This window comes from Globicephala melas, chromosome 20, assembly GCF_963455315.2.
Source record: "Globicephala melas chromosome 20, mGloMel1.2, whole genome shotgun sequence".
In the NCBI taxonomy this organism is placed as follows: domain Eukaryota; kingdom Metazoa; phylum Chordata; class Mammalia; order Artiodactyla; family Delphinidae; genus Globicephala; species Globicephala melas.
In genome coordinates, this window is record NC_083333.1 from 12,627,406 (window position 1) to 12,871,198 (window position 243,793).

Below are 243,793 nucleotides of genomic sequence, written 5' to 3' on the forward strand. Positions count from 1 at the left end.
TTTCCATATCTTGGCTATTATAAACAATGCTGCAAGTATCTGGGGGTGCAGATATATTTTCGACTTAGTGTTTTCATTTCCTCTTGATAAATACCCAGAAGTGGAATTGCTGGATCATATAAGTAGTTCTATTTTTAATTTTTTGAGGAACCTCCATACTGTTTTCCACAGTGGCTGCACCAATTTACATTCCCACCAACAGTGCACAAGGGTTCCCTTTTTCCACGTCCTTGTCAATACTTATTATTTCTTGTCTTTTTGAAAATTGCCACTTTGACAGGTGTGAGGTGATATCTCATTGTGGTTTTGATTTGTATTTCCTTGATGATTAATGATGTTGAGCATCTTTTCATGTACCTGTTGGCTATCTGCATGACTTCTTTGGAAAAATGTCTATTCAGATCTTCTTCCCATTTTTTAATTGTTTGCTTGTTTGTTTTTTGCTATTGAGTTGTATGAGTTATTCACATATTTTGGATATTACTTCCTTATCAGTATATGATTTACAAATATTTTCTCCCATTCAATAGGTTGCCTTTTCATTTTGTTGATTGTTTCCTTTGCTGTGCCGAAGCCTTTTAGTACGATGTAGTCCCACTTATTTATTTTTACTTTTGTTGCTTTTGCTTTTGGTATCAGATTAAAAAAATAATTGTTAAGATCTATGTGCAAGAGATTACCACCTATGTTTTCTTCTAGGAGTTTTATGGTTTCAGGTCTTACATTCAAGTCTTTAATCCATTTTTGAGTTAATTTTTGTGTATGGTATAAGAGAGTGGTGGAGTTTCATTCTTTCGCACGTCCAGTTTTCCCAGCACCGTTTGTTGAAGACACTATTCTTTCTCCACTGTATATTTTTAGCTCCTGTGTCATAAATTAACTGACCATATATGTTTGGGTTTATTTCTGGGCTCCCTCTTCTGTTCCATTGATCTATGTATCTGTTTGTATGCCAATGCCATACTGTTTTAATTACTATCACTTTGAATGTGGTTTGAAATCAGGAAGCATGATGCCTCCAACTTTGTTCTACTTTCTCAAGATTCCTTTGGCTGTTTGGTTTGTGTGTGGGGGTGGGGGGGTGGGTGTGGGTGTGGTTCCATATAGGATTATTTGCTCTTTTCTTTGTAAAATACCATTGGAATTTTTCTAGGGATTGCACTGAATTATGTTGAGATATGTTCCCTTTTACCCACCTTGTTGAGAGTTTTTATCATAAATGGACATTGAATTTTGTCAAATGCCTTTTCTGCATGTCCCTACCTTTGAGTCATCCATTCTGTGGCACTAAGCCCAGCATCACCTAACATGACTGTGGCCAAAACCAGTGAGAAGTACAAGAAGAAACCCAAAACCATAATGGGAAGGCAATTTCTCACCCCTGATTAATGAAAGTAATTTATCTCAAGCACAGTTCAGACTCTGATCAAAACTGCTAATGGCAGCTTCCCTGGTGGTACAGTGGTTAAGAATCCAACTGCTAATGCAGGGGACACAGGTTCAAGCCCTGGTCTGGGAAGATCCCACATGCCACGGAGCAACTAAGCCTGTGCGCCACAACTACCGAGCCTGAGCTCTACAGCCCGCGAGCCACAGCTACTGAGGCCCATGTGCCACAACTACTGAAGCCCGCGTGCCTAGAGCCCATGCTCCACAACAAGAGAAGCCACTGCAATGAGAAGCCCATACACGGCAACGAAGAGTAGTCCCCACTCCGCGCCTGGCCACGAAGACCCAACACAGCCAAAAATTAAAAAAAAAAAAAAAAAAAAAAGCTAATGGCTTCCCATCCCATACAAGATAAAGGCCAAACTCCTTAGGCAGGTATTCAGGGCGTCAGTCTGTATTTCCATTACCTCCCACTAAATGTGGCTCTTTCCTCTTCTCTACCTCCTTTGCCCCAGCCATATCAATTACTGATTATTCCCCAAGGACACCATAGGCTTTCCAAAGTTGTTACATTCACTCATAGTGGCTCTGTCTACACATAGTCCTTTCCTTCATTTCAAAGTCTTACCCATCTATAGTGGTTTCCTGGGGCTGTCATAATAAATTACTCCAAACTGGGTGGCTTAAACCGACAGAAATCTATTCTCTCATGCTTCTGGAGGCTATACGTCTGAAATCAGGGTGGCAGCAGGGCCATGCTCCCTCCCTCTGAAGGTTCTAGGGGAGGATGCTTCCTTGCCTCTCTCTAGCTTCTGGTAGCTGCAATAATCATCAGCATTCCTTGGCTTGTAGCCCATCACTCCAATTTCTGCCTCTGGTGTCACAGAGCATCCTCCCCGTCTGTGTCTGTGTCCAAATTTCCCAAGAGGACACCAGTGACTGGATGGGGACCCAACCTAATTCAATATGATCCCAAATTATAACTTGCTTACACCTGCAAAGACCCAATTTCCAAATCAGGTCACATTCACAGGTATGGGGGTTAGAACATGAATAAATCTTTTCGGGGAACATCACCCTTCAAAGCCCAGCTCAAGTGCCACTTCTTGCGGGAAGCCCTCGTCATCTGCCTACGGCATGAATGCCTAGTACTCCCGAGCTCTGTGAAGCCTTGTCACATTTGGCCCTGCGGTACAGACCCTTGTAAACTTACTGCCACTCGTGAACAACAGGACTAGGGTACAGGACTGTCCGTACCATCCAAAGACCTCGGGCAGTGCCTGTTTCACTAGTCAGAGAATAACCTATAAATGTCTGTCATTTTGAATTGCACTGATAAGGAGAAAAGCGATAAGGGAGAGAGTAGCTGTAGGGCGCATGCTGGAATGGCTTTTAAGCCATTAAAGGAAAGAGAATAAAGTTAAATCTGTCCTAATAAGAACTGAAAGGTGATTACAAATCTCGCTATTCCTCTTCTGCAGCTCCTCTGCCTCAGTGCCCCACTTGCAACAGTCAGAGTTTTGGTCTCTTGCATGCTCTAGATCAGAGGGCTTTGAAAGGCTCGGAGGGGCCGAGAAGAGTCTTTGAGACCCAAGAATGGCCCCTGTCCAGTGGCTGCAGTGGCCTCGAGGCTCAAGAACAGTGAAAAATCCCCCTCCCTATGATGCCATGACAGCCTCCAGCCACAGACTCTGACTGCCCAATCTAAAACCCCAAATCCAACACGCACCAGGAAGACCTCCTGTCTCCCGCTGGGATAGTCTGGGTCCCCGCCCAGGTAATACTGATCCCAATACTAAGAGGAAACAGCCCGGCCGGCCCAGAGCCCGGCCTCGCTCCCTCCGTGGTCTCAGCACTTAACAGAAGCGGAGCTACTGCAGTCTGCTTGGAGACAAGAATAACATTGCAGTGTCCCAGTCTTCCTGAAATAGCTGAGGAATGATCGCCCAATACCCTGACGCCTGTCTTTCGGGAGAGACTTTCAGAAATAGCCCAGAAAAACACAGCTTTATTTATTCCTCTTCATTAGAATGTTTCAATCAGACACCAAATCAGGCTTTGGGGCCTGGGTTTCGGCAACCTCTTTGTTAGGGTTCCTCTCTGGTGTTTTGGTAGTTCTTGCCGAATTGGGCTGCTGCTGTAGGGACTCTTCCTAAATCAGGGTCTGCGAGCAACTGGCCTTAGCAAAAGTCCCCAACAATTCAAGAGGAGGAGAAAGTACTAAGCACAGTCCTTATAGAGCACTTCCAGGGCCTGATCGAGCACTATTTTAAGCAGTTTATATAGGTAGGTAGGTGCTGCAGTAGACGGTATTATTGTCCCAAATATTCTCTGCCCTTCCTTATGGGAGAATTCTCTCTCTCCACCCTGTTGATATCATGCTCAGCCCAGGAAATGTAAACAGAGGCACCAGATGCCATTTTTAAGAGCAAGCCTTGGGAATTCCCTGGTGGTCCAGTGGTTAGGACTCTGTGCTCTCACTGCCGAGGGCCTGCGTTCAATCCCTGGTCGGGGAACTAAGATCCCACAAGCCTCGCGGGTGCGGGCAAAAAAAAAAAAAAAAACAAGTCTTAAGAGCCAGTGCATGGATCCACGGTCAACCACTCTTTTCCTGCTGCCCTAACACCAGCCACGTCTCAGAAAAGGGCTGCTCCTTCAGTATTGTCCAGGGGGAAAAGCCAACGCCAACCTGTGATAGACATGTGATATGAGCAAGAAATAAATCTTTGTTAGCATAGGCCACATAGTCTTTGGAGCTGTTTGTCATTACAGCACAACTTAGCCTAAGCTGACTATTAACCTCATCCCCCTTTCGCAAGTGAGAGAATCAAGGCACCCAGAGACTGTGCTCTTTGCCCGAAAATGTCTTGTTGTTTCTCTCAACGCTCCTTTAGCTGGCAAGATCCCCGTGTATGCTCTGTTGTTCTTCACTTCCCATGGAGGTGATTAAGAATAAACAGCAGATCACTTGATCCCCAGTAGGTAGAAGAGACTAGGTCGATAGACAATAAAACATAAACTGGTTATTGAGTGAGCTGGACTCATTGGTATGCAGAGCAGGAAACAACTTTGTTCCACACCATCGTCTTTCAGGAATTAAACGATTTCCTCATTAGAGATTTTAAAACTGAGATCAAAACTCCAATCTCTCAACCACTGGAAAGTCTTCTCTCCTGCCCCACATTTGGGGATTTGCAACGGGGAAGGGGGTCATGGGTGGCTGCCTGATTTTCCTCCTTCACCCTTTCCCCATTCAACTGACTGCCCCAGGCTCTTGCAGAATTAGGGCTGGGGATGGGATGGGGAGGATAAGACACAGGAGAAGCCTTACTCCGCTTTAGTGCCCTCTGGGTGCGGCAGGTGGTCAAATGCTTATGAATTCTCCAGACTCATATCCCACGTCACCACTTTCTGGCCCAGGTGATATATTACCCGGCCAGCCACTTAGGACCAGTTTCTGCATCCAACCTCTTCCTGCTGGGGGCGGAAGACCCACTCACATGGAATACGGCTTTACTGAGATATAGTTGGCCTACAATAAACTATACATCCTTAAAGTGTACTACCGATACGTTTTGTCTTTTGAAGAGGCCCACTGAACCAGAAATCAAGATAATGAACATTCCATGGTTCCCAAAAGTTTCCTTGAGGCCCTCAGTGATTCCTCCCTCCTGTCCCTCCCCCACCCCCAAGCTTTCCGGCACTAGAGGCAAATTTGCATTCTCTAGAACTTTATATAAATGGCATCATACGGGATGTACTCTCTTTTTTTGGTTGGGCTGCTTTCACGCAGCATCATTCTTTTTAGCTCCATCACGGAGTTCCTTTTCCAGAGAACTGAAGCCTGGCCGCCGTCCACAGGTGCACAGGGCCCGTGGGAAAGTCCACTCACCCGTGTCCTGACACACAATGCAAGTGCAGCCCGTTCCCAGGAAGCTGCCCTGAGCTGCTCCACCTTTATTTTCCAGGTGTGGCAGGTTCCAGTGTGAGGCCACCCCAGGGGGACACAGGCCAGGCACTCTGGCTTGGGAAAGGGAAGGGCACCCCGTCCTCACCTTTGTAGCCCATGATTTGGGGGAAACCTTCCCTTTCCAGTCTCCTTGTGGACACTTCAGCTGCCCCTGCACAGCCTCCAGCCTCTGAGGCCCTGATCCGTTTGGGGGCATCACTTTACTGAGTTCTGCATAGATGATCCGGGGCCTTTCCTGAGAACATGTGGGCACCTAACATCCTATGTTCTCACCGCGGGGGCCTCAGCTGAGACACAGACAACAGGAAAAGCTGCACGTTAATACCAAGTGTATAATCACTTGGGATGTTAAAGGACACCCTTGCATAGAAATGTTCCTATAAGGGTTCTGTACCCAGTTCCAACGTGGGTGTGTTTGCAGGGCGGGAGGGGCTCCCCACACCAACAAGCAGTTCTCCGACACCAGCTGGGCGCCCTACACATCTACTCAATTCTGACACTATCTACATGGAGACAGCGTCCAATTCCACAGGTTAAGGGCTCAGTCCCACAAGACTGCCCCCTCCCTCACAACTTCAGATGCCAATCGAAAGCCCAGGTTACCAGCTCTGTGCTTCTGATCGACCAGCTACAGAGTGGAGGTTCCAATGACCTCCTCCTCGGGTTCGATTAACTTGCTAGAGCGGCTCACAGAACAGAAACATTTTACTGACGAGATTACCAGTTTATTATAAAAGGTATGTGGATGAGAAATGTCACCTGCCATATCAATAAACAAAGTATGTGGCAGGCGATCAAGCCACCGGCCCCTGCAGCAGCCCAACTCTGCACCCTGAGGGGATTCAGGAAGGAGAAAAGCAGGATACTGACCCTAGATAGTTAAGGTGCATATCAAAGGAACGATTTCAAGGAGCCCAGACTCCTGCCTCTTCCCATACACAGAACGGTGCTAAATGCAGTAACTTGATGTCTGCTTTTCTTTCGTTAACAGTAATCTTTTGATGTTCCAACTACTTGGGTTTTTGTTGCAAAAACTCGTATGTATCCTGGCTCTCCCCTTACCTCTTCCGAGCAGTCCCTCACAGCTAACTCAGAGGCTGCCTCCCGGACTTAAGTCCTCAGAAAGTCCACTGAATGAAACATAATTCTCAGCTTTAGGTTGTACGTTTCTTTTTCAGTTGACAGCTATAACTCAGGAACAGCCAGATGGAAGGAAGAGATGTAGAGGGCAAGGTGTGTGGGAAGGTGTGTGGGGAGCTTCCGCGCCCTCTCCAGGCACCCCTCTCGCAGACCCTCCACCTGTTCACCAAGCCGAAAGCTCCCCAAAGCCTCTCCTTTTGGGTTTTTATGGAGGCTTCAAGACAGAAGCTTGATGGATTCAATCACCGGCCCCACCCTTCTCCGGAGGTCAGGGGGGTGGGATTGAAAGTTCCAACCCTCTAATCACGTGGCTGGTTCTCCCAGCAACCAGCCCCAGCTCTAGGTGTTTTCCAAGAGTCTCTCCATTAACATAACAAGAGACACAGGCAATGCTAAGGGTTTTAGGAGCTCTGTGCCAGAACTGGAATCAAAGACCAAATACACATTTCTTACTAGGAATCACAACATCACAGACTCCAACCCTGATGCCTCGAGTTGAATTTGTAACCCAAGTATCCCAGACGTCATCAGCTGATGTATTCATGCTGCCCCAATCACAGCAGCCAGGGCCCTAGCCTCCTTGACCACACACTTTTACCAGGATCCTCTGCAAGTTTTCTAGAACTCCAGACGAAATACCCACAAGACCTCACATCTGTCCTGACTCCACTTTCACCTCCATCAGCCCTGAGATCCTTACTCCCTCTCCCCAAGGACCCCCCACCCCCACCGCAGAGCCTGACTCTTCCGGCAATGACGAGCTCTCCCAGCCCATCTGGCTCACCCCAGCAGGGCACAGACCTCTTCCTCAAGTGCCCCTAGCAAGGCTGAGCCAGACTTATTTCGTATGTAATACCGGAAACTTGGAGGTAACAAGAAAGATAGCATGGAGGGTCTTCACAGAGGTTCCTTTCTTAGGGTTGCCAGATTTAGAAAAATATAGGCTGCCCCAATTAACTTTCAATTTCAGATAAACAACAAGGAATTTTTTAGTGTCAGTATGTCTTGTGCAATATTAAGAACCATGCAATAGTCAAGATATACTTACGCTAAGATAGTATTTGTTGTTTATCTGAAATGCAAATTTAAGCCGGTGTCCTTATCTGGCAACCCTGCCGCCTTCTGGTGTCTTTCAGTTGCCCTTGACGTGTTGTCTATCGCAGAATTCGACTTCACTCCCACCATGGGAGTATCCTGAATAAACCCTTCCTTTCCAGGCTCTAGGCTTTTCCTTCATCAAAGCTCAATGCACAAGGAGAAGTTTTCCCCTAGGAGAGTCTAAAGTTCCTCCCAAGTCCCTATTTTTTTAAAAAATAAATTTATTTTCGGCTGCGTGGGGTCTTTGTTGCTGCGCGCCGGCTTTCTCTCTAGTTGCGACGAGCGGGGGCTACTCTTTTTTTTTTTTTTTTTAAAGGTTAGACTTTATTTTATTGCCCAGATTCTATTTTTATCTCCCAGGAATTTTTAATGGGTTTGCCGGTGACAAAGCCCTCCCCTGCCTTTTTTTTTTTTTTTGGTACGCGGGCCTCTCACTGCCGTGGCCTCTCCCGTTGCCGAGCACAGGCTCCGGACGCGCAGGCCCAGCAACCATGGCCCACAGGCCCAGCCGCTCCGCAGCACGTGGGATCCTCCCGGACAGGGGCACGAACCCGCGTCCCCTGCATTGGCAGGCAGACTCTCAACCACTGCGCCACCAGGGAAGACCTGGGGGCTACTCTTTATTGCGGGGCCTGGGCTTCTCATTGCGGTGGCTTCTCTTGTTGTGGAGCACGGGCTCTAGGTGCGCGGACTTCAGTAGCTGTGGCGCATGGGCTCAGTAGTTGTGGCGCATGGGCTTAGTTGCTCCGCGGCATGCGGGATCTTCCCGGACCAGGGCTCGAACTCATGTCCCCTGCATTGGCAGGCGGATTCTTAACCACTGCGCCACCGGGGAAGCCCTGGGGAAGCCCCCAAGTCCCTATTTTGGATCCCAGGATGACTGATCAGGGGAACAACCATTCCTTGCAGTGGAAACCCCACCCACACCCAGAAAAATGTGGCCTTGCCCTTTGCCCCCAAAAGGGCATCAGAACAATAGTCTGGAGTCAGCACATTTCCTAAGGTCTTAGGTTGCATGGTTGTTCTAGAATAACCTGGCTTGGGGGAATATCTGTGGGAGCGTCCAGGTGGCCTCAGGCCGTGCCCGTCTAGCTGCCTTCAGGGGACTCAGTCAGCCTGCAGTGAAGATAAGGCTCCAGGCAGCTTTCCTGAACCTTCTGATAACTGCTCCTGGTCTTGGACAAGACCCCACCACACATCTTTCCAGAAGAAACAATAATCTTAGAAACATCCGTGATGCAGCTCCGCCCACCGTGATGCAGCTCCGCCCACGGGAAGACACTCATTTACATTATCATGCAAACCTCCCCACCCAGAGCAGGGTAACACGGCTACTTTACCTTTACAGAATCAAAGGCCTATTAAAGGTTTTCCTCTAAATCAAGGCCCAAATCCCAGCCTCTACTTGTGTAAACAAGAGGACAGCTTGTGCATGTAAAGTGTTGGGTTTTCCCACGCACATACAGTCACCTTATCTTTGATAAAGGAGGCGGGAATGTACAGTGGAGAAAGGACAGCCTCTTCAATAAGTGGTGCTGGGAAAACTGGACAGCTACATGTAAAAGGATGAGGTTAGAACACTCCCTAACACCATACACAAAAATAAGCTCAAAATGGATTCAAGACCTAAATGTAAGGCCAGAAATTATCAAACTCTTAGAGGAAAACACAGGCAGAACACTCTAGGACATAAATCACAGCAAGATCCTTTCTGACCCACCTCCTAGAGAAATGGAAATAAAAACAACAATAAACAAATGGGACCTAATGAAACTTCAAAGCTTTTTCACAGCAAAGGAAACCATAAACAAGACCAAAAGACAACCCTCAGAATGGGAGAAGATATTTGCAAATGAAGAAACTGACAAAGGATTAGTCTCCAAAATTTATAAGCAGCACATGGAGCTCAATAACAAAAAAACAAACAACCCAATCCAAAAATGGGCAGAAGGCCTAAATAGACATTTCTCCAAAGAAGATATACAGACTGCCAACAAACACATGAAAGAATGCTCAACATCATTAATCATTAGGGAAATGCAAATCAAAACTACAATGAGATATCATCTCACACCAGTCAGAATGGCCATCACCAAAAAATCTAGAAACAATAAATGCTGAAGAGGGTGTGGAGAAAAGGGAACACTCTTGCAGTGCTGGTGGGAATGTGAATTGGTACAGCCACTATGGAGAACAGTATGGAGGTTCCTTAAAAAACTACAAATAGAACTACTGTATGACCCAGCAATCCCACTACTGGGCATATACCCTGAGAAAATCATAACTCAAAAAGAGTCATGTACCACAATGTTCACTGCAGCTCTATTTACAATAGCCAGGAGATGGAAACAACCTAAGTGTCCATCATCAGATGAATGAATAAAGAAGATGTGGCACATATATACAATGGAATATTACTCAGCCATAAAAAGAAACAAAATTGAGTTATTTGTAGTGAGGTGGATGGACCGAGAGTCTTGTCATACAGAGTGAAATCAGAAAGAGAAAGACAAATACCGTATGCTAACACATATATATGGAATTTAAGGGAAAAAAAATGTCATGAAGAACCTAGGGGTAAGACAGGAATAAAGACACAGACCTACTAGAGAATGGACTTGAGGATATGGGGAGGGGGAAGTGTAAGCTGTGACAAAGCGAGAGAGTGGCATGAACATATATACACTACCAAACGTAAAATAGATAGCTAGTGGGAAGCAGCCGCATAGCACAGGGAGATCAGCTCGGTGCTTTGTGACCACCTAGAGGGTTGGGATAGGGAGGGTGGGAGGGAGGGAGACGCAAGAGGGAAGAGATATGGGAACATATGTATATGTATAACTGATTCACTTCGTTATTATAACAAAGCAGAAACTAACACACACACACACACAAGTGTTGGGTTTTCCTACACAGAACCACCAAACTTTCAAAAAATCTAGGAGTTTGGTCTTAGCCGAGACCTCACCCAATCCTCCAGCCCTGTACACACCACTAGTGACTCATCCAATGGATAGATTTTAAATCTCTGAACATCTTGCTAGGTTTTTTTTTGGTTCAAAACACAGTCATACTTCAATTATGCAGCTCTGCTGGCACCAAATTCTTCAAAAACAAATGAGTTTTCCAGGTAACTGAAGCTTATCTTTACAAAAATCAATACTTTGTTGACCTTAGTCATTTTGATTGGAATCTGTCAAAAATGTCACAGCACAGTTCCATGTCTGCTTTTTTTAGGTTTCCGTCTCCTTTGTCCTCGAGCTACCAGATGGTTTAACACTGCTGCTAACACGTCTGTCTGTAGCGGTTCCCTCCCAGGTCTTGACTCGCTGTTGAGAAGGATCTGCTAAAAAAGAGTGAATAGAATTTCCAGGTCTAAAGGCTTTTCTCACAAATAAGGCTCTTGTCTTTAGTGTGGGATTTTGTGAAGGTTATTCCAGAGGCTTGGAGGGTTTTGTTTCGCTTTGTGGCTTAATTTTAGATTTTCATCATTCTGAAAGGTTAAGATTTCTTCCCTTCTGGATCAGTGAGATGGATGTTATTATCATGAAATCTGCAAGTTCCTTTAGAACGAGCTATAAAAGTTCGAGCCGTTGCTAAGCAAACCAGGCAAAGCTTGCTTAATGTATAAACCTGGCTATTATATTTAAAATTCAAGTAGCAGTCAGAGATTCCTAATGGGAGAGGGAAGACTCTGTTTTTGAAGAAGAAAGTGGAAAATTGCTCCTCTCTCATGGGACAGGGGAGCTTCTGAGGTTCATCATTTGTAGCCTACAGACCAATTTCTGTGACTACTCTTTCTTTTGTGTTTCTAATGGTAGAAGAAAAGGAAAGTCACTCTTCCAATAGGAAAGTGAAGAGGAAATACAGGCAGCTCTCTCTTCCCTCCCAGCAGTTTGCTTGATTGAGGAGACAGAGCAGAGGAAGGCCACAGCTGTGACACCAGCTCTAGAGACGGAAAGGACAACTCAGAGATAGAGACCCTGAAGCAAGAAGGTGAGGAAAGAGCTAAATGTCCTTTTCCCCCACCAAAGGAAACAGGTTTAAAAAAGATTAAAATGTTGAGATCGAAGGACAAAGACATTTAATTGTCCGTAGCTGCACACCATCTCTTTTCCGGACCAGGCCCTGTCCCCGCCCCCCGCCCCCCACCCCCCATCCTGGTGCCAGATCACGTGGGAGGGAGACCAAGTTAGGTCAGAGAATCTGAGATTTCAAGAGATCGTCCAGTTCATCATACTCAGTTAACCGCTGCAGAATCTAAGGTCCACAGAGGTCCTCATCAGGGAGGAACGTGAGTTCGAACTCCTAACCCAGGATGTTTTCCCACTGCATCAGCCACGGCAGGAACATCCCTGGAAAATTCGGGAATGTTCTCACTTAAACAGTGCTCCCTCAGAGATATAAAGAGCGATGTTTCAAACGTGTGTTCCACAGAACACTAGTCCAAGAGATGCTCCGGCAATTCCACATCTGGGTATCTACCCCACAGAACTGAAAGCAAGGACTCAAACAGATATTTGCACAGCCCTGTTCACAGCACCGTCATTCACAACGGACAAAAGGTGGAAATAACCCCAGTGTCCACGGATAGATGAATGGATAAACAAAATGCAGTCTATACATACAACGGGGTAATATTCAACTTGAAAAGGACAGAGATTCTGACACCTGCTACGACACGGATGAATGCTAAGTGAATATGTTAAGTGAAATAAGCCAGTCACAAAAGGACAAATACTGTGTGATTGCACTTATATGGTGTATCTATCTATCCATCTATCTATCTATTTACTTATTTATTTGGCTGCGTTGTTCTTCGTTGTGGTACACGGGCTTCTCATTGCGGTGGCTTCTCTTGTTGTGGAGCACGGGCTCTAGGCGCGTGGGCTTCAGTAGCTGTGGCTCGCAGGCTCAGTAGTTGTGGCGCACGGGCTTAGTTGCTCCTCGGCATGTGGGATCTTCCTGGTCCAGGGATCAAACCCTCGTCCCCTGCATTGGCAGGCGGATTCTTAACCACGGCACCACCAGGGAAGTCCCTATATGGTGTATCTAGAGTAGTCATATTCATAGAGACAGAATGTAGGGTGGTGGTTGCCAGGGGCTATGGGGAGAGGGAATGGGGAGTTACTGTTTAATAGGTACAGAGTTTCCATTTGAAAACAGATGGAAAGGTTCTAGAGATGGATGGTGGGGATAAGTCTATGGTATGTATATTTCACCACACACACATACACACACACACACACACACACACACACACAAGAGAGAGACTCCACTAATTAGTGGTATCACCAAACAAACCAGTCCAAGATCTGAATTCTACCCTTTCCAGCCCCCCTCACACACAGCCTCAGCCCTGGCAAGTCAGTGCACGTTCAGTAAAAGACTCCGAGAAGTCCTAAATCAAAGACGGTTTAATTCGATTTAATCAAGCACTTCCTCCACGGAATACAGACCCTTTTTATTTTCACGGCGCGCTATTAATAGCCCACATCCTTGGTGCACACTCGGGAAATGCTGACAAAGAGCTTCGTTCTGCTCAAAGCACTTCTTCTATCGATACCTCCCTGGATGCTGCCGGCAGCCTAAAGACAGACCCTGACAGTTAGACCTCAGTAATATTTATTGACTATTTGACAATCAATGAGCTTATTAATTGTCCCCGTTCTACTGATGAAGAAACTGAAAAGTCAAGCCCTGGCTCAAGTCCTCACAAAGCTACTCTGCAAAGATCAGTGGCAGAGTGGGGCCAGACCCCCCCTCCCGCCCCAAGTCCCTAAACCCTGGTCTGGAATGTGTCCCCCAACCCCTGTGCTGATCTCCTGCTGCCTCTCCTGGGTGCCAGCGTGTGGGCAAGATCATGGGAGAAATTCAGAGCTCCAGGGCTGCTGGATGGCAGGTGGGGACACCAAGGGGGGCAGAAGGACTCAGGAACTCAGTTCCTGACATCTCAGAGTCCTTAATGCCAGCGCTCCCAGCTTCCATCTCCTTTCTCTCTTCCCTTCTCCAAAACAGGGCTGGGGGTGGTTAGAGGTGCCCCATTCCCTACAGCAATTCCTGATTTTTCCTGGTGTAAGACTCATCTGGGGTACCATTAAAATACAGCTTCAAATGAAATAAATCAGAGAAAGACAAATGCTGTATGATCTCACTCATGTGTGGAATCAAACAAAACAAAACAAACGTAAAAAAAGAGACCAGATTTGAGGTTTGCCAGAGGAAGGGAGTGGGGGTGGGGGAACTGGGTGAAGGTACAAACTTCCAGTTATAAGACACATAAGTCCTGGGACTTCCCTGGTGGTCCAGTGGTTAAGAATCCGCAATCCCAGTGCAGGGGTGCGGGTTCGATCCCTGGTTGGGGAACTAAGGTCCCGCATGCCACATGGCACAGCCGAAAAAAAAAAAGAACCCCCTCCTCAAGAAAAAGGTACATAAGTCCTGGGGATGTAATGTACATTATGACTATAGTAAAAAAGAAAAAAAAGACTGTATTGGTATATTTGAAAGTTGCTAAAAGAGTAGATCCTAAAAGTTTTCAGCAAAAGGAAAAAAAAATTTTTTGTAATTATATAAGGTGATGGGGGCTTCCCTGGCGGCGCAGTGGTTGAGAGTCCGCCTGCTGATGCAGGGGACACGGGTCCGTGCCCCGGTCTGGGAAGATCCCACATGCCGCGGAGCGGCTGGGCCCGTGAGCCATGGCCGCTGAGCCTGCGCGACCGGAGCCTGTGCTCTGCAACGGGAGAGGCCACAACAGTGAGAGGCCCGCGTACCGCAAAAAAAAGAAAAAGGAAAAGGTGATGGATGGTAACTAAACTTATTGTGGTAATCATTTCACAGTATATATGGATGTCAAGTCATTATGCTGTACACCTTGAACTTATACAGTGCTGTATGTTAATTACATCTCAGTAAGACTAAAGAAAAAGTGTCCTTCAGTATCCTCATCTATTAAAAAAAACAAGTAAATATAAAATAAAATAAAATATAGGTTCTCAGGCCCCTTCCCCCGGAGATTCTAACTCAGTGGGTCTGGGGCAGAACTTGGGAATGTTTGAATATCCTTGACCTTCGCACTAAAAGGGACCTTAACAGAACATCCGCTGGTTTAGTTCCCTGGTCCAGGGAACTGGTCCATATTGCAGATGAGACTCAACAGAGCTGAAGTGATTGCCCAGGTTCACACGGTTACGTTTTCTAACCATTTAAAAACAGACACAAAACCAAAATACTTCTTTCCTCTGGGAAAGATGCAGGTTGGTCAGTTTTAAAATAAAAATGGATCATCCCTGCAAACCTTAAAGTCCATCCCTCCCTGCCCTTCTCCTGTTCTTTTGGGCAGGTCTAGCCACCCGGAAAATTTCCCCGCCGCCAGCTCCCTGCTACAGACCCAGCTCTGACTGCAGCCTTGACCCAAGTTGCTTTCTGAGCAGTGATGGAGACCAAATGGAGTCTGGCTCTGCTTCCCCACCCCACTTCCTTGTGAGCACACAACTATCTCAGGCTTTAACTATGCTACAAGAGGGAGCTGGCAGCCTCCGGGCTCTCCCTCCCCGGGAACCGCCATCCCTCCCCCATCCCTCCCCCCCCCCCCCCACCGCAGCTGCAGAACCTGCCACCCCAGCCCGTCGCCGGAGATGGCTGAGCCGCGACGAGGCTGGGCACACACACAGCATTCTGGCATCACTGGCAGGGCCTTGTCAGAGCAGATGGAAAAATCAGAGGACACTCCATTCCCCAAATTCCTTTTCTGAGAGCTCTACCCCATCCCAGCCTCCGCAAGTTAGAGTCTTTTCAAAACGAGTTAAAACCCACCCACATATACACCAGTTTTCTTACTTCAGCTCCCAGGAGCCTGGGGAGCTAAGAGATGGATAGATCACCAGGGATGTTGTGTCTCCGGGGTAGTGGGGGAGGGATGTCTGCCTGGCTTCGCTGGTGAGGTCCCCGTTCCCCATCAGGAGGGCCCAGGGTCGTAGCTTCTCTGTGTGCGGGGGGTGGGTGGGGGCCTTACCCGCCACAGCCTCACCCCAAGAAGGCCTCCATGTCGCATGTGGTCCTGGAGTCCTTGCCAGCCACCGGAGTCACAGACCCGGCTCCAAACCCTGGCTGCGGGATGGGAACGCTGAACCCCTCTGGAGCTATTTCCCCATCTGTAAAATGGGGATGATGGTATCTACTTCACCAGGTTGTGGTGAGAGGCTGGGGGCCAAGTGGTTGGCACAGAGCTGAAATGCTCAGAGAATGGCAGTGATGATCACTTCCTGAGCTCTCCTCTCCCCGGCTCCCCTTTGCCCCAAGGGATGCCACCAAGTACACCAACATGGGACCTGGACTGCCGCCATCAGAGAGCAAACAACGACCATCCAGAAATAATTGATTCAATTAAATAAAACTGTACTCCACACACACACAAAAGTAATAATAATAATGACTGCGAGGGGGAGGGGTCTTAACTGGTGGGTTTTCATGTAAAGTAAACATGGGGGATACCAGAATACCCAAAATTTGACTCAAGAATGTGTAATTTGATCTATTCTGCTAAATTGCTTTCCAAAAAGGTTGCATCAATTTACACCTCCTCACACGATGGAGGAAAGGGCCTACTTCCCTGCCCCCTCCTGAACAATGTCTATAGCAACATTTTTTTTAATAGATCTTTATTGGAGTATAATTGCTTCACAATACCATGTTCGTTTCTGTTGCACCACAAAAGCGAATCAGCCACATGCATACACGTGTCCCCATATCCCCTCCCTCTTGAGCCTGCCTCTCACCCTCCCTATCCCACCCCTCTAGGTCGTCGCAAATCACTGAGCCGATCTCCCTGTGCTATGCGGCTGCTTCCCACCAGCCAACTATTTTACATCTGGTAGTGTATATATGTCGATGCTACTCTCACTTCACCCCAGCTTCGCCCTCCCACCCCATGTCATCAAGTCCATTCTCTATGCCTACATCTTTATTCCTGCCCTGCAACTAGGTTCATCAGTACCATTTTTTTTTTTTTTAGATTCCATATATATGCGTTAGCATATGATATTTTTTTCGTCTTTCTGACTTACTTCACTCTGTATGACAGACTCTAGGTCCATCCACCTCACTACAAATAACTCAATTTCGTTTCTTTTTATGGCTGAGTAATATTCCATTGTATATATGTGCCACATCTTTATCCATTCATCTGTTGATAGACATTTAGGTTGGTTCCACGTCCTGGCTATTGTAAATAGTGCTGCAGTGAACATTGTGGTACATGACTCTTTTTGAATTATGGTTTTCTCAGGGTATATGCCCAGGAGTTGGATTGCTGGGTCATATGGTAGTTCTATTTTTAGTTTTTTAAGGAACTTCCATACTGTTTTCCATAGTGGTTGTATCAATTTACATTCCCACCAACAGTGTAGGCGGGTTCCCTTTTCACCACACCCCTTCCAGCATTTACTGTTTCTAGCTTTTTTGATAATGGCCATTCTGACCAGCGTGAGGTGATACCTCATTGTAGTTTTGATTTGCATTTCTCTAATAATTAGCGATGTTGAGCATCTTTTCATGTGCCTCTTGGCCATCTGTATGTCTTCCTTGGTGAAATGTCTATTTAGGTGTTCCACCCATTTTTTAACTGGACTGTTTGTTTTTTTGATATTGAGCTCCATGAGCTGTTTGTATATTTTGGAGATTAGTCCTTTGTCTGTTGTTTCATTTGCAAATATCTCCTCCCATTCTGAGGGTTGTCTTTTTGTCTTGTTTATGGTTTCCTTTGTTGTGCAGAAGCTTTTAAGTTTAATTAAGTCGCATTTATTTATTTTTGTTTTTATTTCTGTTACTCTAGGAGATAGGTCAAAACAGATCTTGCTGTGGTTTACATCAAAGAGTGTTTTTCCTCTAAAAGTTTTATAAAGCAACATTTTTTAAGGCACTGTCAGATTGATGAATTTTCTCATAGTTGTCCTGATGGGTGAATCTGTGATTAGAGGTGAGGTTGAAGTTTTTTTTCATATTTACTGGACATTTGTTATTTCTTCTTTTGTGATTTTCCTATTCGTGTCCTTGGTTTCTTTTTCCTATATTTATACATTTAGTCCCTCTAGAACAGTGCTGTTCAATTTGGTAGCTACCAGCCACAAATGGCTATTTACATTTCAATCAATTGAAATAAAAAATCTAGTTTCTCAATGCACTAGCCCCACTTCAAGTGCTCGATAACCACATGTGGCCAGTGGCTACCATAATGAATAGCACAGATATAGACTATTTCCATCATCAAAGAAAATTCTATTGGACAGCACTGATCTAGAATTTACTTTGTGAATGACGGGGAAGGGTAGGGAACCCAACTTTTTTTTCAGAATAGTTCAGGTTGTTGTTGCAGAAACATCTTTTGGATAATCCACCGTTTTGATCCTGATTTGAGACATCACATTTAAAATATTTATAAGTCGAGGGACTTCCCTGGCAGCCCAGTGGTTAAGACTGTGCGCTTCCAGTGCAGGGTGTGCGGGTTGGATCCCTGGTCGGGGAACTAAGATCCCACATGCTGCATGGCATGGCCAAAAAATAAAACTAAAAAATAAATAAATGGAATAAAATATTTTATAAGACTTGTAATATATACCTGGGTCCATTTCCGTATTTCCTACTGCATTCCTTATCTTTCTAATCCCCACCAGGACCACACAGTTCCGACCATTGTGATCTTATATTTTAATATTTAGTAGAGTAATATTTTTTTCTTTCCTCACTATTCTTCTTTAAAAGAAAATCCTGGCAATTCTCACACTTATTTTTTCCAGACAAACTTTAAGGTCATTTTGTAGTTTGGAGTTGGACTTATATCTGTACAATAACTCAACTCGTGAAAGGCCTTTATCTGGCCCCCTGTTTTCTAAACTTCTTCGACTTCCCGTCGAACTCTGCATTACCACTGGCCTCAGCTGCTTGTCCTTCCACGGTGTCCCTGTGCCCTGTGTCCTCCTCCTGGAACTCTCTCCTATGGTCCACTTGGGCCTCTGGCTTTTTCTCTCAGCTCCCAGATCCCTGATGCCCCCTGGGCAGATGTGGGTACTTCTCCTGTGTGTACTTCGTACACTCCTACCTTGGAACAATTAACTTAGGATTTTGCATTTGTTTACAAGTCTGTCTTCTCACCACGAAAACCAATTTGAGGACGAGGACTGTGGCCTTCCAACTCCCCATAACCTACCGCAGTACTTTGGCTCAAGGCTGCTAGTCAGCAAAAACATCTTGGGTCAAAGAGCATAACTCCGGCAACGCTGGCAAGGTTGGCCACGGCATGCCATGGACGGCTTTGAACCCAGATATGGGTGGGCTTGGAACTAGCTTGGGCTGAGACAGAGCTGTACTGTGTTCATTTAATCTGGCAGTGATGCGATAACTGCATTGGAGCCGGGGAGCAACAGAAAGCCAGGAGACTAGTTAAGAGGCCATTATAAAGTTCAAGGCAGACAGAGTAAAGGCCTAAATAAGGGTGGTGACTGGGGCTTGGAAAGGAAGGGACATTGCTGCAGGATGACGCAGGGTTAGAATCGTCAGGAGGCTGCGGGCAGACAGAGCTAAAACTAAAAGGATCTTTCTGCAATTTAGTCTCATTGAATTTTCAATACGCTTAAGTGTTCTGTGTCATTCACAAATATTACAATGAGATTTTACTGTAAAATGTCACCGATGATTGTTCTAGAGCCAGCTGAGTTGCCTCAATCAAGGCCCTTAATCTCTCTGTAGCTGTTTCCTTGCCTGTAAAATTGGTATTGTCACGGCACCTCCCTTAGAAGGCTGTGGTGAGGATGACGTGAGTTAATAGTTGGGATGTGCTTAGGGCAACACCTGGCACATAGGAGGTGCTTAACAGCTGTTGGCTATTTAAAAAATTAGTATTCAGGGACTTCCCTGGTGGTCCAGTGGGAAAGACTGCGCGCTCCCAATGCAGGGGGCCCGGGTTCGATCCCTGGTCGGGGAACTAGATCCCGCAAGCATGCTGTAACTAAGAGTTCGCGTGCTGCAACTAAAGATCCCGTGTGCTGCAACTAAGACCCAGCGCAGCCAAAATAGATTAAAAAAAAATTTTGTTTGATTTAAAAAAAATTAGTATTCATATATTTCCATGCAGAGAAGAACCCATTTATCCCTGCCCCTAAGGTAGCTCCCTACTTGTGACAAAAGCGACCCGTCATCCAGTGACTCGTGGAGCTGTACGTGGGGAACTCATCAAAGGCTTTCTGAAGGATAAAGTCTATTACAGGTATGCACTCAGGAAAGAAACTGTCCTGCCCCTATTACGTCAGGTTTGTTCAAGGCTATCATTACCTCTCTCTGTTCCTTGGTGTAACTGGGAACAACTGGTCCCTCTGTTTCCTTTGCGAGGCAATGCACATGCAGTTAGGCAAAGAGTTCTTGGGGTGTGTAGGGTGTGACTGGGGAGGAAGGACCACGTAGATGGAGAGTAAGGGGAGGCCACCCCAAGCGAGACCCACTCACGTCCCAGGAGCAGGGCAGGATGCTGGGACGATGGTTCCCACCGTCCACAGAGAGAATGTGAGTTTAGAGGGAGGAATTAGAATTTGAAGCTATCTTGTTCTTCCCATCCACAGAGAAGGATGCAGGAGGAGCTGTGGCTCCCCATTAGCCACTACTGCCAGAGGATTTTAAAATCATGAGAGTTCAGGGAATTCCCTGGCGGTCCAGTGGTTAGGACTCTGCGCTTTCACTGCTGAGGGCACGGATTTAATCCCTGGTCAGGAACTAAGATCCTGCAAGCCGCACGGCCAGGTCAAAAAAAAATAAAAATAAAAATCATGAGGCTTCAGGTCAAAGGCATTTCATCCTGGACAATGCTTAGTGGACTCCTTGACTCCTACGGACCAAGTGCAGCTATTGGCTGTGGTGGTTTCATTTCACATTTTTACCATTCATCCTGCCATCTTGCCCATAAAGAAAGTGAGATGTGTTTTTTTTGTTTTGTTCTGTTTTGTTTGTGTCTGTGTTGAGTCTTTGTTGCTGCGCATGGGGTTTCCTCTAGTTGCGGCAAGAGGGGGGCCACTCTTCATTGCAGCGTGCGGGCTTCTCATTGCGGTGGCTTCTCTTGTTGCGGAGCACGGGCCCTAGGCTCGCAGGCTTCAGTAGTTGCGGCACGTGGGCTCAGTAGTTGTGGCTTGCGGGCTCTAGAGCACAGGCTCAGTAGTTGTGGCGCATGGGCTTAGCAGCTCCGTGGCACGTGGGATATTCCTGGACCAAGGCTCGAACCCGTGCCGCCTGCACTGGCAGGCTGATTCTTAACCACTGCGCCACCGGGGAAGTCCGAGATGTGTGTTTATTATAGCTCTTATATCTTGAGAGAAGAAAGTGGGCGATCCCAGGATGTCTGTTACAGAGTTTACCATCTTGTTCATCACAAAAGTGAATGTAGCATAGTGTTCATTATTTTTTCGTTCCTCTTTCCCAGAGAGAGGGTGAGGGTTGACAATGCCTTTCTCAAAGCTTCTATGGGTCCTTCTTGTGACTGGGGGTTAAAATGGCAACGCCTGAAGCCTAGTCTGTTGAGCTAGCCTGGAACTCTCTCTCTCCATCCATCCGCCCTTGCCTTCAGCCTTGTCTGTGTCAGACCTCCAGGAGGGATTCTGAGGTCTTTGATGAGCATCGCCATGTTTGTGAAGGGTCACGCTAACAGTTAATGCCTTTGTGCTGGAACAAGGTCTCCACTGTGTCTCTCTGGGTGAAAACAAAAATCCCTGAGACACAGAGCTGACTTCCAGAAAAGACTCCCGTGCTAAGTCAGCCAACAGACTCCAGAGTTAATCAGAACCAGATGTGAGTTCTTTCACTGAAATATATGGCAGTTCACAGATTTATTTTTTGAGAGCACCTATAATAACAATTAAAATCATAAAATGTGTTTTCCCTAGATATTTTTTCCTAGTCAATCGAGCAAGCGAGTCTGATAAGTTGGGGCTAACGTATGCCAAAATCAACATTTTTGCTTTGTTAGAAATTTGCAGAATGAGTCTGTCTGCGGAGGTGCGCTCTGGTCAGGCCAGGGACAGCTGGCATACAAACAGTTTCTTAAAATATCCCGTGAACGCAGGAATGATAAGCAGACTCCACGGGTTTGTGGCTGAGAAGTGGAGAGAGAAAAGCCTGGCTGAGAGGCATAGGGCGAATGGCATTAAGCATAATTCACATAATGTGGCAGATCCTTCCTGGGTTTGAAAAACAGAGTCTACAAAGAGTTCAAAGGCTGCCAACAACTTTCTCCATCCCAACAGCGCTGCCAAAGTTCAAATGCTGGGCTCAAGGCCACTTCTAGAAAGAGCGGCTCGCAAATTCCCAGGGCCGTTCTTTCATCTGAACTCTCCCACCAAGACACGTTATGCTTTTGGAGACGCGGTCAGGCCTTCCTAGGAGCCAGTCCTCTGCCTCTGAATAGCTCCCTCAGCTAGGTGCTGCCAACCGTCCCCACTTGGGTCCCGACTCCACGGAAAGTGGCCTGGCTTCCAACTCGGAACGCCAGCGAGCAGGGGCCTCTGGCCCTGGGATCACCCTCTGGCCCTTGGGCTCGTTCCGTTACTTGCTGGTAGCCATTTCCACTCCAACACATCCCCTGTTTCCCAGCACAAGACTCCCAAGGCCCTCTGGTCATAGTTTCTTTTTTGTGTTTTGTTGTTTTTGTATCCACTAGTGTCTTCGCCGCCTAGTTTCCATTCTCCCTGCTTCTGGTAACAGCCACCCATGTCCATGTGGAGAAATCTCTCTCCCCACTCAGTCCTGAGCTCCCCTGCGGTTGATAACACCCCCTCTGTCCCCACCATACACACCCCCTGGCACCTTGGGTGGTACATGCCCTAAGCTTGGCCAAAAGATAATGGTGAATTCAGTGAAGCCTAATGATCAGCGGAGGTTTTGGACTTCAGGTTCTTTCTTTTTAAAAGTTAGTTTTTAAAATAGTTAATCCATTCACATAGTTCCAAAAAAAAGTAAAGAAGGGAAATAGTAATAAATTAGGAAATTATGAGTCCATAATTAAAAAATGAGTAAATTCAAAATGCGAGACAGCACAGGGTATTTACATAGTCTCAAAGTACAACATCCTCATTCATTACAAAGGGGAAAAGAGCAACTTTACAGTGGAGAATCCTGGCAGACGCCACCTTAAAAAAGTGATCAAAGTTAATGTCATCAGGAAGGGGACAAATCGAAATCGTGTGCCACCGGATAGACAGCAATGAGAAGATTATACATCACTCCTGCGATATTCCTGCCCGAGATTCATAACCTGAATTTAATCAAAGAAACGTCAGACAGCAGGGAGGGAGGTCCACGAGGGAGGGGATGTGCGTATGCATATGGCTGATTCACTTCGCTGTGCAGCAGAAACTGACACGGCACTGTAAAGCGATTGTACTCCAGTAAAAAAAAGAAAAAAGGAAACATCAGACAAACCTAACTTGAAAGACATTCTATAAGATTACAGGCCTGCATCATTAAAAGTCTACAGGGAACCCTCCTCCACTGTTGGTGGGAATGTGAATTGATGTAGCCACTATGGAGAATATAGGAAGGTTCCTTAAAAAACTAAAAATAGAGCTACCATATGATTCAGCAGTCCCACTCCTGGGCATTTATCCAGAGAAAACTCTAATTCGAAAAGATACATGCACTCCAAAGTTCATGGCAGCACTATTCACAATAAAGCCAAGATATGTAAGCAACCTAAATGTTCATCAACAGATGAATGGATAAAGAAGATGTGGCATATATGTATATATATATATATATATGTACAAGCACATACACACAATGAAACTACTCAGCCGTAAAAAAGAATGAAGGGACTTCCCTGGTGGCACAGTGGATAAGACTCCGCACTCCGAATGCAGGGGTCCCAGGTTCGACCCCTGGTCAGGGAACTAGATCCCACGTGCCGCAAATAAGAGTTCACATGCCACAACTAAGGAGCCCGTCTGCTGCAACTAACACCCAATGCAACCAAATAAACAACTAAATATTTAAAAAAAAGGAATGAAATAATGCCATTTGCAGCAACATAGATGGACCCAGAGATTATCATACTAAGCGAAGTCAGAGAAAGACAAACATCATATGGTATCACCTATATGTGGAATCTAAAATATGATACAAATGACCCTATTTACAAAACAGAACCATATTCTCAGACATAGAAAGCAAAATTATGGTTACCAAAGGGGAAGGAGCGGGTGGAGGGATAAATTAAGAGTTTGGGATTAGCAAATGCAAACTACTATATAAAAAATAAACAACAAGGTCCAAGTGTATATAGCACGGGGAACTATATTCAATATCTTGTAATAACCTACAATGGAAAAGAATATGAAAAAGGATATATATATATATATATAACTGAATCACTTTTTTGTACACCAGAAACTAACACAACGTTGTAAATCAACTATGCTTCAATTAAAAAGAAAAGATTACTGGCCTATAATCTATATGATCATGAGGGCTGGGGAAATACTAAGAAACTATTCCAGAATGAAGGAGACTGAAAGAGACATGACAACTAAAGGCAACACATGATTATGAACTGGATCCTTTTGTTTCTATAAAGGACATTATTGGGACACCTGAATGGTGGAAATGTATCAACGTTAATTTCCTGATTTTGTTGATTATATTGTGGTTATGTCAGAGGAGGTCCTTCTTGCAGGAAATCCACACTGAAGTACTCAGGGGTGATCAGGCATCCTATCAGCAACTGACTCTCAAAAGGTTCGGCGGACGGGAAGGTATTTTTACCATACTTGCAGCTTTTGCATAAATTTGAGATTGTTTCAAAATTTAAAGATTGTTTTAAATTACCTAGTAAAAATTTTGCCTCGAATCCCTGACCCCCATCTGGCTACCCCTCCCCAATAACAGGTAACCATATAGCCTGATGTATTCTTTAGAGATTTTCTTTCTAATGTATATATAAGAATGAATAATCCAATGGCCACAACTTAAGAGGAACTCTATAATACAGGGATCTCTGAATCACAATTTGCTAGAGGATCTTGAAACCTTGCCAGGGCTCCAGACCCAGCTCTGGGTACCTTGCCCCTCAGCTCCATAGCTCTTGGGGATGCCCAGTCTGGGGGTGCGGAGCCCCCGTTCTCATGGCTCACCTTACCAGGACGACAACTTGCATTCTTCGTCCTCTTTCTTCTCTCATCAAGTGATAGGCTTTAAGGGGGAGCGGGTTGGGGGAGGGGTGGAACGGGAGGTTGGGGTTAGCAGATGTAAGCTTTTATAGAGAGAATGGATAAACAACAAGGTCCTACTGTATAGCACAGGGAACCGTATTCAATATCCTATGATAAACCATAATGGAAAAGAATATGTAAAAAAGAATGCATATATATTATAACTGAATCACTGTGCTGTACAGCAATAATTAACACAACATTGTAAATCAAGTACACTTCAATTAAAAAACAAAAAAGAGGGACTTCCCTGGAGGCGCAGTGGTTAAGAATCTGCCTGCCAATGCAGGGGACACGGGTTCGAGCCCTGGTCCGGGAAGACCCCACATGCCGCAGAGCAGCAAAGCCCATGAGCCACAACTACTGAGCCTGCACTCTAGAGCCCGCGTGCCACAACTACTGAGCCTGTGTGCCACAACTACTGAAGCCCGCACGCCTAGAGCCTGTGCTCCTCAACAAGAGAAGCCACCACAATGAGAAGCCTGTGCAATGCGAAGAAGAGTAGCCCCCACTCGCCACAACTGGAGGAAGCCTGAGCGCAGCAACAAAGACCCAACACAGCCAAAATAAATAAATTTATAAAAAGAAAAATAAATTTTAAAAAATTTAAAAAAAACCAAAAAGGGAATTACAGAAGGTAAAAATGAAAAACAGAAGTCACACAGCTTTGCAGAAATAAAATGATTCTTGCTCAAATAGCTCACCCACCCAAGCCACCCACCCGTGGGAAACCTATAATATGTCAGAACCTCATTTGGGGACATTTAGATTTTCTTTGAGGGTGATACTTCAAAATGTTCAGTGCACCCAAAGCTTGATTAACGTTGGTTTACTTCAAACAAATACAATCACCAGTGAATACATTTCCATTCTAAGTAAAGACAGAGAACTAAAGAGAGACACGGGGACTGTGAGGAAGAGAAAAAGGCTGAGACAAAATTTCAAGCAGAGGCCAGGCACCATGGGGGTGGGGGAGGGGAACTGTTGTGTCTCCTGGAAATACTGGTCTCCAGTTAATGTTTTATCCTCAAACTTGGGGGCTTCCCTGGTGGCGCAGTGGTTAAGAATCCGCCTGCCAGTGCAGGAGACAAGGGTTTGAGCCCTGGTCTGGGAAGATCCCACATGCCGCGGAGCAACTAATAAGGCTGTGCGCCACAACTACTGAGCCTGCGCTCTAGAGCCCACGAGCCACAACTACTGAGCCCTCGTGCCACAACTACTGAAGCCCGCGTGCCTACAGCCCCTGCTCTGCAGCAAGAGAATCCACGGCAATGAGAAGCCCACACACCGCAATGCAGAGTAGCCCCCGCTCGCCGCAACTAGAGAAACCCCGCGCGCAGCAACGAAGACCCAACGCAGCCCCCCCAAAATAATAAATAAATAAAATAAAGTTCCCTTTTAAAAAAAAACAATCTGGGCCGGAAAGAGGGACTTTCTGCTTTCAACATGGAATCACAGAGGCCTCTCCCCATAGCTTCTTCTACAGCAGAGCTTTCTCCTTATCACATCCACTGTCATTCCTCATCTCTCAATTCAAGAGCTAAATTATTGTTCCCCAGGAAGGAATTCTGGGAGCACAAATTCTCTCCAGGTGGAGGGCCATCCATAGGACAGGCTCTTCACACTTGGCCTTTTACAAGTTCTCCTCAGACACAGCCTGTTACTTGTTTTTGGTGGGGGGCGGCGGTGGTAGTGGTATTCTTTTTCCGATTCTCTTCCATTATAGATTATTACAAAACATTGAGTATAGCTCCCTGTGCGATACAGTAGGTCCCTGTTGGTGATCTATTTTATGTATAGGAGTGTGTGTAAATTAATCCCAAACTCCCCCGGCCCTCTGCCCCCAGCCCGTTACTTTTTCAGTGCACAGTTCCTCTCTGTGGCCCTGACCATACCAGGCTCCACTAAGGCCTCCTGAGTGCCCTGGGGGTTCACACAGCTGTCAGCCCCTGGCTTGGAATGAACATGGCCTTTCAGAGACCTCGCTCCTTAAGGAAGCAGGACCTTTTTTGTTTACTTACTTATTTAACAAATTTGTTTGAGATGCCCACTGTGTGACTGGCACTGGCTCAACACTGAGGATGCAGGGGGACAAGATGGCGCCCACGCTCTGTTGAAGGACGTGGGAGACAAAGATTTAAATTACACATTCAAGTATTTAATTACAATGGTAGCAAGTGCTAGGAAGTAGACATCCAGGAGGCAATGACAAAGCATATCATACTGGAGGTTCCTGAGACTAGTTTAAAGAAGAGACACGTGAGCTGAGGGAGGACGATGAGTGGGAATTAACCTGGAGAAGAAGTGGTGGGGGGGGAGGTAAATGTGTAATCACTGAAAAGTGTTCAGCAAAGAAGGTAACCTGAGTCACCTGACTTTTTAAAATAAATTTATTTATTTATTTATTTTTGGCTGCGTTGCTGCACGCGGGCTTTTCTCTGGTTGCGGCAGGTGGGGGCTACTCTTTGTTGCGGTGCGTGGGCTTCTCATTGTGGTGGCTTCTCTTGCTGCAGAGCACGGGTTCTAGGCACATGGGCTTCAGTAGCTGTGGCAGGTGGGCTTCAGAAGTTATGGCTCGCGGCTCTAGAGCGCAGGCTCAGTTAGTTGTGGCGCACGGGCTTAGCTGCTCTGCGTCATGTGGGACCTTCCCGGACCAGGGCTCGAACCCGTGTCCCCTGCACTGGCAGGCTGATTCTTAACCACTGCGCCACCAGGGAAGTCCCTCAACTGACGTTTTTACCAGAGCATTCTTAATAAGAAGATAAATAACCCAGTTTTAAAAATGAGCAGAAGATTTAAATAGACACTTCCCCGAAGAAGATATCTGGCTGGCAAATAAGCACATGAAAGCACGCTCAATCAACATCATCAGACATTAGGAAAATACAAATTAAAACAAGAATGAAATATCCCACTAAAATGGCTATCATCAAATAGACTGACAATACTAAGTGCTGGCAAGGATGTGAAGAAACTGGAACCCTCAGTCCCTGCTGGTGGGAATTTACATAAAGCAGCCACCTTAAAAAACAGTCTGGCTGATTCTTAAAATTTTTAACATAAACTTACCATAGGACTCAGCAATTCTATCCTTAGGAATATACTCAAGAGAAATTAAAACATACAAATTATTTGTCCACACAAAGACTCGTACCAAATGTTCACAGCAACATTTTTCATAATAGCCCCAAACTGGAAACAACCCATGCGTCCATCAACTGATGGACGGATAAACAAAGGCTGATGTATCAAGGCAGTGGAATACTATTCAGTAGTAGTAAGAATACAATATCAGTGTGACTTACTGATATACTCTAAAACATGGATGAATCTCAAAATTATTAGGCTAACTCAAAGAAGCCAGACTACAAAAGACTAAATTTTGTATAATTGTATCTATACGAAATTTCCAGAAAAGACAAAACTATAGAGACAGAAAGCAGGTCAGTGGTTACCTGGGGCTGGGGGTGGAAGCAAGGATGGACTGCAAAGAGACACAAAGGAAATCTTTGGGGTGATGGAAATATTCTAAAACTGGATTCTGGTGATGGTGGTACAACTGTATAAATTTACTAGAACTTGTCTAACTGTACCTTTTAAGAGTTGAATTTTAGGATATGTAAATTATGCCTTAACAAAGCTATTTTAAAAAGAAAAAAAGTCATTCTGGGCTAGGGGGCAAAGTTAAAGACAGAAATTTAGAAAACCTGGAGTGCCTTCTCTTGTGCTTTTTATCTAGGATTCTCGTCTCCAGAAGTCAAACCTCCCTGAAAAAATAACCACAAAACCACCTCTCCACAGAAAAAGCTGGAGTAGTGGCACATTATTATACACTCCGATACAGCAGACACTGAGACCAGCATGAGGAAATCATTACAATTAACACAAGCATTCAGGTTGTGTTGACTTCACAGTTTGTTTAAAAGCAATCAGGAGTTCCCTGGGGGATCCAATGGTTAGGACTCCAATGCTTTCACTGCTGCGGCCTGGGACAAACAATGATCAAAACAGTTGGCCTTAGAGATTCATATAAAACTCCATCTTTAGTGACAGAAAATCATTCCCAACTTTTCAATTACGGCCACTACTCTCATCCCCTCCAAGTTTCAAAATCCACGGGATCTCTTCTCCACTCCTTATGCCACCTAGCAGAGGAGGCACATATGCATTTCAGAACATCTCCATTTCCATCTTCCCACCACTCTGTCTCTCCTTTGTCTCCATTCATCTTTCCAATGTCTTCTCTATGTTTGGTATCATGCTTCTTTCTCCTGGGTTCTGTTATTGCCGAGTTGCCCTTAACAACTGTGGGGCCTGTTATATTTGTAAATATTTAGAAACTGCAAACCAAAATGTCAAACTGTTAAATAAAATACGTTCTTGTTTCCTACCTCGACATTTACCTTCGTAACAACCTGCCAGGCCAGGTTTGAATTTAGAATACTCGCACTCCTTGGAATATCGTGCTAGAATAGGGAAGTTTAGAGACAGGCTGCCCATCCCCAACCCCGGGCTGCAGCCCACCATCCTTTTCTTCCCACCCCCAGCTCCACCCCATACCCGGAACCTCACATGCACACCTATGGACACCCCAGCCCAAGAATCCAAGCTCTACCCTACCACACAAACAGCCTCACCTTGGCCATCGTCCCTGAGGCCTTGGGGAGCATCCTATTCTGGTGGCAAGATCCACCCTTGATGGGCTGGAACCAGGGGAGAGGTCAGTGTAGGCCCTGGAAATGGACTTGGGGCCATGTGGGCAGGCAGTTTTGGAGTCCTGGTACTGACAGTGTGGTCTATTAGGAAGGAGGAACACAGGCCAAGTCTCCCTGGCCCAGAGGAATCCTTTACCCTTTGGGTAAAGGATTTACCCCTCAGCAGGGCTGGAGGGGGGCCAAGGTAGGTGGCCCTGCTGCCCAGGTCCAAGGGCAGTACTGACTGTCTTGATAAATTATATTATAGACTTTCTGATATTCACCCATCCTTGTGATTCTGGAAGGAACCCTGCTGAGCCGTGGTTTTTTATATACTGCTGGATTCCATTTGCTAATGTTCTACACAGGAATTTTCCATCCATATTCATAAGTGACACTGATCTCCAGTCCTCTTCATTTGTGCTAACATTGTCAGGTTTTAATATCAGGGTTATGCTAGTTCTATAAATTGAATTGGGAAGCTTTCCATCTTCTATGTTCTGTAACAGTTATTTTGTTCCTTTTAATATGTGAGGCATTTATAAAAACATTCTCATCGTAAAAAAAATTCAAACCATATAGAAAAAGCAAAAACTCTCTCTGACTCTCCCTTCAAATCCTACTCCCCTGCCTAGAATTGACCACATTATCTTCCAAACCTTTTCATTTCCATATATACATGTACATCTATATAATTTGGTACTTTTCTTTTTTACAGAAATGGGATTAAATTCCACATACGGAATTGCAAGGTTTTGTGTTTTGTGGGTTTTTTGGTTCTGTTTTTACTTAGCAAATTTATGTCTTGGAGAACTGACCACGTCAGTACACACAGACCTATCTCATCCTATTTAAATGCTATATAATAGTCCGTAGTATGTATATATATATATATACACATACATTTATATTTATATATTTAAAATGATTTCCTATTTAGGGGCATTTAAATGGGTTCCAAATTTTCTTCATTATTATGCTGCATTAAACACTTTTCATAGCATTTATTACTGCCTGACTTTATCCTATTTGGTCATTTGTTAGATTGTTCATTTGTTTATTGTTCTGTCTGCTCCCACTAGAACTTCTTTAAAGAAAAACATTTCCTGCTCTGTTCTTGCTGTGCCTAAAACTGTGTCTGGTACACAGTAGGCACTCAATAAATATTCACTGAATAAATGGATGAATGAAAGAGCACCTTTGTAAATGGCTCTTTGGGTGTACAGGCTATTGGTTCTTCAGATTAGGTACCTAGAAGTGGAGCTTTCAGTCAAAGGGTCCAGGCGTTTAAAATTTCAATAGATACAGTCAAACTGACCTCCAATCTGACTGATGTATACTTCCACAAATAATATACAAGAGAACCTGTATATTACTGCTGCTCTAATTTGTAATTCATTGGTTACTACTATAATTGATCCTGTTTTTAATTCTTGGCCACATGGAAACTCTTATTCGTAAATTACTTGTTCCTATTTTTTTGTCCCTTTTCCTACTTAGTTACTTGTGTTTTTCTTATTGATTTGTGGGAGATTTTTATTTAGTTTGGAAAAAAAATTGTTAAATATGTGACCATTATTTCTCCTAACCTGTTGCTTTAAAAAAATTATATATATATAATTAATTTTATTTAATTTGTTAAAAAAATTTTTTTGGCCGCGTTGGGTCTTCATTTGCTGGGTGTGGGCTTTCTCTAGTTGTGCCGAGCAGGGGCTACTGTTCGTTGTGGTGCACAGGCTTCTCATTGCAAGAGCTTCTCTTGCTGTGGAGCATGGGCTTTGGTAGTTGTGGTATGCGGTCTCAGTAGCTGTGGCTCGCGGGCTCTAGAGCACAGGCTCAGTTGCTCCGCAGCCTGTGGGATCTTCCCAGACCAGGGCTCAAAACCCGTGTCTCCCGCACTGGCAGGCAGATTCTTAACCACTGCGCCACCAGGGAAGCCCTAACCTGTTGCTTTTAACTTAAATTTGTTTATATTATCTTTCTAGTCTACGATAAATAAATAAATATATAGATATAGATATTTTTTTTGGCTGCATGGCTTGCAGGATCTTAGTTCCCTGACCAGAGATTGACCCGGGACCTGGCAGTGAAAGTGCTGAGTCCTAACCACTGGACGGCCAGGGAATTCCCCAAATATGCTATGTTTTAAATGAATCAAACTTACGTCCTTCCTTTATGCTTTTCCCTCCAATTTGAATCTTGTTTAATATCTATTGACTCACCTCTGTGGATAATGAGAAATTTATCATATTCAAGCATAAAGAGTAACCTGTCAAACTGATATCCGTTACTTGTTAGACATTATAATTTAAGTGAAATATGGCTTTCTTTATATGCCAGATAAGGGATTCATCCCATGAGCTGAATGTCACAGAACATTTTAACTTATTGGCATGATCTTTCATTTTAGTCTTTCTCTTGTTCACTAGTAGACCCACCAACGATGAAAATGATCTGCAGTATTAAGTGAAAGCCAGCTTCAAGGCAGAGGATCCAGAACACAGAGAAAGATGGGCACCTACAGGGCCCATGGAGGTCAGCCTCCCGTTCTGGGCAGAGGGACTGATTCTCACCACTTCCTTCAGTCCCACCAGAATCTGGCATCTCCCAATTATATTTGTCTGGGGGGGAGAGGGAGTTAAAACATGAGCTAGGGGTTTCCCTGGTGGCGCGGTGGTTGAGAGTCCGCCTGCCGATGCAGGGGACACGGGTTCGTGCCCCGGTCCGGGAAGATCCCACATGCCGCGGAGCGGCTGGGCCCGTGAGCCATGGCCGCTGAGCCTGCGCGTCTGGAGCCTGTGCTCCGCAACGGGAGAGGCCACACAGTGAGAGGCCCGCGTACCGCAAAAAAAAAACAAAAAAAAATCAAAAACATGAGCTAGGTCTCAGACTTGAAGTCTGTTGCATTTTTAGTCAGAGTTGGTTCCCTGGTCTAAACTTTTAAACCAGTAAGTCGAACCTCTTTTTTTTCTCTCTCAACACCATCCCAAGCTAAGTTAGTGCTTGGGGCTCAATAAGTATCTGTCAACAACTCCTCTTCCTCCCCCTCCCCCTTCTCCTCCCCCTCCTCCCCCCGTTTCCCCTCCTCCTTGTGGATAATCAGTAGCCCTTCTGAGAAAAGCCCAACTATCGGGGTCAGTGGTTCTCAACTGGGGGATGCACAGCAGAATCGCTTTGGCAGCTTAAAAAAAACAGACTCCTGGGCTCTACCCTAGATTTGGCTGGATCAGAATCACCAGGGGCAAGGCCAGGAATTCTGAAACGTTTAAGATCTCCCCAGGTGATACTGACGTGCAGTCAGGGTTGAGAATACCCAGGTCTTGAATCTTGACGTATGACTTTATCCTTGAAAAACAGTTACACCACCAAGGAGGATTCTGTCAGCCAATGTGACTACTTCTAAAGGACAAACGACCCAGTTTCTTCAACAAATAAATGACGTGAAAAACAGCAGGAGAGTGGAACGTGTTATAAACGAAAAGACTTGAAACATACACCCAAATGCAATGCGTGGACTTGTCTGGATCCCGGTTTGAACAAACTAAAAATAGGCATTTCTGAGACAAAGAGAGAAAACCAAACACAAACTATTTTATATTAAGGGATTATTCGTTTTGTTGGATGTGATACTGTTGTGTTAAAACACAAAGTCCTTATCTGTTAGAGATAAATACTGACGTATCCGGGGTGACATAACATATCTGAAATTTGCTTTTAAATATTCCAGAAAAAAAAAAACGTGGGAGGAAACGATGAAGCAAGAATGGCAGAGTGTTGCCAACTGTTGAAACTGGGAGACTGATACGAGGGGGTTCTTTGTACTATTTGTCTACTTTGGTATATGTTTGAGAATTTCAATAAGGAAAACACCTTAAAAGAATGATACCATCGTAAGGGTTTGAAGACCCAGGCTCCTCTCAAGTCTGGTTTTCCTGACCCAGCCTCATCTGGGCCTTGTCAGCAACTCCCTTTGGTGGTTTATTTTCTCTGGATGTACCTGATTGGATCAAGAGGCTTTACACCAGCTTCACCTGTACGTCCCTTACCTGCTTCTTCTGCCTCGCAGGGACGTGGAAAACTAGATCCGGAGGGATGCTTTGCCACTGACACTCCACATTTTCTAAAATCAGCGCTGGAGCAGGAAGCCTCGTCGTCAGAGCTTCAGGGGGCGTCTTCCCTCCTGACCTTCAAACCTTGCCTACGTGGCCCCGTGGACACGAAGAGCCCTGGATGAGGCTGTGGAGCTTAGCCCCAAACACCTCTCAGGGGAGGGGGAGTGTGGCATCCAATCAAGCAGGTAAAACACAAAGGCAAGGTTTTCTCACCGAAACCATCTGAGAAGAAGATCCAGAACCACCGGAGTCCAGCCTTAGTGGAAGGGAAAGCACCCGGAAACTGGTTTCTCTCTATTTTGTCTTATAAAGTTATCACCCAGAAACTGGTTTCTATTTTGTCTTATAAAGTTATCACCTAGAAACTGGTTTCTCTCTATTTTGTCTTATAAAGTTATCATTTTTCAAACTCGGTTTTCTTGATTTTTAACTTAGGAGTTGTATGTGCGTGTCTTTCATAAAAACGATGAGAAGAGAAGGATGCTGATTGTACAGCTATCCACACTCCGACTGTAGTCAGACTGTTCAAACACCTTGACGAAAGTCCCACCAGTGGCAGCTTCCCCGAAATTCAGGCAAAGTACCTCAGAGGCAATCGACCACCTCTTGAACGCACATGTCTCAAGACCAACTTCCATTAAGTCGACAAAGGTCACACAGGGACAAAGCTGCGTCTCTGACCTCTCTCTCTTGGCCCCGGGACTTGCCAATTCCAGTCACCACAGCCCAGTTTCTCGACTCAGCCTGCTTCTACCTTCACTCCCTCACGACACTAACATCATCTTCGACCTTCTTCTGAGCTCAAATGCCTTTTCCTTCTGATTTTGCTCGGAAGAAGGTGGAAGGTAGAGGTGAGATGGAGGAGACCAGAACCTGCACGCTACCGGCTTCCTGGAGACAGGCCCACCGTCCACTCAGCCACCCTCCTCCTGTTTCATTTTGTTTTCTTCTTTCCCTCCTGCTGGGCAGAGAGGGGCTGCCGTACTCTCTCAGCTGACTGATGTCACTTCGTATTTGGGCCAACCATTATTTTGTGCTCTTAGTCAATGAAGAGGCCGGCTTTGAAACCCACTCCTTGGCAGCCTACGATGGAGGGCAGGGGAAGCATCTCACGGCTTGTGCCAGAACGAGGAGCCCGCCCAGGGCATTGCTCTTCACGACCTGAAGCATCCTCCCAGAGTCTGTCTTGCCAGGTTTAGCCTTGGCATCCTGAGAAAGACAGCCAGCGAAAAGTCCCTTCGTATTCGTCTGGTGTGTAAACCAGTGGCGGTGCTCAGACCTGCAAGCTCTGGAATCGGGTTCCAGCTCCCCCTGGCCCACCCTGCCAGTTAGCGGGACCATGGGCAGACAATTTAGCCTCAATTCTCTCATCTTTAACGTGGGCAGAGGAGTAGAACCAAAGGAAATAGCATGCCTTCAGCACCCAGCATGGTGGGGTACATAGTAATTATTTAGTAGCATTACTACAATGTAAACAATCTCACTGGTCCTTCTAGAAGTTCTCTACCTCCTGATTTTGTGGTGGAAGGAACTGGGGTTTTAAGACATTCGGAGCGTTGAATAGGGGGCTCTGACAATTCAGGGCAGAGCCAGGTGGGAGTCAGCTTCTGACTTCCAGGCCAGGGCTCATCCTTACCGGCCAGCTGGACCTCGCAGCTCCCTGGGAAGGGGCTTTGCCTGGGGGACCTGAGGCTGACGCAGGTAGGGGGATCAGGAGCTGGGGTGCTCATGTCAGACACTCCAGGAAGAGCCACCCTGTCTGCAGCTGTGCACGCATCAGATCACCAGGGAAGCTGGGAGGGACTGACATATAACACATCATACAGCCGAGACCTACCCCAGGCCATTAGGTCAGAATGTACCGGGCCTGGACACCAGTAGCTTGTCAAAGCTCCCTCGTGTTTCTCTGTGTAGCAGGGTCAAGCTGCCGCTCTGGGCTAGAGGCACGGGAGGTGCACTGCTGGAAGAACCAGTCCCTGTTATTTGGAGCAAATCAGAAGACACGGATCAACAAAGCCGCATTTCACCCAGGGTGTACTCTCTAAGGATGCTTCTGGACACCATGCGAGAGGCTGGCCGCCTGTCTTCCTCGCCCTTGACGTCAGAGGTCCAGCCGCTCCTGTGAACACCCTTAAGCTTGCACCCACCACTCCAGACCGGGTCTAACCTTGCTCCATCTGTCTTTGCTTTAGGATTGAGCCACCACCCTGGCGTGTAACAGTGCCACCTCTGACCTGTGATTCTGAAGCTCTGAAGAAATTCTGGGCTGGAGGAGTAAACCTCGGAAATCTTGACTGTCTCAGGCTGGTGATGTAAACTGAGGTCCTGACAGTGGCCCTGGGGGATCGCCGATATTTATTTGGGCCTTGCAGAGTCTTAGCGGTTGGCTTCCTGTGTTGCCGTTCTTGCCACCTCAGGCCCCTGGGAAGGCTGGGGCAGCACCTCCTGCTTGGCCAGGCCAGGATCTGGCCGGGACAGGTTCTGGGAGCTGGGGCATCTTGTCTGCTGTGACTCCACAGTTCTTTGCATCCCGCCCAGCCTCAGGGGCTCATCTGCACCCGGCCAGCTTCACCTGGGCTGAAGGGCTGCAGGCGAGGAGGGGACTCCGGCGCAAGGGGAGAGATGAGGCGAGCCAGCAGAAAAGGCCCTCTGGGGGTGGCCGCGATGGGAAGGACTTCAGGGGGGCTGCGGGGTAAGGGGCAGCGGGAGGAGGGGAGGGGAGGGTCAGAGGATGAAGCGAGGGGAATGGCCGGCACATCTCTTTCCCCACATTCCTCCTGGAATTCTTTTCGTTCCCCTGGTTATAGAAGAATAGCAATTAGCAAATTCAGTAAAAGGAGCCAGAAATGGAGGCTGTTTGCGCCTTTGGGGGCCAACATGCATTAGTGAAGGAATGTGAACAGAACTATACAGAAGCCCCCTGCTGGCCCACCCACCTGTCCGGCGGGTGAGCGATGGTCTGTTTGTTCTGCGCTGGTATGTAGCTCACTTCACTCTGGGAGCCCACCATCTGGGCCCGAGCCTCGCTGCCAGTAGCTCTCGGTGACCATATATGGCAAAATGATATATGTGATAAAAAGAAGCCGAATTCTCCAGTTGCGTCAGCCCCTGGAGCACGCAGCCTGCGGGGCTCGAAAGCCCTTCCAGCCCCGCTCCCCGCCTCCCGCCCCCAACCCTTGCTCCGGAAACCAAACGGACTCGGTGATTGGTTGGGGGGAGCAGGGGTGGGGGCTGAGGGGGCGGGGCCTCCCTCCCTCCGAAGGCTTCTGCCCCCTCTAAGGCCCAGACTGACTTCAAAGTCTGTTTCTGGTGGGGAGGATGATGGCTGGGGGTGTTTGACGCTGGCTTTAAACCAGCGAGATTAGAAGTTGAGTGATAACATACATTCTTTTCGGAAAGCAGCCTGGTGTGGTACCAGCGTGTATGTGGGTAGCAGGGTGGAGAGGCACACACCACCCCCAGTTCCAAAGAGAAAATGAACCCACATTCCCCAACATCCCTACAATACGCTTGAACCTTACTTAAGCCACCAGGAGAAAAGTTCAGTCTAGATTGTTTAGCTGGGGGAAAAAGTTCTCTCTCTCTCTCTGGCTATGGTTATACACATATATATATCATTTTCTTTTCATTCACCCCTCTGCAGGGAGTTCGCACACGGGGCCTGGTATCAGGTGGGATGCTGAGGGAAGATGACCAGCACAGGCAAGGTCCTGGCCTCCAGCAGCTGCCCTGGGCAGAGAAGAGGCAGTGATGACTGCTGCAGGGGCACCAGCCCAGACCCAGGGGCTCACGGAGGCTCCTGGGAGGAGGTGACACTTGAGCACAGCCTGAAGGGTCAGGCAGTAGTTTGCCTAGTAGTGGATGGAGATTGGGAACAGAAACCCTAGGCTGAGGGGGGAGAGAGGGCAGGAACTGGGTGAGCTCTGTAGGGGGTGGTGAGCGCTAAGGCAGGGGCCAGAGCAGCTGGGGGTCTTTTCCAGGAAGTGCTAAAGAGTCTGGACCTCTGCCTGTCTCCCCGCCTCCTCTCACATCTGAGCCTGTGACCCGCCCCCAGCACATGCGCATACCCCTATGCGGGGTCCAGCTTACACACCGATACCCAGTGGTGAACAACGCACACACACACAGACACACACACACAGGAATGTTCACAGAGAGCCATGCTAATGCCCACCCACTGCCACATCACATAAGCAAGGACCTTTAGCAAAAGGGAAGAGAAGAACAATGGAGCACAAACGGGAAGCTGGGGGAGAACGCAGGCCTGGAAGGCGCTCTGCCAGGAAGGGGTTCTGTGGGAGTGGGAAGTGCGTGGGCGGGAGGACAGGAGCTGCTGATGGAAGGGGAGAGGTGTCCTGGCTTGCTCCCCGCGCCCCTTGGGGAAGGCACAGGCGGGGCACGGAGACAGCTGGCCAGCAGAGGGGCTGGGGGCCCAAGCACCAGCCAGTAGCCAGCCTCCCCCGGCCGACAGCGCGGCTCAGGACGTGCGTCTGCGTGGTTGCAGGGGGTCAACACCTCCTCTCCGACCCTCACCTCCACCACCCGCCCTGCCTTGCCTGTGGGGACTGTGGCTCCCCCCTTTATCTGCACTGACCACAGAGGCTGGGGCACTGGAGGCAGGTGGCCCCTGAGAAAGTGCTCCTGTGAGGCCCAGCTGGGAAGTAGGGTCTGGGGTCTTGTCTGGCTTTCTCCCCTCGAGGATGCATACATCCAGACATGTCCCTTGACGTCCTGGGAGGCGTGAGAGCCTGTCCTGAAGGGGTGAGGTCATCCTTGAACGTGCCTTCAGAGGCCTGTGTCCACTGAGCAGTCAGAGGGGAGATGAGGTTTTAGGATGCAGTTCAGCAATTGCTTCCACCAGGAAGCCCTCCCTGGCTCCCCCTCGGACATAACAATGCAGTGGGACATGCCTGGGGGAAGCAAGGTGCCAAGTTCAAGTCTCTTATGACCTGGAAGTCACATCACTTGCATTACATTCTGTTGGTCTCACAGAGTAACCTCAACAGGATATAGGAGGAGACTGATCAGGGCACAAATATCAGAAGGAGAGGATCCTTAAGGGCTTTCTTAGAGGCTGCTTACCACACTCACTAAGTTTGGGGTCATTTGTTATGCAGCCATAGATAACGAACACAGCACTGGATGCCCTTGTAAGGGTACCTGGGCCCAGGGAGCTGGGCGAATAAGGTTGTGTCTCTAGAGTACACAGGATTCTTTCCATCACAAGAGGAAAAAAAAAAAAAAAATCACTTCAAAATGAAGTCTAGAAAGAAATGTATTGGCTCACATAATGGAAAAAGCCCAGAAACAGTGCCGGTTTCAGGGGGAGCTGAAACTCAGATTTCATGAGAAAGTACATTATTCACGGCCAGATGGGAGGCACGGACAAGTCAGAGGCGTTTGGAGGAGGAAGCGGTCAGTGGTGGTGAGAGTGATGGGCCGTGGAGGTTCACTGTACTCTTCTCTCCATTTTTGTATCTGCTTTCAAATTTCTAGAACAAAAAGTAAAAAACAACAAAGAACCAGAACGGGCATGCTTCCTAGGAGGGGACCCCTTTGCTGGCCTGGCTCTTTTTCTTCCAAACACATATAGAGTCAACCACCAACACGTCCCGACACACTCAAAAGCACAGAGGGGTTCTCTGCAGCAAGTTGCTCCAGAGATGTATCTGGACACACATACCTCCCTTCCCCAAAGTCCCTAAGACTTTCCAGAGGACAAGCCTTATCCAACAGCCCCTTCCTATTATGGGAAGTCTGTTTTCCTCTGACCCGCATATCTGTTGTGTCTATCTGCTGCTATTCAAGAAATGGGTCCAAACTGAGGGCACCTGCCTGGCCAAAGAGGTCGTTGCCACTTGGCTTCTTTGGATACAGGCCTGGATTCTGAGGACGAGGATGGCATTGGTGCTGTTGACTGCTCTACCCACGGTGCTCAGGACCTGGTCTGACACACAGCAGGCGCTCCATAAATATTTGTTGAATGAATGAAATCTTTTCAAGAAAAAAGGACCAGCTCCATCGACAGATGAATGGATAAAGAAGATGTGGTATAGGGCTCCCCTGGTGGCACAGTGGTTGGGAGTCCGCCTGCCGATGCGGGGGACACAGGTTCGTGCTCCGGTCCGGGAAGATCCCACGTGCTGTGGAGCGGCTGGGCCCGTGAGCCATGGCCGCTGAGCCTGCGCGTCCGGAGCCTGTGCTCCGCAACGGGAGAGGCCACAACAGTGAGAGGCCCGTGTACCGCAAAAAAAAGAAGATGTGGTATGTAAATACAATGGAGTATTACCCAGGCATAAAAAGGAATGAAATGATGTCATTTGCAGCAACATGGATGGACCTAGAGAATATCATGCTAAGTGAAGTAAGTCAGACAGAGAAAGACAAATATCATATGATATTGCTTATATGTGGAATCTAAGACAAATGAAGTTATTTACAAAACAGAAATAGACCCACAGACATAGAAAACAAACTTATCGTTACCAAAAGGGAAGGGGGGGGATAAATTAGGAGTTTGGGATTAACACATACACACTACTATATATATAACAGGTAAACAACAAGGGCCTACTGTATAGCACAGGGAACGCTACTCGATATTTCAAAATAACCTGTAGGGGTAAGAATCTCAAAAATAATATATATATATGTATGTATAACTGAATCACTTTGCTGTACACCTGAAACTGACACAACATTGTAAGTCAATTTAAAAAAAAAGAAAAAAAAAAAGTAAAAGGACCAGCGAGACTCTGCTGCAGGCTTTCTCCCGCTCGGTTCTCTGCCTCCCGTGTGCTTGCTCTGCTCACCTTCCTCTCCCTGTGGCTCCCCTCCTGCCTGCCCCCCCCCCCACATAGCGGCTCAGCCACAGCCCCCTCGTTCCACCTCACGGCATCCTTCAGTGCCGACTTTCAAGTCCCACCTTCCAGGAACCTTCTACTGTCCCTGACTCCCTTCTCTTATACATTTAATCCCTTCCTCCAAACTAGATGGTCCCCATCAACATTTAAACATCCTCTGGGCTCACCCACTGAAATAAACAAACCTTCTCTTAACACGTGCTCTTCCAGTGACTGCCTTCCTTCCCTTCACAACCAACTTCTTTCAAACGTGTCCATGTTCTGCTTTCCTTCACCCCACACTCAGTTCTGACTCATTTCTTTCTGGCTTCTACCACCATCACTCCACTGACAGGATCTTACCTGGGGTACCAGTGACAACCTGGTGGTCCGCATCCTCCTTTTACACGACCGTCGCTCGATCACATGACGCACCGTCGGCCAGTCCCTTCATGGACTCAGCCGATTTTTCCCCTCCCTCTGGTCACTCCACCTCAGCCTCCTGCCCAGGCTCTCCCTCTCTCTCGGGCTGGTGGGATTTCCGAAGCCCAGACCCCCAGGGCCCCCTGGTCCACTCTGTACTCTCACTGGGCAGGTCATTCATGTTACTTATTTCGGCTCTGCTGTTACTATATATACATCTATGACTCCTAAGACGACCACTATCCATTCTCCTCTCCTTCCAAAAGCATGTTAGGACACCCCCATCCCCCTGGGACACGGTCATGAACATGAGCATAAGTGACACATGTCCCTTCAGGGCAGAAGCTTTAAGAGTCAGTATGCAATTCGCTACGTCTCCTTTCTCTGACTTAATCACAGTGGAAGCTTCTGTGGAGACAGAAGCTTCATCAGCCTGGTCCCTGAGTGTCTGTGACAAGCACAGTCTTCCTGATGACCCATTCTGGACATGCGGCCTACTAAGAAATGTCTTGTTAATTATGGCGCTGAGATCTGGGTTCAATCTGCTTATAATGTCTTTGTTGTTTTGGTATCAGGGTACTGCTGACCTCATAAAATGAAGTGGGAAAGGTTCCCTCCCCATCTATTTTCTGAAAATGTGTGTATTGGTGTTATTTCTTCCTTAAATGTTTGATAGAATTCACTGGTTAAAGTATCTGGGCTTGAAGTTTGTTTGGAGGGAAGGGTTTTGATAATGAATTCGGATTCTTTAATAGATAAAACTCCTTGGATTCTCAATTTCATCTTGTGTCAACTTTGGTAAGCTGCGATTTGTCAAGCATTTTGTCCATTTCATCTATGCTGTCAAACTGATTGGCATAAAGTTGTTTATAATATTTTCTTATTATTCTTTTGTCTTATTATTTTTATTATTCTTTTTTAATGTCTGCAGGCTCTGGGGTGATATCTCCTTTTTTATTCCTTGTACTCATAATGTATTCTCCTCCTTTCTCTGTCTCTTTGATCAGTCTAGCTAGGAATTTACCGATTTTGTTTATATTTCCAATGAACCGACTTTTGGCTTTGTTAATTTTCCATTTGTACGTTTTCTATGTCACAGATATTTGCTCGTATCACTATTATTTCCTTCCTTCTCCTTACTTTTGGTTTACTTGGCTCGTCTTGTTCTAGCTTATTGAAATGGAGTATTAGATCATTGATTTTATATCTTTCTTCTTTTCTAATAAACTTAATATTTTCCTTTAAGCACTCCTTTAGCTGTATACTACAAGTTTTGATAGATTATATTATCATTGATCATTCAGCTCAAAATATTTAATTTCTAATTTTTCTTGTGTTCAAAACAAGACAGCAGGTCCAAAATGGAGTTGCTTATGCCCCGTGTCACCATTAAACTGACACTTAATTACAGTTTCAGCTCTCCCAGAAATGAAATTTTTTTTTTTTTGGCCTCGCCACGTGGCCTGCGGTACCTTAGTTCCCTGACCAGGGATTGAACCCGGGCCCTTGGCAGTGAAAGTGCAGAGTCCTGACCACTGGACCACCAGGGAAGTCCCCAAAAATGAAATCTTAAACCAGCCAGTCGAGCATCACCTGATCGGTGTTAGTTAGATAAACTTCCTGGTAGACCCCCGCCATCCCCTAAAGGAAAATGACGTTGCAATTACCAACCTGCTTTTTTGCCAAGTCTAACTTCCCTGTTCTGCTCCTTTCTGCCTATTAGAGCCTCTCATTTTGTACAGCTCCTAGGAATTCCTTTCTACCTGCTAGATTGGTTGCTGCCCGATTCATGAATCATTCAATAAAGCCAATAAGGTCATGAATCTTTACTCAGTTATGTCTTTTTTAAACCAGAAGCAGATGCCAAAATGGAATGAGGGGGCGTGAGGGAGCACAAGCAGGTGGGGAGAAGCCTTCAGGTCTGACCCCTGTGAAAGGGGACAGGGAAGGAGGCGCCGTGAACCGCAGGGCAGCTCAGCTTGGGGGAAGCTCTGCCCGTCTGGGGGAGTGGTCCTGGGTCAGCAGAGACGGCCCAGCTACGGCGTCTCTGCTGTGCTGCCATTGGCTACAAGCTACTTGGGGAGGGCGTGGCCTTGGTGTGAACACCTGAAGGTGCGGCCACTGGGAGCTGTGAGCCAAGCAGCTTCCTCGGAAGAGGGTCTCTTGAAGGGACATGTGAGTGGTGCCCCTCACGGCCACACATGCCTTCCTAAACTAGGTCACGCTCCCGTGATACCTATTGTCACAGAACGACGTTCCTTTTGGAGAACTCACTTCGGTTGTAACTACACCCCTCGGGACCTTTGTTTGTGTGTAAGGTCTGTCTGTCTCTCCTGGAGAGAAGGGACATTGAACTTGTTCACCACTGCGTCTCCCACGCACAGCAGTGTGCTCAGTAAGTGCTCGTTAGAGATGGGGAAGAATGAACAGGTGACCAGTAACTAACTCAGGCTCTCAGAATCCCCTGGCAGCAGCCGGCCACCTGGAAGCTGCTGCTGACCCCGTGAAATCAGGTATGTCTGCGAGGGGAGTTGTGTGGTACTAATCCGCATAGAACAATGGATACTTATAGAACCGGCGTCTCTGGATCAACACAAATCTCTGCGAAACCTTCTTGTAAAGGGGATGACGCTCTTTCCCGTGACTTACTCCAGAGACAGTTACAGCTGCGAGGGGCAGCAGACAAGCCTGTGACTCCCCCCCAACCCAGCGAATTGTCCCCAGGAAGCAGCTAAGGGTCCCTATACCGGAAGCTTTAATACACCCGTAACACGCCCCCTTACTGTCTCCTCTCCTTCCCCAGAAAGCTGCCCTTTGCTCTGTTTTTTCTGAGGGGTTTCAGCTGGGACAAAGGCAGCCTCTCAGGGCCCGTAACGTGGGATGAAAATATAGCCTCGTGTTAGGAACACGGCTGTAGCTTCAGATCCCAACCGTCCAAGCTGCAGGACTCTGGGCAGATCATTTAACAACCTCTCTGAGCCTCATCTTCTCATCTGTGAAATGGAACTAGCAAAAGGGCAAAACCAGAGGCTCTTCTGAAGGACAAGCGGAATGTCTGTAGTGGTGGCTCTGAGTTCAAGGCTCTGAGAAACCCTGCAGTAAAGAAATCCAGCTTTCCCGAAATTGATCGGACAACAGGTTGGCAAAGCCCAAGCCCACGTGGGATTCCGGTGTTCCACGGAAAGCGATTCGAGAAACACTGCTCTAGAGAACTTAGCTTTTATCTTTAGAATGCTGTGGACCTTCTGAACTATCACAGATGAGATCCAGCCGGCCACGGCCTCCTGCAGAATCGTTCTGAGTTGAGCTGTAGGGGCGGTTATGACTGCATTTCAGCGAGGGACGCCGGCACTCTCCAGTGCCCTTCTGAGGTGATGCTCTGTGGTGATGTAGTGGGTGACATTGTATGACACTCCTCTCTTGAATGCTAAAAGGACGCTTCCTCCAGTAAGAACTGGTCACGGTCATAGAGGCATGGCATGTTTTAAAGCGGGATGCACCCTAAGGTTAGAGGCCCACTTATTCCACTCTTCGTTTTATAGCTGGGAAAACAGGCTTGGCTAGAAAGTCAAGTGACTTGCCCAAGGACATATGAAGTGAGGGGCAGAGCCCCGAGATCTGAACCAGCCGTTAGGCTCCAAGGGAGGTGACGTCTCCTTCGTTAGAACTGGGCACGTAAAGGACCGCTCGCGGGGAACGGGAGGCCCCTCAGCTCTGGGCTCTTTCTCCCAAAGTGAATTCATAGAAGGAGCTGAGAGGAGGGATTATGGCTGAAGGTCAGGGGTTAATAGGCCTGAGTCCAGATGGCAAGCAGATGGGCCCAGGCACAAACGAAAGCCTGCTTCCTCCCCTTTCTGGTGGTTCCAGGGAGGAGAAGTTAGGGAAGGAACTTGCAACAGATGGAAGGGAGACCAGAGGAATTTGGAATGGGCCCAAGGGGCCCGGCTCTCATAAATGAGGGGCAAATATTTTCTGCTCGGGGAGAACATTATTTACAAGGGAAGAGCAGAGACAGCGTCCTACCCGGACAGACCGGTGGGCTCTGGCTCCCCTTTCTTGGCCGTGACCGATCATACCAACTCACGTTTCTAAGACAACTGGAGAACCAAATAGGAACAACATTCATGGTGATAAGAGACGGCTGTGGCGGGCTGGGCTGAGCCAGACAAGCTGAGCTCAAAGACCAGAAGTTTTGAGGCCAGTTCTAAATTTAGCGTCCAATTTTTGAGGAAGCCAAAATGAGTTCTCCCTGCATGAAGTATGTCAGAAGAAAAGATACAAATCCCAGGGAGCAACCAGCACAGAGGGGGCGGGGAGGCCCCTTTCAGCCAGAGATGCTAAGAATGAGATCAACCAGGCTCTGTTTAAAAAAAAAAACCTCAGTGCCTTTGAAAACTAAGAGCTTTGAAAGAACTGCATATCGTGTCCCCTCTTCCTTTTTCCCTGCTGCTTTCTTAAAGATGTACGACTCAGAAAGAGCCTCGACGCAACTCAGGGTGTGCGTGGAGATGGCAATTCTAGCCTCTGTTTCCCCGTCCACAGCAGCCCCCACTGGACCCAGTGGACCAGGCCTCGCTCCCCATGAGTGGGCTCCTGGCCCTGGGAAGAGGGCGGGTTCCCCACCAGTGCGGGCTCTTTCTGTTGGTTCAAGCCAAGTCATCTCCTCATTGGACGATTCGAAGCACTGACACCACGCGTCGCTGATGCCAACGTGCCCTACAGAGAAGTCACCGGAGCCCCTACTTTTCGGGCCCCCACCACGAACACTCCCGCTGTGCTCTAATGGACGAGGGGTCCAAAGACCTAGACCTCATCCCAGGCCACACCTTCCTCTTATTCTTTTGCCCACAGACCTCTTACCTTCCGCCTCTGCCATCTGCTTTGCTAGGAGATCCTGGAGCGTGTTAACCCCTCAGAGCCAGTTTCCTCATCTGTAAAATGTCAAGATGCCAAGTTGCGTCAGATGCGCCCCTGTGGGGTTTCCTGCCGTCAGACCCAGCCCTCTGCTCGCATGTGTGCTCTCCGGGTCAGGTCTTCATCACCGGCAGGAGCCTCCTCCCTTATCCGGCTGCCTGCATGCATCCCGCACATGGGGACGCAGAGCCGGCTTAGTCTCCCTACTGATCAAGTCACTCTCCTGCTCCGGACCTTTCCATAGCTGCCCACTGCCTACAGAGTCAAGTCCAAACAGTTCAGCCTGGTGTTCGAGGTCAGCCACGGTCTGGCCCCAGACTACCTTTTTTGGCTTCATTCTTTTAGTTACTTATTTATTTTTTAACATTTATCATCATAACCAATTTTATTTTATTTTTTAATCAATTTATTTATTTATTTATTTTGGCTGCATTGGGTCTTCGTTGCTGCGTGCGGGCTTTCTCTAGTTATGGAGAGCGGGGGCTACTCTTCGTTGTGGTGCGCGGGCTTCTCATCGTGGTGGCTTCTCTTGTTGAGGAACATGGGCTCCAGGCGCGCGGGCTTCAGTAGTTGTAGCACACGGGCTCAGCAGTTGTGGCTCACGGGCTTAGTTGCTCCGCGGCAAGTGGGATCTTCCCGGACAAGGGCTCAAACCTGTGTCCCCTGCGTTAGCAGGCGGATTCCTAACCACTGCGCCACCAGGGAAGTCCTTCATTCTTTTATGTAAAAAAAATTCTTTTTATTGAAGCGTAGTTGATTTACAATGCTGCGTTAGCTTCAGGTGTACAGCAAAGTGATTCAGAATATATATATTCTTTTTCAGATTCTTTTCCCTTGTAGGTCATTACAAAATATTGAATATGACTCCCCACGCTATATAGTAGGTCCTTGTTGGTTATCTATTTTACATACAGCCGTGTGTATATGTTAATCCCAACCTCGTAATTCATCCCTCCCCACTCCTTTCCCCTTTGGTAACCCTAATTTTGTTGTCTCTTTTTTTGTTCTTTTTTTTTTGGCCAAGAGGCTCGCAGGAATCTTAGTTTTCCTGCGGGCCCACGGCAGTGAAAGTGTGGAGTCCTAACCACTGGACTGCCAGGGAATTCCCCATAAGTTTGTCTTCTATGTCTGTGATCTATTTCTGCTTTGTATATAAGTTCATTTGTATAATTTTTTTAGTTCCACAGATAAGTGATATCATATGATATTTGTCTTTGTCTGACTGACTTCACTTAGTATGGTAATCTCTAGATCCATCCATGTTGCTGCAAATGGCATTATTTCATTCTTTTTTACGGCTGAGGAATATTCCACTTTACACACACACGCGTGCGCGCGCACACACGCACGCACACGCGGCTTCAGTTTTTTTTTTATCGGCCGTGCCGCGAGGCTTGCAGGATCTTAGCTCCCCAACCAGGGATTGAACTCGGGCCACGGAAGTGAAAGTGCCGAGTCCTAACCACTGGACCGCCAGGGAATTCCCTATATCGCTTCATTCTTGTCTACCTACTTCTTCCAGCAAACAGAGCGATGACTCTCCAGGTTTTCATGACTCTGGGCCCTCGCTCACAGCATCGTTTTATCTGAGACGTCCTCCAGATTTCTGCATGTCTGACCTTTACCCTACTGACCCCCACAGCCTAACTGTTAGCTGTATGACCACGCGCAAGTTATTTAAACCTGTGTCTGCATGAGATTGTTTCCAAAGACAGCCACAGGGATCCCTTCCATCCTGCGTGCCCTTTGCATTGTGACTTCGCCTCTCCCCCCATGTCAGTTTCCCTTCCACTTGAACCTGGGCTGGCTCTGTGACATTTGTGGACCAGCTGAATGCGGTGGCCATGGTGCAGTGTCACTTGCAGCTTCTGTGTTTGCACTCTGGGAAGGAGAGTAAAGAAGTCCCGGCCACCCTGTTGGAGAGAGGGGTCACGTACAGGACAATTAGAGTGCCCCAGCTGATGGGCCGCCTGACACTCCAGACAAGGGACAAGGCCATCTGGATCCTCCAGCCACAGCCACAAGCCCGGCTAACACAGTGGAGCAGAGGAGCGAGCTGCCCCTGCTGAGCCCTGCCTGAACTCCTGACCCACCGGCTCGTGACGCAAGAACACGATGGCTCTTTTCAACCACTGGGGTGGACTGCTATGCAGCCACAGATAAGTGAAACAGTCTCCTCACTGACAAAATGGGGATATTAATGTTTTCCTGCCTCACAGAAGGGCCAGGAGGATTAAACAAGTCCACCTATGTCAAGCACTTAGTGTCAGTACACTGTAAGCACTCAGCAAACGACGGCTCCCCAAAACCTGAAATTACACTGTTTACTTTTTTCCTACTCATCCCCAAACCCTTCTCCCAATGGTGCCTGGCATACAGTGGGTACCCAGTAAACACAGATGAATGTCAAATGCCCCCTCCTTCATAAGCCTTCCCTGATGTCCTCCACCTGAAGGACATTACTCTCCCTCCCCTGGGCCCCCCTGCACTTCCCAGACTGTAAATTTCATTCAGCCCTGAGCTCTGGCTGGTGGTCTCCCTTATAGCCTGTGAGCACCTCAAAGGCAATGACCTTGCCCATAACACACGGGCAATAAATGTTTGTTGAATGAATGAATGAAGCATGGGAACAATGCCACCTGCCTTATTAGCCTCACCAGGCTTATTGTGATTTATAAAGAGATGAGTAAAGCAGGACTCAGGCACCTCTGTGCTTCCTCCAGAGGAGTGCGTCTAGCAGCAATTCTGCTGCTTCTGTCTTCTAGTCTCATGTGTGAACTTTAACCTTTACGGCAGGAGAGAATCCAACATAGGGCCCCTGGAGGAAGTCTCCCTATTTCCTGCCCTGAGAGCTGGCTGCCCTCGCAGGTGTGGAAGTACAGGGTGTGATGTCACAGACCTGGCAAGGAACTGATAACCCCTCGAGTCCATTCCCATTGTTGACGGATGCCTGGGGTTCCACTTCTAGATGGAAAATAGCTGATTCCTGGGCCATAATTCAATCAGATATCAGTTTAATATCTCTAACGTTTGCACGGTCCAAAGAGACAACAGAATAGGAAAGAACGCAGGATTCCATCTGGTTTGAAGCGCTTTAGCTTTAGATAAAAAATGGCTTGACTAATCTTAAAAGCCAAAGGTGCAAAATCAAATCAGGCAGTAGAGTTTCCTGGTAGGGGTATAACGTGTCATTTAAATCTAGGTGTCCTAGGCCATGTGGTACCTCCTCTGAATTATGGGGTCACTGACACAGCAATGACAGGGCAGAGAAGATGCTCTGTCATCTCAGAAGAGTCGAGAAGGCAACCCCCAAAACGATGTGAAACAGTTTCCTTGCTGAGTGGGCATCTTTATAGATTTCAAATTAAGTATAGAAAGTTTAAGGGAACCCAAATCACGATATTAATGTTTTTATGTAAAAGAATCTGTGCACAGTTGATATTTACGTATTTATAGCTCAATAGCACTTGGCCTATTTAGAGTAAAAATCTTGAATTTCCAATGGAAAATCAGGAGGAATGGAACTGATTCCGATTTATAATTTTAAACTGAAAACTCTTTGAACTTAGAGGATGGGAACATTTCAGAGAACTCAAAGTTCACCATATTTATAAGTTGAATTGATTGGAAGAATAATTTAAATTTAAATACTTGGAAAGGTTCTGTTTGTTAAGTCAGACCACTAAAGTACATAAAAGGAAACCGGACACAATAAATGTTTAAATGCTATTTAAAATGTTTAAGGGAGTTTAACTTTGTAACTGGAATCAAACATTCCACATCTTTATAAAAGTGACTGTGAAAATATGTTGGCCACAAATGACAGTAAGATTTGTAAGCCGAAGCTTAAGGAAGAACTAGGGTTTGTGAATTGTAATTCCAATAAATCCAACATTAATTTTAAAAGTCAGTGAAACCTCTGAATCATCTTTGTCTAGAAAATGAGATTTATGGTAACACGTGCCTTGTAGGATCGTTGGGAGGCTTAAATGAGACACTGGGTTTGAAGTGTTTGACATCATGACTGGTACATGGTAAGCTTTCAATATGACAGGCCAGCAATTATTAGTATTATTCACTCTTTCTTAAAGGAGAGTATAGCAATGTCCTGAGATAAGAGGGATGTTCTGAGATGCCGGATGTAACCCAGAACACAGGTAATCCGCCACAGGGTCCCTCTCTGGCTAGCAAGGCTCACCCTCATTTTGCTGACTCTGCCCCAAATGTGGCCGACTTTCCCAGCAGGTGTTCAATTCATCATATATTCTTTAATGGAAGGACCTATGTTGATCTTTGGATCCCCTTCGCCAGTGTCCACGGGAGGCATTTCTCTCAGTTCACTCCTTCGTTCATTCATTCATCCTACAAACATCCATTGACAGATGTACCAGCTCCACTGGCGTTTGTGCCAGGCATCACCCTAGGCAGTGGGGATACTGCCGTGACCACAGATGACAACCCCTGCCCCCGTGGAGCTGACATTCTAATAGGGGAGACGGATGTTACACAAAGTCAACAAGTGAATTATGCAGTATGTTAGAAGGTGGTATGTTTATGGAGAAAAATCTGCAGGGCAACGGAATGGGCGTGCCAGGCATGGGGACTGCCATTTCCGAATGGGTACCCATGGTAGACCCCACGGAGGAAGAGACATCCGAGCCCTTTGAGCTAAGACTTTAAGGAGGTGAGAGCAAATTCTGCACCCAGGGAACAGCAAGTGCAAAAGGCCGTGATGTGGGAGGAACGTGGAGGAGGCTGGTGAGGCTGGAGAGGAGTGAGCAAGGGGGAGGGGAGGAGATGAGGTCAGAGAGATGACAGGGGTGGGCGGAGCTGGTCACGGAGGGCCTTGTGGCCTTGATAAGGATTTGGCTCTTACTCTGTATGAAGTGGGAGGCCATTGGGATATACTGGACAATTGGAGAAATGTATGAACTGTATATTAGAAATCATTTCATCGATATTCAAATTTACGGATGTGATAATTCCTAATAAATCAAAATAAAATTCTTGGGTGTCACTGTTCTAAGAAACTTGCTAAAATATTTAGAGCTGAAGAGTCATGTTTGCAACTTATTTTCAAATGATTAGGCAAAAAAGAAAAAACCCTAGCTATCTGCAATAGTTATCTATTACCGAGCGATAAGTTACCTCAAATTTAAGGGCATAAAGCAATAATATCACATACATTCTATTCATTTTTCACTTCTTTACTGTCTTATAAAGTATATTAATTCAGTCACTAATGTTAGTTGAGCTCCGATCACGTTCAAGCTGCTATGTTCAGAACTACAGAGATCCAAAGATCAACATAGGTCCTTCCATTAAAGAATATATACTTCATTCACTTTATTCACCCGACAAACACTGAATGAGCACTTCCTATGTAGCAGGCACTAACTAGGCAATGAAGACACATCTCTGAATAAGACAGAAACGATGCCAGCTCTCACGGAGCTTATAGTGAAGTTATTTAAACAATGAGCAAATAAGAAAATTAAGCAGTAATTTTTTTTTTTTGGCCACGCCCTGCAGCTTGTCGGATCTTAGTTCCCTGACCGGGGATCAAACCTGTGCCCTTGGCAGTGAAAGCACGGAGTCCTAACCACTGGACCGCCAGGGAATTCCCAAGTAGTAATTAATTTAAAATTACATAAAAAATACAATGGGCTTATATATTTGAGAGTGACTGAGTGGCTACCTTAGATTAGGGTGTCAGCCAAGAAAGGGCTGAGAAAGTGAGGTCAAAAAACCCCAACCAAAAAACCCCAACGATATCATTATCTCACATGATTTCTGAGGGTCAAAAATCTGGGAGCAGCTTCACTGGGTGATTCTGGCTCTGGGTCTATCATGAAGTGCAGTCAAGCTATTGACCAGGGCTGCAGGCATCTGATGGCTTATCTGAGGAAGGAGGATCCATTTCCAAGATCCAACCTCATGGCTGTTGGTGGGAGGCCTCAGTTCTTCACCAGGTGGAAGGCTCCACAGGGCTGCGTGAGTGTCCTCATGGCATGGTGGTTGGCTTCCCTCAGACTGAATGCACCCAGGGAGAGAGAGAAAGGAGGAAGCCACAATGCTTTTTCTGACCTGGTCTTAGAGATCATACACCTTCACTTCTGCCATATTCTATTCTTCAGAAGAGAGTTGCTCAGTCCAGCCCACACTCAAAGGGAGGGGAAGTCACTCCATCTCTTAGAAAAGCAGGGTATCAAAGAATACTCTTTGTAAATGTTATACCCGATCTGTTGTAATAATGAGTCTTATCAATATATTTAACTCTGCTGGGAGCTCCCATAGACGAGGGGTTGTACACAGACCTTCCTCTAACTGGTCCTCAGCTCTCTGTAATTAGGGGGCTGACAGGAGCCTGAGAAAGCATTCTCTGGGAGAAGAGAAGACGGGGCAAAAATTCAGCGTGAGAACAGCCCTTAACCTCTCTGTCCATCACATCTGCTGTGCCTCAGGAAGGAAAAGGCTATGAGGAGTTACCTCCAAGTTTTCTGTGATTCTTTTCCAAGGATGGCTTGGGTGGCATGGTTAGGTGGGCATCCATGGTCTTCAGCATCCCTTCTCTGATGCCTTCCATGTCACATTGGGTTTCGCAGGCATTCAATAAGTATTTGATGATGATGATGATGTCGAAGATTCTCACCCATCTGCTATTTGTTTACACAGCTGAATCTTGCTACCTGTCTGTGTACTCACTTCTGAGTCTTGTTGGTTAGTTAAGGGTCACAATTCTGATGAGACACTTGGCACCGTGATCCCACCCACCGGGCTTCTCATGAGCAGAGTGAAGCAGAATGATGGCTTGTGGATTCATTCAACCACTAGAATTGATAATGACTAGGGTTCTTGGCCTTCCCCAAACAACAGAAATTGACTAGAGGTCAGACAAGAAATTCAGGCAAGCCTTTACTGGGGCCCCTGCTGCAGCAGGGGGAAGCTAGAACAAACAACAGGTTCCCTTGCTTGTTCCGCTCCCTGAGTAGAGGGGGGCAAGCTTGTTTCTTATATGGGGTGAGGGCAGGGGTGTGTCCAGGGTCAGGCCAGAGGGGTGGTTTAGGTGTTTTGCCCACCCCTTAGGTGGTGGTGTGTGCAAGGGACATGCAAAGTACCCTGCTTTTGCTCCGGTTTTTCAAAAGTGGCAGTTGGGTTTTTTGGTCTCTGTATCTTTTGTCCATAATTTTGCCCCAACTGTGCATGCGTGCAGTTATTTTTAGTCCCATATAGTTTCTTTATATTTGGTTGCCGGAGGACAGGTGTGTCCAGGTGCAAGTACTGCAGACCTGCAGCAAAGCGTCCCAGGTCCCAGGACTGTCTCAGAATCACAATGATAGGAAATCCTTCATACTTCCCATGCCTCAGGTTCTGTACTAAATGATGTACATATATTAATTGATTTACTCCTCAAAGCAACCCTAGGAGCTGCTATGGTCTCCATTTTACAAGTGAAGAAACAGAGGCACAGAAAGATTAAGAGACGTGCCTAAGGTGACAGAGTACAGAGTTTTGATTCCAAGAGTCTGCGTTTAAAAGCACTATGCTGGATTGCCTCATCAAAACTGCACAATTTCTCTTTAATGTTTTAAGATCTCTAAATGCAAGCAGGAGGTGGTACTTAAATATACATGAAAAATTCAGAGTAAGACCCGGGGAACTAGAAAGCCCAAAGAATGCTCAACAGGCAGGAACCTAGGAAATACCAAGGCCCACGTTTTCAAACTGGATTCTGAAGAGTCCCAGGCTTCCTGGGGTGTCCCGGGTTCTGCAGGCAGGAGGGAGGGAGATCTGGGGACCCTCACCACCCCCATTCAACCACAGCACACCACTCGGATATGTTCCACACACACTGTTCCTCTGCCTAGGTCCGGGTTTGCATGGACCACTGCAGCAGCTCCAAACCGGCCTGGGAAATTTGTGAGATGCTTTGAATTAGGCAAAAATATTACTATGTTTCTTTTCAGTGCTGTCTCTAGAGGACCCTTCCAGAGTTATCTGATTCTAGAGGAGTTTGACCTTTCTCTTCTTTTTTCTTTTCCAGTTTGCAACTCTGTAGAGACAGGAAACTTACAGAGGTGATGCGAATGATTTCTGCTCATAGAAATTCAAATGAATTGATGCAGTTGACTGCTGCCCTGTGGCGGAGATCATTTTTACATCTGTTAGCAACTTAACTTCAGCATACCAGATTGCCTCTCTGGAACGTCTGTTCTTTGGACTCTCCTTTGAACTGGGTCTTATGTCACACTGGTTCACTCCCTTGATGAGTTCGGTGAAATCTTTAAGACGTGTCCATTTTATATTTATACGGAAGTTATCATTCTACCGAAAAAAGTATCCTCTAGCGAGGTGGTCTCCCTGCAGGCGCTCTGGCCTCCCCCCTCTCGGGCACCCTGTTTAATCCATTCTCCATACAGTAGCCAAAGCCATCTCTTCCAAGGGCAAGTGTCACCATGCTCCTCCCTGGCTCGACCCTGACATGCTGTGTAGCCTGCTGACAGCAGTGCAGGTCCGGCTTCTAAGACAACTGCATGCCGTCACCCCAAGTCGGGCACCCTGCCTTGCATCAAACAGTAGGACAGCCCCCAAGGAAGGATCTCCCCTCGGGGGGCCTTGCGCCCACCTGATCAAGCCCAGATTTCACCGGCAGCACTCAGAGACTTACCTTCCTAGCACAGGACAGAGAGGGTTTTGAGTTTTGTTTTGTTCTGTTTTTCAGATTTAAAGATCTACTCCCTTTCTCTTCCCCCAAACCTCATCCCCCCCCAACCCCGGCTCCTGGGGCGGGGAGGGGCCCCATTGGCTTCCTAAGCTTGTCACTGTAAAACAAAAACCAAATAAACTTCGACTCAGAGCCCAACCTTTGGTCTCTTAGCCTTTGCTTTTTTTCTTTAGTAAAATCTTCTAGTGCTCTTCAGTTCCCTTAGAATAAAACACGAGATCCTTGGACAGGCCCACCCAAAAGGCCCTGCATGCTCTAGCCCACCTCCTCCCCTTACGCTCTCTGTTCCCGTGACGCTGGCCTTCTGCGCCATCTCTTCCAGACCCACAGGCCCCCTGTTTTGTGTTAGGACAGCCTTACCCTCCTCTCTCCTTCTCCTCACCACTGTCTGGCTCAGAAAAACACCTAGTCATTGTATAAGTCCCTCCATAAACATTACACAGTTTCCTCAGACAGACTCGGGTGGTTCCCACCTCCATCCCCTTATATGATCTCAGCACCCAGCACTTCCCGACAGCCTTGCAGTGCTCATTATTCAGTTATTTATACATATTGGTTTACTATCTCTCTTTGCCAAAAGACCACAAGCTCCAGGATTCAGGAACCATATCAATTGTTTGCTAATCTGGCCCCTCTGCCCACCCCCCCCACCAGTACTGGGCACATAGGAGGCACCCAATTATACCACTATTTGTTGACTGACAGAAGGGTGCTGATGCCCAGGTGTGAGGGTGGCGGATGGGAAGGGTGGGCGGGAGGGGCAAGGGCACACGGGGGAGGAGGGGGGCTATAAGTGAATTATGGGTAAGGCTGGGACAGCTGCCTGCTCTCTAATTCATGGTTCAGCCTCCTTCCCTTGGGTCCAGGCAGCGTGTAATTGGATATTACAGTCATCAATCTTGAACTGTCCCTAGACCATTACTTCATCAAATCCTGCTTTTCTATCTGACTCTTCCCTGCCAGCTGGCCTTCCTTTTTGCTAATCTGCCATTAATCCCTGAAATGAAAGCGCTCCCAGAGTATTTCAAAATGCAGTAGTTCCAGGCAGTGTAGCAGTTCCTCAAAAGGTTAAACAGAGTTACCACATGAACCAACAATTCCACTCCTAAATATATATATATACGGATATACCTAAGAGAAACAAACACCTACATCTACAGAAAACCTTGTATAAAAATGTTCATAGCAGCCTTATTCATAATAGCCAAAAGGTAGAAAAAACCCAAATGTCCATCAAATGCTGACTGGATTTATAAAATGTGGTAAATTCATACAATGGAATATTGTTTAGCCATTAAAAAAGCAATGATGTACTGATACACGCTACAACACGGATGAACGTTGAAGACATGCTAAGTGAACGAAGTCACACAAAAGACAACATATTGTATGATTCCATTTATAAGAAATGTCCAGGGACTTGCCTGGTGGCACAGTGGTTAAGAATCCGCCTGCCAATGCTAGGGGACACGGGTTCGAGCCCTGGTCCGGGAAGATCCCACATGCCGCAGAGCAACTGGGCCCGTGCGTCACGGCTACTGGGCCTGGGCTCTGGAGCCGGCGAGGCACAACTACTGAAGCGCAAGCACCTAGAGCCCGTGCTCCGCAAGGGGAGAAACCACTGCAATGAGAAGCCCACGCACCACAACGAGGAGGGGCCCCTGCTCGCCACAACTGGAGAGGGCCGCGTGCATCAGCGAAGACCCAATGCAGCCAAAAATAAATAAATTTATTAAAAAAAAATACTGTAGTGCATATTTGACAGTTGCTAAGAGTGTAGATCTTAAAAGTTCTCATCACAAGAGGAAAAAATGTTGTAACTGTGTGGTAACAGATGTCACCTAGATGCAGTGTGATGCTGTTGCGGTATATACGAATAGCAAGTCATGTGGCACACCTGGAACTAATACAATGTTGTATGTCAGTTATACCTCAATTGAAAAAAAAAAAGATGTCAAGACAGCTTGAAGAGGGAGACGAGGAGAAGGCTAGGAGGGACTGTGACAGGGGTGGTCCAAGGCCAAGATGAGGCGTGGATGGAAAGGAACCTTCCAGGTGTGCAGCTGACCTAACATTTACTCGTGATAGTTTCCTCAAGACAGGGTTCTCCTGGGGCTGTTAACCGTCCAGGGAGGCAATAAGTGGGCTTTAGCCAGTCTGGGAGTCTCCTGATGTTTTATGAAACTTTTATATACATGCACATATGAATTTTTCATGAGTGAGGGGGTGGGGTGGGGGCAGGAGGAGGTCCATGTCTTTCAGTAGTTTCTCCCAAGAATCTTAACCCAATGAGGTTAGGAACTACTGCCTTTCTTTCTTTCTTTCTTTAAATTAACAGCCTTATTGAGATATAATTCATATACCATACAATTTATTAATTTAAAATGTGCAATTCAGTGGTTTATAGTATATTGACAGAGTCGTGTAATCAACACAATCAATATGAGAACATTTTCATCACCCCGCCCCCCAAAAAACCTCATACCCATTAGTAGTCATTCCTGTTTCCTCCCAAACCCCCAGCCCTACCCAACCACTAATCTACTTTCTCTGGATTAATCGCTTATTCTGGACATTTCTTTTTTTCTTAATTTAAAAATTTTTTTATTTTAATTCTTATTTTTATTCTTTTTGGGCCGTGTTCAGTCATTGCTGCACATGGGCTTTCTCTAGTTGCAGTAAGCGGGGACTACCTTTTTGTTGTGGTGCGTGGGCTTCTCATCGTGGTGGCTTCTCTTGTTGAGGAGCAGCACAGCTCTAGGCACATGGGCTTCAGTAGTTGCGGCACTCAGGCTCAGTAGTTGTGGCTTGCGGGCTCTGGAGCGCAGGCTCAGTAGTTGTGGCGCATAGGCTCCATTGCTCCGAGGCATGTGGGATCTTCCCGGACCAGGGATGGAACCCGTGTCCCCTGCATTGGCAGGCGGATTCTTAACCACTGCATCACAAGGGAAGCCCTGCACTACAGTATCAACGATGGTCGCCATGCTAGACATTCCACACCCATCCACATCCCTTCTTGATCAGTAGGGTAGGTACAGTTCTAAGATGGCCTGCATGACCTTCACACCCTCGTGTTTCTCTCGTTATATGGCAAAAGGGAGATGGGCCTAAACTTACTACCTGAGCCCTTTAAAAGCAGAGAGTTTTCTCCGGATGGTATTGGAAGCGAAAGTCAGAGGGATCTGAAGAGTGACAATGACTCCATTGCTGGCTTTGAAGATGGAGGACATCACACACGACAAGGAAGGCAGATGGCCTCTAGGAGCAGAGAGTGGGAATCGGGGACCTCAGAGCCCCAGCTGAGAGGAATCCTGCCAACAACCCTGGACGAGCTGGGAAGTGGACTGTCCCCTAAACTCCCCAGACAAGAGCCCAGGCCGTCCAACACGTTGATTTCAGCCCTGATTTCAGTCTCCAGTGGAGTCCACGGGGACTTCTGACCCACAACTGTGAGACAGGCAGTGGGTGTTGGTTTAGGTCTCTGAGTTTGTGGCAATCTGTCACGCAGAATGGAAAACTAATACGATCAGTTTTGCGTCACCATGCAGCTGGCTTTCCTTCTGTTGGATGTTTCTAGATCCAGCCTGTTTCCTCCTAAAATTCCTGAAATGGTTCTTTGCCTCCCCGGAAGGTGGAATCCTCAAGCTCTGGATGCCTCTGAGCCTGGCTCTTACCATCCCCAACTCTGTGGTTTGCGGTGGGAGATTTCTCGATTTCAAAAAGTTCAAAGTTTCAAAGAGTTAAAGCTAGGGGGCAGTGTCGGGGCAGGTGAGGAGAGTGGAGGTGAGGCCCACGGCTGTCAGGGAGGGCTCATCTCCCAGGGGAAGGAGCTGCCTGGGGCCTCCTGGGATTCTGCTTGCCTTCCACACCCTGCTGTGGACACTTCTGATAGATATCACTGGATCGAAAGTTTCAGACCAGAGGTGCCTGAAGGATGACCCCTAAGATGGCTTGAAATGACAGGAGGAAGGTTCCAGGCCCCCACAAGCTGCCCCAAAGCCTTGGATGTAAGATGTGGGATCCCAGCCTGGAGTCTGAGAAAGGGGTGTGATCCCAGGGACCAACAGCTAATCCTACAGAAGCATGAACCCTTAAACTACTCCAGAGACACGGATGCCACTCCGAAAGCAGCTCTTTGTTCTAAAGCACTTCCTCACCTGCAGCTTTGGGACACTGACTGCTGTTTGGGGACTGCGCGTGTGGCGTAAGTGACAGACATGGAGATGTCCTCCTACCTGGTTGCTGGCAGGCTGGGCTCCTTCACGCCTCGAGGCCCTATTCCTCCTTTTTCCTTCCCACCCCCCGCCCCCCGCCCCCAATCAGGAAGCACTAACAGCATTGAGAGTAAGTCCCTGAAGGTCTTCCCTCCTCTTGCCTCCCGTTACCCATAAAACACCCGGAACCCTACTTCCTGCCTGTGCTGATGAGAACCATTCATTTCTGGAACCAATCAGTTATTTCTGCTTTAATGAGCTGGTGTCTTTTCTTGCTGAGAGAACTCCAATCATCTTAACTCCATCTTTTTTTTTTCTCGAAACACTCCTGCATCTGGGAGCCCCAATCCCTCGAGTGGGCGGTCTTGGGCTTCTTTCTGTGGGTCCAGGGCCCGGGGTGGACAGGCTGAGGGGTTGGGGGAGAGGAGTGAGGGTCTGTCCGTGACCCCTGCCTGTCCCCCCATCCAAGGGGAAGCCCTCTCGCTCAGGCCTGGGAGAATCGCTGGCCCTCCTGGAGTGGCTCTGCCCCTTTCTGTGGGTTTGGGAATGAGTCTGTGGATCTGTGGCTTCACTTGTCATCAAGAAATCTGCCTAGACCCACAGAATTTCTTCTGCTCCCGGGCTGGGCCCCTTTGGAAACCTGAAAAACGCAAGGAGTCTCCGAGTGAGTTCTGCACACACGTGCAAAGCCGTGTGGGTGAGGGTAAGCCTGTGTGTGATCACAGGGATCCTGAGTGTGACTCTGCACAATTCCTCACTTCGGGGAAACTTGAGGCTCCAAGACCGGGAAAGAGGGAGGGAGGGAGGGAGGGGCCTGGGGAAGGGCTGGGCCGCCCCCCCACCCCAAGGCCTCCCCGGAAGTGCGTTGAGCCCTTAGAGGCTGAACTTCTCAAACACCACCTCACAGATACAGCAGAACACGGTGGGGCTGTGTGCATGGGGGTCAGCATAACCATCTGTCCTGCGCCCTTTCCTGCCTCCCAGGAAACAGCCCCGGAGGCTCAAAGGTGAGGGGAAGCTGTATTAGAGGCATATCCTTCACCCCCAACCCTGGTTCTGGAGGCCCAGACATCTCCCTCCAGTGAGAGACTCTACCCATCCCCCTCTCAGCACCGCCCCCAGAACTCGCCCTCCTGGGTTTGCGGGATGACCTCTGCCCTCCTGAAACCCAGTCCCCCCGAAAACTGAGCTCCCCTGCCAAGTTTACGATCAACCTCTCTATCCAAAACTTTATTCCCTTTCTTGTCCTGCCCTTGTTCCTCCCAGGATTGAGGAGGATCAAAGAAAAGGAGGGCGCCTCCCTGGTGGCGCAGTGGTTGAGAGTCCGCCTGCCGATGCAGGGGACACGGGTTCGTGCCCCGGTCCGGGAAGATCCCACATGCCGTGGAGCGGCTGGGCCCGTGAGCCATGGCCGCTGAGCCTGCGCATCCGGGGCCTGTGCTCCGCAACGGGAGAGGCCACAACAGTGAGAGGCCCGCATACCGCAAAAAAAAAAAAAAAAGATCTTGCTGTGGTTTATGTCAAAGAGTGTTCTTCCTATGTTTTCCTCTAAGAGTTTTATAGTGTCCAGCATTACATTTCCTCACAGTCTTTAAAAACCCTTGCCTGAAAGCCATCGGGCGTTTGGGTTTTCTGAGCATGAGTTGCCCTTTCTCTTTGCTTGGCGTCCTGCAAGTAAACCCTGACTTTGCTGCAAACACCCGCTGTCAGAGCTTGGCTCTCTGCGCTGCCAGCACAGGAGCCCTTGCTCGGTTACATTCCAACCCCTTCCAGAGAGAAGTCCCTTTGGCAGGGGACAGCCAGCCCCACTCCCCTCCCCTTTCCCTCACCTGAGAAGCAGATGATGGTCTTGTGGAGGCCTGGGGACATGGCAGCTTGGCCAGGCTGTGCTGTGTTCCCCAGAATTCCTTTTCCGGGGTGCTTCTAAGGAGCAGGGGTCACAGAGGTTCCAGTGAGAGGCTTGAGGGCAGAGGCGGAGGCTCCCACCTGCTGTCCCTGCACTGCCCACTCCCTTCATCCGTGGGAGGCTGTGGCCCAAGCTGTGCCTCCCTCCCTGGACCCTCTTGCAGCGCCTCCGGCTCCTGGGCCAAATGTGGGTGCTCAGCTCCGTGATCCAGGTCCAGCTTCTACAGACGCCCACCCCTCCCGGCTTGGAGGCCGCAAGAACTACCATGGGTTTCTGTCCATCCTCGTGGGCCCAGCTTGCGAGTGTGGATTCCGACTCACCCTCCATCTCCCCCACTTTACGTCCATATTTCTTTCCCAACCACTCCCCGTCCTTGGGCTTCAAGCTCCAGCATCAGTGGGAAGACGACAGGTGTGCTGAGACTGCTCAACTGGCGGCCTCCCTGCCTGGGGTCCAATCCCCCGAGCGAAGCCGCGGATGCCCACCTGCATCTCCCTTCTGCTGGTTCTGTTCCTCTGACTGCACGCGGACTCTACAGGTGGGGTTACGGATAGGTATGACCTCACGTGGTGGGACCCCAGGTCCTTGAAAGTGTCTGGTTTACCCTAAAGGGGTGGTTCTCAAACTTGAGCTTGTATCCGAATCACCTGGAGGCCGTGTTAAAACCCAGAGGGCTTCGCCCCACCTCCAGAGCTTCCAGTGCTTGGGTCTGGGATGGGGCCCGAGAAGTTGCCTTTCCAATAAACTCCCAGGGGCTGTTGATGCTGCTGGAAGATGGTGAACACAAAGGTGAGGGGTGACGGCGGCCCACAGCAGGATCCGGGCAGGGGTGCTGCAGCAGACTCTCCTGGAGGTGGTGGTCTCCCCGCAGGGCCTCTGGGATCACAGGGCCAAGGAGAAACAAGGAGCCCTGTTCAGGCCGCCCCCTCGGGCTGCCCCTGGAGGGGAAAGCAGCCTGGTGGAGGGAGCACAGGCTGGGGGCAGGCAGACCCAATGCGACTCCCGACCCTGTCGCTGGAGCCAGTGTCCTCGGGCAAGTGTCCTGTTTGGTAATTCAGGTGTTAATGGTGCCACACGGTTCTCACTGGGGTGATGTATATAAAACATATGCTCAATAAATGCTGCTCTTTCAGTCCAGTCCCTGACCTGCCTTTTGCCACTGACGACGGATAACAGTGCCGTTGAGTTTTTGACCGTTAAGTGCGAGACTTCACATTCACCTCCACTCAGTTTAGTTTTGTCGGTTTGAAGCCATCATTCCAGCCTGCTAAGATGCCGTTGCCTGGCAGCCTGCCTGCTATTCCTACATCAGCATTCCTGATACCACATTGCATGTCTTAGGGTCCAGCGGGGGCAGGACAGCAGGGCTTCCTCCCGACGTCAGGGAAGAAACAGTTCCTAACTTACCGCTTCTGGCGCTCGGACCCAGGAAGCTGCCTTCATGGTTTCTACTGAGTCTTTGCACCCCAACTGGAAACAACAACTTAAAAAAAAAATGGAAGTGGTAGAGGAAAGCAGGGTCCTGTGTACTCACCCTGGTGTGTGTTGCCATGCGGATACTTCCTGTGTAAACTGCAAAGCCTAAGAGATACCAGACCTGGGCAGCTTCAAAAGGGGGTGCTTTGGGCGATTCTCCCCTCAGTGGACCCTCTTCCCCATGAATAAACCACCAAAAAGAGAGAGAGGACTTAGGAACAAACTTCTAATAGAATTTAATGTTTTCAGGGATGGGACGGGCTGCGGCCTGAGGGGATAAACAGGGATTTCCGAAAGGCACAGCGGTCCCAGAGGGCTGGACTGGGCTGACTGGACGGCAAGGTCACCAGGTACTTTCTCTCTCCCTTCTCTGTCTCAGAACATTCTGGAACCATGGATGCTCCTTAAACCCGGACTTGCTGTTGCTCCTTCTTCTTCACCTCTGCCCAGATGTCTGACAGGTCCTGGATAAACTGCTGGATCTAGCAAGGCCAGGGGACCGCAGTTAATCCCAGCAGGCGACAAGCCACCCATCCGGAAATGTCCTGGCATAACCTGCTCGTGAGGAGTCCCCATTTCCTGTGACCGACTTTCCCTCATTTGACAATTATTCTAGTTGACATGGAGAATGAGGCTTAGCAGACTAGAAGTGATGAACATGGACGGAGCTGGGAACCCCTAGAGGAAGACGCAATGAGAGGATGAAGTACAGGCTGACAGTCTAACAAAGGGAGACAAAGGGAGGATCCTAAGCGGACTCAGGCTACACGCACTTAGCAGGAAGGGGTCAGCCAGGGTCAGGGCAGACGGCTCTGCACTATTTAAAAGCCTTCAAGGAGGTCATTTGCTTGAAACCCAGAACTGATGCTCGTTATGATAATCTTGAGTCATCAAGGGAAGTTTAAATTCTATTCACTAACTTTTGTTGTAAAGAACATGCAATCAGTATGACACAGTGGAAAAAGCACAGCCTCACAAGTCAGAAGACCTGGGGTCCTGCAATCTAAGCACCCATCAGCAGATGGGATAAAGAAGATATGGTATGTATACATACACACACACACACACACACACACACACAATGGAATATTACTTGCCATAAAAAAGAATGAAATAATGTCATTTGAAGCAACATGGATGGACCTAGAGATTATCATACTAAGTGAAGTAAGTCAGACAAAGACAAATATTATATGATATCACTTATATGTGGAATCTAAAAACTAGTGCAAATGAACTTATTTACAAAACAGAAACAGACTCACATAGAAAACAAACTATGGTTAACGAAGCGGAAAGTGGGGGGAGGGATGAATTGGGCGTATGGGATTAATAGATGCACACTATCATATATAAAACAGAGAAACAATAAGGATTTACTGTAGAGCACAGGAAACTATATTCAACATCTTATAAAAAACTATAATGGAGGGCTTCCCTGGTGGCGCAGTGGTTGAGAGTCCGCCTGCCGATGCAGGGGACGCGGGTTCATGCCCCGGTCCGGGAAGATCCCATATGCCGCAGAGCGGCTGGGCCCGTGAGCCATGGCCACTGAGCCTGCGCGTCCGGAGCCTGTGCTCCGCAACGGTAGAGACCACAGTGGTGAGAGGCCCGTGTACCACAAAAAAAAAAAAAAAAAAACTATAATGGAAAAGAATTGAAAATAAAAGAATATGGATATATACATACATACGTATAAATGAATCACTTTGTTGTTCATCTGAAACTACAATATTTACAATTTACAATATTGTAAACCAACTATACTTCACTTTAAAAAAGGATGACCACCTGGGGTCCTGATGCAGCTCTGGGGAAATCACTTCATCTTTCTGGGACTCAGTTTATCTTTAAAAAGGGAAGAGGGAGAAAAGGTTGGCCTAGATGGCCTTTAAGATCTCAGTCCTAAAATTGCTCCTTTTCAAGAATGTTCCTAAAGATGGGGCTACACAGACTGTCCAACACTCTCAAAAGCCCAGTTAGTTGCTAATACTGTTACTATTACCAACACAATTCCTATTTTGCAAGAGAGGAGAGAAACAAACAGTGACTGAATTAGAGCAACTTTCCCAAGGTTACAGAGATGACAAGTCCAGTATTTCCCAAACTATGTTCTTGTAGTAAGTAATCACCTACCCCAAAAAGGGTCTGTGGTCAAGTAAGTTTTAGAAACTTTATCTGTCTCAAGAGAGTCTCAGGGCAGAACCAGAGCAAAGGCACTGTGAAGTCCTGTATTTTAAAACCAGCCACCTTTGTTTAACTTGAGTTTTCTAAATTTTGTAGCCCATAGAGCCCGTTTATTTCCCTGGAGGAGACTTACTGCCATCCTGGGATTCTAGGGTTTGCCAAGCACGGTTTGGAAAATGCTGCTCCAGTTTGGGCTTTATTCAGAAACAATAATGCTCGACCTTCTACACACACTATACTGAACGCAAATCGTCTTGGCCTTTTGCAAAATCACTTTCCCTGAGTGGTTCCTCGTTCCTGATTCTAAGTAAGTGGCTGCTTTCTGAAGCCCATGCGTGGATCTGCTGGAGGGACACTGCTGAGAACATCATTTCACTGCGTGTCTCTGAAGCCTCCTTGAAAATGTTCAGCTAGAGGTTAAGTGCTGGGAACGTTTCGCTCTTTCCGAAGAAACCATGTGTTTTCTTATTTTGGTACAAGAACTATGTGTTGCTTTTGCTTCTGGTTACCAGGAAGCTCAGAGCCAACTACTGTCCCTGTTGAACTACTGTCCTCTATAATCCAAGAATCCAGAGTCCATACATCTCTCTCTCGCCGTTGACCTCAGATTTTAATTTATATTCTCCCAGGTCTTTATTTTTCTTTTTTCAGGCTACTTAATCACGTGTGTGTAGGCTCATATCCTACAGGAATGAAGTGGAATATTTAAAAATAACATTTGGGCAATATGAGGGATTCCTATCGAAGCAAATCAAGGTTGAGAACAGGAATTCCCTGGTAGTCCAGTGGTTAGGACTTGGCACGTTCACTGCTCGATGCTGGGGGCCTGGGTTCGATCTTTGGTGGGGGAACTAAGATCCCACAAGCCGTGCAGCCGGAAAAAAAAAAAAAAAAGAGGTTGAGAGGGAGTCCGAAAGCTCAGAATTTGGAGTGGATGGACTGTAAGCTACGGTCTGAGCAGGGGATGATCGCCCACCACCTCCTGCCCCATCTTTCTTTACAACGGCTAAAGGAGAGGGATCTGAGGACGGCTGGGCGTCCTGAGACCCTACTGCCGGGCAGAAGGGTCTACGAGGCCAAAACTCTTTTTATAATAATACTAAGATGTTACTTGTCTTTTTTGCTCTTATTTTCTTGAGAGTCTACAGGGGCTTTTCCCAGAGCGGGATGTTCCCGTGACGTAGGCTAGCACGACAGGCTGAATGCAGAAGCAGGTGTGGCAATCCACCTGTCCTCCAGGAAGCCACGCGTTCAAGCGGTTTGCAAGTATCAAATAATGCCACTCGTCCCATAAAACACTTTTTGAGAACGTGTTTTTCATTAAAAATGCTATTTGTGGGGCTTCCCTGGTGGCGCAGTGGTTGAGAATCCGCCTGCCGATGCAGGGGACACGGGTTCGAGCCCTGGTCTGGGAGGATCCCACATGCCGCGGAGCAACTGGACCCATGAGCCACAACTACTGAGCCTGCACGTCTGGAGCCTGTGCTCCGCAACGAGAGAGGCCACGACAGTGAGAGGCCCGCGCACCGCGACGAAGAGTGGCCCCCACTGGCCACAACTAGAGAAAGCCCTCGCACAGAAACGAAGACCCAACACAGCCAAAAATAAATAAATAAATAAATTTTCTAAAAATGCTATTTGTGTTAATGTGCTTCTTACTGTCATTTCTAAATGAATTATTTTTAATTTTTCTGCTTGAGTTTCTAATAAGGAAACATCAATTGATAGAACCCATATAAACAAAAGCTCTTTGAGGGTCTTCAATAAATTTTATGAGTGTAAAGGTATCCTGCTACCAAAAAAGTTTGAGGATCGCTATTTCAGAACAACTTTTCTTACAAATTCCCTTTACAGTCTTTGGACTGTTAATAATTCTGCTCCAATAAGCCTTATGATGCAGGCTGATTCTTGGGTTTAAGGAAATCCTACTTCCCGGCTGGTCAGTGGGTGAAATTCTTTACATGAGTTTCACTTTTTTTTTTTTTTTTTTTTTAAACAGAGGAAGCACCTCTCAGTCAATTGCTTTTATCGGCTTCTGTTCCATATTCATTCACCAAATACTTACAGAGTGCCTGCTACCTGCCTGGCATTGTTCTAGATGCTGGGGATACAGCAGGAAAAAAGCAAACAGAAATCCCAGCCTTTGGGAGCCTACTTTCTACTATTTCATGGCAGAGCTAAAGGCTTTTGCCAAAAAGGATAAATAATTAATCATGGTTCTCTGCATGTTACAAGAAGCACGGCTACTGCATCTGCTGGCGTACCTTCCCAAACAGCGGGATGCGGGTACCTTTGGTCAGAAGTGAGACAATATCAGGTGGCACACGGACATGGCATCCCATAGCTTTGAATCATACAGTGAAAAACTCATTTCCTTTCAATTACTTCAAAGAGAAAAATCTCAGAATGGTACTAATATGACTCTGATGCTTCCCTGCCCTTGCTGATTTCCCTCCCCGCACCACCCGCCAATTTTCTCTTTTCCCCAAGCGTGGGGGTCAGTCACAAGCCTTCAGCATCTCACTAGAACTTAATAAGACTGTTTTGTGTAACTAATGAATGCAGTAGCGGGTCCCTGCTACTGCCCGTGCTGACTGGGGCCAACAGAGCCTTAGCGCTAATGCAGTGGTTCTCAAAGTGTGGAACCCAGACCAGCACCATCACCTGGAAACTTGCTGAAAATGGAAATTCATGGCTTTTCATCTCAGACCCACCGAGTCTGAGACTCTGGGGGTGGGATTCAGTGATACCCCCCAGCCCCCAGGTGATGCTGATGCTGTGAAAATTTGAGAACCACTACTCTGTAGGAATCACGCCTCTGCCCAACCCAGGGAGAACCGTCGTGGCTCACTCGAGCCAGCTGGCCAGGCACTCGGGCCTCCTCTTACCGTGTCCAGCTGTTTGTGCGTGTCCTCCAGGGACACGGTGCTCGCCTCCTTCAGCTGCTTGCTCACGATCTGGAAGAGGTTCAGCGTTGCCATCTTAATGGTGCCAAGCAAGAGGGTCTTCTTGGCGGCGGTGTTCTGGATGTGTGCCCAGCGAGATTCCTGGGGAGGAGAATGAGGGCGGGGCGTGAGCGCTAGGAGTGTGTGTGCGTGTGTGTGTGTGTGTGTGTGTGTGTGTCCCTTACCCACCCGGGGCGCTCACCCAGATGATGACGTCGCTGCGGGCGCGGTCGAAGCGCATCTGCAGGCGCGCCAGCTCGTTGTTGTGCTGCAGGATCTCGTCGTCCTTCTCCTCCTTGTAGCGCGCCAGCCGGGCCTTGGCGCGCTCGACCTTCTCCTGGCCCTCCTGCGCCGACTGCATGAGGTCATGGTGCATGCTCACCAGCGTCTTGTAGCGCGCGATCACCTCGTGGATCTCTTCGAACTGCGGGAGGGGATGGGCGGGGGTGGGGGGGGAGGGGAGGGACGGACTCGGACCAGTGCACCGCCACCCAAGGGGTCCGACCCCACTCTGTGCCCTCCACTCCCAGCCTTGATGCCTCTGCCCGGCAGTGAGGCCCTGGGCCAAGGGGCAGAGGCTGCGAGGCCCTTGGAGTCCCCCTGTGCTCCTCCTGAGTTGGTATGGGCCGTGGGCCACGTGTTGGGAGCACGTGCATCTAGACCCTGGGCTCTCAGTCTTGACTGCCGGTTATTAGAATCACCTGGGAGCTTAAACAAAGCTACGTGCCAGCCTCCACCCTCAGAGACCCGGATTAATAAACCGCTCTGAAGGTTCCCCAGCTGAACAGGAGATAAGAAAGCCAGACCCTGCTTTTAGGAAGCCTTACAACTTGGGGTGGTGGGGTAGGACAGACAGACAAGTAAATAGTCAGTTACAACACAGAGTGATAAGGCCTCTCGGTGACTGGGGGATGGGCTGCAGGCGACTGTTGGGTAGTATCTTCAGCCTGGTGCTCTCTGGTATTTGTTCAACAGGGGCTGAGGCCTCCCTCCGGTGGGGTCTGGAGAGGGTGGGTACCAGTGGGGCAGGTGGCTGGCCAGGCTCAGCTGCCCCGTCTGCCCCAGTGCAGGGCCACGCTGCTCTGGCCCTAACTCAGCAGAACAGAAGCCCTGTAACCCTCCCTCTCTAGAAGGCGCTCTGAGTACCAGCTCCAGGATGCCAACTCACGTCCCCGGGGTGTGGGGGGGTTATCAGCACGTGACTTCCAGCCACCCAGGGGACACTCCCTGAGTTGTCTCTCCATCTCATGACATTTCCAGTGATACACTGGTGTTCCGGGAACTGGCCTCTCCCCAAATACATCCTCTGTGGGCAAGGGCCACTTAACCCAGCATTAGAGGAAATGGGGACAGCCAGAAAAGGCTTCCTCAGGAAAAGGATGGTTAAAATGAGACCAGAGGTATGACGAGAAGACGGGCAGGCAAAGGCAGGTGGGGGAAAGCGAGGAAGTAGTACAGGTAGACGGAACAGCCTGGGTAAAGATGATGGCGTATGTGTCCAAGATGAGCAAGAGAGTTTAATGTGAATGGCCTGGGTTCAAGATGGGGAGGGAGAGATCACCCTGGAGAAGTTAAAAAAGTGCCCAGTAAACCCTGAGGAGTGTGAACTTCATCCACTGAAGGAGAGAGCAGAGAGAGAACTTCCTGTCTGCATTTCTGAGAGATGCAATGGTATGTATACAACAGCTGAAACGAATGGGATACATCAGAGCACCCAGGAGCACCTCTCCAAAACTGAACGCTGATGTCAAAAGGTCCCAGGGGCCAACTTGAAGAGGCTCCCACTGTCCAAAGATGGGACCCTTTGAACATCAGTAAGAATAAGTGCGAAGGATTGAACCAGATCAAACGTGTTGTTCGCGGCGATACTAACAACATTACAGGGCGCTTTCGGAGGATGCTGGAGAACCAGCTCATTATTCTGAAGACTGTAATGAAGAATCAAGCATTTAACAAGATTTTTCTTTAAGGCCCACCTAGTCATCAACTAGTTGATGAAGGGAGGTAATAAGTCCTTTTCCAGATGGTAGTATTCTAGCTAATATGTGAAGAGGGGGACTTAGGACATTTCCAGCACCCTAGAAGAATCTTTGGCCCCCTTTCAGTCAGTATCTGCCCCGAGGAAACCAGAATTAGGACTTCTACCCCCCATGATTCATTTCACCTGTTTTGAAACATATCAGTGGAATCATACAGTATGTCCTCTTTCATGTCTGGCTTCTTTTGATCAGCATAGTAATAACGTCTGGGACACTTGAGAAACACATCAACCAAATGCAGTTTGGGGACCTTATTTGGACCCCGATTGGGACAAACCAGCTATACAAAAAGCATTTGTGCAATAACTGGGGAAATTTTGACGGCTGGATATAGGTATTGTGGCTCTGTGAAAAAGAGCTCTTTTAGAGCCATATAATGAAATACTTACAGATGAAAACAATATCATTTGCTTCAAAATGGCAGCGATGGGGATCTGACAATGAGCTGCTGATGATTGCTGGAATTAGGTGATGAGTAATGGGCATTCAATAGACTATTTTCTCTGCTTTTGTATACGGCTGAAATTTCCCATGATACAAAGCTTTTTTTCCTCTTTAAATCATTGATTGGAAAAAAGCCATAAAAGGACATGTACATACTCTTCATAGTTTATGGATAATGTAAACTGTGGCCCCAAATAATAAGCCTGAGAATGAGAAGCTTAAAAATCCGGATTACTGGTTACCCCTGAGGAGAGGAGAAGAACGGTGTTCGGAAGGGGGGCACACTGGGGGTTTCAATGACCGGTCGTGTTTTATTTTAGGAAAAAAAGGGGCAAATTGGGGGAAATATTAAGATGTGACGAAGCTGTGGAGAGTACTTGGGTGCTGTCATATATTTATGTATACTTTTCAGTACACTTAAAATATTTTGAAAGAAATAAAGGACGAGGAAAGAGAATGAGAGATGAGGACCCCACTGGCTGTAGAATGCTGGACAGACTGGTGGCGAGGCATAACGCAGAGCTGGACTCCTGGTGAGGTACACTGGTGGTCTGGATGAGGAAGGGGCAGGGGCTGGATTCCAGAAATACTTAGGAGGCAGCATAGACCAGAGCTGCTGATGGATGGCTGCGGGGAGTGGGGGAGGAGGAGGAGTCCAGGAAGAAGCTGGAGTTGTGGCGAGGCTGTGGGTGGGTGGTCTTGCCCTTCACCAGCGCCGGACCCACCCGCAGCAGCGCTGGCCTGGGGGTGGCAGGAAGCAGTCGTGGACTCAATAAATTAGATGTACGGGCCTGACGCTTAGGAGGGAGCTCCAGGCCAGAGAGATCCAGGCCAATCTCCTCCATTCCAAGACACATTTTACTAGCTCTAAATTTGAGTCGTGTCCTATAATCTATCTGCTGCTTTAATATACTAGTCTTCTCTCACTCCCCCACCTCCCCCAAAACCCAATTATTAAATGAACAATTTATCGTACAGTAGGTAGTACCTTAGAATGCAGGAAGTAACACGGACTTGGGACTCATGCATAAATAAATTAGGTTAGTGGTTCTATATGGAAATTGCCAGGACTTTTTAAAAAGTGGTGCATCCTTTGTCTCCCTGTGCCCCCCACAGGACATGGGTTCACACCCCAGAGGGCATACCTCATACCTCTCTCCACCCTGGTGAAGGACCCTGCTGCTGTCACATGGGAGGATAGGGGACATAGGTGGATGGCCGTTGACATGGGTGACATCCATCAGAGGCCCAGGGAATTCCTCAGGGAGAAAAGTGCAGGGTGTGGGACAAAGACCCGAGGAACTTGAGGAAGAGGAGCCCCAGAGGAGCCTGAGGAGGAAGGGCCAGAGGTAGCCTGAAAGTAGAAGGAGGGAGGAGTCCCAGAGGAAAGGGCATAGGTATATTTCAAGCAGGAGCATGGACAGTGTCAAACACTCCAGAAAGCATGGGTGGGCAGAGGGCAAACAAGTTCCTTAGCTCTGGCAACAAGGCAACTTTATGAAGAACAGTTGTCAGTGGCTTTGTGGGGCCCACCGAAGGGTGGTTAGAAGCAAGAGCTCTGCCACTTATAAGCTGTGCATCCCTGAGCAGGTTACCTAACCTCTCTGAGCCTCCGCTTCTTCCTCGTAACAGGGTGAAATGATGGCTTTCCTCTGGGGGCTAGTGAGTGGACTGAGCAAGGCTACGCTTGCAGCACCCACCCAGCCCAGGGCCCAGCACATGCTAAGTGCCCAGCTCTGCGCAAGGCTGGTGCTTTCTCTGCCCATCTACTCTCAAGTAAGCTAAAGAACACCAGGGAGGAGGGGAAGCAGGGAGAGTGTGGGTCACATCCGACGCAGGCCAAGCTGATCGTTGGTGCTCCAAAACAAAACCTCGCTCCTAGACACAGACACGGGACCCATATAGAGACAGGTCCACAGATGTCATACGCGCACAGATACACCGCCAGGTTCCCACCCTTGAGAAATGAGTCCAGCCTCACCAGGGGCCTCTGCCAGCTGCCCTCCTTGGCTGGAGGCCTTTCCCCAGAGCAAGTGACCATCCCTGCCCCAGTCCCCTCACAGCCCAGGCCCCTGGGGAAGAGTAGGTGGGCCTGAGGAACCTCCACGCACCTCGGAGTTCTCCACCACCTTCTCCAGGTACTTGTTGAAGATGGAGTATTCCTGCAGCTTGGCGCTCAGCCTCTGGTGCTCCAGCCGCAGGGCCACCATCTCCTGCTTGGCCTTGGTCAGCTCTTGCGTGCACTGCCTCTTGAGTTCTCGCTCCTTGTTGGCCTTCTTCAGGGCCCGGATCCGTTTCTGGTCGTTCTCCTGGGGCCAGGGAGATGATGCCAATCGGGCGTGGGTCCTGCCCTCCCTGGTGCCCAGGCTGGTGGGGCTCCCACAAGGCCTCTGTCCACCCTGAGGGTGGACGGCGGTGGCCAGGCTGCCCACGTGGCGGATGAGGTGTAAGGAAGCACGTCTCCAGGGTTATCTGAAGCTGGTTGAGGGGCTTTCCATGGACTGAGGAGGCTGAGAGGACAGAGAGTTAATCCAACATCAGAAGGTGGCCTTATGGGGACGAGACAGGACGTGATCCTGACTCTGCGGAATCTGAGCTCCGGAAGCCCCACGCCCCGCTGGGCTCAGTGTCTGGAGAGAACTCAAACCCTGGGAAAGGCTGGGAAAATCTTCTGATAAAGTTTCCATCTCTATTCTTTTTTTTTTTTTTTGGCCGCACCGCTCCTCTCGCGGAATCCTAGGTCCCTGATCAGGGATCGAACCGGAGCCCCCTGCAGTGGAAGCGCGGAGTCCTAACCGCTGGACCACCAGGGAAGTCCCTCATCTCTATCCTCAGTGGTGGCCATTTGTCACAGGGCAGAGTCCTGGGCCCAGACCTGGGAAGCCCAAATTTTCTCCTGATTTGGTGCCTCACCTTCTCCAATTGTAGAAATGAGAGGCAGGAGCCCCTCTCGTCCTTTCAAAAGCTGGGGCAACCCTGCTGGAGCTCTAGGGAGACGAGCTAGGAGGTGGGCCTAGTCCGGAGGGCCTGGTGGGGCAAGGCCATTCCGGAGGGGATGTTCCTATAGCTCAAGACTGGCATCAGGTGGGGACAGGAGGAGATGATGCAGGGAATTCAATGCCCAGAAAGAAAGACACGAGGCTCAGCTGCTGCAAGTGGCTGGTCCCGTCCTCCTTCCTTCCTTGGGAGGACAAGGTCTCCTCCCAAGATGAGGGGCAGACCTCTCACACTGCCTGTGTGTGGCTCCTTTCCCCCTTCAGGGGCTGTGGTGATTCCACCCAGATGGGTGCCTGTGGTGGTGGCATTTGGAAGACACGGAAGAAGGCACCCGGGGGATTTGCATTCTGCCCTGTGGGTCCAGGAGAGGACAGAGGGGCCCCAAACCAGTGGTTTCCAAGTCTAGCCGGGCATCACAATCCCCTGCGGATACTTTTAACAATACAGTCGACTGGGCCTGACCTCAGGCCTGCTGAAAGCAAGGAGAGGGCAGGGGCCCAGGGTCCGTATCTGTAACAAGCTCTCCAGGATTCCGACGATTTGCAGAACCCCTCACCCCCAAATCTCCTGCCACCCCAAGCACTCCATGAGCTTTTCTCTGGCCAGTAAGAAAGACTGGACCTCTGGAGAATAATGCCTGGTCCATCAGCTTCCTTTCCCACCTGGTTTAGGCAGAGAGAGAGACAAAGATGCTTGAGAACAGGACTGCCCTGTAGCAGAGGCCAGAGGTTACCCCCTGGGGCTGGGCCAGCCCTTCAAGGCTCGGCAGGTGCCCGGTTGGAGCCAGTCTGGAGAACTCTGGATTTTAAAACGGTTAAATCCCTCCTCTCAGGACACACTGAGAGGGGTTGTCTCGTAGGGGACTCCAGTACCTGGTTCTTCAATGCCCCCTGCCTGGGCCTTCAGTGCAAGGATGGAGGGGTAGGGTGAGCTGGGGGGACTAAAACCCTGTCTGGGGGCTTCCCTGGTGGCGCAGTGGTTGAGAATCCGCCTGCCAATGCAGGGGATGTGGGTTCAGTCCCTGGTCCAGGAAGATCCCACATGCTGCAGAGCAACTAAGCCCGTGTGCCACAACTACTGAGCCCATGTGCTGCAACTACTGAAGCCTGCACACCTAGAGCCCGTGCTCCGCAATGAGAAGCCACCGCAATGAGAAGCCCGCGCACCGCAACGAGAAGCCCGCGCACCGCAACGAAGAGTAGCCCCTGCTCGCCGCAACTAGAGAAAGCCCGTGCGCAGCAGCGAAGACCCAACGCAGCCAGAAATAAAAAAAATAAATAAAAATTTATTTAAAAAATAAAGCCCTGTCTGATTCATCTTTGTATCCCCAAGTGCCTGGCCCTAACCGTGGCACATTCATTCATTTATTCATCATCCATCATTCATTCATTCACTGGATAAACTGGATGTGCCAACCACAGGCAAGGAAATAGGAAACAGCAATCTAGAGGGGGCAGAGACGACAGGGCAGCAGGAAACTATCAATGCAAACGGAGCAGTAGGAGGGGGAGATAAAGGGGCAAGCCCCAGGCACTGGTGAGCACCAAGGAGACCTCTAACCCAGGGCGAGGAGTCGGGGAAATGGAGGCTGAGGAGGGAGGGGGAAGAGGTAGGGAGTGGGAGGAGGGGCAAGCTGACCTACTGCAGAGCGTGGCAGCCCTGCTGCAGCAGGCCACACCCCTTCGTACCCGGATGAACTGCTCAAACTTCTGTATGTGGGCTTTCAGCTGGGCCTCCTTGACTCCCAGCTCCTCCCAGCGCAGGTTCAGGGTTTCCATTCTGCGCTGAAATATCTAGGGGGGAGGGGGGAGCAGAGAGGTCAAGAGGACCCCTGAATGGGAACCAAGGAAGGCCCCAGCATCCCCTGCCCTAGAGCCCCTGTCCCCAGGTGCCCACTTTCCACCCCACGTCTGGTTCAGAGCAGAGCATCGCAGGACACTGGTACCCCAAGACTCGGATCCCTTCTGCGCTGTGCAGAGGAAACACAGGATCAACACCCACGATACCTGGCTCTAGCCACCACCACCCACAAAACAGAGGGCCGTCCTCAGGCTCTCCCTGAGCCGTGGCCCTCCCCGCATCCAACCCTTGCGTCTCCCACCTCCTTCTTCTGCTCCATGGCATGGTGCATGAGCTTGGCCTCTTTCTTCTTCTCCAGCAGCCGGATGGATGGGGAGTCTGAGTGGTCCTCAGTGCTGGGGAACTTCCTGCCCAAGACACAGGCAATAGGGACTGTGGACTCTGAGCGCCTGGGGCAGCCCGGGACCGGGAGGAACCCATGGAGACAGGCACCCACGGGGAGGGAAGGCGCCCTACCCGATCTGAGCGAAAAGAACGGTGTGCTCAGGGGGAGAGAGGGCCGTGCTGGGGAGCAAGCTGGGGCCGGGGACGGGCGGGATTGGTGCCAGTGTGATTTGCGGTGCTGGGTTATAGGAGCAGGGGGACAGGTGGGAAGGTGGGGCAACGGGTGGGCACGGTGGTCCCAGGCCCTCCGACACTCACTGCAGCAGCTGCAGCAGCCTTTGCCCATACTGCAAGCGGAAGTACTCGGCCAGATCCTCCCCCTCCATGGTGCCCAGACTCATGGCGGCCGTGACCTGACGGCCCAGCGGCCGAACCTTCACAGTGAAACGGGGGTGGCGGAGCTCAGGGGTGGTGGCAGGGCTTGCTTCTCCCCTCCTCCTGCTTTTCAGGGTCCCACAGAGGGTGGGTGTCTGAGAGATTCAGGGAAGATGGCTGGAGGCTGCCTATCGGCAGGCGGCTCAGGATGTGTCGGCTGGGAGATCTGGTTACCTAGCAACAGGTCTCTGGGTTCTGTGAACCACAAGCGGAACCCAGACTTTGCCCTTTGACCCCTGTCCACACTGACCCCACTCTGGCTGGGGTCTGGCTCTCTGCTCCTTCATTTATCCCTCAGGAACTCTGGGAAGAAGTTCGGCCTGATTTGATGCTGGTGCGGGGGGCCGGGGAGGCAGGGGCTAGGCGTCCATGGCTGCGAAAGGGGGGTTTTGGTAGAGGCGTGTTTTTGCAGGGCAGCCCTGCCCGGGGGGGGGCTCCCTCCTGGGCTCAGGTGTGTGTGTGAGGGCGAGGCAGGGGGCTGGGGCTGGGACAGATGGTTGAGGAGGAAAGAACTGAAGGAAGCTGTTTAGCTGAGGCAGGGGTAGGGGTGGACAGGCGCATGGGGCCCGTGGGAGGAGGGGAGAAGGCCCGAAGTTGAGAGACAAGTAGTGGGTGAAGGATGTGTAGGGGTGTATGTGTTGGGAGGGGGCTGGGGCGGGGTGCAGATAGGCGATAAGCCTGGGGACCAAAGAGGCCGTCCCCTGGAGAGATGGAGGAGGCCCAGGACGAGGCCCCTCGTAGGGTAAGAGGCTCAGGGCCAGTGCCATGTTTTGAGGTTGGCGGAGTATTAAAATAGGAAGCAATGCCGAAATGTGTTAACATAAATGTCAGATATTTTACATGTCTGCTTTATGACGCTGCCTTCCTTGATCCCATCAGGGCATTGTGCATCAGCTCATCTGGCCCGAGGTCCAGCGTCTAAATCTGAGACCCTGTGTGTGAGGCGGACACCCTGGGACCCCCGCCCGGAGGTTAACAGCCGTGACCTCGCGCCCGCGCTGCCGGGCACCGGCTTCCGGGCTCCGCTGGGTTCTCCCTGCTTCCCCCGCGCACGCCGGCCGCGCGGCCCGGGTCCCCTCCGGGTCTGGGATGCGGAGCCGGGGTGGGGCGGGGGTCTCGGGCGGGGCAGCGTCCCAAGCCCGGCAAGTCCTCCGCGAGGCAGTGCCTGTCCTCTGGCGGCCCCTGCTGGCCGCCCGAGCCCGCCCTCAATCCCGGCCGGGGAGGAGGAGGAGACGTGGCGGGGCGCGGCCCACCCCGCCCTTTCCCATTCCCTCCCCCAAGTCTCGCCTCCAGAGCCAGCCCGGCGGGATCTGAAGAGGCAGCCTGACGGCCCCCACCCCACCCAAACACCCCCTCACCACCCCACTCCACCCTCAGCGCCTCCACCCGAGAGGGTTCTCCATCGGGAGCACCCGCAAGAAACAGACCCTCTCCTTTTTACTCCCTAGAGTTTGGCACAGCGGGGGTTTGCCTCCCGTTTCCCCCAAGAGGGTGTGTGTGTAACGCCCGGCCTTGAGGAGGAGGCTCTCTGTTTCTCGAATCACCTGCTTCCCCTGTTTTTTTTGCGGTACGCGGGCCTCTCACTGTTGTGGCCTCTCCCGTTGCGGAGCACAGGCTCCGGACGTGCAGGCTCAGCGGCCATGGCTCACGGGCCCAGCCGCTCCGCGGCATGTGGGATCCTCCCGGACCGGGGCACGAACCCGTGTCCCCTGCATCGGCAGGCGGACTCTCAGCCACTGCGCCACCAGGGAAGCCCCTGCCCCGGTATTTTGACACGTCCTTGGTTGCATCTATGAATCGGGTGGTCCAGGGCCGGGTTGGTGCCTACGGGCAGCTGTCAAGGCATCTTCTTCTCCTGCCGGTGTACGTGCCCATGTAGCGTTTCTGTTGCTTCTGTACCTTGTGGGAAAGTCATGAGAATCTTCATCCCCATCACCCACCATCCCTCCCTGGGGTCTCACTGTCTTTTCCAGAGCTGTGGATCAAGATGCAGGGCTGTCTGGGATTCACAGAAGTCTGTGCTCTCCCCCACTCCTCTCCTCTTCTCTCCTTGGGTGAGCCCAGCTTTCTTACCACCCTTCACCCCCTACCTCCACTTTTCCATCTGGATATTTGCCTCTGAGACATCTAGGAAAACCTGATGGATTTAGGTTGTTGGGAACCAATAAGCATAATATTTTCTGTTTTCTATCCTGTCCCATCCTCCCTCTGAGACAATTACCTGTTTGAAAAGGGAGAGGGGGAAAAATATCAGGAGGAAGAAAGATCTAGGTTAACGTCTCAAAAAATATTTCCTGCCATATAGGCCAGCACAGTGCTAGGTACACACAGAGTACTGGGTGCGAGGAAACCACTTTTTGTCTATGTTATTTTCCATGTCTTAGATTCCATGGAAGTGGAATCACACAGATAAACTATATTAAATACATTTCAAAATGGACGTTATGGAAATTCCTTGTATTGGTCAACTATGTTGATGTTAGTTGCTGTAACAAGTCTCAATAGCTTACCAAGGTCCAATATGGATTTTCTCAAGTGGGGCAGCTCTCCTGGGAGATTCTCTTCCAAGCAGTGAAAAGTGTAAGCCCCTTCCATCTCGCAGCTCCATGACCTCCAAGGTCGCTACGGAAGGGAAAGAAAGAAAGCAAAGGCCCTTCTGCTCTTAACAAACCCATCGCCATGTCCATTCACTGACCTCTGGTGGGAACCGGTCACGTGACTAGTTATGTTGCAAGGGGCTAGCGATGTGGTTTAGCTGTGTTCCCAGGAGCATCAAACCAGTTTGTGCTGTACTTCTTTTGAGAATTAAAAGAATGTTTGGCTGTAAGCTGAAAGCAGAGCTTTATAGAAGAACTAATTATAGACAAAGAAAAAAACAGGCCAGACACAATCTCAAGTATGAAAATCCTTGTAAATCAACTATACTTCAATTTAAAAAAAAAAGAAAATCTTAATGAAAACATTATCAAATTTAATTTAGTGTGAGGTTAAAAGAATAATTCACCAGGACCATGAATACAAAAATGGTTTAATATTAGGAAGTCTATTAATAAAATTAATTCTGTAAATATGTCTCAGGAGAAAAGACATGATCATTGGGATATACGCCAACAATGCATTGGAAAATTCAACATCCATCCTGATTTTAAAAATTCCAAATTATTAGTACACAAAGACACTTTATCAACATGATAAAAAAAAATCTGAACCCAACAGATAACGTTATAATTTCCATTAAAGACATTTTTGTTAAAATTAGAGACATGACAGGTTTTCTTCTGTCACTACAATCATTTGACATTGTTTTAGATGCTCTGTCTTTGCAAAAAGACAAAAAAAAGTTTTCTATTTTTTTTTTCATAATGACAGATGCTGTGATCATGTACTGTGAAAATCCAAGAGAATGGTTAATTAGTGAAAAACAATTAGAATTTAATGTAATTCTATGCTATTTATAAGAAGATTGAGGTTGATTTATATGCACGGACACGGAGAGGTTTCTGTGATAAATTGCTATGTGACAAAAGCAAGATGCAGAACAGAATGTGTAGTCTGTGTGTGTGTGTGTGTGCGCGCGCACACGCGTGCATGCATGTGTGCCTGCGGTGTGTGTATAGTTAAGCACGGCCCTAGAAGGATAGCACCATATTTCTGGGGACAGAATGACATGGGGGTGGGGTGATGGTTCTTTATATTCCTATACTGTTTAATTTCTTTTTGTACAATGACCACATGTTATTTTTGTAATCTTGAAAAAAAATGAGAAAAAGATATCCATCCGTCTTGGCAGGCAGCAACAAAAGAAATTCTTAGAAATAAATAAATTTAGCGAGAAATATGCAGGATCTTCAAAAAGAAATTTTTAAATTTTTACTCAGTGATATAAAAGAACTGAGTAGAGACTTACACTTCTGAATAATGACTCAATATTGTAAAGAGGTAAATTCTGTCCAAATGGATTTAGGAACTTGACGTACTTGCAATCAAAATCCCAGAGAGATTTTTTTTTTCCCCAGAAGCTGACAAAATAATGTCTAAATTATTTGGAGAATTAGAGCACTTAAATATTGAAAAAGAAGAATAACAAGACCGAATGTCCACTGCTCCATACTAAAATATGTTATAAAGATAAAATATTAATGTTGCTAGTGTCACTCGAGACAGAAAAAACTCAATAACCTAAGAGCTTGGGTGAGTAACTTGGTCTAAGACAGAACTGACTCTCTAGACCCCCTAAAGCAGGGGTCCCCAACCCCTGGGCCACGGACTAGTACCGGTCCGGGGCCTGTTAGGAACCGGGCTGCACAGCAGCGGGTGAGCAGGGGAGAGCGAGTGAGCGACACTTCACCTGCCGCTCCCCATTGCTTGCGTTGCCGTCTGTGGAAAAATTGTCTTCCACGAAACCGGTCCCTGGTGCCAAAAAGGTTAGGGACCACTGCCCTAAAGGTATTAAAATTCACAGGCTTAAAAAACACCTCCGGGGCTTCCCTGGTGGCGCAGTGGTTGAGAGTCTGCCTGCCGATGCAGGGGATACGGGTTCGTGCCCCGGTCCGGGAAGATCCCACATGCCGCGGAGCGGCTAGGCCCGTGAGCCATGGCCGCTGAGCCTGCGCGTCCGGATCCTGTGCTCCGCAACGGGAGAGGCCACAGCAGTGAGAGGCCCGCGTACTGCCAAAAAAAAAAAAAAAAAAACACCTCCGGCCAAAACCAAAACAAGTTGAAACACACATCTGGAGGTCTGTTGAGCCCACAGTGCCACAGTTTGTGATCCTTGCTACACTGAAACTGAATAGAAAGCCCAGAAATAGACCCAAGTTTATATAAGGATGCGTTGTATGCTAATGTGGCATTCAACCAGTGGAGAAAGTGTGGATTATTAAACAAATGGTATTGGGGTAACTAGCTGATTATTTGGAAAAAAGAAAAATATACACAAATTTATTTTATTTTTCAAGTAAGAATCGTATATACTTAGGGAGTACAACACAATGATTTGATATACATCTACATAGTGAAAATGGTAACCACAGTCAAGCTAATTAACGTAGCTACCTCACATAGTTACCATTTTTTGTGTGTCTGGTGAGAGCACCTGAAATCTACTCTCTTAGCAAGTTTCCGGCATTCAAGACAGTATTATTAACTATAGTCGTCATGCTGTATGCTAGATCTCTAGGCTTATTCATCCCACACAGCTGCAACTTTGTACCTTTAGACCAACATCTCCCTGCTCCCCTCAGATCCCCACTGCTCGAACCACCATTCTACTCTCTGCTCCTCTGTATTCCGCTGTTTTAGGTTCCATATATCCGTTAGATCATGCTGTTTTTATCTTTCGGTGTCTGGCTTGCTTCATGTGGCGTAGTGTCCTTGAGGTTCACCCATGTTGTTGCAAAAGGCAGGATCTCCTTCCTTTTTGAAGGCTGAATAATATTCCGTCGTTCACATATACACCACATCTTCTATACCCATTCGTTGGCTGACGGACACTTAGGTTGTTTCCACATCTTGACTACTGTGTTTATGTTGCAATTAGCATAAGAGTACGGATATCTCTTTGAGGTACAAATTTCATTTCCTTTGGGTATATACCCAGAAGAGGGATTGCTGGAATGATTGATATGGTAGTTCTGTTTTCAGTTTTGAGGAACCATCACACTGTTTTCCATATCGGCTGTACCATGTAACATCCCCACCAGCAGAGCACAGGAGTTACAATTTCTCCACATCCTTACCAATACCTGTTATTTCTGGGGTTTTTTGAAAGAAGCTATCCTGATGGGTATGAAGTGATATCTCATTGTGAAAATATGTTATTTTTGAATTAGAAGGGTAATGAGTGAATATATTCTCACTGTCCATCATTCAAACAAAATTGATACAGCTGGAGCCCTATTGATCCAGCATCCAATCCCATTTCCCAGAAATGAGTGTGCATTCAACAAATACTTATGTTGAGTACCTGTGATGTGCCTGACACTATTCTAGGCTGGGGGTACAGCAGTGAACAAAACAAGTTTCCCAGTCTTACGGTGATTGGGGGAGAAAATAGGAAATAAACTCTGGTGACTACATCTGAGAATGTTGTCTTCAAGATGCTGCCCCTACTACCACCACAAGTGACCATGAGTAGGGAGGAGTAGGGAGTTGGGACAAAGGAGCCAATCAAGGCCCACAGACCCAGGCACCTCCCATAAAATCTCCCCAACTGGGTTGTTTATCCTCCAGGCCCTGTGGGCCCAGGGCCCAGGGTCTATGAGCTTTTCAAGAGCTTGCGACAATGTTTGAAGCCTGGAAATGATTGTTGGCTCGAGAATACAGAATGAAAACCACAAAATAAAGAATAAATGTTTAATTAAATGCATACAAACATGGTATTCCAACTTCATGAAGTGTTAATTTTAGCATTCATACAGTGTTTCACACATTTGAAAGTAATCTGTGGATTTGATTTCTTCATTTCTCAAAAATTCCCAATTATGCACAGATTTTTGGAAAAAAATCAAAGCAAATTGCGAATTAAATGAGTTATTTATAGACAAAAATTTCAAAAGTGTGTTTACAAAAATCCTCTCACATTTTTTCCCCCAAAATTATATTTAGTGTCGATGCAAATTATACTTAGTGTCGAGTGCGTTTATACTTAGTGGGAGTGTGTTTTTAATCTGTTTGTTGCAGCAGGGTTTAGGGCTGAGTGATGTACCCAGCAGGGTTGGGTTGTCTACAGATGGCCCAGTTGGGTTGTCACTAGTAGGATCGTGCAAAGCCAGGGCCTCTTTGACCCCAGCCATCTTTTCACAGAATGGTTCTCTTATTCCCTTTCGGCAGTCTGCTGAGGCTGAGGATGACAGGCCCCTTCAGAGGCAGTTTCAAGGGCTCCTTACAGGGAAAGGATGAGGCAGAACCTTGGTTGTATTCATCTCAATGAATAGTCATGGGCCAACTCTGACCTTGGCGCCTGGCCCCAAACCTCAGCCTGCTCCTGGGCTTGTCTCTGAAATGATAAATGACTCCCTGCTGTGTTCTGATGCCTGATTTCCCAACGCTGGTGTTTCTGAGAAGTGAACTACCACTGATCCAAATGAACGGCTCTGCTAGGCAGCAGCTGAAACCATCCCTTTCCTTCTGCTCTTGATGTCCTAGGAGTGTGGCTCTCTCCATCAGGAAGGGGGCCAACACTCTCAGTCCAGCTACGGGAGCTTCTGCCAGTCACTGTGTCATCGCCTTGGAGAGACCTAATGAGCAGAAAGAAGTTTCTCATGCTCTGATCCAAGTTATTCCATCTATTTTATTATTCCCCTCTCCTGGGACTCCTTCAGCATTGACACTTTTTTTTTTTTTTTTTAACCTCAAACGAGTGTTTCAATACATAGTCATCATACTTCTGTCTTCAAACATGAAAACTGATTTTTCAAAGATGAAATATTGCCTTGCATACATATATGAAGTAAAAGTATAAAGAACCACTGAGAATGATAAACACTGAATTAGGATAATGGCCACTACCTCTTGGTGATGGTGGAGAGAAGGTTGCTATATATTGGTCGTGAGTAATCTTTTAGATTGGGCACTGGGCACACAAGTGTTCGTTATGTTATTCTGTGTACTATGGGTAAGTCAGAAATATTTCCTAATAAATTAGAAAGAAAAGATGGCATCTGCTCCCATGGTGGGTTAATTGCATTTGTCATTCTCAACACTTGCCGATTCTCCTCCAAACCGTTATCCAATCAGTGGTTTTCCCTTTCTCTTGTGACACCTTTCTCTTTCTCTGTCAATACCCTCCCCTTCTCATTCCTTGAAACTTGATTGACATTCCACCCTCTAACTTGACATTCATTTTCGTTAATAGCTCTCTCTCGTTGGGTGTCCCCCCCCTTATGTCTCTATATCACCTTGGAAATTGTGTGGTCTTAAAATATCTCAATGTCTCTTACCTGCCGCCTCTGCGTGTACTGCATGGAATCACAGAATTTTAGAGCTAGGACAACTTGAGATCATTTGTCCCAAACTTCTCGTTACAGAGAAGAAAAGAATGGAGGCTTGGAGATTAAAATTCATCTTCAGCCACAACACATGAGGCTGACTTCAGGTTTCCCACAAGATTGCAAACCAGGAGAGGTTCTTTGCTCCTGTCCTGAGATGCTGCAGAGATGGGAGGGAGGTTGAGGGATACCAGAACCGAACATAAAAACTAAGAAGAAAACCCTAGGGAAACAGAAAGTGGTTGGATTTCTCACTCTCTCTCTCTCTCTCTCTCTCTCTCTTTAATGGTAGCCTAGAGCAGAAGAGGGCCAGATACCAAAAGAAAAAGAAAAAAAAAGTCGGAGGGGCTCGGACCATGCCATTTCTCTCCTTTACATTGCTGGGAAGATCACTGCACACCCTATTTCCACTGTTTGGCAAGAAAATAGCATTAGCCCAGTGCCAATGTGATACCAGCCCGGAGCACTGAGGTGAGGGGGAGGCAACCTTGGAGCAGATACAGGGGCACCCAGGCTGGACACACTTAAATGTTCCCTCTTTCAAGGGACAGAGAGTTGCAAGAGGGAGGTAGCCCCCGGAAAAGAGCAATGTCTGGGGAGGAGGTTCTGGAAGATTTACTGAGAAAGAATATTGCCTGGTTGGGAGAGGGAAGGGGGAGTGGTTGCTTTCAGACAGCAGCACAGAGACTCTCTGACTGCCCAAGTACACACCGCCAGGCCAAGGTCATTGGTGGTTCCAAGGACACATGAGTTCAGAGGGGAAAATAATGGGATGTCTGAGGAGTGTAACTGTTATAAAAGAAAGGCAACAGACAGAAGAACCTGTTTCCCTGTACCAAGGGAAAGAGAACGAATGGATTAAAGGAATAAGCATTTAAAATAAACATAACAAATATACTCAGAGAGAGGAGGGAAGATATGAGAAACATGAAGCTGGAAGCAAGCATAAAGGATGAACGAATTCAAAGGACGTGCTGGATACGAAAACTGAGAGAAGTACTTAATGGATGCATTGAAGAGCAGATGCATATAGACAAAGAGCAATTAGTAGGTGGAAGACCATTTTTAGCAACTCTCCCAGAAGGCATCAGAAAGATATGGAAAATAAGCTAAGATACAGAGGATTGAAGTAAAAATAGAAAATCTAAAGTAGTAATGGAAATTTCATAAGAAGAAAAAAACGTGGGGAGGGGGAAGGGTAAGCTGTGACAAAGTGAGAGAGTGGCATGGACATATATACACTAGCAAACGTAAAATAGATAGCTAGTGGGAAGCAGCCGCATAGCACAGGGAGATCAGCTCGTTGCTTTGTGACCACCTAGAGGGGTGGGATAGGGAGGGTGGGAGGGAGGGAGACGCAAGAGGGAAGAGATATGGGAACATATGTATATGTATAACTGATTCACTTGGTTATAAAGCAGAAACTAACACACCATTGTAAAGCAATTATACTCCAATAAAGATGTAAAAAAAAAAAAAAGAAGAAAATGGAGAAGGATGAAATATTTGAAGAAAAAAAATGACCAAGAATTTCCAGAAGAGAACTCAAATTGAAAAAAGTTCATATCTAAGAAGGAGAAAACAAAAAACAAACAAAACCCCAAAACCAAAAACTCAACCACACCTAGACATAGTACAACAAAACTAATTCTTTTCATCAAATTTGGGAAGATTTTAGTCATTATGTTTAAAACTATTCTTGTTTTCCTTTATTTTTCTCTTCTCCTTCTGGGACTCCTATTATGCGTGTGTTAGTATGCTGACTGATATCCTATAGGTCTCTGAGGCTCTGTTCATTTTTATTCCTTAGATTGGATCATTTCTATTCACCTACCTTGAAGTTGCTGATTCTTTCTTCTTACAGCCCAGATTTGCTTATTGAGACCCTTTAGCAAATTTTTCATTTCAGTAACTATGCTTTTGAACTCCAGAATTTCTAATTTGATTCTTCTTTGTAATTTCTGTTTTTGTTGTTGTTATTGATCGTCTCTATGTGGTGAGACATTGTTGTCATACTTTAATTCTTTAGGCATGGTAGTCTTTAGGTCTTTAAACATATTTGTAGCAGCTGGTTTAAAGTCTTTGTCTACTAAATTAAACATTTGTGCCCTCTCAGAGATATTTTCTGCCGGCTGTTTACTTTACTATTATGTGGCAAATTTTTCTGTTTCTTTGCATGTCTTGTAAATTTTTGTCAGAAATTAGATATTTAAAAGAATATATTGTAACAACTTGAAATCAGATTCTTTCTCCCCAGATTTGTTGTTGCTGGTGTTTTTTTATTATTGTTTTTCTAGTTGCTGCTTGTTAGTGACTTTCCTCAATTAATTCTATAGATTCTGTATTCCCTGAAGGGTATAGCACTTGAGTTCTCTGTTACGCATCACCCCCCCCCCTTTTTTTAACTTCGTATTTTAAAGTCTGGTTTCCTAGGGTTCACTCCTGGTTCAGTATAATTTAGCGGTAAGCCGATGATCGGTCTAAAGATTTCGCTAAATGCCTTGCTTGTATGTCTTCTACCCTTGGACAAGGAGATCTGTGTCTGAAGACACACATTCAAACTTCAGGCAGTTAACAGAACAGACTTAGCTTTCACTTCCTGAGTACACAGGGCCTAAAGGTCAGTCAGAGGTGAGTGCCTGCAGCCTTTTTCCAAAGGCCTTTCCTAACCACGTGCATGTGCACAGTCTTCTAGATCCCTAGGAATATGGTGGAGCTTTTCAAAGTTCCCTGTGGTTTTCTAGTTCTCCAGGGCTTCCTTTAAAACTTCTGTTGTTGTTGGCCAGGCTTCTGTTTGTTGCAACCAAAATCACAACCTTAGGCAGCTGAGATATTATTAGAAGATTGCTATTGTTTTTGGTAATGCCCTAGGGATACCACCTTCCCTCCCCCGCCACCCCCAGCTGTGAGTCAAATCGAATAGCCATAACACCTTGGGAATGGAGATTTTTCGGGTAGCTTCTAACTTGGAAAAAATATTGACTGTGCTCTAGGAAGGGGCTTTTAACAGAACTCCAAGAGAAATCAGACTTCTCCATCAGCTTTGGGACCGCTAACTTTTCATGGCTACTGGCCCACCAAGCTGGGGAGGGACAGAGGGCTGGACACCACTGTCTTGTTGAAGTTCAGTAGTTTCTCTTGGCTAGATAATTTTCAGTTCAGTCAGTGGCTTTGGTACATTTCTAGAGTACTCAAATGGTTGACTTTAGTTGTATTGCCAGTGTTTTTGTTGTTTTTATGGGAGAGTGGTTCACCAAGATCCTCACTTCACTGTTCTAGAAGTTGATCTCCCTTGAAAGCATTTTTTTTTAAAAGTACCTCAGGCTGCCCTGGTGGCGCAGCGGTTGAGAGTCTACCTGCCGATGCAGGGGACACGGGTTCGTGGAAGATCCCACATGCCGCGGAGCGGCTGGGCCCGTGAGCCATGGCCGCTGAGCCTGCGCGACCGGAGCCTGTGCTCCGCAACGGGAGAGGCCACAACAGTGAGAGGCCCGCGTACCGCAAAAAAAAAAAAAAAAAAAAAAAAAAAAATTAACAAGACCAAACACAGGTCCTTTAGAAACACTAAATGCAAACTTCAGAAAAGAGTAACTAAGCAAAAAGGACTGTGTTCAGCTGAGTGTGGGATTTTCTTGCTCATGTTTCTTGCCTTATGGCTGCAAGATGGCTGTTTCTCCTCTAAGGAAAGGGGAAGAGGAGGGGATGAAGCTTATGTAGGAGGTGGAACCTGTGTCTGGGAAAGTTTTTGCTTTCCCCACCTGCAAGGGTATCTGGGAAGCTAAACATGTCACTGGAACACAGTTGCTGCCAGGAACACGATTTGGGTGAAGAAGAGAGAAGAATGGATATTGGGTAGGCGAGCAGAAGTTTCTGCCTCAATAATTATACACCAATGCATCTGAAAACTTGGGTAAAAAGGATAAATTTCTAGAAAAATGTAAAATTTCATATGACCAAATAGAAAACTAAGTGTATAAACGCTTGGATGTACAAAAGAACCCCTGTTCTACGGACCTTCAAGCACAACCAGTTTTTACCATTTATTGAGGTTTGTCTTATACAAGTTGTCCCATACGATAGAAAACATAAGAGAGAGGGAAAGCTGCTTTACTTATTTTAGAGGCTAGTGTAACCATAATGACAAAACTGATTAAGGAAAGTGAAAGAAAACAAAGTGAACATTAATGCAAAATTAATTAATTCATTAACGAATCAATTAAATATTGGCCAGTCAAATCCAATGGTGTGTTTTTAAAAAACATAACTTATCAGGATCAGATAGGGGCTATCGAAGATTTCATGGTTAGTTAAAAATCCAAAGTATTGATATATTGATGTAAAATTCATCACACAAATGGAGTAGAGAAGAAAAATCACCTCATCTTCTCCATACATGCAGGAAATTCTTGACATAGTTTATGATGAAATGTTAGAAAACTAGGGAAAAAAGGGAGTTTCTTTAACTTAATAAAACCTTCAGCAAACATCATACTTAAACCTTTAGATACATTCTTTTCAAGGTCTGGAACAAAACAAATATGGTTATTTAACCATAACTATTCAGTATGGCATTAGAAGTCCTCACTAACCAAGACAATGAACCTCATCACCACCATCACCACTGACAACAAAATGTTCAAGTGTCAACAGGGTAAAGACGAAACTGATATTAGTTGCAGATGACATGCTCTTTTACATAGCAAACCCAACTGAGTCAAGAGACAGAGAACTAAAAAGAGGGTTCAGCAAGATAACTGGAGATGGTGCCCTGCATACAATAACCAATAGGGTTTGTTTTGACAGCAGTAGTCAATACCAATTGAAAATATAAGAGAAAATAAAATTACCTTTCACAATAGCATCAGAAACTATCAAGTATTTATGATCTTATATAATGAAAACTACATAAGATCTTTTTGAAGTAAAATTTAAAACTTTATTAAAGGATATAAAAAAGACCTGAACAAATGGAGAGATATACCATATTCATGGATAATGTGACTTAGCAATTGTAAAGATGCCAAATTCCTCCAAATTAATGTACAAATTCAATGTAATTCCAATAAAAATTCCAGACTTTGGGCGGAGATGGTGCAAACTAACTCCAAATTTATAAGGGGAAATGAAACTTGAAAAAGAAGAGCAAAGAGGAAGGACACACTGAATACTGAGACATATTACAAAGCCAAGTGCTAAAAACAGTGTGACATTGTGCAGGAATAAATAGATTAAAGAAACTAAACAGAGAACTCAAAGGCAGGTCTAGGTATACAGAGGCAGTACCATAAATCAGTGGAGGAAAAGGTGGGCTGTTTAATATATGGTATTTTAACAATTGGCTAGATGGAGAAATATAAAGGTGGGTGCCTATCTTAAGCATATGTGAAGGAAACCCCAAATGGATTAAAGACCTTAATGTGAGAGACTAAAACTGTGGATCTAATATTGAAAAATGTAAGACATATCTTTGTAACCTGGTAGTCAGGGGTAGTAGATACTTAAACACGATCCTCAAAACAAATTGTAAGGGGAAAAATTTTTAAGTTTGATTACATCACAAATCAAGGCTTCCTGTTCAAAAAAGGACACCAAAGTTAAAAGATGGTGACAGACTGAACAGAGATATTTTCTGCATGAAAATCAACAAAGGGTGAATATCTAGAATGTAGAAGACATTCCTACAGAACAAGAAGAAAAAAGACAGGATTATTAGGGAAATGCAAATCAAAACTACAATGTGGTATTACTTCACACCGGTCAGGATGGCTATCGTCAAAAAGTCTACAAACAATAAATGCTGGAGAGGGTGTGGAGAAAAGGGGACTGTCCTACACTGTTGGTGGGAATGTAAATTGATACAGCCACTATGGAGAACAGTATGGAGGTTCCTTAAAAAACTAAAAATAGAGCTACTATATGATCTAGCAATCCCACTCCTGGGGATATATCCACAGAAAACCATAATTCAAAAAGATACATGCACCCCAATGTTCATTGTAGCACTATTTACAATAGCCAAGACATGAAAGCAACCTAAATGTCCATCAACAGAGGAACAGATAAAGAAGTTGTGGTACATATATACAATGGAGTATTACTCAGCCCTGAAAAGGAATGAAATCATGTCACTTGCTGCAACATGGATGGAGCTAGAGATTATCATACTAAGTGAAGCCAGTCAGACAGAGAAAGACAAATATCATACACTATCACTTATATGTGGAATATATGTGGAATCTTAAAAAAAAGGACACAAATGAACTTATTTACAAATCAGAAACAAACTCACAGACTCAGAAAACAAACTTCTGGTTACCAAAGGGGAGAGGTGGCAGGGGAGGGATAAATTAAGAGGTTGGGATTAACATATACACATTATTATGAAATAGATAAGCAACAAGGACCTGCTGTATAGCACAGGGAACTCTACTCAATACTCTGTGATAACCTATATGGGAAAAGGATCTGAAAAAGAATAGATGTATGTGTACATGTAACTGAATCACTTTGCTGTACGTCTGAAACTAACACAACATTGTAAATCAACTATAGTCCAATATAAAATAAAAATTCTTTAAGAAAAGAAAAAAGACAGGACACCAGACAGAACACTTTACAAAGTATATTGTGGAAATATGAGCTGCGAGCTTCAAACGCTTTGATTTAACCTTGGCTAAAATTATAGTTGGAACCAAAGGTCACAGACGACAACTTGAATATCTTGGAAGGAAAATACTTTTGAAAATGCAAGGCATGATCCTGGCTCACAGCCCTGGAGATAAGTGTAGCCAGGCTGTGAGTCCCCTGAAATCCTTTCATTTCCCAAACAGTTCAAAGTGCTCACAGCGTGGAGAAGAATGGCTCTGCTGGCCCTACAATTGCTTGGGCCTTGCTAAGTCTTTTGGTAGCTGGAGAACAAAGTAGCAGCTTCTTTGCTGAAGGAAGGAGGCAATATCCACCCCCCCCCCAGGGGAACCTCAAGCTCTCTTAGCGCTAAAGGTGCAGAGCTGGGACCCCTACTCCCTACCCTAGAACCCTCAGCTCCAAGAGCTAAACTCAGGAAGAGACAGAGCCTTCCTCCATTAGACCTGCCTCTTTTTAAATTTTTATTTATTTAATTTATTTATTTTAGGCTGCGTTGGGTCTTCGTTGCTGCGCGCTGGCTTTCTCTAGTTGCGCTGAGCAGGGGCTACTCTTCATTGCGGTGCGCGGGCTTCTCATTGCGGTGGCTTCTCCTGTTGCAGAGCACGGGCTGTAGGTGCAAGGCCTTCAGTAGTTGTGGCTCGCGGGCTCTAGAGTGCAGGCTCAGTAGTTGTGGTGCACGGACTTAGTTGCTCCGCGGCATGTGGGATCTTCCCGGACCAGGGCTCGAACCCGTGTCCCCTGCATTGACAGGGGAATTCTTAACCACTGCGCCACCAGGGAAGCCCCGGCCTGCCTCTTTTTAAAACAAATTTTTTTAAATTGTGGTGAAACATAAAATTGACCATCTCAAACATTTGTAAGTATACAGTTCAGTAGCGTTAAATCCATTCACATGGTTGTGCAACCAACCTCCAGACTCCTTCATCTTGGAAAACTAAAACCCTAAAACCCTATAACCACCAACTAAAACCCAAAACACCACCTCCCATTCCCCCTGCCCCCAGCCCTGGTAACAACCGTTCTACTTTCTGTCTGTATGAGTTTGACCACTGTAGGTACCTCATGTTGTCACCAAGCCAGGTTTGTTTGCCCGACGTGCAGCGAGCCAAACGCTGAGACGCTGAGGTTTGCACCAGAGAAAGGGTTTATTCACGAGGCCGGGAGACGGGAGAACTGATCTAAGCTCCACCTCCTTGAAGGCAAGGGCCTCGAGGTATTTATGGGATAAAGAAGCAGGGTGGTCTGAGGTGTGGGGAGCGTGGGGAAAGGGGACTGGAAATAAGAAAAAGGTGAGGCAGTCATCCTGTGCTGGTGCAGGTGCAGCTAAGTTACAGGCTTCCTCATGAGATGTATGTTCAGAAAAAGGCAGGATTTTTCGTTTCCTCTAACAGTGTACAAGGGTTCCGATTTCTCCATATCTTTGTCAACACCTGTTATTTTCTGGGTTTTTTGTTTCTGGTCTTTTGTTTTTTTGTTTTTGTTTTTTTGATAGCAGCCATCCACAATGGGTATCTCATCATGGTTTCGGTTTGCGTTTCCCTAATGATTATAAACGTGGAGCATCTTTTCATGTGTTTGTTGGCCATTTGTATATCCTCTTAGGAGAAATGTCTATTCAAGTCCTTTGCCTATATTTATAATTGGGTTGTTTGTTTTTTGTTGTTAAGTTGTAGGAGTTCGTTCTTTATACTGGATATTAACCCCTTGTCTGATGTAGGATTTGCAAATATTCTCTCCCATTCCATAGGTTGCCTTTTGCTCTGTTGATTGTATGCTTTGATGCTACACGTGCCTGTTTGCAAACTTTGTCCTCCACCTGTAAACCCCATCATGTTTCCACTGGTGGACGTCATGATGCTGGTGGTGGGCCCCAGTTTGGATGTAGTAATGGTACCCGGTATCTCTTCTCTCCTCTCCCAGGTCACCTTGCTTAGATTCCTTTGATTGTAGTAAGGCAAAGATTTCTGGGCACCAGGTAACACAGAAGAGTTCATTTTAAAAAATGGTTTTGTTTTCTAAAGGCTTCTTTAGTCTCTATCCAAGAAAATGCCAAGCATATTCAGATATTACCCCCTCTGTGGAAGACAGTATTTCTTTAAATATCCTAAGCGCCCGAGCTGGTCTGGCTCACCAGCCCCTGAGACAGACACAGCCAGGTAGGTTTGCTGCCCACAACTGGCATGGTGGCAGCTGTTGTGAGGGGGGAAGGCATTCAGATCCCTCTCACAACTTTCCTTAGAAATGGTGGCCCCCCGTGGCCATTATTTATGGCAGGTTCAGTAGTGACACCACCCAACCATAGCTCTCTCACCTAATTCACCCCACGGAGGGCAAGCATCTCACTATTCTCCAATGGAAACCTTGAAAGCCTCTACAACCTCCAAGCAAAAGATTCTCTCCTGGGGCTTCCCTGGTGGCGCAGTGGTTAAGAATCCGCCTGCCAATACAGGACACGGGTTCAAGCCCTGGTCCGGGAAGATCCCACATGCCACGGAGCAACTAAGCCCGCATGCCACAACTACTGAGCCCACGTGCCACAACTACTGAAGCCTGCGAGCCTAGAGCCCGTGCTCCACAACTAGAGAAGCCACGGCAATGAGAAGCCCATGCACCGCAACAAAGAGTGGCCCCCGCTCGCCTTAACTAGAGAAAGCCCGCGCACAGCAATGAAGACTCAACACAGCCAAAACTAACTAACTAAATTAATTAATTAAAAAAAAAAAGATTCTCTCCTTACGGGAAGTCTAGTCTCTTTTCTGGGAAAAGGGCACACAGGTTTTAATATATCTTGCGAAGAACAACAGAGGCAGTTTGTCGATGCCATCTGCTTCCGGAGAGAAAGGTCGTATCATGGCGGTATCAGAGGGTCTCAGGATTTTCCCAAAGGTGACAAATCCTCCCACCTTTTTCCATCGGTAGCGGGTGAAGGCTGGTGAAAACAGGGTAACTGGTAAACGCTGGTGAGGCCCTCACTGCAGGCACCCAAATATAACAGGTGAGACTCGAGGGGCAGCCAGGGTTGGACGGATGGGGGCTGAGAAGCAGGAGGTGAGGACCTGTGAAGCTGACACTATTCCTATCAAGGCTCTGACCCCATATGGCCCCCATCAGCCCTGGGACCTTCAAGTGGTACATGCAGCCATTTGTCCTGTTTCTTTCACACTTACAGGGACTCCCACCCACCCTGACCAAGACCAAAGCAGCATAAGGGTAGCTTGTCTCCTCAGGAAGAAATACCAGCGGCTGCTCTGAGCTGGCAGGGCCGCTGGTACCCATGTCTCTTACCTGCCAAGTCCACTGCAAACCCTGCAGCATCCCCGCTCCCAAGTCCTTCTCCCGGAGGAGTCCTATCTCTCACTCAAAGCCAGTTCAACAGTGGCACCTGATCCTCGTTGTTTTTTTTTTTTTTTTTTTTCCCCTGTAGTTCCCAGCTTCAACATCTAAAGGGTCCTCAGGGAGCTGGCCTCACCCTGAACTGGAGCTTTGGGAAGGGCCCGGGCCCATGTTTGCCAAAGGAAGCCAGGCGGGTGTTTTCCCCGTGTGTTTGGTGCCCCCTGGTGGAACACTTCTGAATTGCGGGCCGACTCCCTTCCTCCCTTCCGGTCCTGGTTTGTTCTCCGCGGTCCCAGCTCCTGGCCCTCAGCTTATGGCCCTCGCACTCCATGTGGAGGTAGAAAATGGCCTCTCTGGCCCGAGAGGATGCCCTCATCCCTGGCACAGGGTAGAGGGGATGCAGGAGTCCAAGGCTGCAGCCTATGATGGTTGATATGTGCAGAGCGGGAATTCGGATGCCGCTAGGAGGGAGTTCCCTGAGCTAAAGGTGCCTGCCTGGGGCTCCCCCTTCCACCGCAGACCCCCAACCACAGGCTCGCAATTCCAGCCCCCAGGGACTGCCCCTCGGGTTCATCCCATCACTCCCCTGGAGCCCTGGTTTTGAGGGCAGAGGGTCAGTCTAGGGCTGGGACTTGGGGCTCCATGTGGCCACGCTGCACAGCAGACCAGGGGCACAGTGCCAGGTTCAGGGAAGGAAATAAACATTCATTCAGTACATCCCTCGGGTTCCAGGACGCCATACCGTTCTGCCGGGTAAGAAGGGCCGAGGCTCAAAAGAACGGATCATGTCCAATCAAACAGCACAATTTGGAAGATCATGGAGGCCAAGGCCCTTGTTTTTCAGACTTGGAAGGTGAGACCTTGCAAGGGTAAGTGGTTTGCCCGAGGGGTCACATCTTAAGCTTCACTTCTGTAACAGAAGGCACCTCACCACATCACCCTCCCATCACAGATCACAGGCTCCCAGGGTCCAGAGGAACTGCAGTCCAGTCCAAACTCATGTCTCCAAGCTATTTCCCAACCAGACTTGAAAAGAGAGTCAGGTTTCCTGAACATTGCTCTGGAAAAGCCCTCTGATTTCGGAAATGTCTTCTGCTCTCCCCCACATCACAAGTATCACCAAACAGCCATATCCCTGGTCTCGGTGGCAGTCATCCATTGTGGAAGGGACCTAGCAGGCTTAGGAGTAATGTCTTTTCTGTATTGTCTTTCATTTTTATGATATAGGCACTGGTTTTCTGTCATTCTGGACTCTGCCATTTCTACAGACTTTTTCCCTCATCACATGGGTTCAAAATTGCAAAATCATCTGTGATCCTTGATATCGCCTTCTTCCCTAACCTCCACATCGTTAGTCAATCAATAACCAAGGGCTATATTGTTGATTCCATCTCTGAAACTCCCTTGCATACTGCACTAGTCTTCTCTGGCTGCCATAATAAAATACCATGGGCTGGGTGGTTTAAACCACAGACATTTATTTTCTCACAGTTCTGGAGGCTAGAAGTCCGTGGTCAAATTGCTGGCAAATTCAATTTCTGGTGAGGCCTCTCTTCCTGGCTTGGAGACAGTGGCCTTCTTGATGTGTCCTCACACGGCCTTTCTTCTTGCACTGGTGGAGAGAGAGGGAGAGAGAGAGAGAAAGAAAGAGGGAGGGAGAGATGGAGGGAGGGAGGGAGAGGGAGAGAAAGCTCTCAGGTGTCTCCTTTTCCTCTTATAAAGACACCAATCCCATCGGATTAGGGCCCTACCCTATGACCTCATTTAACCCTAATTACCTCCCAAATGCCCTATCTCCAAATACCATCACATTGGCAGTTGGGCTTCAACATATGACTTTGGAGGGGACACAATTCAATCCGTGGCACATATGTTGTCACATCATTAGATCATTACATGCTTCTGAGATGCAGCCCCCTTCCTGCCCAGACAATTGCAATGGTCTGTCCAAAACAGACGTCCCAGCCCTGACGGAGCTCCCACAACCCAGACCCGTTGTTCACAGTGCAACCCGCAAGACAGAGTATAAGCTTTCAGTGCCTCTCAGCTGGCTGGTAAAATCTTCACTTCCGGGAAGCAGCGTGAATATTCAGAGGAAGGACCATGAGATTGGCAGTGGTCAGATCCGGGTTCAAGCTATGTTCCACCATCCAATAGTCATGACCCTGAGCAGCTAAGTCGGTTAACCTCTCTGAGCCTTAGTTTCCCCTGCTGTAAAATGAGCATCTGTGTGGTGAGAATTATGAGTGTGACATGTGCAGGTGTCAGGCACAGAGGGGGCGGGCATGGTTGAACCTGTGTGAATTCCCTTTCCCTTAGGGTGATATTGAGGGTGTCCACAGTCTGACTCCAACCCATGTCTCCAGCCTATTTTCCACAACTCCTCATACAAAATCCACAAGCAAGTTTAGTGTCTTGTCCCCGCCATGCCCCTGCCTGGTTATCACCCGCTACCCTTGTAGAACAGCCTCTCCACTTATCTGAGCCAGTTTCAACACACAGCTTGAGCAGATGGGCTCAGACAGATCTGGTTTTGAGTTTTAACCTTCTGAGCCTTAGTTGCTTCACCTGTAAAATGAGTGGATGCTCTGACGTAATGAGGTAGCTTTGTAGCACAGATACCCTCGATTCTTGCCAGTCTGGGTGTGGGAGCCCAGATGTGTCCCTGAGTCACAAAGGTCACACAGAAAACGACCAACATTGGTGTTTTCCAAGCCTCTTCTAGGGAACACTAGCTCTGAAAGATACTGATTTGTGTACCTGGAAGAAGGTTGTGATACGTATTATGTCAGGGGAATTACAGGGCCAACAAAGTTAAACAGATTTGTTGGTTATAGGGCTTTCCAGAATCTTTCATTGCTAATACGTATTGTAAGTTTCTAAGAGGTGACGTCATTTACATAATTTCTTAAATTGTTTGGCACAGAATTCTTTTTTAATGCCCCCACCCCCCTCCCTGCTAGGATCAAGTTTTCTGCAAACTCACCTGGGAAATGAAGGTTTAAGTAAGGCTGAGCAGAAAGGTTAATGGCTCATCCAATATTTACTTTCCTCTTAGCTGGAACTAAGATGTGTTAGAACTCAGTATCTCTGATAGCCATGAGGCTGCGAGCTAAGGATTTCCTTTGCTTTTAACTTTATGATGCTGAACCGATCTAGTGGCTGGCTACTAGCGTAAAAGTCACACCTCTGAGGTCTAAGTCTTTGTGACTCGATCCTTCCTTCAATATGCAGGCCTATTTCATCATCTCCATGAGGTTTTCGCCCAGCATTCTGCCATCACGCCTGCCCCACACTTCCTGAAACACTGTTTGAACTTCTCACTTGACATTCAGCTTGTCTTGTTCTGTGTATGTGTTTTCTGTTGGGCCTGCGGGCTGCCCCTTGTCCCTGGTTCCTGGAAGCCTCTAAATCCTTGGAATTTCCCGAGTTATAAGAGTGTCTTTGTTATTTTTGGTGGGTCTCTCTGGACCACACCCGTGTTTATGCTAATGCGTGACTTCGGGAGGGCCCCTGGTTTATGTTAATGAAGTAACTAGTGAGGGACCCTAATGCTAATGAGATAACTGGGGAGGGACTGCTGTGCCAGAAAGACCAACCACGTGATTAAATAGAAGTTTGGGGCTTTGAGCCATGTGACACCGGCCTGGCTTCTGTTGGGACTGAAGGGGACAGGGGCTGAAGACTGAGTCTCAGACCAATGACTCAATGAACCATATGCTGATGTAATGGAGACCACGGATGCCAGAGTCTCCCGGGATGGCGATGCTCCGTGTATTTGCACACATCCGTGGCTCAGAGGTGGTGGATTCCGACTCCGTGGAGAGAGGACATGGCCGCTCCACGTTTGGGACCCTCCAGGCCTCACTCTGTTTGTCTCTTCTTTTGGCTCTAATAAAACTGTAATCATTCGTGTAGTACCTTCATAGGTCCTGTGAGTCATTCTAGTGAATTATTGAACCTGAGGGGGAAAGTGGGAACCCCAAATTTGTAGCCAGTTGGTCAGAAGTGAGGGTAGCCCTGGGACCCCCGAATTTGTGGCTGGTGTCTGAATCCAGCCTTGGGAACTACTGGCATAGCGGAAAATGCACCAGATTTGCGGGAAGGAGATCAGGGCTCTGGAGGTGTTTCCGAAAGTGACCCAATGTGTGACTTTCCTAAGACTCTGTTTTCTTGCTTGTAAAATGCAGTGAACAACTTTGATTTATTCATAGGTTTGTTGTGGGAGGTCCAATGGCACAGGTACTAGCATCCTAGCCCTAAGGAGGCTGCCGCACCCTCACGGAGCAGATGCAGAAAGTCTCCATGTGCTCTTGAGAGGTGGAGCCTGCAAAATGGGAGTCCAGAGGACGTGGAACGGCTCTTGCCCTCATCTAAGCATCTAAGTCTAAGGATCCCATTTTGGTGACGCACACGTCTGAGAGTAAGAATGAAAACCTGTTCACCTCCACCCCCTATCCCCCCAAACACACATTACACTTCCCATCATTTTCTCTTATTGGAGACTTAAGTCCCTGGGTGTGACTGTGGGCACCTGTACATTAGTGGAGAGAGAGAGATTACACTTCCCATCATTTTCTCTTATTGGAGACTTAAGTCCCTGGGTGTGACTGTGGCCACTGTACATTAGTGGAGAGAGAGAGAGAGACAGAGAGAAGAGTTTCGGTTCTCATGACCATCCTTACCTGCCCACGGCATGGCTTTTATAGGCTTGGGCTCAAGCCTTAAGATCCACAGGAATGTGCACGACTCATCGAAGCCTGCTGCCCCCTCTGCCGACTGAGTCCTGCAGTTCCATCGCCTTCCCAGCCCCGTCGGTTTCACCTGAGCAGTTCAGTCGTGGCTGAAATCAACAGCACCACGCAAAGCTCTTGCAAACCGTGTACGCCAAAAAAGAGTGACCACAAAGGGAAATTTTTTGTTTTTTAGCAAATGTATTCTTGCTCCATTATTTTAAAAAGACTGAACAGCCAAAAGTTAAATCTCCTTTTACTACAAAAGTAAAGAAAATCATGCGATGAGATGCTCCCGTGGGGCTTTGGCACAGACATGCTTTTGTCTCCGCAGGCTCCCTGCACTCCTGGCAGGACTCGTGGGGTTTGTCCCCAGCAGGCTAAGTGCTGTCCATCCCTTTGGCTCCTCCCCAGATCAGCGCATCCTGACTGTCTCTCAGCCCCTCCAGTCTGAGTGCTCGTCTCTCATGGCCTTCACGAGCCAGTCCCGTTCGGTCCCCTGCTCAGAATCACTCGTGTCACTGGCCTCCACGGCCAGCAGCTTAGAGTAGTTGATTGTCCGCTCCTGGGGCAGTCTGGACTGGATGGACAGGAACAAGGCCAGCCAGAGCAACAGGACCACACAGCAGGACTGGTAGAGCACAGCTAAGCTGAAGTGCATCACCACGAAGCCCCCCACGAAGCTGCCCAGGCTGGCCCCGACCCCGTAAAAGTGGTCTCGGAACACGGCACTCAGAGGCCTCTCTGTTCCGGGAGTGGCCAGATGCTCTATGGAGGCCCCGACTGCCCACCACAGAGCCCCGTGGCTGACGGCGCTCAAGAGCTGAGCGGGGAGGACAGACCACCAGCTCCAGAGGAAAGAGAAATACAGAAGCTGCCCCGCCAGGCAGCCCAGCCCTAGCCCCACCGTGCCCACCCTGGACAGCTTCCTAAGCAACGGAGTTTTGAGAGGATGAAGTAGAATTTCCCCCAGCAAGCCCAGGGCCACTGAGACGCCCATGACCGGTTCGGTGCTCTCGTGGTCTTTCATGTGCCAGAACAGGAAGTTCTGCACGGTGCTGGTGGCGGTTCCTATCAAGAAGACAGTGAGGGCGAGGGTGATGAGGCGGGGGTCACCGCCTACGAGAGACAGGGCTTTGACCATTTTGTAGCTGGGCTCCCACTGCCTGCAGACGGGGACGGGAAAGGCAATGCTCACCAGTAAAGCCAGGGTGCTGACCAGTGAGTAGCCGTAGAAGTGCACTACACCCCGGGGGCCATTTGTCATCAGGAAGCAGTCCAGCTGCCCCACCAAGGCTGAGATGCCGCACACGCCTGCCGACATGCCCAGCAGCCTCCAGATCCACAGGCTTCTGTAGCCGTCAGTGGCGTCCACAAAATCCAGGTATTCATAAAGGCTGTCATCGGCCACCTGCTCCACAGGGGATGTCAGCAGCTCCCAGACCACCATGGAGCCCAGGGAGAGGATGAAAGTCCACCGCAACCCTTCCGAGGAGAGGTCGAGGGCCCCCGCCATCCCCCTGGCTGCCGACTGGTTGGCCGGACTTGCCAACGCCGTACCCCCAGCAAGCAAAGGATGGGCAGGACTGACCACCCTAAAAGCACCTTCCTGGGGAGTATCTTTCACTCTTGAAGTAATAGGATGGAGGAGAACTCGGGATGTGGTCCTGGTTCCTTGGATGGAGCCCACAAAGGAGCTGGGCAGACGACTGAAAGGTTCTTGGCCACTTTCCCCAGGCCCTTCTCTGAAGCCATCGCCTGGGCCGACCCCAGTACTCCTCTCGGCTGGGAGGCTGGGCGCTGGGTAGTTCGGAGCTGGCTCGGGGGCGGAGGTGACGTTCACGGTGAGTGCGACCGCCGGTGGTGGGACCGTGGCGGTCACACTGTGGCTTCCGTTACACGAGCGGTACCCTGGGTCTCTGTCCAAGGGCGGCACCAGGACCATCAACAGGCTGGCTCCCACCGAGCCGAGCAGCGAGCCTATCAGAAGCACCCTCCGCTTCTGGTAGCTTTTGGCCAGGAAGGCACAGAAGGGAGCCCAGAAGGCTGCGATCAGGTGCTTGGTTCCCATGAGGATGCCCACCCAGGGCGCGGCCAAGCCCAGCTGCCGCAGGTAGAGGGTCAGGAACGGGGTCACGCAGGCATCCCGGACCCCGCACACCAGATGGAAGAACCTGGCCACCCCCAGCGCCCTGCTGGTGTCCCACTGGGGGTTGGCGCTCATGGCTGCCCGGCTCCGTCAGACCCGGGCGGACGGAGGGCGCGGCGGGGCGCGGGGCGGGCGCGGCGCCATGTCCCTTGAAGGGAGGCGGGAGAGAGCCGCACGGCAGCTCCAGCCTCCGGCGGCGCCGCGGTCACCGGGTCAACGGCCGCCCACCGCCCCACGTCCGGCCACCGACCCGGAAGTGGCCCCGCCCGGAGGGCACCGCCCCTAAGGGGCGGTGCCGGCGCACCTGCGGGCCGCACCTGCCACGCCCCACGGCCTTCGCCGCCGCACCAGCCAGACGTGCGCAGGTGCAGGAGGGTCGCGGGCTGAGGCCTGCTGGGTGCGCTCGAGGCCACCCCCAGGGCCCCCGCGTAGCCCACGGTGCTGAGTTAGATCCCTGAACTGCTTCAGGCAAGTAAAACTTGGCTGAGGAGGCGCGAGAGTGGAACTCATGATATGCCCCCCTGCCCCGTGTTCTTTAGGTCTTTGCTCATGGGCCCCCCCATCAAGGACGACCCTGTTTCCCTCAGGGACCGTCCCTGTCTACCCTCGCTGACAAACCCCGCCCCCTCCCCAGACTCACACTCTCCCCTTCCCTGCTTGTTTTCCTCCGTGGTACGCATCGCTGTCAGACACACTACCGGTTTCTGTTTCACGGGTCTATCTTGTTGATTGTCTGTCTCCATTGGAATCAAGTGCTATTTTTGTCCCCAGGGCCTAGAACTGTTTGATTGGATGTGAGCTGCCTCTGGAAGAGGCACGACCTTAGGTGACAGAGTTTTCTTCAGTGGAGACAATCCCCCGAGAGGGACTGACAGCTGAGGGTGGTCTTGAGACGGGAGCTCCTCCAGGCAGCCCCGTGCAGCACCCACCCTCAGCCCCACCCCCGGCCAACGTTATGCATGTACTGGATCGCTTTAATCGACACTGAGAGCGCTTAGTTGTCCATGTGGGGAATACACACGCCAGAGGTGGTTAGCTAACACTTCATCCAAGTCACACTCCAGAGGCAGTGAATATAAGCACGTTAATGATCTCAGATCAACGGAAGTGGATTCATTAATCATCCCCAGAGATATTGGCAACATTTCGCTGGTGAAATTCGTGGTGTCCAAGTCACATGGATTGTTTATAATTTTTGGAGGCATCTCCTCCCTTGGTGAACAGGATTAAGAATCCGGAGATTCCAGCAGTCCAGACCCTTTGGAAGGGAAGACTTTACTTTGAGATGGACACTTTACAGTGTCCAGCCACCCAGTGTCCTTGCGTGAAGGTTTCAAGCAAGGTTTGTTCGGAGCACCTAATTTGACTGGGGGTGGGGAGGCATATCTGAGTGGGCAGCAGAATTTGGTCTATGACGTACTTTCTTTGTAAGCTGGTGGAGAGATTGTTGGGGGAGAAGGCCCAGAGCCCTCACCTAACTCTAACAGCTGGTAAACCCTGCAGCTGTTTATTTCACGAACCTAGTACTTGTTGCCCAAATTGATATGAATCAATTTACATAACCCCAACGACAGAAAAAGAAAGTCTAGCCATGTTCAGATAAACTCACTCAAATTCAGTGATATCAGTCACTTCCTGTTTAAAACCATCTCCGTTACATTCAGGGCTGTCCCTAGTCCCTGTCCGCCCCGGGCTCCGCAGGGGCAGCTTCGGTGGAGGACCGCACATCCATCAACTTCTCGGTCTTCACCTGTCCAGGGTGGATCGCCACTGAGGGGCAGGGATTTCGCCACGTAGTGTCCATCAAGGTGCCTGCAGTCCACGTCCAGGCTTTAGGTTCTGTGGTCCCTGTAGCCACTCACGGCTGCACCTCTTACCTTGGGCTTGTTTGCTTTCAACTACCTGGGGAAAACCGTACCTGCTTCCTGTGCCCACAGAGGCGTGGGGACTCTCTTTAAGCTTGCTCTTGGGCCCCTCTGCCTAGGCCCCCAGGCAGCCCCTCTTACACCATGCCCCTAGGCTCTGAGAACGTGCTCTGAGACCTGCCCCCACTCCCAGGGCAATAAGGCCAAAAGTGAAGTGCTTACCTCTCCATTCTTGGGTCCCGAACTTGGAAGGGACTCTTCCATCCCACTGCCACCATCCCCTGGGATTGCCCAGGGGATGGGTACGGACTTAACATCTGAACTCAAAAGCCAAGAATTTTGATGTCTTTAATCTCTGGCTCCTCTGAAACGAGCCTGCATTCCCACCTCGGTTCTGGGGACATCTCTGATCAGGAGGCCCTCAGTGAACGTGAACGAGGAGGGGCCGGGCAGGTGGACAGAACACACCAGCGAATGTTTCACCAAGCTCTTACCTGGGCCTAAGCAGAGTCATTAGGTTAGACTACGTAGTGCCTCTGCTCTCTACTAAAACACAAGTATCGCTCGATATAGATGAGAGCAGAAAGACTTTAGTGTGCATTTATTGAATCTGACATTTCCTCTCAACCGGGAGGGACGCCCGCCTGGGAGTGGGCGAGGTGGGCAGTGGCCCGCTAGAGGGAAGGGAACAGACTGGGCGGGAGGGGCTGCCGCTGCCCACGTCCTGTTTGCCCCAGGCCACGGGGCCCCAGGCCATGGGACAGCAGCTCTCACCTTGGTTTTAAGGGACGGGTGGGGAGCTTGAGTGGGAGAGGCAGGGATTGGAAATCAACGAAGGAGTGGACACAGGCGCGAGGAGCTGGGCTGCGTGCACACAGCTTGGCCAGGGCCTCCTCGGCCCTTCGTGTGGGCTCTGCCCCACCGCACCCGCCACGGCCAGCTCCCTGTGCTCCTGGGACTTGCTGGCTTTCAGATGTGGCTGGAAGCCGCCCCAGGGAGCCTCGTTCTAGTCGTTGCTGAGTGTTTGGGGCAGGTGGGGTGGTGTATCCTTCCTCTCGGGCCCTCTGCTCTCAGACTCAGCGATTCTGCAGTCCCTTTGGGCTCACTGGACGATGCCAGAGAACGTGTTGATGGGCATTCGAAGGGGCTTGGCCTTGGCTTTGGTCCTTTCTATCTCCTCCTGGTGTGAGCTGAGTCCCAGCACCTTGGATTTCTGGGCCCCAGAGCACGGCTCTGGGCAGGGAGCAACCTCGAACCTGTGGGCGGAGAGAGGCCAGCTCGGGAGACCCATCTCAGGGGTCAGATCTGCCTGGGCCTTTTAACCGTAGCCCCTTTACCGTCGGGTATAGACAAGGGGGCTCCACAGAGGGAAGAGGAAGAGTCAGAAGGAGAAAGGGTACCCTGAGCCTGGGGCGAACGCACAGAGAGGAGGATACGCCTGAACGGGTCACCCTGTGCGCCTGCCTGACCCAAAAACACCTCCCTAGGGGACACCAGTAAGTGTCGTGTTAACTGGGTCGTAGCTGCCACAGAAGGGCAGCCTGTGTTGGGGGCAGTGCCAGCACAGGAGGTTGGATCGGGAGGGCTGCAGGCTGAGCATTTGTAGGAGAATCTCGGGAGAACTTAATTTCAGCTACTGCCCAAGGTCAGCCGTCATTTGCTCTTCTTCCTGGATTTAAGTCATCACCTGAGTCCACACCCATCAGGGATGCCTGCCTGGCCCACGATCCACCCCAACAAGGCGTTCAGGGCTCAGGCAAGAGCGGGGGCGGGGCCGGCAGCCGGGAAGCTTTGCCCCAGGGGCACGGAGCCCAGCCTCACCTGGCCACATCCCTGTACGCGCGGCAACTGTCCTTGTCCAGCAACAGTGTCAGCAGCCTCTGGTCCTGGCTTTGGATCTGGACGTTAGCCGACCGGAAGGTGTTTGTCACCGTCTGCGACAGAGACAGCTTGGGGAGCATCACCTTGGTAACGGATGGCCCGGCCAACACCTCCTACCCTGGAATCCTGTGTGTTTCAGTTCAGTACCCAAGGGTCCCGCCTCTCTTCTTGCAAGTGACCCTGAGTAGTGTCAAGCCTGCATAAGATGCTTCCAGGCAGCCTTGGTCCTTGGCTCTCCCATCATTTCCACAGGTCTTTTTCCCACCTGTCGTCCTTAATTTCAAACACAACCTGGGATGCTACAGCTAGAGCTTGCCAGGTGCTGAAGTGACCTGAGCACCTCCTTTTTGACAGGCATGTTATGTATGTAATTTGGGGCTACTTCAGGGTTTTTATAAGCCCTGACCCCTGTACTCAGTGTTGGATTGCATACAAAATTATTTCCCTGGGGCAGAGACAGAGGGTCTGGAAAACAGCCACCTATCCCCATGACTCAGACTAAGCCTGTACCAGTTTGTACCACGGGGCTAGTTACGTCCTCTGCACGGGGAACCCGGGTCATGGTGTTCCCACCTTCCACACCCACAGCCCTGCGCAGCTTCTCCAGAAAGTACCCAGGAGCAGCGGAAGGCAGCCCCGAGGCAGCCCTCCAACCCGTGACCTGAGGGGGCTGCTCCCGAGAGACCCCTCCCCCTGGACAGAGAACGTAGAGCATCCTGGGCTCCAGGTGGGGCACTGAGGGCCTTTCCGGTCACTGGCCCATAGCACACGTGGATGGCAGCTTTGCATGACTCACCACCACAGAGCATTGGAGTTTCTAGAGCCTTAGCCTCCAACTCATTCAAGTATTCTCCACCCCTGGAGTCACCTTTCCAAAACATAAAATTAGAAATTCTGATCTAAGCGGTCTGGAGTCCAGCCCCGGCCTGGGCCTTTTTCATAAGCTCCCTGTAGGCAGGGCTGATCCACCTTCCTACTGTCAAACAGCAGAGGGACAAACAGAGCCTCAACCTGGGGCGGGGGGTCAAGCATGTCCAGGCATTTCTGCTGGACTTTTGTGGGGTGGAAGGTGGGCTTGGCGGCCAGGAGTCTATGGGCAGAGTGTGCAGGAATCTCCCGGGAGACTCCACCCAGACCACCGGGGTTCTCATCCTGGCTCTGCCACTTATTAGCCGTGTGACCTTGGATATGATTCTTAATCACTCTGTGCTTTTGTTTCTCACCTTTGCAACTACCTTGTAGGTAGCGAGACAGTACAGAGGTAAAAGGGAACTCGCTAGGGTGGTAAGTTTAGATTTTCAAAAAGCTCACAACCAGGTTATTTAAAGAGGTCATTAAAAATAGAAACCGTGTTAAGGAACTGACTTTGAAAGGGGAAATACATAAAGGTAAATAGGTCCACCCTGGAACCTGAAGCTTAAATACAGAGCTGTCCTGTTGGAAGATCTCAGCTCAGTACAAAGCTCTCAGCCCGTCAGAGCGCTCCTCCAGTGCACAGGCTGCCCCAGAAAAGATGAACTCTGGTTAGAGGTGAGATCCTGCATAGGTGGAGGCTGGATCAGATGATCAGGGAACATCTAGCCCGCTCCTGCTGTGGGCCATTCCCACGGTGGGCGCTGGAAAGACGGAGATAGGGCCTGAGCCACGAGATCACGTCATTGACAAGTTTTGCAAATGCTTCAGTGGCTCTGTCCCCAGGGCTCTGGGGAAGCACAGAGGTGGGGTCCCTAGCTCTCCGGGGAGTGGGGAATGGGGAGTGTGGTGGAGGAGGTGGAGGGAAGGGCCTCCTGGGGGAGATAACACCTGAGTTTCATCTTGAAAGAGAAATAGGGGTTATGAAAGGAAGATGGGGAAGAGCAAGGGAGGCACGGGGTTTCAGGCCAAGCAAAGCGCGTGAACAAAGGCACAGAGGAAGGTCTGCCAGTACACTTCCAAATGGAACCGGGCAAGATACTACGGGACCTTCCCCGGACAGACCCCTCCCCCATGTCCTCTGCTGTAGCTCCTCTCCAAGTACCTAGATAACAGTATCTGATGCACATTTCCTGAGCTGTTTTACAGATGCTAAAACCACCACCAAATGGAAGAAATTAACTACTTGATGACCATGAGCACATAGCCCCCAGACCTACTGGCGCCTAAGGATTGATAACGTTAACCGCTGTGACACCACCCTGTTACCTCGCCATCAGCCAATCAGAGAGCTGTGCACCAGCTGATCACACACACTGGGACGCCCTTCCCTCACCTGGCCTTTAAAAGCGCTTTGCTGAAACCCATCGGGGACTTCGGTGGTTTTGAGCACCAGCTGCCCTGGACTCCTTGCTTGGCACCCTGCAATAAACACTGCACTTTCCTTCGCCACGACCCGGTGTCAGTGTATTGGCTTTGCTGAGTGCAGGCGAGAGGACCCAGGTTTGGTTCGGTATCACGGATACCCCCGTGTAAAGTGCACGCAGGGGTGGCCAGGGTTGCAGATGGAGAGAAAGCGGAACCAAGCTATGCAACACTGAAGTTTCTCAGCCCTTCTGCCCTGGAGAGTAGGAAATGGTCGAGGGATTTTAAGCACAGAGTCATGTGTCCGAGTTCTGTTTTAGAAAGATCATGCAGGCAGAGGTATGGAGGGTGGATTGCAGGAGTACTGGAATGACATCGGGGAGACCGGCTGGGAGGCTGTAGTGTTTGTCCAGGAGAAGGGGGTGGATGAAGGTCTGGCCCAAGGGTGACCAATTCGTCCCAGGAAACCCCTTAGTCCCTGGCAAATTGGGACAGATGGTCAACCTCACTGGACCACAAGAAGGAGGATGGAGAGGAAGAGAGAGGTGTGAGAGTGTTTGAGAGAGAAAACCAGTGGACACGGGGAGGTGAGAAAGGGGAGGCATCTGAGCTGACCCCAAAGTTGCCGGGACAGGTGACTGGTTAATGATGGTCCCGCTGAATGAGAGACAAGACACAGGGGAGGAGGGGATGAAATAAAAACAGCCGCTAATACATATATAGCTGTGACTTGGCCAAGCACTCTTCTAGAAGCTTGACACGTCACCATCATTTAATCCTCACAACAACCGGACAGGTAGGTACCATTACTGTCCCTGTTTTCCAGATAACGAGACTGAGGGACAGAGAGCTGGAGGGTCTTGCCTAAATCACGTAGCTGGTAAATGACAGCTCAGATCTGAGCCCAGGCAGTCTGGCTCCAGAGAGCTCTTAACTACTAGAAAGCACTGGCTCTGGTTTTGAATATCTTGAGTTTGGGGTGTCGTGGGACACGGAGGTCATGCTAACTTAGTTGAATGCAGGAGTCAGACACTCAGGGATGAATGTCAGAGCAGGAGATAAAGGTTTGGGCACCCTTAACAACTTGGACTAAAGCCATGGACGTGGTTTTGAGAGTCCAGGGAATAAGAAAAGAAGTGGGCCATGGACTGAAGTGGAGAACAGTGGCTATTTCAGGAATCGGCTTAGGAAAAAGAGTCCAGAGAAAAGGGCTGAGTGATGCCAAGGCTTGGGATGAGGTGGAAGGTCACGGCCCTGACCTCATGGATGCAGGGTATCGCGGAAGCACTCAGACACCTGAGCATCAGACCGAGTGGGCGGCTTGACCTAAAGGTAGTGTCTGCCTGACAGGCAATGTGGGGAAGCTGAGGCTGTCTTGAGAACGGGGTTCAGGTATGATCACGGGCTCCAAGCCCAGCCGAGGAGGGCAGTGAAGTCCAGAGAGGCCATCAGATAGGGAGAAAATGGGCGGGTCCTATGTCCGTATCAATAAGGGACTCTGTGTGAGTATCGGTAAGGGTTAAGGCAAAGGGCAAAGGCGGCGGTAGGGTGATGAGGTTGAAAGAGCTGGTTTGGTGTGGCCAAAGGCCGGGCCATTGCTGTTCGGGAGTCCAGCTGCTGTGTGCAGGGGCCGCCGGGACCCGGGTGCATTTTGCACTATCTGGGTGCGTCTTAGGTCCTCAGGTGGTCCAGGTGGAGGTGGAGGGCGGGGCCTTAACTCTTCCAGTGCCTTACTTATGCCAGCTGGTGCTCAGTATTTCAAACAGACTGACTGGAAAGCAGATTCTTTCCAACAGGAAGACCCACTTCAACAGCAAAGGCTCAGAAAGGCTCAAGAGTCCATTCCCCCTTCGCTGAAACCCTCCCGCTGGGCTCCCCGCCACCTACCCTGCATGAATCTCCCCAGTACTTACAGAGAAGGACCTTCCTGCCAAGTTGGAGGTCTTGACAACCTCTGTCACGCTAATATTCAGGCATGTGTGGTCTGTCTCGGGAGCAGCAGTTGGGGGGCAGTGGGTGGGCCCTGAAACTGGGAAGAATGAGATGGTGGGTGAGGGGCTGTGAATGGGCCTCTAGGGAAGGAGGGGAGCTCGAGACTCCGCCTCCCAAGAAGGACACGAACCCACCTTGACTACTGCCCCGCCCCCTTTAACCCCTCCCCACACCCTGCGCAGCCCCTACTTCCTGACTCCGCCTCGGTCCCCGCCAAGCCTCAGTTCCCTCCAGATCATCGGTCTCCCTCCCCTGGAGAATCCACATTTCTACATCCTGAGGCATAGCAGACATCACCAACCTAAATCCTTTCTTTCACCTTCTCCTGTACCCGTTTCCAGTGGGAAGAAGTTCTTCCGCAGCCACTGGGCATGCTCAGAATGGCAGGAACACCTAGCCCGGGATGGTGTGTAAGACAGAGGGCTGTAGGAGGGCATCTGTCCCAACATGTCGAGAGCATTTCTTTGACTTTCCTCACAGCGTATAATGTGTCAAAAACCATTATTGTGTGACTGCTGCCCGGCTATACCCCTCCCTGCCGACGAAGGAGGGTTCTTAGAGCTCTAAGAACAGTTCGGATAGGACCGAGTGATGGAAAATGTGGAGGAGATTCAGGAGTTAGAGCGGGGGTGGATGGGGTGGGAGTTTTGTAAGGGAAACAGAAGAAATCAAAGTTTAACAATAGGACTGACGCTAGTTTACCGTGTGCACGTACATTAGCATCTTGTCTCTATTTTAGAAATGAACAAACAGGTAGAGGTCACAAGTAACCCGAGGTCACAAAGACGGAAACGCGGCAAAGCTGGGCTTCGAAGCCTGCCCATCTGGTTCTAGAATCTGTGCTCCTGCCCCACTGCTCTGTGACCGCCTCTTGTCTTAGAGCTATTGCCAAAGTCACACGTCTCCTTCACGTACAGGAGGCCACGTACACCCCTCCGCGTGGTCCCTCCACCTTCCAGCTCAGGCTCCTCCGGCGGCAGAAGCATCACCCAGCGCTGCTCGATGCTGACCAACCTGAAGGCCAGGCGGGTCCTCGCCTGGGCAGCCTGGCACCCAGCTCCGGGCCCAGCACGGGTAGGAGTTCGACCACGTTCCGTGATCCCAGGGACAGGGAGGGAGGCTCCTTCCCCTGGCTCAGCCCGTCTCCTCTCTCTCCGCCCTCTCTCCTCCGCGCCCCTGCTTTCCCGTGCGTGTCCTTCCCTGTCTCTGCTCTGCGTGCCCAGCCCCTCACCTTCAGTGTCACCGGCTGGAAGGGCCTTTAGGACCAGCCCGGTGGCCCGCAGGGAGACGGTGACCTCTCGGGTGCGGTGGCTGAGCAGGGCCTGGGGAGGGGGATGCGGGGACGGAAGGGGGTCCTCAGGACAAGGTACACGACACCACGTCAACAGTCCTGCTTCTGTCCCCTTCCCCCCATCCCCCGCTTCCCGCCCCTGCCCTGAGTGTTGGCCGTGTCACTAATGTCCAGTAAGGAGCTAGAGGATGCAGGCTCAGAACACTCAGCCCAGGGAGCCTTCCAGACCAAGGACTACGCCCCCATACATCGGGTCAGCTAGAGAGGAGGGTATTTTATTTATTTATTTATTTTGCGGTACGCGGGCCTCTCACTGCTGTGGCCTCTCCCGTTGCGGAGCACAGGCTCCGGACGCGCAGGCTCAGCGGCCATGGCTCACGGGCCCAGCCGCTCCGCAGCATGTGGGATCTTCCCGGACCGGGGCACGAACCCACGTCCCCTGCATCAGCAGGCGGACTCTCAACCACTGCACCACCAGGGAAGCCCGAGGAGGGTATTTTTGAGCAAGGGGACAGCGCCTTGTTCCTTAGGTCAGATCGCCTCCTTGGCTATGTGGAAGGCCAACTGTAACCCCCCATCCCTGCAAAACTCCCTGGAGGCTGGGAAACTCTGGGGGCAGCCACGAGAAAAGGGCAGAAGTTTCCTCTGGCTCTATCCGCTCCCACTGATGTCCCTGACAACTGCTTCCCCCCAGTTGAACCTCCGGGCCACCTGCTGACCACGCCACACACACTGACCTTCTGGTAGCGAACGGAGAGCTCAGCCCCTGGGCCCTCGGCCACGCCCCTCCTCCGGGGTGAAAGGCTCTCTGCAGGGGACGAGAAGAGGCTGAATGAAGGCGGGAGGTCCCCGTCCCTCCCGCCCTGGCTCCCCACCTCCCTGAGGTGGAGCGGAAGCTGCATCTGTCCCGGGATGGAAAGGCAGCACCCTAGGGGGGCCAGGCTGCCCTTCAGTAGGGCAAAGCCCCCCCGGTATTCAGCAGAGGTGGGACGGGGCTTGGGGGGAACCATTAGGTGAGAGGTGGGGGGACTTTCTGGAAGCGGGCCTTGAGGAGCTGAGCCAGGGCAAGCTTTGGGAAAGGGGAGACAGATGCCCACCTCTGGGGAACTTGGAGTCCTGGATCTTGACTTTGAGCTCGGTGAGGAAGATGTCCTCTGCAGGGTCCTGGCTCAGGTCACTGAGGAAGATCTGGAGGGAGGCGGGGAGGAGGGAGGCTGGAGGAGGCCGTCCCCAGCAGAGGCAGCTCCCCCCAACCCCCGCAGCCCGGGATGCGGGCTTCTAACCCAAGTGCCCACCGCCGCCCTCAGATCCTCCATGGGCCGACTTCCTTGCCCTTATCTTCCCCTATCTTTTAATTTATTTTTCTACTCATTTGAATTCTCACAGGAACCCTGTGGTGAAGATTATTCCTATTTTAAATGGTTGCCCCATCTCCTACATTGCACCTGCCTTCCAGAAAGGAGAAAGGCTTGTGCCAATTGAGACAGCCCCACCTTTTTTTTTTTTTTTAATATTTCTTTCTGCCTTTATTTAGGCTGTGCTTGGTCTTAGTTGTGGCACGCAGGATCTTTAGTTGCGGCCTGCAAACTCTTAGTTGCGGCATGCGTGTGGGATCTAGTCCCCTGATCAGGGATCGAACCTGGGCCCCCTGCATTGGGAGCGCGGAGTCTTAACCACTGGACCACCAGGGAAGTCCCTATTCCCATTCTGAAGATGGGGAAAATGAATGTTAGAGAGGTAGAGGTACCGCGATCCCACAGTGAGCAGGTGGGGGGACCAGGAGGCAAAGCCATGAACTTCTTAGCACCGCACACAGGCTCTAACTTTACACCCACTGCACCCAGCCGGTCCCACACTGACACGCTCTTTGGTTTACACACACACACACACACACACACACACACACACACACTCACACACACACACACTTCATGGTGTTAATAGCAGGACATTCAAAGATAAACAAAGGACAGTCTCTTATCTCAGGGGACTCAGAGTCTTGGTGGGGAGAGACAGGTGTCTGCACATATACGACAAAGTGGCAGTGAGGTGTCAGAGGGATGCCCAGGGCATCACAGGGGCACCCAGGAGAAGCACCCAATCGGGCTGAGAGGAGCAGAGATGAGGGCAGTTTTGCTGTAGGACGTGAGGGCTAGCAAGGATGAAGGAGAGGACGTGAGGTAAGGGAGAGAACCTTCCACATGAAGAAGACCTGCTTCTGCTTGAACCTGAGGCCTTAGGAGTTAATAATTATCTGACTCATCCAGAGAGTAAGAAGAGAAAGTTAACAAGCAAGAATGTCTGGATGAGTTTATGACTTGCATCCTGGCCCCCTGTTTCCCTGGAGCCAGGGTATTTAGGTTGTGGGGTCCTGGGGTCCAGCAGGCTGCCATGGTCTCCTTGGAGCCCCAAGTGGGAAGCTTACCTTGACTGCGTAGATCTGGAAATAGATGGGTTGGGTGCCCATGCGAACATAGTAGGTGATGGCATCCAGGATGAAGGGGTCTACGGGCTGGGACGTGTCCAGGGAGAGAGGCTGTGAGTGAGGGAGAGGTACTGTCTTCAGCCAGCTTCCTCCATCCTACTGTGGGAGCTGACTCTTTCTTTTCTTTTCTTTCTCGCCATGCTGCATGGCTTGCAGGATCTTAGTTCCCCGACCAGGGATTGAACCCGAGCTCTGGCATTGAAAGTGCTGAGTCTAAACCACTGGACTACCAGGGAATTCCCACCACTTTCTTAACAGAGAAACTCCAAAGCCCCCATGTGCCCTCTGTGATACACGAACCCAGCTGGTCCTTCAACAGTCCAAGCCTTTCCGACCACCCGATTTCTGCTCCTAATCAAAAGATGACTGTCTAAATCCCCATCTCAGGAACTCTCAGTCACTTCAATCACACACAGACATATTGGGCAGCTCTGTGTATAAGGCACTGTGCTGGGTGCTTGGGGTAGACAAGATGCTTGAGAATGTAAGTAATGATGAGAGAGACTGGAGTGGGTTCTAGTTTGCATTAGCTGCTCACTAGCCAGGTAAGCTTGGGCATGAGAGCTGGAACCAGACGATCTGATGTCTCTTTGAGTTCTTGTGGCATCTGAATATATTAATAAATGAGCTAACGTTGACATGCTAATGGGAAATGACTAGTGCCGTGTCCTACAGGCCTTCCCCAACCCCATACGATTATAAAGCATAATGGGTTTTTCAGGTAAACAGAACGTCTATATAATGTCTGATAGTATCAGCGTTGGAAAGCAGCTCAGCGTATTTCATCCATATCCAATCTTATAATATCTCTTCTAACTTTCACATCTGGTCTATTGAAATCTCGTTCCTTTCAAAAAGCTCGCAATGAGGAACTATGCACTTATTCTAATAGTGCCGCCATTGTTCACGCTATTTCCATTTTCTTCATGTGGACACTGCTTTTGGAGTTAAGTGTAAGGGCCACATAAATTGTTAATTATAAGGGGAAAGAGAGCAGGGGAAAATAAAAATCCTACCTGTGTCTTGGCAGGGAAAACAGCTACCAACAAAGGAGTATAAATGAGACCCTGCATCAGATGTTTCTCCTGTTAGTATCCTCCAGGTTTCGAGGAAAAGGTATTTTAATACCCAGCTAAACAGTCTTTCATATATAGGCAAAGACATTTTCAGATAAGTAATAATTCAGAAAGGATGCCTATCTCCAATATCTTTATTAGAATATAAGAAGATGCCTAATCAATCAAGCAATGAAGCAAAATGTGGCCAGTTAGAAAGTAATTATGTAAAAATCAATAACCTCCTTTTATACTAGCAGTGACTACTACCCAAATATAATGGGAGAAAAATCCACAACTATAAGAAAAAACCATCAAACATAGGGAATAAATTTAGCAGGAAATGGGTAAAATCTATATGATGAACACTGTACAACTCACCTGAGGGAGATACAAGAAGACTTTAATAAGTGAAGTTATACCTCACCCCCAGCGAGTGTGACATAACGTGCTAAATGTTAATTCTCCAAACTTCAATCGAGATCCCAAGGGAATTAAAAATACAACTCGACAAAGGGATTCTAAAATTTATCTGCAAATATAAAGAAACAAGACTTTCCAATTCTGGAAAGTTTTGAACGAGTAATGGGGTAGATGTACTGTGTCAAACATTGACATTAAAAAGTGCTAATTTATACAAAAATGAGTAGATGAATCAGAAAGAATAGGTCTCCAGAAATCAACTCAAGCATGTGCGACAATTTAGTAAATGATAAAAGTGGCATTTCAGGGCTTCCCTGGTGGCGCAGTGGTTGAGAGTCCGCCTGCCGATGCAGGGGACACGGGTTCGTGTCCCGGTCTGGGAAGATCCCACATGCGGCGGAGCGGCTGGGCCCGTGAGCCATGGCCGCTGAGCCTGCATGTCCGGAGCCTGTGCTCCGCAACGGGAGAGGCCACAACAGTGAGAGGCCCTTGTACCACAAAAAAAAAAAAAAAAAAAAAAGTGGCATTTCAAATTGATGGGGCAAGATGGTTTACCCAATAAATAGCTTTAGGACAACTGGCTAAACACTTGGAAAAAATAAAATTACATACTAAAATTAACGGCAGATAGGTTATTTACATGTAAAAATTGAGACCATAAGATGGTTAGAGAAATTATCAGTAAATATTTACTTAATCTTGGAGTGGAGCAGGCCTTTCAAAGCATGGCTCCAAAGGGAAAAATCATAAAGGGTAAAAATATTGAAATTCTGTAAGTCAAAAAAAAAAACCACTCTGACAAAATTGATAGGCAAATAAAAAAGTGGGGGAAAATGTCTGCAGCACATATGACAGCAGAAAGGGAAGGCCTTTCAAATCAGTAAAAGATGATCTCTCCTTGCCCCCCAACCACTGCCTGGGGTGGGGGATTGGCACTATGGCTTGTGGTTAAGAGAACATGCTCTGGAATCAAGCTGCCTGATTCCAAGCGGGACTCCTTCTGTTACTTTGGGCAAGTGACCTAATCCCTTTGTGCCTCAGCTGCTCGATCTGTAGAATGGGGATGCAGTGGCAATAGCGCCTGTAGACAGACAGGAGTACCTGGTTGGTAGGGCTGCTGCGTATAAGTGCTTAGAACAGTGCCTGGCATGGGGCAGTGCTCAGGAAGCATGAACTGTTGCAGTTGGAGAGAAAATAGCACAAGAAACTCACAGAAGAAGGCATATAATTGGTCTACACACTTAAGAATGTTTTACTTTATCTTCTCCATAGCGTTCCGTAGGTGCCTGGTACGTGCTCCGAGTGAATTCCAGCCACTAGCTGGTTAGGGCTCCTCTTCTGTATTCCTTCCTGCCTCACCCCTCATGGGTCTCCCTGGGCTGACTCTTGAGGTCAAGAAAACGCCCCCTACCACCTCCCTCCCGCCCTCCTACCCTCGCTGCCCTACCATCTCTGCCAGCTTGTGGATGGCGGGGCACAGGGTGTTGACGATGCTCTCGTACCACGGGTCTGCGCGGCCCAGGAACGCAGCCAGCTCTCCGAGCTCCGAACGCCTGGATGCTGTGGGCTTCTGGGGACAAAGGGACAAGGGGACAGGGCAGACCCGTCAGGCCCTCTCTGGCACTCTCTTCCTATCGGAGGGTCCCCAGGTACCAGTCCCGGGCAAACTAGCTCTGGGAATATGGCCAAATCACTCAACCTCTTGGGGCGTCGATTTGTGAAGACTTGTTTTACACCTGAGATGAAGCTGGAATCCCCTTCCCTGAGGATGCCTGCCAGGGACACTGAAAAATGATCATTAGCCTTTAAAGGGGAGAGACAAGTATTGCCTTGAATTTAATGCTTTCCAATCAGAAGCAGAGTGGGCGACAGAAAAGAAAAATTGCCAGTGCGGCTTCATTCCCGGCCCCCCGGGAAGGGTGGTGTGTATGTGGCTGAGGGTGTGTGTGTGTGAGAGAGAGCCCCGTTTGAGAAGCTTGCCATTAATTCCGTTAGAAAAGCAAAACGATGCTCCCAGTGAGAGAGCGTCTCTCTCTGGCCACATGCAGCCCCCAGGGCCCACGTCTGTGGCTTCTGGGACAGAAAGCCTCCAGGTCTCTCCCAGCTCCACATCCTAAGGAAGAACGATCCCAGTTCCCGCTCCTGACACCTTCCATCTCTTCCCCCACGTCCCCCGCCCCCCCATCCAGCCACCTCAGATGCCAGCACAGGGATGTAGTAGAGCTGCAGGCTGAGTCTGGGGGTGAGGCAGAACTTCTGGGTCTCTCGTTTCCTGGCAAGGGGGAGCAGAGCACAGGCATGAGGGCAGGGGTTTTGACTTCAGACAGACTTGGTTCCATATCCTGGCTCTGCTATTTATTATCTCTTGACTCTGGGCAATTGACCTACTCTCTCTGAACCTCTGTTTTCTCATCTGTAGAATGGGTGCAGTAAAGCAGGAAGCACAGTGCTCCGTGGTGGCCGGGTGCGGGGGCAGGGGGATTACTGTGCACCATCCTCTGCCATCCCAGCCTGGCCTCGGCCTCCTGAGCGCCGCCCCCCCCCCCGCACCCTTCCATCCTTCACCAGCACAGGCTGGGCCCACCTGTGCCCCGACCATCCCCAGCCGCCCCATGGGGCCCTACCTGAGGCTGTGGTAGGCCCGGGCCAGACGCCCCAGCATCCGGTCGTCCCCTAGCACCAGCACCCGGGCCGTGTGCAGCCGGGAGACCCCAGGCAGCAGCCCCCTATCCCCGCTGGGCCTGCCAGTCCTCTGGTGCAGCCCCGGGGGCCCATCCCAGCTGCCGGGCATCAGGATGTCCGGGGGCCACACCCGCTTCTTGATGCCCCCTTTGCGCTTCAGCCTGGCTCGCTCCACCTCGGGGCTGCCAGGTGTGGGCGGCTCGTCGGCCCCCCAAGGAAGGTCCCGCTCGATGCCGCTGTCGGTGGACAGCATGGACGCCCGGGCCAACTCCCGGTCTGGCAGGAGGCCCTGCAGATCCAAGGCTTCCAAGTCTGCACTGAGGCGCAGCTGGGATCGCGGGCGCAGGAAGAGAACCAGCTCCTTCCCTGGGACGCGGAGACAAAGGGGACCATCAGGGCAGAGAGTGGACGCGAGGCTGGCAGGGCCCCACCCTGGCAAGGCCAGTGGTTCCGTGTTTCCCACACACAGTTAGCTGAACAGAAGCCCCATGAGATGCTCCGTGAAGGAATAGAGGTTCTGTGGCCAACAGAGACTAAGAACCCCACACACTCCTGCCACAAGTAAACATTTTAAAGGCTCTGAGAAGTCCTGTAGCTTAATGCAGTGCCTCCTGCCTCTAGAGCCCTCTTCTCCATATTTGCTCATTGGCATCCTCCATTCTCCAGCCCCCCCATAGTTTCCCCCGGGACACAGATAACAGAGCATCAGCTCCTGGCTTTTCTAATCGACCTTCATTTTATTGCTCCTGAGGAAACTGAGGCCCCCAGGGAGCTGCCGTCTAGGATGACCCAGCACGTGAAAGGACACGTGGCCCTTGAACCCGGTTCACCAGCCTGGCACGTCCCACCACAACCTGCCGCTCTATCTTCCCCCCTCCCTTGAGAAGAGCCAGGGGGACTGGGGGACAGACATCAGCATGGAGGGGAAGTGTGGCCCCCTCCTGCTCTGGAAACCATAACTTTTTTGTGCCTGCCTCCTTCTTGGGGACGTGTATTGTCTGTTGGCATCATCATGGCATGTGACACTTTCTAGACACTTTCTAGACACATGTGGCCAGTGGCTAATGCACGGAGTGTTCTGACATAGAGCAAATGTATCCTCTTTTCAGATGCTGCAAACAACTCAGGGAACAAGGAGCACACACAGACACACACACAGCAGATACACAGGCAGACACACAAAGATACACACAGGCACACACAGAGACACAGACATAGACATACACACAGATACACAATAAATATACAGAGATAGACACACAAACAGTGCACACACAGACGCAAACATGTAGACACAGACACACAAAGACACCTGCACACACACCAAAAGACATACACACAAACACACACAGATGCACAGACACACACACACACACACACACACGCACACGCACGCACACACGCATACACCACTATTTCCAGCCCGCTCCCCCCAGAGGGGTCAAAGGCACTGCACTTACAGAGCTGTTCCTCATTGGTCCACAGGTGGAAGGTGATATGGGGGCTGGGCAGAGGGATGCTTGGAAGCCGGTCCTGGGGGGGCTCACCTGAAGGACAGGCTGTGGAGACCACGGAGGAGAGGACTGTGGGATTCTCCTCTGCCCTCTCCCCACCCCCAGCTCCTGTGTGGGGCCTATGGGGGTGGGTGGCAGAGACCCTCGCCCTCCCGGATCTGGCCCTGTCGAGTTCCTCTGCCTCTCTGCCACCATCAGCTCATCCAGGGCCTAACACCTGCCCGAGGATGCCTAGCGGCTCCCGGTTTCCTACAAACTTCCCAGCTGGGCCTTCAAGACCATTCACAAGCCAGCTCACTGCATCATTCCCAACCTTTTCTCCCTCCCCCAGCCCCGCTGCAGCCATGCTGCCTTTCCCACTGTTCAGAGGCGTCCTGGCCACATGCAGACCAGGGGAAAGGCCTCCGTATTTCTCAGGGCCTCCTCCAGGAGCCTGCACACAGTAGATGCTCAATTAACGTTTGCTCCTGGTGCTGAAAAGAGTCACGGCCAAGTACGAAGGGCAGCAGGAAGCCTGCATCCAGGGGAGAGAGCAGGGCCAGCCAACCCCCCTCTCCTCCTTCCAGAAGCCTTCCTGACACTCCAGCCTGGGAGTCATCCCCTCCCCAGACCTTACTGGCGGCACACTGGGCACACCTAACATGTAGCCTTAGGATTTAATTTCCACATAGCACAGCTCCCTCCTGAACAAGGCTGCAAGCTTCCTTAGGGGAGAGCAACCCACGGTCACTGAACACTTACTACTGTTCTCACCGTGCCCACAGTGCTATCATCTCACCAGGTCCTACCAGCGACCCTGGGGCACAGGTAATATTATCTTCACTATAGAGGAGGAGTCAGGGGCACAGAGACGTTAAGTAACTGGTCTGAGGTCACACAGTAAGTGGCAGAGCCAGAATTTGAGCCCAGGCAGCCCGGCTACAGAGTCCATGCTTTTACCCATGACAGGGTGCCCATAACCACTGTCCCATGCTGCCCCCCAGCAGCAGGGGCTCAACGGGGGTGCTGGCTGGCCATTAAGATGCGCAGGGCAAGTCTGGGCGGGAGGCAGGTGCCTGGATGTGTCTGGGATGGTGGGGGCAGCCCAGAGTCGTCTTGTCCTGCCCACGCAGATTTACTGCTGAGTTAGCAAGTGGTACCCAAGGAGAGCAAAGCCAGATTTGCCCCAGGGTTTGGCCCAGCTTTGGGAGGGGACAGGCTTCATGAACAGACATTTCCACGTGGCAATCAGAGGCAGTGTAGAATATTAAAGCAAAATAAGAGGAGGCTGAGAAGGAGGAGGAAGTTTTAAGCAGGTGCCCAACCTGCCTGCCTCACCCTGACTTCGGCAGTCTCCACCCTCCCTGGGCTGCCGAGGTTAAGCCCAGGGAGGGCCGGCACACTGGCCTCTGCCCGTGGTTTCCAGTCCTCAGGCAAGTGCTGTGTGCCTACGGGTGCACCGTGCGTTCGGGGCATGCAGGCTGACAAACTCCACGGGTGCTTTGAGTGGCCATGAAACAGGACACAAATCAGAACCGTCCTCCAGTAGCCAGAAAATATATGTTCCAGACACTTCTCTGGGCTCGTTGGAGTTTCTGCAACACACACGGGCTTGCTTCCCATCAGTGTATGGCATCGTCTTATAAAAAGGCAAGCAGAAGGGAAGCGTTGGAATAAAAATCTGTGAGACCAGGTGTAAGTGATGTAGATGCTCTTTAGGGAATCCGTGGACCATTGGATCCCTTGGTTACTATAGTATGGTGGTTAAGAACTAGACAGCCTGGGTTTGAATCTCAGCTCTGCTACTTACTAACTGGGTGATCTTGGGCAAGATTTATAGCCTCTTTCTAACTCTGTTTTCTCACCTGCAAAATGGGGTCAATGCTTTCTACCTCATAAGTACTGTGAGGATTAATTGATTTAATATATGTAAACTGCTGAGAACAGCAACTGGGGTATAGTAGGTGCCCAGTAGGTGTCAGCTGTTATCATGACCCTAATTACCCACCTTCTAATTAGCCCGGGACCTTCAAGCTCTCGGGAGCTGCTGTGTGTCCCACCCCGCTTCAGCCACGCGCGCAGACTCTGAGCAGGTACAGCGCTGGTCTCTGGCGGCCCCTGCAGGGTACCCGGACCGCAGCTCACCGCGCCTGACGCTTACCGCCGCAGCGGCCCCTGGCGGCGGCCGCCGGCCCCAGCAGCGAGCAGTAAATCTCCTCCAGCCTCTCCAGGTGGCCCTCCCGGCTCGGGCTGGGCTCGCTGGCCATCTGCTCCACGGCTGCCACCACGGCGTGGAAATAGTGCTCCAGGGCGCGGGGGGAGCTGGTCTGCGGGGAGGAGCATCAGAGCTTGAGTTCCGGCTCTGCACCCACCCACCCCTGCTCCAACGCCAAGCCTGCAGGTGCACGGAGAGCCCAGCGGCACCTCCCCTCTGCCCGGGACTCCGGCAGGAGCTTCCCCATGAAGGCCTTCCCACGTCCAGGGCTCCGCTCCTGCCCTGCTATAGCTGCTGCCCGATGCCGCCTGCAGCGGGGGGTCCCCTCGGCCCCTCACACCGTGGTGCGGGGGGACAGCTGGTGCCCGGCAATGTCGGGAAACCCGGGGGGCTGGGATGGCCTCTGGCGCCCGCCCTCCTTGGGATGTCACTAAGTATCTGGATCACTCTTGTGCCATCACTCGGATGTAAACTCAGGATGGTAGCGGTTTCGTCTGTTTCATTTACAGCTGCATCCCCAACGCCTAGAACATCTGCTGGCTCATAGTAAGTGCTCGATAAATATTTGTTGAATATTTCCTAAACGTCTGTCACTCCTATACTGCCTTGACATACCACCTAGAAATCATTATTTTTCTTTAAATCATTGCACTTTTTGGGTTCAAAATTATTTCAAAAGCAAATTTTATATTGCTGCTCTAAGTAAAACGGCTAGTGTCACTTGTCATAAACAGAAAATAACTAAGATGAAAATAATGATCACAAAATTCTATTATTAAATTGTAGCCAGGTACTATGGCCTGCCAAGGCTTTAGAGCTGGAAGCTTGCTTTTTCTTTTAAAAAAGGCAGATTAGCAAGTGTTCAAGAGGTTAAGGGTAAAGCCCCAAGCTGAGCCTTTCTCCTTAACGCAAACAGGTTTTGAAGAGCTTCTCACTCTTTGAGTTTCACCATGCTCTCCAGCACCGAAGGCTCCTGTTTCCATGGGTACCTCTCTGACACCTTGAGAACTCCCCTGGATCACTGATCTCTGGCTGTCTCCCCTCACCCCCACTCACCACCAGCTAATCCCAGCTCATGACTGAGGATGCGGGGCCCAAACAAGTGACACGGGCGGGCACAGCAGGGCTTGCTCTGATCTCTTTTTTGTGCTAGGGGTCCACTGAGCAGGGTCTTAACTTCCTGGGCTGAGAGAGAGTGGGTCATTCTGACTAGCTAGGGCTCCCGTAAATATTTGCTGAATGACCAGCAATTAGAGGGACAAGGAATCAGAGTCGGAAGGGGCCACGGGGGCCATCTCGCCTTGTTGCTTCATTTTATAAATTGATTATAAGTGAATTAATTAAATAGTTATCAAGTACCCACTAGGTTCTAGGCACTGTTCTAAGCGCTGTAAACAAAACAGACAAAAATTCCTGTCTGCATGCAGCTTATATTATAGTGTATCTCTTTGTGTGTGTGTGTGGGGGGGAAATAATAAACAAGATAAGTGAAATTTATAGTATGATAAATAACAGTAAAGTGATGAAAAGAATATAAAGCAGGGAAGGAGGATGTGCAGTCTGGGGGAGGAGCTGAAGTTTTAGATAGTGAGACCAGAGGAGCCTCACTGAAAGGTGACTTTTGACTAAAAGTTTAAAGGAAGTGAAGGGTTGAGTCATGTGGGTACCTGCCACGGGGCAGCCCCACCTGGACACCATCTCTAGCATCCGGAACACAGAGCAGAGGGTCCGAGGGCCGGGTTTTCCCAGGCTGCCCTCCCAGTCTCGAGACCTTGTCAGGTCCTGTGGACACGTGGGGAGACCAATCTACGCCCCCCACCTCCTACCTGGGCCTCGGACCAGGCCCTCAGCAGACAGGGTGTGGGCTGGTGGCTAGAAAAGGCCTACCCACCAGACCATCGTTGGCTGGGCCACTTCTCCCAGGCCCCACCGGCCCTCAAGCCAGCAGGTATGACTGGGAACGGCACCCCTCAAGCAGAATTCCAGATAAGGAGGCTGGGGTCTCAGGGGGCGGGGAGCCCCAGGCCAGGCTGAGGTCTAGGAGCCCCAGCACCCAAAAGGGGAGGGGGGTGCCGGGGGACCACTGAGGACCCATTAACTCCAAGCTTCCGAGGGTTTCTAACTTCAGATCAGTGACGCATTCCCTGGGTCTCTCCTGGCTCTTCTTTGGTCCCTCCCCGCCGCCCCCCAATTCTCTTTTCACAAACATGGAGACTCAGCCGTGAGCTCCGGATAAAGCGAGGTAGCAGAGGGTGCATAAGATTTTGACTATGTTTAAAAAAATACAGCTTTCACTTTCAGCATTTCTTTCTTCTATAGCGAAGTAGTGCACGCATCAGACCCATTAATTTCAGCCCTGAACCCCACCCCATTCTTGACCCAGCACCTCCCAATCCTGCCCCATTCCTGATGCCCTCAAACCCAGCCCAGCCTCACTCTCAAGCCAACCCCTGAACTCCAGACACATCCAACTCGGGGACGGAGTGAGGCTGGGGATCCTCTAATGCCTGCATCACTGAGAAACAAAAATCAATGCGCTTAAGACGTTAGGGAACTGTTGACCAAAACCACCCACTTGGGCCAGGCACGATGATCACCGCTTGCCTCAGCTGTCTCACAACAGGAGGTCCCGAGAATTCAGGAGGGGCCAAAAGAGGGAGGAGATGACCAACCTCCCAGAATCCTTTGCACTGGAATCCACCTTGGCTGAGAGATACGCCACCAGGAAGGACCCTGAGTCAGACTATGGACCAAGCAAGATGATTGGCCAGAGACAACCCGGAAACTAACCCCATCACCACAAAACCCGAGACTGCGAGCCACGTGGCGGAGCAGTTCCCCTGGGTTCCCTCACCCTCCTGCTCTCCGCCCGGGAAACCTTTCGCAATAAAGTCTCTTGCTTTGTCAGCCCGTGTGTCTCCTCGGACAATTCATTTCCGAGTGGTAGACAAGAGCCCACTCTCAGGCCCTGGAAGCGGTCCCCCTTCCTGCAACACTTACATGTTTGGCATTGTTGTGTGAAAACGGCGCCTTGACCGTGGGCTGTTTGGTGAGCCAGAAACAACCTCCAGAGCCGCAGGTGGCCACACAGGGGCTGCCGGGTCAGCTGACAAACTCTGGTCAGGAAGGCGACTACCCTCCTCCCTTCCCGAGAGCCACGGCCAAGTGCAGGGAGAGGGGACAGGAGCCCACGTTAGGACAGACACATGAGACACGTTAGGGGCCATAGGTGCCTGTGCTAAACCCAGCCTGGGGCTTAAGTACGAGTCCGGCGGGGAGGGGCATTCCTCCATCACGCGTCTGTGTGCTGTGAGCCCCCAAAGGGGCTGTTATGGAAGGAGGGATGTCCCGGATGGCGGCATGGGGGAAGGGAGTCAAGAACCCTCAGTGGGTCCAAGCAGGTGGGCAACCACAAAGGAATGGTGGGGATGGTCCTTTTAGAGAAAAGGAATGACAGAAAACGACCAACATGGTTTAAGAAGGAACCCAGGGCTTCCCTGGTGGCGCAGTGGTTGAGAGTCCGCCTGCCGATGCAGGGGACAAAGGTTCGTGCCCCGGTCCGGGAAGATCCCACATGTCGCGGAGCGCCTGGGCCCGTGAGCCATGGCCGCTGAGCCTGCGCGTCTGGAGCCTGTGCTCCACAACGGGAGAGGCCACAACAGTGAGAGGCCCGCGTACCGCAAAAAAAAAAAAAAAAAAAAAAAAAGAAGGAACCCAGCCGCACATAAAAGACACCCATCAAAGGAAGGATCCAAGACCTAGGGCTCAGGGTGTGGAGAATTCCAGATGGAAACAAGAGAAGGAAGAGCAACGGCTCCAGTGCATTTTGATGAGCAAAGCAGGGCCTGAGACTCGGGCTGGAGAAAGGACAGACACCCACTTCCTGGGGCAGGACGGGCAGGGGATCGTGGACCCCTCAAGGGCGCGCCCCGTTCTGGAGCTGGCCCCTCCTAGGGCACCACAGCCCTGAGCGACCCTCCGACCCCCCTTCCCGAAGGGCAGGCGCCGTTCTGCCTACTGTGCAGACTCCGACTGGCATCCTCCCCCACCCAAGAAATCCAGCACCTGGGGCCACCGCGGCCAGAGAATCTGCAACCTTATGCAGTCTTGGCTGTGGACAGGGGTGAGGCTGAGTCAGAGAGAAAAGCTAGGAAATAGGTGGGCAAGTGTTGGAAACAAACTAAATGCCCACCACAGGAGCAGGGGACAGTTAAAGAAATAACAGCACATTCACGAGAGAGAATTCTCTGCACCAGCGGAAGCACATGTTTTCCAAGGAAACTATTTCCATATGGCATATTTCCAGTGGCAAGGAAAAATAGATATTACATTTATGCACACAGAGAGGCAGTATATAAACTGTATACAGAGTCTGATAGCTCAGTTGTTAAAAAGGAGTGGGGCTGCGGATGGGGCTGGAAGGCGATTGAACACAGGCTTGAAGTCAGATAGACCTGGGTTCAAATCCAGGCACAGCCCCTTCCTATCTGTGTCACCACAGGTAGGTTATCGGCTTCTCTGTGCCTTTGTTTTGGTAAGTGCATCCATTTCACAATGTTGTGGTGAGAGTTTTTTAAGGTGATACCTGTAAAGTGTTGAACACGGTGCCTGGAACACAGCAGACGTTCAATAAACAGTGGCTCTTGTGATGATCACTGTCGATATTATTCAGGAAACATACCAAATGTTAATTGCTAATGCGTGTGGGTAGAGGGGTGTGAGTGATTTTTATTTTCTTTCTTGGCTCTCCTGCATTGTTTTTCAAATTTTCCTTAGTGAATGTGTCTTTATCTTTGGTTTGGGGAAAGAGGTGATGTGGAAACAGGAGAAGGGAGAAGCCCAGGAGAGTGAGCGCTGGTATGGGGGGGCAGGGCAGTGACCTTACCTGAAGCTTCCTTTGCAGCACACCTGCCTCGCAGGCCTCCCCCAGCGCCGCCTGCAGGGCGTGGGAGACCACGTGGCGCATGCAGGCCTCTGGTGTCTGCTGCCCCTGGGCCGCCTCAATCTCCAGCAGCAGGGCACTGCACACGGAGGGAGACACCAGCTCAGGATCCACGAAGAGGAACACTCTGAGGGCAAAGGTGGGGGGACCGGGAGCTGATGACGAGGACCACGGGGAGAAGGGCCACCCTCAGAGCCTTGCAGCACCCGCCACCCCCAACCCCCAAGTTATTTACTTCCTCCAAAAACAGGAGCCTCAAATTCAAAATTCTATTGGGGGACAACACTAGGGAGTGGTGGGGATTGCGGCAAAGAAGAGCAGGCACGGCCCTTCCAGGGGGGCAGCTGGTCCCTCTGGGTCCCTCTCATGTCTAGGTAAGTTCCAGCTGAAATGCCCCTCCCTCCCTCAGCGTCGTGGCCCGTTGACCCCGTAGCCCTCTAGGAGGGACCCTAAATCCTTCCTGCTGAAACGAGCTCCGAACCCTAAGTGAGCCCCTTCTTCTCTCATCCCCCTCATCACAGCAGAAAACCATCCTCACCCACCCTCTCTTCCGTACTCAACTGTCATTTCAACCTCTCCAATGCCAAGTCCTCCGGATCCCTTCCCCTCCCTGCACCCTCCACGAACACAGAGCCCCAGGCGACCCCTTTCAGTACCAGGCGAGCAGAGGTACCTGCAGGGCAGGAGGCTACGCACTCCCTGCTTCACCCCCGACTCCATCAGCCTCTCTCCCCAGCACGAGCAGCGGACGTGTCCTCAGTCTCACACACACACAGATGAAAGACCCCAGATCTTATGGTGTGACTGTGGCCTGAATTACTGATATTCTAGAGGTGCCTCTGGCTGCTTGACGCAACACCATGGCCAAGGGCAGAATGGAGGTGGAACCATGGATCTGCAGAATGGCCCGGTGCTCGTGTCCACGTTCTGCATGTGAGCGGGCGAGCTCTGAATCCAGCCCAAGAAGAAAGTCCTAACTGCTTTCAGGGATCTCCAGGGAAGGACACGCCCTCTCCACCCTGAGGACGTCCCGCTGCTGGACAAACGCCATGGATGGGAGGGGATGCTCCCCACGCAGACTCCTCACTTGTCCTGCGGGCAGCACCCTCGCTGGGGCCACTCACCTCTCCCGGTAGGGGTACAGCTCACTCTTCAGGTTCTGCTCGGCAATGACCAGCCTCTGGTACAGCGTCCCTGCGGGGCAGACCACTTCAGCCAACCAGCGTCTGAGTCTCTGACCCCCATTTCCCTACTTTCCCAGAAGGTGCTGGGGCTTTTGAGCTCCCTGGAATCCTGGAGAGGAAGGCAAGACCTTGGGCAGAGCCGGACTGGCTCTTACCTGGGACGGCCGTCTCCGTTTTCAGCCTTATGGCGCAGTCCAGGGCGATGGTGCAGTAGGGGGCGGGCAGGGTCAGCAACCTCGTGCAGAAGGCGTAGGTTCTCCGGTGGAGCTCCTCTGTGATGCCCGTGGCCTGGGTGAGACGGAGGAATCAGAGTGCCCGGAGCCCTAGGTCTCGCAGGGTCCTGGGTGGTGCGGGGTGATGGGGGGCGGGGAGAGCAGCCAGACCTGGGCTCACACTCTCTCCCAATCTACACCTTCAGCCCCTTCTCCCAGCATCTTAAGACATCTCCCCTCCTACACCACGTTCAGGCCTCTCAAGATGGAAACTCATCCCCATCCTGTTCTGCCAGCACATCAACTCCCCTCGCAGCCCTTCTGCTCTGTCGGGGTCGCAAATCTACCGCCACTACCTCCCCAATTTCATCTCTTCGTGTATCAGGGCGAGGGCAGGGCTATGGGGAGAAGCCAGTTAGGGGCAGGTGCTCCTCGAGCTCCTCTAGGCTCGCTCGCCAGGCAGAGACCGGTCGTCTCCTGAGCGTCCAGCCCCGTCACCCGTGGGTCACCCCGACCCCCTTCACCCTCAGTCCCCGCTCACCTTAGTGAGCACGTACATTAGCGTGTGCAGCAAGGGAATGATGACATGCCGGGCGTCCTCACTTTCTGCCTGGAAAACAGGAGATCACAGGACATGGATGGGGCGCACAGGTGCGGGGGGTCGCAGGGGTCTCGCCACATCCTAGCAGGAGATGTGGTGGAAGGCAGTGTCCCAGCAGGCCGAGGGGAGTGGAAAAGGGCCACAGCCTGCCCTGGTAGAAAAGCGGGGGTGGGGGGCACAGGTGCGGGAGCCCAGGTGTGAGGGCGTGTGGGAGGGGTGCAGGGAACTCCCTGAGGGAGGGGCGGCACTGACTCAGGGCAGGAGCTGGTAGCAAAGCGACAGGTGAGGCGCCAGCTTGGAGGCTCCCCTGAGTGCAGCGTTTCCCAAACGTAGAGCACTGGGTGGTGTGGAGGGTAATTACGAGGATAATTTTGAACATTTTTACTAGTTAGGCATTTACGTTTCCAGGTACTTTCCATTTCTGTCCAGTGATACGGGTTTTCCATTTACGGTCGTGTTGTAGAGATCCTTTTTGAAAGACGTTAACTCAGGTCAAAGAGTGGGAGTCAATGTAAAGATAAAATTGCTTATAGCAAAGTACTGGAAAGGGAGAAATACGGTAGAAATCAAACGACCAGAGTGTGTGAGACGCGGGGTGGATGGGCCCGAGTCCCCGGCGGGAACGGCCCCTCTTCCTCTCGTCCCTGTCTGCCCCCTGCCCGAAGCCCGAGGACTCACCTTCTCCAGTTCTCTGAGCAGTATGCGGACCAGTGCCGGACTCTTACCAGGATCCCGCTCGACCTTCTTGTGCAGGGACCATCTCCACATGCCTGGGTCAGGAGAAAGGGGTGTCCAGCCCAGCCAGGGGGGAGGGGGGTGGCCTCTGAAAGGAGACCCCTCTGAGCAGGACTCTGAGCCCTGGAGTCCCAGGTCTGACCCCCGCCCCCACTGCCAGGTGCTGGGCTCCGCGCCCGTGGGGGTGGGTTTCTCTGATCTGCAGGCCCCATGAGCGGTGAATTCCCAGGGCAGAAAGGAGGGAGGCGGGACGCTAGCGGGGACAGGTGTGCGCACGTGGCTTCTGGAGCAGCGATGTTTACAGCTCAGCACCCCGAGCCACGTTCCTGGGAGTCATGCGGGCCTGGAGTGCCAGGGGACTTTTATTTGCAAGGCAAGTTGGAGAAGGTGGTTAAGAAAGAGGGCGGCAGACCCCCGATGGGCTGTGCCACAGTCCCTGGAGGGTGAGCCGGGGGCAGAGAAGACCTTCTGGGTCCTTTGGGCTCCAAGGATTTCCAGGAGGACGGGGGCTTGGCGGGAAGCCCCTCATTCTGGGAGCTCCAGGCTGGGGCGCTTTCTTCCCGAGAACACGTGGGCGGAGTTGGCTGCGCGGGGGCGGGGGAAGCAGAGAGAGCGGACGATGCCTGCCGGCTCTTACCTTGGTTGCTCGGCAGGGCGGGGGCCGGGGCACTGAGCTCTCGGAGCACAGCGTGCACGCTCCGCTGGAGGTCCGGATCCACATCTGGGCGGCAGGGTGGGGAAGCTTTGAGGCCAGGAGCCCCTGGCCTTACCCTCGCTCCCACCTCCACTCTCCCTGAGAATGTCCTTAGCGTCTTCTCTGAGCCTTAAGAGGTGCCCGGAAGTAATCAACTTAGAGCTGGCAGCCTGCGTCCCGGCCAGGACTGCAATACAGCCTTTCAACCGGCATTTCTCTGTTCTTTGTAAAATCCACATTCCCCAGAGGGCGGTACGTACATTGCCAGTGACATGCGAGACAATTTTAGACGGTACACAGGTGATTCTAAAATTTGAGTAATTATGCACTTATTTTAATGTATAGAAAAAAAAATATAACTAGTTCCTCAACTCGTATGAAGCTAAAATTTAAAGTCAATTTAAAGAAACGTATCAGATAGATACCAGGAGGTGACAAGAACTCTCTCCCTGACCAAACTTCACTCGGGGTCCTCGGAGTCCTGTTCTCCACTAGGCCCTCAGCGTAGCCCCTGTCCTGTCTTTGGTCTCCAAGCCCAGTTTTAGCAAGGAGCCTGCTGTCGGTCGATAGAAGTCCCTCTCCCTGATATCTGACCAAGCTCTCTATTCCCCACCTTTGATGTGTAAGTTCTTGACCTGTGTCCGGCAAGAATCCTGTTAGGTCACTTTAGGAAGAATCTCCCACCCCTGAGGTCCCCTCTTAGGAATTTTCCATCTACGGACCCCTCCCTCTGTTGGTTGGCTGTAAATCCCCAGCTGTCTTTGCCTTATTCAGAGCAGAGGCCCATCTCTCTCCTCTATTGCAATAATCTTGAATAAAGTCTTCTTTAGGGTTTAACAAGTGTCAAAATAATTATTTTCTTTAACAGAAGAGCATTGACACTGCAGAGCTGTGGAGGTGCGTACACGAATCAGTAACTGACACTTGGAAAGCACGGTAGCCGTGAGAATGCACCTCACTGATCTCCCGCTACAACGAGTGTAAGAGCTTTGTGCTGTTGGGCTGTGAAATCCATCACCTCCTGCCGCGGCCACACTTCCCAGCCAATAGGGACAGCAGCAGGAACTCTAAAGCCAGCTCGGGAAGCTTTGTAGGCGGCTGACTCTGCGGCTCAGGGATTCCCCAACCCAAGTCCGTCAGTCTAGCACATTTCCACCCAATCCTTCCTCCCTTCCTCCTTCTCTCAGAGTTGGATTTTCATCACAGTCTGGGCGCTCGCTCTCCCAGCTCTCACCAGCTCCCTCCGTCTCCATTTTCTGTCCCACAGGCGTTTCCCCACATGAAACCTTGCATGTCTAATCTTGTCTCGCTATCTGCTTCTTAGAGGATCTGGACCAACACAGGAAGTACGGGAGACACTCCCTGTACCATCAATTCCCCTTTATGATCAGCTCCAACCAAGAGGCTGTTTTTACAGGCGAGGGTGCAGTCTCTTGTCAGACAGTACAAACCACACGCCTCAGAGGTTCCCCTTTTGCCTTGGCGGTCAGGAAACTTACAGCCAAACTGGGGCCCCGTCTCAAAAATCAGCTCATCTCAAGTGACAGAGACCTCTCTCCTTTGCTCCTTTTCAGATGTGCTTGCTTCATGATCTACTAAACATACATCTTAATTGCCTCAGATTCCTTTGGAAATAGGTAGGGTAGAGAGGACAAATCTAAAAAACCAGCAGGTTGCAGCCCAGGAGTTAGAATTGGTTTAGGTCAAGGCACCCCATGCCCTGGTGCTCATGGACTGGCCCTTCCATGGCTCTGGCGTGGGCCCTTGTACGTCTGCTGGGGCCACCCAGCATCTCTGAAACCCTCACTTTCCTCCTGCCTCTCACTTGTTCCCCTGCCCAGACCAGGTCCAGGTCTGAAGCTGAGTCTCCTTCAGGCTCGGAGCGGGCAGGGAGTGGGCAGGTGTTACAGCACACGTTTGCCCACCCGGCCACTCTGTTGGGCAGTGCAGCATCTCCCAAAACTAGCAAGGAAATGATTTAGCCTAGCAAGAAGTCTTGTCACAAGCCATCCTTCCATCGACCGAGCTCCACCTGGCATGAAGATAAATGAGTTAACGCAGGGTGGGTTATTAAAAAATAATGCTATGTCCTGTTTCTTCTTTCCTTCTTTCTTCCTTCTCCCCTCCCTTCTTCTGCCCACCTTCCCGCCATGGACTACACAAAAGACTTAAAACTGTGATAACTGTGATTTCCTCCCTGCCCCCTCATTAGAAGGGCAGCCAAACCTTTGTCTTCTGAGCCCTAGGTTCTCCTGCTTTGCAGAGGGAGCTAAGTTTTTATGTTTCAGAGAAAAATGGAGAAGTTAGACTCTGCCAGTAGCCCCGGGAGACAACCCCAAATAAACTTTGTTTTCAAAAGTCTGGGCAGCTGGAACAAACTCTCAGGCTTTGGTCCACATCTGGCTTGCAGACGTGTCTTGTTTGGGCTTGTGGAGCGTCTTGGAAAAAATTTAAAAAATGAACTAGACACCAACATTCACAAATGAGGAGATTTTGCATCAAAGTTCGGATTTCTGGCATCTCCTGAAAGTCTGTCGACACTGGGCGTGCGTTCTTCTTACATGTGACAGTGATGGGGCTGGGGAGCAGCTGCCCCTTGAGACAGGGCACAGCTCCCCTAGGGCTTCAGAGTGGTCGCTCTCCTTGTTTCCCTCACTTACATCCTCTCCCCAGCCCCTTGACTTTGAGACCCCTGGCTGTCTGATTGAGACAATCAACCTGGATTGTCTCCAACGGATGGGGGTGAAGGCTGCTGCTTTTAGTTAAAGAGGGGAGTGGCGATTCAAGGGCGGAAGCTTGGATTCCCAAGACTGTGAGGGTACGAGGGTTATGGGGACCCAGGAAGGAGGAAGACCAGAGTTGGCTGGGACATAGCTGAACGGTGGTGGCAAAGATCTCAGATGAGGGCAGCTAAGCGCTAAACTCTGTGTGCTTGAGTGCCACTGCTGTGGTCTCCTGGGCCACCTTTGCCAGAGCACAAGAATGTCCCCAGAGGAGCCCCCTGTCTCCTTATGGACCATGCAAGCTGTTCTGGGGGCTGTAGCCATAGTGGACTGAAGACCACTGACACTTCCCATCATGCAGACTTTGTAACCCCTGGTCTTCTCACAGGATCCCAAGGAGAGGAGGGGGGTACCGCAAGTGAATGACATTGGAATTTGTACGGACCTTGGAAAACAAGAGCTTGAAGCTGGATTTGATTTGATTAAGCCAAAGAAATAATATTTCTCGTGCCTCAAGTATCTCAGGGTCGTTTATACATGATATGCAATGTCTAACGGAATTCTTGGTCCAGAACACGCACTAAATAAATAACATTCATTATCTACCCCTCCATCCAGGAATGTGATATAACTATCAGGTATCCAGATTACTATTAATACTAACATTTAAATAGCACTTGAGGGCTTCCCCGGTGGCACAGTGGTTGAGAATCCGCCTGCCAACGCAGGGGACACAGGTTCGAGCCCTGGTCCGGGAAGATCCCACATGCCGCAAAGCAGCTAAGCCGGTGCGCCACAACTACTGAAGCCCACGTGCCTAGAGCCCGTGCTGCGCAACAAGAGAAGCCACCACAATGAGAAGCCCACGCACTGCAACGAAGAGTAGTAGCCCCTGCTTGCCACAACTAGAGAAAGCCCACGCGCAGCAACAAAGACCCAACGCAGTCAAAAATAAATAAATACATTAAAAATAATAATAAAATAAATAGCACTTGAATGGTACACGTGTAGAGAGTCTTAGGTAGGCATAGCAAGACAATGGTATGTGTTCATCAAACCAAGTTCATTTTTGTCGCAGGTAGATGAGAAGACTACATTTCCCAGACTCCCTCGCTGTTTCACAGGAGCCATGTGACTGAGTTCTGGCCAATGGCACGTGGTGGAGGTGGTATGTGCCACCTTCAGGCGTGGCCATAAAACCCTCCACCCTATCCTCCATGAGCTTGGAATATATATGTGGAAGATGATGGTGCCCTGAGAGGAAGGAAGCCTCTGTCCCTGAAAGACTGTAGCCCAGATTGGGTGGTGACATGAGTAAGAAATAAGCATTTCTTGTGTTGATCTACCGACACTGGGGTCATCTGTTACGGCAGCCACTGTTCTCTGACTCAGGGACACACAAACTGTGTGTGTTGTCTCACTGGATTCTGAGCAGAGCCCTGTGAGTTTGGCAGAACAATTACTGTTCCCTGTTGTGTGGAATCTAGATTGAAAGTCACCCCATCTCGCCTCTCCAACCACAGAAGGTCAGACCCAGACGGACCTCAGAGGCTGGCTCTCTTCCCATTTCACAGAGGGGGAAATGAGGCTCAGAGGGGAGAGGGATTTCCGCAAGGTCACAGAGCTTTTTGTTGGAGCAGAGCTTTCTGTTTGCCAAAACGCACTTCCTCTAAAGCTGTCATCTTACTTGTGACCATTCACCTCTTTACTGGGGAAAGGGAAGAGGGGACACCCAGGTGAGACTGTGAGCTCGTGTCTACCTATGTGTGCCTGGGGCTTGAATGCAGAAAAAAACGCCCCTGATAAAGTTGCCTGAAAAAGGGTTCCCCGCTCTCCAACCAGGGTAGATGTTATTACAGCTAAAGAGACAATAGGGAGGAAGGAAGGGAGAACAAAGGCTGACAGGGTCCTGCTGTGGCAGGACACCCATAGTTCAGGGTTTGCTCCTCTACTTCCGGCCACTCAAAGCTGACCCAGGACTTGGCAATGTCAGCTCTCCATTGTTCTGCGATCCTAGACAGTCAAATCTCTCCCCAACCCCCTCTTAGATGTTTGCTTTTCCCCTACGTCCCACCCTTGGCTCATATTAGAATCACCTGGAAAGATTTAAAAACATACCAATGCAGAGCCCACCCCAAACCAAATAAATCAGATATCTGAGGGTGGGGCCCAATCATCAATTTTTTAAAAATATCTCCCCAGGAGAATCTAATGTACAGGATTACAGAACTAATCGAATTCAGTGAGAATTATTGCCTTCGGCGATATGTTTGGAGATATGAGTAACTGATCTGTTAGAGAAGCCCTGAAGTGACAAGATGCTCAGTTCACAGAGGACAATTGTCCCTGAATTAAGTCACAGGGTCAGGATGGCCCCTCCCTGGCCATAGACCTGGCTCTCACGGTGGTGGGAGGAGATTTAAAAGAATACAATCAGGGGCTTCCCTGGTGGCATAGTGGTTGAGAATCCACCTGCCAACACAGGGGACACAGGTTCGATCCCTAGTCCAGGAAGATCCCACATGCCGCGGAGCAGCTAAGCCCGTGCGCCACAACTACTGAGCCTGTGCTCTAGAGCCCGTGAGCCACAACTACTGAAGCCTGCGCACCTAGAGCCCATGCTCCGCAGCAAGAGAAGCCACCGCAATGAGAAGCCCATGCACTGCAACGAAGAGTAGCCCCTGCTCACCGCAACTACAGAAAGCCCAAGCGCAGCAACGAAAACCCAACGCAGCCAAAAATAAATAAATTTATTTAAAATAATACAATTGGAGAAAGTTTATTATTATTACTATTATTTTTGTTGTTGTCCATTAGCTTGTTTGCAAAAGATATAACCTTTGTTTAGAAATGTAACCGTTATAGACACCAGTGCTCTGACACTCTTTGGGTCCAGCCATGACGGGAATAAAATCTCCTAAGATTTTTTTCAAGCAGACCAGTCTTTGTCTTCTTGAAGTTGTCCCATACCCTCTTGTGATGGTTAATTTTACGTGTCAACTTGACTGGGCAACAGGGCACCCAGATATTTGGTCAGATGTTATTTTGGTTGCGTCTGTGATGGTGTTTTAGATGAGTTTAATATTTAAATCGATAGATCAAGTAAAGCAGATTGCCCTTCCTAATGTGGGTGGGCCCCATCCAATCAGTGGTGGCCTGAATAGAGCAAAAGGCTGACCCTCCCCCAAGGAAGAGGGAATTCCTCCTGCCTGCCTGCCTTCCAGCTGGAACACTGGTTTTCCCCTGCCTCTGGACTTGAACTGAAACACTGGCTCTTCCTGAGTCTCGAGCCTGCTGGCTTCTGGAATGGAATTTACACCATGGGCTGTCCTGACTGCAGGTCTTGGTACTTGTCAGCCTCCATAATCGTGTAAGCCAACTCCTTATAATAAACCTCATTCTCTATACGTATATACATCCTACTGGTTCTGTTCCTCTGGAGAACCCCGACAAACATGCCCAGAGAGGACCCTGGCATCAGTATGGGGAAAGCTGGTGGAATAATCAAACTTAAAATTCCCTCAGCCTGCTCCAGCCGCTGCACATAGCCACCCAGATGAGAGGGTTACAGGGGACACAAAATTACTACGGAAGAGTTGAATTCATAATTCCCAAGGGTTGTTTCCCTCAAACTAGGATGTTGTGGAGAATTGTCCTTTTCCACTCTCTGGGTATCAGCCATCAGAATCAGAACCCCCTCCCTGGAATGGAAATGGAAACACACCAATGAACTCTTTCTGGTCCCTTCCCTTTAAAATCACAATAAAATCACTAACCTAGGGGTCCCACTACCTCATGCCGGGTGAGCCATAATACAATTGAGAAGAATATGGTTTGTTTGTGTGTGTTCCAATTCAGCCTTGGACTACCCGAGGCAGCTTAGCTCTGTACCGGTGAATGTCATGTGGTTCATGTTGTGTTTACTAGTTTCCGTTTTGGAGGATGACCTTTTCCTGACCTTGACCTTTGAGCTGGGCTCCATTTTCCTCAAGCCCATGGGGCCCCAACACGCTGACCACCTGGACCTTGCCGACTACCCTTCCTACCAGGGGCGAGGACTTGTCTGGGAATCCCCTGGTGAACAGACAGCACTGTCTGAGCATCTCAGCTGCTCACTGAAATCACGTGCTCAGCACCCAGATGCACCGTTGGCTGGAGTGAGTGACACGCTCACGTGCTCCTCTTTCTTCCATCCCGTGCCTGACTCCCACCTTCCCCCCATGTGGTACAAAGGCTCAGATGTTTCTAAAAAGGTTTGCAATCTTGCCCCTGTTTGCAGGAGTGGCAAAATAACAATACCTTTGGTGACCTTGAAACATTGCTCTTTGCAGCCGTCCAAACAAACGTCTTACTTTTCAGGGGCCCCTCTTCTTGACTCTAGGATGAGAGGTCTCTAAGGGCTGTAGGAAGGTGGGAAAAGTTAAAAACAACTATAATTTGGAAAGCCAGCCAGGATAACTGCAGTCCCTGGTCCTGATGGAAAAACTCCCTTTTGGAGTTTTCAGGGCCAGCATCCTAATTTGGGAATGCTTCTCTCACCCACTGGATTTTGGGTCAGGGGGTCATTTGGATGTTGGTGGTCTTTCTTGCCCTGTAGCCTTCCCTGCTCACTATAATCCTGGTGGCACTGTGACCTAGGTGCCCTGCTTTGACCCGGCCTTGGAGTGGCACGGGACCAAGCTGGCCAACGGATTCTCTCTCCCTCTGGGTGACCATTTTGTGGGTGACAGCCCGGAGTGGAGAGAGCCTCCCTCTTCCTGTCCTGGCGGCAGATCCACCCTGTTCCCTGCCCTTTCTGGTGCCTGATGCTTCAGCTGTTCCTTCAATGCTCAGCCACTTTTCATCTTGGAATATTAAATGAACCATATGGGCTTCTATTGCTTGTATCCAAAGAACCTTTATCGGTATACCTCCCTTCCTAAAACACGATACCGATGTGTCTTAATTGTTGTAATTAAAGTGAGTGCAAAGTAAGTTGGTTTTGAAATGTTCAGTAGGAGATTTTCACAGTGCTGTCCCCAGCCTTATCCTCCCAGCCCAAACCCCAGCCGGTAAAAGAGGATCAGGAACCTTGTGACACCAAGATTCACTGGTTGAAGCTTCTTCTGACTGGGTGAGGCTCTCTGAGGGTGAGTGGGGTGTGGAAAGGATGCTCTCTTAGGAATGATAACAGGCTGGTGGCTGTGCCTGCCTCGGGGTGTCCCCTACCCTTCCCTGGGACAGGGATCTTCAACGGCATTGGAGTCTATACCTGGTGGCCGGAGGAGTGGTTTCCGACTTGCCAGGTGAACATTAGTTGATACACATCTTGGGGGAAGGGTCATCTCTGCTTGTTGTCCCAGGACGGTGTAGGGAGAAAAGTCTAGGTTTTGGAGTCAGCCAGACGTGGGTTCCAATCCTGGATCTGCCACTTACTAGCTCTGTAGCTTTGAGCAAATTACCTAACCTCTCTGAGTCTGTTTCCCTTTTAGTAAAATGAGGACAATTGTACTGATATCCCTACCTCGCAGAATCCTTCTGATGTTTTGCATGAGGCAGCCCGTAGAGAAGTCATTCACAGCACAGATGCTGGAGCTAGATTGCTGGGTTCAAATCCTGATTTGACCATATAATATCTATGTGACCTTGGGACAATACCTGTCTTCTCTCACTTTCCCATATTCTTTTTTTTTTTTTTTTTTTTTTGCGGTACGCGGGCCTCTCACTGTTGTGGCCTCTCCCGCTGCGGAGCACGGGCTCCGGACGCGCAGGCTCAGTGGCCATGGCTCACGGGCCCAGCCGCTCCGCGGCATGTGGGATCTTCCCGGACTGGGGCACGAACCCGTGTCCCCTGCATCGGCAGGCGGACTCTCAACCACTGCGCCACCAGAGAAGCCCCTCCCATATTCTGTAAAATGGAAGTAATAATAATATCTATCTTATAGGGTCTTTATGAAGACTAAACAAATTAACATTTGTCAGGTGCTTTTCCCACTACTTGATGTATTGTGAGTGCCACAGAGATTTCTGTTAAATAAATGCAAGTGTTTGGCAGTATATGTTGCTATTATTGTCATTACTCCCAATGTCCAGCTCAGTGACCTGCCGGCAGCTGGGGCTCGTACAAGCGTGTAGATGTCCATCTCTCAAGATGGTCTCGCGTTCGGGGAGCTGAGTGCGGGTCTCTCAGCCCCGCTGGGTAGAGGTGGTCCTGCCAGCTCTGGGGGCAACCTCACCTGCCAGATGGGCCTTCCCCACTCTGCAAACGGACACACCAGACCCCTCTCTCCCGGACCATACTGACCTGAGCTCTCCATGGGGGCCTGGGGTAAGTGTGAGGAGGGTGTGACTGTCTCAGGCAGCAGAATGGAAAGTAAGGTGCTTGTTTTCCTGCAAAGAGCTGGTTCTGCAAAAGAAGAGACAGTTAGTGGTGGGTGGGACGTGTACAAAGTATATTTGTGGAATGGAGAGGCTCCCGGGGGAACGAGGCTTCTCTCAAACTGGAGGGGAGGGACTCTAGATTTATTTAAGAAGTGCTCCTATGGTGCTTGCTATGTGCCAGACACTCTTCTAAACACTTAAAAACTATCAACTCTTTAATAGTAACCTTATGAGGTAGGCACTATTTTCTCCCCATTCCACAGATGGGGAAATTGAAACACAGAGACAAATAACGATTCAAGGTCAAATAGCTAGTAAGTAAAGGAATGAGCCCTTGAACTCAGACCATCTGGCTCTAGAGCTCATGCCCTCAATCATGACCACAGGCTGCCCCACTGTGACCCCAGAGGGAGGGACACCCAAAGTCTGCTTCCCAGGGCAACACACTCCACAACTGAAAAGCAGAGGAACTCTGAAAGAATCCAAGAGCTTGTTCTTTGAAGAAAAAAAAGATACACACATACACACACACACCTGGGAAAGCTAATTGAGAAAGAGAAAACAAAGAGACAATATTAGGAATGATAAACATCCCATATGACATTTATCTGTATAAAGAAAGTCTGAACCCTCTGTATCATACACAGTTTTCTAGGGAAATAAAAATGACTCAAAAGGCTCTAGAAGAGTTATAAAAACTGCTTATATTAGTAACCAGTGAGGAAACAGAGAAAGCCATCAGGTAACTGGCTCTTAAAAAGTGGTATCTGGCTCAGATGGTTCCTTTGATAAGTTCTCTCAAACCTACAGAATGAAGCAAGTTTTTATGTTACTTAGCACAGAGTTTACTGTCCCAAAGAACAGAGAAAAAAGAAAAGATTCTCTGAAAAAGCCAGCCTACCCTCGGTACCAAAAATCGAATGAGGATAGTTTAAAAAAATAGGGCAAGCACTTCACATCCACTGGGATAGCTACTAAAAAAAGAAATACAACAGAAGAGACTTCCCTGGTGGCAAAGTGATTAAGAATCTGCCTGCTAGGGACTTCCCTGGTGGTGCAGTGGCTAAGAATCCGCCTGCCAATGCAGGGCACACGGGTTCGAGCCCTGGTCCGTGGAGATCCCACATGCTGCGGAGCAACTAAGCCCGTGTGTCACAACTACTGAGCCTGCGCTCTAGAGCCCGCGAGTCACAACTACTGAGCCCACGTGCCACAACTACTGAAGCCTGCACGCCTAGAGCCCGGCTCCACAACGAGAAGCCACGGCAATGAGAAGCCCGCGCACCGCAACGAAGAGTAGCCCCCGCTCGCCGCAACTAGAGAAAGCCTGTGCACAGCAACGAAGACCCCACGCAGCCATAAATAAATAAATAAATAAATAAATTTATTACCAAAAAAAAAAGAAAGAAAATAGATCAGTGGTTGTAAGGGTTTGGGATAGGGAGAGGGGGTGACTACAGAGGGGCAACAGGGAACTTTTGGGGTGACGGATTTGCTCTGTACCCTGTGGTAAAATCGATATATGTGTTAAAACTCATTGAACTGCAGAGCAGTAAGAGTCAATTTTACTGTATGTAAATATAGAAAATAAAAAGCTATTAAACAAAGAAAGAAACCCACATCTGAATTGGTAACTGGGATCCCGTGCTTGGGTACTTAGTAGGCTTTGACCAAATTCTAGAATTTACCAAGAAAAAGGCATGTGTGTTCAATGGTGCTCTCACAGCTTTAAAACACCAGATCATTGACACACAAGGCACAGCTACCTCTTGAGAAACATCCGAGGAGCTGGAGTGGAAAATAATTGACGTATTTTAATATATACCCTTTTTTTTTTACCAGTTTAATTTTTTTAAGCTTGTGCATGTTTTATATACTCTAAATGCAAATAAGCCTCTATATCTAATTACCAATTTATAGGAAATATGGAGATTACCAGGATGCAAAATCCAGCGTTTGAGAAACTCTACAGGACGAACATTCTGTTTTCTTTAACAAATAAATTGCAGGGAAGATGGGGTGAAGGTGAGGAGGGGAGACGTAAAGCCAAAGGAAGGGGGGGGCTACAGATTAACAGGGTTTAAGAGACATTATCAACCAAGTGACTCTTATTTCGATCCTAATTCAAACTATTACAAAAAACTATGGGGTTAGGGGCTTTCCTGGTGGCGCAGTGGTTGAGAGTCCGCCTGCCGATGCAGGGGACGCCGGTTCGTGCCCCGGTCCGGGAAGATCCCACCTGCCGCGGAGCGGCTGGGCCCGTGAGTCATGGCCGCTGAGCCTGCGCGTCCGGAGCCTGTGCTCTGCAACGGGAGATGCCGCGAAAGTGTGAGGCCAGCGTACCGCAAAAAACCCCCAAAAAACAAAAAAAAAACTATGACATTCGAGGCAACTGGGAATTTGAACACCACAGAAATTTGGGTGGAGGGAGATAATAGTTTTGTAGTTCTGTTTGAAAAAAAAGTAACAGCTGTTGTCTTTTCTTAAATTAAACATTCAATGCTGAGGTAACTAGATTCACACGCAGTTGTAAGAAATAACACAGAGAGATCTCACGTGTGCTTTACCAGTTTCCCACTGTGGTAACACCTTGTGAAACTGCAGTGCAAGTATCATTACCAGGATATTGACATTGATACCTTTTTATTCAGATTTCCCTGGTGTGTATGTGTGTGAGTCCTTTATCTTTTAATGATACACACTAAACTATAAAAAAAAAGTGGTATCCCTTACCCATAGGCACTGGTTTTCATTTTTAATACATTTCTACATCTGATGTCTTAATATGAAATAGGTTTGACTTTGTTTTTATTATGTGGCAGAGGGCACACAAAAGAGAGAGATGACATGTATGTAAGTTGGGAAGCATAATAAAATAGACATCTGTGAGCTCATCACTCAAGGACACGGCCACTGAATTACACTGTGCGTGTAACTTATAATCTCAGGGAAAAAACAATAAAACTGTTAAAATAATTGCTCTTCTCTTCCTCCCTGGGTCTCTGGGACTGCTGTACTGTAAGGTTGACCATGCTGAGCTGTGGGCGTAACTTCTGGAGTCTGAGGAATCCGGCTCAAGTCCCAGCACCCCCATCCCCAGGGGGCCTACTGGGGGCCTCTCTGAGCTGCAGTCTCCTCCTCTCTTTGTGAGATGGACACCCAGAAGAACCAGCTAGAATGTCAGACTATTTCATGATGACATTTTGATCAAGGGCTAGGCATGCAGGTCGGGGAACTAAAACTCCACTCAAGAGAGGAAGGTGTCAGGCATTCATGCTGTTTGTTCTCTCTAAAAACGTGCAGTGGCATGTTTTGGTGGGCAAGATTGACACTGAAATCTAAATGAACTATGAAACTTCAAACATGAAAGTTCGACTGCGAGTGGAAGACCTTGTGGGTGTTCCCAGTCTACACAGAGGAGCTGGAAAATGGCAACACAGTCAGAACCACTGCCCAAGGTGGACAGGCAGTGGGAACAGGGCAGATCCCCAAATCCAGGGGTGGAGGGAGACAAAGAGAAGCTTCCCAAGTGGGAGCCCAGAAGTTATGTTCTCAAGTCCCCCTCTATCGGTTATGTGGTTGTGAAGAAGGATGGTAATAACCTCTGCTCCAACCCCACCGCCCCACCAGGTCCAAGCCACCATCATTTCTTGTGCAAATTACGGCAGTGCCCCCAGTGGGTCTCCCAGCTTCCACTCTTCCCCCTACAGCCTAGCCCCTGACTGAAGCCCTCCAATGACTTCCCTTAGACCTTATCATAAAGTCCACCCTCCTCACCCTGCCTAAATCTTGCCCGATCTGGCCTCAGCTGCATCTCATCCCGCTCTCCCTCTGGCTCACCAGGATCTCACCTCATGGCTCTTTGTGTTCCTCTAACTTGCCAAGCTCAGTCTTACCTCAGGGCCTTTGCACACCTCTGCCCGGAACACCTTTCTCCCAAGCCTTCCTCACAGCCGGCTCCTTCTCAACACTCAGGTCTCATTTGAAACGTCACCTCCGTAGAGAGGCCTTCCCTTGAGCAGTCTTTCTAAAATAGCTTTCCCAGTCATGCTCTAGCATACTCTTTTATTTTATTCATAGCTTTCATCAGGATCAGAATTTTCCCATGTAATGATCAGTTTTCTGGGCTCTTCATTAGAATGTGAGCTCCACAAACAGTGGGTTCCAGTGTCTCTTATTCACCGCAGCATGTCCAGTGCCTAAGGCAGTTATCGGCACCCAGGAGACAGTGAATAAATATTTTGGAGAAATAGTTGAATGATGAACCAGGGCTAGAGCTCAGATCTCAGCCTGGGGTGCCCAGTCATGGCCCCCTCCCTTCCCTTCATACCCATTCTTCCCCTGCTCCAAACCTCACAGAGCACCCTCTGCCCGAGGAAAATAAAGTACACACACAGTTAAACTTTTTTTGGGGAGGAATCGGCTAATAATGACCATTGAGCAGACTTAAAGGAAAAGAAACCACAAAGATATAGATTAAAAGAGAAGCGTAGGTCGCGTCGGGGAAGGGATAAATTAGGAGGCTTGGGATTAACACATACACACTATTATGTATAAAATAGATAACCAACAAGGACCTACTGCATAGCACAGGGAACTATACTCAGTATTACATAATAACCTATAAGGGAAAAGAATCTGAAAAAGAATATATGTAGCTGAATTGCTGTGTTGTACACCTGAAACTTACACGACATTGTAAACCAAGTACACTTCAATAAAAAAAAAGAGAAGTAGGGACTTCCCTGGTGGTCCAGTGGTTAAGACTCTGCACTCCCAATGCAGGGGGCCCGGGTTCGGTCTGGGATGATGTTTAATGGAAAGCAAAATTCTAAGAAGTTTGAACAATCGCTGTCAGAAAGCCTCCTTCATTCTTCTATTCATTCATTCGCTCACTTATTCACTCATCAACCATGTATTCGGTGCCCGTATGCATTTGTGCAGGTCCTGGGTATATGCTGTGTCACCCCCTTGTTCCTCTGCAGGGGACCTCTGTAATCTATTTCCTGTCCTTTGGGGCTGCTGACCACGCCAGTATGGGGCAGAGCCCTCAGGGGTCAAGGCTGCACCAGACAGGAAATGGAAACAGGCAGAACCCAGGTCATTCTGGCAAAACGCAGCAACATCTCAGTTGTCTCACTTCAGGATGATGTGAATTTCTCAGGAAATAAACCTTGCCCTTTTAAGCACCCAAACTTGCCTCTGAGGTTTCCCCGATGAATCTCATGGGAGTTGACTGCACGTACCTCACCGTAACACAGTGAAGATTTCAGGGGCTGCTGGTAGGTGAAGGAAGCCTCCATCCTACGCTGAAAGGCTCCTACTTTCTCACGTATGAATCCCGTTTCAGCAGTGGGGACTGCACCTCGCACAAAGTGGGTGGACGGGGCTGCCGTCTGGCCCACTGCCTCACTGGCCCTCCCAGCCAGGAAGGGCGAGGCTCCGTAATCCATCCAAAAGGGTGCTTGCTGTCATCTGTCTGTTCAGCGGGGATGCCTCTCTTAAACTGGAACAAAGACTCCTCTGTGCGGGTGGCTGCCCTGTTGCTGTCTCTGCTCTTTCACCAGACTGCCAATTTGCTGAACGCTGGGGAGCCAGATAAACACATGGCATTGTCTTGTATGTAAAACAGGGAGACAAAGCCTGAGAAACTGGTCTATGAAAAAAGAGCGTGGAACTCCCATGCTCTTGGAACATCTATTTGGGCTGCTCCGAGGCCCTCTGGCTCTCTTCCTAGCTCCTGGCAGTGTTTCGAGGGACTGAGATTGCTGAGTAAATCAAACAGCATCTGTGGAACACTGTTCACGTGGCAGAAAGTGCGCCAGGCCTGAACGTTTAGAGGTAAATAAGTGAGACACGGTCCTTGCCCTTAGGAGCTGGGGGCCTACCAGCCCATGACTTCTCACTGACTGCAGTGTGGCCCTACTCGCCACGTTCTCAGCCCACGATTGGCACACTGGTGTCCATGCCCACAGCAAGCTTGAAGACACACGTGTTACACGGAAACCAAGGGTAGTCATCAGTTAGCCATTAATAAATACTGCCTTTGCTGATCAGGCTTGCTTTAATTATTTTTACAAAAACTTGCGTGTCCTCCAAGTGCCATGAAGCCTGAACGATAAGACGTTTGCCCAAGTGGTTTTTTAGGAACTCAAAGCTGTGTCCAGTTTGAGTTTGAGCCCATTAAGACTGGTTGAGACCCTCCATCTGGGCAGGCGCAAATGTCCACTTGGTGACCATTTGGCGTCAGGGGCCCAATACCTCCACCCTCAGAACACGCTAACGGCACCATTTTCTGAGCATGCGTCCCATGAAGAAGCCTGTAGCTTAGTTGCACCTGCACAGAACGATGATTACCTCACCTTCTCTTATCCCCATCACCTTTCCCCATGCTCCACACGCCTCATCTTTATCTCGTAAGTACCCCTCGCCCCCTCGCCGTCAGGAAGGCAGATCTGAGAGTTGTTCTCCCGTCTCCTCGATTGGCTGCCTCACGAATAAACCCTTTCTCTGTTGCAAACCTCAGCATCTCAGCATTTGACTTACTGCGACTCGGGCAGACCAAACGTGTTTGGTAACATGTGCACGGGGAACCAGAGACTTGCTCTGCCTGGTACATTGTGAGAATTTACTGCCCACACTAAAAACTCTGCCCGTGGCAAATGTCTGGAAGGTACACATGCTATTCAGTGAAAAAGCAAGCGTCCTCCTTCCCTAGAAGCAGCCACGGTTCTAGAAAATCTGACTCTGTAGCCCACATTTAAAAGTTAGATTTCACATAAAAATCAAGATTCTCAACTTTTACTTAGAAGGAATAACTGGAAGATCTGGAAACAATGGGCCCATAATTCCACGTGGCAGCAATCAGTGGGCTTGGACTGCAGCTGCCCCCCTGGAAGGGCCAGGCACCCGCCCCTCCTACTGCATCCACCACTGTCAGCTGGTCTGTGGCATTGTTCGTGCTTCCTGCTGGGCTCTTTGAGGCAGACAAGCTGGCAACCCACAAGCTATATAGATCTTTCTTGATTTGTGACGGGGTTACACCCCAATAAACCCATTGTATGTTGAAAATATTGTAAGTCGAAAATGCACTGAACACACCTACCCTTACAGCACATCACAGCTTGGCCCTGCCTACCTTAAACCTGCTCAGAACCCTTCCATTAGCCTACAGTTGGGCAAAATCTTCTAACGCAAAGCCTACTTGATGATCAACGGTTGACTATCTCACGTAATGGATTGAATACTCTACTGAAAGTGAAAAATAGAATGATCGTCTGGGTGCAGAACGGCTGTAAGCGTATGAGTTGTTGATTCCTGTGATCACGTGGCTGGCTAGGAGCTGCCCTGCCCAGCATATCGAACCCCATATCGCTAGCCTGGGAAAAGATCAGAATTTGAAGTACGGTTTTTACTCAATGCACGCTGCTTTCCCACCATCGTAAAGTCGAAAAGTCTTAAGTCAAACCATTGTAAGCTGGGGACTGTCCACTGTGGCCCAGGTTCCAGTTCTCAGAGAGGAGAGTTAATTGCAGACACGCCTGACGTGAGCTGGGCGTTGCAGTTGCCCCGAGGTGCCATGTGAGTCATTCGACAAGCATTTACGGTACACTTCTCTACTTCTCCGTAGCCCCTGATGCACTGCATCGTGAATGTCAAGCACTTGTACGAACACAAGACAGGGTCCCTGTCCCCAAGCTGCTCTCAGGCTAGGGAACGGAATCAAGTCTGTTCAGCATGGTTGCTACGGCAACTGGCACAGGAAACAGAGATGATACTGATGCTGAAAACACTGGTGAAGAGGCAGCGGTCCCATGGGAAGGGGGTCCCAGACACAGTGGTAAGGACGCTGCTCTGCCACTTGTGCGGGGCATTGGTCCCCGGCTCCGTCTCGGATGACCGACTGTGGCTTTTGTGCTGCTAACCAGGCGAATGGCACGTCCAAGCTCAGCTCCCAAGCCCCTGCCCTCCCCCAGTTCCCCCAGTCATAGCGAGAATGCGACATCACAGGATAGAAACACACCAGCCTCTGCCACCAGTTAGGAAGATTCCCAGCAGCTGGTACGAGCAGCACGGAAAGCGGCCAAGGGGCGAATCCCAGCCACCTGGGGGCAGCCCCACGGTCACGGCACTGCGGCCTCTCATACATCCCCCACCCCCATCCCTGGCCAGTGCTATTCGTTCCTTGTCTCATTTGCTCAATAGTGATTGAGCCTTATCTGTCCTACAGACTCAAGGTAGGAGAACCAGGTCTTCAACTGAAGATCATATAAGTGGATGGATTCATTCATTCACGCAACGAATATGTTTCGAGCCCCTTCTAAGTGTGAGACACTGTTCCAGTTCCTGGGGATGTGGCAATCAAGTAGGCAAAAACACCTGCTCTCATAAAGGTTGCACCCCTGAGGGTACGTAGTGAGGGTGGGAGTGGGGGAAGACAATAAATTCCATAATTAAGTTGTATATGAGATGCTGAGAAGTGCTATAGGAATACGGCTGAGAAGGGGATCGCGAGGTTCCAGCGTCGGGGGTGCGATGTTAAAAGGTCTCCCTAAGGAGGTGACATCTGAGTAGAAGCCTGCGGGAGGAAAGGAGCAAGCCAATGTCTGCAGGAAACATGTTCCATGCGAAGGGAACAGCCACCCAAGCGCCGAGGAGGGAGGTGCCCGAGGGTTTTCAAGGGACAGTGCAGCTGGGGTGCAGTCGGCGAGGGGACAGTAGGAGGATGCTGGCAGACAGTCCTCCCGGGTTTGTGCCTGTCTGGTGAGCTTTTGTTCCAGATCATTTCTTCAAGAAGGTTTGTATCGTGAACAGCCTTGGAACAGACAGCAAGGATCTCCTCCAGGGCCAAGGGTGGATTTCTCTGCTGACCAGTATGATAGAGACGATGTCTCCCTCCAGGGCAAAGATGGCAGGTTTGCTCGCAGCCCACGGTGAACACTGGGGGTTTCCTTAGCTCAGGGCTAAGCTCAGCCGTGACGCACAGCATGCACTGGGGGCCACCTCCCCGCTCTCCCAGGGGACTTGGGGGCAGGACGCTCACACTGCCTGTTGCACCGTGAGTGATAAACACCCGGGTCTGTGACTCTCGAATCTCGTGTTTTCTGCCAGCATCCCTAAAATTGTGGTACGCTAACCTGTGAGTCACAAGGAGGGTAAAATCTTAGACCCTTTCCAGCAGAGGGGCGAGACCAGAAACAAAGAATGAACGAGTGAATGAATGAATTGGGATTCAGAGGACGTTCCTCCTTAAACACAGAACATTAGCAATGAACGGTCCTCAGGGCGGGTGCGAACACATGGCCGTTCACTGCCTTGGGATAAAATGGGCCACAGGACCAGCCACAGAGCCACAGAGGCGGTTCTGTGACACGCAGCAGGAAGAAGCAGACGGGGGCCCTGTTCGCAGCTGCGGCTGCCCATTCTCTCTGTGCAAGAGATCATGGGAAAGACTTCCCTGCTGGAGGAAGGGCTGCAGAGAGCAGGACTGAGGAGGCCTGGCTCCGGGTCAGTGTCTGGCCGTGAAGATCCCAGCTTCGGAAGATCCCCTGCCTGCCCCATGGCTGGGTCCCGGGCCAGACTCTTCAGACAGGAGAAGCCACCCCTTGGGAAGAAAGACACGGAGTTTCCCAGGACCATCTGGGTCCTCCTTCCCGCCTCCCTCCTGTCCTGCGCCCACCGCCCTGGCACAGAGAGAAGGGACCCCCCCACCACCGAACCACTCCCCTCTCCTCCCACACGCGTTGCCAGCCGGCCGCCCCCAGGGTATTGGGTCAGATGCCATTTCCAGGACTCTGAGTTCTTCTCTCTGTAGAGACAGACTTGCCAGACGACACACCCAGCTCTTTGGTTTAGAGCCTGTGATTAGTGGGGGGTGGAAATGCAGAGCTTGGGGTTCTGAGGGCGCCCCTGTCGACCCTCATCCCACGAGGCCCGCTGGGCTTTCCAGATTCCCGAGGGCCCTGCTCCCCAGCTGTCCCCTGAGGACCGGGCAGGCCCACTTCCTCGCTGAGTCTGCCTCTGGCTGGGAAGGAAACACCTGGATGCGAGAGGGCTGGTCGAGGGGGGAGGAGGAGAGCATTGTTCCTGGGGGTGGGGGGGTGGGCGGGGGGAGCCTGGGAGGAATGTGACAGGGCCTGGATGCAGACCAGGAAGCCACGAGCCAGCCTGGTGTTCACATCCACCATGAGAGCCGAGGAGGTGACAGAGGAAAGTGGCAGAGTGGCCGGGCGGGTAGCATTTGGCGCTGGACTGCCCGGGTTCCAAGCCTCTCTGTTGCTATGGCAACATGTTGCTTAGAGCCCTTGTGCCTCAGTTTCCCTATCTTTAAAGGAGACCTAATATTAGCACCTACCTCATAAGATTACTGTGAGGACTCAAAGAGATGACATTCAAAAGCCACTTACTTAGAGCTAAATAAAGAAACAGGCCAGGCCCACGCTGCTAAGTTCTCCACAAACCCCACGTTAGCAGCCACACTGAGTCTCTAGCTTTTCTTTCTCGCTGTTCACACCCGCTCTCCTACTCTGGGTTTGCACACTTCGCCCCCCTCACTGGGACGCCCGCTGCTCCATCTCTGCCCACAAGCCCTCTGTCTCCCTCAAGACCCAGGGTTTGCGCGGAGCCCTCCCTGACCCCACACCTGCGGGGCTCTCTCCACCTGCGCGCACACCTCGCCTCGCCAGCGGCCCCGGCGCCTGTTACTGTCTGTGTTAGTCACTCACAGCCATGTCTCAACCCCACACCAGCCGGGCAGCTTCTCAAGGATGGAGACACGGCTCTGGTTGGACTTTGGTGACGGCTGCACACGTAGAAGATGCTGGATCCGTGTGTGTGTGAGTGTGTGTGTGTGTGAGTGTGTGTGTGTGTGTGTGTGTGTGTGTGTGTGTGTGTGTGTGTAGAGAATGGCCAAGATCCGGGACAGAGGTGGACAGATGATGTCCCAGGAGGGGCACCGATGGGGACCCGGAAGATTCTTTCTGAGCCCTGTGCCTTGCTTACCCGCTCTGCACTTTGGCAAGTAAGTTGCCTCAGTCTCCTGACCTATAAACGGGCATTATAAACATACCCAGCCTTCCTCCAATTGCCCGTGAGAATCCAATGGGCTAATGAATGTATCCTATAGCACCAGGCGTCAATAATTAGTCCTGTTATTACTGGCATTTACAGGATTTGGAGAAGAAAGGAGGGGGTCTTCTCACAGGGTCCTGCGTCCTTTCTTCTTGTGAAGATGGATTGAATAATCTTTTTCTAATTTTTTTTTGGCCGCACCTTGAGGCATGTGGGATCTTAGTTCCCTCACCTGGGATCGAACCCGTGCCGCTTGCATCGGAAGTGCGGAGTCCTAACCACTGGACAGCCCAGGTTGGATAATCTTAACTTGGCAGAATGGTCATAGTAGCCACCACATCTGGGCAACCCGTCTCAGAAAGGCTGGGCGTGTATTCACAAGCTCCAGGGGTGTCTTGCCCCTCACGGGCTCCCCTTCCAGCATCCCTCCTCCCGGACCCTCGATCTGCTCTGCTCAGGTCTGCCTCTCCCGGCTCCCTCCCTGGAGACCCCACCCCCAGCCAGCACCTACCTTGGCTCAGCTGCAGCTCGGCTGTCCACAGTCCTGCCCAGGGAGGCCTCCAGCCCGGGACCACCTGATGTCTTAGACGAGCCCTGACCGGTGTCTGCAGCCTCCAGACCTGCAGAGAAAAGCCCAGTGTCGCACAGGCCTGGCTCTGTCCCCTCCTCTTCCTTCCCCTTCCCCATGGCCCTCAAAGCTCCTCCCAGAGCACATCCTGCTGCGACGTTGCTTTCTAGAGAAGTGTCTGTGGTCAGCCACTGGCCACTGGAGGTTCTTTATTCTGACTGGGTGGGACAGTGGTACCTCCGTGGGCCCCCCGCTGGTGCTGCCTGGGCAGCAATGCAGGGAGCCCTGACTTCTTTCTCGAGCTCCAGACACACCAAGAACCACACCCCCACCCCCGACACCATCAGCCAGATGGCCCAAGTTCTTCCGACTCAACAGGTGCAAAGCCAGTTCCTCATTTCACCTTCTAAACCCACCTCTCTGCTGCTCATCTCAGAATCAGAAACCTGGGTGTCATTCTTCACATCTCCCCCTCCCTCAACTGTTACACCTAAACAGCACCAAGTCTTGTCACTGTCTCATGAACTGTCCCATTTTTTTTCCCATCCCCCATGGTGGTCATGAGGTCACCACTGTTTTTCTCCTAAATTATTACAACTGCCTGATGTCTCCCTGCCTCCTCCGCCTCATAGCCAAAGGTCTCTTTCTGATAGTGAAACACAAATCTGATCGCGTTACACCTTGTTACAACCTTCAATAGCTCCCTATTACCTTCAAGAGAATGGCCAAATTCCTTAGCATGACTTGCAAGGCCCTTCTTGATCTGGTCCTTCCTTGACCCCCAACCTCAGGCTTTATCCCCTTGCTCTGACGCCTTCCAGAACGACTGCAGTTCCTTAATGATCCAGGCCGTCTCCCACCTCCAGGCCTTCGCATGTGCAGTGAAGTTGGGATTCTCTTCCCAACCCTTCTCCTGGCTCACTCCTAACCATCCTTCCTTTGGTACAGAAGAGGCAAAAACAGGTCAGGAGGAAAAGTGGAGTACCATGGAAGCTGGGGGTGGGACAGTGTCAAGGACTTGATGGTCAACGGTGTCCAAGACTGCAGACAGGACACGGATGAACACCAAAAAGCATCTGCTGACCTTGATGATTAGGAGAGAGCAGTGCTGGGGAGCAGATCACCTCCACGGTGACATGTTTGCTAGTTTGTCATATTCTTTCTTTTTTTAATTTTTTTTGTGATACGCGGGCCTCTCGCTGCTGTGGCCTCTCCCGTTGTGGAGCACAGGCTCCGGACGCGCAGGCTCAGCGGCCATGGCTCACAGGCGCAGCCGCTCCGCGGCATGTGGGATCTTCCCGGACCAGGGCACGAACCCGTGTCCCCTGCATTGGCAGGTGGACTCTCAACCACTGCGCCACCAGGGAAGCCCCTGTCATATTCTTTCTTTTTCCCATATTTTGAAGCCAAGCAATATTTTGGGGAATCTCCAACACATTTCTAGACCTTTGAAAAACTCACACACTCTATGCTGTCATCCGATATGGCCTAATGCCTAAATGGCTCTGGAGAGAGGCAGATTGCAGACAGCATGAATGCCTGGATTCAGCTGTGCCTGAAACCCTGATGTCTAGATCTTCTCTTAATTGTTCAACTATGTGATCCAATAAATGCTCCCTCCTTTTCGATTAAGACTGTTTGCACCGGGTTTCTGTCACTTGGGTTTCTCCTTTGCAACCAAAGGAGAAGCCACTGACCTTTCTCTGCAGGGGCCGAGTGGGCTCTGTTCCATCCCTTTCTTTTGTAGAAGAGGCCATTTGAAAAAAAGAAAGAAGTCCAGAAATTTGAACCATTTGCTCTAGAGCTCAGCTTCCCTCTCATGGCTACTTCTTTTCGGTCCCACTCACGTGACTGAACTCACATTTTATCTTGCATCTTTGTAACCTTAGGTCACACGTCTGCCGCCTCCCTCCCCCTGTGAGTTCTGAGAAAGCAGAGGCTAGGTCTTATTCATTATTCTATCCATCACAGGATAAGAGAATGTTAAGAGACAGTCTGGCTCAGTAAATAAAACAAAGGGATGAATGGATGAACGAATGAATGAGGGAATGAATGAGTGGAGTGAATAAGTCCAGGACAGGATGCAGGACCAAGAACTCAGCCCCTGCAGGTTCAGGACTCAGCAGCAGCCAGCAGTGTGGCCATCACGGGTGGCCCCTTCTCCTTATCAGCTTTGGCCTGAGTCGGAAATCACAAGTTGATGTCAGCCTCTTGTGGCTGCCCTGCTCCTCTTATCATCGGCTGATGTCTCTGCAACTACCGTGGGTGTGGTAGCCACGGAAGGAGCTGCTTGGTGACCGCGGACAGCCTGGGAGCTGGGCCCTGCAAGGAGGAGCTGAGGTACCCTCATTTTGTGGGCACGCAGCTGACAGCCAGCCAGGAGACAGAAAGTGAAGGAGGTGGACGGAGGAAAGACCAAGGCCCCACACCTGCCCCCAGCGCACCACGCCTACCATCACCGAGGGGGTGGCGTTGCCCCTCTGATTGTTCCCAGTGACGCCGTATCCCTCCAGATGCTCTTCGTGTTTGTTTAATCTGGGCTTTTCAGGCCGTCTGTTGCCAAGTTTCCCATCTGCACCGATCTCTCAGCAACAGCCCTTTCCCCCAACAAGACCACATGATCCGTAAGCATCAGACTCGAGAGGGTTAGGGTTCCCTGCACGTACTGCTCCGGTTCCTAGATCACCTGGTTAGCTAATGGTTGAAAAGCCACTCTGGGGTGACCAACGCCCAAGACACAGAAGCAGAGGCTCGACATCTATGGCCCCTTGGGGCAGAGCTGTGATAGCTTCCCAGGTTCCTCTACCCCAGCCTGGGCGTTTGGAGTCTGTTCACTAATTCACCTCGGAGCTGCCACGTCGCTTATCTTTCCTGCAGACAATCCACTGCTTCTGTTCCATCCTCATCCCTCTTTCCAGTCCCCTTTATTCAGAAAGATATGTCTTACTTATTTCCCTGTCTATTACTAAGCCGCTGAGAGGTTTAAACAAGCGAAACTTTAAATTTTTAAACAAATTAAAACAAATGAAATCCTCTTGTAACTGTGGTGGTAGGGAGATGAGTGCTGTGATCAGGGCACTCTAGAGGGCCAGGGTATTGGAGTCAGGGAAGAATTATTTGTTTTGGATACGGGAAACCCAGGGCCACCTGTGCGTTGCTCCAGCCCCATCTTCTGCAGGGGTCCCCTCTGGGATCATTCAGAAGCCGATGCAGAATTCATCATCTCTGAGTTTTCTAAGGAGTTCGCTCTCAGAAAATCCTAATAAGCAATGTAGATTTTACTGACGGTTACATTAGGAGGATGGAGAAGAAGTGGATATCACTCATCTCTTAAGCTATTTAAAAATCTTCCGTTGTCCGGACGCCTTCCTCCAGGCCATGCCGTTGGACTGGTAGAGTGTTTTTTTTTTTTTCCTTTCTCTTTTCTCCCCGTGACCCCAACTCACTAACTCCTGGCTCCTCCCACCCAGATTTTTTCACAAACACATCAAAGGACTCTTGAAGTGCATTCAGAGCACCTCAACTCCATTCTAATCCTTGCCTGCCAGTTTTTATACCCCGAACTCATTAACAACAACCAAAAAACAAATGGTTCTCTGGTTGGTAGGACCCATCCTTAGAAAGCAGTGAGAGGTAATAAACCAGAAAATAGCTGTTATAGAAACACATTTTACTTTATCTATACAATCACTTCAAGAGTTAGGACAATTATGGAGATGGGTAAACTTGAGTTTAAAGGCTCGTATAACTGGCAGGTGCTGGGACTTGAACCAGGAAACACCTAGTCCAGCGAGTTCATTGTAGGACCACAGGGAGGACCTGCAGGCTGAGCCAGCCTGAAGCCTGGCCTGTGTTCCTTGGCTCTCAACTCTACTGCAGGGAGACCAAGGCAGTGGCAAGGCTGGCACTCACCTGGTGGGCACCTCTGCTTCTAGTGAATTCCCTCCAGGGCAGCAGAACAACATCATGCCCTAAACCAGCGTTTCGCCAAGTATGGTTCCTGGACCAGGAGGATCGGTATCACCTGGGACCTTGTTAGCAACTAGTACTGTCTGCCGAGGAACAGTACGCGTATCGGGGATTCTCCACCCTTTACTTCCAGCAGTGTGGTTTTGTTGGTTGTGTGAGAGAGCGCAGAGTTAGGGCTAATGGGGTGACATGTGTAGGAAGCTGATTTATGTTTTTATCCATTCCCTCACCTTTCAGCCACTCTTATTTTGGGGGGAGAAGGAATTTTGATTTTAAATGCTGGCAACATTTTTTTAAATTTTCGTGTTTAAGAAATTGCTCAAGCAATTCAAAAATACATTTTCATTGTAATAACAAACATTATATAGCAGTATACAGAATAAAAAAAGCAGGGCTTCCCTGGTGGCGCAGTGGTTGAGAGTCCGCCTGCTGATGCAGGGGATGGGGGTTCGTGCCCCGGTCCGGGAAGATCCCATATGCCACAGAGCGGCTGGGCCCATGAGCCATGGCCGCTGAGCCTGCGCGTCCAGAGCCTGTGTTCTGCAGTGGGAGAGGCCAGAACAGTGAGAGGCCCACGTACCGCAAAAAAAAAAAAAAGGCAATCCTCCTCCCCCTTCCCAGTTTCTTTTCCCTCCTCTCCCAGTGACCACCATTGTCCATAGCTTGGGGTGATTTATACAAATTGTTTTTCAGCTTGCTTGCTTTCTTGGAAATCATTATCAGTACCTAAGGACCAACCACATTCTTTCTTAAATTTAAATGTCCGTATTTTCTGGACTAGTAACACATTTACATGGACCAAGACGGGAAAGATACAGAGAAACCCAGACCATTCCTTCTTGCACAAGCCATCCTTCGAGTTGGTGAGGAAAACTTCTCTGCCCAGGCCTCCCTCTGCACCTGTGCCCCCTCCAAGCTGCTCAGGCCCCTCTGAAATGGGGTCAAGGGCAGAGAGAACCTGGGGCTGCCCTGGAGGGCAGGGCCTGGAATACTCTTACTCACCCTGTTCTCAGGTCAGCCTGGAGACCATCCTTCCCTGCCCCGGCACCCTCGCACCGCCCCCCCTTTACCTTCCTAATAAGGCAGGTTCCTCCAGGGCAGGTCTGCAAGCTTCACAGAGTGTGGAGGAAGAGCTGGAGGCGCTTGTCGGCATAAAATTCGCACCTCGAAGGCTGAGGATCCAGCAGAACGTCAGTGAGAAAACCCGAAGAGCCCAATCCTTTATTACCTGGGCAAATTGCCTGGCCTGTGCACCTGCGTGCACACGCACTGGGGCAGGAGACAGAGCGTCCTGGCCGGGCTCTGGTCCTAGCTGCCTCTGCTCCGTCCCCTCCTCTCTGGGTCTCAGTGTGCCCATCTGTAACCCAAGGGATTGGAGAGTGTGTTTGCAAAGCCTTCCTAGCTTTCTCCGGCTTCTTTCCCAGGCAGTCCTGCTTCTGTAGACCTGCGGCTACAGTTTTGCTCAGAGAGGTCCCTTTCCTTGGTGGGGGAGGGGTTGGGCGTGGGGAAGGCTGCTCTGCTCCCTTCCCTCCCCACACTTTCCTCTCTCCCGATGTCTCAGGGGACCCTTTTGGGGTCAGGGCCAGCTTTGGGGGCTAAAGCGACATTCATTCACAAGGGCTTCCTTCCTGACTCCCCTGCCCCGCCCCCCAGCAGTGGCCACACAGACTCGCCTGGAGCCCCGCCAACCCTTTACTCTCCTCCCTCACCGCCCCCACCCACTTCCACTTCTCCACACCCTGCCCCACCACCATCCCCAGGGAGTGTGAAGAGGGTAGCTGTGAAACCAGCAGGGCTCCTCTGGAATTCCATTAGGATGAAGCCATCCCCCTCAGATCTGTGTGAACTTTACTTTTCTGGGCCTCAGTTTCCCCACAGCTCACATGAGGGGATTGAGGGAGCAGCAGAGCTTAAGAGCAGGGACTCTGGTGCCTGGCTGAGTCCTGACTTCCCCTTTTCACTGTCTCTGTGACCTTGGGCAAGTTCCTTAGCTTCTCCGTCTCAGTTTCCCCATCTGTAAAATGGGGCACAATAGTACCTACCTCATGATGAGGCAGGCTGGGACCTCGGACCCGCTACTGCAGGGCTTCCACCTGGACAAATGTCTCTTCCAGCAACAGAATACAAAGAAACCAAAAGGGACTAAAAATACCTGCACGCATGCGCAGTTTGGGCAAATTATGAACAAGAAGATACAAAAAGGTCAAAACCCAACTGCCGCTTCTGAGGGGCGGGGAGGAAAAGCAGGGTCCTGCACGTGATCCCTGCACACGGCACCACCAAAGCGGTGGGCAGACCACCTGAGCCACCGCTCCGGCCCAAGCCCCCCTCACCCCATTTAAGGGACCAGCTCGCCCCACCTCAGGGAGCGAGCAAGGGCACCTGTTGCTTGTTTTCGCTCCCTTCTGCTGCAGCACGAGTCCCAGTAAAGACTCGCCTGAATTCCTCCTCTGGCCTCTCATCAATTTCTATTGATTAAAGAGTCCAGGAACCCTGGTCGGTAACAGTGGTGACGTCGGGAAGCATCAGTGAGATGACATAAGCACGTAAAGCACGTGGACAGCGCTGGGCCCGTGCACGGTAAGCGTTTGCTAGTATCTCGGTTTGTGCTACCTTGATGTTCAGGGGAGATTACCTGGTCAGGCTGCAGTGACTCCGAGGCTTGGCCTCCAGCTCTAAATTTCTGAGATTCCCTGAATGGGTCCTGTTTCTTCCCACTCGCCCTGTGCAGAGAGGGGCACACGCGTGTGGCTGCCGTGACCACAGCCGCCTCTCCAGGGACCACATGCTCAGAATTGCCAGGTATTATGGACTAAATGTCTGTGTCCTCCCCAGATTCGTATGTTGAACCCCCAATGTGATGGTGTTAAGAGGTGGGACCTCTGGGAGGTAATTAGGTTTAGATGAGGTCCTGAGGGTGGGGACCCCATGATGGGATTAGCGTCTTTATAAGAAGAGGAAGAGACACCAGAGCTTCCTCTCTCCACCTTGTGAAGACACAGTGAGAGACGGCTGCCTGCACCCCAGGAAGAGAGCTCTCACTAAACCTGGCAGCACCTTGACCCTGGACTTCCCAGCCTCCAGAATTATGAGAAGTAAATGTCTGTTGTTTAAACCACCCACTCTATGGTATTTTGTTATAGCAGCCCAAGCTGACTGAGATCCTGGGGGCTGTGGACTGGCCCAGGACACAGGTGTGCCTGGTGCCCGGGACAGAGAGAAATAAAGAGCACAGATGGGGATGGCCTGCCAGCTGCCTGTCTTTGCTCCAGGGGGATGGGGTGGGCACTCCTTCCCAGGGGAACCGGCTCCCTTTACCCTGATTTGCTGGTTAGGGTTAGGGGAGTGAAAAGAGGGATTCGGAGACTTGGGTAAAGGAGGGAGTAGCTTCTTCCCCAAGAAAACCAAGAATCCCTCTTCCCAGGGCAGCGGCCATCCTCCCAGTGCGTGAGGGTGGGGTGGGCGTGACAGTGGGGGAAGGGAAGTCTGAAGCCCCAGGGCAGGTGCCAAGCCGTCCAGGTCCACACATGTCTCCCGTGTGGGTGAAGCTGCAGGGGCTGGAAAACTCTCTGATGCCTCTGCTTTGAGCAGACTGAGGCGGCTCTACGCGTTCCTTGACACAGGGGTTGTGGGAGAGCCGTCCCTCTGGAGGAGGCGTGACTCGGATGTCAGGGACCATAGGAGGAAGTCTGAGGAGGGTACCAGACCACTATGGCCTGGGCCCCAGAGCAAGTTGCCAAGTTGACAAATCGGACCTCGTTAAAATTAAGACCATCTGCTCCGCAAAAGGCACTGTTAAGAGAATGGAAACACAAGCCATAGATTGGCAGAAAATATTCGCAAAACGCATATCCAATAAAGGACTGGTATCCAAAATATATAAAAAACTCTTAAAATTCAACAATAAGGAAACAACTCAATTAAAACATAGGCAAAACCACACCGTTGAAAGCAATTATACTCCAATAAAGATGTTAAAAAGAAAAAAAGGGCAAGAGATCTGAACAGACACCTCACCAAAGAAAATATACATATGGCAAATAAACACATGAAAAGACGCTCAACATCATAGTCTTTAGGGGACTGCAAGCTAAAACAACAATGAGGGGCTTCCCTGGTGGCGCAGTGGTCGAGAGTCCGCCTTCCGATGCAGGGGACGCGGGTTTGTGCCCCGGTCCGGGAGGATCCCACATGCCACGGAGCGGCTGGGCCCGTGAGCCATGGCCTCTGAGCCTGCGTGTCCGGAGCCTGTGCTCTGCAACGGGAGAGGCCACAGCAGTGAGAGGCCCGCGTACCGCAAAAAAAAAAAAACACAATGAGATATCACTACACACCCATTAGAGTAGATAAAACCCATAGCACTGACAATACCTAATGCTACTAAGGATGTGGAGCTACAGGAACGCTCATTCATTGCTGGTGAGAATGAAAAAAGGGCCCAGCCACATTGGAAGACAGTTTGGCATTTAGAAAACAAAACAAAACAGAAAAACCTAAATATATTTGTACCATACGATCAAGCAATTGTGCTCCTTGGTATTTACCCAAATGAGTTGAAAACGTACGTACGTCCGAACAAAAACCAGCACACCAATGTTTACAGCAGTTTTATTCAGAATTGCCAAAAAATGGTATCAACCAAGATGTCCTTCAGTAGGTGAACGAATAAACCAACTGTGGTACATCGATAAAATGAAACATTCGGCAAACAAAAAGAAATGAGCTATGAGACCACGAAGACGTGGAGGAATCTTCAGTGCGTATTGCTAAGTGAAAGAAGCCAATCTGAAAAAGCTACACACTGTATGGCTCCAGCTCTATGATATTCCGGAAAATCTGTAACTATGGAGACAGTAAAGAGATGACTGGCTGCCAGTCTACTTAAGAAAATAATGGTTTCAATGTCTTTAATTCTATTAGCCTATTTGGGATATCCATTTCTTCTGTCAGATAGGCAAACTGTATTTTTGAGAAATTTCTCCGTCTTATCCAAATTACCAAATGTATTGGTAAATCTATAATATCCCTTTATTACCCTTTGAGTGTGTATAGGATCTGTAGAGATGTCTTCTTTTTCATTCATGATATTGATAATTTGTTCTCTCTCTCATCAGTCTTGTTAGGGGGTTTTCAATTAGTATGTTGGTTTTCTAATTCATAGATTTCTGCTATTACACTTATTTCCTTCCTTCTACTTTCTTTAGGATTGATCTACTATTCTTTCTCTAGCTTTCTGAGATGTAAATAACTGATTTTTAGCTTTTGCTCTATTATAAGACATACTTTTTTTTTTTTTTTTTTGGCAGTGTTCAGGCCTCTCACCGTTGTGGCCTCTCCCGTTGCGGAGCACAGGCTCCGGATGCGCAGGCTCAGTGGCCATGGCTCACGGGCCCAGCCGCTCCGCGGCATGTGGGATCTTCCCGGACCGGGGCACAAACCCGTGTCCCCTGCATCAGCAGGTGGACTCTCAACCACTGCGCCACCGGGGAAGCCCCAGATATGCTTTTTTATGGCAATAAATTTTCTCCTAATATTGCTTAAGCATCCTGAGAGTTTCAAAAACATATACTCATTATTAACCACTTCAATATATTTTCTAGTTTCCACTTTTCTTTCTTTCTTGACCCCTGGATTATTTAGAGATGTAGTGCCTGATTTACAAGCAGTTGGGATTTTCTAGTAAAATTTACCTTATTGATAGTTTAATTTCAATGTAGTCAGGGAATATACTCAGTTTGGTTTCAATCATTTGAAATTTGATATTCTACTCGTACTTGAAAACAATGTGAATTCTATTGTTGTTGAGCACAGTGTTCTATTTCAATGAGATCAAATTTGTTAATTGTGTTGTCCAGATCTTCTATAACTCTACTGATTTTTTTTTTTTTTGTCTATTTGTTCTATCAGCTACTGAGAGAAATGTGTTCAAGTCCTTCACTATGGTTGTGATGTTAATTCTGTCAATTTTTGCTTTATAGTTTAAATGTATAAAATGTCCCTCTTCATCTTCTGTAATGCTTCTGACATTAAAATATTTGTCTGATATTGGTGTAACACCACCATCTTTTGGGGACACGTGTACACGGTGTTATCCTTTCCATCCTTTTGCTTTCAGCCTTTCTGTGTTCTTACATTCAAAGCATTTCTCTTGTGAGCAGTGTATAATTTTTAAAAAATCATTGAACAATTGTAGGTATAGAATTCTAAGTTGACAGGTTCTGTTTTTTTTCTTTTCAGCACTTTAACTATGTCATTTCATTGTATCCTGGCTTCCACTGTTTCCGTAGAGAAGGGAGCTCTCAGTTTAGTTGTTGCTCCTTTGAAGATTAAGTCTATTTTTTTCCTCTGGCTGTCTTTAAGATTTTCTCATTACCTTTCTTCCCTCAGAAGTTTGACAAGGAGGTACCTCTGTGTGTGTGTGTGTGTGTGTGTGTGTGTGTGTGTGTGTGTGTGTGTGTGTGTGTGTGTTTAAACTAAACTCCAGACTTCATTGGGAATTCAGTCGTTTTTCCATTAAGATTCTCTTGCTGTTTCAGGATCCCACATTGCACTTAGTTTTCAGGTTTCCTCGGTCTCCTTCAGTCTGTGAATTTTTCAGTCCTTCCTTGTATTTCATGACACTGGAGAGAGTACTGGTCAGATTATCCTGTAGAATGTCCCCAAATCTGGGTTTGTCTGGCATTTTCCTCATTATTAGTCTTGGGTCACAGGGTTTTGGAAAGAGTATCAGAGGTGCAGTGCTCTTCTCATGCAGTTTTATTTTTCTCTTGTGTGACGTTTCCTGAGCTTATTGACTCTGTGGGCTGATGTCCTTCATCGATTTTGGCCAGCTGAATGTTGGCAGAAGAGATACTGTGCCAGTTCCAGGCTCAGGCCCTAGGAGGCACCACATGTCTCTGCCTACCCCTCCTATGCTAACATGCTGACCCACGGTACCCGAGGAACCCACAGAGCAGACCTGAACCTAACCTGCAGCTTGGAGCCAAGCCACTCTGAGCGCCACCTGGATCCCCAGATGTCCTGTAGATGTACGAGCAAGACTAAATGATCACAGCTGTAGTCCATCGAGCATTAGGTGTGCTTTCCTGTTTGCAACAGCCAGCTGATACAGAGCTGAAGTCTCTCACGGTTCCTTCTTCCCCCGTCCCACGTGGTTGTGCTGGAAGCCTGGTGCTTCCCTACTTCTCCCAGGTCACAGGTGTCCTCCACCATCCCTTCGCCTCCTTTCCTCTCCCTACCTGTGAGCCAAGTCTAATAACAGCCCCAGGTCCAGAGGGTCAGCAAGGATCTCACTTCCCTTCCTCTCGGCAGCACGATGAGGCTTACGCAGAAAATTTCGGCACAAGTGTATTTTTGATGGAGAGGAAAATTACAAAAAGATAAAAACAACCCCCCAAGAATCTTATTTCCACTCTATGTGAAGTGATTGACGTGAACTAGCCAGCTAGCGGGAAAATAACCGTAAGTCATTAAATCCAAGAGGCATCAAGTTTTATTTGACAATAATATTAAATTCCACTCGTCTATTCTTGAACAGCTGTCAGACAACCAGCTCACACAACAAAAAATATTGAAGGTATACTGCCAGCCACTGTCTGGCGCCTGAAGCAAGGACAGATGGCCTTGACAGCAGACGGGCGACCATATGTGGTCAGAGACGCTCTGTCCACTTCTCTCAGGTCCTGAGTACTCTGGGCTGGGCTTTCGTGGGCTCCTGGAAGCCCAGAACCTTCAGAGCAGATGAAGCCGGAGCAGGACGGGAAGGAGGGGTTCTGTGCGGAATACAATTGTCTCGCTTCCGTGGTTACTTTCTCCACCTCTACGAGTCCAAATCCCGGGCCCGGGCCCGCCCTCCGCCTACCATCCTAGCCCACATCAGCTTCCAGCTTCTCAAACCACTGCAACCCCGTAGTTAAAACTTTGGGCTCTCACGTTGTATCAGCCGTCTTCCCCTCAGCTGTCCATCCTCTACTCCTCTGGGAACTTGCCCAGGCACAATGGTGCCAGTGAACTGTGGGGCTGGAAGATTTCCCACACAATGGAGTGAGGTGGGAAGTGGGGCACAGGGGCCAACCTGGGAGACGAGGAGGTGAAGGCTCGTGTGCAACCCTCCTCTCACCCTGGTGAAGGCAATTCCTCCTTCAGAGGGTAGAACTGAGGGCTCCTTACCCCCTCGGTCTGGGTCCCGCCCCATCGGTGAATTGGAAAGGAGGGAATGAAGAGCATCGCGAGAGCAGCGAGAGCATCCCCTCCCCAGCCCGCGCCCGACAGGTGAGTCAGGGCTGAAGGGGCGACGCCGCTGACCTTTACTGAGGACCTGCTATGAGCCTGCGGCTGAGCCAGGTGCTTTGCAGACAATTTTGTCTCAGCCTTTTAAGGAGGTCTTATATCCCCCCATCTTAGTGCTCAGGAAAGGGACACTCGCAGAAGCTAATTCACTTCCTTCTGGTCATTTAGCTAGAAGGTAACTGAGCCGCCCCTGAATCTAAGCTCGTCCTGTCTCCCAGGGATCTCGATCCAGAAAGAGGCTCCAGAGAGAGAGAAAGGGTGTGTGTGTGTGTGTGTGTGTGTGTGTGTGTGTGTGTGTGTGTGTGTGTGTGAGAGAGAGAGAGAGAGAGAGAGAGAGAGAGACAGGGGCGTGGGATGGGGGCGACGGCACTGAGGTCAGAAGAGTCGCATCTGCGTTTCTACCACCTGAACCCCTGAGTAGGGGGACTGAAATCCCAGACTCCAAGGGCTCCCCAAGTCCCTGACAAAGTAAGGGGTGGGCCTGGCCAAGGGTTGGGGGAGGAGGCCTAAACCACACCCCAGAGCACCAGAGCCTCAGATCCTTCTTCTAGAAAGGATCCTAGACCACACTAGAGGCCAGGCCCGCCCATCCTTCTCCTTTCTACCTGAGGGATCTGAGGGGCTGCAGGGCCAGGCCCCTCCCCCTAATGCCTGTTTCTTTCCCAGACAGAGCCCGGAGGCGCCACCAACCCCCTAACCCCTGCCCCCTGCCTGCTGCAGGGCCCACAGCGGGACCCTGACCCAGCACAGGGTCGTCCAGTTCTCCACGGGGAGCGAGGCCCTCCAAGAGGGAGGGGCTCCGAGGAGGCTGCCCCCGGGCTCGCTGTCCAGGCCGGTGCCGGGCCGCTAGGGCAGAGCTCCACTGAAAGTCATGATGGGCAGACAGAGCAGGGAGCAGAGGTCGGGTGCCGTCTGCGCCTGCAGGTAGGAGGGCCTCTGGGGTGGGGGGCAGAGGCTGCTCGTCTCCGGCTTGTAGCAGGGGGAGACCTCACACCTGTGGGGCAGGGCAGGTGTCAGGGCAGGCCTCCCACCCCCCCAGCTCCCTCCAGGCCTCTGGGTGGGTGCTGCAGCAGAGCCGGGGGGCCCCCGCTTTCCTACCTGACCACACTCTGCAGGATCTTCCTCTCGTCCTGGTCCAGGCACACGGCGAAGGGGCAGCCGTTAGAGCCGATTATCTGCACCTTGTCCACTTTGACCTGCGACGTGCTAATCTAGAAGGAAGGCCCGGGTCAGCTGGGAGCCCTGGCCCCAGAGCTGCCGCCCTCGGCAACTTCTTCCCTTGGAACCGCCCAACGGGGCCCAGGGGGTGGGGCAGGAGCTCGGCCACCAGCGCTCCAGGCGATGGGCCTGCAGGGGACTGGTCCCTCCATCGGGCCCCGCTTCCTCCCCAGCCTCTGCCCTTTCTTGAGTCTGGAAGGAGCAAGTGTCCTGGGAGGAGAAACCCCACTGTCCTCACCGTGACAGCCCGGGTTCCCTGACACAGAGGCCACTCCGCCTTGGACTCGGGGCTGCCCTGGAGGCCACCACAGAGCCCCACAGGTGCGCACCCTCCCACCCACAGGCCCCAGCACAGCCCTTGGACACCCCCGCATACACACGCACACACACGCACACGCCCAGTAAGTCTCCCGAGGGGATGACAGAGAGGAGAGGAAAGCTCTTACCTGGTTGAAGCCCTTCTTGGATTTAGGGTTCTGCCTTTTCACCACTTCTGTCAGGTTTAGCGTCAGGGCCTCCGTGCTGGAGTCTGAAGGGCAAGGGTGGCTCAGGCCAGGCTCAGGAACCCACCCCCCCTCCCCCTCCTCCCCTCCACCTTCCTGTCCCCCTCCCCTCCCCTCCCCCTCCCCCTGCCCCCTCACCCAGGTCCTCCTGCTGCCGGCAGGCCTTGCTGAGGTTGACGGAGGTGCAGACCTTCTCCATGTTACTCCAGCGACTGCGTCCACTGATGGCCCCCTGGGGAGGCAGCAAAGCCAGATCCTCTCAGCGGCATGCCCGCCCCCCCGTGCCTCCTGCCTTCTCTTTGAAGAAGCGGCTCCAGGCCGGCCAGCGACAGGGCGCCGCCTGCAGCCAGCACACCCAGGAAGCTCGCTCTCATTCACCCGAGCCTGCCGGCTTCTTCACCAAGAGCCCCTTGACCCCTATATAGACCTCACTGGCTCCAGAGAGGAGCATCAGGTCACTGGCTTGGTCCACAGGTCAGCCTGGCGACTGGGTCGTAGGGTGCGAGTGCTGAGAACGTCTCGAGGGGTGGTCTGAGGATCTTCTGAACCCCGAGTGAGGGAGAGACAGGCTCACGGGCAGGCGGTCCCAGGCAGAGCTGGGCCGGAGCCCCCTCTTTGGGTCTTTGTCTGAATGTCTCTCTCATCAGGGACCTCCACGTTGCCAAACCCACAAGCACCCTCAGTCCTCGGCTCGCCTGACCATACAGGAGAATGCCATCCCGTTCACTCCTCCCCTCTCCTGGGCGTCCGCGGCGGCACGCTCCTGGCTTCCCCACCGCCAGCCTGGCTGGGGCCTCTGCTTTGCGCGATCACCCTCCTCTGCCCCCATCACAGGACGCAGGTGTCAGGAGCTTCTCCTGGGGCCTCCGCTCTGTTATTCCTACTTTCTCCTTGAGGGGGCATCACCCGTGGCCCTTTCTCCATGACCACCTACACACCCATCTCCACATTTCACCTCTGAGCTCAGGCCCACCCTCCCACTGCCTGTTCTGGTCTCTCCTTCCCTCTCGAACCCACTATGCCCCACACCCACTCCCCCACTGGAGCTGGGCTTCTTCTGAGAAAATGGTCCTGTCAGTCGCAGAAGGCTGAAATCCAGGAGTTGGAGCCTCTCCTTTTCTGATCCACCCCTAAGCCCTGCTGCTCGTGTGAGTCACATATAAGCCCCATTCCCTTCCTCCCTAGTGCAGGCTGCCCATGTCTCTCGCCTGGACAACCACGGGAGCCTCTGACTTGGCTTTCCCACACCCGCTGGGGTCCACTCTGATATTCCCCACAGAGCCACCACAGGGGGCTTCCAAACCTCAAATCTGATCCTGCCACACCCCAAACTGAAAGCCCTTCACAGGATACCCATTGCTCTTAGGACGAGGACAAAACTCCTCTCATTGAACCAAGGCCCTTGGCATTCCAGCCCTGCCCATTTCTTTAGCTTCACCTCATCATCCTTTCCCCCCAACACTGTCTCTGCTCCAGCCCCTCTGGTCCTCCTACAGTGTGCCCTTTGATGTTCATGTTCTCCCTCACCACAGGGCCTTTGCGCATGCTATCACCTCTACCTGGAGGGCACGTCTCTCTTCTTTTCCTACTTAACTAACTCCTGGTTTTCTTTCCAACATTGACTCGATGGCCCTCCTTAAGGAACCTTGTCTAACTTTCCTCACTGGGTTGAACAATCCCCTTAAGCGTTCTCACAGAACCCTTTACCTCTCCCTCATCTGTTCGTCACAGTTGTAATTATACATGTTGTGGCATCATCTAACCCCTCCAGACTGTAAGAGCTTCGCTCACTCTCGTGAACGCTCCTGTGCCATGAACAACACCCGGGACGCAGTGGGTGTTTAACAAACACCCGGAACACAGCAGCCAGCGAGTGTCAGTGCCCCTGCCCACCTCCTCGGCCACTACATGGAAAGAATCCTATTGTCTCTGTCCCACCAGCCCTTTTGTTGCCTTGTCATCGCTTGCCTCTCTTTAATATTACCTTGGGCACTTTTTGTCTCCTTGTTTATTGTCTGTCTCCCTCCTCGAGAGAAGTTAAGAGGGAGGGCCTGGCCCCGCACAGAACCTGACATGAGTAGGTGCTCAATAAATATCTTTCAAATTGCTGAGGGAGGGAGGGAGGCAGGGAAGAAGGTAGGAGGCTGCCCGTCCGGGAGGTGGGCCTGTCGTGGCCCAGAGCCGGGGTGTGCTCATGGGCTACCCCCCCAGCTCCCCCCACCAGGCACAGCAGTCCCTGCCCTGTCCCTCACTCTGCCCCATTCTCACCCCCAGCCCTGAGGCCAGGCCCCAGCGCTTCACAGAAGGGCTGAGCACGTTCAGCAGTGGGGAGAAGCCCGGGGCGGGGGCAGCTTTGGAGGCAGAGCGGGAGAGGGAGGTCCACCGCCTCTCCTTCCCCCTTCTCTCAGCACCCAGGAGAGCCTGGGGAGCCTGCCGTGGCCTTCCAGCCTAAAGACCACCCGGGGAACACAGGGGGCTGGCTCTGGGGAGGCGGCACGGGGAGCAGGCCCCGGAGGGGAGGGGCCCGTCTCACCTTGCTGTAAATAACCTGCAGTGTTAGAGGGATGGCCTCCCGGTCGCCGTCGATGCCCAGCCGCTTGCTGCCAGGACCTGCGCCACACACAGACAGACCCTCTGCTCCTTCTAATTCCAGCGCCCTTCACAGGCCCCGGGCTCTGCCTCCCTGCCCGCTTCTTGTCCCTCCTGCCCCACCGCCCTGGGACCCTTCCTCCCCAGGGCGCCCTCTCCGCTGTGTCAGCCCCCAGCTCCGCCTCCACTGGGGCTCAGCCCACCCGAAGCCTTGATGGCGCGTGTGGCAGCAGAGTGACCCAGCTCCAGGGAGTGGATGAAGATCTCTGTCGTCTTCTCCCCGGTGATGAAGGTCAGCTGGAGAGGGCAGGAGCGTGGGCGTCAGCGTGGACCTCCAGGAGGGGCCCCCGGCACAGGCTGCTCCAGCACAGGGCTGCTGGCTGCCCGGGTGTGGGAGCAGCCCTGCAGCTAGTCTGGGGGAAGAGGTGGGGCCAGGCGGCAGGGCAGGCCTTACCTCGGTCTGATAGACCTGCAGCAGCACCGGCCGGGCAGCGAAGCGGCAGTAATAGAGCAGCATGTCCGCCAGGATGGGCAGCTGGGCAGGAGAGCCCTCCAGGGGCCGGGACTCAGCCTTCAGGGACTGCTGTGGGTTGGGAGGGCCGAGCCCGAGCCCGAGGGACAGGTGGACAGAGAGGGAGAGAGAAAGGGAGGATGAGAGGAAGAGAGACAGACGTGCAGACACACAGAGGAGAGATCCCGAGGCAGACAGGGCCAGGGAGGGGCACGGTGAGACGGGAGCAGGAAACAGAATGGTCAAGGGAGGACCCACAGCCTGGCCTCCGCCCCTCCCTCACTGGCCCATGGGCCTCCAGGGAGGCTCCGGCCGAGCTAGACAAAGCTGGGAGTTGAGGAAGGGAGCTGAAGCCTAAGGCAACTGGACCCTCTAGGGCCCCTCCCTCTCGGTGTGGTGACCCCTCCCTGGGCCCCCGAGCCCTGGGTTCAGCTCAGCCCTGCTTCCAACCACCCTCCTTGCTCGGTCCCAAGTGAGCCCTGGTCCTCCAGTGGGGCCGCAAGCTGGATGTCCCAAACTAGGGCCTTCAAAGTGAGGCCACAGACAGGTGACCACAGACAGGGCCCTCCACCTGCACCCAGGGAAGGGGCCGCTTACCTGGCACAGGACTTCAGGGGGCAGGTGCATGAGGCCCAGCACGTTGCGCTCATACCAGGGGTCGAGCATGCCGAGGTAGTGCGAGATGTCATTGGTGCTTTCCTCCCAGGGGGCTGCACCCAGCTCCTGGGGCGGGGGCGAGAGTCATTCCCAGCCACCCTAGCTTCGGGGCCCTGGGTGGCACCTGCAGCCCCACCCTGAGCTTCTCTGCGCCCTTGGAGAGGTCTGACAACTCTCAGTCCATGTCACACAGCAAAACGTGCCCCCGCCCACCGTCGGGCCAAGTGCAGGGCAGGGACCACGCCCGGGACGGAGGCCCAGGCAGGAGGCGGCAGCCCCTACACACCCCCTTCCGGTGACTGGGGCCTGCTTACATCTCCTCGCTTTGCCGCCCTGCTGGGCCCAGGGCCGGGGACCTACCGCAGGGCCGGGGTGCCTCGGGGAGTCTGTGGGGAGCGGCGGCGTCTGGGTCCGAGGGGCTGGGCTGGCGCTGGGCCCGCAGCTCCGCTTCACGGGCACGTAGAAGAACTGAAGCTTGAAGAACCGCGTGAGGAGCGGACGGTTGCTCTCCAGCCGCCTGCCGAGAGGAAGATGGTGAGAAGGGAGGCCCTTGGTCCCTCTGGGAGCCCAGAGGCCGCCGGCAGCACGCTGCCCCTGCTGCCCAGGGCAGACCGATGCCCCGCCTCGGCTCTCACCGCAGCTTGCTGTACGCCCGGGCCACCTTCCCCGAGATCCGATCGGAGCCGAAGACCACGACTCGCAGCGTGGAGGCCCCGGGGTCCTCGTCCCCGCTCAGGAAGGGGCAGCGGCGCTGGTGACGGGAGGCGGGGGCCAGGGCCCAGCCGGGCAGCTGGGAGCCGAGCTTGTGCTGGGGCAGGGAGCGGGAACGCTGGGCCCGGGCCGGGGGCTGCGCCGGGCCAGCCAGGGGGCTGCCGGGGCTGCAGAGGCTGCCGGCCCGCCGCAGGGGCGGGGCGCCGTCCGGGCTGCCCTCCGGGGTCCGGGAGTCCCTGCGCAGCACCAGCTGGCTGGTGCTCTTGAAGAGTTTATAGATCCTGTTGAACTGCCCGGGCCTGCGGTGGGCCCGGCGCTCCTGGCTGCCAGGCCTCTTGGGCCACTCGAACGAGCCGTCCTGGCTGTCCTCCACGTAGCCGCTGTCCACGCCGTCAGAGAGGCCCGAGACGAAGGAGCTCAGCAGCTGGTGGGAGAGGCTGGGTCCCGAGGCCTGGGACGAGGCAAGGGACAGGGTGGAGTCGTGCAAGGCTGCCGAGCTGGTGGAGAGCAGCGAGTCCCTCTCGGCACGATGCCCCTCGGTCTCTACGTCCTCCTCGTCCCCCAGGATTCCTGGTTGGAGCAGCTCCTGTTCCTTGAGCAGGATCTCCTGCAGGATGTCTGCAGGGAAGCAAGGGGAGACGCCGTCTGGGTGTCCGAGCCCTTGGAACCCCTCTTGCACACCCTTGGGCGGGGTGACAGGCTGAGACAGAATGAACTTGGGGAGCAGAGGGCAGAAGGAGGGCAGAGGGCAGCCCAGTGCCCTGCCCCCTGCTCTGCTCAGAGCCTGCTCAGGTGGGAGGGCTGGCGGGGGTGGGGTGGGGTGAGGGGCAGCTGCAGAGGAAGAGAGCCCGGGCAGTCTGGGGGGTGGGCACCACGAGGGCCCCAGCGGGCTGCTTACCGAAGCTGTCCTGGCTCCAGCTGTAGGTGTAGCACCTGGCGACAGGGATGGGGATGGTACGGAGCTTGCCAGGTTGTGCAGTGTCTGCAGGAACGAGGGAGGGAGGGGCAGGAGGTGAGGGCTGGGTAGAGGCCTTGAGATGGGCCAGCCCAGACCCCCCGTCTTGGAGGAGAGGCCAGAGTTGGGAGAGGACCGGTACAGGACACGCAGCCGGGTGGGCCGAGGCTGAGTTGGAAGCTGGGATGCCTGGCCCGCGGCCAGAGGGCTTCTCTCGAGCCCAGCAGGCGGATGCCCTTTCGTGAGCTGCACGAATGTGGCCCAGTCTCAGCCTCCGCGCCTCTGGTTCGAACAGGAGGACCATGGCGCCGTCTCATCAGGCATCCCTTCTTCTACAGTAGACGTTTCCCAGACCCACCGGGGCAAGGTGGGCCTTGTGACTGAGGTGGCTCAAAGGGGTACGCTGTCTTCATTGTGAAAACGAAGCCCCTTGCCCTTGATCAACACTCTTTTCCTCCTCCCCCAGGCCGCCCCAGTGGCGATCTTGGCAGCCCAACCCTAACCCTGCAGACGGGAGCTGCACCCTCGGGGATGCTGGAGCCAGGAGGTGTCAGAGAACCTGGGTCCCTGAATGATTATGTGAAACAAGCACCAGGCCGACCGGGGCTGCTCACCTGGGGGGCTACCAGGGCCACAGGGGAAATGGGCCTCACCCCCCAGAGCCTCACCTAAGGCCCCAGGGAAGCCGGCTTTCTCCCCCACCGCCTGCAGCTTGGTCCTGAGCCACTGCCGGGCCTCCGCTGCGTCCCCGATGCCAGACGCCAGTTCCTGTGCTTCGGTCGTCTCCGTGAAGATGTCCTCGAGCTCTGCCAGGGTCTTGGACTGAAACGCAGGGGGAGGCAGGCTTGCTCCCGAACCATGGCTCGGCCACCCGACTTCTCGAGCTCCCGGCGACCAGTCCGTCCCCAGCCTCATAGCCTGCCACCACCCACGGCGGAGCAGGGAGCCAGGCCTCTCACTCAGTCCCTATTCTCCAGAAGTGGTCAGAAAGAAAGGCCCAGAGCCAGAGCCCTGCAGAGTTGGGAGGGACTTCAGAGCTCACCGCTGTGGCCCAGAGAGGGGAGGGCGCTGCCCAGGGCCACACAGCTGACCTGTCACAGAGCTCGGACTAGACCTCAGGGCTTCCAGCTTCAGTCTAAAGCTCAGTCCTGTACCACCCAGCCCACGCTGGATTCGGAGGCTGTGTCCAGCCCCACTGTCTAGGGTGCCACCCACCTGGGTTAGGACCCAGCACAATAGAAACCTCCCAATCAATGAGGCCAGCCCTCCAGCGACTTCCTCGCCACGTCACTCGGGGCGAGGGAGGCCCATGGACCCGGGCCGCGCAGAGGGACCAGAGAGGGGACCCTGCCTTTGCAGAGAGGTGCTCTGCCGGGAGGGGACGGTGCTGAGCCCAGGGTCCCAGACACATACCTGCAGCTGGCAGTGCAGACCTGGGAGGTCGCAGTGGGCCCCAAAGGTGGCCTGGAAGGCGTGCAAGAGCAGGGTGGTGTAGGCGCTGTGCGGGGAGTGCCCAGGCGTGCTCAGCTTGTCGGCCACGGTGAGGAACTCGGCCTGCACCTCCACCGGGTTCAGCAACAGTACGGTGCTGGGGGACACAGAGGACCGGCCATGGGTACTGGGCGCGGGGGCGGGGAAGGGCAGCCACAGAGCCCACGTGGGCCCGGAGGCCAGGAGAGAGGCTGGGGTCTCAGGGGTCCCAGTTCCAAGGGAAAAGATTATGATCTACTTTTGAGTAGTTTTCAGCTGAGGTCTTCAAAGACCTTTTAAAAATTGAACTCGGGACTTCCCTGGCGGTCCAGTGGTTAAGACTTCTCCTCCCAGTGCAGGGGTGAGGGTTCGATCCCTGGTCAGGGAGCTAAGATCCCACATGCCTTGGGGCCAAAACCCGTCCCCCCCCCAAAAAAAAAACCACAGAAGCAATACTGTAACAAATTCAATAAAGACTTTAAAAATGGTCCACATCAAAAAAATCTTAAAAAACTGAACCCAATTTTCACAAATAAATTCTACCTTAATTTTTACATAAAACATTTTTCCTACAGGATATTTGAACAGATGCGAGATGACGCAGAAAAGGACTGTATTTTAGGTGAGCTGACTGGAAGTCAGGCGGTCATTTTGGGAGGGGACAGCGGGACAGCCACATGCCGTCGTGTGGTGTGGCGTGAAATTTCAGCCCGAGCCCTGCTCCTCAAGCCAAGGGTCGGGGTGTGGGGTGGCATCTGCCAGGAGGAAGGAGAGCGAAGTCAGGGCTGCATCTGATTCCTCTGCTTACAGGGGATGCCCTTTCTAACTTGCCAAAGCCCTCATGCAGGCCAGCATCGGGCTGGGGGAGGGAGGGTGCACCCAGCCACGCCCCACCCCCGCCTCCTCTTCCCCTGGACCCTGGGCTCCCTCTTGATCCCAGTGTTTAAATGTCTTCATCACGGAAAATTTCAAACATACACAAATGTTGAGAGAATCGTGAACCCTGAGGATCCATCACTCAGTTAACAGTTAACATACGTCTGTTCGCATTTCACCCCGGCCAACCCCCATCACTGCATTTTCTCGAAGGTATTCCAGACATCGCGGTATTATACCTGTAAAGGCTTTTAGTATGAACTGCTCACACTTGCTCTCGTTCTCTCACAAATCTGTGCTGTGTTTAAACCCAGTGCCAAGAAGCACCAGGCAGCTGGCCTTCCTGCCAGTGTCTGTGGACAGAGGTCCCAGAGCCGGCCCTGTGGCCAGGGTTCAGGAATGGGACCAGGCCCTGTCAGAGTTCCCAGGGTTTAGGAAGGATCTCATTTTGATTTCTCTATTTGTAAGAAAAAGGGATCGGGCTCAAGTAAACGGTCCCTCACTGAGCCCTCCTCCTTCACCGACTGCTGGATCATCCCCTCATGGACATGCATTGAGCTCCACTGTATACAGGACCAGGCCAGCCACACCCGGGCCCTCACCACTTGCACCTCCTCTGCACGCCTGTTCCCAACCTACAGAAAACCAAAGTGAGACCGACTCTCTGCTCGTAGCTCTTTCTACGAACCTGTCCGTGCCTCAGTTTCCTGATCTAAAAAATACCTTTCTCACAGAGTTAACAAAAGGCCTGTATGATGGAGTGATGCCTGCAACAGTGCCTGGGGCTCAGGAAGTACCTAGAAGGGCGTTGGCGAGAGATCCACCGTTCACCTGCCTCAGCCCTCTGGCAGGGTCCTGCTTACTTACTAAGCCAACATTTACAAGACATTTTTTATGCCCTTTCTGTCTCTCTCAAAATCTACCACTAGCTTTTCTGTTTGTTTTTACCGAGAAGGAACTCAACCGACGTTTGCTCAGTGAATGTGCTGTGAAACCCTCAGACTGAGGATGGGGGGGGTGGGGTGACTAGAACTTCTGAGCTGGTGGAGGCTGGGGTCTTCAGGCACCCACATGCTTGGAGGCTTGCCGGAGGGTCCTTGGAATGGAGGCTTCCTCTCTAATGCTTTTCCAACAGGCGGGGACCCAAGGGTGGGTAACTAAATCACTTCAGGGATTCACAACCAGAACAGCCTTTTAAGTGAAATGGACTAGAAGAGATCAGAGCTCATCCTTGGGAGAAGGTGACTTTCATTTCCTAAAACTTGTCTCAGCTCTGTGTGTGTGTGTGTGTGTGGGTGTGTGTGTGTGTGTGTGTACACACCAGGCTTCCATATAAAATGCATTTTTTATTGTAGGTCCCAGTCAAAAAAGTTTGGAAAAACGCTGTTTTACTAACAGGCAGAAAGACATTATGGAAAGAGCCTTGGCTTTTGAGGAAGTCTAAGGCTCAAATCCTGACTCAGACACTATCTGAGTGTCCTTGGGGAAGTTACTTGGCCTCTCTGACCTTCAGTTTCCTCATCTGAAAATTGGGGGTAAAGTAAGGTAATGTATGTTCGCTCAGCACCTGGCACAATCAAGGCAGGTGGTTTTTTGTTTTTGTTTTTTTTTTTTTTGCGGTACGCGGGCCTCTCACTGTTGTGGCCTCTCCCGTTGCGGAGCACAGGCTCCGGACGCGCAGGCTCAGCGGCCATGGCTCACGGGCCCAGCCGCTCCGCGGCATGTGGGATCTTCCCGGACTGGGGCGTGAACCCGTGTCCCCTGCATCGGCAGGCGGACTCTCAACCACTGCGCCACCAGGGAAGCCCAAGGCAGGTGGTTTTAACCTTTTCCATTTTTTTTTTTTTTTTAAAGTCTCAGACCCAATTAGGAATCTGATGAAAGACCCTTAGCCCTGAAAAAAGAGGCTGTGCACAAAACATGACCCCACCCCCCAAACTCCTCCCTCCCCAAGAGCACTCACACAGTGGAGCTGCGATGACTCCTAGTGGACAGGCCCTGCTCGGCCCTCACCAGTCGCTGGTAGGAGATTCCTGTGGCCAAAAGAACAAACACAAAAGAACAGCTCACGGACTTACCTGTTCCTTCAGCAGCCATGGCCCTGCACCTCGCAGGAGCCTGGCTCTGGAGAATCTGGCTGGGAGTTCCCGGATGAGGGTCAGGACAAGGGGCAGATCAGGCCCATTGCCACCAGGGTCTTTAACTGTCTGATTCCCAGGCCCCACCCGCCCTGCAAAGCTTCACTCTTCAGAGACTACAGGGCAGGGCACCCTGGGAGGAGACCGAGGCCCCTGAAGCGGCCGGGTCTCCTGCTATCCAGCTGGTCCTGGTTCCGTCCCCGCAGACCCTGTCCCGGGTGACCTCCTGCAGTGGGTGTGCCAGGCACCCCTCAGCTCAGCCTCAGCTCCGGCCAACCCCCAGCCTCCCCCTCGGCCTCCCGGCTCCGCTTCCCACATGCTCTTGGGGGGCCCTCAGGGGCCCGTGGTCCTGCCCGGCGCTGCCCCTCTCTAGGGCTGAGCCTCTGCACCAAAGACCCCCTCCCCGCCTTCCTCTCTGGCCTCATCCACCTCTCTGTCACCTCTGATTCAAACGTGCTGAGAAGAAACTAGCCAGAGCTTTCCCTTTTTCCCTGCAACTTGACTCAATTCTGTAGCTGGAGAAGTACGTATTCAGTTCTGCGTCAACTATGCTGAGGCTGTTACACAATGGCTTGCGCTCCTCACTGATGAGGCTGGGATTCAGGGGGGCAGGCAGCCTCCTTGTTAGAGTCTGGACATCGTCACAGGGGCCCTGCCGGGTGTGGACCGGGGTGTGAGCTGGGAGCAGAAAGGCTGCCCCTCGGAGGAGTGAAAGCCAAGACCGGGGTTAGAGACGGCTGTGAACAGAAGGGCCGTGTCTTTTGTTTAGTAAATGGCCGAACATTTCCAATTTACAGTATTCCAACTTAGGGCCTAATTGCTTTGCTTTGGGGGCCTTTCACTTGGTGTGTCTTCCAGGTAATTGTCACATGTTTAGATGTTAATGTTACGTCTATTTTGACAGGAAAGTCCCTGAAACAGGGATTACTATGAGGAATCAGGACGCCATCTGGTGGCCGCTCACAGACACGAGAGAGAAAAGTCCCCTCGTGGCCCCTTCAACGCCCAACAAAGTGCTGCAGGAGTGTCCCCCGCACCCCAGGTCTCCCTACCCCCCAAAACACACAGAGAGCAAAGTCTTCTCTTGACCCGTCACACTTTTCTTTTACCAGCTAATGGTTTTAACGGGTAACGCACGCCCTGCTGACCCGCTGCCGGCCCCGCCCCATTTCTGACCCTGTGAACGCCCCGCCCCCATTTCTGACCCCTGTAAACTTAGAGCAGGCCGGGGCCACACTCCCGGGGGTGCTGTTGACCACTTTCTCCTTGAAACCTGCTCTTCCCTTTAGTCTCCATGACGAGGAACATCCTCTAACATCCTCTATCTCTCCACCTGCGTATCTTAGGATGCTTTAATGGTGTCATCTGGGGATTATGGCATCATTAGCGCTGGGAGCTGCTGTTTGCTTGACTTTGTTGTATTAGTGGGGGACCCAGAGGGCGTTGTTTCCAGAGCTGGTTGGCCGGTGCTGAACAGCCCGGATTCCAGCAGCATCAGCTGAAACTCTCTACCCCTCTCCCAGAGACACCCATCAAATTCCCCGCTCCTTGGATTTTTTTTTTTTTTTTGCGGTATGTGGGCCTCTCACTGTTGTGGCCTCTCCCGTTGCGGAGCACAGGCTCCGGACGCGCAGGCTCAGCGGCCACGGCTCACGGGCCCAGCCGCTCCGCGGCACGTGGGATCCTCCCGGACCGGGGCACGAACCTGCGTCCCCTGCATCGGCAGGCGGACTCTCAACCACTGCGCCAGCAGGAAAGCCCCCTTGGCTTCTCTTGATAACGGACCTCCACTTATTGGGGAGCCTCAGGGCACTGGGCGCCTCTCCCCCTTTGACCTTCACTCCTCCTGCCCTGGGCATCTCGGCAGACGGGAACACTTTCCTGGGACTGGCTTTCTTAGACCAAGGCTGGCCCAAGGGCTGAACAAAAAACCCACCTAGGCAGTTCCGTGTCAGGTCCTAATACGTAGGAAATGGAAAGGGTCCCCTCATACGGGCAAGGGATGGGTCCTGGCAGTTGGGAGCCGATGGTGGGCAGCCACGGTGAAGGTCAAACGCCTTGCCCAGGCACGTGAGCCCCTTCGTAACCGAGCTTCGTTTATCCTCCTGAGCTTCCCCTCTTTTTAATTTTTAAAATTGTTTTATTTATTTTATTTTTGATGGAAGTATAGTTGATTTACAATGTTGTGTTAGTTTCAGTTGTACATAACTTCGTGTTATGTACAGCAAAGTGATTCAATTATATATGTGTATATATATATATGTATCCTTTTTCAGATTCTTTTCCATTATAGGTTATTACAAGATATTGACTATGGTTCCCTGTGCTATACAGTAGGTCCTTGTTGTTTATCCATTTTATACATAGTAGTGTGCATCTGTTAATCCCAAACTCCTAATTTATCCCTCCCCCCCCTTTCCCTTTTTTAAAGTGGTGACTAGAAATGGCCATTCTGCTCAGGACAGCTGACTAGGAAGACAGAGGATGCGTGACAATCACCCTGGTGCCACGGAGCAGGAACTGGTACCACATTAACGACACTCTCACAGAACGTCCACGCTGAGGGCATGACACGGTGCCTGGGCATCCGTGCGGCGGGCAACAAGAACGTTGTCCGGGTTTGCTGGCTATCTTCCCCTGAGAAGGCGAGCGCCACGATTCCACAGAGTCCTCAGGGCTGGCACGAGACAGGAGAGGCCCCGCCTTAGCTGCATGTCAGTCCCAGCAGGAGACGATGCTGTGTTCCTGTCCCGACCCACATCGGACCCTAACATAAACCCGCCCAACAGCTGGCTTCCTCTTATGCTTTCCTCCCTTCTGGGGTCCCCTGGGCAGCAGTGTCCTGACCTTCATCTCTGCGACGGGCCTGGGTTCTAGAGAGTCTGTGGGAATCGGGGACTCAGGCCGTGAGGCCTCAGCAGGCCCTGGGCAGGAAGGTGAGGCACGGCCTCAGGTGTGAATAAATCCAGGGCGGGGAGGATGTGGAGGGTGGGAAGGGGTGTGGCCTGAGCCAGGTCAGGAAGGTGAGAGGAAAACACAGGGGAAGGAAACCACTGGGCAGAACTACACGCACGCAGAGGGGGATTTGGTTCTTGGCATAAATAGGCCAATGTAAAAAAAAAAAAAAAAAAAAATATGCTGCAGTGACCCCCCGGAACAGCCCGTGGGATGGACGAGGCCTCAGCCTGGCACAGTCTCCAGGCCTGGGGGTGGGGGAGGTGAGGCCTGCCACCCCAGCCCTCTCAGCACCCTGCTGATAGTCACCCAGCAGGACCAGTCCAGGTCTTCCAGCCCCTCTTACTAGGAAGTCACACGTGGTAGACTTCTGGGCATCTACCCAACACCCACCCCCTTCTTCACCAACCGGACACGCGGCAATGTGCCCAGCTGATAACTCACGTTTCTCAACCTCCCTTGCAGAAGGAGTTGGGTGGTGCCTCTGGAAGACCCCTCTTTGCAACCCCCCCTCACTTCTTCCTTTCTGTTAACTGGAATGGGGGCATGACGGCCAGAGCTCCAGCAGCCATCTTAGACCATGAAGTGACTTGAGGACGATGTTTCCTGCTAAGGATGGTGGAGCAGAAAGATGGGAGGAGGCCGGTCCAGAATGTTCGTGGGACCACTGTGTCAACCCTGGACTGCCTCTTCCAGATTTTTTTTAATGTAAGAGAAAAACAAACCCTCATGAGTTTAAGCCACTGTTATTGTGGGCTGTTATAGGCAGCTGGCTAAGTCCTAACCAACCACAGCCTGTGATTTCTGGAAGAGGTGCCCTCCACTCTTTTCCTCAAACCTCCCCGTGATATTGCGATACGATAAGAAAAATATATGTGGTCTTCACCCCAGTTCCTCAGACAGAGCTCCTAAAGCTTGTTTTCCTGAGGAAAGTGAGTGATGACGAGTGAGAGGAGTGTCTTTTGTTATTCACCACGAGCCCCCTTAAACCAGACCTGAGTTTATGCCAATGAGGTAGCACTTGGTGGGCCCCGAGGTAGCTTCTAGATGGGGGCTGGTTGCCTGAAGGAGCCAACCACGTGATTGCCTTCCCCTCCTCCCTCCAGGAGGAGCTGGAGGCTGAGTTAACCACCAATGGCCAAGAGTTAATTGATCATGCCTCCATAATAGAACCTCCATAAAAACCTCAAGCTATGGGGTTGGGAGGGCTTCTGGGTAGGTGAGTGCATCCATGTGCCATGAGGGTCATGCACCCCAACACCACAGGGACAGAAGCCCCTACACTCGTGACCCTTCCGGACCTCGCCCTATGTACTTCTTCATCTGGCTATCCATCTGTATCTTTTATCATATCCTTTATAACAAATCAGTCAGTGGAAGTAAAGTGTTTTCCTGAACTCTGTGAGCCATTCTAGCAAATTAAAGAACCTGAGGAGGAGGTCATGGGAATCCCCGATTTATAGCTGGACAGTCAGAAGTAAGAGACTTGGCATCTGAAATGGGGGTGGTCTGTGGCACTGAGCCCTCAGCCTGTACGGTCTGCCAGACTCCAGGTAGTTTGGGTCGGAACTGAACTGAATTGCTGGATACCCAGCTGGGGCCTGGAGAGCCGTTTGGTGGGTGGGGGAACCCCACGCATCTGGTGTCAGAGTGTTCGTTCTGTAACGACGGCACAGAGGCCCACCTACAGCCAATGACGTTTGATGTTCTTTCAAGGGGTGTAAACCTTTCATTCCATAATCACAGATAAAAAGTATAAAATGGAAATTCTTTGATCAATCATGTCCCAGAGAAACATACTGCCACTGAAGAATATTCAGAATTCACCTGCCACCAGCTAAGAGACAAAACTGACTAATCCAGGCTTGTTCCTGCTTTGAAAGGAGGTCAAAGGGTGGGCACCTGCTCAGTGAAAGGAAAAAGGGCAGGAGAAGGTGCCCAAGGGGGGAGAGTGCTCACCAGCTGGGACTGCCCAGGGCCTTTCATCACACACAGTCCCCTGCCTATGCCTCTTGGTAGAAACACAGCTTCATGTGAACATGAGAATGTGGTGTTTGGAGTCAAAGAATATGGTTTCTGGAATCAAATGGACATGAGTTCAAGTGGTAGAACTCTTGTTAGCTATGTGACTATGGGTCAGCTAAACTGTCTGGCCTTCAGTTTCATTGCCTGAAAGATGGGAATAATAGTAACTCCCCAGGGGGATGTTCTGAGGATAGATGACACTGACCCTTAGCAGTGCTGAATGCACTGTCAGCCCTCAGTGAAGGCAACCAACGCCATCACTGCCATCAACATCCTCATCATCATCAACATCCTCATCATCAACATCCTCATCATCAACATCCTCATCATCATTATCATCAGCATCATCCTCCTCATCTTCATCAACATCAGCAGCAGCAGCATCAGCAGCATCCTCATCATCATCATCAACACCAGCAGCAGCAGCAGCAGCATCAACCTCATCCTCATCATCAGCAGCAGCATCATCCTCCTCATCTTCATCAACATCATCATCATCAACACCAGCAGCAGCAGCAGCATCAACCTCATCAGCAGCAGCAGCAGCAGCATCCTCATCTTCATCCTCATCCTCATCATCCTCATCATCATCATCCCCATCATCATTATCATCAGCATCATCATCCTCATCCTCATCAACATCCTCATCGTCATCAACACCATCATCCTCATCCTCAGCATCCTCATCATCCTCATCAACATCAACACCATCATCAACACCATCATCCTCATCTTCATCAACATCATCCTCATCAGCTTCATCATCCTCATCAACATCATCATCCTCATCACATCCTCATCCTCATCCTCCTCATCATATCCTCCTCCTCAGCATCGACATCATCCTCATCACACCCTCCTCCTCAGCATCAACGTCACCATCATCAACAATTGCAGCCCTATTTTTTTAACTTGAAATGTAGTTGGTTTACAATGTGGTGTTAGTTTCAGGTGTACAGCAAAGTGATTTGGATTCTTTTCCATTATAGGTTATTATAAGATACTGAATATAGTTCCATGTGCTACACAGTAGATCCTTGTTGTTTATTTTATAGATAGTAGTTTGTATCTGCTAACTCCAAACTCCTAATTTATCCCTCCCCACACCCCTCCCCTTTGGTAACCATAAGTTTGTTTTCTATGTCTGTGGGTCCGTTTCTGTTTTGTAAATAAGTTCATTTGTATCATTTTTTTAGATTCCACATTAAGTGATATCATGTGATATTGGTGTTTGTCTGACCAATGACAATCTCTAGGTGCACTCATGTTGCTGCAAATGGCATTATTTCATTCTTTTTTATAGCTGAGTAATATTCCAGTGTGTGTGTGTGTGTGTGTGTGTGTGTGTGTGTGTGTGTGTATCACATCTTCCTTAGCCATTCATCTGTTGATGGACACTTGGGTTGCTTCCGTGTCTTGGCTACTGTAAATAGAGCTACTATGAACGCAGTCCTACTTTGGCCAAGGAGGCTCAGAGAGCTTATGTAACCTGTCCAAGGTCATCAGCTAGTAAGTGACAAAGCACAGGTCTTTGTTATCCGAAAGCCCGTGTTCCTTCTCTCACATTTGACTTGATAGCTAAAGCAAGAACCATCAAACTTTCCTGGGTCTCGGTTGTCTCACGCACAAGATGGGAGGAATGTTACTTTTCCCTCTTACTCCACAGGGCTGTGGTCTGGGTGAGATACAATCATGGAGGTTTGGGTGCTTTGAAAACTGCAGAGAGATCCACACATATGATGCTCACTGTCTCCCCTCAGGATGACAGACCAGTTCTCTGCAGACAAGTATTATGGTCTGCACAGCTGTGTGGGCATAGAGTAAATACTCAACAAACATACGGGCTGAACTCAAGAGGGGTGTGGTGGGCAGGACCCGGAAGCACTGACGTGAGGTTTCCTGCCACCCCCAGATGGAGGCAGTAGGCGACCCTACTTGGGGTGGAGTCAGGAAGAAGGGGGAGGCCCTCAGGCTTGATAACCTGCCCGCTTCCTCTGCCACCCAGCCACATCAAAGTGGGATAAACTGTTTCCCTCATCTCCATGGCAACTGACTCCCCAAGGCTCCATGGGTGGAGGGCCCAGCTCCCCAGGTCCCTTGTCATCTTCTCCCTGTGACCTTGCCAAAATCCATCTATTAAGCGAATATCACCCCAAACCCTACTGTCCCCAGCAATGGGAAATCAATATAGGCCAGCATTCATCCTCACAAACTGCTGAGAGGGAGACATTCATATACGCCCATTTTTACAGATGAGGAAACTGAGGTTCCTATGATGGTAAATGTCTTGCCAGAGGCCCCACAGCCCCAGGATTTGACACGGCGATGGGCTAGTACAAAGTACTGGTAACCACCAAGTGATTCAGACTCAGCCTCTCCCCAAGAGCTCGTCGCGGGGCCTCCATCCCCGCCCCTCTCCCTTTCTCCTATTGCCTCTCTCAGCTGGGGTTACTGGAGATGGAGCAACTCAGCAACAAGGCAAAACGATTACCACGTGCCTTTACAAAATCACACCAAAGCACTTCCTAACTAGCCCACTTAAGGGTTATGTAAAAGGAGCTAATTTGGTTTAATTTACTACTTGCTATTCATGAGGGCTCAGGTTCTGTGAAGTTAGAGGTTCACTTGTGGATGTGAGATGAGTAATTTTTGCTCACTATAAAGGATAACTTCAAAGGATTTTTTTCCCCTGTATGATGTTTTATTCCCCCATATGATGTTAACTAATTTTGTATCTAATTCTGCCATCTTTTTGTGGCTTACATGAGAAATTTATTTCAGTTTCTCAGACCCTCCTTTAAACCAGCCCTCCCGCCTTGCTGGTCCCCTCAGTAACGAACTGAATGCGTTTTGACACAGGCTCGCTATACATTTGTACGAGTGCTAGGTTTTTTTTTTTAACTGTTTGAAAATGACTCTCTGACACAAGAAAGGGCTAATGGTTTCCTATTTCGGTTCTGCTTTCCCTGGAAGAGGAGGCGTTCCTGGCATGAACAGCCTGGCCTGAGCGTCCCCCTCCAGGCATTTGCTTCGGTCCCCAGCATACCTGAGCCCTCACATGGTCCCAGGGGCAAGGTCCAGGGGAAGACCCTCAGCAGTGAACGACTAGGGTGCCAGGAGTCCTCCCTGCTCTGAGTCCAAGGACCCTCACTCCATTTCCATCTCCAGTTGCTGCTCTGCCTGGCTCATGTCCCCCAAGCCTAGAACCCCACGTCCCCGAGTCCGGGCCTCCCCACAGCCCGCATCCGCCCCTTGGCCCCACATCTGCTCGCTGGGGGCTGCTCGGAGCTGAGTTCCTGCTTAGCTGCCCACAAAAACATCTCAAGGCATAGCGTGCATCCAGCTGAGGGGAGACAGCTGGTTCCACTTGAAACTGGGAAGCGGTCCCCCTGCACGCAGGTGACAGACAGCCCTCCCCCAGGACAACCTCTCCTTTACCCATTTCAAAGTAAACTCATTTAGATCTTTGGTAGAGACTGAAGGTCCTGCCAAGGCATTTGCATTTTAAATCCTTTCTGTCTCATTATAGAAAGGAAGAAAAGCTTTGCGTTCTTGTTAAAGGAATTCTGGTCACCAGCAAGAAGCCCAGAAGTGATCTAGATCTGTTTGTTTGGGGGGTGGGTAGCGGGGAGCAAGGGAATGAAAGAGATTAAATTGGTTTGTTCATTTAGGGTGCCTGGGAAAGCTAGGTTGCCTGACTTGTCTATTCACCATGTGTCTCAGCACCTTTCCTAGTCCAACCCCTTCTCCTGAAGGCCTTCCTGATTTCTTAATGCTTCCACCCAAGTCTCTACCAGGAGGTAAGGTCCATGTAATGGGTAGACTTTGGCTACCCTAGCCTATGCCTGTTCAGCTCTTAGAGCCTGTAACAACGGACAGCTGACTGGCTGGGGGAAGACAGATCAGCTGATTGGTTAGGCAAACAGATCAGTTGATTGGTTGGCAGACGACAGATCAGCTGATTGGTTGGGCAGACAAATCAGATGATCAGTTGGGGAAGGAAGTCATAAACCTCTCCAAAGGAATTTTCATATAAAGCTTCAGTCCTGTGCTTTCTAGGGTCCCTGAATCATTAGGGAATAAGATTTGGTACTTCTGTCCTGTGTGTATTTAATGCACGTGATGAGACTTAGACACTCCCAATACTAAACAGGGTCTGGTGCAAACACAGATTTAAAAGAAAAAAAAAACGGGATTACAACATACTTAGTATGGCGGGGGGTGGGGGGCTGCCTTTTTTTTTTTTTTGCGGTACGCGGGCCTCTCACTGTTGTGACCTCTCCCGCTGCGGAGCACAGGCTCCGGACGCGCAGGCTCAGCGGCCATGGCTCACGGGCCCAGCCGCTCCGCGGCATGTGGGATCTTCCCGGACGGGGGCACGAACCCGTGTCGCCTGCACTGGCAGGCGGACTCCCAACCACTGTGCCATCAGGGAAACCCCGGTCCTGCTTTTTTACTCAACACGTTACTCAACATCTTTTCATCTCAGTAACCTTATTTCTATGATCTCATTTTTAATAAGTGAGGCGGATTCCACCAAATGACTTTGCTACGATATATTCAACTATGTACAATATTTAAGTTTTTTGGAATTGGTTATTAAAAAGAATGCAGCAATGAACATCCTTGTAGCTAGGCTCATGTAACCTATTTTTCTTCCATTACTTTTATGGTCTTTTTTTTTTTAAATTTTATGGTCTTGATTTCCACACTTAAACATTTAATCCATCTGAAATTTATTTTTATGTTTGCAATAGAACTCAATTTTTTTTTGAGATAGAATTTTAAACCCCTCCTTTTTTTGGTCTGTCAATTACCTTGATACCATTTATAAAATGACCAATTGTTTACATCACTGATTTGAGGATGCTGCTTTGCATATAATACATTTTTATACATTTAATCTGTTCCTTGCTATTTTATTTAGTTCCATTAATTTTCTATTCTTATACCAACAGTGTACTATTTTAATAACTATAGCCTTACAGTACTTTTAAAGACCTAGTAGAGAACCATCCCATTCTTGCTCTTCCTTAAGCATACATAAGTACCTAATAAATCCCACTGTACAGCATTTATTCTGTCCAATAGACTTTATTTTGTTAAATTAAAAAAATATTATTGGTATTTTTGACTGCACTTACATTTATTTCCATAATACCTGATGTTATTATAATATTGATTCAACCCAGCAATGTCTCTTAAACTTTTTATCCTTCAGTAAAGTTTGTTTTCTCTATGTAGGTTATTCACGTCTTTATCTTATATTTTTAGTTGCTATTGTAAATTTTTTTTTCCACATTATGTTTTCTTACTGGTTGATGCTATTATAGAAGAAAGCTCTTAGCTACCTGATTACTAGTCTGACAGTGCTTTGGGTTATTCTCTTAGTCTTGACAGAAAAGCAATTGTTTGATCTCTATCTAATTAAAATTTTATCTTCCTGAAAGAGGAAATATTCTTTCTTTCTTTCTTTCTTTTTCATGGGCAAAATACCTACAAGCACGAAGAGGAAGATTATTGACTTAATAATGGAAACGCTGCTAGTTGTTACCTTATTAAGGTTGTTACCTTATTAAGGACCCTTCCATATATTAATAGTTTCCACATATTAGAGGGGCTTTGAATATCAGGAATGGATGTTGAATTTTTTTTCATTTTTTTTTTACCTTAAATATTTTTATTTGGAATGGATGGAAGTTGAATTTTATCAAACATTTCAGAGGCATCTACTGGGATGTTTGTGTGACTTTATTCCTTTGAGCTACTGATGGGATGAATTACTCTACTACGGGACCACCTCTCAGTAAATCATACCTGATTGTGTTTTTCTGGCTCTACAATAGTTCTCTTAGACCTCATTTTCACGTCTGCTATAGCACCTGCAACTTCTCAAGAACTACTTTTCAGCATCCACATATGAAAACTTGGACAGTACCTGGCCCTCGCCCACACTTGTCGTGGTGCCCATCTACCTGTTCATTCCTGGTACCAGCCACCTTCCCCGGCCAGAACTGAGTCCATTCACACATGCATCCCGCTATGTGTTCCGGGGTAAAGAGAACAAACAAGGGCCTCTTGTCAACATTGTGTGTGGGCTTCTCTGTCTGACCTGGGCAGCCTCAGAGACCCCCCCTGGCTAACCAGAGCAGAGGCACAGGCCAGGAGGCGGGGTCTCCTTGCCCTGAACCCCTGCTCAGCTACCCCTAAGAGTCCCTCCTTGGGTTACTGCCGGTGTTTGCTGCCGTCAGCCATCTGATGCTGATGCAGACACAGAGCACTAGAACCATGAAAAGGGACTCCAGGCTTGTGAAGCAGGCCACGGGCAGAGACGAGCTGCACGATATGAAGTGAGGGGGGTCACAGAAAAGCCGGAAACCTCCTGCCCGCATGGTCCCTGCCCCACGTGCGTGCCACCTCCACACTTACCTGGGGCCTTCAGTTCAGCATCGATGAAGGTGAGCAGCTCCTGGCAGATGCTACAGTAAGGAACGGGCCAGGTCAGGAATCGGTGGTAGGTTTTGGCTGCTTTCAGAAGGAGATCTGAGTCTGGTGGGAAGTGTGGAGTCTGGGATGGAGAGGGAGCGGCAAGCAGAGAGGTCCGGGTCAGAGAAAGCTCACTGATATTCCAGAGCAGACCCTGCTCCTTTCTGGAATGTTCCACAAAGGGCACACTTTTCCTGGCAGCAGTGTGTCCCAGGACGAGGGCAGGCAGAATTGAAAGTTACCCACAGGAAGTGAGTCACAGATGGGCAAGACGGTGCCCAAGGACGTCTCTACTACAGGGGCCTTGTTTTCACCAAACGTAACAATTTACCAAATACACAAGAGGGCCTCTCTGAAAAGCTGTCACCTTGGAGGCCATCCTAAATGGTGCCCCTGCTGCCACTCCTTTCGAGGAATGGTCTTCGACGCCTAAACCGCCTTCACTTAAATATCCTCACGAGAGGCCAGTGTTTATTCTTTGAAGTGGACCGACTCAGTGGGAGTCATTTGATGCCACTGGTCTGGTGAACAGGGGGTGACGGCACTGGGGGAAACTGACCACTGCGTTACAAACGGAGGTGGACATCCCATGTCTTTAACAGAATCTCTCCTGTGGTTTGTGAAAGGGCTGTGACCGTATCCCCTCCGTGGGTGCCCAGATACTCCAGGCACGATGGCATCCACGTGGACTTACTGGAGGCCTCTCAAATGGCTCATCTGAAGCCATCAGAGGAGTGACACCCACCTGAAGTGTCACTGGTGGACAGTTTCTCTCTCTGTGTGTTTATCTTCTGAGCTGTGAGGGCTCTGCCCCCTCCATGGAGGCTGTTCTCCCTCTCCTCCCCAACCTCCCGCAGCCTGGCCCAGTCGGAACTTACACAGAGGACAGTGGAGTAGAAGAGCAGAGCCAGGGGGGCGAGGAGGTCATAGGTGCCCTTCTCTTGGACCTGTGAGGGGGACAGGAGGGGGGCAGGCTCATCACAGGTGGACAACCAAGCACTGCTCTCTTCTCTATTTCTTTCTTTTCTTTTTCTTTTTTTTTTAAGTGAAAAGTAATGTAATCACAAGACAAACATTTAGAAAATAGAAGTAAAAAAAAAAAAAACCCACGATATCCCCCTTCCAAACTCAGCCACAACTAATATTTCAGTGTACTTCTCCTTACACCATTTTTCTCTGCGTAGTTTCCTCTGCAAAGTTGTATATTTTTACTCTTCATGTCTTTTACGTACAATATTATAAATGGATTTCTGTTTTGCTACATCATCTCTAAGACCATATTTCCCCCCCTCCTAGTTATACATTTATCTATTATTTGTATTGTAAATATGTTTTCCGGTTTGTTGTTGGTCTTGGAATTTTCCGGATTTTTTTAATGTACATAAATTACAAGCGTTAGCTTTTTCCTTTATGGATTTTCACTTTTGCATGCAAGGTTCAAGTAAATATTCATATATGGTTTTTGTTCTTTTCTTGGAAGCTTCATTTTCTTAAATTTAAACCTTTAGTCCACCTAGAGTTCTGTATAATACGAATTTGGAATTTCACTCCGTATTTTTGGAAACGTTTAATCAATTTTCCCTAAACCATTTAATAAATTTTAACGATGCAATTTGTTTTGGCGGCTCTGCAGGCTTGCAGGAGCTTAGTTCCCCAACCAGGGACAGAACCCGGGCCCCAGCAGTGAAAGTGCTGAGTCCTAACCACTAGACCACCAGGGAATTCCCCGCAATTTTTTAATATATTAAATTTTGTTTCTACCCTTGGATACTATCCATCATTTTTATTACCTATATAATACTCCCTCTGGTAGATCTCCATAATTTATTAGCTTTAGACACTTGAGATTATCTTCTTGCATTTTAAGTACCTGTGCAGTGAAAATCTTTGTGTACACTCCTTTTTCTATAATTTGGATTATTTACCTTGGATAGAGCTCAAGAAGTGGAATGAGTGGATACAAGACTGTAAACATATTTACGATCTTCGAAATGTATCGCCAAATTGCTTTCCAAAAGAATTTTGCCATTTATCATACTGTGTATGTATGAAAATGCCATCTCACTACACCCTTCCCTGCAGTGGTTATTCTAATGTTTTTGCGAATTTGCTAGGCAAAAGCTGTGTCATTATGGTTTTCATTTACATTTCTTTTACTATAACTGAAGCAACATTTTCCATATTGTTTAAAAGTTCTATTTATTCTTTTGTGAATCATCTCTTTGATAAAGCTCACCCACCACACCACAAACAAGCACGTATAGACACAAGTTAGAATTCTTTGGTTAAAATACTAGCGGTCTCCCAACCCATTCTGGAATTCATGGGTGTTGAAGAAGCAGAGAAAGCCCCACCACCTCTGCTGTGCCTGGTGACGGCAGCAGGATCAAACAGAATTCTCCTTCACGGTCCTTAATAGACCATGTGTCCCGTACACTTGCTGCTTGGCCCCTTCTATAAAACCCTCCCCTGTTGCTATACAGTAGTTGTTCCTTTATATTTGGGTTTATAAGGTAAGCACTTCAGAGGTGCTTTAGCTCTTCTGAGTTGGTCTCCTTGTGATCAGTGTATAAAAGCACCAGGTAAGTGCTGGCGCCAGAACTGAAACCTTGGGTGTCTTGATAAACCAAGACTTTTTTCTTAGAGGTAAAGGGACAGTTGAGAAAGACGTGCGTTTTCCAACTCAGTCATGTATTTAAAAATAAAGATAAAACATCTTTAGGGACTCGTGCCTGTTCTGGAACCCCAGCCCAAATCAAGTTTGTTTTCTTGTTGTTGTTTTTTAATTTCTTTTGGCCACGCGGCATGTGGGAGCTTAGTTCCCTGACCAGCGATTGAACCCGTGCCCCCGGCAGTGGAAGTGCAGAGTCCTGACCACTGGACGGCCTGGGAAGTCCCCCAGATCTGCTTTCAACACGCTCTTCTTCTGAGTCATAAAGGCCTGTTTACTGAACTGTTAGAGGAGGTCTCGGTTTACCTCTCCAATCAGTTTTCTCTTTTGCATCTTTGTTTTCTCTTTGCATCTGCGTCTTTGGGGGGAAAGGAATTCGGAAGCGCGTCCTCCCTCCCTTGTAGTAGACACCTTGACTTACAAGCAATGTCTGTCTTAAAAAGCAGCTTAAACTGGGGACCCTGGCTCACCCAGCACATGTTCATAGCAAAAGGACCACGCCCCTTCCTGAGGCCTTCAATCCACAAACACCATCGAAGCAGAGAACTCAGGCTGCCAGTGCTTCCACCAAGCTCCCCTGGTGGTCCAGGCACCCCAGAACTGCCATTCTGTGGGGACCTATTTCTCGACTCTATGAGACTGATCCCAGCGCTGCCCTTCAAACCCAGGCCGAGCCCTCACCTCGCGGGTTTTCTGCAGGATCTGCTCCAGGAGGATAAGGAAGTGGCCTGGATCCCTGCTGACCAGCTCCTGCAGGCTCCAGCAGTTGAGACACAGCCCAGCTGCAAAGGGAGGGAGAGGCCAGGGGTCAGTTGTGGGTTGGAGGGAAGTGGCAATTCCTGGGGCTGCACTGGGGCATTCCCTTCTGAAGTAAGAGTCTCAGGAAATTCTGGATCAACACACCCGACCCTATGATGCCCCATCAAGATAATGATAAGTTTCTTCTTCCTGCATAGACAGGAGGCTCGAGAGCCACAGAGAGGGGCTGGGATCTCCCTCAGAAGCCAAGGACTGGCCACGACTCTGCTCCCTGTGCCTCTGGAGAGCACCAGCTTTCCCACATCCTCCGAGATGCAGGGAAGGGGCACAGAAGCAGAGATCGCCACCCCAGGACACAAGGCTGAGTCTGCAACAGCCACGGGACCTCCCGGAACTGCTGGGCAGTGGAGCCCGGGAATTTTGAAAGCTATGAGGAGCACTTTGTCACTCTGTAACTTCCCCAGACTTTCTTATTTTGTCAATCTCTGCTTCCCTGCAGTCAGCATGGGTAAACTCCCCCCAAATTAAAGGGGCAGTCACGGAGGTCTGTGGTCTGTGTGTGTGTGTGTGTGTGTGTGATGGGGAATGAGAACAGTGGGGGTGGAAGTGGCCCCCTCATGTGCACGAGCTCCTTCTGAGCTGCTGCAGGCCCCAAGCAATGTGTTCATATGGTCATGGGTTTTAGTAAAATTTGCTATAGTCAGATATTTTTGTATTCTTTGACTTGATGGCCCCTCAATTCTAGAAGTCTCCTTAAAACCTGGGTAGGAGGCCAGAAGGAAGAAAACTGTCATTTAGTGACCACCTACTATGTGCCTCTAAGGCGCCAGGCCTTTCACACATCACCTCCATCACCTCCCATCCCCCCCTCGGGAAGGTGGTTCCTGCTGTTATTATTCTCATTTTACAGGCAAGGCAGGTGAGTCCTGAGAGGCTAAGGGACTTGCACAAGTTCCTACAGCCAGTGAGAGACAGTTTTAAGTCAGATCCGCTTAATTCCAGTGGCCAGGAAAGCCTCTGAGGGGAGGTGACATTTGAGTTGAGACCTGAATGAGAAGGAGCTAGCTCTGCGTCGTGCTGAGGGAAGAATTCCAGGCAGCAAGTGCAAAGGTCCTGAGGTAGGAAGGAACCAGTTATGTTCAAGGAGCATGGGTATCTACCTCGTGGGGTAGTTAGGGAGGCAAGTGAGGCGCGGAAAATCTTTTTGAGCATAAGGAGTTACTCAGTTAATCTCTAGCCTTGGAGACAACTGCCCCAGCCTGCAGATACCCCTGTTTCTCAGTCCTGGGGATCGTGGAACATGGAGGCCTCCTATCCCCTGAAGTTCTGCGGAGATTCTCATTTGTTCTATGGGGAAGAGGAGGATGGGGCTGTGGAGAAAACGAGATAACCAGGAAAACAGAAGAATTCTGGGGAGAACTGTCTAGAGATACCCAGCTGCTCTTCCGAAATCAGCAGTGTGGCATTTTTAAGCTGGTCCAGTGCCTTCTTCAGGGAGCTAAGCTTCTAGCCCACGAGGAGGATGAGGAAGGCTGCCTGGGGGAAAGGAGAAACTGCCACCCACCGGGGGCCACTCTCCATCAGCTGCTGTGCTGAGCACCTGTCCAGGTGAGGTCCGCGGAGTCACCCACGCAGGGCTGGAACCAGAACCTGCCAGTTCCGTGCCTGAACCAGTGCTCACCACAGCCCCTGCAGCTCCCCCGGGCCCCAGATGCGCCTCCCCGGCTCCCTGGGACCTACCTGACCAGGAGGTGGAGCGGCGACTGAGGCTGAGCCCGTGCAAGCAGCGCTCCAGGGCGTGCTGGATGCGGTCCTCCGTGCACGTCGTGGCCCCTGGCTGCATCCTGAGTCATCGCCTGCATGGGGGACAGACGCTGGTCAGCCTGGAGAACCCCGGACTCGAGAAGCACATGGCCTAGCAGGGCAGCTGGCAGAGACAGCGGGCACTCACAGCCGGTGCCGTGAGCCAGCTGCCTCCGGGGCTGGACCGGCTCCTGGGCTCCTGGCGGTGCGGCTCAGAACGGCAGGACGGGGCACGCCTGTGGCCCACCAGCACAGGCTACGGGAAGTGAGGGGTGGCGGGGGGAGTGGAGAGGTGCGGCCCTCCCTCCCTCCCCGCCCCCACCCCCGGCAGGGGTGAGTGGCTGCAACAGCCCAGGGAGTGCCCGTGGCGTGACCAGACCCCCGTGCTGGGCAGGAGGACCTCAAAGGAAAAATCAGGATCACGTGGGGGACTTTCTCTGAATTTCCAGGCCTGTGTGCCCCACCCCTCAGGGATGGCCAGGGAGCCTGGTCACAGAGCTCCCCGCCAGTGCGCCGGGGGCTCTGATGCTCGGACCCGGCAGGGGCTGCCTTCACACATGCCACACCTCCACCCCGCCACATCCTCTGCTTGGGTGCCCAGGCCACAGGCCCCTGGTCCTTTTCTGCCCTCACCTCCACTTCGGCCATTTTTCTTTGCTGTCTCCGAGGCTTAGCAATGTTACCAGTTATTCAAAGACCTTGCTTGGCTTGGTCTTTCAAAGAACCCCCTTGTGGGAATTCCTCTGGGAACTCCCTGGCGGTCCAGTGGTTAGAGGACGCCACGCTCTCGCTGCCGAGGGCCCGGGTTCAATCCCTGACTGGGGAACTGAAATCCCAGAAGCCACGCGGCACAGCCAAAAAAAAAAAAAAAAAAAGAACCCCCTTCTTTCCCCTGTCCTACTGAGGAGAGAGCCGGGGTGTTTAGCTCAGGCTGGAGGGCTGCTGTGGAGGAGATCTAAGAAGGGGTTTTAGCACCAGGTAGGGAACCATGCCAAGGGCCACATTCTGAAAGCCTCCAGCAGGGCCAGCCCAGCTTCACAGTGATGTGTCCGGGCTCCTGGGTCCCTCAGGAAGCTGTGACAGGTAGTGCAGTGCAGCAAATAATCCTGGCCTCTGGCATCAACAGACTTGGATTCAGATCTCAACTCTGGTATTTGCTAGCCATGCAAATGGGCAGTTTCTTTAAACTTTTCTGAACCTCAGTTGACTGATCTGTAAAATGGGTGTGACGATAGTACTAACCCCCCAGGGCTGTTGGGAAGATTAAATGCCACAGTGGATGTGCTGAGCGAGCTTTCAAGACACGAAAGCTGGGACTTCCCTGGTGGCACAGTAGTTAAGAATCCGCCTGCCAATGCAGGGGACACGGATTCGAGTCCTGGTCCAGGAAGATCCCACATGCCGCGGAGCAGCTAAGCCCATGCGCCACAACTACTGAGCCTGCGCTCTAGAGCCTGTGAGCCACAACTACTGAAGCCCGTGCGCTTAGAGCCCGTGCTCCGCAACAAGAGAAGCCTCTGCAATCAGAAGCCCGCGCACTGCAACGAAAAGTAGCCCCCGCTCACCGCAACTAGAGAAAGCCCGCGCGCAGCAATGAGGACCCAACGCAGCCAAAAATAAATAAATTAAAAAAAAGAAAAGAAGACACGAAAGGTCTCCTGTTACAGTCTTTGCCACAAGCCCACTTTCCCTTGGGAATTTCACTGCGTTCACCCCGTCCAGGGAGACTCCCATGGCTGGCCGGTCAGGCCAGGTCATAGAAGGAAGTCGAGGAAGCAGTGGTCCAGCTCTGTGGAACAGGGGATGGACCAGGAAACCACAAGCAGAAGCACAGAGCTCAGAGCTGAGCCATGCAAACGACATGCAAAGAGCTAGGAAATCCTACCCCGGACCCAGTAGGCAAAACCTCCTACTTCCCCAGCCGGGGAGGAACCAGGCACCCAGAGAAACAGAAGCCCTTTGTGAGCTGCCCAGCATCACTTCACTTCGGTGATATCCCTGGGATGGCACGGGGGTGGGTACACGGAAAGCAGCACGCATGCGTTCATTCTTCCATGGATTTACTAACTCCTTACTATGTGCCGGGCACTAACGACACAGCAGTGAATGAAGTAGGCGTGCCCCGTGGTAGGAGACAGAGACAGGGGACGACCTAACAGACGAAGAAACAGGTCACGGCAGAGGGGGATACACGCTGAGAAGAAAGTGATGGTGCTGGGAGGGGGCCAAGTGGGGGGCCCCCTCCAGGTCGTTGGGAGGTCAGGAGAGCCTCTCAGAAGGGACCTTTTAGCTGGATGAGGAGGCCAGGAGAGAAGTGAGGGGGAAGAATGTTCCAGAAAGAGGAGGCAGCAGGTGCAAAGGTCTGGGTGCAGGAATGGACCTGCCACGGGCTGAGACCTGGAGCACGGGGCCCAGGACAGACCAGCCCCCCAGGCCACCCACCCTTCTGCGGCTGAGGTGGCAGACTGAGATCAGAAACACTTTCACTGGTGAGTCAGGCCCATGGACCTTGGGTGTTTCCATTAGTGGCACCTGGATGTCCAAAGACGTCCTTGGGCCCTTCTAGGGCAACTTTCGTGGTCACCTTAGGGCCTTTTGTGTGCCAACTCTTTGTGTGCAGTCCAGACAGGGGGTCTGTGGACCCTGAGCCACACCAGGCAGACATCAGGCCCCTCCTCCCCGGGTGTGCCGGTGCCCAGCATGGATGCGTGTCCCTGGGCATGAACACTCAGGATGCGGCCTCGTCCGTCTGCCTGCAGTGGACACCCAAGAGCAAGACACTCTTGAGCTCGGTCCTGTGCAGGCTCAGGGCCGACGGCACCCACTGGAGGAGCTAGAAGACCAGGCACCTTCAAAAGGATGAGTTTGGAGCGTGAGTGGCTGGCCCAGATGTCATCAGCAGGCCTTGGTCCCCACAGGTTGATTCATCCCCGATCAGCCCCCGGGGTGGTGCTCAGAGGAGGAGGTGAGACCCAGAGAGCCTAAGGGGCAACCCCGGGTCCGGGCGGGGCTGGGAGAATCAACGTCAGAAAAAATCGACGAGGATATAAAGCAGGACTTCCGAAGTCCCAAATGGCAGGGAAGGTGCTCAACGACCCACCTGCTAAAGTGCTAAGAGTCACCGTGAGCTGTCAGGGCCGGGGGCCGGCGACCACGCTGGGGGGCTTGCCGGGAGGTACGGGTCCAGAACTGGTACAGCTGCCCACTCCGCAACCCCCGTCAATACAAGAGGACCGGGAAGAGAGGAGGGCTTGTCGACCATTCCAGAGGGTCCTCCTTTCTCTCCCCAAGGCCAAGGGCAGAGGAGCTTAAAAAGAATCCCTTATTCAGACGGGACACCTGCCAGGAGGGGATGCTGCCCTTTTGTTCTCAGCTCACTCTCTATCCAGCCAGCAAACCTACTTCTGGGCTACCTGGGAGCCGTGGGAGGGCTAAGAGGAGCGGAAGGCGCGGCTGGCAGGCTCCCTGCTGGGCAAGGCAAAGATGTGAGCGCCTTGCGGAAGGGTGGAGGTGGCGGTAGATACTTGGATGAAAAGCTAGACTTGAGCTGTTTTGTTGATTCTTCACCAGGAGGGCCCCCAGCTGGGTGAGGGAAACGTAGCAGTAAGAGGCTGAAGGTCGGACCACCTTTGGGGGAAGCTGGAGGGCGCGTGGGCACTCTGTGGCACAGAGAGGTTAAACAACTTGCCTAAGGTCACACAGCTAGGAGGCGGCAACGCAGGGAGTCTGGCTCTGCCTGCCGCTTGGCACAGTCAGATGCAGTTCCTGGGAGACAAGTAAAACTAATTCATGTTTCTACCCCAGCGAGTGCAGGCTCAATCAACCAACATTAATTAGGAGCCCTGCATTCCCAGTTGCCGGGAATCTTGAGCCTGCCACGTCTGTCTATGCCAGCTGTCCACTGCAGCCCTGCCTCCTCCAGAAAGAGGACCAGGGCCCACAGAAGCAACAATCTAGGCTGGACCAGGCGATGACCATGGTGGCTTGAGGGGCCCAGTCATTCTCTAGCTCAGAGCAAGGGCTGAACCCTGTGAACTAGGTTTAAAGATCCCTCTGCCCGGTCTCTGCTGCGACAGACAAGTTGGCTGTGTCACAAAGCAGGAATGAGTCACCCTGCCCTATTGTGTCGCAGTGTAACTGATACAAAGGCAAGATGCAAATGCACATCCTCAGACGATGTCACTCCTGCTGCAGCCCTCTCCTTAGAGCAGCGTCCTGGGGCCGCCGCGAGCAGCCTGTACGGGCTAAGGGCTGCTCCCCAGCACGCGCCCCAAGGCCTGTAGCCCACGCATATTCCCTTCTCTGGGCCCCGAGCAACATTCCCATCTCCTGGCCTCAGGGTCCTCTGCCGTTCATTGGAGACGATCAAGACCTTACCCTTGGGCACTGGGCAGAGTTCCCGGTGTGCCCCCCGCCTCCCTGGCATCCTGAGGCCATCTAGAGCTTGCCCTGGGTCTTCAGAGAGGCTGGACTTGCCCAAGGCGCTGTGCCGTGGGAGCCGAGGGATGGGAGCCTGGCCGGGGATCCTCAGCTGAGCTGTCCTGGGGGTAAAGCCCGCCCCCCGCGGCTCGCCACCTGGCCCGCTGGCACGCTCATTTCTGTTTGATGAGTCAGTCATCAGCCGCTTCTGTCAGCAGAACCCCCGTGGCTTTGGGGCGGAGATGAATGGGGAAGAGGTGGCACCCCTCCCTCCCCAAGGATGATGCCTTTTCTCAAAGCCTTGGTGGGCAAGGCCTGGTTTCCCCTGGCACCCCCCTCCCAACCCCCGTTGCCACCTTACTAAAAGGAGCTCAGAGTTGTGAAATTCCAGCTGCTGCCAGGAATGGGAATGCCCCCCCGCCACAGCGGGGTAGTGTTGAGACATTCCACAACGGGGCCTGCTGCCACCTCCAACTTCCTCCTCTGAGCCAGTAAGGATGAGTCCTTACTGGGGACCCTGAACAGGACAGTGAGTCCTGGAGCTGGAGGGGGAGGGGGTTGGGGGAAGGGGGTGCCCAAGGGCAGAGGGAGACCACCTCTTCACACGTTGACATGACCTGTGATGCAAGACAGGGGTCATCTCCCCTCCTGGGCAGGGCTAGTCAGAGGGGCAGGGCCTGCCTGGGTCCAGCTTCCTCATGCAGCCCCCCATGCAGCTGGGAAGAAAGCTTCTTTTCTTGGGGGACTTAGTGCAAAACGGCAGAACTGGAGGGTCCACATCTCCTAGGGACGGAAGTATGGGCCAGGGTCTGGCGGTACCCCACAATGCTTCCCTGGTGTTCTGGAATATTCCAGGCCCATGCTTTGAAGAATCAGTCCCACAGGTGGACGTAAGAGAAGCACTAAGGCGTGTGGTCCCGTGCTGACCCCGCTCGCCTCAGTCCTGGGTCACTCCTCCCTCTCCCCCTTCCTATCGTCCTCCCTTCTCGGTCACCACTCTCCTCCTCGTAAGGCAGAATCTCTTCTACAAACTAATTTTTGTTTTTTTTTTTGTGGTACGCGGGCCTCTCACTGTTGTGGCCTCTCCCATTGCGGAGCACAGGCCCCGGACGCGCAGGCTCAGCGGCCATGTCTCACCGGCCCAGCCGCTCCGCGGCATGTGGGATCTTCCCGGATGGGGGCACGAACCCGTGTCCCCTGCATTGGCAGGCGGACTCTCAACCACTGCGCCACCAGGGAAGCCCCATATATGGCTTTGACTCTTTAGAACCACAACGATATTTTACATACCCCAAATGAAATAAATCGACCAGGATATGGGGAGGCACGGGGGACAAAAATGGGAAACAAACAACAAATTGACCGTACTATAAATGATTAGCATGACCACACTGAAAGGAATGGGGAATACAGGAACCACCTTGAGTAACTCTGGAAAGTAGTATTTTCACTGGATACTGTAAGGCTAAAGACAAAAAGAACCACATACAAATACTGTATTCTAGTTACTAAATCTGTTTCTTATAGGGATGTGCGTTAAAAATCCGGCAACTTCTTCATGTGTATGCTAGGACTGAACAAATAAGTAAACAGATCGCAGATAATGAGAGCCAGTTTCTCACTGTTGGAGAAAGAAGTTACAGATGAGGAGAAGGGAGAAGTCTAGACTGAACCACCTTATGGTGTTGGACTGGAATTGGAGAAATCAGTATCGTCTCATGGTTTTTCATGCATATTCAGATAGAGACATACAGAAGTGAAAAAAAGATGTGTGTGAGCTTGGATTAACACGCATACATATATTTTCTAGCTCTGTCTGCGGAGAGAGCCTAGAAACAACGACTTCCCAGTAACGATGAGCACACCTAGTGCCCAGACCCTCGTTTCTAAATAACATTCTCCAATCAAAGGAACCAGGGCTCCTTAGAGAAATGGCTGATTCTAGGACTGGGACAGGAAACACAGAAGTTAAACCTGAAGACCTGGAACATCTTGTAGAGTCAGAAAATAAGTCAGTACTTGAAAAAGGATGGGGAATGTCAAAAAGACATGGGAGCCAGCTTAAAGGAGCTTCCAATGGCCAAAGCCAGGACAATTTGAACAACTAAATAATGAAAGTGTTGGATTATAATTCACAGGATAAAATCAATACCCATGAGTCTACACTAATGTCATAAATAATAAACTAAAAAACATAAATGGAGGGGAAGGGACAGGTCTTCTTTACAAAAGAATTCCAATTAGTAAATGCGGGAGGAATGAGAGAAATACAAAATGACCATTAGACAAACACCACGGTAATAATTATTGCAGGCCAGATCCACCAGTGGATGCGAAAATCTGTGAGTGAAAATCTGAGCGAAAATGAGAGATTTCATGGTCTCAGAGTATTTCCCCCAAGAAACTGATCAATTACAAAAAAAAAAAAAAAGAAAACAATAACTTCACAGTGGAGAAATCCAGCACTGCCGTAACTTCATGACCAAACTTAATAGCACCGATAATAAGACATATCAACATCACATATCCCCTGATATGCTGCACTGAAAGGGACATAACATCACTTCTGTGGGATTCTTGCCAAAAATTCCTAACCACACAATCTAATCATGAGAAATCATTCAAAACTGAATGGAGAGAAATTCTATAAAATAACTCACCAGTAACTCACCGAAGAGTCAAGGTCATAAAAAATAAGGCAAGACTGAGGAACTGTCACGGCCTGGAGGAGACTAAGACGACTCAGAAACTAAATGCAACGTGGGATCCTGGACTGGATTCTGGAACTGAAAGGGGAGGTTAGGGGGACACTGGCTAAAATCTAAATAAGGATTTGTACCAATGATCATTTCCTGGTTTGGATAACTGTACAATGTCATATAAATTGTAACATTAGGGGAAGCTCGGTGAAGGGTATATACCTGGATCTATATAACCCTTCATATAGTTACATAGCCTTATATACCCTTTCTGTATCTTTCCAGGTGGTTATCCAAAGTTTCACTGCCCTTCATGAACTTGATTTAATTGTTATTTAATGAAGAGTCACAGTTCCTAATTACGGGCGGGTGGACCAGTACAGAGCTGGCTGCCTCAAAATCCGCTGACCCCATGTTCCTAACCTGGGGTTGAGAATCTCTGGGGCTTTTAGAGGGCCTCTGAGGGCTTTCTGGAAGAATGCTTGAACCGTATTTTCATTTTGATGGCAATCTGGGAAAAGTTCGCAGTTAATACATTCTGGAATATCTTGATAACACTATGACCAAATGTTACCATAAAATGTTGATGTATTTGCGTCTATCACCAATTTGGTGTCCCCTAAAAGGACAGGGCATGCCAGGTGTGTTCCTGGGGTCTGCGAGAGCTGAAGGTTGAGCAGAATGAGTTAATAAGTGGGAAAATGTTTAGAATAGCGCCTGGTACATAATAAGCACTCAATAAATGCTATCTATTAGCTATCTGGGTGCCTTCTTAATGTATACATTTCAACTCCAGGTGGCTTTGAGATCAGGCCAAGAAATAAAACACTCCCTGGATGACTCTGATGCATAGTAGCGTTTTCTATTTTACAAATACACTCACACCCAAATCCCCACCACACACATGCTAGACTATACACTAGACTATTAGACTAGGAAAGCACCTTAGAGACCATCTACTGCAACTCTCCCATTCTACAGATAGGAAAATGGAGGCTCCAAGCAATGAAGGACTTGTTCAGATTAGAAAGTGGCAAATTTCATATGATCCAGCAATCCCTCTCCTGGGCATATATCCAGACAAAACCATAATTTGAAAAGATACATGCACCCAGATGTTCATAGCAGCACTATTTACAATAGCCAAGACATGGAAACAACCTAAATGTCCATCGATGGATGAATGAATAAAGAAGATGTGTATCTATATAATGGAATTTACTCAGTCATAAACAAGAATGAAGTCATGCTATTTGCAGCAACATGGATGGACCTAGAGATTATCATACTAAGTGAAGTAAGTCAGAAAGAGAAAGACAAATATCATACGATATCACTTATATGTGGAATCTAAACAGATTCACAGGTATAGAGAATAGATGTGTGGTTGACAAGGGGGAAGGTAGTGGGGGAGGGATGGATTGGGAGTTTGGAATCAACAGATGCAAACTAATATATATGGAATGGACAAGCAACAAGGTCCTACTGTAGAGCACAGGGAACTATATTCCATATCCTGTAATAAGCCATAATGGAAAGGAATATGAAAAAGAATATATATATGCATAATAGAATCACTTTGCTATACAGCAGAAATCAGCAACACATTGTAAATCAACTATATTTCAATAAAATAAATGTTTTAAAAAGAAAGTGGCAAATCTATAACTAGAATCTGAGTCTAGACCACAGGACAGTCACGGCACCCTCTGGCTTGGGTGAGAATCAGTCACCACTGCCCGGAAGTGAGTGACCTCAGCTCCTCTCCTCAAGATTCAATACTTTTTCAAATTTCTTCCAGAGCTTTTGGGCTGTGTAGGTATTCAACTTCTTCACATGCCAACTTTGTAAATTTAGGTTTTCTGACAGTATCATTCATTTGAGTCAGATTTTTAAAATTCTTAGCGAGAATCTGGATCTAGAATTCCTATATAATTTTTTTAGATATTTATTTATTTTATTTATCTATTTTGGCTGTGCCGGGTCTTAGTTGTGGCATGCGGGATCTTTAGTTGCGGCATGTGGACTTCTTAGTTGCGGCATGCATGCGGGATCTAGTTCCCCGACCAGGGTTTGAACCCAGGCCCCCTGCATTGGGAGTGCGGAGTCTTACCCACTGGGCCACCAGGGAAGTCCCTAGAATTCCTATATACTTCTTGAAGTTATTTTTTAATCTGTGATTTTAGCCCCTCTCTTAATCTGAATGTTGTAACATTACATCTTCTTTTAAAATATTTGTATTTGTGTTAAATAATTTTATGCTGCATTACAATTCCTGAAATGATTATTTTTGAAATTTACAGTAAACATCATAACTATGATAATAATAGTTTTTTCTGGACAGTGGTTTTAAGTTTCATTTATTTCACTGCTTGCTGTTTTGTACCATGTCATCCCTATTTAAGAGTTCTTTATTTTAATTCATTTCTTGCTCAGCCAGGGTATTTCGAGTAACTCCAAGAACAGTGTGAGGGTGAAGTACTTTCTGAGACTTTACGTGTCGTGTGTTATTCATGGAGGCTCACTATGAATTACGGCTTTGCCAATTATAGATTTGGCATAATTCACCATTTTTCCGCCCTCAAAATGTTTATAGAAAGCCAAAATAATCCACTGAAAACTGGCTCTCACAAAGAAGAGAATTAAGTAAGGTGGCTGGATAGAAATTAATATCATTCAGTCATATAGACGAAAACCAGAAATGGTGTTGGAAAAAAAAGACCCACATACATAACAACAAAAAGAATAAAAGAAGAGAAAATAAACTTTTAAAATCTGCAGGATTTTAATGAAATAAAACTTTCGAGGGACACAAAGGAAGGCAGATAAATGGAAATGCACACCCTGTTGGTAGACAGGAAGATTCAATACCATAAAGAATTAATTCAAAATGAATCAGAGACCTAAACATAAAGAGCTTAACTACAGAACTCAGAAGAAAACAGGAGGAAAGCTTCATCCCATTAGATGTGTCAATGATTTCTTGGAAAAGACACCAAAGCACAGGCAACAGAAGAAAAAATAGAGAAACTTGACTACATCAAAATTTAAAACTGCATCGAAGGAAACAATCAAGAGAGTGAAAAGGCAACCTACGGAAAGGGAGAAAATATTTGCAGATCATACGTCTGACAAGGACGTAATATTCAGAATATATAAAGAACTCCTACAACTCAACAACAACGAAGAAACCCAATTAAAAAATAGTCAAAAGGCTTCCTTGGTGGCACAGTGGTGGAGAATCTGTCTGCGGGGACATGGGTTCAAGCCCTGGTCTGGGAAGATCCCACATGCCGCGGAGCAACTAAGCCCGTGCGCCACATCTACTGAGCCTGTGCTCTAGAGCCCGTGAGCCACAACCGCTGAAGCCCACGCACTTAGAGCCCATGCTCCACAACAAGAGGAGCCCCTGCAGTGAGAAACCCACACACCACAATGAAGAGTAGCCTCACTCACCGCAACTAGAGAAAGCCTGCATGCAGCAACAAAGACCCAATGCAGCCAAAAATAAATAAACAAATAAATTTATTTTTTTTAAAAAAAGGTCAAAGTGGGACTTCCCTGGTGGTCCAGTGGCTAAGACTCCGCACCCCCGATGCTGGGGGCCCGGGTTTGATCCCTGGTCAGGGAACTAGATCCCGCACACCGCAACTAAAAGACCCTGCATGCCACAACTAAAGACCCCTCATGCCGCAACTAAAGAACCCGTGTGCTGCAACTAGGACCCACTGCAGGCAAATAAAAAAGAAAAATGGTCAAAGGACTTCAATAACCATTTCTCCACAAAGATATTTGGCCAATAAGCACATAAAAAGATGCTTAACAGCTCTAATCATTAGGGAAATGCACATCAAAACCACAGTGAGGTACCACTGCACACACATTAGCATGGTTATTATGAAAAACAAAATAAAACAGAAATAAGTGTTAGTGAGGATGGGAAGAAAATGGAACCCTTGTGCACTGCTGGTGGGAATGTAAAATGGGGCAGCCACTGTGGAAAACAGTATGGTGATTCCTCAGAATATTAAAAACAGAATTACCACAGGATCCAGCAACTCCACTTCTTGGCATACACCCAAAAGAACTGAAAGCAGAGACCTGAACGTATTTTTATACACCCACGTTCACTGCAGCATTCGCAACAGGCAAAACGTAGAAGCAACCCAAGTGTCCACTGACAGATGAATGGATAAACAAAATGTGTTCTATACATACAAGGGGATATTATTCAGCCTTTAAAATGAAAGAAGTCCTGTTACACGCTCCAACGTGGAGGAATCTTGAGGACATTATGCTAAGTGACGTAGCCAGTCACAAAAAGACAAATACTGTATGATTTCACTTCTATGAGGCACCCGAAGTAGTCAGATTCATAGAGACAGAGCGCTGAATGGTGTTGCCAGGTTTTGGTGGAGAAGGGAACAGGGAGTTGTTTAATGGGTACAGAGTCTTAGTTTTACAAGATGAAAAGAGTTCTGTAGGTTAGTTGCATAACAATGTGAAAAACACTACTGAACTGTACACTTAAAAACAGTTAAGATGGTAAACTTTATGTCATAGGTATTTTATCTCAATTTTTAAAAAGAGTAAAAAACAAAAGAAGAATTAATCAATATCTGTGTGATATTACATAGGAATGTCAATTCTCTATCAGTTTCAGCCTAGAGAACAGGAGGTAAGGAAAGAGGACAGACTGCTTAATACAGGGTGGCCGGTCCACATCAGGTCCTGGGCTGGGTACTTCCACTTGATTGTCTAGTTTTGCTTTTTTTTAATAGATTTATTTTATTTATTTACTTATTTTTTTGGCCGCACTGGGCTGGGTATTTTTGACCCTGGGCTGGGTCTTTGTTGCTGTGCGCGGGCTTTCTCTAGTTGCGGCGAGCGGGGGCTACTCTTCGTTGCGGTGTGAGGGGTTCTCATAGCGGTGGCCTCTCTTGTTGCGGAGCACAGGCTCTAGGTGCGCAGGCTCAGTAGTTGTGGCGCACGGGCTTAGCTGCTCCGCAGCACGTGGGATCTTCCCAGACCGGGGCTCGAACCCGTGTCCCCTGCATTGGCAGGCGGATTCCCAACCACTGCGCCACCAGGGAAGCCCCTGATTGTCTAATTCCATGATCATAATGACCCCATGACACACTCACAGTTGTGTACAATTCCTGCAGTTCAGGGAGGGTGTGCCATTTATTTGGCCAAATTCCTGTGGTCATAGTTCTTACGGCCTGAGCTGGACGCACATCCTAAGTTGGCCTGACTCCCAAAGCCCACGTTCTCACCTACACCATGTTCACAGGAAGTTATCTCTACTGTGTTCTAGACACCCAAAAGGCTGAGTATGCGGTCTTACCTCGGTGTTTTCATTTGAGGCTTCCCGGGAAGACATCGTGTACAAAAATTGCCTCAATCCTCACTGTCAGTGATTCAATCTCCCTGGGTTAGGGTGGCTCACTTCCTCTGTCCTAGCTTATTTTTCAAGATATAAGATTCCTGGAGGGACGTTTAACTAACAAACAGGTCTGTGACGGCAGTGACAGTGGCTAGTGGGCAGTGGAACGACTCCAGGGCCAGGAGAGGTAGGACATGTGAAAAAGTGGGTGGTGATGGCATGGGACGGTAGGGAGCGGATGAAGCAGACATGAGGAAAAGGGGAAGGAGAGAGATGCTAACATGTATGCATGTTAGATTGAAAGACAACGGGAGGCATCATGTTGCCTTTGTATGTAATAATGATAATAACAGCAGCTAATGCTAATTGAGGGCTTACTATGTGCCAGGCACTGTCTAGGTGCTTTCTATGAATTAACTCATTCAACCCATATGAGGTAGACACTCTCTTGTCTCCATTTTCCCATTTTACAGATGAGAAGACTGAGGCACAGAGCATTCTCTCAGCTGGTAAGTGAGGCATGTCCTTTCTTGGCAGGACCTAGGCAATTTAGCTTCTCTGTGTACATAAAGGAAACCATAATGGAGCCAGAGATGGGTAAAATGAAATGACTGCGAAGATGGGGAACCAGAGAAAGACTCTAAGAATTTACCGAGATATAAACTCCAGTCAGCAACCAAATTCTATGGGCCCCTGGGCCAAACCCCGGCACCTGGCACTGGAGGCTGTTTAATCTCGCCGCCTTTCAAATTTAGAGCCTGTCTTGTTTGCCAGCAAATGTTCACGGAGTAATAAAACAGCAAATGAATGCAAATGTAGAAACTCCAGGAAGGCCAATTACACATATACTGGCAGCTTTCTGATTTTTTTGGATGTGGAAAAAGATTGTGGTTCTGACAAACTGCACTCGTTTAGAGCTGCTCACTTTCTGCAGAATCATTTCCAGTTTGTGAGACAGACAAGAATATTTCATAGTTTTGGGCAAAGAAGATTTTACGGAGCATTGAGACTTCCAGATAGATGCTTTGCCATTGGAATAAATTTGAGACAGACTGTCTAATTCATGATCTCTGACCTTGACTATCGTTTCCTCCCTCCCACAGTGAAGACAGTTCACCATCCATCTTCCCTCCATCAATCCAACAGCAGGTGATTGTTCTCAGACACCGGCGTGTCCATCTTCTTTCGTCTCTTTTTCACTCTTTTTCAGCTCTTGCCCAGTTATATAAGAAAAACCTCTCGCCTTCTCTCTCTCTCTGTCCCGTTCACGAATACCATTTATTAGCTCTGGCCAGGCTATAATGAGGTGCCCCAACCCCTCCCCCAACCGTAGACGATGTCTGAGAAAGCCAAGTAGGGAGCCAGGCGTCCCATGCACACTGGCAGTGATAAGCCCCCTTCCACCTTGCAGTCTCAACGGAGACCACTGGGATGCCTGCATGTCCAGCCTCACCAGACAGTAAAGAGCACTCCCCCCACTCTGGGGTGGTGTCAGAGGAAGTGTAGTGAGAGTCAGGGCTTTCACGGCTGCCCAGCAGTAATGAGGTCACTTCCTCTACCCCATGGTGTCAATGGGGCAGTAATGAGGCACTCCTGTCCCTCCCAGCCAGGGAGGTATCGGTGGAAGCCTAGTGTGAAGCCAGAATTCCCACTCCATCCACCCAGCAGTAATAAGGAGCATCTCCTCAGTATCAGTGGAAGCTGAGAATGGAACCTCACCTGGCAGTAAAAAGGCAGTTCCCCCTCCCCACCCCCTGCCCCACTCTCCCTTTCAGGGACATGTTGGAGAAGCTCAGCAAAGCAGAGGTTTAAATAAGATGCAGAGCCTTAAAATTCTTATAACAAAATACCCCAAATGTCCAGATTTCAGTAGAAAATAACTAGTCATATCAAGAATAAGGAAGATCTTAAACTGAATGAAAAAATGCAATCAGTAGACGCCAACACCAAAATGACAGATGGTTAAAAATATCTGAAAAAGACTTTCAAGCAACCATTATTTAAAATGCTTCAATGAATGACTATAAACACATGAAAACTAGAAAAGTCTCAGCAAAGAAACAGAAGACACAAATAAGTACCAAATGGAAATTTTAGAACTGAAAAATATAATAACTGAAATAAAAAATTCAGTGGATGAGTTCAACAGCAGAATGGAGGGGACAGGACTTCCCTGGTGGCACAGTGGTTAAGAATCCGCCTGCCAGTGCAGGGGACATGGGTTCGATCCCTGGTCTGGGAAGATTCCACATGCTGCGGAGCAACTAAGCCCATGTGCCGCAACTACTGAGACTGTGTGCTGCAACTACTGAAGCCTGCATGCCTAGAGCCTGTGCTCTGCAACAAGAGAAGCCCCAAGCCTGCGTGCAGCAACAAAGATCCAACGCAGCCAAAAATAATAAATTTAAAAAAGAATTTTAAAAAAAGGAATGGAGGGCACAGAGGAGAGAATCAATGAACTTGAACACACAACAATAGCATTATCCAATCTGAACAACAGAGAGAAAATCAAATGAAGAAAAATGAACAGAGCCTCAAGGAAATGTGGGGCTATAACAAATAGGTTTAACGTGCGTGTCATCTGAGTCCCACTGAGAGAAGACAGAGCTAAAAAACTACTCAAAGAAATAATGGCTGAAAACTTGGCAAAATTTGGCAAAATGCATAAAACTACAGATTCAAGAAGTTGTATGAATCCCAAACAAAATAAATCCAAGAAATACACACCAAGATACATCACAGTCAAACTTATAAAAACTAAAGACAAAGGAAAAATCTTGAAAGCAGCAATAGAGGAACAACATCTTCTCTTAGACGAAAAATAATTCAGACGACAGTGGATTTTTTATCAGAATTCATGAAGGCCAAAAGGAATGGAGCAGCAGTTTTCCAAGTGCTGAAAGAAAAGAACTGTCAACCTAGAATCCTATATCCAGTGCAAATATCTTTCAGGAATGAAGGGGAAACCAAAACGTTCTCAGATGAAGAAAAACTAAGAGAATTTGTAGCCAGCAGACCTACTCTAAAAGAATGGCTAAAGGAAATTCTCTAAACAGAAAGAAGATGATGAAAGAAAAATATCTTTTGCAATATCAGGATTGAAGAAAGAACGTGGCAAGCAAAAATCTGGGTAAATACAATAGACTTCCCTTCTCTTGAGTTTTCTAAATTATGTTTGATGGCGAATAACAACTTATAACACTTGTCTCATATAGTGCTAAATGTATGCAGATAATAAATAAATAAATGCAGAGTAAATATTTAAGACGATTTTATAATAAATGGGAAAAAGGTAAAGGGGCCTAAAAAGAAGTAAGATTTCTATATTTTATCAGAACTGGTAAAATTATGACATAATTAAACTGCGATAAGTTATGTATATAAAATAATATCGAGAGCAACCACTTAGAAAGCTATATAAGAGATACATATAGAAACATTATAGATAAATCAAAATGATTTCTCAAAAAAAGTTCAAGTAATCTATAGAAAGGCATAGGAAAAACCCAGAAACAACAACAAAAACACAGAAAAAAACCCACGAAACAAATAATAAAATAGCAGACTTAAGCCCTAACATATCAATAATTACATTAAATTTAATTGGGCTAAATGCACCAATTAAAAGACAGAGATTGGGGCTTCCCTGGTGGCGCAGTGGTTGAGAGTCCGCCTGCCGATGCAGGGGACACGGGTTCGTGCCCCGGTCCGGGAAGATCCCACATGCCGCGGAACGGCTGAGCCCATGAGCCGTGGCCGCTGAGCCTGCACGTCCGGAGCCTGTGCTCCGCAACGGGAGAGGCCACAACAGTGAGAGGCCCGTGTACCGGAAAACAAAACGAAACAAAACAAAAAAAAGACAGAGATTGGTAGTGGATTACAAAACATGACTCAACTATTTGTTGTCTATCATAAACTCACTTCCAAATATAATGATACAGACAAGTTGAAAGTAGTAATCAGGTAAAGAGATATCATTTAAACGTTTATCAAAAGGAAGCAGAAGTGGCTATATTAATATCAGATAAAGCAGACTTCAGAGGAAAGAAAATACCACAGAGAGGAATGTTATATAATGACAAAAAGGTCAGTCCACCGAGAAGACACAGCAATCCTAAACGTGCTTTCATCAAACAACAGAGTTACAAAATCTGTGGAGGAAAAAATGATAAAATGGAAAGGAGAGACTGACAAATCTATATACTTAGAGATTTCAACATCCCTCTCTCAACAACTGATAGAAGAACCACGTAGAAACGCAATAACACAATCAACCAACAGGATCTCATCAATTTATAGAACATGCCACCCAACAACAGCAAAATATACATTCTTTTCAATTATCCATGGAATCTATACCAAGACAGACAATATCCTGGGCCATAAAACCAACCTCAACACATTTAAAAGAACTGAAATAACACAGAGTACGTTCTATGACCACAATGAAATCAAACTAGAAAGCAGTAACAACTATACCAGGAAAATCTCCAAACACTTGAAAATGAAACACACATCTAAATAATTCATAGATCAGAGAGGAAGTCTCAAGGGAAATCCAAAAATTCATTGAACAGAATGAAAATGGATATACAACATATCAAAATTTGTGGGACACGGCTAAAGCAGTTCTGAGAGGGAAATCAACAGCAGTAAATACATACATTAGAACTAACATATGGCCAAGCAACTGCACTCCTGCACATTTGTCTCAGAGAAATGAAAACTTATGTTCACACGAAAACCTGCACGTGCCTGTTTATAGCAGCTTTGCACATAATATCCCCAAACTGGAAACAACCCACATGTCCTTTAGTGAGCGAATAGTTAAACAAATGATGGTACATCTATACCATGGAACACTCTTCAGCAATAAAAAGGAAACAGTCATTGATACACACAAAAACCTGGATGCATTTCCAGAAAATTATGCTGAATCAAAAAGCCAAAGATTATCTAATGTATGATTCCAATTATGTAATATTTTTAAATAACAAAATTATAGAATGGCCACAGCCTGGGAGAAAATATTCACAATCCATATACCTGATAAATGACTTATATTCCAGAATGGAACAAGTAAGTACAGACACTTCACAAAAGATATCCAAATGGTCAATAAACACATGAAAAGATGTTTATCATTATTAGTCATCAGGAAAATGCAGATTTCAAATCGCAATGAGATTATACTATATTAGAATACCTAAAAGTAAAATGATGAACACTACCAAATTGGTGAGGATATAGGGCAACCATACATTATTGGTGTAACTACTCTGAAAATCAGCTTGGCCGGTTCATAAAGTTAACAAATCCCTACCATTTTGACCCGATAATTCCACCTCTTTACCCAAAATAAATGAAAACACGTGTCAACAAAAAACTTTGTGCAAAAATGTTCATGGAAGCTTTATTCGTCATAGCCCCAAACCGGAAACAACCCAATCCATGAATAGGTGAGTGAATAAACCTATCTGGTGTATTCACATAATCCATGACTACTAGGTGACGAAAGGAATTAAAAAGAGCAAACTTTGAATGTATGCAACAACATGGATGGACACCAAAAACGTGTTGTGCAAATAAGCTGGACCCCCCAAAAAATAGATACTCTATGGTACCATTTACAAGAAGTTCTAGAACAGGCAAAACGAATCTGTGGTGAAATAAATCAGAACGGTAGTTATCCCTGGAATGTACAAGGAGAGACGACCAGGAATGGGCCTGAGAGAACTTCCTGGGATGATGGAAATATTCTATATCTTGATAGGAGTTACAAGGTTACATATTTTCCGTAACCCATCAAACTGTACAATAAAACTTGTGCATTTCACTGTATGTAAACCACACCCCAATAAAAATGGTTTTTTAAAGACTCACATAATACATAAGCGTATAGAATAAACCTTGAAAGGTTTTCTTAGCCTGACCATCTACCTGCACCCCACTTTCCCTTTTCAAACACACACTCTCCACTCAGTTTGGCCTGTTATCCTTCCAGTCTTGTTAATGCATTTACAGGCCTACGTAACATACCCCATCCCTCCCCACACACACATTTTCTTCTTACATACACAGCATCAGAGCATAGACGTTGTTCTATGCAGAACTGTCTCTGAAAAAGCACATCTGACTGTCATTACCTCCCTGCCTCTTAAAGCTTTCTAATGGTTTTCCCTTGCCTTAGGACAAAGTTCGACCCCCTAACCCTGCTTATAAGGCACTGGGAAGTCCCGGCCCTTCCTCCCTGGCCAGTCTCACACCCCTACCTTCCTTGTCCATTAGAGACTTCTTCCTGCCCATGCTCCCTCGGCCTGAAACATTTCCACCATCCTCCTGCTTTTGATCTAGCTCTTTCTTTTTTTTAACTGTATCTTTTTTTTCCCCTCCTAGAGATTCTTTTTTTTCTTTAAACTGAAGACTTACAATGTTGCATTAGTTACAAGTGCACAGCAAAGTGATTCAGTTATACATACATACGTATCTATTCTTTTTCAGATTCTTTTCCGTTACAATATGGCTCTTAGGCTCTTAATACACATTCTTTTGGTCACTTCTTTAGGGAAGGCAAAAGACTCCCAGGCTGGGTTGGGTGCCCACCCCCTCCGACTCTGCTTCACCTTCGCCTGCGCTGTGACTGCTTCCTCCGCTGGACTTTCAGCTCTGACGACAGCGGCTCATCCACCATGCACACGGTTCCAACCCCAGCGCCTGGCGCAAGACCCAGGCGGAGTCTCCCTGGACAGTTAGGTGAGTTTGCAAATGTACTACAACCCAAAGCCCCACCCAAATGTGCAGCGATGACGCTGTGACCCTACGAGCAACAGGGGATATTCCTCAGGCCTCGAGGGGAAATCACATCTCTTGTAACTTCTCAATGAGTCAGTCCTGGGAGGGGCGTGTTGATCGAGTCATTCCAGCCACCCACGGTGTGGGGCAAGTTGCCTTAGAGACCTGCTTCCTCCTGTAAGTCTTCTGCCAGAGGCCAAAAGAGATTCAGGCCAGAACCCAAGCTTTCCAGGAGCTGTTCTTCAGGCCACAGGGTACAAATACAGGACAATTTATGGTGCTATTCATTTCTTTCTTTCTGGACATTGTACCCTCCCCTGGCTCTGTCCCCATGCTAATAAAGCAACCACCTTGGGGAAAGTTCGTGGCAGGAAAGTTTAAAACTCTGAGCTCCCGGACAGCTCCTGGCAGAATAGGTGGGGCTCAGAGCCGGATTTCAACTGATGTAAGAAGATGAAGAAATAGTTATTTTTTTCTTCTTTTTATAAACTTTAACTTTCTTAGAGCAGTTGTAGGTTTACAGAAAAATTGAACAGAAAGTACAGAGAGTTCCCATATACCCCCCTGCCCCCCTTCCCCCGACAACCCAGGGTTTCCCCTATTATTAATATCTTCCATTAGAGCGGTATATTTGTCACAATTTATGAACCTATATCGATACAATAGTATTAACTAAAGTCCACAGTTTGCATTAAGGTTCACTCTTTGTGTTGTACATTCTATGGGTTCTGCCAAACACAAAAATGTCATGTATCTACCATCATAATATCATACAGAACAGTTTCATTGCCCTAGAAATCCCCAATGCTCTCATCCCTTCCCCTCCCTCCACCCCTTGACAACCACTGATCTTTTTACTGTCTCTATAGTTTTGCCTTTTCCAGAATGTCATGCAGTTGGTATTTTACATGACGTAGACTTTTCAGACTGGCTTCTTTTACATAGTAATATGCATCTGAGGCGCCTCCATGTCTTTTCGTGGCTTCATGGCTCATTTCTTTCTATTGCTAAAAGAGATTCCATTCTGTGGATGTACCCTGGGCTGTCTACCCATTCACCTACCGAGGGACATCTTGGTTGCTTCCAGTTTTTGGCAATCAGAATACAGCTGTTATAAACATTCATGTGCAGGTTTGTAGGTGGACATAAGTTTTCAACTCATTTGGATAAATATCTAGAAGCACAACTGCAAGACTTAGCTTTCTAAGTCTTGACTTTCTAAGGAACGACCAAACTGTCTTCCAAAGTAGCTGTGCTATTTTGCATTCCTACTGGAAATGAATCAGAGTCCCTGTTGCTCTGCATCCTTGTCAGCATTTGGTGCTGTCAGTTTTTTGGATTTGAGCCATTCTAATAGGTATATACTGGTATCTCCTTATTGTCTTAACTTCCAATCCCCTAATGATCTATGATGTCGAGGACCTTTTTATATGCTTATTTGTCATCTGTGTATCTTCTTCAGTGAGCAGTTCAGATCTTTTGCCTACTTTTTAAATGGGTTATTTACTTTCTTTTGTTGAGTTTTAAGAATTCTTTGTATATTTTGGACATAAGTCCTTTATCAGATAAACATTTTGCAAATACTTCACTGTTTTGAATTTTAATGAAGTCCAGCTCATCAAATTTTTCTTTCATGTGTCATGCTTTTGGTATTATATCTAAACACTCATTGCCAAGGTCATCTAGGTTTTCTCTTGTTATCGTCTAGGAGTTTTATAGTTTTGCATTTTGCCTTTAGGTATATGATCACTTTGAGTTAATTTTTTGGAAAGGTTTAAGGTATGTATATAGATTCTTTTTTTTCCCTTTTGTATGTGGATGTCCAATTGTTCCAGCACCATTTGTTTAAAAACTATCCTTTCTCCATTGAATTGCCTTTGTTCCTTTGTCAAAAATCAGTTGATTATATTTGTGTGGGTCTATCTCTGGGCTCTCTATTCTGTTTCATTGATCTGTTTGCCTGTTCTTTCACCTGTATTACACTGTTTTAATTATTGCAGCTTTAGAGTAAGTCTTTTAGTCAGGTAGTTCAGTTCTCCTACTTTGTTCTTTTTCTTCTATACTGTGTTGGCTATTCTGGGTCTTTTGCATTTCCATATAAACTTTAGAATCAGTAATTTGTTGGAATTTTGATTGGAATGGCATTAAATCTATAGACCAAGTTGGGAAGAACTGGCATATTGAGTCTGCCTATCCATGAACATGGAATATCTTTCCATTTATTTAGATGTTTCCTTACTTCATTCGTCAGAGTGTTGTAGTTTTCCTCATGTAGATCTTGTGCAAAATTTTTTGGTGCTAATGTAAATAATGTTGTATTTTTAATTCCAAATTCCCATAGCTCATTGCTGGTACATAGGAAAACAATAGATTTCTTTGAATAAATCTTGTATCCTGCAACCTTCCCATAATAGCTTATTAGTTCCAAGAGTTTCTTAATTCTTTGGCATTTTCTACATGGGCAATCATGTCACATGTAAACAAAGACAGTTTTATTTCTTCCTTCCCAATTTGTGTAGCTTTCATTTCCCTTTTTTTTTTTTGTCTTATTGCATTAGCTATGACTTCTAGTACAATGGTGAATAGGAGGAATAAGAGGGGACAGCCTTACCTCATTCCTAATTTTAGGGAGAAAGCATCTATTTTTTCACCATTAAGTATGATGCTAGCTGTAGGGTTTTTGTAGATAATTCTTCACCTAGTTGAGGACATTCCCCCTCTATTCCTAGTTTGCTAAGAGAACTTATCATGAATGGGTGTTAGATTTTGTCGAATACTTTTTCTGTATCTACTGATGATCTACTGATGATATGATTTTTCTTCTTTAGCCTATCAGTGTAATGAATTACATTAACTGATCTTCACATGTGGAACCAGCCTGCATACCAGGAATAAATCCCACTTAGTCATAGTATATAATTTACATAACATAAAATTCATCATTTTGGGACTTCCCTGGTGGTCCAGTGGCTAAGTCTCCATGCTCCCAATGCAGTGGGCCCAGATTTGATCCCTGGTCAGGGAACTAGATCCCACATGCCGCGACTAAGACCTGGTGCAGCCCAATAAATAAATAAAATAAAACATGAAAAAAAACTTCATCATTTTAAAGGGCACACTTCAGTGGTTTTTAGCATATTCATGATATTGTATGCCCATCAACACGACCTACATCGAGAACATTTTTAACACCGCAAAAAAGAAACCTCATAGCTATTAGCAGTCACTCCCCATTCTCCTTCCCCCATCATCTGAAAACCACTAATCCACTCTCTGTTTCTATGAATTTCCTTATTCTAGACATTTCATAGAAATGTAATCATACAGTATGTGGTCTTTGGCATCTGGCTTTTTTCACTTAGCATGTTTTCTAGGTGCATCCACGTTGTAGCATGTAACAGTACTTATTCCTTTTTATGACTCAATACTATTCCATTGCATGGACGTGGTTATTTCTTAAATACTTCAATTTATGGACCAAGATTCACACTGGATACCTGGGGGCTAGCTGCTCCCAGTCCAGAGCAAAAGAAAAAGATGACAGGCATTATCCAGGTATACAGTTTTCCCTTCTGTATGAGGGATGGTAAGAAATGAACTTAGCTTGGAGTTTCCTCTGTAATAAAAAAGAATCCTGCTTGAGTCTCATGGGCTTAAATAAGCCACTGCCACTACCCCCAGCTACTACCCACCATGGTTCCCAATGCCTGCCCAGCACTTGCACATGGAACAGTCCTTCAAGATAGACCTTCTTTTATCTCTATATACCATAAGGAAACTATAGGTCTGAGAGATAAAGCCACTTTCTCAGGGTCTGCAGCAAGGATGCCAACTCAGGTCTGCCTAACACCAAAGCCCTCCTCAGCTGTCAGGTAACACCTAGAATTTTTTTACCTAAATGCTCCAGTAGTGGGTATTCTTAACCTCGTTATGCCCTAGACCCACTGAAGAAGTCTACAGACACCCCCGTTCAGAATAATGTTTTAAACGCACGAAATAAAATGCATGGGACTGCAGAGGAAATGAATTACACTGAAATATAATTATCAATTGTTTGCAGTAATCAGACTTTCAACATGGTAATATCTGTTCTTCTCATTACACATTAAATAACAAAATCCAGCAGTGGGTCTAATCATCAGCATCGCTTTGAAGTAATAAAAGGCATAAGTGATGTTTGCAGTACATAACAACAACTGCAAAGTGAAAGGAAAACATCTGGATTTCTACTGGTGATCAGTTCACAGGTGCTACTAATAGTGTAACTGGTTTGTTGCCTACATTGCTCATGGCAGGAAACACTCAACTTCAGTTAGAGGTGGGTGACAATAAAGATGTCACATCTTTCCCATCCAAGCTCACAGACCCCTGGGTGAGAGTCTCTGCTCCCCAGAAGCTGTGGGACCAGGAGGAATGGGAATGTGTGCAGGAGAGGAGGGAGGGTCCACGCCTCCTGCCCCTGCCCCCACCCTCCCGGAACGTGTTGTTGCCCTGGACGTTCAGGAGTCCCAGTGCGAGGACGGGTTGCCTTCCCACCCATTCTCCGTCCCTAGCCCAGAATTCCTCAAAACCACATCTTTTCTGGGAAGCTCCCTAAACAGTGTTTCAGTTTCTTGGGCTGGTTCCCATCTTAGTCTCTGTCTTACCACGCATATCGCTCTCCGGCCAGTTTAATGCCTTTTTCAAACATCGCCCCTGAGAGGTTTGGGGAGTTTCTCATTTCTCATATAACACTTCTCATATGACTTCAGAAGGGCAGCCCCTAAGCTCGGTTCCCCCTGGAGAGGGGGAGGCCCCTGCTGCAGGCGTGGTGCAGAGGCACTGGGTGAGAACCCAGGGCAAAGCCCAGCCAGGGGGGCTCCCTGGGCAGAGAGGCCTCGCCTCGTGGGGCTGCCTGCGGAGCGGAGAACAGTGGTTAAGCCCCATAGCCTCTCTGGACCTCAGTTTCTCCATCCATAAAATGGGAAACGGGCCTCTCCATCATGATACCTTATGGGGTGGGGAACGGACAGCAAGAAGGCTCGAGTACACCCCCAAGCCAAGCACCGGGCATGCTCAGAGCTCACCCCTGACAAGATGAGACCCAGGAAAAACTCGCCAAGGGACGCCAAGAAGCAGCAGCACTTTCGGGCACTTTAACCAATGCTCAGTGCACAGAATGACCACAGGCCCCACCCCTGCATTTCTGAGACACGGCCAGGGAGGGGATGGTCTGGGGCAAGGCCAGAGCCGGACCCAGACCTCCTCACCCCCTCCCATCCCTCCTTTTTAATCAAGGCATCCAACCTGGGGCTTCTGTGTCCCCAGAGAGATAAAGTGATTTCTGAGGACACCTCCAGCTCCAGTCTGACCCAGGAGGGATGAAGGATTTCCCATCCCAGCCGCATTGCCCCCGTGTGTCAGCAGCAGGAAGCTACCCCAGCAGGTCCCGGTGGGCAGAGACCACTCTGCTTCCTGTCTAACCACCGTGATAAAGGTGCGGGACGAGGTAGGAGGAGAAGGGCAGGTGCGGGGAAGCCAGACTCCCCAGAAGCACGTGCCCGAAGTTACAGACATCACCGAGATGCGGCACCTGTGTCCGTGGCTCCCTAGACCTGCCTCCTCCCCGTAGCAGTGATTGGGGGTGGGGTGGAGGGTGGCGGCAGAAGGCGAGAGGGAGAGAGAAAGAGGATGCACAGGTGGGGAGGAATGTCAAGGAGGAGGCCTGAAGGGCTGGGTAGAGCATAAATGCCCTTAAAACGTCCTGAGACTGAGACGGATGAAAGCGGTTCGAAAACAAAAACAAAAAAGGCAGAATGTACACCAGCAGCCCCAATGTTTCCTGTTTTTCTAACAAATCACCAGTGACTTCCAAGAAAAGCAAGCTGTGCTGCGCTCGGCCCTGGGCACAGCCGCAGAATTTGCACATCTGGCTGTGCTTCGAGAATGGTACCCGGGCACAGGATGTGACAGAGCCACCCGAAACGTCGCAGCTCGAGGACACTCGGAAGCAGGATGCTCCCTGGGAAACAGGGAAGCAGAAGGGCCGTGGGGCTCAGAGGACCCTTTCGGAGGATGCACGTGGATGGGCTGCTCCCATGCAGGTCTGAATCCTTGAGAATTTCCGGTCAGGAGCATGTGGGGCGTTCCAGGGAGCAGACAACTCAAGAGCCCCAGGCTGCCATCCCTCCCCCACCCCTGCAGAGATCCCACTGAGCCCCACCAGAAACACCCCCCTCACCCCTTCTCCCCCCAGAGGCAGGGCTGGGAAGGAGGCTACCAGTAGGGGTTGTGGATGGAGGAAGGGGGACAGAAGTGCCCCAGCCTCCCTCTGCTCCCAGCCTTTACTCCTCCTACTAGGCTGCACTCCAGCGGGTAGACCCAATTCTCAGGTCGACACCACACACGTACATATTTTGCTGAACCGTTTGAAAGTAAGGTGCAGGTTGCGGATATCACGACAAATCACACCTCAATATTAAACGCGAGCAGATATCGGCGAGTTCCTACGGTTCCATCTAATATTTCAGCATGCATCCCTTAAGGACATTCTCCGACCTGAGACCATTATCAGACTGAGCAAAAGAATGACAGTTACACAGGTTCGTCTGCTACGCCCCAGGGGTGTGTATACTCTTGCAGAGCACCTGCTCCGTGCCTGACTACCCCCCACCCCGGCACCTTGGGGAGCCTTACCCGCCCAGGGGCTAAGAAGTGGGAGGAGGAAGGTTGCCGGTCCCAGCAACCCTCTTACACTGGGAGTTTACGCTGGACAGGGTACAAAGCAGACATCTGAAAATCCACCACAGCCCAGTGACAACACAAAACGAGAATTCCTCCCCAGGAGAATAGAAGGCACATCGTAAGGTTGTATTTTCCAAAGATGGCCACAACCTCTCCCATCCCACGGCCTCTTCTACAATGCAGCCTTGCCACTTCCCCAAGCAAGAGGTGGAATCTAATTCCCTCCCCTTAAACATGGGCAGGCTTGAAGTGACTGCTTCAGCCGATAGATGACGGTGAAGGTGACACTGTGTGGCTTCCCAAGCTGTGCTGTGAAGGTGATGCAGCTACGGCCTCATGTACTAGAAGACTTGCACTTGGAGCTCTGAGTCCTTGCGTCAGAAATCTAGCTACCCATTTGGGGTCGCCATGATGTGAGGAAGCCCAAGCCCCGGGGAGTGGCCACTTTGCAGGCACTCTGATATAGAGTCCCAGGCCCCAGCTGTTCAGGCCTTCCCAGCTGAGGCCTCAGACATCGCTGAACACAGACGAGCCATCCCCGTCGTACCCTGCCCAAATTCCTGGCCCACAGAATCCGTGAGCATATTAAAATGGTTAGAGTCTTCTACCACTCTGTTTTGGAGTAGTTTGTTACAAGCAATAGTATCTGGAACATACATATCCAGTGTAGACCCCACACCCTGACAGAGACCAGGCGACATGACCAGAAGCCACTGGACCATGTGTTCAGAAGAGCCCAGATGGGACAGCTAGAAAGCAAGCTACTCAGAGATGGGTGCAAGCCACCAGGCAACTGAGATGATCACAGCAATTCAGAGATGAAAGGGTCCTCGATGGTGTCCAACCTAAATTTACTTATTCGAATAGAAACTTCTCTTATGGAGTATATATGACCACAAGATACTTTGCTGGATGCTGTGGTAGATACAAACATGACTGATACACAGTCCTTCATTTCAGATACTGAGTTACGCTGACACCAGCATGGTGGCTGCCACATTCCGTGGACTACAATGACCAGGGCAACATGCCAGGCACACACCTGCCTCAGGACCTTTACACCTGCTGTTCCCTCTGACTGGAGTGCTCTGCTCCCAGATGTCTGCTTGGCTAACTCCCTCACTATTTCCGGTCTTTATGTTATGCTCTTAATGCAATCTTCTGGTAAACCTCTGGCACCTCTGCTTTATTTTTCCACCTTTCTTTTTTTTTGCGGTATGCGGGCCTCTCACTGTTGTGGCCTCTCCCATTGCAGAGCACAGGCTCCGGACACGCAGGCCCAGCGGCCATGGGTCACGGGCCCAGCCGCTCCGCGGCATGTGGGATCTTCCCGGACCGGGGCACGAACCCGTGTCCCCTGCACCGGCAGGCGGACTCTCAACCACTGCGCCACCAGGGAAGCCCTTTCCACCTCTCTTATCACCAGCTGACACACTACTCATGTTACTTATTATATAAATAATAAACGATAACGTGCTTATTGTCTCTCTCCTCCAGTCCCATCAGAATGTCATTCCATGAGGACTTGGAAGAGTGCCTGGCACATATTTGCTGGATCAATGAATGAATAATGAATGAATAAGTGGATGACCAAGAGGTTTGAAGAAAGAAAACAGAAGAGAGAAGCACGTGGGATCGCACACTAGCTTGACTGAGATGAGGATGCCGCTTTCCTCGTGTGAATCCCAGAACTGAGCCACTGCAAGGCTAGGGATGGCCGCGTGCTTCACCTGGACGGCAGCTGGATGTCTCCTTAGAGACTTAGGTGAAAACCAGGCCACCTGAGAAAGCCTTGCTCCTCTGATCATCTCATCTCTTGGAAGGGCAAGGAAGCAAAGAGGAAAACTACTATTCTATCTTGTGTCTTTAATTCTGACCGAGAATAACGGAAGGTTTGTAAAATAGGAGTGAGGGGAAAACAGGGGGAAATGACCACCTCATCTCAAAGTGTGGACTAATCCCAGAAGAAAATGCTGGACAGTCAGACCCCCGTCTTAGACGTTAAGGAAGCAGACTCCTAAGAGGCCAGGAATCGGAGAGGATGGCTTAGTAGGGAAAGAAACTCAGAAAATTAAATTCTAGAGGCTAGCTACAGAGTCTCATGAAAGAGAAAAGAGGGGGGATGTCAGGGGCCAGCGTGACTTCGTGGGGTGTACGTAGAAGTGGGAAGTGAGGTCCCCAAGAAAAATCACAAAAGAGTGGGAGTGAGCATGTCACAGAAGGGAGGCTTGAGAGAAACACAGAAGACATCAAAAAGGGCCCACAGAGCTACTTCAGAGCCTAAACCTGGAGAGATTGGGCTAGCCACTCACGAAAGATGGCAGCACAGTTACAGAGGCAGGAGAGAAAGCAGAACTGCTCCGTGGCTATTTCCTCCATCTTTTTTCTCAAGGAGAACAGTTATCCTACCAGGAAGGATGGATCAAAGACGGTTTATTTAGTCAACAGCAAACATGTACTGAGTGTCTGTTATCTGAGGGTCTTACTAGGTACTGCGGCTGGGGGGGGGTGGCGTCCAGAAATCTCAAGGAGTTCTTGGTCAGAAGGGAAGATGGGCTTCTGAAGGTCACCACCAAGAAAAAAAAATATGAAAAAGACAGATCACCCAAAAGACGTGAATAGACCCTTCACAAAAGAGGATCTCCAAGTGGCCAACAAACATGCCAAGGTCCTCAATTTCATCAGTCACCAGGGAAATGCAAATTCAAACCACCATGCGACGCTACTAGACATGCACCAGAATGGCTGAAACGAAAAAGCTGGAGAACACTGTGAGGATGTGAAACACCTGGACCCTCATGATTGCAGGTGGGGCGTGAATTGGTCCAGCCACTTTCCAAATGGAAATCCGTTTAGCGGTACCCACCACAGCACAACCTGCCCCATGATACAGCAATTCCACCCCCGGGTACATGCTCAAAAGACATGCACCAGGGCTTCCCTGGTGGCGCAGTGGTTGAGAGTCTGCCTGCCGATGCAGAGGACGCGGGTTCGTGCCCCGGTCCGGGAGGATCCCACATGCCTTGGAGCGGCTGGGTCCGTGAGCCGTGGCCGCTGAGCCTGCGCGTCCGGAGCCTGTGCTCCGCAACGGGAGAGGCCACAGCGGTGAGAGGCCCGTGTACCACAAAAAAAAAACCAACAAAAAAAGACACGCACCAGAAAGTTCAGAGCAGCACCTTTCAAAATAACCTCCAACTAGACCCTCCCCAATGGGCGAGGCATCCCCGCAGAAGTTAACATGGGACAGGTGTGATGGAGGAGGGAGAAGGTCAATTAGCAAAGCTTCTCCAAGAAGGTAACTCCCAAGGTAAGTCTACAGGAAGAAGCTGCCCTGGGATTCAGGCACGGGGGTGGGAAAATGGACAGAGGCAAGAGATGTGAGACAGCTTGGTTCCTGCAGGGAACGACCAGGCATTCAGAACTACCGGAGGATAAAGCATGACACGGGCGTCGGGAGATGAAGATGCCTGGGCTGGGGTGTCAGACTGAGAATGGCCTTACATGCCAAGTGAAGTGATAAGGGTTTACTCCAGGGCCCTGTGGAGCTACTGCAAAATTTTCAATGGCTGAGTGTCACTCTGGCCTTGGGAATTAGATGATCACACCAGCAAGGGGGTCGGGGGAGCCTGGGAGGAGAAGCGTCCGCCGACACAGAGGGCTCTAAAGTCAAATAGAGTTGAGTTGCTTAAAATGAGTTGAGGATTGCACATGAGTATAAATACCTCTCAGAGTCATAAGGAAACTTGAGGTTGTGAAAGGGAACTGCTACCAATAATCTTTGAAGGATCAGAGAAAATGAAAGACGTACGAGACAAAGACGGAGGGTGAGACAGACAGAGAAAGACGGGGACAAACCCTAGAAGAGGCTGTCCCAATTTTGGAAAACTTTACAAAAGGTAGAATCTTGGAAACTACAGTCTCTGAGTCTGCCAGCCCCCCTGACAACATTCAGGAAACGGTCCAGGGACCACCGGGGGCTAGAATGGAATTCACCGACTAAACAGGTGATACAAGAAAATGCCCAAAAACCGCACATCTGAATTTTAGCAAATCCTGCTACAGGCCCCTGACAGTGTAAAGAAAAATGTGAGCAGAATGACCACAAGATAAATGGATTCACCACTGGCTTAAGAACCTCACTCAAAAGAGACAAGGAGGGCTTCCCCGGTGGCGCAGTGGGTGAGAGTCCGCCTGCCGATGCAGGGGACGCGGGTTCGTGCCCCGGTCCGGGAAGATCCCACCTGCCGCGGAGCGGCTGGGCCCGTGAGCCATGGCCGCTGAGCCTGCGCGTCCGGAGCCTGTGCTCCGCAACGGGAGAGGCCACAACGGTGAGAGGCCCGTGTATCGCAAAAAAAAAAAAAAGAGAGAGAGAGCCAAGGGTCTTCATCTGGGAGTCACCTCTCCTAAAATGTCGGAGAACTCTGCTTTTGATCCTTTAGAGCATGTCATGGTAAAAATTGTGGTAAAATATAAATAACATAAAATTTACCATTTTAACCATTTCAAAATATACAGCTCAGTGGCATTAAGTACATTTACATTGTTGTGTGACCATCACCACCATCACCTCCTGAACTTTTTCATCTTCCCAAACTGAAATTCTGTCCCCATTAAACACTAGTTTCCCACTTCACTCTTTGCCCAGCCCCCGATAACCGCCATTCTACTTCCTGTCCCTATGAGTACAACTGCGCTAGGTACCTCATAGAAGCCGAATCAGACAATACTGGCTTTCTGTGATGGGCTTATTTCACTTAGCGTACTGTCCTCAAGGTTCATCCACACTATAACATATATCAGAACTGCATTCCTTATTGAGGCTAAATACTATTCCATTGTACGTACAGATCCCATTTTGTTTACTCATTTGTCTGCAGATAGACATTTGGGCTGATTCCACCTTTAGGTATAGGATGCCTTTTTTTTTTTTTGCGATACGCGGGCCTCTCACTGTTGCGGCCTCTCCCGTTGCAGAGCACAGGCTCCGGACGCGCAGGCTCAGCGGCCATGGCTCACGGGCCCAGCCGCTCCGCGGCATGTGGGATCTTCCCGGACCGGGGCACGAACCTGTGTCCCCTGCATCAGCAGGCGGACTCTCAACCACTGCGCCACCAGGGAAGCCCAGGATGTCATTTTTTTATTAACGGTTTTCAATAGGGCTTAGGAGGTAGGCTACTGCACAATGGAAGGGATAAAGAACTGTTATATGACAGTGAAGATTCAGAAAGATCTCTAACTAGTAAAGTTCAAATGTGGATAAGACTCATAACTGTCTTTCCATATCCATTCTCCCTTCTTCTATAGTAACATAATTTTTTGAAAATTTAGATTATATTTCCCAGATCCCCTTGTAGCTAAGTGTGGCCACCTGATTACCTTCCGGCCAATGGAATATAAGTAGACGTTGATAAGTGTAATTTCCAAATCATGCTTTTAAAAGGAATAAGCACGCTGCTTCCTTCCTCTTGCTAGCTAGAAGGCAGATGTGACGGCAATTGCTAGAGTAGCCATCATGCACCGTGAAATGAAAGCTACATGTTGAGGAAGACAAAAACAAGATAGAAGGAGCATAGGTTCCCAGCCTACGACGTTGTCATGTAAAGTCTGGACCACTTATGCTCAGACTGTTGTTACCTGAAGGAGAAATAAAGCTCTATCTTGTTTAAGCCACTACCATTTTGGGTCTCTCCGAAATAAAAAGCACCAATATACTAACTAATATTTCAGCCAACACTGAGTTATCTAAGAAGCAAAATTATGTTTTTGTTTGTTCATTACTGTGTCATTTAGATACAGCGGGTGGGATTTTCCTCAAATTCATAGACTATGTTTTATGGTCTGACCTTAAATAGAGACTACACGATGTACCCAAAGTTCCCTTGGAAAGCCGAAGTCATCCTCTAGAGAAGCAGCATATATTTCCTATATGGTGTGCCCACCTCTGTGTATCCCGCTCTGTGGGGAGCAGCCGTGACTGAGTTATTTAAAGGTCAGACATTCTTCAGAGCAAACTGGATTAACTGGCCAGCACTGAAGCCATTCAGGTTGAGAGGGTACTGTTTTGGTAAATGAATTGGAGATAATCGTTTATGGGTTGATAAGAAGGTACCATGAGAATAAAGTATGGGTATTACAAAACTCTTCCTCCCTAGACAAGATCAAATAGTTTAGTGAAAAATTATGTCCTCCAAATGAAACTATGGAGATAATAAAAAGATCAGTGCTTTCCTGGGGGAGGGGGAGGGGGAGAGACGAACAGACAAAGCCCAGAGGAATTTTAGGATATTGACAATACTCTGTATAATATTATAATAATAGATATATGTCATTATACATTTATAAGACCCATAGAATGTATAATACCAAGAGTGAACCCTACGGTAAACTATGGACGTTGGAAGATTATGATGTATCAATGTAGGTTCATTCTTTATGGTTACCAGGTGGAAAGGGTGTGGGGGGGGAGGGATAGACTGGGAGTTTGGGATTGACATGTACACATTACTATATTTAAAATAGATAACCAACAAGGACCTGCTGTATAGCACAGGGAACTCAGCTCAGTATTCTGTGATAACCTAAATGGGAAAAGAATTTGAAAAAGAATGGATACGTGTGTGGGTATAACTGAATCGCTTTGCTCTACGCCTGTAACTAACACATCACAGTCAATCAACTATACTCCAATATAAAATAAAAGGTTTTTTTTTAATGTAGGTTCCTCCTTGGTTAAAAAAGAAGTGTCATTTTGGTGAGTGATGTTGATAATGGGAGAGGCTATGCATGTGCAGAAATCTCTGCACCTTCCTCTCAGTCTTGTCGTAACCCTACAGTTGCTCTAAAAAATTAAGTCTTTAATTGAAAAAATAATAATGTTCCCACCTCCATCTACTGAGCAGGTCTTAGGAGTAACACAGTCAATGGGAAGTAATCTCATCTTCAAAAGCACAGGATGGGTAGGGGGAGGAGGGGCAACGGGACTCTCTGAGAGGACTGAGCTCTGGACCCAACCATGAGGCCACCCCAGTCCCTCCGACATTCCCTCTACAGGAGCCTTGACGGGAACCCAGCAGGGATGGGGGCTGGCGCAAGAAGGGGCGTTCTCAGCCGCTACACCCATCTCAGGGAGAATGTGGGACCGTGAGAGCACCTGGGCCGGGGAGGGAGGGTAAGGGGAGTGGGAAGTTGGTGGTAGTTCCTTCTGCATCCATTGCATCCAGTACTTGGCCCAGTACTGAGGGCTTGCTTCTGTCAATTCGCACACGTCCCCGCCATCTTGTTTTTCCAGCTGACTCCGGTGCCTTCTAGAACGACCTCCTCTCCCGAGCCCAGAACAGCTCACACGCCTTGGACCTGAGTTCTATAGCCTCACTTGTTCAGAAGTGTGTTTTCCGGATGCCACACAAGGCTAGTCCCTGCTCAACTCAACTTCTCACCTCCCTTCTCAACCCCAGCCCTCAGGCCAACCTCTGCCGCTTTCAAGTAGGAGGTTTGAGTATCAGATTCTTCAAGGGCTGTTCCCTTACTGTTTTCTTCCTTTGCACTTTACAGCAAACCTCCCTACACAAACCAGGATTATCGCACCATGACCGGCAGGCTAACGTGTTGGCGGCACAGGTGTCCCTCGCACCTCTGCCCTGCGGGGGGAGGGGCAGCTCATGTTCTGCATCTTTTTTCTAATGGGTTCAGAGAAAGAATTCACCACAGTAAACAATCTCAGGTCCTCAGAAGTCATGTAAAGAGGGTGAGCCCCATCTTTGGATCACCCACTCTCTAGAGAGAGCACCTGGAATATTCCTGTCCCCAGAGCCAAGAGATCATGAGGCACGTTCCCAGACCTTTTCAGGTGCTTATGTTGGAAACCAGAGATAGCCAGGGGCTCTGGACACAGGCCCGTGTTCTTGTGGGCGCCATGCCGGTTGGTTCCAGGTTGGTGGGTGGGCCAGTCTCAGCCCATTTCTCAGATGGGCACAGAGAGGCGCGTCACTCTCCACCTTGGATGGACTCGGAAGTAGAATGGAAAGCTTCTCTCTCCTGGGGAGGCCTTTCCACTACTCTCTCCTTCCCCCAGAAAGCCTTCTTTCCTCCCCAAAGCATAACTCCCTTTCAAAAAAAAAAAGGAAGGGAAAAAGAAGCTCATCCCTGCTTGGGAGTGACAGAAGGGAATCGCTTTTCACTCTGATGGGCCGCACATTAGACGAGCAGGGCCACGATTGTTAACAATGCTTTCTGTAAAGGGCAATGTGCAAATTAATAATAATTATCAGTCATACTTAATTTTCTCCCAGTTTAAAAACTGGAGCTCATTCCACTTCACCCTTGGCGTCTTCCAGGGTCAGCACGGCCAGGCACCCCCTGGGATGTCTGAAGAATCCTCAGAAATCCTCCAAGCATTTCATTGCCCCACTCCCCTTAAGACACAGCTCCTGATTGCCCCACAGCCTGCCTGGTAGGCAGACAGGAAGCCCCTCTGCCTTGTAAACACCATGTTGCAAACAGACACTTCCCCAGGCTCGTGTAAGGCGGGGTCACCAGCCTGGGAGTGGCTTGTCCCCGGGGCAGCTCCCCAGGGCTTCCCAGCTCCCTGACTTAGAGAGCTGCTGCCTTGAATCTGAGTAACTTGGAGGGTGGGACGGAAGTTCCCAAGGAGCCAGGGCTTAGCAGCTGGACTTTGCCAGGGCCTCCGGGGTCTGAAGCCCCCCAGAGGAGGACATCTGCCTTGTCTCGCCCGTACTGGACTGCCAAGACACAGGGCTTTGCCCCTTCAGATGCCCACAGAATCCAGGGAGGTGCCTGGAGGGTGCCTCCCCAGAGGATGACTGAACCCCACAAAGATCTCAGACACCGAGTCATCAGCCACCGGGGCCGACCCAGGCCTCCTCTGTGCTGGCTGCCACCAGGCAATCAGTCATGCCCCGAACACGAGCTGAGCATCACCAGATGCCGGCCCTGCAGTGGGGAGCTGGCACTGAACACGATGGTTGGGAAGTTCTCCTCATCGGGAGGGGGAGGCGAGAGGTAAGAACACCCATCAGGTCTTGGGGGACCTGAGTCAGGCTGGAGGAGAGGGTGTGGATTCATGGAGAAGATAGCGGGACTCAGCTTTGAAACTAGAACACAAGACCTTGGACTTTGGACTTTCCCTAGGAGGCGGGTGGCACCAAAGGCTTCTGAGTATGACGACGAAGGAGTTTCTTTAGAAGAATCTCCTGGGGAAGCAAGGAAGAGAGCAGGGCCCGGAAGGCCCATGAGCAGGCCTACGGTGACGATGACGAAAGCTGAGTGGTGTGGCCAGGAGGACGATGGGGAAATGAGAAGAAGCAAGAACGCTGGGGGAAAGGAAGCACCGTCGAAGCTGGCTGGAGAGCGGGGACAGGAAGAGGGAGGAAGGACTCAGAGGTGACTGCGACATCTCCAGACCAGGAGTCTGGTTTCACTAGAGACCCCCAAATGGGGAAGTCTGGAGAGGAAGCCTGCTCTGGGGATGAAGAGTTGGGCTCTGGGCGTGTGTGGATGTTGAAATGGTGAAAATGACCAGCGTGGGCTTGGAGACAAGGGTCTGGGGTGAGGGAGCTAAGCACGTCCACGGCCAGCAAGAGAGAAATGTGCAGAGGAACGCCAGGAGGTGCACACGGTGAGGAAGAGGCTCTAGGAAGGGGTGCTGGGCAGCAAATGCTACGGACACTGCAGAGAGAGATGCAGTTGGGAGGAGGCCATTGGAATCTGCCATTACAAGGCCACCAATGACCTTAGAGGAAGCCATCCAGCAGAGGAGCCTGGGCAGAGGGAGGCAGGGCACCACCGTGATCAGAAGGACTTTAGTCCCTGCGAGTCCCGCCATGACACGGGTACCATGAAGGAAGGAGCGGGTCCCCTCTCTGCTCAGCCCGTCAGAGCAGCTCCTACTGATGTATTCTTGGACAGCAGACTTTGAAAACTCATGGGGTGTCAGAATATAGAGCCCATTGATCCAAGAGGGAACAGGCTCAGACAGACAAGGAGGTGAGTGGGGGACAGCTAGGATGAGACAACTCATCTTCTATCCCCATCCTGGAGCCTGAACATCGCACCACAGCCCCCTGTGTTCTCTTAAGCACAACAACAGGCCAAGGAGAGCTCTGAGTTTTGGGTTTTCTCAAAATGAAACTCCCAAGATGTCAGTACAGAAGTGAATGCAAGATGCAAAGGCCCACAAAACGTTGGCTCGAAAACCCCAAGAACAAGAGGCCAGTAATTTCCAGCGCAACCTGGTTGGGGGGGTTGGCCCCGAGAGTTTATCTGCGACAGCCACACAGGAAGGTGACTCTGAAGTAGTCTACTTCACCAGGTGTTGGAAGGAGGCAAGAACAAGAGACCCCCACCACCATCACAAAAGCCCCTTCTCCAGCACAGGATATGGGCAAGCAGCCCGGTGTCCACTCATGCTTCCAGGGTCTCACCATGGACGGCTCTGGTTTTCTAACCGCCAACAGGCTCCTGCCCTGGGGAAACGGGCTGTGAAGAGGGGCTGTGGGATTCGTAAGGGGACTGCCCAGCTTTGGGATCTGTTTATTCAAGGCCATCGAATTTCTTAAATTCAAATCATGTCCTCAGAACAACCAACTTTTCTACAGCCAGTATGACACGGCCACTGTGACCTGGAGAGCTACCAACTCTTAGAAATGAAGTGATCTCCGTCTCCATTCTCACGGCTTCAGTTTCTACACCTGACATGTATTTTCCCCGAATACATCTCCCAATGGGGAACTCACTACCACAAGGCCGCCCATTCCATTGTTAATCCGGTCTGACTTTCTTCAAGATCTTCCTTGTGGCGAGCTGAGGTCTATTTCCTTATAATTTCCCTTCATTAGTCCCTTTTCCTTCTTGGAGAATGACCTCCACAGGGCAGGTCTTCACTTTTTCCAAAGGATGTTGCCCTTCAAACATCTAAAGATGGACATGACTTCTCCCTTACATCCTCTTCTTAGAGAAGAACATCTCTCCTTCTGTAAACGTTTTGTATTATGCCACCACTATCTTGGTTACCTTTCTCCAGGTATAAGGTAGTTCATCTGCATCCCCGCTAAACGCAGCATCTGGCCTTGAACTGCTCTCCAGATGGATGGAAGCATCTAAGAGTGGAAATGGGCCTTCCCTTAGCCAAAGGGCAGAGAAAGTTGGGACTCATGGGAATTACTGGCTGACTGTTGGAGGCCCAAGAATCAAAGATGACTCTCGGGTTCCAGCTTGGGAGCACTGAGGTGCTAGGTGTGTACGTGGGAGGACTGAGGAAGAGAGAAAAGGAGAGGAAGGCTTGGGGGGGGGGGCGGTGGGAAACCAAGAATCCAGCAGTGGAAGACCTAAGACCAGAGTTGTTCTCCCAGCCTCCAACGAACAGATCATTCCCAGCTCTACAAGCTGTCCGCAGGGTGCAGGAGGAGATGAAATGCCTCCAAACCCAGCACGTCACAAAAGCAGCACATCACAACCTGACAACGGCAGTACGGGAAAGGAAAATATAGGCCGACCTGACTTGCGAGCATAGATGCAAAAATCCTAAAGGGAATCGCAGCAAAGCAAGCCTAGCGCTGTACGGAAAGAACAAAACTCCTTGACCAAGTAGAGTTTATTCCAGAAGTGCAAGCAGAGCAGAAGGAAGTTAATAATATAACATGTCACGCAAATCTACCTCAAGGTGAAAGAACACAAGCGTTTCCCAGTAGATGCTTCAAGTTGTAATGGACAAACCTAACTTCCATTCATGCTTTAACAAATCCTTACAAATGAGGAATTGAAGAAAACTTCCTTCACACGTGACACTTGACTTCAAGGCGTCGGCCCTTAAAGAGCTGTGACCACATCAGTGAAGCAAAGCCTCAGGCTCCCGCCAGTCCCTGGGCATGCGGGAGGCCGTGAGAATATAGACGGCAAAAACGGCAGCAGTGGCTGCCTCTCTGCTTCCTGGACAGCGTCTATTCGTGCGAAGAGGCACAAACACGCACCTTCTCTGGTCTCGTGGTCTCTGGCTTCCCTGGAGCCTTAAATCTAGCTCCCTGGTTGCGGGGGGGGGGCGGATCAGACACCACTAGCCAAAGTAATGTTCTTTAATCATCTTGGAAACGGACTGAATTCAAGACTTGACAATAAACCCAGAAAGCTCGCATGTGGCTCGGGACTGGTCCCTGCACGGAGCCCCGAGAGCACCCCAGGGAGTCACCAGCGGCCTCCTCTGCAGCCTGCATGAACACCTGCATGGCGGTGTTCACTACCCATCATCACCCCACCTTGCCTCTGACAACAGCCGACTCCCGCGTGGAGCTGTGCTGGGGGTTAGCCAAAGAAATCAGTGAAGACAAAGTCCTGTTTTCCAGAACAGAGGCTATTCACCTGGGTTCCGTGGTGGACAGCAGAGGTCTGAGAAGACCCTGAGGTTTTCTGCAAAACTTTGCAAGAGCGTGTGTGTGTGTGCACACGTGTGCCTTTTGCCAGGGGGGTAGGGGGTGGAGGAGATGATCTATCACTTTATCGGTTTTTCAAAGAGGCCCGTTATTGACAGAGGGTTCGAAACTCTTCCGTAAGAGCTGCAGGTGTGGATGTGATCTCACCCAGAAAATGCACTGAGGAGGTGGGTGGCCTCAGCCCGGCTGCATGGAAATGGCTGTGGGGAGAACTGCCTGACACGAGTCAAAACCACCAAGCCATTCAGGAACAAATGCTCAGACCCAAAAGCCAGAGGTACGTCCGCAGAGACCTCATGGTCCTGGGAAGAAAACTTGGGATGAAGAAGAAGGATGTGAAGGCTGAAGAGGTGACTTCTTAGAGAATACACAAAATCGGGTTGCTTAACCCTGCAAGGACAGCAGCTCCAAGACAGACGAAAGGAAGGGCCAGCAGACTATGCGGTGGCTTTCCGTGGATGGCCAACAGAAAAGCACAAATGCAGGGGACTCCTGCAGGGAGCCCCGGCAGCAGCAACGAAACACGTTCTCTGGCGACGATCAGTGCAAAGGAAAAGGGAGGCGCCCCCTAACAGCTCTTATGGCCTTAATGCCGCGAAGCCAGACCTTGGAGTATGGGGGAGGGGCAAGCAAGGAGGAGATGGGGCACTGGGGATGAGCCCCTGGTCTATGCCAGAGTTATCTCACCTCGTTCTCGCAGGAGAGGAGGACCCCACACCCCACAGAGATGCCGAAAGGAATACCTGAGAGGGTGCACCCAAAGAGCGCTTAGCACGTGTCCGCTCAGTGTTAGGAATTATTTTTGTGAGCATTGCTATTTTCTTCTATTTTGTATCTCTCAAGTCTCAACTCGAATGTGACTTCTTCAAGGAAGCCTCTCCTTAACCCCCAAACTATACTGGGCTCCCTTTCTGTACTCTCAGAGGACCCCATCATTGTCACGACTGTCATTACGTGATATGTGTCTAGTGTCCTGCCCACCAGACTAACTTCCACGAGGGCAGGAACATTATCTGTCGCACTCAGGATCCTCAGAGCCCGGCACGTGCCCGGCACCCGGAAGGTGCTCCGTGCAGAAGTGCTAAGACAAGGAACGGCACGTTGGAGGTGAGGAAGGGGCCGTGGAAAGCATCTCGTGTGCACTTGGAGGGAGACGGGGAAACTGACACCCAGAGACGTACACGGACTCACCCAGGGTCACAGGGCTGGGAGCGGAGGAGTCAGGCAGGAACACGGTCCCTTGACTCCACAAGAGGCAGAAGCCTGGAAGCTGCCTTTAGTCTTCACAGCCCAGCCCTGCCCCCCACGAGGAAACCACACAGACTCATTTGCCTGGGTCAACAACAACAGCAGAAAGACTGGAGGACACGAAAATGAAAAGTGCACCACTCCCTCTGCACCCCACCCTCTGCCCCTCGCACCACCCTGTACTCACATCCTCCGCTGCTGCTACGCGGGGATTTCTCACCTGAGACGTCCTGGGGAGAGATCCTGCGGTGGCGATGGCTGAAGCCAGGCTGAGCGCTGGTCACTGATGCTCAGACCCTGCAGGCCAGACGGGCCAGCGCTCTGGTAGGACGTGAAAGGCACGGTGAGGACGGAAGGACAGGGTGGCCAGGGCTATGGAGTGAGGAGGGGACTGGGAAAGACTTTAAAGGCGATGAGGTTGGAGCTGGGCATCCAAGGATGCATTCCCGGTCCAGCGGGCAGGCAGAGGAAGGGAAGGGCAACGTGGAGGGAAGGAAGAACACGTGCAAAGGTACAGAGCAGGCAGGGTGACCTGGGCTGGGGGGCAGGGGGCCTTGCTAGCCACGCTAAGGGGTACGGACCTTCTCCAGAGGGCAAGAGCAGCTCTGAAGGGTCTGCAGCTGAAAAGCGACTTGTTCAGATTGGCTGCCTTACATCACCGTGGCAACAGGAAAGAGGCTGGGCTGGGAGTTGGGGAAGGCTGGAGGCAGGCGTCTCCCGCTGAGGACAAACTCTAAAGCTCAAAGCCATGTGCCCCGACTGCTAGACCCGCTAGACACAAGAAGGAGCCAGTGTCTGCTCTGTGCCACCAGTCACCCCCTTTTCCCCATTCATCGGCCCCCACCCTCCAATCGCATGCACCTTGCTACAGCTATACCTCGCGTATCCGTAAGTCACTTAGCTGATAACCCAACTATCCGTAACCTCCCAGCCACTAGCCTGGAAGCAAACAGAAAAGACCTGGAGACGGCCACGATTCAGGCCCCCAAAGTCATGCCCTACAAGCCACGACCTCCACAGGCACAGACAGGCTGCCACTTGGGCTGGGTCATCTCTGGTCATCAGCCCAGCTCTGGTGCTTCCTAGCAGTGTGGTCTCGGCCCCCGGTTTCCCCCCAACATGAAATAAAGTAACAGCTATAGCGACCTCAGAGTGTGGCTGTGAAGATTAAAGGAAATGGAGAAGTACTTAGCCCACTGCCCAACACCATGAAGTTATAGCTAAAGGGGGAAAGGACAAAAAGAAAGATGACAGAAATTTTGCCCCGAGCAGACCCAAGGTACAATATGGCAGGTAGAACCGTTTGATATTTTCAAGAAATTATTAAATCACATACCATGTGCTAGATTGACAAAGGCAAGCAACACATTTGACAAAGATTCCCTTTAAAACTGGATACCATGAAAAGTTTGGGTGTTTAGAAGGTAGAGCTACTGGAAAAAGTGATGTGTGCCAATTCACTTACAAGAATGACATAATTCTGTGTGTACCTGTGTACATCGAAAGCATCCGCCCATATCTGTAAAACACACATCGTGTTTAACAGAATTGAATAAGATGCTATCAGTTGGACCTAGAAACTGTCATACAGAGTGAAGTAAGTCAGAAAGAGAAAAAAAAATACCATATACTAACATATATGGAATCTAAAAAAAAAAAAAAATCAGAAGAACCTAGGGGCATGACGGGAATAAAGATGCAGACCTACTAGAGAATGGACTTGAGGATACAGGGAGGGGGAAGGGTAAGCTGGGACGAAGTGACAGAGTGGCATGGACATATATACACTACCAAATGTAAAACAGATAGCTAGTGGGAAGCAGCCGCATAGCACAGGGAGATCAGCTCGGTGCTTTGTGACCACCTTGAGGGGTGGGATAGGGAGGGTGGGAGGGAGGGAGACGCAAGAGGGAAGAGATATGGGGACATATGTATATGTATATGTATAACTGATTCACTTTGTTATAAAGCAGAAACTAACACACCATTGTAAAGCAATTATACTCCAATAAAGATGTTAAAAAAAAATTAAATCACTTTTTCGACTATAGGACTTCTCACAGACTTTAGCGTGCTTGATAAATCTCTAAGGAAGGAATAGGGTTTCCTATTTCATGAACTTTTAGACAGGAGTCCTTTTCTTTTTCGTGGAACATCTTGCAGGACAGATGGAATAGTTTTAGAAACTCTGATTTAGTAAATAAATTTTTAAAAAAAGATACCATCGATTGTAAGAGGCACCATTATTTTGTGCGCCATTAAGAAAGAAATGTTGCTGCCTATTATAATGGTAGGATACCATTGATGGTAAGATGTATCTTGATTTCGGAATTGTTAAAAAAAAGTGAAAATATGTACATCTTCGAATTGATGGAATATTCTAATATGTAATATATGTTTGCTGTGGGAGTGTCTCATCTTGCCTTTGGGCAGAAGTCAGATGTAGTCTTTCCTTTGTCCGCCTCCCACCCCATCTATGACAGAAGCTCAAAGCTCAAAACTTCACGCCTCTCCCTTGAGCTGCTGGCGACCACCCTATCTTGCCCCTCCAGAAGCTTCCTCTCTTAAGAAGCTGATCCAGGCTTTCAGCCCACCCACAGCTGCACCAGACAAGCCTTCTGGTTCACAGAGGTCCCACAGGGCTGGCCAGCTCGGCTTCTTGGGGTGAGCCTCTCTGAACTAATACCAAGTCAACACTAGTTGAGTGCTCGTCTGAACCCAAGCTGGGGCCTCCGACGCCGGGCTGCCCAGGCAAAGGCGACTGGCTCTCCTTCTCCCACTTCTCAGCCAGTAAACTTGTGATCAACCACTAACCTGGGACTACGGAGCAGCCTCCACTGTGGAACCTCCCCATCGCGACCCTTCCAGTAACCCCAAACATGCTTTTCACCCAGTTAGCTTCCACTTGATTCTTCTCCAAAGAAACGAAAAGGGGTGCACGGGAGGGAGGGACAGGGAGGGGAGGCAGAAGGTCCTCTTCCACTACAGCTTGTGGAGAGAAGATAGTTTGTCATCCCTCACCTAAGAGATTGGCAGGGCTCTTAAAACCCCAATGAGGCCCAGCATACAAAGACCCTGAGCTGTCCCTACCCAGCATCCCAGCTAGTTATTCTCCAGAAAGCAGAGGAGGGTACCCTGAAGCAGGAAGAGAGAGCTGGACCGTTTGAAACTGTCTTCTCTGTCTTCCTGGACCCACACCGCGATGGCCACACTGAGGAAGCAGGTAAGCACAAGACGTCCACTCCCTTGTTCTGCAAACACCCAGTGCCAGCCGGGCCCGGCTGGAGCCCCCGGCCTCCTTTCCACACCACACAGGGTTCCCAAGCAACGGCACCAGCCCCATCACTTCAGGAGCTTATTCAAAGTTTAGAAAAATACAGATTCCAGACCCCACCCTTGGAAAGCTGTGCTGTAGGGGGTGCCTGGAGAATGTGTGTTTTAACAAGTTCTGGGAACCAGTGCCCTACTGGGTGGTCCCAGGCCAGGAGGAAGGGAGCTGTGGAGGAGAAGACAGAACGACCACACCGGCAGGAAGAGAAGGGGATCCAGACAGGACCCTGGAGGCAGACCTGGCCTACTTCTGGCCCTCATTTCGCCTAAACCCACTCCTCCTCTCTGCAGGAGGCTTGCAACTCACTTGATACCACATCCTGCTGCTTTCATCTCGCCTTCCTTTTCCCTCTGAACAATCTCCTTCCTCCTACTGACCTGAACTTCTTGCTTATTTACCCCAGGCCTGGGATAGGCCAGCACGCACGCCCACGCGCACACACATGCACACACGCACACAGAGTCACACAGGGACACCCGGGGTGTAAACACGAATCCGCTGACAGCAGCCACTGTCTGGGAACCCACGCTCGCTAGCGGTCCTGGTGGCTAAGGACCCCTTATGCGAAGGCTCACCGAGAGAGCTCTCAGACGGGAAGGCAGACTCTTTGACCCCACGACAAAGGGCGGCCTTAAAAGAGGCAGCAGAAGGCTGCGGCCACGCTCGGACCGCACAGACACGGCCAGCAGTGGCTACCTAGATAAGGATGGACAGTCGCCGAACCGCCCTTCTATCTCCGGGATTACTGGGCACGCTTGTGTGCGGATCCCGTCCCCAGCAGTGGACCCTATTCACGGAGCCAGAAGACAGCAGGCTCTGTCCAGCCCACCCGCTGCAGCTGACGCTCTTAGGGCGCACGGCTCCCCGACGGTCCGCGGGCAACTCTGTCTCGGCCTCGGGCCCCCACGCGTGCCCTCCGCGCCCCCGCGCCCCGGCCACACACCTGCAGTCCCCGCTGGGCGCCGAGCCCCTCTCCAGCGGCGACTCCCTGCGATTCCGGGTACGGTCGGGACCACCACGCCCGAGCTGGAGACGCGCGCGGTAAGTCCCAGCATCTATCCGGGCTCCGCTCCGACGGCGGGCTGGGGGCGGGGCCCCGCCGGGGCCGGGCCTGCTCGGGACGGGAGCGGGGCGGGGCTGAGCACCCAGCCGGCCTCTAGCGCCACCTGGTGGCCGGGCAGCGTCGGCGAGGCGCCGGCCTGACACAAGCGTCCTCGGAGTCTGGCCCGAGCCAGCCGCGCGCCTGAGAAGCAGCCCCATCTCTGAGCCCGTCTGCCCTCGGAAGGAACAGCCCTGGCAGGGGGCGGGCACGGCAGAAGGGACGCCAGCAACGAGCACCAGCGACCCCCCAGGAATGAGGTGAGGTGAGGTGAGGCCGGGGGAGCGGAAGCGCGGCTTTGGCCGGGGCTGGATGGGTGGGCGGAGCAGGAGAGGGGCCTGGGGTGAGGGCTTCGGGGAAGGAGGAGAAAGGGGAAGCTCCGACGAGCTGCTTCCTTCTCTCACTGCGACCGAGCGCCCCACTTCCTCCTCCTACTTCTATTTTCTTTGGGTGCTGTTAACATTTAAAATGTCTGCACCCCTGCTGTGCAGACGGGTGCCGTGACCATCACCCTTCGGCAGAAACCTTCCTAGAAATACCAGCCGATCCAGACTTTGCGCACTGCTGCTCCAGCCTCTGGTCTGACTTTCTCGCCTTCCACCACCAATGGCTGTGACTTAGCCATTTCTCGGCTCCTGAAGGCGGGTTGGGGTAGTCTCCAGAGTCGAGGCCCTTTTCTGGCGGCCCCCTTTCCCCCCACAGGCCACGCGGCAGATGTAGTTTTACCGGAGCTGGAAGAACTCTTCGCGGGATCCCGGAAGTCACTGCACTTCCCTGTGCCTCCGTTTTCTCATTGCAAACTGGGAATGAGAAGTTGGCTACTGTGCTGACAGCCCTGGCAACGAAAGAATCGCAGTTTATGTCAGAGTTCGCAAAGGGCAAGGCTGGAATTTCCATTTCCACTCTTGAACGGGACTCTGTGTCACAATATCTGTTAGAGGCGTTCAAAATTGGCCGCAAGATCAGCCGTTATTGCTGGTCAAAAGCCACAGCCCTACCTGAGGCGTTGAGAGACGTGAACGCCAATGATTTTTCTTTTCCTGACTCGCTAAATACCAAGAAAAAGCAACTTCCCCAAAAACATAGAAACAGAAAGTACTCTTGGATGAACGCAGAGAATTGGTTCCAGCCTACAGTTAGAGATGGGAAGGCGCCCAGAACCATCTAGTACTTCTACTCCTCACCCACCACCCGGACCTTCACACCCACCATTTTACAAATAAGGAAACAGAACCACAAAGGCTGTGAGAGAATGTGCCTGAGGTCGTACGACTTGAGAAGGGTGGCCAAGGACTCTGGTCTCCCCTGTCCTTACTTTTTCCACCACAAAACAAGGAGAAGGGGGAAGATGGAGACAGCCCAGACATGGCCAAGTAGGGAAGAAGGGGAAGCAGGAAGCAGGCTCTGGAAGCAGGAACTGAGTAGTAAGAATGACATGGTGTGTGCCAGATTGACATGGTGGCTTCTGAGAGCACTTTGAAAGCTACAGAGAGTGCTAGAGAAGTTATGGCATCCTTGCCTTCTTCCATGTCTTTGGTGTTCCTAAAACTGAAGGTGGAGGAAAACCAAAACAGAGGTGCCCATTAGGGTTCACTACCAGGGAGCTGAGCATCCCATGAAGACCACTTGGTCCCATCCCACATCAAAAGTGGACATGCTCTTTCTCCACCAGCAGGTGTGACCCAGGTGTTAAGCTTGCCTGTTATCCACCCCCACCCCACCCCTACTGTCCCACTCAGCTCCACCTGTGTCTCCCTGTCCCAAGAGGGCAGACCAACTGGGAGATATGATCAGCACCTGACACCTATTATCCAGGACTTAGAACTGCAGCCACCCAGGACTGGAGCAGGGGTCAGACACTCAAATGTCTCCAAGAGCCAAACAGCTCAGACTCAGGGACAGAACTAGGGAGATGGTGTTCATTTACTAGATTACGGCATTTCACAATAGTATTGTTGATGGTCTGTGCCTCCTGAAACAAACCCTATTGATATTTCAGTCTTTTTTTTTTTTTTCTTCCAGTTCAGTAAGGTTTTCTTTCCCCTACACATCTTTTCCATATTCTTCTTATGAGTTTTTTATCTGATGGCATCTCACATTGTATCCTTTCAACAGGCACACTTTGTGTATTAAACATTATAGGAATATTCTTCACTTCTGCCAAGAAATATGCATGTTCCCATGTCTCCTGAAGCACATCTCCCTCTTGGCCCCTTTTATTTTTCCACATTTGCTAGAGACATGATTACAAGACATATTTCACTTTTACGCAATTCTGTTATAAGAAAAACTACTGCACAAATACAGAACATGGCAACCGACCCTTGACCTTGATGTTTGGGGACAATACAGTATGGAGACAATAGAGTGTGGAAAGGATGCAAATGAGGAGACCTCTAAAATACCCCCCACTGAGGGGGGCAACTTCAGCTCACTGTGATCATGTGAGAATGCAGGGCTAGTGCGATCAGATTTTATAATTTGTAAAGAGAAACCAAAAACTGGAACTCTTAATCTGAAATCTCCTGATTTTTAAATGCTGGAAACTAATTCAAAACAGTATTTTAAACCGCTTTGTAGGCCAAACCAGACATGACCTACTGACTTTCAGTTTATGACATCTGTTCTATATTATACAGGTGGGAGCTGCACCAGTAAGACCTGAGTTATTCCCGTTAGTGTGAGCTAATTTGTTCCTACTGGCTCAGGAGATACAGTTTACACAAGGGGCTGGTGCAGGGGGCTGTCAATGTTAAGAGTTTATTAATATTGTTCATCATATGAATAGGACAGAGGAGAAAAACCATATAATTATCCTAATGTGATGCGACCTGATGAAAACTTAGTGACTGCGAGTAAAAAGACTTTTTCAAGATGATAAATGTGTTTATTCCAATTCAACAGATAGTGTGATATCTAGTGATGACCTGGAATGGATAATATAGTCCTTAATGACAGGCAATCCTATGAAAACGAGGAGCAAAACAAGAATGTCACACTGTGAATAGTGTCAACCATATTCTGAAATTCAAGGAAAAACAATGAGAAGAAAAATAAATGAGACATAAACTTGGGGAGGAAGAGTCAAGCTTACTATTACTTACAAAAGATATGATTGTCTAGCTGAGAAACACTGGCTAATGGACTGAGGAACATTTAGAACTTATGGGAGAGCAGAGTAAAGTAGCTGGGCACAAAAATAAATATATGACATTCAGTAGTTTTCTGTACACAGCATTGACCAAATCGAAAAGAGAGCTCGTTCATCCCAGCAGCAAAAAAGCCTGAGAATAGGAAATTCAAGGGACCCAGAATAGCCCAAACAATCTTGAAAAAGAAGAAAAAAGTTGGAGGACTCAAGCTCCCTGATTTCAAAACTTACCACAAAGCTACAGATATATTTATATATCAGTGGAATAAAATCGTGAGTCTGGAAATAAACTCTCACATTTACAATCAATTTTTGATGAGGGTGCCAAAACAATTCAAAGGGGGAAATAATTGTTTTTTCAAAAATGGTGCTAAGGCAATTGGATACCCATATCCAAAAAAAAAAAAGAGAAGAAAAGAAAGAAAAAAAAGCAAAGAATGAAAGAAAGAAAGTGAATCCCTACTTCACACTTCACATGGAAATTAACTCAAAATGAATCAAAGACCTGAATGTAAGAGTTAAAACAATAAAACTCTTATAAGAAAACATAGGTGTAAATCTTCATCACCTTGGACCAGGCAATGGTTTTTAAGATATGACATCAAAAGCACAAACAACCAAAGAAAAAAACGGATAAGGTGGACATCATCAAAATTTAAAACTTTTGTGCTTCAAGGACACCATCAAGAAACAAAAGACGGGGACTTCCCTGGTGGCACAGTGGATAAGACTCCCTGCTCCCAATGCAGGGGGCCCAAGTTAGATCCCTGGTCAGGGAACTAGATCCCACATGCATGCCACAACTAAGGAGCCCGTGTGCCATAACTAAGGAGCTGGTGAGCCACAACTAAGGAGCCCTGGAGCTGCAACTAAGGAGCCTGCCTGCTGCAGCTAAGACCTGGTGCAACCAAATAAATAAATAAATATTTTAAAAAAAAGAAACAAAAGACAACTCACAGAATGGGAGAAAATTTTTGCAAATCGTATATATGATAAGAGACTTTAATCTAGAATATATAAAGAACTCCTATAAATCAATAATAAAAAAAACAATTGAAAAATGAGCAACGGATAAGAATAGATATTCTCCAAAGAAGATATATAAATGACCAACAAGCATGTGAAAATTGCTCAACATCATTAGTCATCAGAGAAAGGCAAATCAAAACCACAGTGGAAACACCACTTCACACCCATCAAAAAGAAAGACTATAACAAATGTTGACAGGAATGTGGAGAATTTGGAACCCTCATACATACACTGCTGGTGGGGATGTAAAATGGTGCAGATGCTTTGGAAAACAGTCTGACAATTCCTCAAAAGGTAAGCTACCATATGATCCAGCAATTCCACGCCTGGGTATATACCAAAGGAAAGTGAAAACGTGCACACGAAAACATATGTACAAACATCTATAGCAGCATTATTTATTAGCCAAAAGGTGGAAACAACACAAATGTCTATCAACTGATGAATGGATAAATAAAATGTTGCATATTCACAAAGTGGAATATTATTTGACCATAAAGAGATGAACCTTGAAAACATGCTAGGTGAAAGAAGCCAGTTACAAAGGAGCACATTCTGAATGATTTCATTTATATGAAATGTTCAGAACAGGCAAATCCATGGAGACAAAGCAAATTGGTGGTTGCCTAGTACAGGGATATAGGAGGAAAATGAGGGAGAGAATGCTAACGGGTATGGGATTTCTTTGTTGTGGTGGAAAAATGTTTAAAAATTGACCGCAATGATGATTGCACAACTCTGAATATACTAAAAACTATTGAATTGTACACTTTAAATGGGTGAATTGTATGGTAGGTGAATTATATTTCAATAAAGCTGTTATTTTTTTAAAACTATAGACTTTATTATGGGATACAAAAGAAGCCTTGATTAACAGAAAAACATTTTATGTTCTGGGATTGGAAAATGATACTATAAAAGATATCCATTCTTACCCGACGGAGTATATAAACATAACACGGTTTCAATCAAAATAAAGCTTTTGGTGGGAAGAGAAGGAGATTGACAAAATGACTTCACATTTCATCATGAAGAATAATTGTGTGAGAATAGCCAAGAAACTCCCTCAAAAGTTCAGTCTTGAGGGAGGAGTTGCCATCTGAGATATAAAGATGTCCCATGTACCACAGAGTGAAAGAGATTACATTTCTAGGAATCAGTCTCACAAAAATTCTTGTATATGAGAGAGAGAGAGAGTGTGTGTGTGCACGCGCACCTGTGTGTGTACATACATACATAGGCTTCTAGATAAAAATTGGCAGACGGTACTGATAAAGGAAATAGTTCCTCCCTTTTTTTCTTTTTTTTTTGTGGTACGTGGGCCTCTCACTGTTGCGGCCTCTCCCGTTGCAGAGCACAGGCTCCAGACGCGCAGGCTCAGCAGCCATGGCTCACGGGCCCAGCTGCTCCGCGGCATGTGGGATCTTCCTGGACCGGGGCACGAACCCGTGTCCCCTGCGTCGGCATGCGGACTCTCAACCACTGCGCCACCAGGGAAGCCCCTCCCTTTTTAATAATACAGAAATACTGGTCAAAATCTACAGCAAAAAATTTAAATACAAAGCCAAACTAAAAACCAATAAAGTGATATCTCCCAGATGAACTGATGCAGGAAGTAAAGAAATCCGTGGGGCCAAATTGATCAGTTAGAAACAAACACAAGTATCTGGATGAATTTAATATATGATAAAGAAGATAGGATCAATTATCCAATAAATCAGCTAGGATGACTAATGAAACATTAGGAGAAAAAAGGCAAGTGTGGTTTCTACCGCAAATCTTATACCTCCCCCCAGTCCTAATTAAAGATCCGTATGTAAAAGTTAAAACAAGGGAAGTCCAGAAGAAAAAAAGGACATATGTATACATCCTTGGAATTGTAGCTGGCCTTTTAAAGTGTGATGCCAAAATCAGAAATTATGAAGGAAAAGATTGATTTGCATATAGAAAAATAACGTCTGTACATGAAAAATCACATAAACATGAAATTGAAAGGCAAATGATATACTAGGGCAAAATGTTTGCAGCGAGTGTAAAGCATACCATCTTAAATGTAAAATACATTTTTTTACATTAAAAAGTTACATACCCCAAATAAAAGTGGTCTGAGCAGATTAGACAATTCACCAAAGATATACAAGTAGCTGTAAGCACGTGAAAAATGTTTAACTTTATAAGGAAAAAATGTAAATTTAAACAATGAGATATAAACTTCCATCTGACAACCAGGCACAGATAAGAGAAATTATATTACCCAGAGTTTTCAAACATTTGGAGACCCCAAATTCTCATAAACTTTCACTGTAAGTATAAATTTGGTATTGAAACATATTAAAGTACATGTACTCTAAAGAGTATTCAGTAATTCTGCTTGTAGGATTTTATCTGAAGAAAAAAATAAATAAGTCATTCTTGTATGCCCAGGAATATTAATCATCAGTTTGTTTATAATTATAAGAAGTGATAAATTATAAGCAAAATTAGTGTTTAAAAATAGGGAATTAGTTTTAAATATGATTAATTTTACAATAGTAAAATATTGTGAGCAATTAAATAATAGTATTATAGAAAAATATTTAATGACATGAAAAGGTGTCCATGAAATATTAAGTTTAAAATGTAGTTTCAAAATAGTATATAACTTTTTGAGCTAAAGATTACATTTCTGGGAATCAGTCTCACAAAAATTCTTGTATATGAGAGAGAGAGAGAGAATGTGTGTGGGTGTGTGTGTGTACATACATATATAGGCTTCTAGATAAAAATGGCAGACAATACTGATAAAGGAAATAGTTCCTCCCTTTTAAATAATACAGAAATACTGGGTAAGGACTTCCCTGGTGGCACAGTGGTTAAGAATCTGCCTGCCAATGCAGGGGACACGGGTTCGATCCCTGGTCCGGGAAGATCCCACATGCCGCGGAGCAACTAAGCCTGTGAGCCACAACTACAGAGCCTTCACTCTAGAGCCTGCGAGCCACAACTACTGAGCCTACGTGCCACAACTACTGAAGCCCGCGAACCTAGAGCCCGAGTTCCGCAACGAGAGAAGCCACCACAATGAGAGGCTCACGTGCAGCAACAGAGAGTAACCCCTGCTTGCCACAGCTAGAGAAAGCCCGCATGCAGCAACGAAGACCCAACTCAGCCAAAAATAAATAAATATTTTTTTTTCAAAGAAATACTGGGTAAAGTCTAACAGCAAACAATTTAAATACAAAGCCAAACTAAAAACCAATAAAATGAAATCTCCCAGGTAAACAAACATACAAACAAAACAAAAGAAAACAAAACAAAATAGAACTCACACACACTACAAGAAAGAGGAAAAAAGCAGCATAGAGAAAGTGAGACAAATAGAAACCAAGCTAAAATGGTAGAAACAAGTTAAAAGATATCAGTAACCATAACGAATGTAAGTGGAACAAGGTGACTATTAACAGTCAGAGACTTGTTGGATTGGATGAAATAAAATCCAGTTACTTGCAGCTTATATTAATATCTGAGGTATGAAGACACCAAGGTTGAAAGTAAAAGGATGAAAAAAGAAATACCAAGCAAATACAAACTAAAAGAAAGGTGGTTAGTTATCTTAAATTCAGATTAAAATAGACTTAAGTATTATTAGAGTGATACATTCTGGTCGTTTCATTCACCAACAGATAAATCTAAACCTGTACAAAACTAATCTTAAAAATCTAAATAATATATAAAGCAGTAATTAATTCAACCTCATGGAGAAATTGAGAAATGTACCATCATTGTGGGAGAGTTCAGCAAGCCTCTCTGAGTTATTACTACTTCAAAAGATAAAATGTAATAAAGCTGTAGAGGATTTAATCAAAAACAAACTGGATTTGATGAACACAGAACCCTGCACTCAGTAATTTAAAAATCACATTCTTCTCAAGCACACATGCAGCAATGACTGAAATCATCATATGCAAGACCACAAAGCAAGTCTTCACAAATTTCAAAGAATTGATGTCATGCAGACCACATTCCCAGACCACAGTGCCATTAAGTTAGATATCAACAACGAAGACAGTTTAAAATTACCATAAACCTTGATATTTCTGAATAGCCCTTTGGTCAGAAAAAAAAAATCACAATGGAAAACTTTTTTTAATATTTAGAACTGAATGATAATAGAAAATATTACATATCAAAACTTGTGGGATACAGTAGAAGTGGTAAATAGAAGGAAATTTATAGTAAATGCTAATCTGAAAAGAAGAAAGGCTGAAATTCATTAGCTAAGTTTCTAAGAAGTTATAAAAAGGATAATAGAATAAGTCCCCACCCTGCCCCTAAAAAGGGAGATAAAAATAAAAGCCAAAATCAAATAGAAAACAGGGAGAACCAAATAAAACCAAAAGATGGTTCTTTGAAAAGACAAACACACATCTGGCAAGAGAGATAAGAAATAGAAAGCACAGGAAAATAATATTAGGGTTGTAAAAGGAGATGTAACTACAGACACAGTGAAGGTTATGAAAATTATAATATGATACAATTGTTCAGTAACTTCATGCTAATGCATTTTAAAACTTAGATGAAATGGGAATTTTTTTCCTAGAAAAAGTAATAAAACCAACTTAAGAAGAAATAGAAGGCCTACAATTCCGTAATTTATTGAAACATTGAAGCAGTAAATCTAAGACCTTTTCACAAAAACAGTCTCAGACCCAGGTGACTTTACAGGTGAGTTCTAGCAGTCTTCCAAGGAACAGTTCATTCCAAATGTATACTGACTGTTTCAGACAACTGAAGAAGAAGGAATAGTCCCTAAATCATTGTATAAGGGCACCATAACCTTGATATCCAAACTCAATAAAGATAGTAGAAAAAACAAAAATTACAGGCCAATTTTATTTGTGAATCTAGATGCAGAGATATTAGGAGGCTGAAAATGACTATGTATGATGACCACTTGGGTTTATCCCAGGAATGCAAGGGTAATTTGACACTAGAAAATTCTGTGGTGTCATTCATGATCTAAACAGTGTAAAAGGAGAAACATTGTGTAATTATCTGATTGGATACTGAGAAGGCATTTGGTAAAATTCTCAATTTATGGGAAGAAAAAAAAAAGGTCTTAGAAAACTAGGAATAGAACTTCCTTAACCTGAAATAAGGTATCTATCAAATACCTATAATAAACAAAGAGTTTTAATAAGAAAATATTGGAAGCATCCTCTTTAAACAGGCACAAGCTACAACATAGATGAACCTTGAAAACTTTATTCTAAGTGAAAGAAACCATTTACAAAGGATCCCGTATTGTGTGATCCTATTTATGTGAAATGTTCAGAATGGGCAAATTCATAGAGACAGAAAATAGTAAATCGGTCATTGCTTAAGGGTAGGATGGTTGGGAAAATGGGAATTGACTGCTGATGGGTATGGAGTTTCTCTTTTGGGGTGATGAAAATGTCTATTTTAGTAATGGTTGCACCTCTCTGACTATACAAAAAAAAACATTTAGCTGTATACTTTAAATAGGTGAGTTGTATAGCATGTGAACTTTATCTCAGTAAAGCTGTTTTTGAAAGAGTAGTTAATGAGTTATCGGATGTTGCCAAGGACAGTAAATTTGAAATAAAAACATCTGGATTCAGAAAAAAAGAATCAGGCATAGATAAGCAACAGGGAATTGTACCCATTATTTTGTAATAACCTATAATGGAATAGAATCTGCAAAACTTGGACCCTTTTGGCAGCCCAGTGAAGCCTATGGACCCTATTTCAGGATAATGTTTTTAAGTGCATAAAATAGAACACATAGGACTCAAAAGAAAACAATTATATTGTATTACAGCTTCAATAAAAATAAAAACAAATTGGAAGTCTGATAACATATGTGCTTCTTTATTAATGTGCTAAATAACATGCTCCGGGGCAGAGATAATTGCTGGCATAGTTT

At 49.3% G+C, this 243,793-nt stretch overlaps 4 protein-coding genes across 13 annotated transcripts; all 4 read right to left on the reverse strand.

Annotated features, from left to right (window-relative positions):
- Nucleotides 1-62,544: 62,544 nt before the first annotated feature.
- CCDC42 (coiled-coil domain containing 42) lies at nucleotides 62,545-75,337 on the reverse strand. Of its 2 annotated transcripts, XM_030862337.2 has the most exons (7): nucleotides 75,255-75,337; nucleotides 74,854-74,959; nucleotides 74,441-74,545; nucleotides 71,867-72,064; nucleotides 67,475-67,696; nucleotides 67,216-67,374; nucleotides 62,545-62,622 (listed from the first exon to the last, which is right to left on the reverse strand). In XM_030862337.2, exons 1-7 carry the CDS (start codon nucleotides 75,335-75,337, stop codon nucleotides 62,545-62,547), a joined length of 951 nt encoding a protein of 316 aa, XP_030718197.1. The 2 variants fall into 2 exon arrangements, with proteins under 2 accessions (XP_030718197.1, XP_030718198.1); XM_030862338.2 differs by lacking the exon at nucleotides 67,475-67,696.
- A 23,018-nt stretch (nucleotides 75,338-98,355) lies between these two features.
- Nucleotides 98,356-100,291, reverse strand: MFSD6L (major facilitator superfamily domain containing 6 like). Its single transcript, XM_030861440.2, has one exon. It carries the CDS (start codon nucleotides 100,289-100,291, stop codon nucleotides 98,504-98,506), a length of 1,788 nt encoding a protein of 595 aa, XP_030717300.2. The 3' UTR covers nucleotides 98,356-98,503.
- A 2,394-nt stretch (nucleotides 100,292-102,685) lies between these two features.
- Nucleotides 102,686-148,939, reverse strand: PIK3R6 (phosphoinositide-3-kinase regulatory subunit 6). Of its 8 annotated transcripts, none has more exons than XM_060290611.1 (20): nucleotides 148,908-148,939; nucleotides 137,250-137,351; nucleotides 128,187-128,270; nucleotides 127,493-127,584; nucleotides 126,755-126,823; nucleotides 126,157-126,289; nucleotides 125,942-126,011; nucleotides 124,761-124,896; nucleotides 119,822-119,987; nucleotides 117,628-117,726; nucleotides 116,110-116,533; nucleotides 115,679-115,757; nucleotides 114,933-115,055; nucleotides 111,948-112,058; nucleotides 110,620-110,710; nucleotides 110,260-110,330; nucleotides 109,463-109,553; nucleotides 108,153-108,268; nucleotides 103,903-104,015; nucleotides 102,686-103,337 (listed from the first exon to the last, which is right to left on the reverse strand). In XM_060290611.1, exons 2-20 carry the CDS (start codon nucleotides 137,260-137,262, stop codon nucleotides 103,184-103,186), a joined length of 2,235 nt encoding a protein of 744 aa, XP_060146594.1. In that variant the 5' UTR covers nucleotides 137,263-137,351; nucleotides 148,908-148,939; the 3' UTR covers nucleotides 102,686-103,183. The 8 variants fall into 8 exon arrangements, with proteins under 8 accessions (XP_060146594.1, XP_060146593.1, XP_030717292.2 ...); XM_060290610.1 differs by having other exon boundaries at nucleotides 114,933-115,052; nucleotides 124,761-124,944; XM_030861432.2 differs by having other exon boundaries at nucleotides 108,153-108,262; nucleotides 124,761-124,944.
- Nucleotides 148,940-160,214: 11,275 nt separating this feature from the next.
- On the reverse strand, nucleotides 160,215-233,666 carry PIK3R5 (phosphoinositide-3-kinase regulatory subunit 5). Of its 2 annotated transcripts, none has more exons than XM_030861429.3 (19): nucleotides 233,531-233,666; nucleotides 189,487-189,602; nucleotides 187,669-187,769; nucleotides 185,195-185,263; nucleotides 184,260-184,398; nucleotides 172,676-172,745; nucleotides 169,780-169,954; nucleotides 169,035-169,188; nucleotides 168,310-168,393; nucleotides 167,336-168,029; nucleotides 167,061-167,217; nucleotides 166,641-166,766; nucleotides 165,987-166,112; nucleotides 165,736-165,829; nucleotides 165,477-165,553; nucleotides 163,082-163,175; nucleotides 162,887-162,969; nucleotides 162,321-162,433; nucleotides 160,215-162,216 (listed from the first exon to the last, which is right to left on the reverse strand). In XM_030861429.3, the coding sequence occupies exons 2-19, from the start codon at nucleotides 189,587-189,589 to the stop codon at nucleotides 162,069-162,071; spliced, it is 2,607 nt and encodes an 868-aa protein (XP_030717289.1). In that variant the 5' UTR covers nucleotides 189,590-189,602; nucleotides 233,531-233,666; the 3' UTR covers nucleotides 160,215-162,068. The 2 variants fall into 2 exon arrangements, with proteins under 2 accessions (XP_030717289.1, XP_030717288.1); XM_030861428.3 differs by having other exon boundaries at nucleotides 165,987-166,115.
- Nucleotides 233,667-243,793: the final 10,127 nt, after the last annotated feature.

Coding starts and splice junctions, on each gene's coding strand:
- MFSD6L (XM_030861440.2), bottom strand. CDS start 100,291: ATGAGCGCCAACCCCCAGTGGGACACCAGCAGGGCGCTGGGGGTGGCC.
- PIK3R5 (XM_030861428.3), bottom strand. CDS start 189,589: ATGCAGCCAGGGGCCACGACGTGCACGGAGGACCGCATCCAGCACGCC. Junction 165,554..165,735: donor ACGCGCCATCAAGGCTTCGG/GTGGGCTGAGCC, acceptor TGTGTGGCGCAG/GTCCTGGCAGCAAGCGGCTG. Junction 162,434..162,886: donor CCAAGAAGGGCTTCAACCAG/GTAAGAGCTTTC, acceptor CCTTCCTTCTAG/ATTAGCACGTCGCAGGTCAA.
- CCDC42 (XM_030862337.2), bottom strand. CDS start 75,337: ATGAGTCTGGGCACCATGGAGGGGGAGGATCTGGCCGAGTACTTCCGC. Junction 74,960..75,254: donor AGGCTGCTGCAGCTGCTGCA/GTGAGTGTCGGA, acceptor TGTCTTGGGCAG/GAAGTTCCCCAGCACTGAGG. Junction 67,375..67,474: donor GCAGCGACGTCATCATCTGG/GTGAGCGCCCCG, acceptor TCTCCTCCCCAG/GAATCTCGCTGGGCACACAT.
- PIK3R6 (XM_030861431.3), bottom strand. Junction 126,012..126,156: donor AACGGAGACGGCCGTCCCAG/GTAAGAGCCAGT, acceptor TCTGCCCCGCAG/GGACGCTGTACCAGAGGCTG. Junction 110,711..111,947: donor TCCAGATCTACGCAGTCAAG/GTAAGCTTCCCA, acceptor GCCTCCCTCCAG/ATCTTCCTCAGTGACCTGAG.